A 288358-nucleotide genomic window follows, 5' to 3' on the forward strand; every position below is an offset into this window, starting at 1 on the left:
GCAGGGAAGCCAACTTTTACTTCAAGTAAAAGTTTTGTAAATGTACACACATGAAAATGTGTATTTCTTTTTTTTAATTTAATTTTATTTTATTTGTGAACATACTGTACAGAGGAGTTACAATTACATGGGCAGGATAATGCATAAATTTCTTACCAAGCATTGCAGCCTCCTCCTTTGTTTACATCCCTTCCCAGCCTACTCCCTCCCCCCCATCCCAATCCTTCTCCTCCCCCCCCCCAACCGACGTTGTAAAGCTCGTTTTGGACATGACAACTTGTACTTCTCATTGTTGCAACAGGTCCACCTGTATCCTTAAACAACTGGTTTTTCCCCATCTCCTCCACAAGTTATACTGACATCAAATATAGTGAAAGCGGGGGTTATACTGTGGGGGAGGGACATACAAAGCAACAAAGATATAATCTTATAAATGCGTTAGAAACACATGCATGAAAGAAAAAAACATTAAAATACACATCTAAGGGTTCATTTTCCTGACATCACATTATCTGACATTTTCCGCTTGACTCATACATATACTAGATGTTACAAATAAGGGAAAGCATGGGACCTATGTTTCTTTGGGCCTGGCTTACTTCACTTAATATAATTTTTTCCAAGTTTTTCCATTTCCTAACAAATGGGGCAATGTCATTGTTTCTGATGGAGGCATAGAATTCCATTGTGTATATATACCACATTTTCTTGATCCATTCATCTACTGAGGGGTATCTGGGTTGGTTCCATATCTTAGCTATGGTAAATAATGCTGCAATAAACATAGTTGTGTTGGTAGCTTTAGTGTGGTCTTGTTTGTAAACATTTGGGTAAATGCCCAAAAGTGGGATTGCTGGGTCATAGGAGAGTTCTATGTGAAGTCTTTTGAGGAACCTCCATACTGCTTTCCAAAGTGGTTGAACAAGTTTACATTCCCACCAACAATGAAGTAAAGTTCCTTTCTGTCCACATCCCCTCCAGCATCTGTTGTTGTTAGAGTTCTTGATTTTTGCCGTTCTAACTGGAGTGAGGTGATATCTCAATGTTGTTTTGATTTGCATTTCTTTTATGGCTAGGGATGTTGAACATTTCTTCATGTGTCTATTGGCCATCCTTCTTTCTTCTTCAGAGAAGTTTCTCTTTAAGTCTTTCGCCCACTTATTTATTGGGCAGTTGTTTCTTTGAGGGTTTGTTGTTGGGGGGTTTAATTTTTTGAGTTCCAAGTATATTTTAGATATGAGACCCTTGTCCGTTGTATGGCTAATAAAGATCTTCTCCCAATCCGTGGGTTTTCTATTGATCTTGCTAGCTATGTCATTTGCCCTGCAGAAGCTCTGCAACCTTATGCAATCCCATTTGTCCAACCTTTCTTTGATTTGTTGTGTTTCCGGGTCTCTATTCAGAAAATTTCGGCCTGAGCCAAGGAGACCTAGGGTTTCTCCTATTCCATCCTGTAATGTTTTCAGAGTGTCTGCTTTGAGTTCAACGTCTTTGAACCATTTGGAGTTGATTCTGGTTCAGGGTGATATATAAGGATCTAGCTTTAGTTTTCTACATGTAGTTAACCAATTTTGCCAGCACCATTTACTGAAGAGGTTGTCTTTCTTCCATTCTATTGTTTTAGCTCCCTTATCAAAGATTAGATGGCTATAGGTCTGTAGGTTCATTTCTGGGTTTTCAATTCTCTTCCATTGGTCCTGAGGTCTGTTCTTATGCCAATACCAAGCTGTTTTGATTACTATGGCTTTATAGTAGAGTTTGAAGTTTGGTATTGATATTCCTCCAGCAGTGTTCTTTCCGTTGAGGAGCGTTTTTGCTATTCGGGGTCTTTTATTGTTCCATATGAATTTTTGGATTGCCTCTTCTATTTCCTTGAAGAATGAGGTTGGAATTTTGATAGGTATTGCCTTGAATTTGTAGATACCCTTGGGAAGAATTGCCATTTTCACAATGTTAATCTTTCCAATCCAGGAACATGGGAGGTTTTGCCATTTTTTAAGTTCTGTGTTGATTTCCATTTTTAAGATTTTAAAGTTTTCATCATAGAGGTCCTTCACTTCTTTAGTTAAGTTAATTCCTAGGTATTTTATTTTTTGTGGGGCTATTACAAATGGAGTTGCTTTCCTAATTTCAGCCACACTTTTCTCATTGTTGGCATACAGAAAAGCCATTGATTTTGGGGGGTTAATTTTATAACCTGCTACTTTGCCAAAGTTTTGAATCAGCTTGAGTAATTTGGGAGTGGAGTCTATGGGATTCTTTAAATACAAGATCATGTCATCTGCAAAGAGGGAGAGTTTTATTTCTTCTTTCCCTATTTGGATCCCCTTTATGTCTGCATCTTGTCTTATTGCTGTAGCTAGGCATTCTAATACTAGATTGAAGAGAAGTGGAGAGAGTGGGCATCCTTGTCTTGTTCCTGAGTTAAGAGGAAATGGCTTTAGTTTTTCACCATTGAGTATAATGCTGGGTGTAGGTTTGTCATATACAGCCTTTATTGTATTGAGGAATGTTCCATGGATTCCTAATTTTTCCAAAACCTTCATTATAAAGGGGTGTTGGATCTTGTCGAATGCTTTTTCTGCATCTATTGAGATAACCATGTGGTTCTTATTCTTGCTCCTGTTGATGTGATGAATAATATTAATTGATTTGCGTACATTGAACCAGCTTTGCATCCCTGAAATGAATCCTGTTTGATCATGGTGTATGATTTTTTGGATGAATTGTTGAAGTCGATTGGCCAAAATTTTGTTGAGAAGTTTTGCATCAATGTTCATCAAAGAAATGGGTCTATAGTTCTCTTTCTTTGATGAGTCCCTGCCTGGTTTTGGGATGAGGGTTATGATGGCTTCATAGAATGTGTTGGGTAGTGAGCTTTCTCTTTCAATTTCATTGAAGAGTTGGAGGAGTATTGGTGTGAGCTCTGCTTTGAAGGCCTTGTAAAATTCCGCTGTAAAACCATCTGGTCCTGGACTTTTCTTAGTTGGGAGGTCTCTTATTGCTGTTTCTATTTCAATGCTTGATATGGGTCTGTTAAGCTGGTTTAACTCATCTTGGTTTAGTTTTGGCATGTCAATATTTGCTAGGAAAAGGTCCATTTCTGTCAAGTTCTCAAACTTATTAGCATAAAGTTTTGAGAAGTATTCCCTTATAATGTTCTGAATCTTGGTTGTTTCCATGGTGATGTTTCCATTCTCATCTCTGAGTTTATTAATTTGGGTGTGTTCTCTTCTTTTTCTGATAAGATTTGCTAAGGGTCTGTCAATTTTGTTAAGTTTTTCGAAGAACCAACTCTTTGTTTTGTTGATTCTTTCTATAGTTTTTTTGGATTCTAATTCATTTAATTCTGATTTAATTTTGATTATTTCTTTCCATCTACTGGATTGGGGTTTATCTTGCTGCTCTTTTTCAAGGAGGTTTAGATGTGTGATTAAATTGCTAGTTTCCGATCTCTCCAATTTGTTGATGTAGGAGCTCAGAGCTATAAACTTGCCTCTGAGTACTGCCTTTGCTGTGTCCCAGAGGAGCTGGTAATTTGTGTGTTCATTTTTGTTGAATAGCATGAACATTTGAATTTCCTTTCTAATCTCTTCCATGACCCACTCTTGATTCAGCAGTGTGTTGTTCAGCCTCCATGTGATACCGGACTTTCTTTGGTGGCTTTTGGTGTTGAGTTCTAATTTTATTCCCTTGTGGTCAGAGAGAATGCAAGGTATAACTTCAATGTTTCTGAATTTAGACAAGTTTGCTTTGTGGCCTAAAATGTGGTCTATTTTAGAAAACATTCCATGTACTGCTGAGAAAAACGTGTATTCTGATGCTGCTGGGTGAAATGTTCGGTAGATGTCTGTTAAGTCTAGTTGATCTATGCAGCTGTTTAGATCTGCGGTTTCTCTGTTGAGTTTTTGCCGAGTTGATCTATCTAGTGGGGAGAGTGGTGTGTTAAAATCCCCAACAATTAATGTCTTTGGATCTATATGGGATTTGAGGGAAAGTAGTGTTTCTTTGATAAATTTGGGTGCTCCATTGTTTGGCGAATAGATATTTAGAATTGTAATATCCTCCTGAAGGAGAGATCCTTTAATTTGTATGTAGTGACCTTCTTTATCACTTCTCACGAATTTTAATTTGAAGTCTATTTTATCTGATATTAGGATTGCAACTCCCGCCTGTTTATGGGGGCCGTTTGCTTGGTAGATTTTGTTCCAGCCTTTAACATTGAAAATGTGTTTGTTTTTACGGGCAAGATGTGACTCCTGCAGGCAGCAGATAGGAAAATTTGTATTTCTAATGGTTTCTTAGAGGAACTTTTTGACAGAATTGACTGCATGCTGTAAGATACATAGCATAATATGCCCCTTTCTTCTATAAAATTGAAACGTGGCATCAGATGACATCTTTACGTCAGTGTCCCCTGAGAGACACGCCCCTGTGAGTGTGCATCACGGTGATTCTTCTTTTTCTTGGATATGTGGAAATGCAGAGCTTGGGAATGTCTTGGTCCGGTAAATGTTAAAGCACAGTCACTTGCTTTTGACAATTCACAGCACTTGGTAACACTCTGATAGCTTGAGAGAGCACTCTATAAACTCCAGTTATTGATTATTAATCCATAAAATAAAGTTTTCAACTTATATTGGGAGACTTGATTCAGGTCACACAGAGGCTGCTACTGACCCTCAGATAGCAGCCTCCTCTGTTTATAGCAAAGACAGTGGTTATTTGAGTTATTTGCATAATACAATCACCTACAGAATAAAAACAAGCATACAGATCCAAGACAAACACCAGAAATTCTGAGGTAAGGCGGAAGAACTGAGGAAGAGCAATGTGAGGAACTAGGAAAGAATATTTTCCATCCCAGAAGGCTGAAGAATAGTACGTGTTGAGACAATACAAAAAAAGAAAGCAAGAGAGGAGGAAAGGAAGGAAGGAAGGAAGGGAGGGAGGAAGGAAAGAAAAAGAAAGAAAGAAAGAAAGAAAGAAAGAAAGAAAGAAAGAAAGAAAGAAAGAAAGAAAGAAAGAAAGGAAGAAAGAAAGGAAGAAAGAAAGGAAGGAAGGAAGGAAGGAAGGAAGAAAGGAGAAAGAAAGAAAGAAAGGAGAAAGAAAGAAAAAAAGAAAGAACGAAAGAAAAAAGAAAGAAATTGACACAAAATGTCTAGCACATCACAATGTGGAGTACATTCCATTAGTGGAGACAGTCATGTGAGAGCATGAATAGTAGAGATATGAACTCATGACCTTGAAGACAGTAAGGGAGTCACGGACAGAATAGAGAGAGCATCATTTTTCTGGAAGCACAGAAGGCTGATATTAGTTGACATCAAGTTAAAGGAGGAGGGGCCTGAAAGTGAAGGGGAAGAGCTTCAGAGGAAAAGGAAATTCATTACTCCTGCCCAACTCCAGAGGCATGTGGCTTTTAGAATCACAAAGGCAACAGAGAATAGTAAAAGGGAGCTCAGAAAGGGGGTTAACTAAAATACCACATACAGAACAGAAGCAGTCCCCTGTTGCTGACAACACAGCTTACACTTAGCAGCCAGGCTTATACCACTTCAACACAAACACAAGTGAGGAAAGAGAGACCTTTACTTACATTATCAAATGAGCAGTCTAAGGGGAATCATGAACAAGGAAGTTGCATGGGAACAAATGCCCTTTTCATAATATCATATATATATATATACATATATATATATATATAGTCACTATAAAATACTTATTATTCTCATTTCTTAGGATATGTCTTAGGGATATATTGTAGCACAATGGTACAGTAACCCAACACAAGGGAAAGTATAAGCTCTAATAATAGAAGTACCAACCCAGTGGAGAATTGTGCAGGAAGAAGTCCTAAAGAGAAAGTAAAACACGTTGGAACAGGATAATGGGAAGGTTCAGGGAAAGTATGAGTGAATATAATTTTAATGTTATTCTTAGGATACTACAGGAGATGGAAACAATAGGAAATGTAAGACAAATAAGAATTCTTAACAAACAAATAATCCAAGCAAGAAATTAAATTTAATGACAATATACTAATTGGCTTGCTGTAAATATTATGTATATTGTTCTTTGACTGTAAATTGTGGTTTAACAGACAGTATAAATCAATAGTATATAATATGAGAACGCAGAGTTGGAAAATCCTACTGGCTGTGTGAACTCAAAAATTCACTTGCTTTCTATATCACTCAATATCCTTACTATAACATGAGTAATAATACTTATATATTATAGTTTTGTTGTGAGGTTTAAATGAGCCACTTAACACAAAGTACTTGTAACCATGGGCTGCTATAGAATACTTTATAGTACTTACACAGTAAGTCCTTAAAATGTGTCAGCTAAAACAAGAATAAGAACAAAGGATCCATTGACACAGTAAAAGTGAAATGTAGCCAAATTTGACATAATAAATATAAATACAGATGCCTGAAATTGGGAAAGGATTATAAATTAGAATCAAGAGAGACTATAATTGACAGAAACAAAAGCTTTTAAATAAAGGCAAGTAAGAGAAAAAAATGAGCAACAAATATAAAATGATAGAAGCTAATAATTATGAGTATCATTAATCAATTAATAAAACTAATATATATTTATAGAAAGCTAAGAGAAAAATGACATCCACAATGATGGTGGCCGCCCATTCTCCAATGCCAGTGCCATCTGTATCTTGCTGAGTTCCAGCCAAAGAAAAGGGCTGAGAAAGATCTCTATTTAAAGCACACTCTGTAAATCTATCAGTAGCAAAGCTACTGGCTGCAAAAGCTACTCTGAAGAGTATGCCCTCAACAGAAGAATGTGAAAAAAGCCACTCATTACAGGCCTGGTACTGTGACACTCCTAAAATTAGACATGATCAGAATTCCACTGAACTGATTTGTAAACTGTCCTTCCAGCTTCTAATGTAAGAGATAGTGACAACTTCAAAACAGATCTTTGCCTCCACATCAAGCATTTGTGTTTTCAGGAGGCAATTGTGGCCTGTCTGGTTGGCCATTTCACTATGGCATACTATTCATGCCAGTTATTACTCAAATATCCTCAGTGAGCATGCCAGGGTACTTGGAAAATGGGTTTAACAATCACTATAATGGGAAACTTCATTCTCAAAGAAATGTGTTTTCCTTTTTGTTGTCAGTAGCTCTGAATGTTGTTGTTGTTATTTTTCTCCCAGTGGGTCAAAAGGTACTGAAGTACCTGATTAAGAGTGGAAAAAGAAATCAGAAATCAGGTATTGACAGTTTTTTTCACATTCATATATTGATGAATTTTAGCATAAGTGTTGGAATGTAAAGCATTAATACAAATCAAAATGTTTATAACATTTATAAATAATTTGATTTTTTTTATTCTGGGCAAGGCCAGCACCAGAATCTTTAAACATGAAATAAATTTCTTTTCATTATTATCTAAATGGTATTTGTAGCATTTTCTCATTTAACAGGTTTTATCCATTCAATATTCTTTTGGGACTACATTGTCCTACGTGCAAGTATATGCAGTCAATATTCTTTGTATTCTTTAAATGTTCCACTAAAGAATATTTAATTTTATATATAAAAAAGAAATAATGGTTCTTCTTTCTTAGGATCCAGGAAAGTAAACCTGGGTTCATCAGAGGAGTAGGAGAGTATTGCTTTGTATTTAAACCCTTTGTAACATTTTATATTGCAATGGTACATACTTGTTACTTCATGAAAAATAAATATATTTGACAAGAGATAAAAGGAATGTTAAAATATGTAGGACTCTTGCTAGGAATGTCATGAAACTTAAAGAGTTAGTAAATACATGAAAATTAGAAGAACAGATGACAATTTCTTTTCTTTTCTTTTTTTTGCTGGTCGTGGGGCTTGAACTCTGGGCTTGGACACTGTCCCTCAGCTCTTCAGCTCAAGGCGAGTGCTCTACCTCTTCAGCCACAGTGCCACTTCCGGTATTCTAGTGGTTTATTGGAGATAAGAGTCTCACAGAATTTCCTGCCTGGCTTGGCTTTGAACCGTGATCCTCAGATCTCAGCTTCCTGAGTAGCTAGGATTACAGGTGTGAGCCACGGCACCCAGCTCAAATGACAATTTCTGAACAAAATCTGAATTGACAAGAGATAGTTATTGCTTGTTTTTGTTGATGAAATCAACCTAAAATAAATAAATAAATAAATAAATAAATAAATATATATATATATATATATATATATATAACATTGCATCTGAAAAAGCAAAGTGCAGTGTCAGCAATTTATTATTATATTTTTTAACTTCTATTCCTCCCTCTGCTTAGTTTGAGGGAGGTGCTAAACTCCTCCCTTCAAGTTCTTTGCAGCTACTTTTACTGCCCTATCTGTTCTGCTCCTTCTAGTCTCTTTCTTTCCTGGCTGGTCTCTAAGTATATTGCAGAATCATTTGGTTTCCTTTCCTGTGCTCCCAAAGATAATCGCATATGTTGTCAGTCACAGAAACTTATATTTGCCTTGAATCTCTGCTGAAAAGCCATGAGAAATGGATCATATGAACTGTTTATTTTTTCAGTTAAGATCGTGTGGAACACTTACTTGCTTATTTACTTACTTAAAATAGTGACACTTTATCAATGTTTTTTAATGAATGGCCTCATAGAACATGAATTTGGTGGCGTTGGGGGGAGAGAGACTGTGTGCTTTCTTTTCTTTTCTTTTCCCTTCTTTTCTTTTCTCTTTGGTCAGATTCTAAAGACCTTAAAAGTCATAATCTAGCCAGATGCTGGTGTCTCATGACTGCAATCCTACCTACTCAGGAGTTTGTGAGATCTGAGGATCATAGTTCAAAACCTCAACACCAACCCAGGCAGAAAAGTCAATAAGACTCTTCAATTAACAACCAGAAAACCACAAGTGGCAGTGTGGCTCAAAGTGGTAGAATGTTGGCCTTGAGCTAAAAAGAGCTCAGGGACAGTGCCCAGGCCCTGAGTTCAAGCCTCACAACCAACAAAACAAAACAAAACAAAAAGTTGTAATCCTGTTCAGTTGTTTATTTAAGCTGGAAGTGCCAATGCTGAAAGCACATTATCTGCAAAAGCTAACTAGAGTTTTTCAATCAGTCAAGGAAACCCCAGGCTGGCAGTTTTACAAGGATGTCTATGAACCATCTCACTGAATTCCAAGGGATTGACTGATAAATGCTGCCCAATAAAAATTAATTCCTCTTTCTCTTACAAATAACATAGGAAGGTAGATGGAAAGTTTTGAGCTTTAATAAAGACAGGAGTGGTTGTACATACCTGTAATCCCAGCTACTCAGAAAGCAGAGTATCATGATTTCAGGATGAATGAGGCAAAATTAGCATGATTCTAGTTCCAAAGCACAAGAAAAACAGAAGGGCTTTGGCAGAGCTTATGCTCAAGAGTCTTGGTTCAATCTTCTGTCTCCAGGACTGGAAAACAAATTCTAGCTTCACTGAAAAGAGAAACTATAAATATAAAGCACTGTTTGGAATAATTTTGTCAGTAACCCATGGCTCCATTCTCATTACTTTACAGTTACATTAGGCATCTTTTCTTTTCTACCACATATTACTTAGAGGATCTTCATGCTAGAGGCAACATGAACCTTCACAAACAACTTCAAAGAAAAATGCTATCAGCAAGGCTAGTAGTTCTTGGGCTGGATCCTATGGAGTCAAAAGCAAAATACTCAGGTTAGAGAAATCAGTTTTAGTCTTCCACTATCACCTTTAGAATGGAAGAAGCAAAAGAGGACAAAGTGGTTGAAGGCTAGCAAGGGAGTAGGTGAGACCAAGATACTCATGGGATGTTGAGGGAAGGGATTAGATTTTTCTAGGACTTAAAAGGACTTTAAAAGACTTTTTCTTTGGGAGAAATTGCAGACTCTTAGAAAGTTTGAGCAGAAGTATGTGAGGTTTTAGAAGTTTCACTCTGTCTCCACTACTGAGTGTAAGCCAGGGCACCGATTACAACAGCCAGTCTATAGATGACCATTTCTTGGACCAGGAAAAATAGTGATGAAGAAAATAAGAAATGGTTGGTATCTGAATCTTTTCTGAAGACAGGACCAAAGAGGAAGTACACATCTTTTTAAATGTTGGCTATTATAAAAAAAAAAAAAGAAAGGATAGTTCAGTGTGACTTCAAGATCACAGCTGAGCTAGAAGAATGAAGTTGCCATTTACTGAGATTAAAATTCTCTGAGTTAGTGAGAAAAGAGCAGAAATTCAGTAGGATCCATATTGATTTTGAGAAGTTTGTTACACACACAGATGGAAAGTGGATATGCATAGCTAAATAAAAAGCCAACTTTTGAATTTTAAAGATTAATCCCCCAAATAGAATTTGTAATAGATAAAATATAACAAAGTGAAGGTATAGACTCATAGTAGTCTTAGATCATGCATATTTATCTGTGACAGATTGGTGTTTTGTTGCTTTCCTTGAAAGCTAATTAAGAACATGGCTAAAAGGATCCTCAAAATAAAGCATAACAGTAAAGCTCAAAGGTAAAATCTTTCACCCTTGTTCCCAAAATTGACACTAATGCGCCCAGAGAGCCCAAAGGCCCTTCCTATCTGATCATCCATTGTCATACTAGAGCAAGCCATGTCAAAATTTATCAGGCCTTTGCACAAAGCAAATTTTACACTTGACTTGCCCTTAGGCATTCACATATTTCTTTCTCCCTGAAGCCACCTGTAAAGATAGACTAGATAAGTCTTACGAGTTGGGTTTTACTCAGGTGCTCTGGCAAGCACAAACAATAAATCCTTGGGAAATTTCCAAATTTTAGTCATTCTTTGTGCAAGTGGAATGAACTATCAAAAAAAATAGTCAGCCATTCATTTGCTCATTTTCCCTTTACTGAAAACTTTTGCTCACCTTTTGTAATTTGTAAGAGGCTATATTAGGTATCTGTTCTAGGGCAAATCCACAGTGAAGATGTCTGTGTATACCTTGTAGGACTTGAATCTTGAGAATTTTCCATTGCAGTCCTTGTTACCTGATTTGTTCCTTCCCACTCTCCTCATGCAAATCACTTGAGCCCTTAATTCAATTTCTCCATCACTCTGAAAAAACTAGGTTGCCCAAATATCCCCATTGAAAGAACAATCACTCTATTCTCATTTCCCAAAGCCCATACACTAGTTGGTCCCCCCACTACTAAAGTTTCATAGTATTTTCTGCTCTCTTTCTCTAAATTGAGACTTTTTCCTTTCACACAAGGCTGGAAATTTCGATATAAAGATATATGCTAACTGGCTGATGATGTCACAGCTATCCTGTGCCCTGGGGAATGCCATTATTTCTACTCCCTGGCTTCTGATCTTAGCAAAGTTAAATTGCTGCTGACAAGAGAAGACACATGGAAAAACTGGATTTGAAATTCTTCATTCGCAAGCAAAGGAAAAGCGTAATCTATGTAAGCAGTGTCTTTACTCTGGTTGTGAGGAATACAGTGACCAATCAGTTTTTCCAATGTATAGAAAGCTTGGGTTGATTCCATATCTTGGCTATGGTAAATAATTTTGCAATGAACATAGTTGTGCTGGTAGCTTTAGTGTTGCCTTTTTGGTGATCATTTGGGTAAATAAATGCCCAAGAGTGGGATTGCTATGTAGTCTTTTGAAAAACTATACTGCTTTCCAGAGTGGTAGAACCAGTTTACATCCTTGTCAGCATCTGTTATTATTTGTTTTCTTAATAATGGTCATTCTAACTGGGGTGAGGTGGAATCTCAATGTGGTTTTGATTTACATTTCTTTTATGGAGAGATATTGAATTGCTCTTCATGTGCCTACTGGTATTCTTACTTCTTCTGAAAAGTCTCTCTTTAAGTTTTTAGCCCATTTATTAATTAGGTTGTTTTTTGGAAGATTTGTTTTTGGGGGTTAATGTTTTGAGCTCTCGGTATGTTTTTGATATGAGGCCCTTGTCTGTTATATAGCTAGTGAAAATCTTCTATGGGCTTTCTATTTATTTTGCTAGCTATGTCCTTTGCTGTGCAGAAGCTCTGAACTTTAATGGAATCCCATTTATCCAGCCTTTCTTTGATTTGTTGTGTTTCTGGATCTTTATTTAGGAAGTTTTGAGCTGTGCCAAGGATCCTTAGTGTATCCCCTATTCCTTCCATAATATTTTCAGTGTATCTGCTCTTATCTTATGATCTTTGATCCATTTGGAGTTGATTTTAGTGCAGGGTGATATATAAGGAACTAACTTTGGTTTTTTACATGTGTACAGCCAATTCTGCCAGCCCCTATGCCCCTTTGTGGATGAATGGATCAAGAAAGTGTGGTATATTCTATGCTTCCTTCAGAAAGAATGACATAATGGAAAGACTTGGAAAAAATCACATTAAGTGAAGTAAGCCAGACCCAAAGAAACATAAGCTTCATGGTTTCCCTCATTTGTAATAATTAGTATATGCCTAGGATAGTCCTAGAAGAGTTTCACAATAGCTCAGCAGCTATGTGCATATGACCAAATAAAATGATGTTAATCAAAATGATCTCCATGATATGGAAATAAGAGTTTTTTGTATGTGGTTGTTTTGTTTTGTTTTTTAGTGTACTGTTATTTCTTTTGTCTTTCATTTTTTCTCCTCTGGTTTACTTCCTATGGTCACTGTTTCAGTACTTTTTGTCTTGTATATAAGTTTATCTGACTTGGGGAAGAGAAGAGAATCACAGAAATAGTGGGACAAAAAGTGAACCAATGCCACAGTAATACTCATTAGACACTATGTTGGAAATAAATTTTACAACTTGGGGGGGGAGTGGAGTCAAGGGTGGGGAAGAAAAGTAGAAGAAAACAAGAGAGAGGTGACACTGCTTGAAAATAAATTTACCCATTACCTTACTTATGTAACTGTAACCCCTCTGTACATCACCTTTACAATAAACTTTTTAAAAAGAAAATTTGAAGACAAATGCTTTTGAAGTGTACACAAGGAATAGCATCAGCAAAGCCTCTAACATTCAGCTCAAGAGTTTAGGGTTTGTTTGGCGAAGTGTACATTTTCATTGTAATCACTGAAAATGCTTAAGTTGAGCTATAACATAAATGAAAATGAATCTCAATCTAGAGTACTGTGTCATAGTTCACAATGTTCTGGAATATAGATGATTTAATCAGGTAGTTATTTTTCCTCAGAAAATTTCCTTTGGCATCAATATTTAATGTGCATCAAAGAGGAATTAGGGAGAGTAAAAAATGTATATTTGAGTTATTGGGATGCTTCTTAAGTATCAATGACATAGTGAGTCTATAATTATCGCATGTAGGGAACAAGAGGCAAGAAGGAGACTGGAGGCAGGTAGTGTAATTCCTTTTAAGGATATATTTGAATTTGAAAGACTAATCATAAATCATAAAACCAAGCAAGTTTTCCTTGTGGCTAGATATACTGGATGCTATTTGACTCATGATGGTATTGATTTGGAAGAGATACACTAGGAAAGTTGAGTAGAATGACCGAGCAAGGTCATTTAAAGGCCAAGGACAGAACTTTGATAGGAAAAGGAAGAGAAGTCAGAGACTAGGAATTTAGTGAGGACTGAAACTTGCCCTGACTGTTTAACTCTGTAATCCTGGCATCATCTAATATTGTGCCTGCTACTCAGAAGTTCTCCCAGATATGTGTAGTTTATGTAGTTTAAAGTACTGCCTACCAGTGGGTATGATGTCCCCTGCCTATCAAAATGGTCTGATTATACCAACTCATGAAAATAAAGTGGCAATCACATTTTGTTCAATTGTTCAGCAGTGCATTTTTCTTTTAAAGTTATCCACCAAGGAAAAATAAAGGGGGTGGGGAAAACAAAGAAAAATAATCTTGCTAATGTGGTCAGTTCTCAAAGCCAAAGAGGCTGGAGATTTTGTTATTGTTTATGTTTTTAAAAGTAATCATTTGTCATATTTATCCTCAAAAATTCCATCCATTCTATTAATTTATAACCAGAGGAAATTCTTGGGAGGTTTTTGAAGTTTTCCTCTATCAACCATTGGGATGGGCCACGGATAGCACAATGTTTATATAACCTTTAGTTATGTAAGCATTTAGTTAAGGTCTGAATGATCAAAAGTGGTGTAAATGGCAGTTTTATGAGACTGTACTGGAGGGTAGGCTTCAGGATGATGCTTTGATGTTGTGATTATTTTCAGCACTGACTGCACAAAAGATTTGTTTTGTGCTTCACCATATCACACAAAATGGAAGGAATCTAGTTGTGCTTAAAACCACTTCAAATTTCTTTGTAATGTGAAGATCAGCCAGTTGACAAACAAATCAAAAAATGAAGAGAAATTGAAATATATGAGACATTTCATACTACAATACCTCCCTTAAATGATTATTAAGTTCATGCAAATAAACCTCTTTCTCCACATATTTAAAATACAAATCTGGCAAGTGGATGTAGAGCAGTGACTCACTTATGTCAGGATGCAAATACAAATGAAAGTAATACTCTTGTGTCCATACTGCTAAAGGAAGTATTCATCGGCTCCCCTTGCTGTGGATACTCCCCTCCCCCCCCCCCCCCCCCCCCCCCCCCCCCCCCCCCCCCCCCCCCCCCCCGCCACTTTGTCTGGAACTTCTTTCTCACCCCCTCTTCTTTCCCAGTCTAGACTGGGCTGCCTGTAAAAGTCATCAAATTCTTGTAAGGCAACAATATTGATTAGTCCTTTGATTAGTGTGGGCATAAGCACCACCTCCAGGCTGGAACCACTAAGAGCACTTTCCTGAGTGATTTGAATCCCCAGGTAAGAAGAGACAATACTTATCTGGCAGACAGGAACTAAAGATGAGGAATGAGAACCCATTTGCTCCCATCCCACCCTCCCAGCTTTTACAGTGGAAATCGGCCTGCAGTGAACCAAGCCAAATCCTTGAGGATAGCAAAAGTGGTAAGGGATGATAAGGGAGAGAGAGAGAGAGAGAGGGAGAAGGAGAGAGAGAGAGAGAGAGAGAGAGAGAGAGAGAGAGAGAGAGAGAGAGAGAGAGAGAGAGAGAGAGAGAGAGAGAGAGAGAGAGAGAGACTGTGCCTGACAAAGAAAGACATAGAGAAAGACAAACAGAGGGACAGAGACAGAGAGTCAAAGACAAGGACGGAGTTTGATTTTGTACACATCCCATTCTTCAATTTCTAGTTTCTATGGACCAATAAATTCTTATGCCCGTATTGATTGCTGGAACTAGTTGAAGCAAATTTCTCTTATTTGCAGCCAAAAAAAAAAAAAACCCACACAAAATCAGACCTTCTCAGCCTTCCAAAAACAAAGCAGAATAATACAAAAATTAGAATCAAATTGATGTAAGTGGGTGTATTCAACAAGTAAAGCCCCACGGAGTATTAGAAAAATCAGTTGACTAGCTCCCAGGAGTCCCTGAAACTGAAGAATATAGAAGTCCCATAATTAGATTGATCTGAAAGCCATCTAAGGGGTTCACATAAGTCCATGCTCCCCTTCCCCAGAGGGCAGAGCAACACATCTATTTAGAGGAATAGAGCAGAGTGATTTCATTCTAATTTCTTCCTTCAAAATAGGTTTATGTTTGCTTTACAGAGAGAATAAATGAACTAAGTGCTTTCAGCCATTCATTTTTCCTGAGTTTCTTTCCAAGTTAAAGAGAGTAGGATCCTTTCTAGAAGGGATGAAAGGCAAACAGGTGAGCTACCTTTTGTGGAAAAGCTGTAGATACCAAAACTCCTGCTCTACTCTTTTCTTATATAATTCGATTTAAACTTTATACAGATTCAAACTGGTGAGCAATTCTCTTTATTATGAATCTATGCAGCTTTCCTTGATATACACTTTAACTGCTTTACAAAGGCAAACAAAAACACACCAAAAAATAAAATTCAAAATAAATTCAAGTAAAGAAAGATGGAAGGAGAGAAGCAAACTATGGTTACACACCACTAAACCCATAATTTTACACTCTGAAACATTCAAATAAGCAAAATCATGTAGTATAAACACTGCTGATAAAGGGCAACCACAGAGTTTAGTAACCTTGGACGGGGGGGAAGCAGACTAAATTCTTTTTTCCCCACAGAGAAAACATCTCTCTTGTCCTAGAAAAAGTACCATTAAAAAAAATCTAAGCAATGTCTTTCTATCTTCTCATTTAAAGTATCATAAATTGAGATGTGAATTTAGGAAGATAATGAAGTTTGTGAATCAAAAGCATCCATAAGATCCAGCAATAACAAATTGTGAAAGCTTTAAGTAGTATCTACTTACTATTATACAGAAATGTGTCTGTTTTCACTTCTAAACATCCCTGTGGTCTTCCCCCAAATACTTTCTGATTATAGATTTTTACTCATAAGCATGTAATTATTATTAGAATATATGGTTGAATTTTAAAAAATAGATTAAGATACCTTCTTGTTGAAAAATCCTACAGCCAACATGGCTGACTTTAATACTTGAAACTGCCAAACAGCCATGCTGGAGACAGACCAGGAAAATCCTGATATATTCTCCAGAAGTTCATGATTGCCAGTCACCTTCCTAACCACTTTGTCATACTTGTCAAGAATGCAGTGCATTTCTTTCTTTGCAGCCACTGTCTTTTGGCCACTTGACCACTTCCCAAACTCATCTTTCTTCCTTTAGATTGCTTCCTTATTATTGTTTCTTTTCTCCTTTCTTTGTACCCTTCAGTTTCTTTTTTCATATCCAAATGTTAATTTGTTCGACCTATCTCATATTCATCTTTTCCAAGAGAGAAGATCTTTTGGATATTCTATTGGTATTAACCTTGCTTGGGAGGGGGGGAGGAGGGGGGGCCGCCGAGGTGCCCTGGGGGCAGGAGAGCTTATCTGCCCTGCTACCTCATTGGCTACTGATCACCCTGTAGATACTCATTCCTGAGTCAGAATTTTGCTCTCAATTAGTGGCTCTTCTCCATGATTTTAAAGGAATTACTTGCAACCGTGTGTCCAGTTTCCTACTATCCATTTATTCTTTAATTTATCCAACTAGTCTTTCTCAGATCACCATTGGCCTCTGGATCATGCCATATTGCTACATACAATGAACACTTTGCCCCAACATATGAGCACTGTTCTATAAATTGGAAATAGACAAGAGAGGCTCCTGATTATTGCTTTAGTGGTTGTGCTTGATCATCTGATTATTAGATAAGTCTTATTGGGGTTTATGCCTCTGATTTTACTGATTAAGTAAACACACTGATACCAATACAAGGAAGTCTTACATGAGAAGAATGTAAATGATTCTTGACTACTGAGGTATAATGAATTTTCTTCAAGTACAAAAGATAATCTCAAACATTACAATTTATTGTGTCATAGTAAATGAACCAATTTTCCATTACTAGTATATTGTTTTCAGTATGCCTTTGGGTATTTAAAACTCTGGTATTCAAATTCTCCATGAGCCAGGCTTAATTGTACACTGTCTCCTTCTTTAAGCTGAAAATTTCTTTGATTAGCATAAATTTTATATTTTTATGAAAGTCATGATTTTAGCTTTTTGAAAATTACTCTTTTAGAATAACAGAGCATTATATAGCCCCTCCCCTATTTTGATATGACCTCAAATTACTTTCTACAGCATCTTATTTTTCTAGTCTTCCTTTGGGCCATTCTTCCTTGATTTTATTTGCCACATCCTTCTATTTTATTCATTATTTATATATTGGAATTCTTTGGCATTTGATTGTGACCTATCCTCTTATTAATAATACTCTCCAGATGATCTCACCCACCTCTCTGACTTCCTCTAAGGGCTGAAACTCATTGATGTGTATCATAATTAATTCTTTTCTTATTTTACATATTAAGATATCTATACAAAATATCTATTTGAGTGAGTCATAACAATTCAGAATGCATTAAAGCTCAAAGTGAACATATACTGTAGTCCACAAGACTGTTTTAGTGAGCATAGAAATACAGAAATAATACTAAAATGATCATAATATAACTCTAATTTTTGTAAAAGTGTAAGGAAGTATTTGAGCTAAAACAGATTTTATAATAAGTTGATAGTGACCCCTTGATCGGTCATTGCCTTCTTCCTCCTGATCATGATAAATTAATGTAAAAATTCTTACATCTCAATCATCCAACTTCTATAATCTCAGTTGGCCATCTACCAGCCTGCCTGCCTTCTTTCACTTTCTTCCTTCCCTCTTTGCTTCCTTCCTTCTCTATTTCTCTCTATTATCTTTCTGTCTTTCTTTTTCTTTTTCTCTTTCTCTTTTTCTTTCTTTCTTGCATGCTTGTTTGCTTGCTTGCTTGCTTGCTTGTTTGCTTTCTTCCTTTCTCATTTCTTGTGCCAGTACTCGGGCTTGAGCCCAGGGCCTCCCAGTCTCTCTTAGCTTTCTTGCTAATGGCTAGCACTCTTTCACTTAAACCACAACTTCAGTCTAGTTTTTTGCCATGTAATTAGAGATAGAGTCTCATATCCTGCCAGAGTGGCTTTGAACCAGGATCCTCCAGGTCTCAACCTTCTGAGTAGCTAGGATGACAGGCATGAGCCTTTGGTTCCCAGTCTATATTTTTTTCTTTACACCAGGAAAAATATGGATTATAAAATTCCAATTCTGCTTCATATCAATCATACATGTCAGGATATCCCTAATTTCCACAAATTCATTCTCATAACTATTATGGCCTAAGTAACCTTTAAATTAGTCAATCATGTAAGAAAATATTATTTGAAATCTTAATCACTCTTCTACTCTTGGGAGTAGAAGTATAGGACTATGACTCAATTGAGTCATAGTCCTATAACCATAAAATACTAAAAAGGTTATGGGGGAAAAAATTCATCCCAACGAAAGACATGTTGAGAAGCCAGTGGACTGACATAATGAAAGGGAGATTCTAAATGCAGTTGGTTGCTTATATTGAATCCTAACCCAGCTCCCATAAACTCAGAAGATGGACTTGTAATAAACAAATAAATAAAACCAAACAATAATGGCTCCAGCACATTAAGAACATAAGATATGGGCTCATAGGGCTTGGGAATGGCTTTGAAATGACAGTAGTGTAGACAAGAGTAGCAGGAATGTTATTGAAAATAGCATGTGTTGTAGTTGTTTATGCCTTAACATTGGGTCTGAGGATCTAGTAACCTCCTTTCCAGAGAAAGGAGTAGCCTCAGCCTGAACGAAGGGGACAGCAGCACTAGCAGCATCAGCTGCAGCCAGGGTACTTATCACAAGAATTCAAGACAAAGGAAGGATAGAATAAAGACAGACCATGCAGTCAAGAGGCTTAGACCCTACTACACAGGGGAAGCTCTCTGGGAGTTCTCAGCTCTCTAAGTGATGATTTTAAGGAAACCAGCAGTCCCTTCAATGTTCAAGACAGTGGACCTTGACAAATCCTGCCTGGCTGATAGGACTTAGGAAATAAGGTCACCCATGAACCATTTGAGCAACTATGTTTTCCTGACTAATGTTACACAGTGGTATTTGAGGGGCGAAGGCCAAGAAAATTCTGCTGCCAACACAGACTTTGTTGAGCTGTATATTCTTGGGTACTTGTCATACCAATGACCAATGCCCACTCCACTGTTTGTAGAAGAATAAGTGCTGATGTCAATAGCAAACATGTATAAAAACCTAAATCTTTCCCATATCAAGTTGTTACATTCCACTCTGTAGGCTGACATGTACCCAGTGTCTTTATGAGAAAGCAGCTGCAGGGGGCTTCCTTGAGCATCAATCCTCATGTCTTCTGCATTGTAACCCTGCCCTGGCCACAGTAAATGGAACTAGGTTTCATCAAAAGCAGCCTATTTGGAGGATACTACAAAGCCTTTCAGTAAGGATGGTGATGGGCTGAACTAATCAGATTTTCTTTCTTGATGCATGAAAAGCCAGATATCCAGTGATTTGGCAGAACGATTTGGGGAATAAGATGAGGAAAACAAAGACACAGAAGGTACCAGGGAAAAGTCATGCTCCCCGAGTGACAAGAAGCTCAGAGAAATGAGAATGATAGAGGAAGGAGCTAGTCAGAAGTAAAAGTAGAGAAAACAAGTTACCGCCACTGGTATGTCAAGTAGAATAGAAAGCATTGTAGTGTAGATACCACATTATATTCTGTCCTCGTAAACTGAGGCTTGAATGAGCAGTCATCAATTTAATTGAACATAAATAAAAAGATGATTGTAAAGACAAAGAGAAATCAAAATTCTGAGAGATGGACCATCTAATATACCACTAATATACAATTATATGTCATTTAATAGAAAAAGCACTAGATTATATTTTGTTTGGTTTTTGTTTTTGTTTACTTTGACAAGGTGTTCATGCATAAGATATTTCCTGGTATTGTGTACCAATATGAAACTCTTGTTACTTTCTGTCATTTTTTATTTCAAGGGAATCTTTATATTTAATGCCATCACAAGTCTCTTTGCTCCTTTTACCCTGACAGAACTGTTTTCTCATTTTATCATGAAGCTTTAAAATGAATCTTGAAAATACATCTCAGAGCCTGAGGAATGTGAGTGTCTCTATTCATAGAGACCTAAAACAACAGAAGGTAAAACACACAGCAGGGAAACAGGTGCTAAGTTTGTGTTGTAGCCAGAAACTGTGTAGACTTTTAAATAGGTTTTCTGAAATAACTGACAAAATAGCTTGCAGGAAAATCAAAATCAATCTTAGATAAATCTCTTCCAAATTTATTATTTAAAGTTTCTTCCTCTTTTCCAAATGTATTTGGCTCTTATGTATCTTAACATCAACATATGCCATATGATCACTATTAAGAGCAGCAGCATTTAGAATCCAGTAACATCTCACCTTCATGAAGTGCTGATGGATCAGACAATGTGTTCACACCTTTAAGATGCTCTCCTTGGAAAAGCAGAGTATCAAATTAGAACAATTTCCCACCCCCATCCTCACAGATTCTAATTCATAATGAGGACAGATGTTAGACATTAAAGGTCAACATAGCTTCTGGGGATCTTCATTGAGGAAAATGTCTCTAGGGTTTAACCAAGTTGCATTTAACGATCATGCCTTCAGATGCTGTCATTTCTCTTAGCTCCTAAAATATATAATTTCTGTAATATCAGAGATAAATCTAGTTCTTGACCAAATGACTCCAAAGTGAATCTGGGGTAATAAGCAAGATTGATCAACAAAATCCTAAGGGGGTAAGAGAAGAGTAATTAATGGAGCCCCTTTTTACTGAAATGTATTCTAAAGCTAAACTAATTTAAATTATCCGGTCTTATTGTGAACCTCTAATCTGAGATCATTTTATATGGTTACACAAAAATTACAGCAAAAGTATAAACATATCTTTATAACTAAGATATTTATCATTGAAGCAGGTTGTAACAGTTATTTTAGAAGTATAAGCTCTAATTAAATCATCAATATGTAAGTGATTGCTCGACTAACATTTCATAAAATTAATTTTAATGTATAGTTTGAACTTACTGATTTTATTAATATAAGCTCACATTACTGAGTAGGGCTTTAACTTGCAAATATAGAAAATATAATGATGGAGATTTTTTTTATTTTTATCAATACTGTGTCATTGGCATTATAAAATTAATACATACTACATATATATTTAATCTTATCAATTCAATAAAATATTTGAGAATTTAATTTCCAAGAATATATCTATCATATCCTCACCAACTATGATGGTACATTAATTAGCATGTATTATTGAGATTAATATGTAAGTTTGGAGTTTGACTGCCTCCCCTTCTCAAATCTAGTTCCTAATGATATCTCCTTTCTATCTATTCAAAAATAAGTTTAAAATAAGGGAAATTAAACTACTATAACATAGAGGATTGTATCCTTTAGATCTTGAAATAAGTGCCATTAATTAGTAAATAGCCAGAACACATTAATTAAATGTAAATTAATATGAACATAGAAAAATTAAAAGTAAAATAAAAGTATTGATGACTAAATCATTTAATATACAAATGAAATCTCATAATATGCATAGATTTTGTTTTCTTACTTTGCTTATATTACAAAGCATTCCTTGGAAGGACAGATAATACATTTTTATGCATCAATGTAAGTCTATTCAGATACTTTCTTGCTTGAATCATGAGGCAAAGTCACATTCTGGTTGATAGGAGTGATTTATCTCTGCTCAGAAAATAGAGCAATGCTCTCACTAATACTAAGAAATCCTTGAGCAGGAGATGAATCATGGGGAAACCTAAGGTTTCATAGTGATTGTGGGGACTATGACAGAGGAAGAAATGCCCTTGGAGATAATGGTATGATACAGACAGAGAAATTGAGATGCTTAGATTCCATATTTTGCATATGGCCACTTTGCTACATCAAAAAAAAGTCTATTGGGTGGTATCTTCTAGAATTATGTTCAAATTTCACCTCATTAGTGATGGTGACAGCAGTCAAGAGTAAGCATAGTCATTGTGAAGCTTCTGATCTCTCCCTGGATCATGCTGACACAATTGGGTGAGGACTTGTTAGCTACGTAATTTATGTACAGTAGATACTTGATATCTATCCATGGATGCACAGTCCATAGCACTGAGAAAAAAAAAGTATGAATTCTCAGGATGCTCAGTGTACTAGATAGAGTACTGAGGATGCTTGGTTTATTTTTTCTCATAATATTGTCCAACTTTCACTAAATGTATGCTGCCTTCCAACAAATCTAAGTTTACCTTCTCACTTTAGTTAAGCAGATTGCATGCTGTGTTTTACGTAGAAGGACTCCTATAACTTCTACCTTGCTTTGTAGGTATCATTTGCTTTTTGCAAGTATAGATAGTTAGATAGATAGATAGAAAGATAGATAGATAGATAGATAGATAGATAGATAGATAGATAGATAGATAGATAGATAGATAGATAGAGATATATCTAAATAAAGAGAGAAAAAGAGAGCAAAAATAACATCAGAAAAACATTCAAGGGATCTCACAATAATTTAAACACAACTGAGTATAACACTGACAGCTCCTCCCATATCAGCTGAACTGTGTAATGTGTGCATGGAGTTAATTTTTTTTTGTTTTGAAATTTACTTTGAAGGCTAGAAGTGTGGCTAAAGTAGTAGAATCCCTGCCAACACAAGCCCAAGACCTTAAATTCAAATTTCAGTAACACCAAGAAAAAAAATCTGTTTTTATTTATTTGTCCTTAAATAGTTCTACAAAGAAGTTTCAATTCAATGGCTCAATATGATTTTTAACATTTACTATTTTTGACTGCACTTTGTCAAAGACATATGTAATAACTCCATAAATAAGACAGGATTAGTGTGTGTGTGTGTGTGCATGCACGTGTATGTGTGTGCACGAGCATGTGTATGTGTGTGTGTGCATGTGTGTGTGTGTGTATATGCACATGCACGTGTGTGTGTGTTTCTTAGGGCAGCTGGAAATCTGGAAACATCTTTATTCTAGAGCAGTAATATCAGTGTTGTCTATCCAAGTTGCTGCTACAAAAGTATCTTATCAAATAGAAAATGAAACAGAAAGGATATGTTTTTTAAAATACATGTCAAAAAGTGAAAGCTGGTCTAGTCAAAGGAAGACTAAGAAAGAGGTGGACCCATTGCAACAATGAGATGTACAAGACGTTATGTCGAAAAACGAACTTTACAATGTTGGCAGGTGGAGGGGGTTGGAGATGGGAGGTCAGGGATGCTAAGGGGAAACAAAGGAGGAGGCAACAATGTTTGATAAGAAATGTACTCATTACCTTGCTCATGTAATTGTAACCCCTCTGAACAGTACTTTCACAATAAAAAACTTATTAAAATTTAATAAATAAATAAATAAATAAGAAATATGGAACTTCCCCACATTATTATAGAGACTGGTGTTTGCTGGGTCAACATGGGGGAAAAAATAAGTCATTGGAACTAAATTTAGGTCCCTGGCAGAAAGAACAAGGGATTTATTATGTGTAATATTTTCAAATAAATGAGGGAGAAAGTGGGAGGAGTATAAATAAAATGAGGAGATGGAGTAAGGGCAGTCAGGAAAGTTACCCAAAATCTATTGCCTTGAATGTATTTCTGATGATTCCTTATTTTTTAAATGATTTTATAACCCTCAGTGTTTTTATTTTAGCTTTTTTGCTTTCTATCTTCTGTTATTTTGTTACTTTTGTTACACATAATTTAAGGGAAAATGTAGAGAGGAGAAAAGCCAGAATGTAAAATGAATTAGATTGAGAAGTGTGAGAGCTTCTTGGTGACTCAAAGGTGAGAGAGATAAGGTTCCAAGTGAGAATGAAATCAGTAGCAAACATTTATCCCACATGTGCTCATTCTCTGCTCACTCAGACTTCATCATCCAGGGCAGACAAAGGGTGGTAGCTGTCTGCCAGCCCTGAGTCTCCCTGGAAAGAAGGTGAAATGGGAAGTAGCAAATATTAGTGTTTAGGCTGCAGATTCATCAGATAGGAGAAGCTCTGTGCTTTGTCTAGATGTTACTTTGTGTCAAGTCTTGCCTTTTCTATGCATTCTCACTTTTCTCTTTTGACTGTTACTTTTCAAGATTTAACAAGCTGGATTTGTGTGTGTGTGTGTTTCTCTGTGAACAACCAAAGAATGGAAAGGCTGAGACAGTATCCATGGATACCCTCGGCTGAAAACCACACATTGCAAAGTTACTATGGATCTGCTTCCTCCAGCCATCATGTTAGAAAACAGTTAGTAAAAAACTACCATGGTGCTAACTTATCATGATTTATTCAACTTAACCATATGTGTTGTGGATATCATCAAATTGCCCTGAAGTATCATCTCAGAAACAAAGGATCGACTTATTTCCCACAATAATACATATATAGGGTATGTTAGTCAAATCAATGTTAGTATAGAAACAGAAAATCAGCTTACAGAAAGAAAAGGCTAATTATAGCTGCCAGTTTTGAATGGTCATGAATGGGGGCAGTGGTCATCTGACCCCACTGCTTTGGGGTCTATGGAGAGACAGTGTGCCATGACAGACAGAAGTGTGGTCAAACAAGAAACTCACCTCATGGCAGCCAGGAAATGATGAAAGGGAAAAAAGAGAGAGAGATGGGACCCTCCCAATTCCTTTTGAGGTTACATCCCAGTGAATAAAAGACCTCCCACTAAAATCATCTATCACCTCTCCCAATAGCAACCATCTGAAGACAAAGTCCTGGGCACAGTTAAGCTGTTTGGATTCTAGACCCAAACTATAATCCAGTGGTTCAACAGGAACGTTTTGAATGGCCACTATTACTGCTACTGCTAGGCTGCTACTAGGCTACTACTGGGCTAGCAGCTTAGTGCTAACCTAGGTACCTTCAAAAAAACTTTCTATTAGGAGAGCAATTGTCAGTCTTATCAGGAAATCATTCTTCCAGTCAAAGACAAATTTGAAAAACCTCAGTCTTTTCACATCAAATGAATATATTGGGCTAGAAAGAAAAGTTAGTTAGCCGGAGATGCAAGGAATTTTGGTAAGGAAATTATAATTGAGCAAGCCTTCAGAACTTTTTTATAAAAATCTATTGAATGAGAGTGCAAGGCCCTGAGTTCAAGCCCTAATACCAGCATACACCAAGAAAACTCTATTGGTAAACTCATTATTAACAGTCTATTTTTAAGTGCAAGATAAAGACTGAAAGCCATTTGAATGAACCCATTGGGTGTCTAAAGTAATAGATGGGCTTCTGAGTGCAGACTACTTGAGATACACCAGGGTTTCCAGAACTTGGAAAAAGCAAGATCACCTAGGCCAGCACCTACCCTGCACTTTCTCTTTAAGGGTCTTCAATATCTCATTTGTTCCAGGACCCAGAGGCTGATTGCTGGGCTCATTGTGTATCTTTACAGCATATTGAATCATGTGCATATGTTCTTACTCATCCTGCTGATTCAAAGGTGTCCTGAAAAAGTGTTTTTTATCTATGTAATCTTTGTAAGCATTATAAAATCATAGAGCAATGACTATTATATTTAAGTACAGATTTTATGAATATATTTTACCACATATATTTGTAGTTATAATAGTCTGAAAAAATATATACTTTTAAAATCTGGGGCTCAGGTGAGGATACTGATGATGCATACTGACAGGTGGGAAATTGACGGAGGGTATCAATAAACTCAACACTGAAAATAAATATTTTAATATGATTGTTGGAAAACAAAAATGGATACAAAAAATTCACAAAGAACAAGATAATTGTGATTTTAAATAGAAACAGAGTGGTGTTTGTTTTACAACTCTGCACTACGATACAGTAGTGACTATCCTTGCCAATTAGTGGCATTCCCTTCCAGCCAGTCTATTAGGGTTGATAATAGCATGCAAACAGATTGAGTGTTGCAGAGATTTGGAGAGCCATGCTCTTTTTTTTTTTTAATCAAAGACTTCTGTTAACTTTTTCCACTAGATTCAAAACAAGAGAGGATATTTTCGTAAGTGTACCTAGGAGAATTCATTCTTGCCTTTGCTTCAAATTCCAACATGGATCAACAGGATTATTCTTAGAGGCATTTCCCAAAGCTTGGAGAAATGAGGTAAAAAAAAATCGTGGATGCTGGTCAGTGTCGGACCCAAGGTTTGTCCTAGCTCAGATTTTCTTACTTAAGTATTCCAGATTGCACACACCATAGCTGATGTGTTAGAGCATCGTTTCTTTGTGTTATTTTTGGAACACTGGCACTCTAGTGGATAAGACCAAGTCAAAAAAATGTCTCAGATACTCAGTTATTCCATGGGCATGTTGGGTTATGGATGTGTTAATTTGGCATCTTGAAACAATCAAGACAATGTCTAAGTCACTAGCACATCATTCTATTCAGTCCCAACTTCTTTTGCTTTGATGTATGATACAAACGAAATTATGACATATATATGCATATATATGTGTGGCTATATAGAAATAGATATGCACGTATATATTATAACGTGGGAAAGGTTGGGAGTTATACAGTGTTTCCAAGTTCAAGCTAATTTCCTTTTGAAAGTTCTAGTTTTAATTCTCTAACGCTTCTGTACTGTCCTATCCCAGTAAATTTCAGAATTATAATGCTTCAATTTCTCAATTGAAAGTTAGTGACCATTACATAATTCAGTTTCCCCTATTCCTCTTTCTGTTATCTTTTCTATTAATCATATACAATCCATCTCTTTTACTAGGAATGACACTTCTTTGTGTTGTTGGCCTTGTATTGCTTCTTTTTGGATCTTCTTTTTTTCTCTTCAACTCCAGGAAATCTTTCAGGCTTCTGGACACATCCAGTGCTCAGGAAATATTCATGAAAATAAGAATTAGAATATGAAAATATCTTATCGTGTTGAAATATGGATACTAGGTCAAACGGATGCCATCTGGACAATGTGGTGGTGGGTGATAGGAAATGGGGTCTAACTGGTACCATCTTGGCTTTGTAGTGGAAGAAGGTGAAGTCCTAACCTCCAGGTAATGGGCATGCCTGAATTCCTAAAGACAGGGACGGGGACTTGGACAATAGGTTACTGGGCTTGCCAGACCTACATGAATTCACAAGACTCTCTGAACTCTTGAGCTCCCTGTGACCCTGCCCCCTGATCATAACCCTATTTGTACCCCAGCCACCTCTGCCGCCACTTTGCACCATGCCTGTGCCTCCTGACTCTCCTCAGATCATCACAGCATCCCTTTTCAGCTCCCCATTAGAACTGATCTGATTGGTTGACATTGTTTTTCTCTTCTCTCTTTGCTACCCATATGACTCAGTTTTCTAGCAATATTAAGTGTATTTGAGGCTGTAAGTTTTAAGGGGACAAGTGTCCGCCTGCAGTAGCTCAGTGTCTAAGGAGACTCTCATTGGGCCTCTCAAGTGTGGCTTCTTTGTATCTTGGGGTTGAATTCCTGTGTAACATTATCCTCCTAAGGGAAGATATAGGAAACCTAAATATTTACAGATGGTTGAATTCTTAAACTCTAATGATTCTCTCAATGATTCCTTGTTATCATCTTTGTATTATTACTACCAAAAAGTAATCATTTTGAGCATATGACAACACACAAAACAAAAGAGCCATTAAAGTCCGAAATGGAAAGTTAGCCTCATGGCTAAAACTATCATTCAAATGCCAATTAGTATGATTCACTATGTGAGATTCCACTTTAGCATAAAGTTTATTAATAATAATATAACATTGCCTGAAATTACTTCATAAAATTGCAATATGCTTTCCAATTTGATTTCCATAAGGTCATGATAGCTGATAAAAAGTAAACCATCTTTAGGACTCATTCACTTACAGGAGAGAAACAAGTTATATTAGTAAATCTTCTTAGAGGGGCATTTTTGTTTCTTTTTTTTTTTAAGTCAAGATTTTCTCTCCTTGAATTCCTCAATGGGAATTTACTTGCTTAGTAACCCTGCACTGACTGTTGCTCTCCTGCTGTACTAGGGAAGAAACTGCATGGGAATGAGAAAGCTGTCATGACTATTACACACAGAGGATTACCTGGTACAGAGGGCCCCAGGACAGCATGCCAGAACTGGAGAGTTCCTGATGTGGGGTTTGCTTGAATTTGTTGTTCAGCCTGTTAAATATTTTCACACACATAGTCATTTGTAGGCAGTTTGGAAATCAAAAGCTATTCCAGAAGTGAAGCTAAACTATTGGATTAAAAATATTCTAATTTAAACAATGAGATGTACAAGTCGTTATGTGGAAAACGAACTTTACAACTTTGGTGGGGGGGGTGGGGAGGGAGGGCAGGAAGGGAGGGCAGGGAGGATGGGGAGGGGGCGGGGGGAGGATGGGAAGGGATGGGAAGGGGAAACAAAGGAAGAGGCTACAATGCTTGATAAGAAATGTACTCATTATCTTGCCCATGTAATTGTAACCCTTCTGTACAGTATTTTCACAATAAAAAAAAAAAGGAAAAAGAAAAGAATTCTAATTTACTTTAAACATCTCACAATGTACATGGCAAGCAACTGAGTGATTTACCTTCATCTGTTTGGTCCCCAAATTGTGTGTTCTTTCCTTTGGGTAGAGTTCATCTGTTTCCCTGCTCAGTGTGCTAGGAAACATTTTAAATTCAGTATGAAAGAGTGGAAACACTGTTCTCATTTTCTGACGTTTTTCCTCCTTTCTGCTAATTTTTGTCCAGACAATAAGTTAAAAAAGACACACATCAAACAATAATAACTTAGAAAAAAAGAAGAGGAAAATGATGGGGGCAAACATCACTGCATATTTACTGTGGGTGATGTCCTACATTTTATATACACTATCTTCTTTGGTGGTCACAGCAATCCATTGTGTGCATGTATGGCATGTGTGTGTGTGTGTGTGTGTGTGTGTGTGTGTGTGTGTGTGTGTGCGTGCATGCGTGTTGGGAGGGGGTCCTATTATTATCTCAGTCTTACAGATTAGTACTTGCAGCTTAGACATGTAAAGAAACCTCCAAGGTCACACAGCTAGCAATTTTCAGGGCTAGGACTGAAGCCAGGACATCTTAATCACTGTCTACCAGATATTGCTGAAATTACTTTAAATTACTTAATTCAGTGAAAGGCAAGTTACATTAGCCCTATACCAGTTAGAGCTAATGCATGTCATATAAGCCTCAAGTATTAAAATCAAAATAACTCAATTGATCTCTTAGAAAGATGCTTAGAATAAAAGATCCTCTGCCTTCTCTCCAAAAAGGAAAAAAATGTGGAAAAGGTTAAGGATACCTCCCTTGCAATAACACAGTCTCACTTTATGACAGATTTCTGAGCCATCAGAATTCCTCCTAGATAATTAATAAGGCACAGCTTGTACTGACAACCCATGTTTATTGGTCCCTCTGAGGGAGAAAAGTAAAAAGAAGGGGAAAGGTTGGAAAGATGGTGTGAAAGAGGACTTTGGGGAAAGAGACCAATCAGGCTTTCCTCATCCTGGTGGAAATGAGCTCCGGGCTCCTCTTTTGTTCTTGCTCTAAGTTACTTGGCATCCTTTTCTTCTGTCTCCTTGTTTCTATTAACCTCCCTTGGGGCAGAATGATAGCCACAACAGCCAATTAGGGAGACACTGAAGGAGGAGGAAAGAGCTCCACAGCCCCTTCATTGTCCAGCAGGAAACAATCCCTTCAGTTGGAAGGTGATTTTAATTGCTCCTGCTCCTCTCCTTCCTTCCTCCCCATCAATGCCCTCTCCAAGTTCCTTTGGCTAAAGCTTGTGAGTTACCAGGGACCCACAAAGCACTAATAAGCTCTCACCCAGGTGGTTTATATTTAGATCCAGACCAAAAAAAGAAAAAGAAGAAAGAAAAAGAAAAATAGCCTTGGGTATTCTTCTGGGATTGGCTAGTTCTCTTTTCCAAGTTCTGCATCTATAGCAGTTTCTCAAGGTGTGTACACTGGACCACCTGCATCAAGATCTTCTAGGGACTAGCTAGAAAGTAGGGTCCTGGACAGCACCCCCAAATCCTTGAATCAAAAGCTGAGTGTGAGGTTAAGAAATTGGGATTTAGAACAAGCTCTTTTGGATGTGTGGTAGTTTGAAAACCACTCCCTCATAACTTGTATACTGCTTTTATATGCATAACATGTGCAAATACAAAATTCTCCCCAGGCTTATTTTCCTGACTTTTATTGAACTGGTGTTTTCCTTTCCAATCAGTTTAAAACTTCAACATCAATGATCTGACAAGAAGACTGATAAACCAGTCAATCTCTCTGCCACAGACAATAAACAGGGTGAAAGTGACCAATATCTGTTATCCTAACTACTGAGGATGTTGAGATCTAGAGGATTACAGTTCATACAGAAATGTTCAAAAGATGGAATTTCCAAAATAGCCATCAAAAAATTCAGGCTGGAGGTGTGGCTCATATGTTAGAGAACTGGCCAAGCAAGTATGAGACCATGAGTTTAAAACCCTGGTACCAGCCCATCCTCTCCTCCTCTGACCCAAATCTTGAAGAATGGAAGTTAGATATTTTCCAGTGGAGGAGCATCATATGGAGGGAGTTAGTCTTTTTTACATAATGCATAAGGCCTGGTGCAGGATTTAGTATAAACTCATTGCTGTCACTTTGCTTCAATCTCTTCATGTATAAAATAGAAGTAGCATAATATTTGACTCAGAGAGTTGTTTTTAGGGTTATGTGAGTTAATACAAATGCCCTGCTTAGGATGGTATCTGGCTTTGTAATAGCAGTTCCTTAACTGCGGTATCTAGAGAGGCATGTTAAAGTTCCAATTCAAAAACTCCCCAAGTGTCACTGAATTTAGTTATAAAATTTACATACGGCTAAGCACTGGTGGCTCATGCCTGTAATCCTGGCTACTCAGGAGGCTAAGATCAGAGGTTATGATTCAAAGCAACTCTAGGCAGAAAAAGTCTGTGAGACTCTTTATCTCCGATAAACCAGCAAGAAGCCAGAAGTGTAGCTGTTTCTCAAGTGGTAGCTTTGAGCACAAAAGCACAGGGAATGTAACTGTAACCCTTCTGTACAGTACCTTTACAATAAACATATATAAGTATATATATTTTTTTAAGAAAAGCACAGGAACAATGCCCAGGCTCTGGGTTCAAGCTCTGGGACACACACACACACACACACACACACACACACACACACACACACACACACACACACACACCACCTTATCTAGAATGATTCTTCATTTTTTTATCCTTTGTTGACTTCAATAGAGACATACGGACAAATAACACAGAACTGGGTATGAAGAAATATCACAGCATAGCTTTAATTGGGGTTTGTTAATTTTAGTATTGTCATTTTCAGAGTGGTAATTCTTGGTTGTAGAGTACTGTCCTGTAAATTATACATTTTTTCCTCCTCTACTAGTCACTTCCCTATTTGAGACAACTAAGAATGTCTCCAAATATTGTCAAATACACCTGGTTGAGGGTACAAAATCACTCCTGCTGGAGAAGTATCTTACATGTATCAATGTGATGTTTCAAAAGTGTCCACAAACACTACTTTGTCTCATTTTCTTATATATTCCTGAGGACTGGGAGTGGATGGGGGATAGGAACAAATATTCTATTACTGATCACAGTTTACAAATTAGATAATGCTGAGATAATTGGCTTACACAAGATTACCTAACTAGTGCTCAAGACCATTATGCTCCAAGGTTAGTTTACAATTCACATTTATGCCCAGTAAGTACTAAAATGTTAATATAGATAAAGTAAAGTTTTGTGATGTCGGATGATCTTTTATAATCTGCCTTAGAAAATGTCATAAATTTCAAGTTTTGCTCGACACAGCTAACCTTTTTTTAGAAATTGCTCAACAATAATGAAAGGGTGTGTGGTATGCTCCTGCTTTTCAGAAACATACACATTTCTTTGGACATTCACTGAGCATCACCTGTATAGTGGCTATTGTACCACACTGGAGAGAATAAGTCAGTAAAGATGGTGACTATCCCTGTGAGAAGACGCTACCTGGGTGAGGATTCTCTCTCTCTCTCTCTCTCTCTCTCTCTCTCTCTCTCTCTCTCTCTCTCTCTCTCTCTCTCTCTCTCTCTCTCTCTCTCTCATACACACACACACACACACACACACACACACACACACACTGATAATGGAGGTGAGAATGTGAGGTGTGGGCAAAGGGGTGAAAGTGTGTAATTAAATGATAAACCGTTTTTAAGTAAATTAACTCTCTTGGGCAGAAGAGAGTTAAGACACAGGAAATAAAGTTTAAGTTTAGTTCCATAGTCCATGTGGAAGGTAAAAATAGTAAGCACTTTCTATATACCAAGCATTGCTCTGGGTGTTTTACACTTGTAAATTTATGTAATCCTCCCAACAACCTTGTCAGATGGATTCTATATCATTCTTGATCTAGAAAAGAGAAAACTGAGGCACAGAGAGATTTAACCATGTGTGTAAGGTCCTATCACTAACAAAGTACCAGAGCAATATGGATGGTAGTTTGGCTCCACATGCTTCAGATTTGCATCTTCAGGAAAAATTTAGATAAAGTACACTGGTGTGAAATAACTCCAGGATCAGTGAAACACAAGAGCTAGAGCTGGTGGACTATTCTATGTGTGTGTGTGAGAGAGAGGAGAATATAAGGCTCATAGGCCATGAGGAGGAAAGATGATTGTAAAAGGGCACCTCAAGCTTCTCTGAGGGGGGCTGATCTTTATTCTGTGGCAGTCAAGGAGGCACCAGCGTACAGTCCTAATAAAAGCAGTCTGGTCTACACCAGAAAAGAGGAAAGCCCAGCAAAAGGGAATACTCTAGCTTTGTATGAATTTAAACCACCAATATCAACTGCCAGTTTTTCTTCTTTTTTCTTCTTCTCCTCATCCCTCATTCCCCAAGGATACTATGAAAAAAATACTAAATTTTAAATAACAGAAAAGGTACAGCTGCTCTGGCCTACATGCAAAATCCTTTAATACTATCTTCTGAATAATACACATGTGTGTTTACTCAAGTCCCAGATTTAATTGGATTTAAATAAGAATCTGTGCACAATCATGCAGAAGGCCTGACATAAATAGAAGAGCATGGAGAGGTCAGAGAAGATACATCCTGTTGCTCCTATTGGAAGCAGATTGGGGATTTCCCAAGCTGCCTCCCCCCAAAATTGCTCCCCATGTCTCAAACACAAATATGCATGTGCAGTCTATATTCACTCCATGTCTACCAATCCACTGGAAAGGTCAACCACATGCCAGAGTTCAGATTTATGTAGCTTGTTATCTATACCAAGGGTGATAAGAGAGTACTTTGTTTTAATCTGCACTCTCATAAAAAGCCTGTTTCAATGTCAATAGAATTATAAAGCTGCACTATGGTAGGGACATTTGTCATCATTTTGTAGGTTTAGGTTGGAATACACATTTGCAGAGCTTGATTACATTTGTTTGCCTGCTGATAAAGGAAGCTCATAGGTATAAAGTGACCCAGGTAGAATTCATATGCTCATAGTGAACTCGATCTATTTTAATTAGGAAAGTAAATTTTGCTTTCTGAAAAAAATCATGAAAATACTGGGTGTGGAAGCACACGCTATACTTTTAGCTACTTGGGAGGTAGAGAAGGGAAGATTGTGATTAAACCAGACTGAACAAAAAGTTGGTTAAACAATCTCAAAAATAAACCAGACATGGTAGTTAGAGCTACATGGTAGTATATGCCCATATTTTCAGGTACTTAGCAGACAGGAAGATTGTGCTTGTTCTAGGCAAAAAGCGCAAAACCCTAGCTAAAAACAAAATAAAAACCAAAGATGAGGGGCAAGGCTCAAGTTATAGAGTACTTACAAATGCTTTTGCATTCAGTCCCATATATGCATGTATATGTGTATGTTTATATATAATATATTTCATATGCACATTTATATATTTTACATATAAATTTATATTATACTTTTATACATATTATATACACATTTGTAAAATTCATCTAGACAATCATCAAAGCAATGAAACTAAAATTCTTGTGGAAAATTGAATTATCTCTCTGTAACAAATTCACAACCTATATAGTTGCTTAAGTGAGAGATAAATGAAAAATTATTTTAAGATACAAATGTCTCAATGATAAGCAATTTAGAACTCTAATCTGCCTTAGTATATAACATATATATATGTATATACACACAAATATATAGTGACTAAGTCTGTTCATGGTGAAATACACCCATGGAAGAGTCATGGGGGCAAATATTGGCTGTTCTTGCCAGGATCTGTCCACCAGAGAATAGTTTTTCAAGCACTGACTTCTAGAGAAGAATCTGGTTATCACACATTGGAATCATGCAACCAATTTCTGTTTTCTCTGATCTTTTCAACAACTTCCTGATTATATTTAGATCTTCCATCATTTTTGTCCACAGGTAACCTTGGTCACTCTTGGAAATTAACAATTGTGTTATGTCAGAGACAAGGGCCTAATCATCATGAATGAACCTCTACTGACTGTCATGGTCTGACAAGATGCAAGGGTCTTGGTAGGATAGGCAAGAAGAGAACTCATGGGAGTCGCAGTTCTTTGAGCCACCAGTAGTTTTCCATGGGAACACCTTGGCTGTGGCACAGGCTTTCTTGAGATGTCCTAGACAAATTTTCTACCCTCTTGGCTTTGGTTCTTTTCCCATGATCTTCGCATCTAATAGTAAGCAAATCCTAGGAACTCTCTTCACTTCTGTTGCCATTACTCATGCCGTTTCTTTTCTTTCCAGACTAGCAGTTCCCAAAAGCCAGTGTGGGAACTGGCTGCATCAGAATGGCCAGTCTGGGAAAATGAAACATTGCATATCCAGGGATCTTTTCCAGATTTACTGTATCAGAATGCCCCAGGGTGGTGTCCAGGAATCTATCTATTAAGTTCCCTGGGTGATTCTGATGTACAATCACTTTTTGGAATCATGAACTAAATGAGTGGATCTTAAAAATCAGCTATACCATAGAAACACTTAAAAATATATCAATCCATGATTTACCTTAAGCTAGAAAAATTCTATTTTTTTTCTTTGAGGGTAAAGTGTGAGTGCCTGTGTTAGGTCATTAGACATTTGTAAAAGTCTTTTCAAGCAGTTGTTCCCAGCTTTTTGAAGTTTTTCGACTATAGTTCATGGAGCTAGATAATGTACCAGGGGCAGGTTTGTTACCTTCACATTTTGTTGTCCTTTTCACTAGCATCAGTATTGTGAAATGAGGATTTGGTATTACTTATTTTTTTGCCCATGAGAAAACAGAGGCTCGGAGAAATTCAAGGCTTGCTTCAGTTCACACAGATGGTTTACAGAGAGACAATAGTCTAGCTATCATGTTACCCTGTGAAATGATTTCTTTACTGCTCCATTATAACACTTTAAGAGAAATCTTTTAATAAAAAAGTAACAATAATTTTTTGTTTTCATCATGTCATCCAAGAGAGCATTTTGTTTTCCTTGTGTCTTTGCATCGAGAAAAGGTAATCAATGGTGTAAGGAGTGAATAACTAGTGAGCTGTTTAGAAATGTGGCAGAGTCCTGGAATTTCCCTTAGTGCCAAGGTTGTGCAGTTTTGCAGCATCTGCCCTGCCAGTTTTCAGCAGAGAAACCAGGAGAGCCAGGGTAACAGGAAGAACATTTGGGAACAATTTACTGATTGCTACAGAGGTAACTGCTACTATAGACACTACTGTGTGCCTGCATAGTATTGGCCCTGGGTGAGTTGAACCTAAAATAGAGTGCTGTCCTGCCCAAAAGGTTCACCTTCAAGGTAGGGAGAGGCAAAACTTCCCTCTTGGAAGACGTTTTCCTTTACAATTAGACATCCTAACCCTAATAGACAACTGATTTTCTTTCTCAAATTCTACAGGCTTTTTGATTGTTTTAGAAACTCTGCTGGCTCATGGTTCTTAGAACAACTAAGATCCAGTATAAAATTTTCACTTACAGCACATATCATTGGACTAATCAAGTGCATTGTAGTTATACCTGTAATAGTTGCTACTCAAGATGCTGAGATCTGAACAATTTGAAGCCACTCAGACAAGAAAGTCCATGAGGTTTTTTTTTTGTTGTTGTTTTTTTTTAATCTCTAATTAACCACCAAAAAGCCAAAAGTGGAGCTGTGGCTCAAACAGGAGAGCAATATCAGGACACCATCCAGGTTCTGAGTTCAAGCCCCAGGACCAGACAAACAGATAGACAGACAGACAGACACACACACACACACACACACACACACACACACACACACACACACACACACTCCAAAACACTTACATGAACTACATAGTTATGAAGATGAAAAACAAGAGCAGTTTAACAAATCTAAAGCTACCAGTTCTTAAAGAGATACCTTTAGAAGTGTGGTTCTGTTTTCAGGCTTCCATTTAATGCCAATTAGAGCATACATTTCAATTCAAATTCAAATGAATTTTAGGAAATGGCTTCTTAAATGGGTTATTAAATAATAACCTTTGGATGTTTGCAAATGCCCAAATTCCCAGCTTTGGAGTTCAATGAGTATTTAATGATAATATATTCCTTTCTCTCATCAGCATTATCGCTAGAGATAGCTGGGGGCCTACTTACTTACTGGGCTCCAGGGATCCAGGGTGGACCTTGTCATAGAGGGACACCAATTAGAGAGTGGGTTTCACAAAGAAACAGACTGCCTAGGGTGAAAAGCTGTGCCTCAGAAGGGATACCTTTGAATTGTAAAGGTCTTTGTTGCTATCATTAGAAGTCAGCAAAGGATTCAGCATCTCCCTGCCCATTTTATTATTCCCCACACTTCAGCAAAAATATATTTTTTTTCTCATATTATGAAGGTGATGATAAAGACAGCAAACTTATACATAAAAGCAAGTGCCCACTTCTACTCTTGATAATGGTACTTCCATTTCTTACAAAAATTGCCTTGGGTCACTTAAGGCCCCTAGATTTAAACATCTGGCCATTTTGCATTTGGCTTTTAATGGGTTTTTCCAAGAAGGCTGAAGCACCTGTGATTCCTAAAAGGAAAAAGCAGCAATCTCAAGGTTGCTAAATAATGTAGGGTTGCCTGTTTGACTTATAGATACATATAAAAAGTAAAAAACAATTGTATAGATATATATAAAAAATGAAAAGTCAGTCACCATCTGAATCACAATTTTATTCTATTCATTTTTCATTCATTGGCAGTACCTCACTGAACACTGTCAGCACTCCTCAAGAGACAAACACTGTTCAGGATACTCTATCAAGAATGAGACAATAGTTCTACCAATGAGCTGTTCCAGTCTAGAGAGGGAGGAGAGGAGGGGATGGGTAATGTTGATCAAGCATAATGTTGATTCCTGGAACTCGGTAGGTTGCCGTTGAGCATCTGACAGGCCAAAGAGCGTTTTCTTATTGTCTTAGTTTTTCACTGTTCTCCATACAATAATCTGTATGTTCCTTGCTCATTTCCATATTGAACTGTCTTTCTGGTTTCATAGTAAATTCAGTGACTAGATATTGACTGGTAGAAAGAAAAGAATTTTCCTTTTCCTTAGAAGAGATCATGTTTAGTTTGCAGAAGTCTGCGTGTTAGTCATAAAAGTGTTAATAAAGAGGTATATCTAGTTTTATGGCAGCTCAGATTCCATAACCAGATTGTAGTTTAAAATCTAAGACCTGCTATTCCCAGAGGACACCAGCAAGTATAAGAATTTGTTCTCAATCCTTTCATAAGGGATTTCATGGGACATATGTACATGTGTATATAAATATAAGTGCACAGAGTTATTGTGAGGATTAAATGAATCAGTATACTTAATAGTGGCACTTAGTGCTAGAATTATGCCTTTGCTATGGAATTGTATATTACTTCATGTTTGGATTTAAAAATTAGTGAATAGCCAGGTGCTGTTAGCTCCTGCCCGCAATCCTAGCTACGTAGGAGGCTGAGATATGATGATCTTTGTTTAAAGCCAGCCCAGTCAGGAAAGTCCATGACACTCTTACTTCCAATTAGCTATTAAAAAGTCAGAAATGGAGCTGTGTCTCAAAGTGACAGAGTGCTAGCCTTTAGCACCAAAGCTCAGGGGACAGTTTCCAGACCCTGAATTCAAGCTCCAGAACTGGCAAAATAAATAAAATGAAAATGAAAATGAAAAAATTCAGTAAGTAAAGTTTAAATATAATTAAATTGTTCTTAAAAATCCTTAGGAAGTTACCTTTTAGAAACCCATGGTGCATCTCTATGTCCAATAGCTTAACTTTTCTTATACTATTGTAATACGTTATGGTTTCTCTGAGTGAATATCAAGCAGCACAAGAGCTTTTCAGGCAGGGGACATGTCATTACTCTCGGGGCTAGATTTTTATTTTATTTTTATTTTTATTTTCTGTCAGTCATGGAGCTTGAACTCTGGGCCTGGGTGCTGTCCCTCAGCTCTTCAGCTCAAGGCTAGCACTCTACTACTTGTGTCACAGTGCCACTTGCAGCTTTTTCTGTTTAGGTAGTGCTGAGGAATTGAACCCAGGGCCTCATGCATGCCAGGCCAACACTCTACTACTGAGCCACCTTTCCAGCCCCAGAGCTAGGTTTTTTAAATCTTAGCCTCATTCCAAGAGGTACTCAGCAAGGCAATTCTCATTTAGAAAAGGTTAAGCTCCTTTTGTAACTTATGATCATTTAGTGAAATAGTAGACAAGAATTGGGATCCCCAATTAATAATTTCATTAGGTTTATAAAAATTAAAATTGAAAAGAATACTTTTTATTAACATCTTGAGGAACACTTTTGACAATTATCATTTGGGAAAGTGGGATCAAGTTGCCAGGTAAAATGACATAAGACAAAATAGTGCTTCTCTTCAGAGATTGGTAGTCTGTTATTTCCCAAAGTATTCTCAAATGATGCCAATACTAAAATATTTTTATACTTCCTTGACTGATACCAGAATTGGATTATACATATACTTTAGAGCTACCATTTTATCCTAAACCACTACCGTATAGAACAGCCTCCTTATGGACCTCTTAATCTCTATCTTCATTCTCCTTCAAGAGGAACCACGGTAACTAGGTTGGCTTTACAAAGTCCCTTGGATTCAACACCTTATAGTGAGTCCCCATTTTGTTTACAATAAAAGCCAAATTTTTAAAAACTGTTTAGATTGACTATGTAGTCTAACATATTTATCTTGACAAGTCTCCATTAGTTCATGAAAAAACTGTACATTTTGCTGTCGTTGGGTAGAATATTCATACTCAGAACAACTCCAGGTTGGTTGACTGTATTTTTCAAGTCTTTCATATCTTTCCTGAGTTTCTGTCTTTTTTTTTTTTAATAGTTAATGAATGGAAGATGTCGAGGGCTTAATTATAATTGTAGTTTTTCCTGTTTTCCCTTTCAGTTCTTGAATATATTTTGAATCTTTTCTATTTAATCCATACACTCTTAGGATGGTTATGTTTTCCTAATGGATTGGTTATTTTATCATTATACAATATTCTCTTTTCCTCAAGTAAATTTATTTTCTCTCACAGTCTGGGAGGCTAAGTCCAAGATCAAAGTGCTACAGATTTAATGATCAGTGAGGGCCCATTTCCTCATAAATGATGCTTTCTGGCTGTGTTTCCACATGTCAGAAGTGTCATGCAGCTATTTGGGTCCTCTTTTATAAAGGACACAATTCTGCTCTTGATAGCTCTGGCATCATGACTTAATTCAGCTTTCAAAGACTCACCTTTTAGCACTGTCTCACAGGCAAGTAAATTTCAACATAGGTATTTTGAAAGTACACAGTATTCAGACCATAGCAAAAGTTTATTTCATACTGATTCTCCTCCATTTGGATACATCCAATACACCTTTCATAAACTGAAAACATCATAAAGTGAAAAGTGTATATAATACACCTAGCCTACTGAGCATCATAGCTTAGTCTAACCTTCTTTCAATGCTCTCAGAGAATATTAACATCATTATGCAAGTGGGCAAATCAATCATCACAAAGCCTATTTTGTGATTATCTTATTGACTGAATCTATGTATCCAGAAAATGCTGTCATCACAGTATATTATAGAACACCTGTTGTTTACCTCATGGTTATGTTGATGACTGATGAGATTAGTGTGCCACATATTACTAGCTCCAGAAGAGATCTAAATTCAAACATCTGTTTCTACCAAATGTAAATTGTTTCCACAGCCTCCACAAGAGGTCAAAAATATAAGTTAAATGATCAAAAATTGGGAATCACCTGTATTAATAGCTACTCTTGGCTTTGCTTTAAAAAAAAAATAAGGTCATTGTTTGTATGACATCTTTTGACTTTTTATGTTACTGAATTTCAAATGAGTTTCTTGGAAACAGCATATAGTTAAGTCATTTTTGTGAACATGTTCTACCATTCCTTGTGTTTTCAATGACAAATTTAGATCATTTGCATTCAAGATAATTATTAATATTTTATTTTTCTATTCTATTTTTGTTTTCCACTTGCTTCCTATTATATTATGATTTAATTATATAACTTCTATTTGGTTTGTTTTAAAAACTTTTATTTCTTTGCTAAGATTTTCCATTAATTTAGTTCAAAACAAATTGCTTCTTTTGTAATCGTTTGTTGAGTTATTTTTATTAGTTGCTTTAAAATTCTTGTCAGATAGTTCCAATCTTTGATTCATCTTTTGTACTGCTAATTGTCTATTCTTATGCAAACTGACTGTTCTCATGCAAATTGTAATTCTTATGATCTTAGTATGATGAGGGATTTCTTAACATATTCTGAACTTTTTGTTATTGTGATAGGAGGCTCTGGGAACTATTTAAATTTTTATTTTAATATCTTATCACTCTGTTTAGGGTTAGCATGCCCATCCATCCCAGGCTATTTCTATGGGATGTGGTTTCAGTTAATTTGGCTTGGTTTACTTTGTGCCACAAGGACCCCCACAGTATGGAAAGTGAAAAGGCAGAAGGAGACTATTAGAAAGTTCTGCCTGGTGCTTTTAGGAAGTGTGAGATTACTCCAGTGGGACTGCTGATGATTGGTGGATGGGCACTCAGAGGTGGTTTGATTAATAAGCCCACTTCAGGTTGGCTACTTTAGAAGCAAGAGGCTAGTTCCAATTACTTGTCTTGCAAAAATAATGTGTGTTCACTGAAGTGAGTTGTCTTGATTCATTCAAAATGTCTTTGTTGCCATAGCTATACTAGGGAATACCTAATATTTTCTCAGCATGTGGAATGCTTTTTTCCTCACCCTTAACTTTTGATTACTCCTAATCCTATTATATTCCTACCCCAATTATCACCTACTAGTGAAATATATGTCTACTTATTATGCTTAGTGTTTATTTTATTTTATTTTGCTAGGATGTACGTTTCACAATATTGGTTGTTCTGTTTCCTGATGAATCTCACATTTTTTTTTTTTTTTTGGAACAGTGACTGGCACTTAGCAAATTCAGTGTAAATATGTGTGGACTGACTGAATGTTTGAATAGAGCCCACCCAAGCAAGAGTAGAATTAAGGTTTTTTTATGTATCTTTTCTTTCCTTGATCATCTATCTTGCCTACAAATGGGTCTTTAACTCTGATGCCTGTTACTATAATATGAATATATTCTATTCAACAGTTTTTATTCTCATGAAGGCATACATTTTGTCTGAACATTTCATTTCAGAATGAATTTAGGATTTTGAGGACCTGTTCAAGGAATACAAAAGATGCAAAAAATGCTTGAGGAAAGGGTCTATACTCATAACCTGGTTCTTTATCTTCATTCATTCTGACTGTTGAGGCAAAATATGAGATGTAACTTCCCTTACTTGCCCATTGTTGAAAGCAGTTTCAGATAGTAGCACACAGAAGGAAAAACACTGATAGTTTCCAATTACAAGCTATGATGTCAGTAAACAAGATCTAACTAACACAAAAAGAAAAACAAAAAAGAATTCTGTCAGCATAATACAAATGAAAGTGGTTTACCCAAACCACCAAGGTTAATGCCCACAAAACCCAGTATCGATTGTACATGTCATCAGTTTGACAGATTAACTTTGGCTGCTATAGAACCTGGCACTTGATTCTAAAGCCAGAGTTTCTTTAGTTTTGACATGCAACCCAAATCTTTCCACTTCCTTCCTTCTTTTTCCCCTTGAGTATGAAAAAAAAAAAAGGAAAGAAAGAAAAAGAATCTAAAAAGTCATGGCAAATAACAACCTAAAGAAAAGGAGAAGTTGAAGACGTTAATGGAGCATCCGCACCTTCAATTGAGTTTCCATACATTTGCCTCTAACAACCATTCAACATCCAGTCATGTGGTACCTTGTTTAATCCCTTGTTTAATATGTCTCCCCCCCCCCCGCGCCCCTACACACACACCTCAAGCTTCACAAGAGCAAGAGCCCCATCCAACTCTCTCCTACTCTCACCCCAGAACTGGCAATCTGTCTCCCACATGAAAGGGCTGGATAAATAATTGATGTGTGGATTTGTTTTATGAATGAATACATGAACTAAAGAAAACTTGGCTCTCTTTAGAATCCTTCACTTGGCAAAGGATCGCTCTATTCTTCTTGCTTTATTTTGTTTATTTCTACACCAAGAATTCCTTCTGTTCCTAATGCCCAAGGCTGAAAGGCTTAAATCCCTTTATGGGAAATTCCCTAATAGCAGCTGCCTTAATCAAAACCAATTAGACCATAAAGACTTCTAATCTGTATTCTGTCCTACCTCCTACTCTTGTTTTTTTTTTTTTGTAATATGTTAATAATAAAGGCAGAACAAAAGAACTGAAAAATATTACAATATGCTCTCTTTACCCAATGCAAGCATGAATTTGGCCATGTAAATGTAAAACATTTTTCTATTTTGACAGTGAAAATCAGTGACTTTGAGTTTTGTGGGTTTTAGTTTTTATTTCATACATTTCCCACTGTCCTGTTTTGAATGATTTTGGATGGGTCAGAGAAAGAAACCTTTCTTTTCTCTGAGATCAGTAAGTACTCTCTGAAGTCTAATAGCTATAAAACTTTCCTTTCCTTTTCCTTGCCTTTTCCCTTTCCCTTTCCCTTTGTGCTAGTCCAAGGCTTGAACTCAGGACCTGGGAGCCATCCCTAAGCATTTTAGCACAAGTCTATCATTTTACCACTTTAAAGCACAACTGCATTTCTGGATTTTTGGCAGTTAATTGGACATAAGGGTCAACAAGGGAAGGGGTAACAATGCTCAACAAGAAATGTACTCATTGCCTTACTCATGTAACTGTAACCTCTCTGTACAGCATCTTTACAATAAAATTAAAAAAAAAAATTTTTAAAGAGTCTCATGGACTTTCTTGCCTGGGCTGGTTTTGAACTGTGATCCTTAGATCTCAATCTCCTGAGTAAGTAGGCCTACATGGGTGAGCCACTGGGGCCCAGCAATTTGTTTCTTAAGGAAATGAGGAAATGGTAAGAGATGACTTTCTATTCTCAGAATTCATGTTTAATACTGGAAGACCTGCTTATAGTTATTGCAGCATTTATGCTGTTATTTGGTCAAAAGTATCTTTTATGTTGTATTTGTGCTTTAACATTATATTTTAGAGACTTCAGTTCAAAAGTCTATCTCTCACTAATTTTCAGTGAGAAGCTGTGAATCCCATGGCAGTCTCACTATTTCTGGTTCTGGACAAGTTTCTTCTTCAGCATCTCCTGACTGACCTTTGTTGTCATCCCTCTCCTCAGTGTCCTTCCAAAGGCTAGTTTTATGCTTCCTGCCATGCACATTTCCTGAGCTCAACCAAGCATATGTTCTACCTCTTGAGAGGAAGCTGATAAGAATTAGTCATCCACAAATGTGATTATGGGTGATAATAAACTTTTCTCAGCTAATATTGCAATTTAGCAGGAGCTGTTGGAAATATCACTTTTGCACATATGCTTTCACTCAGTATTTACAACAATCCTGTGAAAGAGAAGGCATGGCTAGAAATACCTGATTCTGTGAATGACAAAATTGCAGTTCTAAGGGCTAAATTGTTTGCTAATGGTGACATAACAAATATCAAAGTCCAAACTTAAACTAGTCTAAGCCAGATTACTCCTGCATCTTTCCATCAGTAAGTTGTTAGCATTGGGGTGGTCAGATGGCACAAATTTTAGGCAAAGTGGTTAGCTACAAGAAAGAGTAGGATAAAAACAAATACTTCAATGATTTTTCTCCCTCTCCACTCACCACTGATACTGATGTTTGAACTTGAGGTTTTGTGTTTTTGGTAGACATTTTTGATCATGGTGGTGCTCTACCATTTGAGCCACAACTCTAGCTTAGACTTTTTGGGATTTAATGGATGGTATCCTTCATGGCCTTCTGTCTGGACTGGCTTTGAACCAAAATACTCAGATTTCAGCTTTGTTAGTAGCTATGTTTATAGACATCATTACTGGCACCCAGGCTTAAGTACTTTCTTTATTAAGTCTTTCCTTGATTCTGGAAATCCTCTCTGTTGCTTCTCTGACTCTAGGAATTTTTCTTCTTTGATTCTTTCTCTGGCAAGGTCTTATGGTTTCCTAAACAAATTATTTTTTTCCCCTCTGTGTGACCCTTAGAGCTTCCTCAGGCTCTCCCCCTGAGTACCTCCTACAAGAATCATTGTGGCTACTTCCTTGGTTGTAACCATGATCTTAACTGTGATAATCTAACAAATTTTGCCCTTAGAGAAAGAAAGCAAAAGCAGGAAGGCCACTCTCATTTTCACCCTGCCTTGTTTTTGGCCAAACAGGTCACAAGACCTTCATTGGGTGTGTTTAGAGATAATAGTTATCTCTAAAGAAATAGGGTCTCACAGAAGAACTGGAGTGAGGAAGCTTTGCTGAATTTCCCCTAACTCTTTTCAATTGTATTTATCCAGTACATCTACTTCTCTATCAAACCTATCACAAAATCCCACAGACTTATCCATTTCTTCAGGTCTTCATTTCCTTCGGATTTCTAGGTCGTGTTACATTTAGATTAAATAAATTTATATACTTTGCTCTGGTTAATCTGTCTTTTGTTCCAGAAGCCTCAGACATGAATTGGGAATGGATGAAGAAAATAAATTCCTCCTCCCCTACATAAACATGTTACCATAGCCATCATATGGACTGACAGTGATCCTCAGGTCACCCATGATTATTAAACAATTTTCATTTTAAGCGGATTATTTCCTCAGTAAAAGAGACCATCCTTTATTCATTCTCTTGCTAATACATCTACCAAGGCATGTGCTTAGTGTGGGCATCCATATTACAGGATGGATAGGCAGGTAAGGATTGTCCAGCCCAGGACTAGCCTGTTGCATTGATCAGTTCTGGGCACTACCCAGCATCCTTGCGAAGCACCTCCTCAAGACTACAGCACAACAATAATAATCAAACCATAGGATAAGAAATATATAAGCTTATATTTCCAGTTTTATTCTTTGTAGATTCATAAAAAGCTCAGATGTAATCACTTACAAGATTTTTTTTTTCTGGGTCTGGTCATGTGGCCTGAACTCTGGGCCTGTGCGCTGTCCCTCAGCTCTTCAGCTCAAGGCTAGCGCTCTACCACTTGAGCCATAGTGCCACTTCCGGCTTTTTTCTTTTTGCTTATGTGGTGCTGGGGAATCGAACCCAGGGCCTCAGGCACGCAAGGCAAGCTCTCTACCACTGAGCATAGTGGTAAACACAGAATTCCTTTCAATATGGTCAGAGACCATATTGTACCCTGTACCCGTGGCTTTTTCATTCTCTCTTACCTTGCAGCACAGAGTTTCTTTGCCACCCACACAGCAGTACGTCATTTTGTAAGCTGGACAGCCACCCCTACTATTGGCACTTACTCATTTCCCAAAGTGCCTAGACATGAGGCTTTGCATTTGACAAACTCTAAAAGAAAAAGGAAAAATGTTTTATTGGAGCACTGTACAGAAAGTGACTTGATTGTGTAATTAAACACTCATGTACATAAGAAGTCCCTCTGCCTTCTCAATAGCAATACCTGTACAGAATCAGATGTCTTACCCTTTTATGAGGATTCTGCTTTCTCCCTAAATTCTCCTTCCCTTCTTCCTTTATTCAAAGTGTTTTTAATTGAGTGCCCTGACTAATGAATTTCCATTTCTTTCTTGCAATTTACTTCTCTCTGGGTTCTGTAGTCTCCTCTCAATCTGTGGGAGATGAAATTAAACAGATACAAATTATTACTGAAAAATATGCTATTCAATCTAATCTCTTTTCGTGGAGGGGGGTGGATCTGAGACTGAGACTCAAAGTCTCTATCTGATGCTTTCTCTCTTTGGTGCTCTACCATCTGAGCCATGCCTCCAATCCCCTGCAATTTAATCTCAATAAGGTATTATAGAAGAAAAAAAATGAGTGTCTTGTAAACTCATGTAAAAATGGAGGATGAGATGTAGTGGCTATCACTTGTCCTTTACTCTTTTCTTGACCTTTTGCTTTCCTTTTTGTGTTGGTCATAGGGCTTAAACTCGGGGCCTGGGTACTGGTCCTGAGCTCTTTTGCTCAAGTCTAAAGCTCTACTACTTTGAACTACTGTTCCATTTCCAGTTTTCTAGTGGTTAATGGGAGGTAAGATCCTCATGGATTTTGCTGTCTGGGCTGGCTTCAAACTGCAATCCTCAGATCTTAGCCTCCTGAGTAGCTAGGATTACAGGAGTGAGCCACCTGTGCCCAGCTTCTACTCCTTTCTCTCTTCCCCCAACCTCACTACATAACACAAACTTTCACAGAAGCCTAAAAGAAGCAAGTTATATACCTGGGAAAATATGTGTATCTCTATTATATCACTTTTCTATTGATTATTTTGAGATGATGAATTCTTAAAATCTTACTGTGAGATAAGTAAATGCTTATGCAAACAGAGCTGATATAGATGCTATTCTAGCTAAGCAATATTATGCTTATTTTCTATTTTCAAGTTTTAATTATTATTTATAATTATTAATTAGTGATTAATTGATTTTCAGCAATTTAAACCACCTCCACTACACAAATAGAATAAACTAAGAAACAAAGTTTACTTAGAAATGACAGCCCTTGTATTGCTTTTATTTTTATATATTAAGAATATTGGAATTTACTTCACATACTGTAAAAATTTACCTTATTTATTTATTTGTTTATTTATTTATTTATTTTGAGACAGGGTGGTCTCAAGTAGGGATTACAGTCATACATTACTATGCCTGGTTTTCATTTAAACTCTTAAAATGCAAAAATTTATTTCTTTTGGTGTATTCACATGGTTATAAAACCATTACTGATATCTAATTCTTGGTTATTTTCGCCCCTGGAAGAGAATTCAAATACACTAACACACATTCTTCTCCATGCCAGTCTCTGCCATCCTCTAGTGTCCTTCTTTTCTTCATGAATCATCTCTTCCATCCATTTCACTTAGTTAGAATTACATAATATATACCTTTGATATCTTGATAGTCCCATGAAATATAATGTTTTCAGTGTCACCAATGTCTTCATATATATCAGTATTTCTTTCTTTGTTTTCTTTTTAGAATTTTTCTTTGTGTTATTCTATTTAAGTAGTTATACGAAGGACTTTTCAATTAACAAGATATTTAACAATATATCTTGATCAATTCCACCCCTTTCAACATTTTCACCCATCCCTGCTTACCTATCCTTTCTATCACTGTTCTTAATTTTATAAGCTATAACATAGGAATCTTGACTGCATTCTACCCCTCTTCTCCTCTTCATTTACTGACTCTTCCCCTTGACCCCAACCTACCCTTTTAAGTACCAGCTTCCTGATGTTTATTTTGTTGAATTTTGATTTTGCCTTTTTAAGAAATTACCCTATTTAAGATCTCTCATATTTTAGTTAATACATTTGTGTACAATAGCATACAACCCAACATATTTACTTATAAGTTTATAAGCTAAAATCCAGTTCCCACATATAAGGGAAAATATGCAACCTTTGTCTTTCTGAGCCTGACTTATTTCACTTAACATAATTTTTTCCAGGTCTTTCCAGCCTATTGAGCTTACAAGAAACTTCATTTCTTATTATAAAAGAATAATATTTCATTTGTAAATATACTGTGTTTTGTTTACCTATTCTCAGTTGACCAATACTTGAGGTATCATACTTTGAGTTATCATGAGTAATTATACTGTCAACATTCATGTGCAATTTTTTTGTGAGAACATATGTTTTGAATTCTTCTGGATGTATAGTGAAAAGTTGACTTGCAGGTGATTCCACGTCTAATCTTTTGAGAAACTGCTGAGCTGCTTTCTAAGCAGTTGCAACATTGACATTTTTACTGGAATCATATAAAAATATGTCAGATGGTAAAAACTATATTTGCAATGCCATGCAAAAATCTATTGTACTATGAAGTTTTCCAACAAGGAAGACTTTATTCAAGACTGTTGTAATAGGAGAGTTAGAACACAGCTCAATATAATGAGGAGGAGAGTTGAAAATTTAAAGTCCATTGGCATAGTGAAGGATATAAGGAACTGATTGCAAACAAAGGCTGAGTAATCCTGGTAACTTTATACTCTTTGCACAGTTCTTGATGAGGTAAGTTCAGCAGGCTAAGAATAGTAGAACAAGGATGATGCTTAGTGAAGGAGAGGGGTGAAACTAGAGTTTGATCAGGGAGGGAAGTCTTGTTGACAGCAACAAATGAGGGTCCAATTTCTCTATATCATTCTCTCTATTTGATCATAGCCATCCTGATAGGTGCAGTCATATCTCATTGCATTTTGGTTCTCATTTTCCTAATGACTAACGAGATTAAATAACGTTTTGTATGTTCAAGACTTATTGGTATATCTTCTTTGTTGAAATTTCTATTCAAATTTTCTGTTTATTTTTTAGCTGCATGGCTTCTTTTGTTCTTTCTTTAAGTTGTAAGAATTTATTACATGTTTGGAAGACTAGTCCCTTATCAGATATATGGCTTGTGAATATTATCTCCCATTTTGTGAACTGATGTTTTACTTTCTTGGTATGATATCTTAAAGCACAGATGTTTTTATATTTTGATAAAGTACCATTTCTAGTGAGCCATTTATCTTCAATGTCTTTACTATGTTGTAAAAGTCAATTCTGATGATGAATTCAAGGAATCAAGATGAAATGTTCTCCAGTATCATTATACATGTGAATAACCAAGGAGCCTTTGAAAAATACACAGATGTCTCCATCCTAATCCAAGACATTCTTATTCATCAAGACATGGGTCTTGATCCAGTAACCTGAATAATCAGTTCAGGATATTCTCTGATCTGAGGTCCTGAGACAGCATTGCAAGCCACATGACTTCAAAACACACACTTCAGAGACCTTCTAGATTCTATCTCTATGGTAAACCCATGGTGAAGTGACTGTAAAGATTCATACCTCCAGTAAAATCCTTTTGTTGAATGATGAAGCCTATGGTCATTATTGTTATTGTTGCTGTTGTTGTAGTTAAATAGTTGTGCAAAAGAGTTACTATTCCATCAGTCAGGTTCTGAGTACAAAGCTTTTAGGTCAATGTTACCCCTTCTTTTGCTCTCCCTCAGGGAAGAGCTGGGAGAGTGGCTCAGGTGGTAGTGCTGTTGCTCTAGCAAGCTTGAAGCCTGAGTTCAACCCCTAATACCAGCAAAAAAAAAATCAACAACAACAAAAATCAGTCTTTGAAAAACACATCAGTCTTTGAAATTGTAAGCAGCCTCCATCTGATAGCCAGAAAGAAGTGAGGGTTCTCAGTCGTATAAGGAAATGAATTTTCCCAACAACCAGAATAAGCCTGGAGACACATTCTTTACCTCACCAAGCCTCCAATTCCATCCAGAATATAGATCACAGTGTTAAGAGATTTGGAGCAGCAAAGCTCCTTAGCCATGCCCTGACTTCTGACCCACAGGGAAGTGTGTATGGTTTGCAATGCTATTCTTATTCATTTGTCTCAACAATAGAAAATAACTATACCTTCTGAAACAATATGTTTCAAGCTGTCTTAATCTCTTTTCATTAATGTAATTGTTCTTAATGTCATATAACATACAAAAAGAATTAAGACAGGGCATGGTTGCACACGTCTAAAATCCTAGCTACTTTGCAAATGGAGATCAAGATGATAATGGTTGAAGTCAGCCAGAAAAAAAAAGTTAGTGAGAGCAAATGTAAACAATTAGTGGGGTATAACAGCACATACTTGTAACTAAAGCTACACAGGAAGCAAAGATAGGAGTATCACGGTCTGAGGCTAGCTCTGGACAAAAACATGAGACCCTATCTAAAAATAATAAAGGGTTTAGGTGTGACTCAACTAGTAGAGTGCCTTTCTAGAAGTGTTAAGCCCATAATTCAAACCCTAGTACTGCCAAAAAACTAAATTGTAAATTAAATACTTGGACAAAATAAACCCAAGCAATGGCATAAAATAGCTGCTTTGTTTGCTAGTATATATAAGACTCTATTTCAAGTTTTTCTATTTGCCTTGAAGTCCAGATTAACTTGAAATAGATGAGATTGTGGCTGTTAACACCTTTCTATGCAAGTCATTTAGTAGCCTTCTGCACCCTAAATGTTATGGAGGTCCCTTTTCTAAAGTAGAAATTATAACTAGTGGTTTGATGAAATTAGTAACTAATATTAATAGGAAAGATATACAAATATATGAAAATATTAAAATTACCTGAAACTTTGCTTTTAAGAAACTTTGCTTGATCGTTGATATAATTAACCAGCGTGGCATCTAGCTGTTTCCAAGAGTTATCTGGGGCCTTTGATCAAGCACACATGTTCCCTGGACTTCAGAGTAGGGACTGGGGATTTAGTACATGAAATAAGTTCCGAGGCAAGTCTTCTTTAGGCACATTTAGGAGACTGGATATTGGAAACACATCTGAAATACTTGTTCACTGATTAATTAACGTAGGTTCAAGTGTTTAATTATTCACATGCAGACTGAGCCTCTGCATTTGGTCTGTAGGGAGGAGTCAGTCGAAGAAATCTGTACCAATGCACATCTTCAGTTAAGAGTGGAAGAGACTACATGTGCAGAATACATTATACACTTGGCTTCTGATAATCTTTTCCTGCAGTGAAAGTAGCATATATGGGCAATGGAAGCATTAGCATTCCAAATAAATGTTTAGGGGACTTATTATTTCTAACAATATTAATGAACGTGCCCCACCTATCCTGAGAGTGGAGTAAGCAAAGGAGACTTGAGGCCCCTCAAGTTGTCAGAGACAATCTAAAAAGTGAATTGAGATGGAGCACTCGAGGGCTGCTCGGTGTTTAGTAAGCACTCGTGATGACATACACGATCAGCTTGAGTCCCCTCTGAATTAACTGAGAAGCCAAAATGGAAGCTTTGATAATACTTTCAAAACAACAACAACCTCGATCCCGAGACTTTTCAGTTAGCAAAAATTCTTGCCAATTTGATGAGTTGGTTACAAATGAATCAGAAATATGTGGGCTTTACGTATTCATGTTTTTAATAGGAGAAGGGAAGTTATGCCAGAGTTTAAATATTTAGAAATTGTCTGTGGGTTTTTTTTTCCAGAAAACAAAACATTTCCACCATGTCAGCATGCTAACTTCAACGTCGTTATATAATGCCTATTTCGCCTTAAATCCAAATTAACAGAAAGGATCATCTTTCAAATCACCAACATTTTTACTAAATTGTGGGTACCCACTTGGCTGAGCTCTGTTATCTTTAGTCAGTCACATATGCTTTAAAGCTTATTCTTTAAGAATATTCTTACAAAGTAAGAATAGCGTAAAGGTAAAGGGTTCAAATATCCATTTCAACATTTTTTCCATTGGTTGTTAAGTTCTTGATAAGTGCAATTACTATGTAGAATTCTCTGTATATTTTCCAATCTCTGAAAACAAAATTGACTATTTAATGTAATAATTTCATATCAGAACTTTCAAAGGGAACATTAAATAACAAAAAAATCGTGTTTTATTTAGTATATATAAGACATTTTTCTGTCTTAATTTTCTATTTTATGTTATTTTTAATGTCCTTTCCAGAAGTTGATTAAGCACTAGTATATTATTCTGAATTATAAATTCTTTTATCTACATAACATATGTACTTTAACCAAAAGTTAAATGTATGCCAAGAAAATCTAGTAACTGAATATTTCATCACATAATACAAACACTTTAGGAAATTGATTTCATTTATATTAAGAAAATAAAGTCAGTAACAATTTTATACCGAGATAAGGTTTTAAATAAAGTATGTAATGCAAAAAGTATGTGATCAGTAAAATATTAATATTCTCTCAGAGGACTATAGGATTCAAGATGCATTTTATTGTGACAATTACTGTACGCCAGTTCTTCAGCATATTAAAGTTTACAAATGGCTGGACTAGATCTGAAGATGCAACAAAGCAGAACTACTATGCGAAATTCAGCTAGGCCCTCTGCTTTTAAGACATCTATAAAACTTCTCCAAACCAGAGAGAGACTAGGTAGGACTCAGTGTTTTTTTTGTTCCAGCCACCATTCTTTCCTTCACTTGACTTAGTATTTTGGCTTTTATAAACTTAATGTCTGTTAACAGACATATTTAAGGCCAAGCTCTGAGGCAAAAATGAAGTTGTATTTCAGAGAAATACAGAACCCAAGGTAAGGACCATTTCATATGGCATTGTTGATTTAATTCACTGAGGGAGGAAGTCAGTTTCAGGTAAGGTAACCTGAACTGATTGTTTTTATATTACCATTTGTATTAAGAAAGAATTCCTTTCCCCCACTCCTCCCCAAAGAGATTTTACTGCCACAATCTTTATTGTTTTTATTAAACACAATTCAAAATAATTTATCTAAGAAATTGAAGTCATGTTAGAAACATAAATACAAGGAAAGGCAGTTAGTAGACCATGAAGAAAAGCCTATCGCAAAGTTTAAAGGGTACAAAAATTAAGTGAAGACCTGGTTCAAGCACATGTTCTTACTCAGTAGATCTGAGCAGAGCCAGAGCTTCTGCATGTCTACCGGGGAGACACACTGCTTCTACCCAGCTTACCTCATGAACAACAAGGCTATAGAGCCAGGAAAAGCTAACAACATCCAGTGATTCTTTCATCTCACTACACTGCATTGAGATCAAATTATTATAGCAGTTCCAAACCAATCCCCCACAAACTATAGAATCCCCACAACCATAACAATCTATTGACCAAAACTTTTATTCCTTGATCTATCATTTGAAAGGCAGCTATTACATTCAATGTTTTCTGACAAGTAATATTTTTCTGCTCATATGATCAAATCCACTACTTAACAGAAACCACACAGACGGCTCTCTTTAGAAATAGAAACTCCTATGATATAGACAGATAAGAGTTGGCATTTTCATGTCAGTGGTTCAATTTTAATAGACAATGATAGTAAAAACAACTTGTGAAGCAGGAAAGAGTTGTATGTGAATACCTTTATTTTTATTTATTTATTTTTTCTGTCGGTTGTGGGGTTTGAACTCTGGGCTTGGCCCTGTCCCTATGCTCTTCAGCTCAAGGCTAGAGCTCTACTGCTTGAGTCACAGCACCACTTCCTACCTGTATTTTTATGTCCAAAAGGAGGTAATTTTTTCATGTAGCAACAGCAAAATAAGACAACACACCAGGGTTTTGGCTAATTCACAGAGAGATAGTATACTAAAGGACCCATGCAACAATTAAATAACCCTCAAAGTTGTTATTGGAATTCACTGGATATATACTTGAATGCATTAACCAGTCCAAACAAGATAATTCATCCCTCTCAAATTTTTAATACTTCTCATTTTAGATTTGCTTCAAATGCAGTAAGTCATAGCCTCTACATAATACAACAGAAAATTGCCAACAGGATTTTGCTGACTACGCTTTTCTGGTAGAGGAATTCTAGAGCTCTTTTAATAAAGCCTTTAAAATTGGTGATAACATGATAGGTTTAAAATGAACAAAAAAAATGTTCCAAGAAATGGAAATAACAAAAATAAAGCCAAAGAACCAATATAGAACAGATATTAAATGTGTAGTGCCCTATAAATTCCAGCGAAGAAAATCTCTCTGACAGCTTACAATGTTAGATTGATTAGAAGAGTTTTGGAACTTTACCAAGGTTCATAAAAGGCATGGGAAATAATTTCAAAGGGAAGGGAAAAAAATTTTTAAAAACACATATTTTATCCTCTGTTTTGAAGAATATTATAATACAATAACAGACCAATGGGTTCCTGAGAGTTGACATGAAAGGAAAATAACACATCCCGGCTCAGCTGATGTTTTATTGTCAATGTCAAGTGATTTCAATTACTCAAGAAATACTGATACAAACTAATCCCTTCAATTTGATTTTACTTTTTCATGCAAAGGAAGTATAAATTATTTTGTAATATCTGATTAAAAAACCTGAACTTTCTTCATTCTGACCTTTACATACCATAGAAGCAAAATAATATGGCTTCTTCTAAGATGTGTACAGCCCTAAATTCAAGGAACACAAATCAATTTAAAGAAATGTGTTTTTCACATGGCACAAGGAAAGTCCTAAGCCTGTTTAACCAGAGATGCCTCCTGCAGAAGTAGTGCTTAAACTTCAGGGCACTGAGAATTGCCAAAGGAGTTGTCAAAATATACACCTTAGCGGGGTTGGAGGTGTGGCTCAGCTGGTGGAGCTCAAGCCAATGAAAGTGTTAGGTACCCAGTTCCAGTCCTTGCCTTGGACCAAAAAAGAAAAATCCTTAGGGATGAAGCATATTAACCTGAATACAAACAAGAGCTTCAGTAGTTTAGTTATTCAGACCACAGTTTGAAAACTAAGTTCTAGAACTTGATCCTCAGAGCATTTTCTTCATCTTTTTGCTTGCTGCCTATAGTCTATAATTCCTGATGGTATGCTAAAACTCTGTGATCAATGAAAAACTATTTCTGTAGGCTTATTGTCTTTGTCTTTATTTCCCCTTTTATGATTTCAGTAGCAAAGGAACAATTTACTTTTCAGATCTTGGGATATGATAATTATTAGTGAAAGAAAAATGGTTTCCTTTCCTTAATAATATTAATTGGTTTTATTCTATTGGATTGCTACTTCTTAACTGCTTGGTGTTAGACAAAGTTACAAGGCATTAAGAAAGCTCAAGAGCCACTGAGTGGCTTTCATTGAGCGTTTTCAATTTGCTTTTGTTGTTGTTGTTTTTGGTGTGTGTGTGTGTGTGTGTGTGTGTGTGCGTGTGTGTGTGTGTGTGTTTGTAGGGGAGATTGAAGTCTCAAGGCCTAGGCACTGTCTGTTAGCTTTACTGCTTAAGGCTAGTACTCAACTTCCATTTCCAGATTTTTGGTAGTTAAATGGAACCTAACAGACTTTCTTGCCCTGGATAGCTTTCAACTGTAATACTCAGATCCCAGCCTCATGAATAGCTAAGGTTACAGACATGAGCCATTGACACCTTTGCTGTTCTAACATAAAAAAGAGTACAACTACTTCTTGGCTACCTACAATCAACCTGATGTAAGCCTAGGGCCTCATGTAACAATAGGGTGAATGATGGCTACTTCAGAGTGAGGGCTAGGTAACTGGCCCTTCCTGATATATCTCCAGGCTTCTTCCTCTCATGGCTTCTCTAGCTAGGTGACAGGTGGTCATGCCATGAGGCCTACAGTTCTATGAGGACCACAACACTTGGTCATGAATGTAAGAATGGACTCTGCCAGAAGACTCTTGACTGATAGTGACCAGCCTTGAGAAGGCCCATGTGATAAGGAAAATTGGCATCTCCATAGTGCAAACCACTACTGGAAGTGATGTTAATGCAAAAAGAACCAGACACCAATGGTTGGCATCACAGATGGCCAGGAGTAATGCACTGAAGAGGATGGCTGCCATGCTCTTGTTGGTAAGCTGATGGAAACCCTAATGTGTGATGAAGAGTGTAAGGAATAGTGGAGACTGTGTGCAGAGATCATGAGAGGTCACTCCATAACCAAGACGTGTGGAGACTGTTTGCAGAGATCATGAGAGGTCACTCCATAACCAAGATGTGTGGAGACTGTTTGCAGAGATCATGAGAGGTCACTCCATAACCAAGATGTGTGGAGACTGTTTGCAGAGATCATGAGAGGTCACTCCATAACCAAGATGTGTGGAGACTGTTTGCAGAGATCATGAGAGGTCACTCCATAACCAAGATGTGTGTTTGTGATTGAGATGTGTATTATTTGTACTTGCAGTAATTCCACACTATTCTCTAGTGTTATGGTATATGATTTATACTGGTTGTCTGAAACCACAATTGTGAATATATGTGTTGTGTACATGCTTGTTTGTATGCATATGTGCGTGTATATAGTTAGAACTATACTAGACAATTATAACAATATACTGTAATAAAAGTTATGTGAATGTGATTTCCTTTATTCCCTTCTTTATTCCTTCCTTCCTTCTTTTCTTTCTCTCTTCCTTTCCCTCCTTCTTTCCTTTAGTGCTGGTAATAGGGCTTGAACTCGGGCCTTCAACTCTTGCTCAGCCTTTTCTGCTAAGTACTGGTGCTCTTCCAGTTGAGCCATGTTTCCACCTCCCCAATATACACATATACACATATCATAGATTACCTGCTAACCAAAATGGCTACAAGTTGAATAATGGGGAGTTTCTTAGCATATAAATCCAGAGGGTGGACCAAGGCATAATAATTTATGTCTCAGCATGACAAAAGAAATTTTATCACACACTTAAAGTGCCATTCAATTTCCAATATGTAAATTATTTACTATGAAATTTTCCATTTAGTATTTTTAGAACATGGTTTGACTGTATTTCACCAGAGAAAGTAATACCATACATTGTGGTTGTGGGGTGAAATATCATATATTAATTGTTTTACAGTCTAGAGCCTATAGTCAAACTTGGTGAACATATAGATTCCCCAAAATCTTAAAAATTATGTTTTTTTCTCCATTAACAGTAGACAGCATCTTAGCAAACATTATTCTAAATTCCTTACATCTGTACAGGCAAGAAATACATGTGATGGTTAGGATGTTGTTTCCTAAGAATTTATGTGTTGGGGAGGCTGGGAAGGTGGCTCAGTGGTAGAGTGCTTGCCTTGCATGTCTGAGGCCCTGGGTTTGATTCCCCAGCACCACATAAGCAAAAAGAAAAAAGCCAGAAGTGGCGCTGTGACTTAAGTGGTAGAGCGCTAGCCTTGAGCTGCAGAGCTGAGGGACAGCGCCCAGGCCCACAGTTCAGGCCCCATGACCAGACCCCCCCCCAAAAAATATAAATAAATAAATAAATAAATAAGAAAAGACAAGAAAAGAATTTATGTGTTGGAAATGTGTTCCATAGTGTAGCAAGAAGTGATAAGGCCTTGTAAAGGTGAATAGAGAGGGAAAATGATTAAGCATCCCATTCTATGCCAGGCACTGTGATGATAGCATGACATTCATGTTGGACATTGAGGTTTATGTTCCAGCCTTCATTTTATTCCCTTCCTTTGTGCAACAACAAAGCAACAGACTTTAACATAATGGAATCACAGTTTGATTATCTACTTCCTTTGCCTAAGGGAATTCTGAATGGTTTATACCAACAGACCATTTCATTCACTTAAAGAGTCCTTAGATTATGGTTGGGTTATGAGTACTAAATCTGACATTCAAATGAAAGGGAATGATTCTTCCTCTCTTTGGGGGGGAGAATTTAATTTGGAGCCAAAGCTTTGGGCAGCAGAACAACAAATAAATCTAGATCCTGATAACACTGAATTACTAAATCAATCCAAAAACACTGTTGCAAATATTTGTTCCATTTATTCTTTATATCTACCTTGCACCCTCTTTACCCTGCCCTATGCTCTGAAGGGCTGACCTATGTAGACAATGTCAATGATCTCTCTTGCTCTTGTTCTCTGCCTTCTAGTTAGCTTTAAATAATGGGAGGAGATGGAAGAAGAGAGAAGACAGCTGGCATATTGATTCTGAGTCACTATCCTCGGCTTCAGAACATCCTTATAAAGGAAATAATAGATCTTTTATTTTGTAAAAGCATCTTGAGTTATAGTAAAAAGTGTTGTACTGATGCATATATGACAACCATATGAATTTAGAAGAGGTTAAATAATATTATCTATACTTTGCAGTATGGAAGCATAGGCTAAATGAAATGGAATATTTTGGACAAGGATGTAAGTTTTGACTGAAACCAGCTTTTTTTTTTTAAGTTCAGAAACTACTGGTTTAATTTTTTTTAATGGATAGTGTCCACTTACTCTTCCTTGATAATTTTAATTGTGACCACTTGGGTCAAGGTGTTGACTGATTTCTCCTCTATCTCTGGGCGGAGGTGGGAGGGGGGGGGAGCCTAAGGTTTAAAACAAGTATGTGTCAGACTGTAAAGCCCTGTGATTGGATATTTCCTATAGACTGAGTTATCTGCCTTTATCAGTGGCTTTAGTGGAGCCATTTGCCATGACTAATTAAAGAGTTCTTTCCTCTGAGACCAACATCTGGGGCAATGAGATTATAATTAAAGGATTTCTATAGCTTCTAAATTGTTTTCCAATTTTAGCAATTAACTTCTAACAGATCAATTAAATAACTCTTAAGGGGAAAAAAATTCAATTAGTCCTCAAACCTCTACATTCTGACTCACCTTTGCTTTCATTCCAACTCACCTTAGCTTTAAGAAGATCTCATCTTTTTCTTCTGTGGAAGAAGTGTTTTCTCTCTGTAAGACCTAGGGTGTTTTGATCCCAAGTAGCTGGCAAATTGCTTTGTTTGTAGCAGCAGCTGTGGGAGGAAGGAGCCCCTGGGTGGTATGGCAAACACAGGGGGCTTACACAATGGTTGTCTCACATTAGGGGTATCCCATGGATATGAACACCTTGGTTAGTTCATTTTAACAGGCTAGAGGTCATATCACCAATATCTTTGGCTTAATCTTTCTCTGGGGATTTTCCCTGTCCCACAAAGTAATTGGAAAGACAGCAGACTTTGGTCAAGCTTTGCAGGTAGGGATCGTGGCTCCTGCGAAATCTGGATGTAATCGATTTAAGTAAACAACTGATCCTCAAAGCAGTTCAATTGTCAAAATTTATCCCTGGCCTCAACGGCTTTTGGGTGGAGTTAAGCCAAGTCTACCTGTAATTACATTCCGTTGATTTGTCTGAAGACATTCTCTTTTGTTGCTTCAGATCTACACAGAGCTCCATGGAGACAATGGTGAGCATTGTTGGTGTGCGCAGTGCAGGGTGGCAAATTTGTGGTCTTTGCATTTCATTTCAGGATACAAATCACACACTAGATCTGGCAACTATTATGAGGTTGAAATAAGCACATATAGTCAAAGAACAAAGCAATCAAATTATGTGTTTAACATAGTAATGATTACCAAACTCTACAGGCACCATTTTGAACTCTCCCTATCATGAGTCCCTAGGGCTTCCTTCAACTATAGGGAACACTGAGACATGCACAGAGACAGGAAGCTGGGGTGGAACATAGCCTCAGCCATTAGTTTCCTTTTATGTGTGAGCAATTGTTTTAACGTTTAAATGCAATACTCAGTGTATCATTTGTCACCACAAATTACCCCTTGGATAGTTTACTCTAAGTGCCAACTTTTCTGGGTACCTTCTGGGTTTTACAAGTGCTTCCATCAAACAGTGATTATTATTCTTCAAGAAATTATCCAGAGTAGCTTGTAACATGACAGACATGTGGTTTGAGTTTTGTTGTAAAATGTAAAACACAGAACAAAGGGTCTTGAGAGTGTTTCTTTTCATTATCTGAGCCATGCAACTCTGTGGAAACATTAGATAGTTCATTATTCAAATTAGAATATTTCCTTGCCTTTCATTTTCAGTTTTATTTCTGTATATCCATGACATTTCAGCAAGCAAGCTGCCTCTTCTCGAAGTACCATCTGCTTTGCTTTTCAACTGTGAAACCATCTGAGAGAATGAATACCTTCCCCTTGTAGAAATACATGTGGGGTGAAGCTGGTGCTGTTAAGAATATATACAGATATACTATATATTATGTGTGTGTGACTGCATGCATGTGTATGTGTGTACTTTTTCATGTTTGTCTTTTTCCCTTTTTATCATGCAGCATAGATGTATAATCAAGGAATTTTGTCTCAATAAATATCCATTAAGGCGTATTTTCGAATCGAACTTTCTTCCATGTCTCAAATCCTTCCTCAGTGCAAAGCACCAACATTCCTTGATCGTGGAATTTTGGTCTGTTTATTCAGATACATTCCTGGCATCTGTAACAGTGTCTGTTACATGAGTGTTAAAATAGTAGCTGTTGAATGAAGTGGTGTGACTATCAGAGTTACTCCTGAGTAAGACTTGCATGTAACAGTCAGAAAATCCCACATAGAAATGATTGTGATCTTCTTTTACCCTCAGTTCTCATATGCTATTTGAGATAATAGTTCTTGGTGGGGATGTCTACTATGGTTTGTTTGTATTATATTTACTTACTAGAGAAAACAAAGATGCCTTTGAGGTTATTCATCTGAATTATAAGACCGTCTTACCCACTATAGGGTTATTTCAATTATCACCCTCTGAGTGACCTTGACCTTAAGAATTTTGTACATGAATATGATTGCAGAAGAAACTGGATTCTATTGCTGGTTGTGATCATTCGGAAATCTTTGAAAAATCCCTTGCTGTGTATAAGTAAAAACAGCACAGCCAACTGGCCATGAAACAACTATAGATGTCCTACAACTTGGAGTGGATTTGACCTTAAGATGGAGATAGAGAGCGAGGTCAACTGTTTTTTGGGTTGCCATAGTAGAAAGGATCTAGGTTCACAAAAAGGACCTCTACAGCCTATGCATTGCAAAACAGAGAGCAGCAGGCTCTGATTTATTTTTCTTGACTGTGATACAGAGAATATAACAGAAGAGACTGACAAGCCATGACAGCACTAAAGTCTGATAGCTGACATGAGAGCTGGAAAGCTATGACACTATATTTTAGGAACAGCTTTAATCAGAACTTTTGAATGGGTTACCCATCCAGAATTAGGCTCCTAAATTTCTAAGCCAGATCTAGCTCTTCAGAATAAAGTGTTTTGCATACTCACTGTGCACAGAAAATTGGAAGGTATGACTAAGAGAAGTCTTAAAACTCACCTAGTCTTCTAGGCTTTGAGTGGACCTAGAAAGATAACATCTCCACATCCATCCCACCCAGAACCATAGTATAAGGATTAGGACGTATTCTCCCAGTTCAGAAAGTAGAAAGGCTAAGACAGGAACCAGTATTTTGAGTCTTTATCTATTATTGCCTGAGTTGTAAGTAGGAAAACTTTCTTTGTTTTTTGTTGTTGTTTTTTTCCTACTCCTCACTACTTTATCCTGTTATATTAAAATAAATGCTTGCTAAAATTTGTCCCTTGTGAAATATTCCCATTTGTGAGACTCCCTGGGATGTTTTTCATGGGTGGATTTGTAGCTTGGGATGGAAACGGGGAAGCTGAAGGAACCCCCTCATCCATCATCTTGGAACAATATGTTAAATATCTCATGTCTTTATGTTTAACAGACGTTCTAACCCCTACAAGATTAAGACACACAGGGTAGAGATGGAGAATAGAGTGGAATACTCCCATGACCAGCCTTGGGTAACTGGAGAGGAAGGAGCAGAGGAAAAACATGAACTAATTTAATGTAGAGCTTTTATTCTGTGTGAGACATCATGTTAGACATGATTGATGACTCAAAAAAGCTTAGGATAGAGTTCTTAGGAAACTCTTAAGTGGAAAGAGTAGAAATTTTAGGGAAGGGAAAACTTTCTACCTTCTGAAGTTTCCATGATCATCTATGAAACAATAGTAGACAGATTAACAGGATAAAAATTATTTCAAGTATAAGATTATACATAGGAGTCCCACCAAGTATGCAAATCAAGGACAGCCAAATTAGTGAAATGCATATGGCACCCTGTGGCTTCTGGGGAGAGATGTTAACTGTTTAGAGTAGAGTAATTGGTTAGAAAAGAGTGACTTGAGGGCTGGGAAGGTGGCTCAGTGGTAGAGTGCTTGCCTAGCATGCATGAAGCCCTGGGTTCAATTCCTCAGTACCACATAAACAAAAAATAAATGAAAGAAATAAAATGTAAGGAGAAAAAATTATTAAAAACAAAAAGAGTGACTTGAGCAGATAGTTTGCTAGGAGATGAAACTTCCCTCCAAAGTCATCAACCTCACAAGAATAAGAGATAGACCCCTAAGAAGCCTGATTGGGAAGGGATGTATTCCTACTATTCTCAGCTGGTATAGAACAAAATGTATGCAGGAAAATATTCCTAAAGGAGGTGGGAAAAAACACCAGTTAATATTTGATGAGTATACAGCATGTGCCAAGCACCTTGCCTCCCCCTGCCCCCCACTAAGTGCTTTACATGCATTAAGTCATTTGGTCCTTACATAAGCTATGAAGTTCACTGCTTCTATTTCACAGACCAAGAAACTGAAGCATCAAGGTTAAATAAATGGCCCTGGTATGCAGTTAATAAAGAGGAGAGCTGTGATTATCCTTCAGGGTATCTGAATGTATCTAGACTCAAAATAATTCACCTATTGTTCTGCCATGAGAAGATTTAAGAGAATTAGAAGTTATTGTACAGGCTGCAAATTTTATTCAAATGTATAAATGCAGAGTTCTCAAACACATAAAGGAAGATTCTATGTACTTCCTGGCAATAATAAAGAGATAATTTGTACAGATACTCCTTTATTGATGAATAGCTTGAATTCTAAAAGATCATTTTCCTATTATTCTTCCACACAGTTTTATTATGTAAATGAGAATGTGTGCTTTGGTACGAAGACTGTTATAATACTCCTGGTGAAAACTTGCAGACTATACGTTGAAATAGTGAAATTTTCACTTATGTGATTTCAAAATCAGTAAGGATCAGAAAAGAACTTAATTTGAAGGAAAATCCTTGATTAAAAGAAAATAAAATACATTATTTACAAATGTGACATGGAGACACCTATCTCTCAATGGAAATATTTTTAGGTGAGAAGCCACTAGCCAATCAGGATGTAGTTTTCCATAACCAATTATCCGTACAGACATTGTTTAAGAGGCAAAGCTTCATTATATCAATAAGGAAGACGTGTTATTTGGAGGGGGCGCGGTGGGGGGGGGGGGAGAACCTAAAGCTCTTTAAATGAGAGCATGAGATTCTAAATGAATCCAGAAGTTCAGGGAGCATTTGAAAGAACATTTTCCTTAGCTGAGGTTTTTTGTTGGTGGTGGTGGCCATGGGGCTTGAACTCTGGGCCTGGATGCTGTCCCTCAGCTTTTCAGCTCAAGGCAAGCAGTGTACCACTTAAGCCATAGCACCACTTCTGGTTTTCTGGTGGTTTATTGGAGGTAAGAGTCTCATGGACTTTCCTGCCCAGGCTGGTTTGAACCGTGATCTTCAGATCTCAGCCTCCTGAGTAGCTAGGATCTCACCTGAGTTTTCTAAGAAGAATTGACTTCTTGATCTTGAAACACCCCTTAATAGCATTGGGGTGTCTTGTGAACAAGTCTCTCCACAGGGAAAAGCCCCAGGTTGGGTAGTTTCTTTTGAGCACAGCTTGTTTCACTGACTACTTCCCTAAACTAATGCACAGACTGCAAATGGCTGATTAAATGCTTCATCAGGCAGAGAGGCCCCTGGGAAGTGTATGCAACATTTTATTGCCTTTCAAGGCAGTTGTTTCTCATTGTATAGATATGCCCGAGCAGATAAATAATCTAGAGTTCTTAGAGTTCCAATGCCAAAGGCTAATTTGCCTGGCTTGGGAAACGCCTGGGCTTTTTTTTGAAGCCTAAGCAGCTTGAATTATATTGATAGGTTTGCATGTTTCTGGCTGACCATCCCCCATCCCCACCCCCCAACCCCACCCCATCTTCAAGGAGTATGGGAAAGTTGCTGGATGAAGTGTTCTCACAGAATTCACCATTGACTATAAAGTAAAATTGCTACAATGAATAATCATCTCTCTCCCCCTGAAGTCTTAATTGGGTTGGCAACATGTCTAATTACCAGAATGGCCAAGGAATCCAAGATGTTGAATGAAGAGTAAGTTTCTTTGGCTATTTGTAGACAGTCTCAAAAAAAGAAAAAGAAAAAAAAGAAAAAGTTGTTTTCTAAAAGTTCTGACCACCACTGAACTCAACTGAGGAGAGGTACAGTTTGCTTTGCTTGGACTTACACAGCTTTCAAAACTCAGTGCTTTCATACTTTGGAAATAGGAGCTTTTAGAAAATAAATGCTTGCTGGGTAAGGGGATTTTAATCTCTCCAATGCTGTTATTGAAGTTCAAAGCATTGAAATCTATCAATGAGTTACAATCCACTGTAATGCAACACTTATCCAATTTGCAAGAATGTTAGGATTTTTTTAAATTTTTTTAACTCCCCCTTAAGGGAAGAAAATAGCTTCACAAAAAGATCCTATGGAGGGGTCAATTATAAAGATCTCCCACAGACATCAAAACTGCATCAACTTAAGTATAATTACCACTTAGTAAGAAAATAGAGTCTTAATTTTTACCTCTTCACCAAAAGACTATACACTCTTGAAGTTCACAAAAGTTCATTGGCATCATCAAACCCCTACTTTATGGAAACTACCATAGCTAAATTATACATATTTAAATGGCTTGCTGGATACTATGCAAAGGATTCTTTATAAATGCCAATTGCCATCCATCAGAGAATCAGTGAAACCTCATGTCAATATCAAATCCTTGCAAATAATAATAATAACAATAAGGTTCTTTTCAGCTGACTATTAGCAGATATAGATTATTTCCCCCTTTGGTTCTCCATGACCAAAGTGAATCTGAAGATCTGATGCGAAAGGAAGTCATGGTAACAACCTTAGCTCTTCTAAAAATTGATGAGCTTGATTTTTTTTCTACAAGTATGATTTCTCTTAAGTGTATATTACAGAGTTGAAACCTTCAGCAGAGCAGCTACGGTGAGCAGACCAAGCCAATGTTCTGAAAGAAAGCTAAAACCACCAAGAAGATTGTGCTGAGGCCTGAATGCATTGAGCCTAACTGCAGATCCAAGAGGATGCTGACCAATAAGAGATGCAAGCGTTTTGAACTGAAAGGAGATAAGAAGAGAAAGCGCCAAGTGATCCATTACTAAACTTTTGATTTTTTTTTTTGGTCTTAATTTTGAAGGGAAGATCTTGAAGCTATAGAATTATCTGATGGAAAACTAATAAATGACAGAAAATATATGCCCTCCCCCAAGTAAAGAGCTATATAAGGGACTGAACCCAGGGGCTTATACATGCAAATCAAGTCCACTTGAGCTACACATCCAGCTAAAATTTTGAGTTTATTTCTAGGAGATGAGTTCTTCCCTGAAGAATTCCTCTTAATGTTTGTTTGTTTGTTTGTTTGTTTAATGCCCAAGCATGGTATGTGAAAGGCTTGCCAAAGAGGTTTTTGTCTTTGCTAAGTCAACAATGATAGTAACAGTCATGATTATTATTTACTTCATTTTATGGGATATTATAGCTGATGAAGCATTTCCATATACACAATCTCATTTTGTAATATACCACAACCTGGCATAGTGCAGAATTAGCTGTTGCATTTGTCAAAGCATCCGATGGGTTCTTACAAGCTATAGGCCAGATGTTATGGATATTCTAGGAAGTGTGTCTTGGCAGGCAGCAGGAAGGTCCAAAGTTTTATATAAACTAAAATAGTAAAACGATTAAAATATATACCTTGCTACATAAGACTCTAGGTAAGATCAGGGATAAAAAGTATGCAAATGTGCTTTTTGTTCGCAGTGACTTAGTCCAGGATAGTAGGGATCTACCAGACATGGCTTCCTAAGGATGAATATGAGATGAGTGTTGTTGGCTTGTTCCAGAAGGAGCATAGAAGCTCCTCCTCTTAGGAGCTTTCTACTCTTGAACTCCAGGACCAAAGCTGCCTGCTAAATAAAAATTACCTTCCTTCTGGTCCATAACCATCAATTCCATTTGTGGTTCCTTCATTGAATCATTGATTAATTCACACATTATTTTTCACACATAGCTATTAAGCCCTGTACACTGCTTATGTCAGAAATATATAGTGAGCAAGACAGAGAAGGTCCCTGGTCTCATAGAGGGACACAAAACCCAGAAAAACAAAGAAAATAAGTACCTATGATGATGTATGTTAGAACAGAAATAAACAGAAAAAAACATAAAACTTTATTTTTATAAGATCAAGCTTGAGATTAACTTTTAAGATTTGTCTTATAGAATATATTACATATCGACATATTTTGCCTTTACTTCTTCAGCAGTATCATTGAGAGCATGGTCAATTTTCACCAAAACTAAATGATTAAGACAAAAACAATAAAACATGAAAATAAATGTATTTTAGAAGACATTAGTCAAGATACTTAGGGATGTCAGTGTTAAAAATTTACTTTGTGAATGGCTGGGAATGTGGCTGTGTGGTAGAGTACTTGTCTAGTATGCATGAAGCCCTGGGTTCGATTCTCAGTACCTTATAAACAGAAAAATCCAGAAGTGACACTGTGGCTCAAGTGGTATCCTTGAGCAAAAGAAGCTCAGGAACAGTGCCCAGGCTCTAGTTCAGCCCACAGGACTCGCAAAAAAATTACTCAGTGAAATAACCTTTCTCTTTAAATAGTGTCTTTATTTTTTAAATTTTAATTTAATTTTTATCTGTATGTCACTACTGGAGCATGAACTCAGAGGCTGGAGGTTGTTGCTTTGCATTTTTGCTCAAGGTTGGTGCTCTACCACTTGAATCACACTTCAACTTCTGGCTTTTTCATGGTTAATTGGAGATAAGAGTCTCACAGACTTTCTGCTTTGCCTAGCTTGAATCTTGAACCTCAGAACTCAGTCTCCTGAGTAGCTTTGATTACAAGTATGAGCCACCAGTGCCAAGTAGCTCTTTTAAAATTTTTGAGAAAAAAAATTCTATAGATTATTTTACAAGGTTTTGTTAATACTTCTAAAATACTACGTATTGAATAAAGCTGTGCTAATATTAAATATATTTTAATTTTTATCCTCTTGTGTTTTATTTATCTTAAAAATCTTAGCAGAAAGCTTGATAAGTACCAAACAATTACAGAACTCACATGATCATATATAAAATCATTTACACTGATGCATCTTCAAGGCTAAAGCTAGAATGGATGACCCTTCTTTGCATCAACCAACCAGCCTGCCAACATTCTTCCAAGAAAAGGACAACTATATTTATCTAACTTTATCTACTTTGTGTACTTTATTTATCTACTTTATCAAACTGATTTGGGTTTTGGAGTGTAGAAAGAAAGATGTTCAAAATTTTTGTAGTGCAAGTGGATGCATTCAGGAAGAAATGGATCCTCAAAGAAAACTCAGCATGGTATTGTCAGAAGAAAGAAGAATAGATGCTGGGCAAGCAAAAAAAAAAGATCAGGAAATACTAAGCTTATATGTTGTAAATCTCTTATCCTGTGCTCACAGCAGACATTAGTAATTGAAAACATGATTCCCTTCTCACATGAGCTTGGAAGTGACTATAGAATCTTCTTCATATATTACAGACTGCAACTTGATCAGAGATAGCAACTTGATCATTCGCCAAGGTAGAAGTATTGTTCATATATTTATATTTTAACAAATTTTCACCAGTAGGTAGGGGCTGACACATGTAATCCTATCTAATCAGGACACTGAAGCTAGAGAATCACAGTTCCAGTTGGAGAAAAAAAGCCCAAGAAACTTGGTCTCCAAAATAAGTAGCAAAAAGAGGACTAGAGGCATGGATCATCCTTCAGAATACCAGCCAAGCAACCAAGCCAAGCAAGTATGAGGTCCTGAGTTCAAACCCCCAAAATAAGTAAATGGAAAAGAGAAAGAAAACCACAAATATTAAAGTCTTCTTTGTCCTTATTTAAAGCAGTAATACAATAATGGCAGCAACAATTTTGGGGAAATGGAGATGATAATATATTGTTACTTCTAGGTTACCTTGTGTGCCAGAAGCCTAGTACAGAAAATCTCTGTGATCACATCTTAGGGCTGTGTAAGGGAGTGTGTGAAGAGCACAAACTTTTGTTGCTGTGTTCAGAGAACACTGAAAATAGCTTCGTTATCCCCTCTAGGAAGAATTTCCTAGCATTTGAAAGGAATATCTGCTAGAAGATTCATTGGATGATAACATTCTTTATAAGCCTGGCAAATATCCAATTTATTATTCTACTGCATGGAGAAAAAGATTCACTATCTTGCTTTATTTGGGAGCATTCAGTCTGTATGTAGTCTTGGAGTATTAATGTATGTGGTCATTACTTACAAAATCATTAAATAATGGTTTACTTTGAATATATTTCCTATAAAGGGTGAAATATTTAGTTTATCTCTTTTCCTGTACAAAATGGAAATAAGAAAGGTGGAGCTAATAGTTATCTTATATCAGAAGTTTAAGCAAAATATTTTAAGCTCTTCTATAAAGAGCTTAAGAAAACATAAAAATTAAAAGCAATTTTTTTCTCTTTACTTCTGACCTTTAAGTCAAAAATGAGTAACTTTGTATTAGATGATAATAGTATTAACTCTAGGTCGAATTCCATGCTAATGATATTAAAGTCATCTTAGATATACTAAAATTATGGTTGTAGCTTTCATTCAAGAAGTTTTAAGAATATCTGGGCTAGGCAGAAAAGCATTAAAAAATCACCTCTCAAGGGCTGAAATTTTAACTTTAAGCCTTTAACTCACAAAGGCAAGAAATGAAATAAATCAAGTATCCACCAATTGAGATTGCTGTATCTACAAGCTATACTACACAACTGACAGAAAAATAAAAACCTTCTATGAAAAGCACAAACTGTAGAACTCATGGCCACTAAGCCAGCACTGCCAAAGATAAAGAAATCCAACCCTAAAGCTTGATGCTGGTGGCTCATTCCTGTAATCCTAGCTACTCAGGGGGCTGAAATCTGAGGATTGTGGTTCAAAGACAGCCTTGGCAGGAAAGTCCATGAATCTTTTTTCTCCAATTAACCACCAGAAAATTGAAAGAGCACTAGCCTTGAGCAAAAAAGAGCTCAGGGACAAAGTCCAAGCCCAAGTTCAAACCCCATGACCAACAAGAAGAACAACAAAAGAAATCCTACACTAGAGGAAGATAAACACAACCATGAAACTATAAAGAAATACATATCAGTAGAAGAGTAGACAAGCAAATGGGGGGTTAAAAAAAAATCAAGAGGCAGGTCCTGGTGACTTATGCCTTTAATTCTAGCTCTTCAGGTGTCTGAGATCTAAATATCATGGTTTGAAGCCAGCCCAGGCTGGAAAATCCACAAGACTCTTATCTCAATAAACTACCAAAATGCTGACTAAGTGAAGAAAAAAAAAACAGTAAAAGTTAGCTGTGAAAGTTCCTTAGGGACTTCTGAATCCCTCTCACTTAAACCAAGGCACTGTCTAGAGTTGTCTTCCTCAGTAACAGAGTGGCTGAAGCTAGAGTCCACGAGGTTTGGCTCCCAGCTTGGTGGTCTTTCCACTTCCCAATTTGTTGACCTTCTTTTACTGGATTTCAGTTTTGTGAGTTAGAAAATCAATGTAATAAAACCATGGACTCGGTGCTAAAACAAACAGCAACAACAACAACAACAACAACAACAACTACCAAAAACAGGAGGCATGGAGCTGTAGCTCAAGTGATAGAGCACTAGCCTTGAGCAAAAACAGCTCACTCAGAGCTCCCAGGCCTTGACCTCAGGCCTGGAGACTTGTACAAAAAAGAAAAAAGAAAGAAAAGAGAAGAAAAAGTATTATGCATTGCAAAATCAACAAACTTACAGAAATCAGTACATGATTTTCACTAATAACAATATTAACAGGATTAATTCTCCCATTAAAAGATATCGACTGGGGATTGGAGGAGTGACTCAGCCAGTGAGTGAAAGCAAGCGTGAGATAGGAAAGAGCATGGATAAACGCTTCTGTACAGTGAAGCTATCGTGTCTAAGCTAAAAAATAGCCTACAGAATGGTAAAAGATCTGTGCCAGCTATATGTGTGACAAAGGCCTAATAAACAGATCAAAAAAGAAGAATACCATCACAATGTACTCCCTTTCAAAATCCTAAAATAATTCATCACGTGAATGGAAAAATATTCCAAAATTCATACACGAAAGCCTAAACCAAGAAGACCATGTGGACACTAAGTCAGGTACAGCAAAGTTTATTATCAGCAAGCTGACAGGCTGACCTTTCTGGGCAGACAGCACTTATCCTTGAGCAGCAAGTTTATATGGCTAGGGGCTGAGCGAAGAGACAGAGGGGACTCTGCAGTCCAATTTGTGAGAGACAAGGAGTTTGTGAAGTGCTTGAGAGCAGGGAATTTTGTTGTGGCAGGGCTAAGGTTATTGTTTGCAGCTGCCTGTGTCACCGGATAAGATAAGAGTCAGCTAATTTTGGGGAAGGGCCTGTGTCACCAGATTTTGGGGAAAGGCCATGCTTTACAGCAAGGCCTAAGATAGCAGAGTGGCTCCTAAAGTGGAGAAGGTTATGCTAACATTCCTCCCTTTTTCATTTATTTTTGGCAGGGATACCATGTTAAGGTGCAGAGTAACAAATAACATGGTACTGGCAAATAAACAAACTAGTATATCAATGAAATAAAAGATCCATAAATAAGCACAAGCATGTACTGCCAGCTGATGGCTAATAAAGGTGCCAAGAAACATACTTTGAAACAAAACCTCTTTAACAAGTGGAGCTGGCAAAACTGGATATCCAGTTGAAAAACTGGATTTATATCCCCATCTCTTACCCTATACAGAAATCCATTCAAAATGGCTCAAAGACTTTAATGTAAGAAATAAAGCCTAAAAAGTACTAAAACAAACAAAAACAAAAACAGGGAAACAATTCAAGATACAGGTAAGTATTATTTGATTAGGCTTCCAGTAGTTCAGAGCAAGAATTGACAAATGGAATTGGTAAATTGAAAAGTTTCTGCACAACAAGACAAACAACTGACAGAGTGAATGGACAGGCTATAGAACAGGAGAAAAATTTTCCATGTATGATTTTGACAAGGGATTAATATCAAGAATTTATAAACAACATAAGAAAATAAACACTAATAGGTAAATAATGTATTCAAGAAATGGAAAAATGAACTGGACTAAGATTTTTCAAGAGAAGATGTACAATTGGATAATAAATATATGAAAATATGTTCAAGAACCTTAGCCATCAAAGAAATGCAAAACTACATAGAGATTTTACCTTGTCACAATTAGAGAGGCTGTCATCAAGAAGACATGGCTGGAGGGGTGGAGAAGAATCTCTTAATTACTGCTAGTACAAATGTAAATTACCTCAGCACTATGGAATCAATATGGAAGCTCCTCAAAAAGTTAAAAACAGAACTTTTATACAGTATGGAAGATACTGTTTTTTTCATAATAGCCAAAAAGTCAAAGCCAGAGTTAGGGGATCATAGCTCAAGTGGTAGATGCCAGCCTAACAAGCAGAGGCCCTGAGTTCAAGCCACAGTAACACACACACACACACACACACACACACACACACACACACACACACACACACACACAGAGTCATTTCAGGAATGCAAGACTAGTTCTACCTTTGAAAGTTAATACGACAGAAAAGTTATTTTTTAAAGAAAAAGTCAAGCCAAGTGTCAATGGCTCATACCTGTAATTCTAGCTACTCGGGAGACTGAGATCTGAGGATCACAGTTCAAAGCCAGCCTGGGCAGGAAAGTTCATGAGACTTTAATCTCCAATAAACCAATAGAAAACCGGAAGTGGCACTGTGGATCAAGCAGTAAGAGTGCTTGCCTTGAGCTGAAGAGCGCAGGGACAGAGCCCAAGCCCAGAGTTCAAGCCCCATGACTGACAAAATAGAAAAGAAAGAGTTAGCTTACTGTAGAAATAACTGCATATCTGTGTTTATTTTCTGTTGCACTATTCACAATAGCCAAGTTATAGAATCAATGTAAGTGCCTATAAATGGATGAAATGATAAAGAAAATGTAGTATATGTACAAAATAGAGTTTTACTCAGCCATTAACAAGAATGAAATTATGCAATTTGCTAGAAAATGAATGGAACTGGAGAATATCTTGTTAAGTGAAACAAGCCAGTCCCACAAACACAAATATCACATGCCTTTTCTCATTTGTGGAAGATAAGGAGAACAAATCAAGACCAAACAAAACACTCACAAAATCTTGAAAGTAAAAAGGGTCTACTAGAGAAGTAGAAGAGAAAGACTAAAGCTGGAGAGAAGGTAGAGAGACAGAGAGTAATGGAGACCATGAATACAATCAAAGTATATCATATCATCATGAAGTGAAACCTCTTACTGGGTAAACTTCATATATACTGATACAAAATCAAATCCAATTTGACAGATGCTTATTAGTGACTCTAACAAAGGCTTAGTAGATAACTTGAGTGCAGTCATGTAAGTATAGGCAATTGTCATTGAGAAAGAACAGTTATTTAGTTGGATGATGGTCTTCTATACAGGAAAAAAATACCTGCTTCTTTCCTTCTGTCTAGTGGGGTGTTAAGTAAAAGATCACCAGTACGTTGAGGAGACACCTACATCACTTTCAAACAAAGGGTTAGTGGGGCCACCCGAGAAACTGCCATAGAAAGCCACAAATTTCTACTCCCTTCTGTTTCTACTTTAATTCTATTTCTACAACTTTGTCAGAACTCCATATTTCCTAATGCATCTATTCAATTTCTTTTCACAAATCTTATGCAATTAATTAAAGATTTTTATTTGTATTTAACCATAAAAATACATGTTAAAAGTTTCTTAATAGAGTATTATTTCTGGTAACTTAATAAAAACAAATATAGTTGGGTAATAAACACAAATAGGAAAAAAGAGAAGGCTGCTGGAATTCATCACACACAGCACATGGTTAAACTAGTGTAAAAGCAGTTATTTATTGTATATGACCATATTTATATTTTCTATATTTGTGCTGTCCAGAAGAATTCTGTTGCAAAAAAGGGGTAAAGGCTGCCAATAACCATTAATATAATCAGATAAGTTTCTTGTAGAAAGACAGAGAAAGGACCCACAAACATCTCATGCTACATTTTCTAGGAACTGTGGAACATTGTGGATATCTGGGTTTTAGCCAATTTCTGACAGCATATAATTTGATATATACCAAAGGAACTGGGAAAGTTAAGATGAACTTTTCCTTAGAGACATGGCTACATGTAGCTAGACTGATGGTTACAGTGTTGAAAAACTTTACTGTTTTTCTTAGTTCATTCAGTACAAAAAGATCTTGCATTCCCAGATTTCCACCTTAATAGTAAGTATATGGTCTCCCAGAAGTCTAGAAGTGTAACCTCTTCTTATAACATGACCTGGCTCTTACATTTGTCAGAGAAGGAGGAGACAATAGTTGAGACCAGTTTGGAACAAGGTTCAAAACCTCTTCAGACTGACAATTGGTTGCTGCTGTTGTTTTCCTGTAAAAAGTGATGGACTCTGCCTTTGTGTCCACTGCTATCTCCTCTCTGCTAGCTTCAGTCTCTGTTCTGTATGCACGCAACTCCATTTCAGCCAAAGCTGGAACACATTTTCATAATTAATACATTGATTATGTCTATGTCTATTCACACAATACGAAGCAAAGAATTATTTCAATTATTCAGACTTCCTATAGCAAATCATTTTGTCAGGATAACTAATTAATGACTTCAGTGATATGTATAAATGTAAGAGTCCACATGAAATTGACATTATCAGAACTTATTGTCAAGATGGATTTGTTAACTGTTCTGTAAATTTTAAGCCTTAGACACCCAAATAGTGGGGGCTAAGCTGGAGTAGATAGGTGTTTAGTGATTGGATAAACTTAGGAAATGTATACATTTGCAGATGGGTAAGAAACATCGGACAAATCTTGAAGTAAATCTATGTTGGTTTGCTTGATATTCTTAAAGATATTTGACAGGAGAAACTGTTTCCAACTATATAACAACTACAACCCTCCTAAAAATTAGCCTTCGGTTAAACATACTTCCAGAAATACCAACCTGGACATGTTGACATTTTCCAGATGCTGGAAGACTGTCTGTGTCTGATATTTCCAATCTATCAGCAACTTACCAGGACCTGAATCTAGAGCCTATGCTGTTCTACACTTTCCTATACCTAGTACACCATACTCAACTTGTTCTCTTTTTCTATATCTAATCATTTGGCAACATCCTTTTTTTAAAATGGCTAAAATTTGAGGTATTAGTTCATAAAGTAAACCTTACTCATTTTAGTGTATGGTTCTAAATTTTAAAATTCAATTCAAATTAACAATTTAATTTTTTTCTTAAAAATGTTTTTTTAATTTTATTTTATTGTAAAGATGCTGTACAGAGGGGTCACAGTTACATGAGTAAGGTAAAAGAGTACATGTCTAGTTGAACATTGTTACCCCCTCCTTTGTTTTTCTCCTACTATCCCTTCCCTCCCCCACCTCCCGAACTCCTCCCCACTCCCCAGAATTGTAAAGTTCATTTCCAACATATTGTCTTGTGAGTATTACTGTTGCAATGGATCATCCTGTGTCCTTGTTTCAGCATTTTGCTATTCCCCTTCTCCTCCCCAAATTAGATAAGTGTATAATCAAGATGCAGGGTATGAAAATCAAACACAATGACAACAGGAGATATCACACAGAGGGGAGAACATACAAAAGAAACAAAAAAAAAATCACACAGTACATTAAAAACAACAACAACAAGGACTAACCTCTTGTGTTCATATCTTGGGATTCATTTCATTTAGCATCATCTTATATGGTCATATGTACATGTACATAGCTGTTGAGCTTTTTTGCTCATCTGATAAGATTATCCTAGATGAATTCAATTTCTTTAATTAAAAATTAAATATTCTTAAAAATGGATTCTAGAAGGAAATGAATTATTTTCAATTCAGTAACAATGTATTTGAGCTTAAGCTTTGCTTAAATTGCAATTCTTAGGTGATCTTGAGCAATTGTTCCTGACTATACAGACTTTAAGACTACCAATAGATAGAATTAGACTGGGAGGGGAAAAAAATGACAAACTGAACAGCCAAAGGTGAAGGTACACAGTGAGAACACTCAAAGAAAGGAATTGCCAACCAGGACTGACCACCAGTCAGGAGCAAAGTAGGGGTGTGTATGGAGAACTAACCTTGAAATGTAATCCTGGATAAGATTTTTTATTTTTTAAGAAAAAAGTAAAACACTTTGGACTTAAAAACAGCATTTCTCATTAGAAATGAAGGTCTTTGTCAGGTGGGGTAGTACATACTTATCCCCATGACTTGGGAAGCAGAGTTTGGAAGGATTTCAGTCAAGGCCAGTCTTGACAAAAAGTTATATTACTTTACCTCAACTAATAAATGGGATGTAGTAATATTTGCTTGTTAGCTAGTTGTACAGGAGGTAGAAAAAGGAGAATTATATTCCAAGGCCAGGCCTGAAAACATAATTAAATCTAGAAAGGGGCTTGTGTCAGGGCTCAAGTGGGAGAATACTTCAAGCACAACTTTCTTGGTTCAAATCAGAGTACCCCAATAAAAGATTAAAATTAAAATTAAAAAATTTAAAGAAAAAGAGTCACAGCAGAGACACAGGGGGCTGCTTTCAGATCACCAGGTACTGGTTTGCAGAACAGCGGATCACCAGGAACAGAGAAACCTACCAGCCGGGAGTCTCCACGAGGATCCTATCCCCCCCCACTCTCCACCCGAGCAGAGAAGCTCCATCCCGCCAAAGCTGCTTGGCACCAGCAGCGCGACAAAGGGACCTGTCGGCAGACCACCCGCCCGCCCGAGCGATCGCAGCGACCTGGCTGGGCCGCTTGGGCCCCAGAGGTACCGCGAAGAAGCTGCCTGAGCGTGGACACTTTTGACCCGACAGCTTCGACAGAGGCAGAGACAGAAAAGAATCACACAGAGCCACCACCGCCCAACCCAGCCCGGATTGCAACAACAACTGAAGACCTACACCACACAGAAACAACCAGCTCCAGGGTGAGTACCCCACAGGGGAAGTGTATCCCTCAAGGGAGACCAGAGCTGGAGGGAATCCCCAGACCCTGACCTAGACTCCCTACCCCAACACCCGGACCACAGGACCCACTAAAACTGGGAACTGTTTGAGAGCTCCACCAGCCCGTGGAGCACACTCAGCTGGCCAGGCTAGAGCAAGAGCACCCCTGGAAGGGAGCTTAAATGCCCAAGCCAGGAACAGCGCCCCTGGGTCAAGACTACCAACAGTAGAAGAAATTTGAACTGTGTCCCCCAGGCTGTATAACCTAGGTGGTATACACATCAGCACAGGCCTAACGAGTGCGCTCCAGGCTGCATAACCTAGGTGGTACACACATCAGCACAGGCCTAACAAGCGCGCTCCAGGCTGGGGCCGGAACCAGGCCCGGGGATCCGGCGCCTGAACAACACAACCAACTCCTCCCAATTGAAGTAAAAAGCTGAGCATACGCCTCAACAGAGGGGAGAAACCCAGGAAACAACACTCCCCGGGAAGCACGCCTGTGACAACAAAAGACCTGGAGGCCCAGGACAAGAGAAGCCCAAACCCCACCAAAACTCCACCCATATACCCTAGACTGGGAATTGGGCAACACAGGCTGCCAGACCTGATAGTAAGCAGGAGCTCAGACTGTTAAGGCGGCTCCGCAATAGAGTGATAGTCTTGGATGTATGAGGCCCTGGATCTGATTCCTCAGCATCACAAAAGCAAAAAGGGTCAGAAGTGGTGCTATGGCTCAAATGGTAGGGTGCCAGCCTTGAGCTGAAAAGCTGAGGGACAGCACCCAAACCTAGAGTTCAAGCCCACAACCAGCCCAAAACAAACAAACAAAAACACATCAGGAGCCCATAGCAGACCAGTATTTGGGAGAGTGCATCCAGAGCATCTGTTCTTCACAAGAGCACCCGTAGGAGCAAACACAAGCAGTCTAGGCTGCTCAACCCTTCCAAAGGTGGGAACTGCCAGCAATCTACAGCAGAGAGCTGAGAATCCTAAGTAAGTCAGAATAGCAGCTGGAAATAGGCTCCCAACAGAACCCAGATCAGGCACAGACTCTCTCTACCAATACAGAATCAGCAACCAAGCAAAGACAGACACACCAAAACAAAATTGAAGAGCAGTCTCCTGAACCTCCATGCGAAAATCACAGAGAAAAATCACAAGGTTTACCACCACCCAGGACAGCAAGCTCACCTCAAAAGCCAGCAGCCACGCAGGGGAGAGCCCCAGTGGGAGCAAAGCAGGAATGGAAGACAAAAGCTACATCCAAGGGTTGCTGGAGGCAATGACTCAAGAAATAAAGCGAGAAATTGATCAGAAATTGAAAGAGCACAAGGATGAACTATCCAAAGAGATACAGGGTACCAAACAAGAGATGCATGCAAAAATAGAAGCTGCACAAACCTCAGTAAGAAGTGAGATAAATGCCAAATTAGAGGTAATGCATACCTCATTGAGAGGTGAGATCAATACTCTGAGAACTAACATTGAATCCATAAAGGGATCCATTTCCTCCATGCAAACCACAATAGAAGCCACTGTCAACAGAGTGAATGAAATGGAAGGTAGAGTGTCAGATACAGAAGACAGAATACACCAACTGGACCAAAAAGTGACAGATATGGAAAAATCACTCAAATTAAACCAAAGGGATATTCAAGAGCAAGCAGATAATGCTAAAAAATTTAACCTTCGCATAATTGGAGTGGACGAAGGTGAGGAATTCCAGAGCAAGGGAATGCAACACCTATTTAACAATATAATCAATGAAAATTTTCCCCACCTCAAAAACAACCATCTTAACTACATCACAAAAGCTTATCGAACACCCAACAAGCAAGACCCCAGGAGAAACACTTCTAGACACATTATAGTAAAAATGATAGATCTGAATAATAAGGAAACAATCCTGCATGCAGCAAAAATGAAGAAGGAGCTATACTACAATGGGAAAAAAATAAGAATTACTGCAGATCTCTCCACACAAACAATGAATGCAAGAAAAGCCTGGGAAAGCACCATACGAGCCCTGAGAGCCAATAACTGCCAACCCAGACTGATCTACCCGGCAAAGCTAGCATTCACATTTGATGGAGAACTGAAAACTTTTAATAGCAAAGAAAAACTAAATGAATACATAAACATTAAGCCAGCATTACAAAGAATTCTAAGAGGGGGGACACAACCTGAAGAAAGCAGCCAGGAACTGGGGCCTGCCCCAAACAGGCGTTACTCAAAGTCTAACTGAGCAAGCACAGGAGGAAAGGAAAAAAGAAAAACTTAGGAAAACGGAATGGCAGGGACAACAATGCATCTCTCTATACTTTCTCTTAATATAAATGGGCTGAATTCGCCAATTAAAAGAAAACGAACTGAGGACTGGATAAGAAAACAAGACCCATCCATCTGTTGCCTTCAGGAGACCCACCTCTCAGCCAAACATACAAACAAACTCAGAGTGAAGGGGTGGAAAAGGATCTACCAAGCAAACGCCCCCAGTAAGAAAGCAGGTGTAGCTATCCTGATATCTAACAAAATAAACTTTTCATTAAAATCAGTACAGAAAGACAAGGACGGACACTACATATTAATAAAGGGAACAATCCAAGAGGAGGATATAACCATCATCAACTTATATGCCCCAAATATTGGTGCACCCAGGTATGTCAAATAAATGCTCTCAAACTTACAGAATAAAATAGATCCCAATACGATAATACTAGGAGACTTTAACATACCACTCTCACCAAAGGACAGGTCTACCAACCAGAGGATTGGCAAAGAAGCTACCGAATTAAGAGAGGCCATACTTCAAGCGGAATTAACTGACATCTACCGAGTATTTCACCCTAAAACAACACAGTACACATTCTTCTCAGCAGCTCACGGAACTTTCTCCAAAATAGACCATATCATAGTTCATGCAAGGAACTTAAGCAAATACAAAGGGATCGACATAATCCCCTGTATCCTATCTGACCACAGTGGAATCAAGCTAGCTCTCAATAACAAAGCATACCGCAGAAATTTCTCTAATACATGGAAATTGAACAGCACACTCCTTAACAATGCCTGGATAACAGAAGAGATCAGAGAAGAAATAAAGCATTTCCTACAACTCAATGAAAATGAAAACACCTCACAAAGAAACTTGTGGGACACAGCAAAAGCAGTCCTGAGGGGCAAATTTATTGCCCTCAGTGCCCACATCAAGAGAATGGAGACAGACCAAGTAAATAATCTCATGTTGCAATTAAAACAGCTAGAAAAACAAGAAAAAATGGGACCTAAAGCTACTAGACGAAGCCAGATAACCAAATTAAAAGCAGAGATTAACCAATTAGAAAATCAGAAAACCATAACCAAAATAAACCAAACAAAAAGCTGGTTCTTTGAAAAAATAAACAAAATTGATGGCCCATTGGCTAGATTAATTAAAAAAAGAAGAGAGGAAACCCATATTAATAGGATTAGGGATGCCACGGGAAACATCACAACACGTACCCAAGATATCCAAACAATTCTAACAGACTACTTTCAAAAGCTATACTCTCTAAAGGAAGAAAATCGGGCAGAAATGGATGCATTTTTAGAGAAATACAAGTTGCCCAAACTGAGCAAAGAAGAAGTTAACCAATTAAATAAGCCAATATCCTATAATGAGATACAGGAAGCTATCAAAAGTCTTCCAACAAAAAAAAGCCCAGGACCAGATGGATTCACAGCAGAATTCTATAAGACCTTTAAACAAGAACTAATACCCATACTCCTCAAGCTCTTCAGAGAAACAGAGAAGGAGGGAGCTATCCCAAACTCATTCTACGAAGCCAATATCACACTCATCCCCAAACCAGGCAAAGACCCAACCAAAAAGGAGAATTACAGGCCAATCTCCTTGATGAACACAGATGCAAAGATCCTTAACAAGATTCTAGCTAACAGAATCCAGAAACACATAAAAAAAATAATTCACTATGACCAGGTAGGCTTCATCCCAGAGACACAGGGATGGTTTAACATACGTAAGTCAATAAATGTAATCCAACATATCAACAGAGCCAAGGTCAAGAATCACATGATTATTGCCACAGATGCAGAAAAGGCCTTTGACAAAATTCAACATTCATTCATGCTAAAAGCTCTGGAGAAAATAGGAATAGAAGGAACATTTCTAAAAACAATAAAAGCCATTTATGACAGACCAATAGCCAATATTATACTTAATGGGGAAAAGCTACAACCAATTCTCCTAAAATCAGGAACAAGGCAAGGATGCCCACTGTCTCCACTCCTCTTCAATATAGTCCTAGAACCCTTAGCCAGGGCAATAAGGCAAGAAAAAGACATTAAAGGGATCCGCATAGGGAAAGAAGAAGTTAAGCTATCCCTTTTTGCAGACGACATGATACTATACCTCCACGATCCCAAAAACTCCATCCCCAAACTCTTAGAAATCATAAATCACTTCGGCAAAATAGCAGGATACAAAATAAACCCACAAAAATCAGTTGCCTTCCTATACACTGATAATGTACAGGAAGAGAGGGAAATAAAGGGAGCAACCCCATTCACAATAACCTCCCGAAAAATAAAATATTTAGGAATTAACCTAACCAAAGATGTAAAAGAACTATTTAATGAGAACTATAAAAAGTTAAAGAAAGAAATTGCAGAAGACACTAGGAAATGGAAAGACCTCCCATGCTCTTGGATAGGCCGACTTAATATAGTAAAGATGGTAATACTTCCAAAACTAATATACAAATTCAACGCAATTCCTATTAAAATCCCAATGACGTACATCACTGAAATACAGAAAACAGTCCAAAAATTCATATGGAACAACAAAAGACCTAGAATAGCCAAAACAATTCTAGGGGATAAAGACAATATGGGAGGGCTATCCATGCCGAACTTCAAACTCTACTACAGAGCTATAATAACAAAGACAGCATGGTACTGGCACAAAAACAGACCCGAAGACCAATGGAACAGAATAGAAGATCCAGAAATAAACCCACAGGCCTACAGCCAGCTGATATTCGACAAAGGAGCCAAAGACATACAATGGAAGAAACACAGCCTCTTCAACCGCTGGTGCTGGGAAAACTGGGCAGCCACATGCAGAAAACTAAAAGTGGACCCCAGCCTATCACCATGCACCAACATCAACTCAAAATGGATTAAAGACCTTAACATTAAACCTGAATCTCTGAAACTACTGCAGGACAGAGTAGGAGAGACACTTGAACTAATAGGCACAGGAAGGAACTTCCTGAACAGAGTCCCAGGGTCACAACAAATTGGAGAGAGACTCGACAAATGGGACTACCTTAAAATAAAAAGCTTCTGCACAGATAAAGCTATCGCAACCAAGCTAGAAAGACAACCAACTAATTGGGAAAAAATATTTACCAGCAATATATCAGACAAAGGGTTAACATCCGGTATATACAGGGAACTCAAGAAACTACTCCCTCCCAAACCTAACAAACCAATTACTAAATGGGCAAGGGAATTAAAGAGGGACTTCTCAAATGAAGAAATAAAAATGGCAAAGAAACACATGAGGAAATGTTCATCATCCCTGGTGGTGAAGGAAATGCAAATAAAGACAACCCTGAGATACCACCTTACCCCAGTCAGAATGTCCCACATCCACAAATCAGCCAACGACAAATGCTGGAGGGGATGTGGAGAACGAGGAACGCTATTACACTGCTGGTGGGAATGTACACTCATACAACCACTTTGGAAAGCAGTCTGGAGGGTCCTTAGAAAGCTAAAGATTGACCTCCCTTACGACCCAGTCATACCACTTCTAGGCATCTACCCTGAACAACAGGAACCAATATACAAGGACACATGCACCTCCATGTTTATTGCAGCACTGTTCGCAATAGCTAGGATATGGAAACAACCTAGATGCCCCACCACAGATGAATGGATCCAAAAATTGTGGTATCTATACACAATGGAATATTATGCAGTCATTAGAAATGACAAAATAATGGCATTTGCAGGGAAATGGATGGAGCTAGAAGGAATCATGTTGAGTGAGGTAAGCCAAGAACGAAGAGACAAACAGTACATGGTCTCCCTGATAAGTGGATGATAAATCCAAAATGTTAGGTGATATGACAAAACTAACAGGACTTAAGAAACAAAGAACTCCCACTCATCTGGTTGAAACACTACCAAATATCCCCATGCTGCTGATCACATATATGGTATATAACATGTGAGCACCGTTATATATTACAGACTGTGATAGACAATTTGCTCCAGGAAAGTTAGAATGAACTTGTAACTTTAAACGAGCATCATTATTCCACAATACTGTGAATTACCGGAAATTAAGTAATCACTTAATCACAATCAAAAAAAAAAAAAAGAACCTTGGGGAAGGGAGGGAGGGAGGGGATGGTAGGGGGAAAACAATGGAGGGGGTAACAATGCTCAAGAGGAAGTGTACTCATTACCTCACTCATGTAACTGTAACCCTCTGTATAGTATCTTTACAATAAAAAAATTAAAAAAAAATTTAAAGAAAAGAGATGGAGAGAGGAAAGGAGCAAAAAAGGAAGGAAGAAGGAAGGAAGGGGGAGGGAGGAAAACGAGGAAGGGGAATATTAAGGGAAGGAAGGAAGGAGGGAGTTCTAAAAGAAATAAAGTTACCTCAGTCTACTCCATGACTTTTCCTTTAGTTTTTCCTTTTTACATTTTTTCCATTCTTAGTCTTTCCAAGGTGCATTCTCAAACTAAATCAGAAGGCCTCTACCCCCGCCCTTTTCCTCTCAGTGATCCATATTATTCAGTAGTGAGTTAAAATTATCTATTTCAGCTAAATAATACTCACTGGAAGTCCTCTGAAACCATTCAGTTTTGAGGATGGAATTCCTAAATTCAGTTTCATATCACAAGTACATTTCTGATACTTGATTATAGTCTCTAAATATATTCTATCTTCAAAGTACTATGCCTGGTTTTCCCTACTGAGATAAAATGGGCTCTGTTTAAATCAACAAATCTCACTTGTTCCACCTTTGATTCTTTTTGCTTAGATTTTCTTCGCTCTTCTCCATGGGTTTAAATAGAACAATTGAGTAGAGTACATACCCATGCAGGACTTTCTTTCCCTTCACCCCCTGAGTGGGAATACATCCTGTTTGCCCTGACTATGCCCCTAGCCTGTTTGCTTCACAAAACAACTGTTTTTAATCATGCTGGGCAGAGAGAAGGACAAGATACTCCTCCAGAGAGGCTAGCAGGCCTACTGTGCATGGATGTACTCTTTGCTCTAGTTTTCACATGAAAAGGACTTGGTAAGAAAGAAAACACAAAACCCTAGAGAAGAACAACAATCCACATATGGGGGCAAAATGAAAGTGGGCTGTACACACCAATGCACCACAGGGATTGCACTGGGAATTGAGGAGGCTCTGGGCCCCTTGCAGTCCGTCAGATGACTGACAAAGTTCAATCCTCTTGCAAACTAGCTGCTCCCCATGTGTGGCTGAGTACAGGCTCCTATCCTACTCCAGCTGGGAGCCACATGGAAACCACAGGCTAAGTGATAGCCAAGCATTCCATTGCTATTTCTCTGCCTGCAGAAAAGTAGAATTTTCCTGGCAAGTTTGTTACAGCTCTTCCAACCAGTAGGAGGATCCGACTGCCCACAGGGACAATCTGCTGCCTGCCAGACACCATCAGGTGGCTTATCTGGTAGGGTGGAAAAGGAGGTAACCCCTTCTTGCCTATCATAAATGGTCATCGCCGATACCCTTACAAACAATAGCTAGATTAACAAGATTAACAACAAGAGCATAAGCAATTAATTTGGTCACTTCAAATTTAAAACAGAAAGACCCAGGATATCTAATCCACTTTTGTATTTAGAATTATTGAAGAAGTATATTCAGTATGGATTACATTAATGTTGAAATATGACTGGACCAAAAGGATGTGAGCTATTAGTAATCGAACGAGTAGGACAACACAGCAAGCCTGTGCATTCAAATCCTTCTTGGCCTGTGTGCAGCATTTTTTCCTCTGGGAATAGGGCAGGACTTTTCTGGAATCACACAAGGTGGATCAGAGCATTTCTCATGGCTGTTCCAGAGAAAGTTAGAATAATATGTTCAGGTTTTATTATCTGGCTTTGGAGAAAAGGAACTGTGCTTTTTATGACTGGCCCTGAAAAGAGGAATTTTAGTTTCTCCAGCTGCCTCAAAGAAGAATGAGGCATGGGAGACAGGACAGCAGTTCTCAGTCAAAGAGAAGCATTGCTGTCCAGGCTGCTTTTGAGGCCTTCAGCTTGGAGTATTGTTTACTCACCCCAAGAAACTCATTGTATACTCATGACACCTTCATTAGAAAAAGCTAAACTAAAAGGATCAATTTGATGATTTTGAAATGGGGGTTAAAAGATACTAATTTTCTTAAGGTCCATTTATGACGTGGTAAAGATGGGACTTGAAGCCAAGAACTGGTTGGTTTCTTTATTGCAACCCAATAAGGACTCACTTTTGCTCAGCCATTATAAAAGTCATATGTCCCCAAAAAGAAGCTGATCTATTGGCCATTTAAATGTTATTAAACAACTTCTTCATGTTTTCAAGATGCTCAATGTTTCAATCTGACTTTAGCATAAGGTACCTCTCACTATGTTTGTTGAAAGCGTGGATGCTAGCTTATATGCATAATCTATATTATATGTATATATGATTCATTGTATGTAACAATAAAAACCTGTGTAGCTGGACAAATAAGTCAGTGAATCTATGTAAGAATGAATGTGAAAAGTTTATCTGGAACCTCTATTTGTCACTTCTCTCCCATGTCCAGGAAAAATGTTTGAATTAGCCTGTTTGAACTCCCCCATAAAATACCTAACTTAAATGAGCAGTTAGGAAGGAAGAGCACATGTTGCTTTAAACATACTATGTTAGAAAAGAGATTATCATTAAGCCCCGTGCTGGAAAGGAAACCACCAGCAGACCAATGCTCTTTACATTTTGGCCATTTGTACTTTTTATTGTTCTTAATCTTATTTTATGGAGAAGACAGAAAATTCTAATTTCTGCTTTGTTTTCCCTAATTTCTAAGTTCTCTGTTAACTGGTACCATTTTATAAAGTAGATAGTACAACATTGAATAATAAATAACACAAAACTACAAGAATTGGAGGTCTCTTAGTGCCTCACATATTCTTCAAGCAGCTGAAAGAATATCTATGGAAGATATTCAAAAGATAATAAAAGACAGAATCTCCCTCAGATGCATTTTTTTTGGGGGGGGGAATTAACATTTGCTATTCTTTACCACATTCTGTCAGATATAGTGAAAAATACACAAAAGTAACATTTGGCCTGAGCACAAAGCTTTATTTATGTGCCCTACATGTGGAAATAAGAAAGATGAATTTCCAAGATGTACTAATGAAAGCACTTTGACTCATTTTTTTTTTTTATTTCTCTAAGTATAATGTAGGAACACCCATCCCACAGGGAAAATGAATTCATAGCTCCAAGTACTCAAACAAACCCACTGATATGTAAAATTTGTATCACTGTTTATGGAAACATCTACAACCCATATGACACATTGGCCTTGAGGCATGCAGGGTCTTCATGTTAAAAAAAAATCTGAATTTATTAGTATATGCCAGTTTAGTCATGTAGCAAAAAAGAAGAGATTAGACCAAAAAAAAGATTGGTCTAATTAGACCAATCTACCTATTACCCACTGTTACTTATAAGTGTCAATGAGATAATTCATTTAAAAAGTGCTTTGGAAACTGTAAGACCTTTATAAATAACAGTTTATTTTACTCAGCATAGATGCATTTTGGAAATAATGTTATGTTTAAAGAAACAAATTATATATACTATGTGATTTTTTTTTGTATGTTCTTCTTCCCCCATGGTATAAACCCTTTTTTCACTGTATTTGATGTTGATGCCCTGTATCCTGTATACATTTTTCTAATTTGGGGAGGGGAAGGAAAATAACAAAATGCTGAAACAAGGATACAGGCTGACCCATTGTAACAATGAGATGTACAAGACATTATGTTGAAAATGAACTTTACAACTTTGTGTGGGGGGGGAACCTGGGAAAGTGGGAAGGGAAGGGATAGTAGGGGAAAAACAAAGGAAGGGGTAACAATGCTCCATAGGAAATGTATTCATTACCTTACTTATGTAACTGTAACCCCTCTGTATAGTATCTTTACAATAAAAGTATATATTAAAAAACAAATTATACTGTTTTATGTGTTGGCCTAACATTTTTTGATAATCTCAAAAACAAGAAAAATCCTCAGTTTCTTAGGCTATTTCTTAGGATGTTAGGAAGGGAAGAAATGATATACAAATATTCTGTGTGCTTGAAATTTCCCTGTGAGTAGTGTGGGGAGAAAAGAAATGAAATAAAAACAGACTCACATTCTAGTTTTTGAGTAAATGGCAGGTAGTGGGAATCCACTATGTTATGCTTTAAAAGTTCAATTACCTTTAGTTTCTGGTTATCAGAAATATATGTAAGAGAAGGTGGAAAGTCTTTGTTTCAGTTAGTGTTATTTAAATAATATGATAATTAAAATTCCAATTGGGGTCTGAATTTTTAATTATACTTTTAAGTCCACTTTTTTTCTTTGCAATTTGCTTCCTTGTCACCTTCCTTCCTACCTTCCTTCCTTTGCCCTTTGCTTTTTTATCCTACTTGTTTTTGCCTTCAGACTTATATTGAACGTTAAAAGCCAGAAGTATGCAATGTAGATATATGAATTAGCACAATGGTACTGAGGACCTGAGGGCCTGCTTCTTGCAGTACAAGCCTTAATATCATAAAAATGTCATTGTTTTCATATTTTAATTATTGTGGATGTCCAATGAGTTAATGTTTGTAAGGTGCTACATGGTGTCATTAGACTCTGTATCATCAAGGAAGGTATTAGATAAAGGTGTGATTACAGTCTGGGCAACTTACTACTAGTGTTTTTCAGAAGCAAAGTTGGCTATTGAATGTGCCATTATATTGTATAACCAATAGGATTTGAACAAACCAACAGATATTCAGATGTAAACGTACTTTGAAAAAATAGAGAAGACTTGGACTCAATTAGATGAGATGATATTGCTAGAACCATTGTTCAAGCATACCATCCCGTTTATTCACTCTTGCTGGAGAAACAACTTGAAGATCCATAAGTAGGAATGGTGGCCCCATGAGGTAAAACTGTCAGATTGCTCTTTAATCACCTCGCTGAACAGTTGACAGAGTATTAGACCAATGAAAGGTCATATACAGAGATAAATAGGAGCTGAACATGTGGAGTGATTTTTTTTTTGTTCCAATAACTATTACAAACTGTGGCTCCTAGAACTTGATTGTAGACTGTAAACTCAAGAAAAACTTAGGAGAAAATCTGAGATTTCAATCCGACTAATTGTAACCACAGGATGAGAATTTTCCTTGCAGGAACTAATTATTTGCATATTTTTTCCTTAGTCATCAGGGATAACTATGCATTTTCAGTGTCCATTCTGCTGCTAAAAAGACTTTGTTTTTAAAAAAAAAAAGAAAATTCTGTGATTATTTACTGGTTCATTAGTTCTCAGAATTTCATGAATGATTAAGACTTTGGGCTTATTTCAAGATATTAAAGTTTAAGTTGAAGAGATAGTTTGTGTATTGTTTCAGTTTCTTAAAAGACATCCAAGTTTGTAATGGAGTTGTTTGAAGATGAGAAACCAGCTAGTAAAGAATTATGACAATTACAATAACCAGAAGTCATAAGAACAAACATGCAAACATATGTTTTGGGGTAGAAACCAGATGACAAGGTTATTATGAGTGTCAAATGGGAAGAAGGAGGCAGAAAGTTAAGAACAGAATGAGAAAAGAAGAAGGATAAAATGAGAGGCAGAAAGATATGAAAGAATTCATGTCTCCATTGCCATCTCCCCCCAGAGGACGGAGAAAGGAAGGCTGATGAGAGGACATCCAAGGGTAGCAGGAGAGCTTGACACAGCACAGCCTCATTCTTGTATATGCTCTGCCTCCTCATGTTACAAAGGCCATTTTCTGCCAGGTTGAAATTTAAAAAAGAAAGGAATTTAGACTCTGATGCTCCATCCTGACGCTGAAGTTGATATGTGAATTGGCCTTTGGTTTGTATGATTCTGTAGAGACTACAGTCTCAGGCTAATATTCCCAGGACATCACACAGAGACTATCACACCCAGCGTATCCTATGTAGTCATCCTACATACTCACCTTGGATCTTAGAGAAAGAAATTTCACATATCAAGTGGAAACCATGATTTGCAAAAGGGAGGGAAGGAACAACAGTTCAATTTCACTGTGTTGGCTGAACACAGAAGGTAATCTGATAGAGGGGTTTTTTTTGTCTCCTTCTTACAGCAGGCAAAGCTAAACCTTTGCTAAGAAGCAAGTTGTGTGTTCTAGTGGTCCCAACTATTAGTTCCTTTTACAGATAATAGTGTTCATACTGGCTCCAATTATTTATTTGTTTTTAGGCAATTTTGAATATAACATAATACCTTTTCTATCTTAGAATGAACTATTGTATACAGGCTGTCAACTATATCAAACAATATAGCCAAACACAAAGCAGGTATATCCAGACTTAACAAATTTAAACATTTTCATATATTTGCTGCAGTGTGATGTATTTTGTTTGTTTGTTTGTTTCCTCCGCAGGAGGAGATTTTTCTGAGATTCTACACTAGGTTTTCCTTTCTGTTGTGGCATGACAGTGACCCCAATGTTCATATGTTAAGAAACGTAATCCCCAATGCAGTCATGTTGAGACCAAGGAGAAATGATTAGGTCCTGATTGCTGCTTTCAGGAGTTGCTGGCCATCACTGAGGAAGTAGGTTTATTATTATGTATGGGATTCTGAGAGGAAGAGCTCTCTTTCCTCTCCCTTTCTTCTCCCTCTCTCCCCCTGACCAAGCCCTTCTCTCATGCTCTCTTGACTTCTTACTGCCTTCTGTCTTTGGATAGAAGAAGGCCTTCGCCAGATGTTAACCTTTTGACGTTTGACTTTCTAGCCTCCAGAACCGTGAGAAGTCACTTTTTTTTGTTTATTCATTTCCTCAGTCTCTGATATTTTAATATATAGCACAAATGGACTAACATGCCTGCCTTCTCTACGCATTTATTATGTAATCATATCCTTTCACACATACCCTATTTAGAATGAGTTTTCTTGTTTTTAAGCTTCATATGGGCTTATGTATAAATATTGCTCCTATTATTCTGCAACTAGTTTTCCTTCCATTCAAAATTAAAGGCTTTCAAATTTGATCATGATAATGCACTTAGTTCTCTCTCTCTTTTTTTTTTTTTAAAGAAAATTTTGTGGAGTATCTTTGTATAGATCAACTTAGGACAAGGAAAGACTCTAGAATCTGATGATCCACCCTGATGCTAGAGGTGATTTGTGAATTGGTCTTTGGTTTATATAATTGTGTGGAGACTAGAGTCTCAGGCTGATATCCTCAGGATGTCACACATATAGTATCATATCCAGCGTATTGTTTCCAAACGACAAATCTTTTCTATTAATGGGCATTTCCAATTGAGGGAGTTGGGAGTAAGAGCAATTTCATATATAGTTGACATTTCATTGAGGCTTATAGTTAGGTGTGGAATTGCTATATTCTGTAGCATCTTATCTTCAGGTTCTTTAGTTATTGCCAAGTTGTTCCCTAGCGCTTGATGACCTTGAAAATTTTGATATTTTCAGATATCGATTTTCCAAGTTTTCTTCTTTAAAATAAAATTTTTGACACAAAATTTTAGATAGTGAAATGTAATGAAACTTACTAACATCGATGATTATCAGGTCAGGCCTGGTAACTCACACCTATAATCCTACCTACTTGGGAGGCTGAAATCAGGAAGTTTATCGTTTAATGCCAACCTAAGCAAACAAGCAAGATCCTTTCTCAACCTATATAACTGGTATCATGTACCCATCATCCAGCTAGATGGAAAGCCCAAAATAGGTGAAATGCAGCCAAAGTATATATTTGAGCAAAAAGCAAGAGTCTTTCCCTCCTTATCACAATTAGATATCTGAAGCAAGTCATTCATTAATGGTACATTATTATATGTGGAACTTAGTGCCTCTAAAATGAGGAGTCTTTAAAAAACGCTAATAATTTTGCATCATAAAAATTTAACAAGAATTTCTTAGTATTATTATACCTATCCAGCCAGTGTTCAAGTATTATCAATTGTATTCTATGCCTTTAAAGTTTGTTTATGTATATCAGGATCCAAGTAAGACTCTAATATAGCAATAGACCCACATGTTTTGTCCCTTCTGTTCTAAGTGTCTCCCTTTTCTGTTTATTTACCTTTACAAGTTGTGTTTTGAAGAACCAGGGTGATTCTTTTAGAATCTCCTGTAGTTTGGATCTCGTTGAATATTCCTAATAGTCCTGCTATGAGAAAATACTTGACAGTGGGTAACTTACAAATAATAAATAATTTGTTTCTTAATACTATTAACCCTTTAGAAAATTGAATAGCTGGCCAAGATTTCTCCCATTGTGTGGGTTGTGTTATCATTCTGGTAATTGCTCTTTTGATGTGTATACACTTTTTTGTTTGGTCCAATATTTTTTGTCAATTCTTGCTTCTATTTCCTGAGCAATTGGAATCTTGTTCAGAAATAGCATTTGCTATTTTTGTAACATTTTGTAGCATTATTATTCATAATAGCCAAGCTATGGAGTCAGTCTAGGTGCCCAACAACTGATGAATGGATTTTTAAAAAGGTGAAACATATGAAGAATGAAATATTGCTCATCAATAGAGAAGAATGAAATTATGTTGTTTGCAGGAAAATGGATGTTTATAGAGATTATTTTGTTAAGTAAGATATACATCAAGCTCAGAAATGCCAGTATCACATGTTTTGCTCATCTGGGAGCAAAAACCAGAAATAAAAGACCTGAAATAAAAATGTAAGCATTCAATAAAATAATAATAATGTCATGAAGACTATAGAAATTGAACTCTCTGGAGAGAAGAACCAGAAAGAGGTGGCAGTGAGAAAGACGGTGAGAAAGGCAGGTGACAGATGTTACACTTGTAAACGTAGTATAATGAAACCAACTAAAAAATGTTAAAATGGAAGGTTAAGAAAGAGTAATAGAGAGGATAAATTTAATCAAAGTACAGTATATGTATGTATGGAAATATCTCAAAGCAACTCTTCTGTATAATTAGAGTATGTTAACAGAAAATAAAAAAGAAATTTCAATCTTTCAGCTGTGGACTCTGAGAAGTCCAAGTAAAGTACCAGCAGATTTTGTGTGTAGTGAGGGATATTCTATGCTTCAAATCACGCTCCCGGCCAAATGGCTGACACTCTTGACAATGGTTCTGACTCACTGACAGTGACTCACACCTGTATTCCTAGCTACTCAGGAGGCTGAGATCTGAGGATTGAGGGTGAAGCCAGCCCCAGTAGAAAATCCTATCTGTGAGACTTCATTTTCAGAAGAAAAAAACCACCCAAAACCTAGTGAGATCTTGGAGAGTCCTGAGTTGAAGCCTTAAATACTAACATTAAAAAAAAAAAAAAATCCCTCAGTGTTGTTCCTTGGCGGCAGATGAGGGCAGGGAACGAAGGAGGGCATCAGGGAGAGGAGAAAAAGAAAGCCTTTAGGGTTCCCTCTTGGCCTGTTATAAGAGTATTAATCCCGTTCTTGAAGGTAGAATGTTGATGACCATCACTTCTCCAAAGGCGCCACTTCTTAACACCATCCATTGCCTGGGAATTTGGGAGAGGACACTAACCAACATCTAGGAATATCTTTGAGCGTTACTTAACAACTTCTAATCAGATATAGCAATGTTACTGTATTTCCTGTTTTCTGTGTGTGTGATTGTGGGTGCGTGCGTGCGTGCGTCATGCGTGCGCCTCCTTGGGCTTGAATTCAAGATCTGGTCATTGTTCCGCATGAGCACAACTGCACTTCTGGCTTTTCGGTGGTTAACTGAAGTTAAGACTCTCATAGCCTTCCTGTTTAAACAGACTGGCTTTGAAGTGCAACCCTCAGATCTCAGCTTCCTCAATCCGAATCACCCAAGGTGAGCATTATTCAAACTACTCAATGTAAGTGCTTTCCATCTTGTTTGACTTAAAGGAAAAAAAAAAAAAGTCTTGCAAGAGAAACCAGTGAATGCGCAGGGGCAGGGGTGGGAATGAGGGGTGTATTTTCCATATCTTAAAACCAGCACAACAAGACTTAATTCACTTCACTAATTGGAAACAAGGCCCTGCCCTAAGGAAGCAGCCAGTCGCTAGCTCAAGAGCCTTTCATATGTAAACAAACTAATCCTGAGCCCTTTCACTAAGGAGTTCTTATCTGGCTGTTTTACTCTAAAAGGAAACACTCCTAAATCCTAATTGCCCCAGCATTTTTCAAACTACTGAATTTAAACTGCTCTGCATTGTGATTGACTTAGAAAAGACCTTACAAGTAGAATAAGTGAACGGGGACTGGCAATTTTGGCCCTTTATTTCTTTTGTCTCCAGACCAAATCAGGTGATTCTTCATGAAGTCCCAGAGTCACATAAAAACATACATAATAAAATCCTTCTTTAAAGTCAATAGTCCCTCTATAAATTAAAATCCCCCAGCTATTATTTCATACTTCTGTTACAAAGCCTTCAAAGTTGTTTGTTGCTTTTGATGGTGTTAATGATTGATGCCTAGTGTTAATTCATTGGGGACTGAAAAATAAGGTATGTTAAATAGGTAGGTTTCATTAGGTAGCTGATGAAGAGAACACCACAGTGGTATTAAGGTAGGAAAAGCAGTTTATTTACCCAACTGCCTGTGGCTGTGCATGGTAGGGGCTTGACAAAAAGGGGCAGATCTCAGTGGAAGCAGATGTGGCCTCTTCCAGGTGTACCAGTTGCCTAGGTCATGCAGGTACTGGGCAGAGACTTTGCTGTGAGGAGGGTGGAGTCTGCTGGCCATCCTGGAGCAGACCTTACAGAGGTGACTGCTTCCAGGTGTGCCAGTTACCTAGGTAACACAGATACTGGGCAGAAACTTAGTCAAGAGGTATGGAGGAATCTGCACAGGGCCTGCATGGCCTGGAGCAGACCTTACAGTCATGCCTACTCCACCCCCCAGATTCCTTGTTCCTAATTCACTAGCAAGACTGACACCCTCCAATCCATCTGGGATTATCTTTCCATTTGATACATTCTGCCAATACTAAGTATGGAAAGAAGCTCTAAAGCACCAGTTTTGTATTAGAAAAGAGATCTTATATGGAACTAGTTTTTCCCATGGCTATGTAGGGGAGGAAGCTAGCTCATCAAGGGCACATTCTGTATTAGTGGAAGCTGCTGGGTTTTGTTTTTTTTTTTAGAAGTTTTCATTAATTTGCAAGTTTTGCATTGCAATGTACAGCTAGCCAAGCTACTCATGAGATGTCAGGAACATCTACATCCAGAGAAATAATTGACTTTGCACTATGGATAATTAGAGTTAAATTAAATTTAATTATTTAAAATACCTAACTAGATATTAAATATACCATTATCTTTTTACGTGCTTGATGAGGAATTTGAAAGACCAGCCAAGTCAATACAGAGAATAAGTATGCAGAACCCTGAATGTGTAGTAATTCCATCAATAATGTTGATAGATTCATACAAATCATTTCTTCATCAGCAACTGAAAGCTTTTGCACAGTTAGTATAAAGGATAATAGAAAGTGTACTTTTTAGTTATCTATGGAGTCCCCTCATATATGGAAAGTGATGCACGTTATCTTCCTTGATCTTTCTTTTTTTGTTGGTCATGGGGCTTTAACTCACATTATGGGCACCATCCCTGAGCTCTTTTGCTCAAGGCTAGCACTCTACCACTTTGAGCAACAGCGCCACTTCTGGTTTCCTGGAGGGTTAATTGAAGAGTCTCATCGACTTTCCTGCCCCCACTGGCATTGAACCATGATCCTCAGCTCTCAGCCTCCAGAGTTCCTATGATTATAGGCACAAACCACCAACACCTGGCTCTAGATCTTTTAACAGGACTATCAGATGCTAAATTCTTATTTTTTAGATAAGGAACCTGAAGCCTACTACATTAAGGACCTTGGATTTGACCCGAGGCCACTGACTTCTAAGCCTATACTTTTAATCTCTTCAAGAAGCAGCCTATCCAAATTGGTTATTCAAATTATATTACCCTCCTCTGAGAGTCTAATAAAGGTAATTTATCATTGCATATTAGAAAATGAAAAAGAGTTTACTAGAACTCTTTTTTCTTTGTTCTACATTTTTCCTGGATGTTCTGAGACTAGATTTCCTCAAAGCAACATTCGACTAGTGGCATTGCTTACACTTTGGCTTGTATTTCTTTATAGGACACACTCTGTAAAACATATTTTGAAGTGAGATTTCCCCTGACAAAGAAAGTAAGACTTTAGAAAGCAATGCTGTTAAACTGAATAAATCAGATGATAGATTTGGTGAGCATTAGTGTGCAGTTAATCTGACAATCTGTCATACGTTTAGATTCCAATTAAGCTCATGAAGAAAGATAGTTGCCCATAAAATGTGAACATGTTATAGATATTTAAAAATTCCAACCTTAAGCATGTTCCTTAATAAGAAAGAGCTGTTACATGATGACAAGCAGCATAATATCACATTTATAAGAAGTCATATCTTTGCCTGATTTTTTTCTAAAGAAATAAAATTAATCTTGACTGGGAAGGGTTGAAATTTTTTTCATATTTCCACTTAGACATTTGGTTTACTCTCCTAGGCAGTAGAGCACCAAACTTGGTACCTGCAGGACCTCTATCTTCTTTATATACTATCACTAGTTTTTGTCCCTCTTCATCTTGAAAACTATGCCTTGATTTTAGTGACATATACATCAAGGGAATAATTCTATGAAGTTCTGGCCTCCATTTAAAAGTAAATGCATTTAAATGCTTTAGTGATTTCTACTTTCTAGCTTACAATACCTTCCCCCACACTTCCAGTTTTTATTTATTTATTTATTTATTTATTTATTTATTTATTTATTTATTTATTTTTGTTGGTCGTGGGGCTTGAACTCTGGGCCTGGGTGCTGTCCCTCAGCTCTTCAGCTCAAGGTAAGCACTCTACCACTTTAGCCACAGCGCCACTTCCTCCAGATTTTTATTAATTCTAGCTGCCTTACTCATTTATAATTTATAATTTGAATTTATAACTCCATTTTATGGTTGATGTGTATGAAGAAATATACTTATTTATTTGTTTTGTATGTTTGTGTGTGTGTGTGTGTGTGTGTGTGTGTGTATCAAGCAGGTATTACCGGATGCCAAACAGGTAGTTAGCTGAATGCTCTTCTGTTATGATACCTAGAAACTTTCTTAGGCTGAGAACTCAGGCTCTACAGTTGACTAAAATCAGTCAACTAAAATCTACCACTTAGAGTATGATGTTGGACATATTACATTTCCTCTTGTTAGTTTCCTGTTTTCTGTGATATGTCAAATTTAGTGACTTAAGATACCAGTTTATTATTTTATAGCTCTAGCTAGAACTCATAAAATAAAACAGTCCTCTGGAGGATGTAGAGGCTAATTTGATTCTTGTGTGTTCTTGATTGTAAAGACCCTTATTCCAACTTCAATGCCAGCAAGACTGCTACATCTTTCTCAGGCTCTATCACTTCAATACTCCTTTCTTACATAGTCAAATGTCTCTCTCTAGTCCTCTAATAAGGATACTTCCAGTTACAATGGTCCCATAGAAATGACCCAATTTAATTCTTCCTCTCAAGATCCTTAGCTAATTACATCTGCAAAACATAAAAAAACCTGGGAATTGAATATCAATATTCTTTTGGAGGTTATCACTCAGCTTAATATATCCTCCACCAGCAAAATAACAATAGTAATAACCTACCTTTTGGATTATTGTCATAATTAAATGAGATACACAATGTAACAAGTTGGGCACATGGCACGTACAGAATAAAGTTAATTTATATGTTAAATTATGGTAAAATATATATAACAAAAATTTGCGACCTAATCTCTTAAAAGTGTACAGCTCAGCATTGCTGAGTACATTCACATTGTGTGCTTACAATCTCCAGAACTCTTTTCCTCTTGCACAAGTGAAGTCCTAGAAACAACTTTCCTTTCCTTCACTCCTTAGCACCATTCTTCACTGTCTTTATGAAGTTGACTATTCTAAGGAGTTCCTATAAAGAGGAATCACACATTATTTATGATTGATTTATTTACCATGGTATATCATTCTTTTTAGGTTCATTCATACTGTAGTATATATCAAAATTTTCTTTCTTTCTTTTTTTGGTCTCTGCTGGTGCTAGGTCTTGAACTTAGTGCCTAGGTGTTGTCTACAAGGCTAGCTCTCTAGTATTTGAGCCACAGCTCCTCTTCTAGCTTTTTTTTTTTAAATAAAGATACTGTACAAAGGGGTTACAGTTACATGAATAAGGTAATGATTATATTTCCTATCAAGCATTGTTATCCCCTCCTTTGTTTTTCCCCTACTATCCCTTCCCTCCCACCTCCCCAACTCCTCGCCCCCATCCCCGAAGTTGTAAAGTTCATTTTCAACATAGTGTCTTGTACTTCTAGCTTTTTACTGGTTAATTGAAGATAAGAATCTCACAGACTTTCTTGCCTGGGCTGTCTTTTAACTATGATTTTCAGATCTCAGTTTCTTGAGTAGCTAAGATTACAGGAGTTAGCCAACCACATCTGGCTCATTCTTTAGGCTAAGTGATTTTCAATTGTATATACATACCACACTTTGTTGATCCATTCACTCATTTATGGACACTGGCTACTTCTACCTTTTGGCTACTATAGTAGTGCTGCAATAAAAATGAACATGCAAACAGCTCTTGTGGACCCTGCTTTCAGTGATAAATAGATAAAACTTGTAGGATATCTACACAATGAATTCATCCATAAAGAAGAGACTATTATATCATTAGCAGGAAAATGAATGAAAAATGGATGCAACTGGAGATCATTAAGTTAAAGGAAACAAGCAAGATTCAAAAGGACAGAGGCTGACCTCGCTATTCTGAAAAGTGACCTTGGCTGGAAGACATTCTTCTAGTTAAACATCGTTCATATTAATGTGCAGGAGGTTCAGAATCTACTTTCTTTGCCTTGAATTATGCTGAGAATGTAAATCCTTTTGCTTTGTGCCAAATAACACATTGCTTCTGTTCACTTCATTGCTTATTCATTCGGTGACTAGATGAACATACTATACATATATAATTAGTTTTACCAAGAGGCAGAAAGTTAGTTGTCTGTGTCTGTATTTAGTGTGACATGTGATGAGCATATTGTAAATTCAAACTGAGCTCCCAATGTGCCATACTGGTATTAAACACAGCTCTAGTGCATGGTCTTCTCTGTGACTTTCATAAACCAACAAAAGAAAACTCATCTATGAGAGCAGATTGTTATCTGTGGTACAAGAAAGTGTGAATGGCTGAAATACAAATACTCCAGCATTTAAATGCTAGTGAAAAGCCTTTTGTTTATTGGGATTCTATTTTTCCCTCTGATGTATGCATACATGATTACATGCAGACAGATCATTGGGCTCAAATACTTGATTTTTTACTTACTGGTTGCTTAACCTGTCATAAATTGGAGCATAAATAATATGTGCCTCTTAGGATAATTAAAACAAATTTGTAGGACAGATTCAATATAATAAAGGCAGACAAAACTCTTTAAAACAATGCTTGGCATGTGTAAGACCTATATCAGTGTTTGTTGTTATGGCTACTGTGAGCTTTTAAAAATGACAGTATAACTTACCACTTCACCTAAAAAGGTTGTCATTGTTAAACAAAGGACTTACACACTAGGCACCAAGTTTGTCCTTTCTTATTCTATATTTAGGGTGAAATATACACTACTATATTTTTACCAATGTAAAAGTTAAGAGTTTTCTATGATCTTTACAATAAAAAGAGAAAGAAAAAAAGAGTTCAGAGTTTCCTAACTGCACATTTCGTTTAATCCAAGGGGGATTCACCCACAACCCCACAAATAAAGGCAGATATTTTTACAAATAAGTATAAGTATTTTTCCTTTACTGAAATGATGGGCAAGCTATAACTGAATAATAGCCACTGAATGGAGTCTAGAGCACTAAAGGGTGGGCATGGTATGATTCTAGTTAAGAGATGAAGAACCGGCCTGCACAGTGACACACACTGTGTTCTGCTCCTATCCCCAGTGCCTCACAGTGCTATAAGGTCTTTTACCACAACGCTGGCAGGATTATCCATGACTCCTGGCATTTAGTATTACAATGGGTTCGTACAGCATATATATTATAGAAAGAAAGAAAGAAAGAAAGAAAGAAAGAAAGAAAGAAAGAAAGAAAGAAAGAAAGAAAGAAAGAAAGAAAGAAAGAGAGAAAGAAAGAGAGAAAGAAAGAGAGAGAGAGAAAGAGAGAGAGAGAGACAGAGAGAAAGAAAGAAGAAAGAGAGAGAGAAAAAGAGAAAAAAGAGAAAGAAAAAGAAAGAGAAAGAGAAAGAGAGAGAAAAAGAGAGAAAGAGAGCGAGAAAAAAGAGAGAGAGAAAGAAAGAAAGAAAGAAAGAAAGAAGGAAAGAAAGAAAGAAAGAAAGAAAGAAGGAAAGAAAGAAAGAAAGAAAGAAAGAAAGAAAGAAAGAAAGAAAGAAAGAAGGAAAGAAAAAAGAAAGAATCATAAGTGACTAAAATTGTCCACATGGCACACACACAACAATGCCAGATAATGAACAAAAGGTTCAGTTTGCAAGTATTACTTCTTTATTCTTTCGTCTCTGCCTAAATTGGGCTTTTCAAAAGTAAAACGTGTGTAGTGGTTTCAAAACTTAATTTGTGAAAACATGCGGTAAGTGACATGGAGTAGTTGGACAGTAATGTTTGTTTGTGTCCTTTCAATCCAGAATTCTAAGTGATCATGACCATGGCTCCAAGCTGGCTGCCCTTGGGGGGTTCCCCCTTCCAAGCCCATTGTTTAAAGATGTGAGAATGGGGTTCTAGAGAGGTTAAGTTACTAGGCTAATATTACATCATTTCTTCAAGGCAGAAGCTAGATGAGAGCACTGGTATCCAGTTCTTGCCACACTTTTATTTTTCCTTTCTAATTTTCAGAGACTTGTGAAAGTGATCGGCATTGCTGGGTCCTCATCACTTTTTAATCTGACATCAGGCTACAATCAATAAACACATTTCCTTAACTATGATGACAGTGTTCTTTAAACTCCAGTTTCCTATCTTGTGTACAGTTTTCTTTGCCAGCAAGCCTGTCATAAGATAAGATTTCTCTCATGGGTTCCGGAAAGAAAAGATTTTAAGAGCCAACTGACAGAGGGCCAGAGCCCTGAGGTCCTTAACTAATATTCATCCATATATACATACTTACATACTGTATGCTTTTATTAAGATGAGGTTCAGGCATTGCCCAAGTATCAGTTTTTCCTACTGATCTCATTTACAAGAAAATACCAATTGCAAAACAACAACAACCCCCCAAATAAAGGTAAAAACTCACTTCTCCATGCAACGCTGGGACCATAGATAAGCAGAATTGGAGAGTTTTTTGTTTTTGTTTGTTTTTGCCAGTGATGGGTCTTGAACTCAGGGTCTGGGCACTGTCCCTGAACTTTTTTTGCTCAAGACTAGCTAGCGCTCTATCACTTGAGCTACAGCACCACTTCTGGCTTTTTCTGTGTATATGGTACTGAGGAATTGAATCCAGGTCTTTATGCATGCTAGGCAAACACTCTACCACTGAGCCACACTCCAGCCCAGTTGAACATTCTTATTGTTTAAGTACTGTTCTTGATAAGCCTTTATTATAAGCACCCTGTTGAAAGTTTTTTTTTTTCTTCTTCAAATATGCTGAGATATTGGGAACTGGGTAGACTTAACTCTCTCGTTGATAGAGGCTACCTACTTTTTGGGGTCCCTGGGAGGTCCAATGGAAATTGGACATGGCACGATTCTACAGGAGATGGTAAAAGCCCTGAAAACAAGCAAACAGTTCCTGACAGAATTTCTCTAACAGAGTGCAATGTGTAGTCAAAAAGATGAAGGTAGCTATGTGGGTAACTAAGGATGTAGTTTGAGGTTCCTTGGGGCACAGGTTGTCTGGGCTGCAGGGGTGCTAAGCTAACTAAGTCAGTCCTAGGAAAGTGAGAGAAGAAGGCAATTTTTTTTTCAGTTTTTGAATTGCTGTTAAGCAGGGCAGAGGCCTCAAGATAGAGGTACCTTGACTAAGCAGACCCAATAAAGAACACTGCAATACACTTGATTAAGCAGACAAAGAAAAATAGTCTTGGCAGCAGAAGTAAGTCCTACTTAAGGAAATTTATACTACTTGATCACATCTGATGTTGTACCACTCAAGTCATGTCTTCCTTAAAGATAATATACACATATATGTGTGTGTGTGTGTGTGTGTGTGTGTGTGTGTGTGTGTGTGTGTATGTATATATATATATACACACATAGAGATAGGAAAAGAGAGAGACACAGTCTCTTGTTGACATGTAATTCCTAAACTTTTAAGGAGGGAATTATTTTTTTAACCAAAGTGAATACTGCAACTTGGAGTTTCTTAAATTTCATTTACTTTTCTTTCCTCCAACTATTTCTTAGCATCTCTCCTCATATTAAAGAATTTGGCTTGCAAAGTGACATCATTTGAGTGTTGCTCCCACTCAGGTCCCCTTGATTTCCTCTCACCAGCTCTATGAGCCTGTGCTGCTGTGCATCCCTCCCACCATCTACCATGTACAGCTTTCCTTGGCTGCTGGACCCCGGGAGCTGTCTTGCTTGAATGGTAGGACCTATTTCTTTTACTTGAACTGTTTCAAGAGCTCTTCTTTTAATTTTTAATTTTTATTGTTATTATAAAAGTGATGTACAGAGATGTTATGGTTTCATCAGTCTGGTAATTGAGTACATTTCTTTTTGGACAATGTTACCCCTTCCCTTGCTCTCTCCCAGCTTTTTCCTCTTGATGTCATCCACAAGTTGGGTAGCTCATTTTCAACAGTGTCTAGTGAGTACTGCTGCTGCATTTGTTCAAGAGTTCCTACTATATTGTAGGTACAAGCTTTGTGTTAGATATATGTATTATGAACGTATTATGATGTGGCCATTTTTTTTTTTTTTTGGGTCCGGTCGTGGGGCCTAAACTCTGGACCTGAGCGCTGTCCCTCAGCTCTTCAGCTCAAGGCTAGCGCTCTACCACTTGAGCCACAGTGCCACTTCCGGCTTTTTTCTTTTTGCTTATGTGGTGCTGAGGAATGGAACCCAGGGCCTCAGGCATGCAATGCAAGCACTCTACCACCTTCCCAGCCCGGCCATTTTATTTTTTAATAATGTTTATTAGAAGAACTATTTATTTTAATGAAATTTAATTGATCAAATTTTACTCTTAGAATTTATTTATATTAAGTATAAATATTTTTATATTAAGTATAAATATACATATTGTGGCTTCTAAGAAATCAATGTTGGGCTGGGAAGGTGGCTAAGTGGTAGAGTGCTTGCCTTGCATGCATGAGACCCTGGGTTCGATTCCTCAGCACCACATAAGCAAAAAAAAAAAAAAAAAACAACCAGAAGTGGCGCTGTGGCTCAAATGGTAGAGCGCTAGCCTTGAGCTGAAGAGCTGAGGGACAGCGCCCAGGCCCAGACTTCAGGCCCCATGACCGGACCGAAAAAAAAAGAAAAAGTATTGATTGACTTTGGACAACTGCTTTAAGAAATGAATGTTTATGCCAATGGCACAAATTTCAACCCCCTCTGTGGAAACAAGTGAATATGGAGTGAACTTGTTGAAGCCATGAGTCAAAAACTTTTCCGCTGTTAAGTAGTTTTCATCTCGAAGTATTTTGTCACAGAGACAGGAAGCTAATTCTCATAGCCATACTACACCATACTGTCTTGATTAGAAGTAAGTCTTGAAATCAGATATTACTAAATTCTCCAACTTTGTTGTACTTTTTAAAAATTTCTTTTGTTTTTCTATGTTCTTTATGTTTCGATTATGTTTCTTTTATGTTTCTTGTAAAAATACTGTATTTATATGGTGCTGAAGAATCAAACCCAGGGCCTCATGCATGCAAGGCAAGAGCTCTACCACTGAGCCTTACCTTCCCAGCCCCAATTTTTACATTTTCTTGTACAATCCATTTCAAGTTAATTTTAATGTATATTTAGGTAAGATTCCAGGTCCATCTTTCTCCCTATATTAATATCCAATTTTTCAAGCAACATCTATTGAAAAGAGTATTGTTTTTCCACTGAATTACTTTAGTTCTATTGTTAAAAAGTAACAGATTTAGCCAGACACTGGTGGTGGCTCATGCCTGTAATCAAGAGTCTAAAATCTGAGGATCATGGTTCAAAGCCAGACCTGTCAGGAAAGTCTGTGAGACTCTATTTCCAATTAACCACCAGAAAACCAGAGTGGTGCTGTGGTTCAAAGTAGTGTCACACTAGCTTTGAGCTTTTAAAGCCCAGGGACAGTGCCCAGGCCCTGAATTCAAGCTCTACAACTAACAAAGAACAACAACAGGGCTGGGAAGGTGGCTCAGTGGTAGAGTGCTTGCCTTGCATGCCTGAGGCCCTGGGTTCGATTCCTCAGCACCACATAAGAAAAAAGAAAAAAGCCGGAAGTGGCGCTGTGGCTCAAGTGGTAGAGTGCTAGCCTTGAGCTGAAGAGCTGAGGGACAGTGCCCAACCCAGAGTTCAGGCTCCACGACTGGACCTCCCCCCCTCCCCCCAAAAAAAGAACAACAACAAAAGTAACAAGTTTGTTGTGGATTTTCTGTATCACTCTGCTGAGTCATTGATATACTTTGAATGTGGAATTTTCCCCCAGAGTTCCTATGTTGAGAATTGAGTTCCCAAATGTTTTTGCTATTGGTAGAAACGTTAGGAGCTCAAGTGGTAGAGCGCTAGCCTTGAGCTGAAGAGCTGAGGGACAGTGCCCAACCCAGAGTTCAGGCTCCAAGACTGGACCTCCCCCCCTCCCCCCAAAAAAAGAACAACAACAAAAGTAACAAGTTTGTTGTGGATTTTCTGTATCACTCTGCTGAGTCATTGATATACTTTGAATGTGGAATTTTCCCCCAGAGTTCCTATGTTGAGAATTGAGTTCCCAAATGTTTTTGCTATTGGTAGAAACGTTAGGAGGTGGAGCTAAATAAATTGACAGAATAGGTCACTGGAAAGGCCATAAACAGTATAATTGGGACCCCGCCCCTTCCTTTTTCTCTCTGCTTTCTGGCTGCCATAAAGTGAAGAGTCTTCTCTGCCTGTACAGTATTTCTGCCATGATGCTGTGGGGCACACAGGCCCAGAAACAATGGGGACAAGTGAATGTTACTGAACTTGCTGAAGCCATGAGCCAAAACAAACGGTTCCTCCTTTAAGTTGTTTTTCTCAGGATTTTGTCACAGAGACAGAAAGCTAGGTAGCACAGCTATAATGCACCATACTGTCTTGATTACAATAAGGTAAGTCTTGAAATCAGATATTGCTAAGTTCTCCATCTTTGTCCTACTTTTTCAAAATCTCTTTTGTTATTCCATGTTCCATCTGCTTCTATTAATATAGTATATAGTGGTCAGAACAACTAATAAATTCATCTGGCCTCCTTTAGCTTTACATTTTATTAATACTTTTCTTTAAAAAAATACTTTTCTTAAGTATGTGGGTTTTTTCAGCCACAGAATTTTTCCTACTTGGAAAATATTTAGTTGGTTGTATTTTCCAGTCAATTTTTCTAGCTGCTTTGTTTCATATTTTAGAAAATCCTTCCTTTTATAAATATAAGCTATACATTATCTTCTGACTATTAACATCCTTACAAATGTCATGTTTCTTACCATTAGGGTCCAACAGTACATGTTCCAACACTAATACTGATTTCAGGAAAACACAAACTTTGTTTATATGTCCATGTGATTTGAAGACTACTAATTATTTTATATAAAGAAGAATATTATAATTTCTGAGGGATACTATGTTTCAAATTTCAGAACTGTTGAATACTTCTCTTTGTGTTGAAAATGGGTGTTAACAATCTTCAAAATCTATATCACTCTGGAGGTTTTTATTGGCCAAGATTTACTATAACATAGGCATCATTGCAATAGGTTCCAAAAGATAAAACACCATGCTTGGAGATTTAAAGCATGTCACAGAGGAATGAAACAGAAGTTTAAGGTTCTAACTCCACAGAGGCACAGCAGGAATTCTAACTTTATATTTTGTAAAGGAAATCGCATAGGTGAGGTTTAAACTATATTGGGCTTTATTCATGGTAACAGTTATTTTTGGTCTTATCTAACTCTTCATATGTCAGAATTCATACATCTTCATACGTCAGAATTACCAGTGAAACAGTTTTCAACCATATAGTATATATCCATTGTATTCAACGAAGAGAATACATTCATACAAAAGAAACGTAATTATATTTGCTTAAGATGAGAGTATCCATCATTATAAATATGATAATGCTATGACAAGAGTGTAAAAGTCCAGTCATCCCACTGACTACCAAAATGCTTCTTTTCTGAGCTTAATTCAGCCAAATTGTTCTGGACACCATGTATTCAGAAACATTTCTGCCAGAGCCTTTATAGCAAGAAGCAGACATCCATCTAACCAAAGTCAGTATTGTGTGTGTGTGTGTGTGTGTGTGTGTGTGTGTGTGTGTGTGTGTGTGTGTGTGTGTGTGTGTGTGTGTGTGTGTGTGTGTGTGTTTACTGGAGATTGAACTCAGGGCTTGAGCACTGCCCTTGAGTTTCTTTGTTTAGAGCTACCACTCTACCACTTAGGCCACAGCTCCACTTGGGTAGTTAATTAGAGATAGGAGTCTCATGGATTTTCCTGTCAGGGCTGGCTTTAAACTACAATTCTCAGATATCAGCTCCCTGAATAGCTAGGATTACAAGCATGAGCCACCTTCACTCAGTTCCTACTCACTATCTTGATTACAATGGCATAGCAAGGTTCACAATGATACAAGAACTGGATCTACTTTTCAACCGTGTATGTCAGGAATGGAGGTGACTGTATGACTCTGGGGGCTTCAGAGTTATGGGATCTGTCACTTCGCATATATGTTATGTAATCATCTTCTTATCTGTCTACCTCTTCTTCAGCTTGAATACAATTGAGCCCTTGTTATATTTTTGCAGGTCTCAACAGTTAAGTTTCTAACTTCTACCAGCTAATAGCCAAGTTGCCTCCATCTTTATATTATCAGGGAAGATTAGTCTCACTTATATATGGTTCCTAGCCAAGCCTCACATGGTATGCTTTAAAAGTATAAGAGACATTATTTTTGGATCAGTTGTCACCTTGGGTCTAATGAGTTGTGCAAAAGAGGGTCCAGGAAGTCATTTATGGAGGAATGCTTACTTAGGATAGTGAAGTTGAATGTTTGTTGAATGAGTGAGTGAATAATGAATCTATTTAGCATCTGCAAAACCGAACAATAAGTAGAGAAACTTGAAATTTGGTCATACCTTAGGATTAAAGACATAAAGAAACAGAAGAGAAGGCATTGAATTTATTCAGTATAGAAGCAAGGTATATTACAAAATGTTATACCATTTTCTCAGCATATAATTGAGTGGTTTCAGAGTTCAACTGCTTGTAGAGAAGACTAAATCAACAAAACAGTACTGTAATTTCTGTGTTCATGTTTTTGCCAGTTATTTTGTAAGTTTGGGTATGTTGTCTATCATACTATGTAGCAGCAAAAAAAAAGTGTGAATGAATTAAATTGTGTTATGAGGTCACAATGTTGTTGGTGTGTTAGTGGATTTTTAAAAATTTATTGGTCAATATACTTAATTTCTTAATTAAAATTACAGATTGTAATAGTGTAATAGGATTATTTGTAGCACACTGCTATTTCTGAGAATGCTTTTTTCTTGAGTTACTCTAATTTCCTTCTGGACAAGAGACATTTTTAATTGGTTCTATCTTTTGAACAAAATGTTTTCTTTAGATTATTTTTCCTCATATCGATGTCACATAGCTGTCTGCATTTTCCTGTATATCTCCTTTATAATGTTTGGAATACCTTGTAGTAAACGTGTAGAGAAAATCCTTTTCCCTTCAAGTTCTTTTATCTCCCAGTGATGTGCTTGCAACGTCCTTCCATGTTTCTTTCTGAGGCATAACTCGGGAATCATCAGTATATGGAGGGCTGAATATCCATCCATCCACAGCTCTCTCAGAGTTCCAGAGGTTGTTGTCAAGACATAGTTCTGCTGAGGTCTGTGTTCGAGTAGACACAGTGTCATTCCTTACTAGAGCCTACCTTATATTTATCTCTGCTGCCTCCATTTGACCTTCAGCTTTTCAGGCTAAATCCATTAAGTAGTGTGGGTTTATAGCTATCTACCACACAGTGCCACAGTCATGAGCCTTAGCAGTATTTGTCACATGAACCCTCACAAATTTCCCTAACATAAGCCCTCTGAAAAAGATTCCTTTGTAGTCACCATTGTGTTTTATATGGGCATGTTTTACTATTCCTGTCTTGGGCTGCTATGCACTCCAGCAATGGTTTTACTCTCTCATCTTTTCTCGAACCATACTTGGAATCTGTCTTCTTCTATTCTTTTTTTTTTTGGGGGGGGGGGGTCCGGTCGTGGGGCCTGAACTCTGGGCCTGGGCGCTGTCCCTCAGCTCTTCAGCTCAAGGCTAGTGCTCTACCACTGGAGCCACAGCACCACTTCCAGCTTTTTTCTTTTTTCTTATGTGGTGCTGAGGAATTGAACCCAGGGCTTCATGCATGCAAGGCAAGCGCTCTACCACTGAGCCACCTTCCCAGCCCTGTCTTCTTCTATTCTTAACTTGAACAAAAAAATCACTGGGCTAAATGCCCATCTGGGCATAGACCTTCAGGTTAAGCAGCACTTGGAGGAAGCCTGTTAGCCTGCCTGCCTGCCTGCCTTCCTTCCTTCCTTCCTTCCTTCCTTCCTTCCTTCCTTCCTTCCTTCCTTCCTTCCTTCCTGCCTGCCTGCCTGCCTGCCTTCCTTCCTTCCTTTCTTTCTTTCTTTCTTTTTCTTTTTTCTTTTTTTGATTGTCAGTGTTTTTTTAATATCATTTTATTATCTTTAGTTGTACCACATGACAAATCAATTTATCAATATAAAACATCTTGATTAATGTCACCCCTTTTGTCATTCACCCTCATTCTTCCCAATCCTACCCCTCACCTTAATTGTTTAAAGTAGCAAATTTAAAGTCTTCTAACAACAGCATATAAGCCCCTCTGCTGTGTCTTTCTGACATTCAGAGAGTCTTCTCTTTAATTACAAGCAGATGTGAAGATTGAAATATCATGGTTGATAAGGTAAGTAATGTGGCAAATAATTCAGAGAATTGTATCTCATTTTCTAAGACAGAGAAAATCACCCTGAGAGGAAGCCCTTTTTATTTTGCTGTAAAAATGTTCACCACAGATGTATTTTCTACTTAGTGCATCTTGGTGACCTTGTTCTAATGATGTCTCTTTCTCATTATTTCTTAGTAATAAACCAGGAATAGGAAACCACTAAGGATCCAGTGGGAACTGGAAGTCAAATCCACAAAGCTGAACTTAAAAGTGTTTTAACAGGTTAAAAAATAGAAATTCACAGAAACCACAGGGATCACCGACGGAGAAGAAGCTTGTTTACAAGGTTATCTCAGTTTGCAAGTAAGTGAGTGACTTTTAACTGAGATATAACTTTGCCAGAAATAACCATGTATGCTCATGAAAGTAAGAGGGGCAAGGAGGCTGCTTAAGCTAAATACATAGTTATTTCTTTTTTATTTTCCCATTTGAGATCCAGCCTCAAACTCATTATCTGATGCTTTATGCTCATTGGCAGGTGTCCTACCACCAGAGCCATGCCTCCAACTCATAAATACATAATTAAAGAGGCTTCAGTTCCAACAGCTTTCCAAACCACACATGGTGTATTTATACATCTACATTGTGTATATGTATATATATATAATATGTAATATATACATAATAAGGACTTAGACTCATGTTTTATATTAAAATGAAGTTTCCTATTGTTTGTCAGAAGAAATCTCATTCTCAGCATATTTAAATTTTATTAAAGACAGAGAAATAATAAACCATCAAAATCTATCTCTTTTTACTATGCTGCAAATACAATTAGTTACCTAGTTACTTTTAAATAAAGTTCACAGGGACATAAAGCCAAACTTTACAAATAAAATGCCAGTGTTATACATGTAAGCCCAGCACTCTAGAGGTGAAGGCTAAACTGTGAATCCTGAGCTATACATTGAAAAGTTGTCTCCAAAAAACAATGGCCAGCAAAAAGAAAGGTAGTCAATAGGAAAAAGTGTATAATTTCTTGATGTAGACACACAGCTCCTTACCCAACCCAATGTGATCTGTTGGAGCATTAATGGGCATTGTCAGCAAAGCATGAGAAAGCTCACTAATGTCCCAAATACAGAAGCAGAGGACTGTTGTTTCCTTTCCCTAGTGAGAGGAGATTAGGAACAGTGATGAGGGAAAGCAGAAAAAACAAACAGCTGGGCCTAGCTCCAAGGCAATGGCTGGTCCCAGGACCCCAAGCTGAGTTAGGTACAGCAAGGATGACAAACACAGGAAAGCAATTCAGCTACTGCCTCCTCTTTGGTGAAGTAAATCCTGACACAGGACTTCTAACAAAGAATGATTAAATCTGGGAAACACTGAGCCTTCGTGTGGGGCTGCAAATGAGCAAGCCCAGCACTGTATGTGGGACGGGAGAAGGAGAATAAAAAAAGAACTTACCTGCTCTCCTCCCACCTTAAAAAAAAAAAGAAAAGACCTAATGTCAGGAATGGTAGAGTTTAGGCAGCCTCCTTCCATGTTACTTGAACTGCTTCTGATCTCCATAAAGCTTTTAAAGGATTACCACATAAATTTCATGAAGACCACAGGAAAAAGGTCGCTCAGAGAACTTAGCCCAGAGCTCCAATCTGAAAGCCAGCCCCAGAAGTGGAGCTACTTGACACCTGCAGAGAAGCAGTCACTTCAAAGGACAAAGAAGAGGGCCTCTCCCAGAGGATCAGATCTAATCTCCTCCTTGGGCAGAGAGCTCCAGCTTTTCCTGGGCAGCTTCCCAAATTTCCCAAGAGGATGAATCTCTCTAAGTCAAGTGGCTCGACTGTTAATTACTGCAAGAGCCTTCTAAATCTCAAATGAAAAGATTGAGTTGCATGCAGTTTTTCATCCTTGCTCAAGAGTGAATGCTTGGTACTTCATCTCCAAATAACAGCTTCTTCTCCCTCCATGGGGGAGGGATGGGTCCAGGTTTGTGTGAATTTACCATGAGTACAGTCTAGTCGGCACAGCAGGTGTTAAATAATTAGTAGATTTTATAGCTATGCTACTAGTGCCCATGAAAATAGAGTATCCTAGAAGCTCACCTAGAAGGTCTGATGCATGGGGAGGAAGGAAAAGCCCAGGTTCTCATTATCCCCCAAATAAAATGCTCTGGCTTCTCTTTCCTACAAATTACTGAAGAACGCAGCACTACACTATGTCCCTGACATTTCTTTTTCCAGCACAGCACTTAAAATACTCCTTCTCTGGATCATTTAGCCTGCTGATTAGCAGTGAAATTTCATAAAGCACAACTCAGAAAACCTGAAGTACCCAAATACAGCTCATGTCTACACATCAGAAATGGGGGCCAGCTACAAACACCTTTCTCTAAGAGCTCGCTTTCACTTTTAATTTTTCTTACTTTGTGTTAACATATTTCTCCTTCCTTCCTTCCTTCCTTCCTTCCTTCCTCCTTCCTCCCCCTCCTCCTCCTTTCTCCTTGAGTTTTTTTTTTGCCTGAGGCTCTACCACTTTGTCGTCGTCTTCGTCGTCGTCGTCTTCTTCGTCGTTGTCTTCTTCTTCTTCTTCTTCTTCTTCTTCTTCTTCTTCTTCTTCTTCTTCTTCTTCTTCTTCTTCTTCTTCTTCTTCTTCTTCTTCTTCTTCTTCTTCTTCCTCTTCTTCTTCCTCTTCTTCTTCCTCCTCCTCCTCCTCCTCCTCCTCCTCCTCCTCCTCCTCCTCCTCCTCCTCCTCCTCCTCCTCCTCCTCCTCCTCCTCCTCCTCCTCTCCTTCCTCCTCCTCTCCCTCCTCCCCCCCCTCTTCCTCCTCGTCTTTTGTTGGTGTTGTTGGTCCTGGGGCCTGAACTCTGGGCCTGGGTGCTGTCCCTCAGCTCTTCAGCTCAAGGCTAGCACTCTACCACTTGAGCCACAGCGCCACTTTCACTCCCGGCATTTTCTACTTATGCAGTGCTGAGGAAATGAACCCAGGGTCTCATGTATGCAAGGCAGGCACTCTACCACTGAGCCACCTGCCTCCTTGTTGTCTTTGTCTTCTTGATTTTTGTCTTCCAAATAAGACTCCTTTCCTGATTGCTTTTCCTCAGGAACTGTCAGAACTCTCTCTAGAAGTCCCTCTCTCCTGCTGGCAGTGGGTAGAAGATTATTGCCTCTTTTCAGAAGGACTCTTGTGTTTTATAAATGCTAAAAAATTATGACAGCCTGGTAGTGATGCACCTTCTTTTTAAGTTTTATAATGAGGAGTTGAGCAAGAAAAACAAAAGTGCTGGTTAATTCTACATGATAAAAAAATAAAACAGCTTCTCAAATATTAAAAATAGGTTTTTAATATTTAATGAAACATTTAATGTAAGCAAAGATTTGTTTACATTGCTTCTTCTCAAAAACATTCATCTAAATTCAGCATAATGGGATTTACCAATGGAACAAAACAAAACAAACCTTCCATATTTGAAAATAACTACAGCAAGTGGAACAGAGAGGTGGACCATTTATCCCACATAGCCTGCTGACACTTGATGAGGCTTTCCAATGGACTCCAAATCAAAACAATAAATACCAAATGAAAAGAGCACTTATTGTCTCTTTCCTCTTTCCTTCCTTCACTCCCTTTCTCTCCCTTTCCTCCTTCCAGCCTTCCTTCCCTCCCTCCCTCCCTCCCTCCCTCCCTCCCTGCAAAGCTTGGGTGGTAGTCATGTGTCACCATGCTCAGCATTTCTTATTGGTCAAGATGGGATCTTGTGAACTTTTTCTCCAAGCTGGCTTCAAATCAAACCTGTCTGACCTCTACCTCCCAAGTAGCTGAGAGTCATGTGTCCCCAATGGCACTTCTTAGCTATGTCTTGGGTCAGGGATTATCTTTCTATGAAATGAGGCTCAGCTGTATACATTTTTGAAAAATAAATCCTGCAGGTGATTCCATGTGCAATCAGAACAGAGAATCGTTAAGAAAATGGCCCAAGTAAAATGGCACAATTAACTAAGCAAGTGCTAATGAACCAGGAAAGCTAATTGTACCTTATTCATCCAAATGCCCATCTGCTGTGCATTCCTTTCTCAGGAACATATAAGCAGGAATATGAATGATTAAGTTTTCTGAATATATCTCTAAGTAAATGGATCTCTTGGCACACAAAACATTAATGCCAATGCTCAATCTCACTATCATGCAATAGAAACTCCTCTAGTGCCCTGTGATGTTTACAGGGGAAGAAGTAGATTATAATTTAAATCAAATTGCTCAGAAAATTTTCCTGCTGACCCCATTTACCAGAAGAGAATTCTTAGAGAATAGGAACATGTCTTTCCACTTGCTCTAACCCACAGAGGCCAGGCAGAGATTATACTGTGGAGGCATCTTTCTGGACACTTTTCAGGAACTGCCTTCTTCATCCATCACAGGGCCTTGGGCACAGACACACTGTCCTGAGAAGCCACAGAGGTAAGAAAGCAGAGGGTACTCAGGCCTTTCAGAGATTGGGAGGCAGAGGCGGGGATTGGTAAAGAGAGGCCCTTCAAGAATGGGCACAAGTACTTTTATTCCTACATAAAAGTGACTTTTTTTGTTCTGTCTTCCCATTAAAAATATGTGCAAAGCTGCAAAACTACCCTAATGCTCATGTTCCATCTGTTACGGTTAAGTCAGATTTTTCATGGGCCAGACCTATGGCATCAGATCCCTCCCTCCCTCCCTCCCTCTCTTCCTTCCTTCTTTCCTTCCTTCCTTCCTTCCTTCCTTCCTTCCTTCCTTCCTCCCTCCCTCCCTCCTTCCTTCCTTCCTTCCTTCCTTCCTTCGTTTTTTCCCTTCATTTCCTTCCTTTCCTTCTTTCTTTTCTTTTTAAGTCTGAGACAGGGACTTGAACTCCGTACCTGATGCTTTTAGTCATTGGCTAATGCTCTACCAACTGACCCACATCTCCAATCTCCAGATACTTCTTTAAGTCAGATCATCTGAAGAACTATAGATAAAATAAATTGTGATCAAATAAATCAGCTAATTTTTTTTAACATAACCTCTTAAGCACTGAAAAAGCCCTTTCTCTGGAGCTAATCTCCTCTATATACCTTAATGCCAAATATTCTGCAATTAGAGATGTGTTCCTTTAACTTCATCAAAATATTTTATTCACTATTTTAAAGCACACAGTGCCGAAAGTTTTGTATAGGACCAATTTTAGTCACTCAACTGATCCTTTGTGAGTATTTTAACAGGGGGAGGAAAGATCGCAAAGACAAAGGGGGCTGCAAAGAGCAACACTATGGCAAGACTAAAGTACTCTCTCCCTCGGTTGTGTCTAAAGTTGACTCCTAAGGATGACCTCTGCAGACAGATGGAATTTGGGGGATTGTGGGCTGAGATCTGTGCTTCTTAAAATGAGAAGCGTCAAGATTTAATGGTTACATGGGAGTAGTTAGGAGGTTCCAGCCAACTATTCTAATCTTTCAGTCTTGGAGAATCAGAGTGTAGATCAAAGCTAGGTTCTATGAGGGAACAGAGAAGGAACTTTTGGGAATGACAGAGACAGGACTAAGAATCAGACATCCCTACCCAATCTCACTACCACAAGATTTGTTTCCCAATGTTGAATTTAGATTTACTTTGTTCTGTGGGAGCTCATCTTCTCCTTGGGGACATTTTACTAGAAATTATATCTCCTTCTCTCCTGAATATAGAGATTGTAGCTTATAAAAGGATTATTTCCAAAAGCTCAGCTATAAAGTGATCATTTGAGATTCAGAATAGCTCTCTCCTAGAAATAATGGTAGGTAGGTTCTCATATCAATTCATGAACAATTTTATAAATATTTCTAAAGGCTTGTGATTATATATAAAACCATCATGGAATTAGAAGTTAATCAAGTCAGGAAACATCATTGGTAAATTCAATACATTCTCACCCAATGATGAGTCACATGTTCCTCTCTTCCTAGCTCTACTATAGCACCATGAAGAAAATAATTTCAGGGTAAGTTTTCCACATATCAGTACATAACTCAATAAGTCATTCAATGCAAATTTATTCACTTACAAATAGGGGATATGTATAAAGTCCACAGATTATTTCCATCAAGAAAAAGAATGGGTTTCTGCACTTAAATTCAGTTGAGAACACCCAATGAATGAGATATCATGTCCAATAGCAACATACAAATTTATTACCTCAAAATCTGGAATGTAAACATTTCAAAATCTGATACAGTATGTCATTTTTGAGGATGGTTGGTATTTTACTAACAAACACTAATGACAGAGGGACTTCAGTCAAATGGTAGAGTCATGTGATCTATGTAACAGTGGCAGGAAATGTTTACCTCAAGTTGAGTTTGAAAGAATATATCTTCTGCAACTGAAGGCTCATCTTTATGCCCTTTAAAGTGATGAAGTATGTCAGGTTCCACAAAGTAGTCAGGGGAGGAAGACTGAGTCATATAGGACAAATAAGCAGTCCTAGAAGAGTAAGACAAATCAACCAGGAATGCAGCCATCCATGGAGAAAGGAACCTCCTTTTCAAGCCACTAGCAGGATTTTGTGAGATAAAAGGAAAAAGAAACAACAGCTGAAACAACAACAAAAAAGAAACAAAACTCAGAGGTGGGAGGTCATCAGAGCAAATCCTCAACACTCCCAGATCTGCCTCCTGGGCTGCAGATTTTCTTCTGATTCAGAAGGAGCAAGAAGGCAGAAATATTTCAACTCCAATTTCTTACACAAACATTTTTCTTTTATCGAGCCACCTGCTGCAAGCTGGTGACACAGCTGTCTGAAATGTGATTTCTGCACTTCAGTTTCTCTAGGATCCTCCATTGTCTTTTGAGGTTATGTTCATCGACTTACCCACCCACCCATCCATCCAACTATCCAATGAAGTTGTGATGAACATCTAATTACAATTCCAGGCAATATTGAAAGCTCTGGAGGTAAAGTAGTGAGTAAATGAAGCAATTTCCCTTATTGTACAGAGGAAACAGATAATAATAAAGTAAGGGAAAGACTAGGTCTAAGTAAGTCACCTTGTTTTCACAGCCATCCTGGCACCTAACCAGGTGATGGGGGCTGTCCAGCCAGCTTCCAAGGCCTAGAGGTGAGACAAGCCATCCTTTGAATTCCAGGTACACCATGTTGTTTATACCAGAGAGGACAGCACCATAGCCGGTTATGCCAGGCCTCATGTGCTGTGTCTTGTCTCCTGGCTCTGCTCCAGTCAAAATGGCGTTCCACTTCAGCTCTCCATTAGGGTTGATCTGGGTTGTTGGTATTGTTTTTCTGCTCTTTCTTTCCTCTTCTACTGTCATGGCTTAGTTTTGTAGCAGTCATAAGTGTATTCTCTGGGCTGTAGGCCTTTGTGACAATAGTCCTCTTGCAGATGCCAGCTTTCTAAGAAAGACTTCCAATTCAACCTCTCAAAAGGTGGCTTCTCTTTTTCTCTCTGATTGGATTCACCTTACAACAATAAGCAAATACTCAAGTAATACAATGTCAACAATAAGGACAATATAATGACATGCAGTAAAGGGGATACACACAGCTATTATCGACAAAATAGTCTGACCTGGGAGGGGATTTCAGAGGAGAGTTCTGAGTGAAGAGAAAGAGCCAGCTATTAGAAACTCTGGGGAAAAAATGTTTCAGGCACAGAGATCTGAGGAAGGCCCAGGCCGGAAATAGGAGCAACCTTGTCATATTAGAAGAAAAGTCATTTGAGACTAAGGTGAAGGTGAGAAAAGTAGATAATTTTTGAAAGGTAAGCACAAGGAAGAGCATGCAAAGTCATGTGGTCCTTATTAAAAGTTATTTGAGGAGAAAATATTAAGAGGTTTGTGACTAGAAACTGACACAAAAATATACCATATAAACAATTTTGGAAAGACCATTTTCTAACACAGCTAAATAACTAAATAATATTTATGAAATCACATTCAGAAAATTACACATCACAGGGTGAAGGATGTTTGAGAGATGGAGTACAAATCTCATAAGCCATATGGCCGCCTTCTTTACTACTTAGAGAAGGTTTCCAAGTCACAGTCTAAGACAGTGGAACACAGGCAGAGTCCAAAAATCTCATGAGTTGAGGAGACAGTTATGAGGAAGTCAGAATAACTAGCGACCCAGAGAAGAGCATTAGGAAGGAGAAAGATGCTCAAGTAGAGAATCTAGAGGACCCTGACAATTCAGCTGAGTATCTATCAGGGCAGAAGTATGAGGAAAGTGCCTGTGCCTAGGAGAGAAAACTGCTGAAAAAAATGAGAGAACAGTAATAGAATTCACACAAGGCCAGAAATAACATTTGATTCCAATAGCTAGAGGGGAAACCTCATGTGTCAGAGTACTAAGAAGAGTCTTGTAACAATTGTGGGGAAAATATGAACCAAACATCAATGCTATTGTCATTCTGCTAACAAAGCTTAAAAACAAGATTAAATAAGAACAAACCGAGTACCAGAAAAAAGCTTACAAAGTTATGGGAATGTGAACTTATTGTACCTTGCACCCAATAAGATACAATTTACAATGTGTAGCATGTAAAGTTAATTATAGAGACAAGAAAATAATTAAAAGAAAAATAAATCATTTGGAATTGACCATGAACTGTAGTTGATACTGATGATAGTAGTTTAGAATATTTAAATAATCATTGTTATGTTTGTACTCTGTAAATAGAGGAATTTAATGTTGTTTGAATAGGTCAACATATGGCAAATAAATAAATAACCCAAATTAAATTTAGAGAGCTCAAAAATAGTAATTTACAAATTCCTATAGATGGGATTAACAACTAATTGAATATTTTAGTAGGGTAACCCAAAATAACATAAGCAGAGGAATAAAAACACCCTAACAATTATAAAGAACAGAGCATAGTGATTTGTGGAGTGATAAAAAAATGAACAAAACTACATGTAACTATAACTAGAGTATGTAAAGGATAGGGGAAAGCGAGGTGTGTGGCACGCACATACTTAAATAGAGGGGAAAACAATTCCAAATTGATAAAATTATAAATCTATGAAGCTCCATAAACCTCAAGTATAAGAAATTTGATGAAAACTACAAAGTATAACTGTTTGTTGAATGGGAACTTCTTTGTTCAACTACTTAAAGATAATAAATATATATTTTAGTATGTGTTGCTGAAGTGAGCACTAAAATATATATTTTAAAAAAGAAAACTTTTAGGCATATCACAATCAACTGACTGTGGAAAAAAATAGCCAGAGGAGAAACGATGAATTACATTAAGAAACACTGACATTATGATAACAGCAGATTTTATACCAGAAGCAATGCTTACTAAAAGGAAATGGACAGAAATCTTAAAATGCTGAAAGAAATGATCCAGATCCACTTAGAGTTATTCAATCAGTGAAAATATCTTTAAAAAGAAAAGCAAAATAAAAATTACTTCAAACATATAAGTGCTGAAATTATTTTCCACTATTATACCTTCGTGATATGATCTATTGAAGGATATTCTCAAAGAAAATTATATTAGATATGTGGGTCTTTAAAAAGGAAAAAAAACAACAGAAACATTGGCTACCTGGACATATGTAACTATAAAAACAAAAAACAATGTAAATATAAAAACAAAAAAATGTATAGAGGCCTTAAAAATAATTACCAATTCTGGATGCTGGAATTCTCCTGTGCTAACTATATGGGCGGACATTGCTTTTTTCCCATAATCCATGTTGAATATTTTGTACCAGCCTTTGTGCTTATCAGTTTCTTAGTATAAGCAGCATAATGAGGCACTGTGTTTATCACAGTGTCTTATAAAATGTATTTGTAAGTGGACTTATAATATGCATTTATTTCACTTGAACTGAAAATTTTACTAGAGAGAGCTATAGAGAACCTTAAGATAATGTAGATGACCATTTATTTCTAGACTTGATGCCTTATGTATAGGACAAAGCTTATTGTTCTCATGTCTAATGGTTAGCATTTATGCAGGAATAGGGGTTAGATGATGGCTTTTAAGCTTCAATGTCTGTGTGTGAACAAAAAAAAAAATATTTTAGCAATTGAATCCCAGACTTTCTCACTGAAAGCAATTTGGGTTTAGCCAGCATCTAGGGAAAAGAGATGCTGCAAGAGTAACTAAAGGGCCTAGACATGGCTTTGGTAGTATAATATGCTTTGATAGTATCAGATAACAATTTATTACTAACTATCATTCTTGTATTTATTATAAGGTTCCAACCATACTTTTTTCCTTTCTTCTACCTGTCATCTTCTCTGCTCCTAAAGTGACAAGTATTTATGAAATAATAATACTTAAAGACATATGTTATGTGATAGTAATCAAGCCTGATATTTTCACATGGCTGACTTAGATCTTCAACATAAAAAAGATAAAGAACAAATAACTTTAACTAAAATGCTGGGCAGCGCTGGTTGACTTTTAAATATAAATGAATTGTATTCAACACAGTTGAATAACTATGTTACAGAAAAGAAGCCTAAGGACATGTTATTTTACAAATGATTTTCAAAATAAAAAAGAAATCACATAAAATAATTACCACATATGTAAGCAGATATAACAGGAGCACATTGTGACATATATAAATAAAATATTGGTTTTCAGTAGCACAAGGATATGAGAAAAAAATGAAGAAATACTTTTAAAAGTTCTTACATAAAATGGAAAGTACAATAATATCATTGTAAGTAGATGGTTATACATAAAAATCTTATACTATAAATACTAAAGCCACTACAAAAAGAGATACAAAGGAAAAGCTAGTGATAAAGATAAAATAGAATCATAAAGTTACTCAATACAAATAAATACAGAACAATAACTAACAAAGAACAAATGGGCCCAAGCAATAAGGATTTATTTTGTTCATAAATATATATTAGTGTTAAGTCATTCTATTTTGATGAGTATCTATGAAGAACTTGTCACTGTTACATGTTATACTCACATATTCTCACTAAAGTTGCTTCATAAAACTATAAAAGCTATAAAATTATTAATGAATGATTTATAAAACTATTAGGTAATAAATAACATGGAATGAGAGAGAATTGGCTGGTTATGATTCTGAGCACACATTAAACTCTGCTTTTCAAAGTTGTATTCCTAGAGGCTGAGTTCTTTTCTTTACAATGAAACCCCTTAATTATAAAAAAAAAAAGTGTAATTCCTTTACAATTAAATCCCTTCAAAGTAGTTTCTTTCCAATTAAACAATTGAATTGGATTTACTGTGTAGTATAATCAAATGATGAGTGTGCAGAAATCCTTGTTTGAACTAGAAAAAAAAAACTTTTAAAAATTAAAATTGGTTCTGCTTTTGTATGTCAGCACACTCTCTCATCTTTGGGCATCCGGAAAAGATTTGCCATTTTCTCAAAGGGATAGAATCCAAATAAATAGAACACAAATATTGGAGAACTTTAGCTTGTTAAAACTTAATTGTTAAAAAGAAAATAATCAGATTGTTTCTCTACAGTAAAAAAGCAAATGTCTTCGCATGTGAAGAAAGCTAATGTGTGGAAAAAGTGGACATGATGATTTCTATTTAATGGAAGTAAGCCTAAGCTTTGAACTGAGAGAAAAAGTAAGATTATTACTTTGGTCTAGAAGGCAAAGAAAGCATCCTTTAACAGATAGGAGGCAGCTAAGAAGGATATTAATAGCTGTATGGCATTTTAATAAGAATTAAGCATCAAATCTTTTTATTTCCTCTTATAAGCAAGAAAGTCAAGGACAAAGTCTGAATCTGTAGGTTTCTCACTCATTTTTGATATTCTTAAATTTTAAGACTCATCCATCTGTATTCTCAGGAAGATAGTATTTAGAGTAAAAAGTGTCACATTTACATCACTTGGTCATCAATACATCCTAGGTAATAAAATTATCTATTGTTTTATAGCACATTATTACATTTTAAGTCTTTGGATGGTATTATTTTGGATCTTATTTCTATAAGCTCTGTTTTTGCAGTGATTTAGCGATTACACAAATGAATATGAAGGTTTGAGAAAACAATTTCGTGAAGAAGTGATGTGTGTGTGTGTTGAGAAAGGCCCCGTATACTCAGGGACCATGGCAATGGAGAAGACAATCAAAGTAAGGCTTGACTTTGTGTTTTTCAAACACTCTTCCTTGGCAGCCATTACAGTAAATTTTCTCCTTTTTGGATCTCTCCTAATTTTTAAAGTTTTTTTTGTGTGTGTGTTAGTATTGGGGTTTGAAAGCAGGGCCTTATGCTGTCTAGGTAAATGCTCTTGAGCCATGACATATTTTTAAATCAATGGTACATCAGATACACATAGGTATAGTGTTGGAAAGAGGAAGCAAACTTAAGTATAGAAAAAAAATTCTTTTGGGTAGAAAATTAAACTTATTCTCTATGGACTTTAATTGCAACTACAATGTCAATGTTAAGGCCACCTATTTGGTTCTGTTTGTTATGTATCTCAGAAAAATCCCTAGAAACCATAGGCTAACCCAAGCTTAAATTGAAACGGAATGTGATTTAGTTCAATCCTGCTCCTTTTATGCTCTTTTAGTCTTTACAGGTTAGTTGAAATGGCTTTAGACATATGAAGAAAAGTTTTACTTAAAATTCATCAAAGGAACTTTATAGAAAAACAACTTTAGGCCGGGCGCTGGTGGCTCACGCCTGTAATCCTAGCTACTCAGGAGGCTGAGATCTGAGGATCACGGTTCAAAGCCAGCCCGGGCAGGAAAGACTGTGAGACTCCTATCTCCAATAAACCATCAGAAAACCGGAAGTGGCGCTATAGCTCAAGTGGTAGAACGCTCGCCTTGAGCTGAAGAGCTGAGGGACAGTGCCCAGGCCCAGAGTTCAAGCCCCATGACCGACAAAAAAGAAAAAAAGAAAAACAGCTTTAGGGATTATGGCTGGTAATAAATTTCTATTAAAATATCTTTGGGTATTAACAAATGATACATTAAGAGGTGGTACCTCCAGAAAACCAGCTCTGAGATTACTAAAAAAATTTTTTGTAATCAATGGTTTTTTGTTCTTCTACTGAAATATTAAAGCCACAAATAATAGCAGTAGTATATATATATTGTTTTATGAAAAGGTGAATTATTTATTTAGCTTATTATGCTGTATGTCTTAAAGCATTTCCTGAGAGCTTCAGATTTTAAGATAGGTCCTAGAATATTATATGATCACTTTCAATTTCTACTTAATGTTTTCTGCAAAGCATAAAAAGGATACAAAACAAAACGATTTTCTTCTGTGCACACAGTCACAGACTCAGGCAGTTGCTTTTCTAACTGCTCTTCCTAGACACACTTGAGATGAATAATTTTTGTCTACAGAACGGATATCTCCCTACTTAAAGTAACTCCATTTGTTACAAACAAAAATCTATTCAGTATGTCATTTCACCCTAAAAATGTAAAAAATAAAAACAACTATCAAGGGGGAAACAGTGGTAAAGTGAACATGTCTGCTATGGATAGTTCATTTCTCTCTTGTTTGTCCTCAGGATGTGTCTGGATTGTCAATGCAAGGGCAGACACATTTATCCACATGGGTTTCTCTGTGATTATCTCACTTTCCCTGTGGTGATGTTACAGGCCATGTCTTGTCCAGGGACAACCACTTTGCTCTCAAACAGAGGAAACTTAAAAAATAATAAGAAATGTTATTTTGGCTCATATTAATGAAACACACACAGCAGTGAAGTCCACTCCTCTACCCTATGGACAATCTTTTAATTTCTTATATGCCAGTGCAAAACTCTCCCTTCTGTTTAGTGTTGGCATGTAGCACATGGGAACAGCTAACTTTCTCCATCCTCCTTCATCTCTTATCTTTGAGGAACACAGTTTTCTTACCAAAGATTACATAAAAAATAGCTTGTTCTTAGATGCAGAAAGTCAATGTGTTTCAACCAAAAAATTTCACCTCCCAGTGTGATGACCATGATTTAGAGCATGCAGCCTTGGGAACTGGTTCTCAGATAGGCTGGATAAGGGCAGGGTCTGCCATATGTATGATCACAGAGCTTTCTTGTGGTGATGCACAGGCTACTGAGGGTGGATAATAAAGCTTGATTTTAGGGAGCATATAGATAACAATGTTCCTACACTTTGAGATCAAGGTCAGGATGTTGAAATGGACTCAGGAAATAAGCTATACCCTCTACCGCTATTTTGTATGATGGCTTTCTTTCAACTGGGGCATTTCTGGAGTGAAGTGAGGTATCACTCATAATTACATTGGGATAACAGCAATCAACAGGCCTGTCTTAGGCAAAACAGGATGTATGCTCACTCTACTTAGTTAAAAGTATGTCAGCTCTTATGGCAATCCATCTATCCATCTGCAGATCATTTTCTACTGTTTACAAAAGCCTTACATCTGTTTCCATTCTTTTGTTCTTCAATAAACCAAGTCTATTTTTGAGGTTCTTTCCACACAGTGTAATCGAGTTGACTTCATGCTGTTCAAATTTTAACATTTACTTATGAAACTATCAAGACTGGAGAGGAGAGATCTATTCTCTCTAGGACTGTGCATGTGTTCTCTCTTCTAATCTCCTTTGCTTTATTCTCTCTTGCAAGTTTAAAAAGAAGTCAAAAAAGGGAAAAATTCTTCTTTTAACCATTAGCAATTTTAGACAGATTAAGAGTAAATATTGGATGATGTAGATGGTGAAAAAGAATACAGCTTTACTTGTATTACACAGTAAAAAACAAAAGGCTCTTCCAAACCTCAGCCATTCATCCAAGCTGGCTGAGTTGATGTGGCCCACTTTATGCCAGTAAGGTCAATAGGCAAGTACTATGCTGTGAAATGCATGCCAGATCCAAGCATATGGGAATCCATCTGTGAACTTGAATGCAGATTCCCTTACAGATTTATTTTCATATCTGAGAAAGACTTTAGAAGTCATTAAGTCCAATCCTTGTATTTTACAGTTCCTACTTGAGGAACGTAATGAGATTTACCTACTGTAGTATGGCCTACACCCAAGTATCTGGACAGTTTTTCTGGGCCTCTAAAGCCTTTCCATTTTGTTGTGCAACTCCAAGGGCATGATTTTCCTGGACTGTGATGCCATGACTCAGAATGTATCACATATGAGAAGTAGGCATTACGTTTGTAGTCCATTTAATATCAGAATCCTGATAACTCTCTGTTTGTTTCTTAATTTATAATCCTGCTCAGGTCCTTTCCTCTGATGCCAGTGCTACCTGGGAAAACAGTTTTCTTTGTGATTTCTTCTCTTGCAAGTTGATAGGTTGATCAAAATGATTTTTTTCCCCAAGGTTCCTTCAGATTGAGTTCTCTGTTAGTTGACAGCTCTGATTTTGCCTAAGCAAAAGAGTTTAAATATCCAAACCAGTAGGAAAGAGACAATTCAAAATGCCATGTGTTTAAATTGTTATTATTATTATCATTACTTTTTATTCTCTACTCCTCCATGTTGTTAATTCTCCTTTTTTTCTATCCTCATTTCTATTTCTCCTCTTTCCTTTTCCTATTTATTTCTAGGTTGTCTCAATACAATATTTATTATCTTTCCAATAAAAAGGTACATAAAGTAAAAATAATGTTAATTTCAAACTAACAATAAAATAAAAAATTCCTTTAATTCCAACTTTCCTTTCCATAGTCAACTACTTATTAGACCACCCATAAACAAAGAAACATAGGCCACATGGTTTCCCTCATTTGTAATAATTAGAATTGTAATAATAAGCCCAATGGATAGTAAAAGAAAAATAATTACACCTGCACATGATTAATTAAACAGCGGTCTAAATATTCACACAATGACAACAAAGGAGGTTATCCTGAGGAGAGGATCCCAAGGGCTCAATATTTATGTCCATATAAAATGATGCTTCTTGAAATGAGCTCCAAGAAATGGAAGCAAGCGGTTTTTTATTGTTCTATTTGTGGTTATTTTTTCTTTCCTTCTTTCTTTTTCTTTCTTTTATTATTACCTTCTGTCATTGTTTATGATTTCTGTACCCTTTGTCTTGTATATGTTTCTCTAATTTGGGGAGGGAAAGGAGAAGCATAGAAATTGTGGGACAAAGGATAAACCAATTCAGCAGTGAAACCCACTAGACACTGTGTTGGAAATGAACTATATAACTCGGTGGGGGTGGCAGTGGGAGGGAGGAAAGTCTAGAGGGGAAAAACTGGGAGAGAAGGATGTGGTGACACTGGTCAAAAGGAAACGTATTCATGACCTGATTCATATAACTATAACCACTCTGTATATCACCTTTACAATAAAACTAAGAAAAAAATAAGAATAGTCATAAATGGAGACATCATCTAATCAGATATTCAAATCTAGATGTTGATCTTCAGTCATCAAGATAGTATATAGCAACTTAGAAATCTTACTTACATACATGGAAATGAAAAGTTTCTATGACCACACATTTGCACTTTCTCCCAGTAAGTGAAGAATCAAAAGTGACCAAAAGCACCAAAGTCTGAAGGAAACTTGAGAACTTAAATGAATGTTTGCATAGACCAAATTCCTACTCAACCAGTAAGAATCCATCTGTTGAGCAAGACAAAGAATAATTCAGAGACTTGTGGACGTTATTTTATCCACTTCAGTTTCTGTTGAATCATCATGGAAAAAAAGGAAACTAAATACTATTTAATGCTTAAGTATAACTTTTAACCCAAAAGAATAAAATGTTCCATCTTATAGATCTATTATTTGTACCAAAGAGAGAGAAGGGTTGGGGAGAGAGAGGGGGAGAGAGAAAGAGAGAGAGAGGAGGGTAAAAGGAAAAGTTTTAGTGGTGGGGATGGGCAAATAATCAGTCTGTTTCCTTGTTATACCTCATTGATAGTATGCCACCATATTTTCCCACAAGACTCTGCAATCCTACAGGAGTCTTTAAGATAGTCCAGTCTTGAACAAATGTTGAACAGAACGACTCTTAACACAATGAGTGCTTCTTTAATATCTTATCCCCCAGAGTTAACCTCTCAGCATCTAGGGCTTCTATGAGGATACAAAGAAACTCTTGTTTAGTCTAAATGTAGATCAAAAGATTTTGGGTTTGGAAAAAGGCAGATTGTGCTAATTGTAGTTACTATGAGGAACAAGGCCCCTTTGTTGGTTTTGAATATATAGATTTGGGATTATATGTTAAAAGCATAATTTTCTTCCTTTTTATTATGCTAAGCAGAGCTAAGATATATGGTAATAAAAAATTCCTTTACTCTTTCACTGGAAAATGTGTCAGCACAAAAAGTACTGTTCTCAAAATATGCTGTAATCTTTGTATTTTCATCAACTCAACTCTCTAAAAGAACAGTCATCATCTTGTCAATCAGACCTAAACATTGGAAAACCTAGCAGAAACTATTGCCAACTGGAGTAGGAATGAATTCCTAAGGGTGTAGATTACTGATTAATCTAGGTAAAATGTAAAACTTTCTACTGAGGAACTATGGTTGTAGACAATAAAGATTAAAAATAGGTGAATGAAACTACATCAAAATGAAATTCTTCTGTGCCTCCAAGGTCAGCATCCATGGAGTGAAAAGCAACCAAGAGAATGGGAGAAAATATTTGTAAATCATGGATTTGATAAAAAATTAATGTAATTATTATATAAAGAATGGATATGACTCAGAAACAAGTAACTGGATTCAAATATGAACAAAGTTGTGTGTGTGTGTGTGTGTGTGTGTGTGTGTGTGCCTTATACTCTCTTTTAGCTTTTTCCTGCTCAAAGTTGCTGCTCTACCACTTGAGGCACATATTTATTTCTGACCTTTTGATCATTAAGAGAGTCCCATGGAATCTCCCCAAACCGCACACCCCCATATAGCTTTTGCTGTTCAAGGATGGTGCTCTACAACTTTAGCCACAGATCTAGTCCTGACTTTTTGCTGGTTAACTGCACATAGGAATCTCATGGAATTCCCCCTGCTTCTGGCTCAAACCAGGATCTTCAGATCTCAGCCTCCTGAATAGCTAAGATAACCAGTGGGTGGAACCAGTACCTAGCTGTGTAAAGAATTTGAAATAGGCATTTCCAAAGAAGATACACAAAGGCCAATACTCATACCAATAGGTGTTCAACATCACTAAAAATTAAGGAAATGTAAATCAAAACAACAATGAATTGTCACTTTTTTCCCATTAGAATGGCTAATAACAGAAAATAGCAAGCAAGCACTGTGAACCATTGATGGTAATGTAAAATGGTGCAGCTTATCTAGAAAATGGGATGTGATCCCTCAAAAACATTAAAATCCAGCCAGGTGCCTGTGGCTTGTGCCTATCTACTCAGAAGGAAAAGATCTGAGGATCTTGGCTTGAAGCCAGCCCAGGCAGAAAAGTCTGTGAGATTCTTATCTACTACCTTTAACTACCAAAAAGCTAGAAGAGGAGTTCAAGTGGTAGAGCACTAGCCTTGAGCATAAAAAGCTCAGGGACAGAGCCCAGGCCCTGAGTTCAAGACCCAGGCAGGACCAACACATAAAAACAAAATAATAATTATTTTTAAAATTAAACACATGGAATTACCATATGATTCATGTAGGTACATATCAGAAATATTTAAAGTAAGATACTTGCATACTCATGTTTATAGCAACATTATTCACAATAGCCAAAGGAAAAATGCAATCCAATTGTTCCTCAGTGGATAAGGCAAAAAACAAAATGTGAGGTATATATATACAATGGAATATTATTTAACCTTAGATAAAAAAGGAATTCTGATGCTATATTTGGTACAATTTTGATGAATTTTGAGAATGTTATGCTAAGTAAAATAATCAAGTCTTAAACAGACAACTACATGCTATTTTATTTATACAAGGTATCCAGAGCACTCTAGGGCATACAAACAAAAAAATAGGATGATGGTTGCTCAAGGATGAAGGGAAAAGAGAATGGAAAGCTGTTTTTTGGACAGGGTTTTATCTCAATTAGATGAATGGAACTCAAGCAGGGTTGTACAATGCTATGAATATTCTTAACACAATTGAACAGGGAACTTCAAAATGTTAAGATGGTAAATTTTATATTAAGTATATTTTGCCAAAATTCTAGAAAGCTCAAAGATAATAATAACAACAACTGTAGCTGCAAACTGTAATTCCTCAATTAATTATGAAGTCTTCCTTTGCTTCTATATGTGGTATGATAAAAGAAAAACTTATAGATATTACCTATTCTAGGAAATAAATAATCTTGCAAAAGATGTAGAATAAAATGTGAGTAAAGATGAAATTTAATAATAAAAATACTAAACAGATGTCTTTAGTCAGTAGGATGATAAAGAAAGCCAAGCTGACTGGTGAACTAGAATGCCACCTGTGCATTAGAAATGGTAATGAGCTGCTTTCTGGAACATGAATGATCAAGGAAACAGAGCATTCAATACAGCGGGTTCCTCATATTTTCTTTCAGATTTTAAAAAAATCATTCATAACTGTTCAACTATTTTATAAAATACTGGTGAAAATATCGTTTTATTTTCAGTATGCCTGCCAAAAGCCATTTTAAATGATACTAAAAATTTCTTATAGTCGGGAACCTTTTGGATAACAGTATTTATTTCTACCACAAATACCCAAGACCTAGAAAGGTATAAGAAGAGTTTCTCTAAGGGCAAGTAACTGATCTAGTCTCTGTTCCTATGGTTCCCAGTTACCCTTGAATCTGAACAACTCTTGGGCCATTTGTGCAGCCTTCATGTTGGCGATGGTCTCAGAAGACAGGAATCCTGGCAGGCACTACACCCTTAAGGACATAGAGTGAAGTTGCCCTCTAGCAGGCTGTCTCTGTGGACCTGGAACATGCTCCCAATTTCTCAAGGCTTCTTTAATATGTCAAGGATTGAGCAAATACTTTCCTCCTCTATAAGCATCCTGAATACCTATTTAAACATATGGCTGTCTACAGAAAATCAGATATAAGATAAATTTGTAAAGTAATATGCCCTCATGTGCTCAACCAAGAAGGTGGAATCTAGCATTTCCAATAATTGGGGAAATTTATGAAACAACTGCAATTGCTTATAACAAACTCTTCCAAGTCCACGGAGCCTGATTTGTTCCATCAGTCTTACAAAAGTGTTTTGTTTGTTTAAATCTGGAGTTAAAAGATGTGACTGTCCCCATGAGCTGGCATTTGACCCTTCTAATAGAGAGTTTGGCCTTTTTGACACAGCCCAGTATCTTTCTCAGGGCTGAATGAATCTACTGACAGCACAGATTCATAGACTTAACCCAGCAGGGAGTCTCTGGTTCCTATGATCGATATTGCAACGTGTTTATGGTTCTATTCCCATCTTTCACTCATTTTTGCCTCCCAGTTGAAAACATTCAAGTTTTAGGGTCCCCTTGAAAGTTCTAACCTTGCGCCATGTTTATGTGTTTGTTCATATTCTTGTTAAAAGTGTTATTCGCATCTCAACTGAAGTAAAAAAAAATACAGGGAGGTTTTATTTTATTGTGTTAGAATTTCCTGAGTCCCCAAAGGAATTAGAATGAGGGTTGGCAGTTTAAACAATTGCTGCCTGTATAAAAAGTTACAGCACAATGAAGGCATCTAAAGAGATTGGAGTCCACACACCAAAAAAGCTGCAAATCTCCACCAGGAAGGTCAGCATGTCTGTACCTTCCTGAAATAGCCAGTTCTTTCCTTTTGAAGAAAACGCCTCATGAGACAGTGATGTGCTAGTGCCCGAGCCATGTGTGCATGGCTGTGGTAAGTGATTCCGTTCTTTCCTTATGGAACAAGGAAAGCATTGTAACCCCTCACAGAAAACTCCAGCTGTCCCTTTACACGCCAGTCTTTTTGGCAAATGTTCAGATTTTTTCCCCTCTTTGAATAGTCATAATTCATACAGAAAGCCAGACACACAGATTTCTTTTTCCAACTGACTGTGTTTCTTTGCCTATCTTATCCCTAATTGCTCCCAGCAAACCGGCTCCTGTAGTTGGTCAATGAGAAGGGAACCGGTTTCATGAACCAGTAAATACAAGATTTAAAAATTCACTCTTTGAGACTTACACAACATTTATTGCCAATTTTGATTCAAGTTGAGAGGAAAATTGCGTAAATCAGTTATTAGGACCTGCAGGTGTGCTTGGAGAGCCAACGGGTTCCTTATTCAGGAACTATAGATAATCCCTCTTATAAAACTTCCCTGGTTAGAATTTTTCCCCCTCCTCTTGGGAAAATGCTGTAAGCAGGAAATCACATCTATGCATTAAAAAGTGAGGTGATAAGCCAATTTTTTTTTTTAACCAGACAGTACTTTCGGGAAATGAGTGTGAATTTCGAAATGTGTGTTGGCTCTCCAAAATTTTCTGGTTTCCTTGAGCTCAGTTGTAACCAACGCATACAATATATGATGAACTCACTTTGTGTGCGTGTCTTTATACATGCTTGCGGATAAGCATCCACAAAAGTAATGCCATTTGAATTAGCAGAAGTCTCTATTTCCTGTCCCACAATGTGCTTTGTGGAAAACATCTGAGCAGAGGTCTCATCTTTTGTTTTCTCCTTCTCTGTTGTTTGTGGAGCGTTGCTTTATACGCCCTTACAGAGACTGCACAGGTGAGAAGAGAATTCAGTGAGAACCATTATGAGTGTTTTTAAGCAGCCAAGTTTTTTGTTTTTTGTTTTCCTTCTGTATAAACTCAATCGAATCAGAGTTTGGGTAGTAAATTTGTCCTGGTTGACTCCTCTAAGGCCACCGACATAGCTCTTACCTTCAAGAAGATTCCATGAGTTTTAGAAATCTCTCAGACATAATGCCACATGAAATAGGAGGCATTCAAGGGCCTGGATGAACGGGTCAGCTAGAACAATCTGTGTGTGTTGTGGAAGGCAAAAGTTGAGCTGGTAGCAAAGGTTGTACTGAGAGCTCAGCCAAGAAAATGGAAGCAATGAGTTGATTTCCAGCATGCAAAGGGCAGAGACAGTTAAAGGATACTTCATGGAGAGAGAGAAAAAAATAAAACCCACAAGTATGAGCCAAGGAGAAATAATTCTGGTGATTTGTTCCTTTGAGAACCTGGATACCAGATCGGAAAAAAAATGTGCACCTTATTACATAGGCGAGAGGACTGGTTGAAAAATCAAAAAGCAGATTGCTGACACAGATATGACACATTCTGGATCAGATCTTTCTAGCATCAAGTTCCTTAGCTCTCTGCAGAGGTTTGATTTGCGTGCTGTCCTGTGTCTTCCAGATCTCTCTTTAGGATTTATTCCTTTAGGGACTAGGAATGCTGTCAATAGATAGACCTCTTGCCTTGCTCTGATTTAGGAAGTCTCTGATCATTTTGGATTTATTGCCACCCACAGGGTCTAAAGAGGTCATATCCTAACTGTTGTCTTCCCAATCCTACTTCTTTCCCTCCCTTTCTATAGAGAGGGCTTCCAATAATACTATCAATCAACCACCAATCTCAATCCCAGAATCTGCTACCCAGATGACACAATTTGCAACAATGTGATTTTTTATTGTTTATGTTTTTTACAAGTCATTGATAAAGCTTCTACATACATTTCTTGGGATTTTAAGATACTATATTGCTTAGTGTTGTGACAAATTGGCCATCCTTAGGAGAATTACCAGCTATTTATTAAACAAAAATGTTAGAGGCACAGCACTGGACAACATGGAGAATTCAGTACATCTTAGATCCTGAAATACAGAAATAACACTACAGACAGAATACAAACGCAGTAATAACTCATCCCAGGGGAGATTAGAAGGCAAGACTACTATAGGATGAGATGATTAGGGAGGACCTGGGAGCGGGGTGTGGGGGGAGGCTGGAAAGAGGAGCACAGGGAGAATTCTAAATCAAGGAACATGGCTATTTGTATTTTGTGGACACTTGAATCAATAGATCTGACAGCACTTGAGTGATTATCTCAGAGGAAAAACAAAAAGCTCAACTGGGAAAGATTGAGCAGTATCATGTAGGAACCTGGGAGATTTTCAGTAGCCAATATCCTTTAGAAATGCCATTTTTGCCCCAAAGCCTTCCAGAAGGGATCAATATCTCAGCTAATGACTAGTTGGTACTGAACAGGTATTTTATGAGATTCAATTAATAAGTAGATATATGGGCTTGAACTCAGGGCCTTTAAACTTGCTAGGCAGGCACTAGGTGCTTAGCTATTTTTTTTTTAATTGTTAATTACTTTTGAGACAGGATCTCACTTTCTGGGCAGGTCAATCTTTCTGTGACCAGCTTATTTGTGAGTCTAAGTTGCTGGAATGACAGATACATCCCATCGTGCCCGTCATTGGTAGAAATGGAAGTTCTGTGTATTCATGGCTTTAAATATTTTTTAATTTATATTTTTAATAACATCGTACTGCTCTGAATCTATCTTGAGGCTTTGTTTACCTTATGACCCACTCTTCAAATGCAGTTTATTAGCTACAATATCTACTGCATACTTCCCAGCTAAAACTCTCCACTAGAAAATACATTTGATACATTTGGTCCAGATCATCTTTTAAGATTGTCTACCCACTTCCATGATTGAATTTTCTCTCTCTCTTCCTGTCTACCCACTTCCATGATTGAATTTTCTCTCTCTCTTCCTTTCTCTATTAGTCTTTTCACTCTCTTTCTCTCTTTTTCTTCTTTCTCATACTAGTCTATATTAATTTCATGGAGGGATTTCATTGTAGTATTTCTATATGGCACATAATATAGTTTGATCAAATTCACCCTCTCCCCTGCTTTTTGATTGCTGTTTAATGGGCTTCACTAGTCTATTTTCATGCATATGCATTAAGTACTTTAATCATATTTGCTCTCCTTCACCCTCTCCTTTACACTTTTTCCTCCCCCCATTGGTTCCCACATCCAATCTCCTCTGCAATCAGTAGATTGCAGTTAATCAACAAGCTACAATTGTTAACGAGTATTCAAACAAGAGAGACTATGGTCAACTGGACAAAAAGACCTGTGCTGTGCAGGGCAGACACCCAGTCCATATGGAAACATACAGTACTAGATGTTGTAAGAGTTGTAAGTGAAACAGCATAATGTTACCATCCCCTTGCCCAGACCGCAGCTATCAACTCCTTGAAAGAAAAAACCTTGTAGTCTACAATACCTACCCTAGTGCTTTGACAATCAAATACTTGTTTAAACCCAAAGGCAGAAAGATTAAGAGGAACATTTTTTAACCTTTTTTCTTTAATAAAGTTTTGATCTTGTCAGAGATGAATAATGGCTTGAACAGGATTAGACAAATTCTGCACTTGAGTTGTTAATATTGAACAAAAGCCCGATTGATAGGCAGTCAAACTTTCTTTAAAAACAGGGTGACAACTCTTTATAACCTTAAAATCCCGCATAATTTACATTCCTGCATAAAATATCATTTTTTGTCACCACTGAGCCATTTTTACTTTACCTAATAATATAAACTTTCACATCAAGTATGATTTATAAACTGTCTGAACAATTCAGTAGCAGCAGTGCCATAGAATCTGGAGAGATGAGACAATTAATGCACACAAAAATCACTTTCTAGTTGCTGTTGTTGTTTTTAAGATGGTTCAAATATAAAATGGATGGTGAGTTAATAATCTGTATATGCAATACGTTAATCACAAACTTGTTTGAAAATTATGTTTTTAAAAATCAAAATTACTGTATTTTCTTGCAGTTTTGATGTGTAGTCCAATCAATGTTTCTCAGCTGGTATCACTTGTGTTTCTGAGGTAATGTATGGGATTGTTTGGAGACTTTTTGCCATACAAAGCATAAAGGTGAACAGATATCAGCAGGATCTAATGCTCAGAGGCCAGATGGAGCTTAATATCATGCCGTGATCAGGTTAAGCTTCATAGCAAACAATGATCCACTCACAAATGTCACTAGTGCTCAAGTTGAGAAACTCTGAGTAAACCATAACAGGAATCTGATGGTATAACACAAACTGGCACTTACCAAGAAACACCAACTTTTTGGGGGTAGTTTCAGGCCTAAATAATTGGGCTTTGTTTTTGTTTTAGACTGGGTTCTACTGTGTTATTCAGAGTCTAGTCTCAAATCATGAAGCTTAAGAGATCCTTCTACCCCAGCTTCCAGAGTAGCTGGGAGCATGCCACCATATCTGGGCATTTTTATAATAGATGGTATTTCTTCAAGTTTCTGTATGCACACTCTTGATAAGTAGAATAGTTTTTCATTTCTTTTTAGTTTTGACATATATGCAATGATATGGGAACAGTTAATCAGAATCCATTCTCTTCTTCTTTCATAGAGGTAGAGTGAGATCTTGCTGAGCACATAACCAAATACAAGATTCTATGTTTCTCCCTTGCATTTGAATTTCTCCAATGTGCTCATCAGTTCCAATATATTGATATATAGAGATACAAAGAGACAATAATGTGAACATTCCCAAATCCAAAATCTTGAAAAGCTGTACAAACAATTGCTTGATTTTGGGGGCTTATAATCAACTAATAAGTCAGCATACAGAGTTCTGAGACAGTTGAACCCCTTTAGCCACCTGGAAGCAGAGATCTCTAATGCCTGAGAAGATTCTGTCTAAGGATGGATAGTGATAGAAAAAAAGGAAGTTAATAAATGCTGTTTGGAGGGCAGAGTAGAAAGATATCATTTTAAACAGAGTTATCTAAAACATATCTAAATTGGTTTTTAAGAATGTATTTTAAGGTGATTTGCAGTGCCAAGGAAATAAGAATGCTTTTTTGAAAAGCTTGCCTGGGAAATAAAATAATAAAATTAACTTTAGGAATATTCTATATCATAGAGTCGTCATCATATCCTCTGAAATTTTTTGAAGAAAACAAAATCTTTTAAAGTAATAGCAACTTGATCTCAAATTACCTGATTTGTGCCCTTATTAAAAAGATATTATGCAGTCATTGGGATTTGGATTGATCCCTCAAAGGCCCTTTTTTTTTGTTTTTTGTTTTAATTTTTAAATTATCATTTATTTAAAAAACTATATTTTTAAAAAAATAGTCAAGGGAAATGGTTTATTGGATATTTAGAGTCATGTTCAGACTCTATGGTGAAAGCCAAAGGCCTATGTTTTAATGCCCATGTGCCACTGGGAAACAGTGGAACCTATAAGAGGTAGGGCCTCATGGGTGATCTTTGTCATTGGAAGTGTGCCCATGAAGGGGATACGAGGATTCTAGCTCCTTCCTCCTCTTCTTTCTCTTTTGTCTGTAAGCCATAAGGGGTGTGGTTTTTCTCAAGTGCTCTCATCATGATGTGCTGAGTCACTTAAATCAATGTGTCTGCCCAAATATGGAGTGCACCCTTCAAACTGTAAGCTCAAACTACCCCTTTCTTTTAATAAATTAATTGATGTCAAGGATGTTATTGTAATGGAAAGCTGATCTCTATCTATCTATCTATCTATCTATCTATCTATCTATCATCTATCTGTGTGTTTGTATGTATTCCTTAGTCTAATGTTTAGCATTTAAAACTTAAAGTGATAAAATTTGAATAACTATAAATTTTTGAATAACTATAAAATTTGAATAACTATAAATAACTAGTAATTTTTCATTTTATTCTATTTAATAGGAAACATTAATATAGTTTTGATGTCTACTTCTCTTATTATTAGAAAGCATATTTTCATATTTTATCAACCATTTGTCAGTCTCTACCTTATTTGAAGATATGCAGAAAACTCAGAAATTTCTATACTAATTTTTCCCAGGGGATTGCTTCTCTTTCAGGACACATCAGAAAGGATAATTGCCTAAATCATAGTGGAAACTATCTGTTCAATAAGTAACAAAAAGACTTCAGTAGCTAGAAAGGGATAGAGTTCTAAAAATACTTTCTGTCAAACTTAAAGTTTTTTTCTAACCCAGTTTATATATATATATATATATATATATATATATATATATACACACACACACACACACACACACACACACACACACACACACACACACACACACACACACACACACACATATATCCAGATACTGTGTGTCTTATTATTTTCTTATCTATTAGATAGGTACAGACATAAGAAAAAGTTCAATGGAAATCTGTAAAGAATTTTCTGGGTGAAAAGAATTTGAACATTGTAGATGATAAACTAAGGTTTAGATAGAAATTATGGATAAATATTCCCCAGTAATAAATTTTAGTAAAGTATTGTACTTCCAACTTATTCTCCATTTAAAAAGTCTTCACAGTGGTTCTCAAACTTTCTCCTTCCCCTTCTCTGCCACTTTAACAGAAAGCTTAGAGTATGTATTGCTCATCTTCTCTTGTCCTTGTTTCCCTCACCGAACCCAGCCTTGAATAAAACTCATTTATTTATTTATTTATTTATTTAGTGTGTGTGTGTGTGTGTGTGTGTGTGTGTGTGTGTGTGTGTGTGTGTGTGTGTGTACTGGTCCTAGGGCTTGAACTCAGGACTTTGGTGCTGGCCCTGGGCTTTTATGCTCTACTACTAGAGCTACAGCTTCAATTCTGTTTTTTGTTTGTTTTTTTATTTTTGATGGCTAATTGGAGATAAGTCTCATGGACTTTGCTCCCTCAGCTGGCTTTCAACCTTGATCTTCATTTCTAAGCCTCCTGAGTAGCTAGGATTAGAGGCCTGAATCACTGGTTCCTAGCTCAAATTCTTAAATATGAAAATAGTGAACTATGTACTCTTGATTATTCCTCCTCTACCTTCCCATACCTATATGGTATTAATAATTAAAAAGGAGAGAAAGAAGAGCTAGAGGAGTTCAACATGAAAGCTATTTATATGATTTGCAGACACTGGGATCTTTTTTTTCTAACAAAAATATGAATAAAACCCTAAGGTAGAAATAACAAAAAACTGGAAAAAGACCTGGGATATTTTTACTATGTAACTCAAAACATTGTAATCCTACTGGGGAAGCAACAGGTGTTAGGTGCTTAGTGTTGTGTAGTGTTGAAAAGTGACTGAAAACACAGTCTTTGGAATGGTCTAGAGTATGAATGCTAATCAGCAATACAAGGGAAGTGATGGGTTTGGTTTTAGAGAGTGCTAGTCTGTCACCCACATCAGTGGCTCCCAATGAATTGCTCACCTGGTATTTCTACCCTTTGGGGGATAATATATTCAAGCCAGATATCCAGTAGGCAAAGGATCTTAAAGCATCATAGAAAGTATATAGAGTAAACATTTTCCTATTTTCCCTTAACAAGACCTATGGAAATTTACTTAAGTAAGTTGTGTTCCTGGCAAAGAATGTGGGAGTATTAACTGTTGAACTTTGTTCAAGTTGACATTGATATCAGAGGACCTGATGCATCAAGGTCACAAATTGTTTTCACTGAGTCTCTTCTATGCTGGGTAGGGCAATGAACACCTGTTTGATACAGACTAGACCTAGCAAAAGGGTCACTGTGTCAGTTATGGATCTAGTCTTAAGAAGACTTTGAGGCTTCTTCATGCTCAGAAAGCCTAAGCCATGCAAATGTTACATGCACATTAATAGTGTTAGGAAGTTCTAGTTCTAGTGTTCTAATTTAGTTATCATAAATGAGAAAACAAATCAAATGGATGGGCAAATAGGCCATTCTTTGTGGGAAAAATAGACACAGGAATAAATAATGTCATTATTAAAAATTGTCATTAATTATTAACAGCAATACTTCTATAGTCTTACGCAATGCCAGTGGTGAGTTAATTTGTTTTCTAAGAAGCTTAAGGGATATGCATCAAAATTGTGATCATTTCCTCCAGATGCTGAAATTTTGAATGATTTTATTAAATATATTCTTTAAGTATTTAAAAATACCTAAAATGATGTCTAAACCCTATTTTCTAGTAAAATTAATATTTTGAAAATTCTATGTGTTATACTTTGAAGTTTTTGTTAGCATTTGATTTTATACACTCCTTCATTCACTTATCTGCCAGTTTTTAGGCTTTTTCTCATTATGACTTCATTTAGATTCCTATTCACTTTCTCCATTAGGTTTTTAAGTTCTTTGTTAATCAGAACAATAAAATTAATAGAAATGCAACACCAACTGAAGTAGACCTTGCTAGTTAAACCTTTTTGTTATTTATAGTTATATTATGTAAGTACTACTACCCTTATTTGAATAGACAAGAAAATGGAAATCTTGAGAAGCTCCTGTGGCTTGCCCAAAGTTGCACAGATTTAGGTACATAGTGTGGTGCCATAGTTTGACTCCTTCATTCTGAAACCTTACTTCTCCTTCACTGAGTCTGTGTTTTAGTGTTCCTCTCATCACAGCCTAGGCTTTGTAGTGAGCATTGTAATGATCATTGTAGTGATCATTGCTTTTTGCAGCTTTTTATGGGAAGAGATACTGCTTTTTTTCCCCACAAAACCAAAACAAATACCTCCTTTCTGTTTAGATGATATTAAACAAGAAGCTGAGAGACCTGCTTTTGAGGATAGTTGCACCAGCTTTTCAATATAGTGAGAATTAAAAGATCAACCAAGCAAGATGATAGCAGTATGGCATTCTATTCTTCAAACCTTCCACAGGGTCCAAACCTAATTGAATACTTTCATTAGTTTACTTGATGTGTGGGTTTATAGAATCCAGCATTCAGATGTCAACATGAGCATAATTCTAGTGATAGCTAAAAAATTACTTTTAGATTTGGGGATTGGGGTCATTGGATAAAATGATCATTTAGAAAAGTGTCTTATATACACGGTTCATAAACGAAGTCACATTTCATGGTGAGATTGGCTCACTTTATATGCTGTTGGAACATCTTTCTAAGTTGCTTCATTGGGCTTGTAAATCAGAGTTTCATCTGCCATATTTTTACCTGTTTCTGGGGCAGCCACAGTAAATCATACATACAGCTTGGTAAATTTCCACAATAAACTTACCAGCATCCAAGGCTTTCTGGCCATCCTAGTTATTCTATTTGTCTCAATTTTCTGGTAATCTTCAATGTGTTTATATCTTTCGGCATATTCTACAATGTCACCGGGAATTTTATAAAGCAGTACTACTCAAAGTGCAATTCCCTGTGCCAGCAGCATCAGAATCTCCTAGGAGTGTATTAGAAATGCCAGTCTCAAGCCTTACTGTGGCCTCATTTTTTGTACCCTCTGGAAGCAGGGATTAAAAATCTGTTTGCAAAAGCTCTCTGGTGATAGGACTGTTATTAACCTACTTTAATCCTTCCTTTTTCTTGGGACACAATCAGAACCCTTTCACTCAGTCTCTAATCCTTCAGAACAAGACCCATTCCCACCTCCCCAGTTCTGTGCCCTCTACCAGATTTCAGTTCTGCTCAGCTTTTTAAGGGACTCTCAGTGCTTGTGTTCTCTTCCCTTTCACCTTCCCTATAAGTCTTTCTGTCTGTGACCTCTCTTTTCTACTTTGTCACTGTCTCTGCCTGACTTACTCTTATTCACCATATATTCCATTGTCATTTCCCAATCACATTTTATGAGTGTGTGTTTGTGCTACTGTGCTAATTGATTGTTTTACCCAATAGGCTGACTGTTTTAAAAATTAATGAATATTTACTATTTTATCCACACTGTCAATAGGCATTCGTTAATATTTGTTGAATAGGTAAGTCAGTTTAGAACTAGAGACAGTTTTGTTGTTTTCCTAATCTAAAGACAATGCTACCCAGTGATGGTTAGAGACAAATCAAATGGTATCTCAGTTCCACAATTTAGAGAGATCATTCACTAGCTGGACTTTTTTGACTCATCTGGATACCTAGCCATTGGGAAAATTCACTTTAATCTCAAAGTCCTGATTTTCATGGAGTCTTTAGGAAGATTCCTAACTGGTACTTTTAATACTGACATTGAAAAGGAGGAACAAGCCAGGCACTGGTGGCTCATGCCTGTAATAGTAACTACCAGGATGCTCAGATTTGAGGATCTTAGTTCAAAGCCAGCTTAGGCAAGAAAGTCCATTAGATTCTTATGTTTCCTAAGATACCAAAGAGCTGTAAGTAAAGCATTGACTCAAGTGGTAGAGTGCTAACCGTGAACAAAAATGTTCTGAGATAGCACCAGGTCCTGAGTTCAAGTACAAGGACTCAAAAAAAAGGGGGGGGGGAGGAACAAGGGCTGGGATGTTTCTTAGTGGTGGAGTTCTTGCCTAGAATTCATGAGGCCCTGGGATGGATTCCTCAGTACCACATAAACAAAAACTAAATAATTGGATGAACACTGTAAAGTAAGGAAAAAGAAAGAAATTCCAAGCATGAGGCTTGGGAGAGAAGTGTTTAAAGACCACTTAAAAGGCTACAAAACCCAAACTTGTTATTGCCAAAGGCTAATTGTAGGGGCATATAGGAAGGAACATGAAACCCAGGAGAGTTATTTTTTGACTGATCAATGAAAAGAGAGGAAATTATGCTATGCCTTGAAATACCAAGACTACTAGCTTATCACATGACCCATAGTTCTACACTGAGTCAGATGAAAAGTAATTGCAAATGAATGTTTATAGGTGTTATTGCTTAACCTCTGCCTTCATGTTTCTGCTCCAATAAAAGGAGTTGGAACACTTTTTCTCTTTTATAGTGCATTTTTTTCTCAGGCACACAGTGAAGAGAAGGCTGTAATGTCACATGTTGGAATGATTAGTTGATCAGTTAGTTCTTCAGTGCAAGTGCTTTTTATATTCATCTTCAAATACTTTGGATCACCAGGGATGCTATGGTTATTTGAGATGTCAGGAAGGAATGAAATAATGTGGAACATACAGGAACAAGGCCCCTTCCCCGCCTTTCCTTGGTTTAAAGTTTTTGATTTACCATTCCTTATTTATGCAATAGCAACTCAATTTAGACAATAAGGAGGCAGCTTAAGTTTATAAAAGAGCCTTTTTTTTACATCCAACACAAATTAATATTCTAGCCTAACTATTAGCTTTGAGTTCTCAGGCTAGTTATTTGACTCTTCTTACTCTAGTCCTAAGTAATAAGCATAAGAATAGTATTTGTGATAACATGAAAGTAACAGACCATGTATAAAATGCAAAACTCATAGTTCACTATGTAAAGTGAGCCATCATCTGATGGTTTGAGGCCAGTCCAAACAAAAAAGTTTATGAGATCACGGTTCAACCAATAGCAGGGTTCAGTGGCCTTATCTGTTATCTTAGCATACCATAGACTGAGATCAGTAAGACTGCGGTTCCAGACCAGCTCAGGCAGAAAAATCTACAAGATTTAATCTCAACCTAAAAAAAATCAGAAAACAAAAAAAAGAAACACAAAACACACAAGACTGGTTGTGTTGGCATTTATCAGTCTTCAAGATATAGCAAGATGTGTCAAAAAGAAAGATCACAGTCTATGATTGGGAGGTGATGGAACATGGAGGCTGTGGATGAGCTAACTGGAATGGAAATGTTCACAGGATTGATTAGGCATGCATGTTTAGCTTTCTTCACTTAGTTCTAAGTTTGAAGCAGGGACAAATCTGAAATGTCAGTTGTTAAGTTCCAGTTCTTTTGGGCTGACAATTCCAAGGGTCATTACTTAACCTACCTATTGATCCTAGAAATGGGAATGTGGCTTCTAAACTCTTACATGAAGAAAACTGGCTATTTACCTTACTCATGTAACTGTAACCTCCTGTACAGAATCTTTACAATAAAATTTTTAAAAAAATTAAAAAAGAAAAATCACAGTCTAAATATAGTCAGTGAAAAGGGTTAAATCCTATCTTAAAAATAACCAATGCAAAAAAGGGCTCATCAATAGTCCAAGTGTGAGACCCTGAGTTTTAAACCCAGTATTAATAATAAAAAAGAGAAAGAGAGAGGAAGGAAGGAAGGAAAGAAGGAAAGAAGGAAGGAAGGAAGGAAGGAAGGAAGGAAGGAAGGAAGGAAGGAAGGAAGGAAGGAAGGAAGGAAGGAAGGAAAGGAAAGGTTTCTAGGATTATAAAAACCCAAGAAATGGACATGGAGATATACAATATAAGAGTACATTGACTTATTTTAGACTCTTGGTTCTATATAAGATCTATGTATACCTTACCATTTCTATTATAATGGTGTATATTTTGGGAAATATTTGTCAGAAATATTTGTCCAAAATGATTCTTGTGGAGACCATAGTATGGTTCTAATTTATTGTGGTAGGTAATTTCCCAAGATTTACCAAAAGCAGCTTATGTTTGTTGTGCTGATGTAATTTTCACTAGGACACTGAATGAAAAGTATATGCCTTGATCTGAGGATCAATGTTTGAAGCCAGCCTGGGGAAGAAAAGTCCCTGTGAGACTTCATCTCCAATTAACCACTCAAAAATGGGAAGTTCTTAGACAGCGAGAGAGCAAAAAGAACTCAGAGACAACACCCAGGCTCTGAGTTCAAGCCCCACCACTGACAGCAACAGAAAAAAGAATATGTCTTATCCATGGTTGGTCACAAAAACATACATCATGGTGAATATTTAGGGACTATACTTTCTAAATAAAAATTAAGGGCCTATTGTCCAGAAATAGAAGAAAATTCTCTAAGTCTTTAGGGCTATGCAGAGTTCACTAAATGCTCAAACTCTGGGAAAGTATATTTAACAATCTAATAAGTAATTGGGGTTAACCTCATGTAGCATATGAACTACATGTGATGTGTTACACATATGTGCTCATGTGCAGACATGGTCTAATGTATCTAGAAAGACAAGTAAGTAGACTGTCAGCCAGAAGGGACCTAAACAGTAAACACTAATTGTTTCATGGAATGAAGCCAGTGTTTGACTCAGCAAATACTCCTACAAAGAATAGTGATTTCTCTTGCACACTGGGAAGTGTGACAAGTTAATTTAGAACTCCTTTGTCCCATGTGTGGTGTCTAGAATTGTCAGTAGACTACATCTATATGATAAATAATGTGGCAGACGGAAGGCTAGGCCTTGCCCAATTTCCTAAGGTGTTGAGGATAAGCTCAGCTCAGGCTAGGTGTTTGTGAGAAGACAGGAAGTGAAAGGCTATCCTTGCTCTGGGACTAGAGGATGTCCCTCAACCCCCAAGCAGGGTAAATCACATTTCAGAAATGGAAGGATATTTAATGTAATATGTACTATGCCTAAAACTGCACCTACAAAGCATAATTTTACAAATACATCAAAATATGAAACTTAAAAATAACATACATCTCTAAGATCTTTAAAATTGTTAAACATTATTTTTGGTCTGGAAACAAGTCAAAGAACAGAATTTTGACTCAATAATCTAAGATTCTAAAGAACAACTATTTGTTTTTTGTGTTTTAAACCATATTTTATTAGAAGATTTTACATGCTGTGTAGAAAGTATAGATAAAATAAAACCTGCTTGGAAATCAAATTTTTTCTTTTCTTGTACTTTGAAGTTCTTCTGGACCTCTTTACATTTATTTTTACATTTACTCCAGCTATTCTGGTCTTCTCATTCTAGAGAATATAAACTTTATTTAGGAACTTTATTCATAAAAGATTCTTACTGAGACTACTTTGGTATGATCATATACCAGAAAAGTAAAAGACATTAAGTGGTATTAATTGAGTATTCTGCAATAAGATAAAACCATGTGGAGATAAAGAACAGAGATCTGATTCTATTCAAATCGTGTTTTGATTGTGTTCCATTAGGTTCTGGAGGTTGGTCACTGGAATGGAATTACAAAGGGTTATTATATTCATACATTAAAAGTTATTGGAAAGTTAATAAATTGTCTTGGTGCCTCATTTCCTCTGTATATCCAATACAAGAAGGGGACATTTTCATCCATTTTCATTTAAGTTGTGAGATAAATGGAAAGGAGAACCCTAAAATTAAGGTTGCTAAATAATTGTTATTTATTGTTCATACAAAGCTTAACCTGTGTTATAACAATGTTAATAATCAAATGATTACAAAACCCAAGTTTAAAATAACTCAATTTTCTCAGTGTCATTTTATAGAAGAGCAATTATGACCCTTACAAGTTTTTTTTTAATTTCATTTTGAGTCACACACATACTCAAATCTGTACACTGTGGAATTTAACAGATGACCCCTATTCTTCAGACAGAAACTTACAAGGAAGTAAATGGAAGAGTCTTATTAATTTCTAAATGATTTCAACTATCAGGTTCTCTGAAAAGTCAATCCAAAAATCTTAAAAGTCTATGCCTTTTCTAGATTCTTCTATGCTATATCTAATTCACCCACAAATTTTCATACAATTGCATACCCTAAGCTTTCTGTTTATATGAACTTTCAGATCTTTTAAAATGTATATGAGATAGTTTTATACAAAATAAATGCTGGATAAATATTTCAGAACAATCATCTATAAACTTATCTTGAAAATTGCCTGTGGATTATTGATCTGTGGTGGCAAAAGTATCTCATTTCCCTGTTTTTGTTCTCAGAATCCATTGCTATCTGCTTCATTGCATTGTTTTATCACTTTTTATTTATTCACATAGGCGAGACTAATTCTAGCTGCAGAAGAGATATTAAGGCTGTTCAATGCTTTTAAAAATACTTGATTTGATATTATTTATTATGAGTAAACTTTTCACTCTGTACATTTTCTCCTTATTTTTCTCTTTAAAGAAAGGCACAATAAACTAAGAACATTGAATTTTGGCTATCTCACCTTCCTACAAAGTGTATAATACCTATCATTGCTGAATGTTTGAATGTTATAATTTTTCATTAGAAGGCCAAGTTTTTATTGTTGGTGTGTATTTACTGTTTTCCTGCCTTCCATTCTCACACTTTGCTTCAAGACTGTCTTCAAGCAATGGAGTTATAGAGGGACCTGTTAACAGAGTTAACCTTAACGTACCCTTTATCTACTATCTGTCAACCTACTCACTGAGGCTGGTGTGGGACCTTCAGGCTCCATGTAGTTCTTCTCTTTTTGCTTTCTTTTATCTTTACTATTCGGCATCAAGACAACTCACACAGGAATATGGTCAGTTCCCAAATGATCCCTTGAGACTTTGATGTTTGTCTCTTGTCACTAATATTTAACAACAAGTAAGTGGGAAATAAAATTTCAACATGCAAGTCTCTTTAAATAGAAATCCAAGGAATTATTTTCTGCTATTGCTAAAGATAAAGTGAAGAAAATTCTACATAGAACAACCAGAATGTTGAGAGTGAGAGAATATTGGATTAAAAATCAACTTCTGGGTAATAAATCCAGGGACTTAGGTATGTTTTCCAGATTGTCACCTTTTTCAGGAGCAAGTGTAAAATTTAATAGACAAAAGCTGATATGTGGAATTCTGTAAGCAAGTTTGGTATTGCTATTTAGCAGTAATCTTGCTGGGGCAATTTCTGAATTCTTTGATTTTGCATTTCTTGGCCATTGCTTTTTTCTCACTGTAAACTAATTTAATAATATATCTTGATTTCTGTGCCTTCTTTAAGTGATTAAGAACATGATATGACATGAAAGTCTATTATCTTCCCCCTTTTGTGGCATGTTCCCAAGGAGCCAAGAGTAATTTAATTATTGTTTTCATCTGTCAGGATATGATTTATAAAACCAAAATAAACTCATTCCCAAATCATCAACTTCATTTTGTTGAAACAAGAATTTGACTAGAAAGATGAATCCTTCAGTAATAATTCAAGGTCACTCTTTCAGATAAACTTGCTAGCCACATTAAAGATCAGCCTACGTTTACATTGAAAAAAATTATTGTTTTTTTAAAATGATACTTTTTTTTGAAAAATTAGTTGTCTATCAAAATGTTAATGCTCTCAGAACTTCCCTCTACCTACCAAGCCCAATTTAGTTTCATGTGTCTAAATGCTTGATAGGCATCTTTATTATTGTGTTGATGTTTTTCCTTACAAATTAATTTTTCTGAAGGAAAGAAATAATCTCTTCATAGCCTCTGAAGAAGAAATAATAAGCTGAAATCTATAATGGTTTGTCAAGAAAATATGCACAGAGAAATAAGCTACTAATAACTAAAGATTAAATAGTAATGGCAAAAGGCAGAATTCAAAAGTACTTTAAAAGCAGGAGCTGCCCAACAATGGAGAGTAAAGAGTATCTCATAGCTAAACATTTTCTAGGCAAAGATGAATGACCCTCAGGCATAGCTGAGTACCAATGCATTCTCTTTCTGATTGGAAGGCCTTATTAGATGATGTCTACCTAGTTTTTTAAAAGTACTTTCTGACAAAGTTTTTAAATCTCTTGCTATTTGAACCTTCTAGAGAAGTCATGGTACTGTTAAAATTTCATGTCCCGAGTTTTTTGTAATGTTGCAGACATAGTCTGGTTAGGATGGAATGCAAAGTAGTTAATACACTAATGACCTTTTGTTAACTTATCCCAATATTATATTGTGTTTTTAAATAACCAAACTATATTTCCAATTTGTAGTGAGCTTACAAATCCTTTGAGTCTCTTAGATTCTTCTCTTCTGAATTCAAAGCAACTAACCCTTTTTATAGTGTTCTTGCTTAATTGGTGTGTGTGTGTGTGTGTGTGTGTGTGTGTGTGTGTGTGTGTGTGTGTGTGTGTGCTGGCACTGAGGTTGAACTCAGGGCTTCTTACTGTTGCTTGCTACTCTAACACTTGAGTCACACTTTTATTTCCAGCTTTTTGCTGGTTAATTAGAGATAAGAATTTTATCAACTTTCTTCAAACATTGGTCTTCTGACAGCCTAAAATGACTGGCATGGGCCAATAGCACCCAGTGCTTAATTGATTTTTTTTTTTTTTTTGCCAGTGCTGGTGCTTGAATTCTGGGCCTGGATGTTGTCCCTGAGCTTCCTTTTGTTCAAGGCTAGTACTCTACCACTTGAGCCACAGTGTACTCACAGCTTTTTTTGGGTAGTTTACTCCTCTCCATAAAGCAATATTTTTAAACTAACCTATATATTTTAACGTAAGATGTTTGTTGCTAAAATCTTTATCTATTTAAAAAGATTACAAATAGTAATAAATGATTGGTATGAGCCTTTCCTTCCAAGTAGTTTTGAAGTAATCTTAGACTGAGAAATATAAGAACGCAAATTGAGACCTCCTACCTATTCTGGGTTAACCAATAACCTTTAGTGTTTTTTTTAAAGCTTTATTATTTTTATAATCTGTGACTGTTAAGAGTGGGTTGGAATACATTAGAAATGGCATTACTGAGTGACTGTAAGGCTGCAAACTAGAGGTTACCATCACCTCCTTTCCTGGGCAATAGAAGTGCATTTTGGTCCCTTAGAGAGCCTTTCACATCTGGCTGGTGCTGAATGAACCTACTGTCAAACCATGGCTGCTAGGGTACCTGGTTTCTTATGAATTAATTACACATTCAGAACAGAGGACTTAGGGCCGTCTGGGGACCCATGGCAGAGTTCATGCAGTCTCTTTTAAACAAAGGAGGCTCTGTCTTTACTTACACTCCTGCTCTTAACAAAGAAGTGAGTTTGATCACAGTCACATTAAGGATCTCTTATTTAACAGAGCTGGTGGTGACTGGACCAGTATTTTTCTAAATGGCATCTTGAAAATTAGCCAAGTGGAGGTTAGCTTTGTCCTTCTATTAGTTTTTAAATATGGTTCTTATCACTGACTGGTATGAGAGGGAAAAAAAATGCTAAGATTGAATTTCCAGAGCAGTGTGTGTGTGTGTGTGTGTGTGTGTGTGTGTGTGTGTGTGTGTGTAAGCACATGTATGTGTGGTATTAATGGTTAGAAATGAGAGGATGAGAAAGTGTTCTCAAGCACTAGAGACAAGTTGCGCACTTTCAGAGGGTTAAGGACTTCATTTGCATGGTGTTATTACATTAATGGTAGAAATTTTCATTAGAAATGTTTGGGGGATGTTTGCACTATCTGTAGGGACAACTCTAGCTGATAGCAGAAGCTATCAGAAGTTCCCTCTCCACCTGAGTCACAAAAATATAGGATTCTTCAGATTGATATTAATGTGATTCATATAAAAATGTAAAATTGCACCCAAGCCCCTAAAGTACCTATTATGTTAATGTATTACATAACTCAAAAGTAGAGAAAGACAAGATATTCAACAGAATAAAATACTTGGGCAATTTTCAGTTATCAAAATTGTTAAATTTGTATTTATATCCTTTATTATTCAAGAAATCTTTTTAATTTTATATGGTATATATAAACAGTAAAAGTTACATTATGCACTTATAACAATGGTGATAAATGTATTACCTTATTTCTCATAAACAATAGTCCAGAGCATGATACTACTAAGATAACATAGATAGAAAAAAGGATGTCAGCTATGTGTTAACATAAAAAATACACCCATCTATCCATGCAAAAACATTATATAACACTGTCATGAAAACGGCTTTAAAATCCAGAATTTAAGAAAAATGACTCAGATTATATTTAAGAACCACTCTACTCACTGAGTGCTAATGTCTCAAACCTATAATCCTAGCTGTTCAGGAGGATGAGATCTGAAAATAACAGTTCAAAGCTATCCTGGGAAGGAAAGCATGTTAAAACTCTTATTTCCAACCGTTCGCCAAAAAGCTAGAACGGGAGCTGTGGCTCAAGTGATAGAGCACTACTGTTGAGTTGAAAACTCAGGGACAGTGCCTAGGCCCTGAGTTCAAGTCCTAGGACTAGCATGGGTATAAGAATCATGCTTCTCAAGTAACTTGGGTGAAGGCCCTTTCAAAAATCAATGTAAAGTAACAAAGCCACAAATCATAGTCATCATTACTGGATTTGGGAGCTTACTTTAGAACTTAATTTGATTTGAGACAGCATGAACAGTGTCTGCTGAACTAGTGTTATATTAGGACAGGTATTAAAGGGGATGGCCCAAAAAACACATGAAATGAGTAGAAAGAAATAACACATTGACTACAAATAGCTGTCTGAATAATAGCTGCCATTAAGTTCTGGAGATACTTGAGAATGCAAGACTTAGTAGTTATTCCACTTCCAGACTTTCAGAAGTAGATGAGTGCTTTGCCTTTTCTTTTCATTTGTCATAACCTTTGTTAGAGTCCCAGATCCATTTTTGACTTTTTGATGGTTAGTTGGAGATAGGAGTCTCATGAATTTTCTTGACCTGTCTTCGAACCATAATCTTCCTACCTCAGCCTGTTTGTATATCTAGAATTACACCAACACTCAATGAATACTGCATTTTAATTTTTCATTGGTTCCTAAACAGCTAAACAGGTTCACTTCTGCAGCCAAGACTATACCTAAATAGCTTAGTGTTCATTTCTCTCAGGTTCATGTAATTTTTGATACCTAAATGACTGACTTTTCCCTTTGCCAAAAGAGTGCAAGAACATTATGAATCATACCCCTAAATACAGTGGAACTGGCATTTTCATTTTGACTGCAAAACAAATTTTTAACCCCTCTGAATGGGATTTTCACAATAAAAAATGCAAAACAAATTTCATTATATAGAATGGAGTAGGGGAATGGGTTAAGTATTGTGGTAGTAGTGGTGTCTTTTAGAATAGAATATATTCTTTCTTTCTCCTTACAAAGAGAAAGTTGTGTGTATATTGAAGTTGGTATATAGAATGAAAAACAAAAAAAATCTAGATTTTTTTAGATGAGGTTGATTATAAGCTATTTATTTAGAAATATGGACATAAATCAAGAATGAACACAGTGGACAGCCAGTGGTAAAGCAGATGTTTCTGGCTGCTTCATCACTCGGCATGAGGGTAGAAGTGCATGTTGGATTCTAGGTAGAATTATACTCCTCTTTTGGCTCCACCAGGAGGAAAACTGTTCTGGCATCTGTTAGAATTCAGTGATGAAAACTTCCCTTCAAACATTTATAGGTGTACTTGTTACCATGAAAAGCAATTTACAAATTTTACCGTGGATTACTATAATAATAACAATGTTGGGATGAAGCACTCTTTCTTATACTAGTTGGGATCTGAACCTGTTGGGAAATAAAACAGAATTCGACAGAGGACAAAGTACCATGTTTATTGATAAACTGTGTGATGCTACTTTAGATTTGCAGCAAAAGGGTCCTATGACTATGCCTGGCATTAAATAGCCCCATCTGGGAGTTGCTGATGGAGCTGGGCTCCTGTGGGGGGGGAAGGTGTGGGGTTGTAGAACCTGGCACAGACTCACCAGTGTGATGAGATAGTTCAGATTGTCCCAGGCCCCTGTGCTCACAGTTCTTCTCGCCTACACAGGAGTTGGGGTTGGCAGAGGTTAGCTGACCTGGAGGAAAGGAGGTCCTTCAACAGTAGTAATAATCCTGTTTCTGTAGTAAATTGTCATTTCTGTTTATTGTCACAATTTGAGGTTGTTTTGCAGAAAGACACTTCTGAGAGGAAACAGAAATGATACTTTTGGTATTTAGTGACTATGAGACAGATTTACTTCTTTTTGCTGTTTTCTTTCTTCAATACCAGGAATTGGGCCCAGAGCCTTTTTAATGCTAAGCAAGCACCCTACCACTGAAATATGTCTTCAACCCTTTTGTTTTACTCTTATGTTTTGAGACAGGGTCTCCTGCTACCCTTGCCCAGACTGGCCTCAGCCTTCAGACACCTCTGTCTCTGCCTCGTGCATTCACCTACCTACTGGCTTTCAGACTTAACTTTTCCTCAAGGCCTAGATGTATCTCGTTTTTATCCTACCAATAAGAAATACCAGTTGTTTCTTTCTTGCCATAGGCTCTGGATATATTCTTTTTGTTGCTATAATTACCTTAAAGACAGTGTACATGGTTTAAAATATTATCTTCAGAGTTGATACTGCATTGTGGTGATAATATTTAAAATTTACCTGTGATATAGATAAGTGATTCTTCTGTCTAAAGGATGAAGAAGGCAGGTTCATATCACTCTTCTTCTATTCAGAAACTGTTTTCCTTTGTTTCATTTTCCCCTCAGGAGCATGAAGAATTTAGATTATAGAAGATATTTTTTTTTCCAGAACTAGAATTCCAATGCTTAGCTGTCAATAGGCCAGGTCAAACAATGACTAGCCAGAGTAGAGCTCAGAACTGCCAGAACTAAGGCCACAGCAGGGGAGAAACAATGGGGGCTAATGAGGGAAAGCAGAGTCAAAGACTGGAAACTGTCTCCTTGACTTTCAAGTTTTATGACTTCTCAAGTTATTTTATGTGAAGATGAATTATTTTCTGCCATATGCAACCCAGGATGTCTTGGGCAATGCAATGTCCTCCCTCTATCTTGTTAGGGCTTAGAACATAATATCTTATAGAAAGATGTCTTGGTATGTTGAGCATTTTGCACTGAAGAAAACTGGAAGGATTCAAAAGCAAGGTCTCTCTGACCTTTCTGCCTTCACAGCCATCTCAGTCTCCAGCACTGGCCCCACCCCTCCCCCAGAAGGAGTAATTGAAATCAGAATCCCTCTCCCCTTAGGCAAGTTATAGAAATTACAATTTTCTCCTAAAAGCCAAACATAAAACCTAGAAAGCTTTGTCATTGTCTTCCTTCTCCCTTTTGTCCTGAAAATCTTCATTCCAGAAGGTCCTGCCCTATACCCAGGAAAAGGAAATGCTACACACTCAGGCCCTTGGGTTACAATAGCTAAGGAAAGATATTATCTCTTTCAAGTTGGGAAAATAAATGTGCTCCTGATTAAAGAGAGATACATTTCATTCAAGAATAAAGAATGAAGAAAGACGGTAAAGATGGTGATTGTTACTTTGCTACCTTCCTGATTTCCAATCCTAGTTTTGGATTAGCAACTTTTCAAATAAAAAAAAAGCTACCTCCATAAAAAATAATAGGCTAGTCCAGCATGAGACAACAACTACTTGGAGAAAACTTCTCTTAAGAAAACATAGGATATCGTAACACAGTTTTGTTAATATCAGTGTAGCAGTACATAAATATGCATTGGAATTATCTAAGAAGTTTTCCTAGTATAGTTTTTTGAGCCTTATCCCCGAGATGCTGATAAGAATTTTTGAATGATGTTTGCAGAGTTGAATATTTTTAAACTTTACAATCAAATTCAGAGATTCCATTCCTCCTCCTCCTCCACTTCTTTCTTCTTCTCCTGTGATAGTAATAGTGCTTGAACTAAGGGCCTTATGGCCTACAGTCTATCTCTTGAGCCATGCCTCCAGTCAGATACTTTGTAGGTTAATTGGCAATGGAGTCTTGTTGATTTTCTACCCCACTAGCTTTGAGTCACAACTCTCCAGGTCACAGTCTCATGAGTAGCTAGGATTACAGGTGTGAGCCACTGGTGCCCTGCTAACATTTTTCTTTAGTATCACATGCCATCAATTTCCTTTTTCTATGTGTTTGATCTTTAGATACTTGCCAAGCCATTCTAAATTTTCATTCAGGCTCTGCTGGATTTAGTTGCTACTCTTGTCTTAAAAATGTTAGTGGTAACTACATTACACAACAGAAGGTATAGTGCCAGAGTAGGACTAGGTAAGAGTAGTTTCCACCTAAGCTAGTATAGTATATCTATAAAACTATCAGTCTCAGAATTCAAGAGAACTCAAAAATGCAAGTTTGTGTGGATGATTTGGATGAGAGTAAAAGAAGCCAAAGCCATTAAATTCAATACAAAAGAAAAGTCCTTAGAGATTTGACCATTCTTGGTATGGGCTCAAAAACTACTTGTACTAACATCCAAATGGCTAGTTTAGAATTTTAGCTTCCTGCATTTCAAAATCACTTGTGTATGTTTTGTGTTAAAGATTCAAGAACAAGGATACTTCTGGCTAATTGTAATATTAACTATGAAAAACAGAAGTATCCTTTGACTGAAGGCAGTCAAGTGAAACGATGTTACTGTCAACAAGGCATGGCTTGACCAGAAGAGTGATTTTCTTCTATCCAAAATAGTAATAATATGCAATAGAGTATGATCATGCCATGATAATACAATACAAACAACATAAAGTTACAGCTCAAAAACATAATTTAAGAACTATGAACAAAATGTAAAAAAAGAACTATGAACAAAGGCCAGAAATTGCATTGAAGGTCATTCATATTTTTAAAATAGAAGTAAAAGATGAGACTTTTAACTTTCATATGACACAGAAATTATATTAAGATTTTTATTAGCAATTTAGGATAATAGAAACCCGAGTGTATGGTTAGAGTATATAGTCAGGTAAATTAGAAGTTGAAAATAAGATCCTAAATCAACTCTCTCTATATCTTATAGAAGAGGGAAGCCTCATTCCCTTTATACATACTTCTGTATATACATATGTTCAGTATATAAGGAGAATTGAGTGATTTAACTCAGCATATATATACATACATATAAATATATATGGATGTATACATGCACAAACATACTTGTATATGTATGTAGTTCAGACAGATTCAACATATTTATTATTTAGAGATAGTTGTCTTTGTCTCATTTCATCAGGTAACCTATTATCAATCAGTCAACATAGTCAAATAGACTTTTGAAATCCTAGCCAAATGCATATAAGAAAACTCTAATAGGATTAAGTTAGATATACAATGCACTACATGTATGCATACATTTTCTTGTGTGTGTATGTACATGATTACAATCAAATTTGCCTTAAATTTGTCAAGGCAGTATCTACTTTAGCAAGTAACTATTATGAAATCATTCAGTCTTACAGATGGTTCTAGAGATTCAAATCTACTTGTCAGCAACAATAGCAAGCCACAAGAGTTAGCATGTGGCTCTCTTCTTGGCAAAGAGAGAGTCTGTGGTGGTTATTTCTGAAGGATAGGATGTTAGTTATATAGCCCCATTCTTCCTGGCCCAGCTGGAGCTAGAACTTGGAGCTCCACAGGATTTCAGTCTTAGTTCTAGTTAGAAGTCTTAATTTAGAAGCAGTGAGGTAGTTTTTTGGTTCCTTTTTATTTTCTCCCAAGAAAAGTGACTTTAAATTTATACAAGACATTCTTTATCAAATGGTCAATCCATGGCAGAATCTCATAATACATAATATTTTATTGTTATATCAGAAAGAAGGTGTGTAAAGAAAATGTCAGATTTTAGGAAATCTTTTCCTTCAGGATGAGATGACTATCAGATACCTAAAGTCAGGAATTGCATTCCACCAGTAATAGAAACCCTCAAAGCAAGGATGACAATGAATCTGACACTGGAGAGCCTTAGAACTCAGGTGCCCTCTTTTTGCTCTGCCATCCTCTCAGTTCTTTTCTCATTCTTACAGGAGAGCTCCATTCTCACAACTGTATCCAACACCCCTGTTCTTCATTGGAAGCCTGGCCAGGCTGTGAAGGTTTTTCTTTCCTTGACTGTTTCTTGCTCCCTACTACCATCCTCCCTCTGAACACATATAAAACCATGATCAGTGAAGAGAAATCCTGATGTTCTTATGAATTATTAGATTGTTAATTATGCACACATTATTGACACATAGAATTACACAGTCCCTTTGGACTTTGAGATTCTAGACTTTGAGGACTAAGATTGTTCAAGGAATTATTCTAATCCTTTAAGCAGAATGATATCTTCTAACCTTTTAAGTTAAGAAGATTAAACAAAATTTGATCGAAGAAATGTCTAATTCTATACTATGTTACCAGTAGTGCTTTGTAGATATATCTTTCTTTTTGTCCAAAGATATATCTTTGGAATATAAGTAAAGGAACTGATTTTGGAAATATAGTTTATTCAAGATTTTATTTTATTTTTGATTTTTTTATTGTGAAAATACTGTACAGAGGGGTTACAATTACATGGACAAGATAATGAGTACATTACTTATCAAGCATTGTAGCCTCCTCCTTTGTTTCCCCTTCCTATCCTCCCCTCGCCCCCCACAATCCTCCCTGCTCCTCCCCTCCTCCCCCCCCACCAAAGGTGTAAAGTTCGTTTTCGACATAACGACTTGTACATCTCATTATTGCAATGGGTCCACCTGTCTCCCTATTTAAACAATTTGTTTTTCCCCTTCCCCTCCACAAATTATACCAACATCAAATACAGTGAAAGCAGGGGTTATACTGTGGGGGAGGGACATACAAAGCAACAAAGAAATAATCTTATAAATGCGTTAGAAACAATTGCATGGAAGAAAAAAAAACATTTGAATACATATCTTAGGGTTCATTTCCCTAACATCACCTTATCTGACCTTTTCTGCTTGACTCAGACATATACTAGATATTGCAAATAAAGGAAACCATGGGACCTATGTTTCTTTGGGTCTGGCTTACTTCACTTAATATAATTTTTTCCAAGCCTTTCCATTTCCTAACAAATGGGGCAATGTCATTCTTTCTGATGGAGGCATAGAATTTCATTGTGTATATACACCACATTTTCTTGATCCATTCATTATTCAACCTCAGATAGACTGGGATCAAAATTAATCTATTGTTTATTCATCTGAGTATCTCCGATTCTAAAATGTTAGTTAGTATCTAGATTTCATCCACTGCATATTGTCTTACCAAATGTATGTAAGAAATATTTTCAGTCAAATTTAAAGAAATCCTTCATCAAAACACCTAACACTTTAGATTTAGATCATAAGTCACATTAAAACTTCAATTAAGCTAAGTGTGGTGGCTTGTCTATAATCCCAGCTACTTAAGATTTAGAAATCAGGAGAATGCTGGTTTGGGCAAAACATTTGTGAAACCTCCATCTGAATTAGTTTTCCAGCTGTGCTAGTGTGGCCAGCTGATGTTAGCTTCATAGGAGGCTGTAAGTAGGAGGACCCTGGTCTGAGATGAAAGCAATTCAAATCCTACCTGAAAAGTAATTAAAGCCAAAGGGCAGGGTACATGGCTCAAGTGGTAGAAGCATCAATGAGGCTCAGAGTTCAAACTACAGTACTAACAAAAATCTAACCAAAACATGACAAAACAAACAAATAAAAACAGAAAGGAGAGAATGATAAAAGGTGTAACATTGATCAAGATGCATTGTACTCACAAACTGACATGTTGAATTGAAGCCTTGTGTACAACTATTTGAGGATAATATTTTTGGGGGGAGGTCGATCATGGGGCTTGAATTCTGGGCTTGGGCACTGTCCCTGCACTCTTTAGCTCAAGCCACAGTGCCACTTCTGGTTTTCTAGTGGTTTATTGGAGATAAGAGTCTCATGGACTTTCCTGCCCAGGCTGGCTTTGAACCACAATCCTCAGATCCCAGCCTCCTGAGTAGTTAGGATTATAGGCGTGAGCCACCGGGGCCGGTGAGGATAATATTTTTTTAAAGCAGGAAAATATATAGCATTGAAATAATTTATTTTCTTCCAATGATTTTATACAAAATGTGAATTCTCTTTTTGATTATAGGAAAAATTAAATTGATAATTATACTTAGGGAATTCTGTAATGAAATAGCAATTAATCAATAAAAAACAAGTGATAAGGAAAACCCAGTGGAATTCAAGAAAGGAAAAAATAAGAAGGGTGGGAGAAGAAGGAAGGAAGGAAGGAAAGATGGAAGGAAGGAAGAAAGGAAGGAAGGAAGGGAAGGAGGGAGGGAGAGAGGGAGGGATGAAGGAGGGAGAGAGCAAGGGAAGAAAGGAAGGAAGGGAAGGGAAGGAATGAAGGAAGGAAGGAAGGGAGGGAGGGAGGAAGGACAGAAGACAGAAATGTAGGTTATAGGGAGTATGAGTGAAGATAATTGAGTAATCAAAATCTGCAATCTCTTGTTTTATTTACTTCAAAGGAAAGCGTAAATAACACTTAATAAATTAAACTCAATTTGTTCTATGATAATAATGAACTCAAGGGGTTTCCTTGTGATACCGTGTGATGGAGGTTGGTTTAAGTGGAAGGATTTGGGGTGAAGGTAAATGTGACTGTGTACTAGGTCTGAGTATTTTTACCTTGAGATAAAAAGGGACTTGTGAGCTAAAAAAGAAAAGAAAAGAAGAGAAAAGAAAAGAAAAGCGAAAAAGGAAAGAAAAGAAAATATAGCAAGATACCAGAGCTAACATGAGGAACTGTGGATTTGGCAGATGGCAGATTTTCACATGCCCTTAGGATGAGAATTAAACTTTGTGAAAGAGCTTTCATGACACAAAGTTTCTCTCTCTAGAGAGGAAGAGAGCTTCTAAGATTCAGACTCCCCATAACAGGGTCCTGTGCAAGCAGGAACCAGAGCTTATTGGCATGCAGGCTGCATAGGATTTGCCAGGCCCTCCTTCAGACTTACAAACAGAACTTTGAACCATCCCATTTGGCCCTCTTTCTACTGAAACTCCCCATTCCACACTTACCAATTCTATTAACAAAGAATTGCCACGCCCCGTTGCTACCTCTAACTGGCAACAGATATTGAATAAAAACAGAGATGAGAGGGAGCTCCTCAAGAATCAAGAGTAGTTATATTAATTAGTTGTGAATCACAGCTATAGCAGGAGATGCCTGGATGTTTTAGAAAGCAGAGGCAGAGGACCTAATTCACTCTGGGTGGCTGGAAGAGATGACTGAACAGAGAATTTTCATAAGAAGCTAAGGTTTAATTACTCCCAGAGATCCATAACAGTTTTGTCATTTTTTCCCCAGGAACAGACGTTAGGAGAAAGAGAAGTCATATTGATTAGAGGCAGAATAATATTTGCAAGACACTTTTAGAAAATCCAAGTGGTTCCAGAGATGTGGGAAGAAACAATTGAACCAGACTGTAAAGTACTTTGGTTCTAAGGAATCTAGTCTGCATGTTGACACCATTGGTTGATCTCACATCCCTAAGTAATGTGATGAGTATGTTGTTTTAGAATAAAAAACAAGCCCCCTTAAGAGAGACAGGAAGGAGACAGGACTTCAAGGGTTAACTCTATTCTATCAAGTACTGTCTAGGGCCAGCAGTGGGGACTGAAATAGTAATTTCTATTGTTAGACTTAGGCATAGCTTCTAGAGTCAAGTTCAGATATCTTTTTCTTGAGAAAGTTAATTAACTATCTCAGCTTCCATTTCCTTCCTGCAAATTAGGAATTAATATAGTATCATTACATAGACTTACCATTAAGTGAGAAAGTACACAGAAGGCACATAGACCAATAAGTATTTTTATTAGGAAGAGCTGATGTCCACACAGTGGGAATTGGAATTTCCCTAGTGTCTACATGCCTACAGTATCTAACAATTCCTATTTGAGGTGTTCATAGTATTTAACCATACTAAGAGACTCTGGTATTATCCACAGGCTGGACTATTTCTTTCATACTTATTTATACAAAAAGCCTAACCCTCAGTTGCGTTGTGGTGTGTGTGTGTGTGTGTGTGTGTGTGTGTGTGTGTGTGTGTGTGTGTGTGTGTGTGTGTGTGTGTGCGTGTGTGTGTGTGACTACATGTACAGTATACTCACATAAACAAGCAGTGTGTAAAACTGAAGTCACCTCCCTTCTCACAAACACACTACTAAATCTGATTTACAAAGAAGCATCTATCATCAGAGATCAGCTACCCAGCTGTTAGCTCAGTGCTTTTCTTATGCATAGCAAATGCTTGGTAAATGTCAGTTGAAGGAGTCAATCAGTAAATTGTCATTAACATCTTCTATGTGGGGGTTCTAATAGATGGAACTCATCAACAAGCTTGTTAATCTATTTAAAGAGAAAGAACACACACATACAAAACTTCCCTACCCAGTAGGGAAAAGAAAGCTAGTTCATTAAGGTTTGAGAAAACTGACTGCTATTACAAGACTCAAAAACAGATTTATGTTTGTCTTTCTCTAAGGGAAGCCTACTCATCATCTGTATTAGAATTACCCAGGATGCTTATTCTAAAAAGCTCATGACTACCACCCCAGCTCTCAGTTTTGCCCTAGGGGATTCTGATGCTCACTCAAGTTGCAGAATCACTAGTAATTTGCTGGCATTTAGAGGCAGATTCCTTTCAGTTAAACCCTAATTATCTGACCTTGCCTTCCACCCTTCCCCCAGTTCCTATTTAGGAGTCCGGTGTAAGTGGGGATAAAAAACTCTTCTGCATGAACCTTTCTCTCTCCAGTCTTTGGGACTCATGACTCACAGGATCATTTTTCCAAACTTGGTTGATCCTAAGAATCAGTTGCTAAAAATTAGTTTAAAATTTCAATTAGCTAAAAATTTCAATGCCCAATCGATAGTCAGATGGAAGTGAATGAGAATCTTCAATGGAGAACTTTGCAATCTGCAGGCTAAATCTTATGATACCAAGGTAAATCTTATGATCAGTCAAGATTTAGAAATACTTTCAGACATTGTGAGTTCACTGGCTGCATGCTAACCTACATGAAGAAAGCTATTTTGGTACAATAATTTAAATCCAACCTTGGTCATTACTTTTCTGTTTTGATCATGGAAAAATTAATTTGGTTGATGTATGATTTTATTTCTTCTTGCAATCTAAGACGTAAAGTAAGATAGTAGTTTAACTGCTTTTGTTAAAATCATACTTTTATAAATATTTCTAAAATTGTACATTGATCAACTTAGCTAAAAATATGAGGAAGAAAAAAAAACATTTAGCATTACTTACAAAAGAGAACATTTACCAGGAATTTAAAACTGAAATAGATTTCTACTTATTTTCAAGAAGGGCTTAAATAGTTTATAATGTGGAGGGGGGAGAGTGGAATATGTGATTACAGTCTATTTTTCTTGACTTAAATGTTGTTCAATAATGTTCAATTGTTGTTCAATTACTAGTGAGAGTATACATATTGAATATTTTTTAAATGTTATTAAATAATAGGTTTACTAGTTTTATTTTGTACTGCTGTTTTTATTCATGTTAGTTCTCCTCTTGATTTTTATTAACTTTTCAATTATTTGAGTGGCAAAGAACTAATTTCCAAGAAAAACCTCCCATGCTCCTGGATTGGGAGGATTAATATCATGGAAATGACAATACGCAAAGCTATCTACAAATTCAATGCAATACCCATCAATATCCCATCAATATTCTTTAATGAAATAGAAGAAGAAATCCAGAAATTCATATGGAATAATAGGTGACCACAAATAGCAAAATAATCCTTAGCAGGAAAAACAGTGCTGGAGGAATATCAATACCAAACTTCAAACTCTATTATAAAGTTGTATTTATATATATTTTAAAAAACACAAAACACCTTGGTACTGATATATAAAAAGGCCAGAAGACCAATGAATTAGAATTGAAGACCCAGAAATGATCTCACAGACATATGACCACCTAATATTTGATAAGGGAACCAAAATCATCAGATGGAAGAAAGCCTCTTTAACAAATGGTGCTGGCAGAATTGGCTATACACATGTCAAAAACTGAAGCTATATCCTTATATATCACCCTGCACTAGAATCAACTCCAAATGGATCAAAGACTTTAAGGTAAGAGCAGATACCCTGAAAAAATTACAGGAAGGAATAGGGGATACATTAAGGATCTTTGGCACAGGTCAAACTTCCTAAATAAAGATCCAGAAACACAACAAATCAGAGAAAGGCTGGATAAATGGGATAGCATTAAACTGCAGAGCTTCTGCAGGGCAAAGGACATAGCTAGCAAGATCAATAGAAAGCCCACAGATTGGGAAAAGATCTTCACTAGCCATACAACAGACAAGGGTTTCATATCAAAAATATACCTAGAGCTCAAACAATTAAACATCCAAAAACATATCCTCAAAGAAACATAAGTAGGCTAAAGAATTAAAAAGAGACTTCTCTGGAGAGGAAATAAGAATAGCCAATGGACATATAAAGAAATGTTTAACATCTCTGGCCATGAAAGAAATGCAAATCAAAATTACATTGAGATTCCACCTCACCCCAGTTAGAATGGCCATTATCAAGAAAACAAATAACAGATGCTGGCAGGGATGTGGCCAAAAGGGAATTCTACTACACTGTTGATGGAAGTGTAAACTGGTTCAACCACTCTGGAAAGCAGTATGGAGGTTTTTCAAAGGATCAAACACAGAACTCCCCTCTTATCCAGCAATCCTACTCCTGGGCATTTATCCAAACAATCACAAACAAGCCAATACTAAAGCTACAAGCACCACTATGTTCATTAAAGCACAGCTAAGATATGGAACCAATTCAGATGCCCCTCAGTAGATGAATGGATCAAGAAAATGTGGTATATATACATAATGGAATTCTATCCTTCCATCAGAAAGAATGACATTGCCCCATTTGTAAGAAAGACTTGGAAAAAATCATATTAAGTGAAGTAAGCCAGACCACCTCCAAATGGGCTCCATGGTTTCTATCATTTGTAATAATTATTAGTATAATTATTACATATACATAGTTCAATAGCTATGTACATATGACCATAGAAAATGATGATAATTGAAATGAACTCCAAGATATAGAAACAAGAGGGTTTTTTTTGTTTCTTTGTTTTCTGTTTTTTTTTTTTTTTTTTAGTGTATGGTGTGAAGTTACTTCTTTTTTCTTTCTTTCTTTGTTTTAGCTTTTGTCTTTGCTTTACCGCTATTGTCATTGGTTTTGATTCTGGACCCTATGTCTTGTATATACATTTATCTGATTTGGGGAAGGGAAGGGAATAATAAAATGGTGAGACAAAGGACAAAGGGTGAACCAATGCAATACTCACAAGACACTCTGTTGGGAAACATTACAACTTGTGGGGAGGGGAGTCCGGGAGGGTGGGGGGGAGGGAAAGTGGGAGAAAACAAGGGAGGGGTAACAATGTTTGACAAGAAATGTACTCGATATCTTATTTATTTAACCGTAATCCCTCTAACATAACCCTTACAATAAAATAACATTTTTTTTTAAAAAGAAATACTTTCCATGAATATTCCCCATGCGTGTGAAAATGAGATATAGTCTCTACTGTTGGATCCAGAGTTTCATTTAGAAATAAAATCTACACTATTAATTATGTTTATTAAGACTCCTACAATATATTTTTTAAATCAGTTTTGTCTGTCTTGCACTGAGACTAGTATGCTAAAGTTGTTTACTTCCAGTGAATTTTTGCCTATTCCTACCTATTTCCTCTTACATTTCCTGCTTCATAGAATGTGTTGATGTATTTTGGAAACTCAAGTACTAATAATGATGATGTCTTTATTGTAAATTGTAAACTATTGTAATATAATGCTTTTGGTCGAAATGCTTCCTGTCTAATATAAATGTTGTTTGCTTTCTTTTTGTTTGGATTGGCCTTGTAACAAGTTGTATATTCTTTTTTTTTTTTAATGTGAAAATACCTTACAGAGGGGTGACAATTACATGAACAAGGTAATGAGTACATTTCTTATCAAGCATTGTTGTGTCTCCTCCTTTGTTTCCCCTTCCCATCCCTTCCCATTACCCACTCTGGCCCGTCCCCTCCCCACCTCTTGTTACATTCCCCTCCCCCCTCCAAAGTTGTAAAGTTCATTTTTCCACATAATGTCTTGTACATCTCATTGTTGCAATGGGTCCTCCTGTAACCCTATTTAAACAATTTGTTTTTTCCCTTCCTCCCCACAAATTATACCAACATCAAATACAGTGACAACAAGAGTTACACCATGGGGGAGAGACATAAAAAGCAACAAAAAAAATCAACTTATAAATCTCTTAGAAACACTAGCAAGAAAGAAAAAACATTTGAGTACTTATCATGGGGTTCATTTTGCCTAACATTAATTACTGTTTCTGCTTGTCTTAGACATATACTAGTTATTGCAAATAAGGGAAACCATGGGACCTATGTTCTTTGGGCCTGGCTTACTACACTTAATATAATTTTTTCCAAGTCTTTCCATTTCCTAACAAATGGGGCAATGTCATTCTTTCTGATGGAGGCATAGAATTCCATTGTGCATATATACCACATTTTCTTGATCCATTCATCTACTGAGGGGCATCTGGATTAGTTCCATATCTTAGCTATTGTAAATAATGCTGCAATAAACATAGTTGTGCTGGTAGCTTTAGTTTGGTCTTGTTTGTGATCATTTGGGTAAATGCCCAAAAGTGGGATTGCTGGGTCATAGGGGAGATATATGTGGAGTCTTTTGAGGAACCTCCATACTGCTTTCCAAAGTGGTTGAACATTTTACACTCCCACCAACAATGCAGTAGGCCTCCTTTTTGTACACATCTCCTCCAGTATCTGTTGTTATTAGAGTTCTTGATTCTAGCCATTCTAACTGGGGTGAGGTGGTATCTCAATGTTGTTGTTGTTTTTTTTTTTACATTTCTTTTTAAAAATTTTTTATTGTGAAAATAACGTACAGAGAGGTTACAATTACGTGGGCCAGCTAATGAATACATTACTTATCAAGCATTGTTGCCTCCTTCTTTGTTTCCCCTTCTGATCCCTTCCCATCCCCCCGCCAAAGTTGTAAAGTTCATTTTTAGACATAACAATTTGTACATCTCATTGTTGCAATGGGTCCATCTGTATCCCTATTTAAACAGTTTGTTTTTGCCCTTCCCCTCCATATATTTCTTTTTTTAAGAAAGTCACTATAACTCATGTGATTTCCATTTGTCATAGTCTAATATTATGTGAGTGACTAGGTTTGAATACATTTTTTGAGTGAAATTTTAATACTTAACAATATGTATGTATATATGAATATTTTTGAGTTATTTATAATTCTGCAATTTTTATTTACAATGACAGTCAAAACTCATTTACAAAAAAAGAAAAAAAACACTCAAAATTAGGACATTATTATCAGCCAAATATTTGCCAATAATTCCAGTTAACTGATCACATTCTGAATGAAAGTAAAAATGTTCAGATTATTTCATTGGCTAGAGGATGCAGTATAATACATTCAATTGTTGAAATGAAAATGATGTATTCTAAATTCCTATTTAAAAAAGTGATTTGCATTTCAAACACTTTTAATTGCTAATTAAAAGTGACTAATTTATTATTAATCTCTTAACTTGTTAAAATAGTACTCTGCAACATGTATGACATTGAGAAATTCCCAAAGGAAAATAAGCAATAATAATCATTTGATGAAATAATTTAGGAAATTGTCCTATTACCATAATTCAATTTCCATATGTACTACCTATATATCACCCTGCACCAGAATCAACTCCAGTGGATCAGACCTTATAGTCAAAGCAGACACCCTGAAAACATTACAGGATGGAAGAGGAGCAAATCAATTAATGTAATTCATCACATCAACAGGAGCAAGGATAAGAACCACATGGTTATCTCAATAGATGCAGAAAAAGCATTTGACAAGATCCAACACCCCTTTATGATGAAGGTCTTGGAAAAATTAGGAATCCATGGAACATTCCTCAATACAATAAAGGCTGTATATGACAAACCTACAGCCAGCATTATACTTAATGGTGAAAAACTAAAGCCAATTCCTCTTAACTCGGGAACAAGACAAGGATGTCCACTCTCTCCACTTCTCTTCAATCTAGTATTAGAATGCCTAGCTACAGCAATAAGACAAGATGCAATCAATGTTGTTTTGATTTGCATTTCTTTTATGGCTAGAGAGGTTGAGCATTTCTTCATGTGTCTATTGGCCATCCATCTTTCCTCTTCAGAGAAGTTTCTCTTTAGGTCTTTAGCCCACTAATTTATTGGGCAGTTGTTTCTTTGAGGATTTGTTTTTGGGGTTTAATTTTTTGAGTTCCAGGTGTATTTTAGATATGAGACCCTTGTCCACTGTATGACTAGTGAAGATCTTCTCCCAATCCGTGGGCTTTCTATTGATCTTGCTAGCTATGTCCTTTGCCATGCAGCGGCTCTGCAATTTCATGCAATGCCAACCTTTGTCCAACCTTTCTTTGATTTGTTGTGTTTCTGGGTCTCTATTAAGAAAATTTTGGCCTGTGCCAAGGAGCCCTAGGGTTTCTCCTCTTCCATCCTGTAATGTTTTCAGGGTGTCTGCTTTGACTCTAAGGTCTGATCCGCTGGACTTGATTCTGGTTCAGGGTGATATATAAGGATCTAACTTTAGTTTTCTACACGTGATTAACCAACTTTGCCAGCACCATTTACTGAAGAGGCTGTCTTTCTTCCATTATATATATATTTTTAGCTCTTATTGAAGATTAGATGGCTATAGGTCTGTGGGTTCATTTCTGCATTTTCAGTTCTACTCCATTGGTCCTGAGGTCTGTTCTTGTGCCAGTACCAAGCTGTTTTGATTACTATGGCTTTGTAGTAAAGTTTGAAATTTGGTATTGATATTCCTCCAGCAGCATTCTTTCTGTTAAGGATCATTTTTGCTCTTCAGGGTCTTTTATTGTTCCATACGAATGTTTAGATTGCCCCTTTTATTTCCTTAAAGAATGAGGTAGGAATATTGCATTGAATTTGTAGATAGCCTTGGGAAGTATTGCCATTTTCACGATGTTGATCCTTCCAATCCAGGAGTATGGGAGGTTTTGTCACTTTCTAAGTTCTGTTTTGATTTCCTTTTTCAGGTTTTTTTTAAAGTTTTCATCATAGAGGTCCTTCACTTCTTTGGTTAAGTTAATTCCTAGGTATTTTGTCTTTTGTGGGGCTATTACAAATGGAGGTCCTTCACTTCTTTGGTTAAGTTAATTCCTAGGTATTTTGTCTTTTGTGGGGCTATTACGAATGGAGTTGCTTTCCTGATTTCAGCCACGCTTTTCTCATTGTTGGCATACAGAAAAGCCATTGATTTTTGAGGGTTAATTTTATACCCCACCACTTTGCCAAAGTTTTGAATCAGCTTGAATAATTTGGGAGTGGAGTCAATGGTATTCTTTAAATACAAGATCATATCATCTACAAAGAGGGAGAGTTTTACTTCATCTTTCCCTATTTAGATCCCTTTTATGTTTGCATCTTGTCTTCTTGCTGTAGCTAGGCATTCTAATACTAAATTGAAGAGAAGTGGAAAGAGTGGACATCCTTGCCTTGTTCCTGAGTTAAAAGGAAATGGCTTTAGTTTTTCACCATTAAGTATAATGCTGGCTGTAGGTTTGTCATATACAGCCTTTATTGTATTGAGGAATGTTCCATGGACTCTTAATTTTTCCAGAACCTGCACCATAAAGGGGTGTTGGATCTTGTCAAATGCTTTTTCTGCATCTATTGAGATAACCATGTGGTTCTTATCCTTGCTCTTGTTGATGTGATGAATTATATTAATTGATTTGTATATATTGAACCAGCTTTGCATCCCTGAAATGAATCCTGTTTGATCGTGATGTATGATTTTTTGGATGAATTGAAGTTGATTGACCAAAATTTTGTTAAGAAGTTTTGCATTAATCTTCATAAAAGAAATGGGTCTATAGTTCTCTTTCTTTGGTGAGTCCCTGCCTGGTTTTGGGATGAGGGTTATGATGGCTTCATAGAATGAGTTTGGTAGTTATTCTCTTTCAGTTTCATGGAAGAGTTGGAGGAGTATTGGTGTGAGCTCTGCTTTGAAGGCCCTGTAGAATTTCACTGTAAATCCATCTGGTCCTGGGCTTTTCTTAGATAGGAGTTCTCTTATTGCTGTTTCTATTTTAATGCTTGACATGGGCCTGTTAAGTTGATTTAACTCATCTTGGTTTAGTTTCAGCATGTCGGTATGCTAGGAAAAGGCCGATTTCTGCCAAGTTCTCAAACTTATTAGCATGAAGGTTTGAGAAGTATTCCCTTATAAAGTTCTGACAAGTTGTGTATTCTTTTTACTCATCAAAATTTGGGAGTTTGTTGTACCCTTATTTGTTGTGAATATGTTTGTTGTTTTTTTGAAACTAGTATATTACAATCACTTACATCACAAATACAATTATGCAATATTCTTTTTCTATATGTATGTATGTATTATCCTTTATGGTGACTTGTCTTTTTATGGTATGCCTACATTTAATACAACACCTTGTATCATATCTTCAATCTCTGTTTCTTTCATAATTGATTGTGTTCTTTTTGAAAAAAAAAAAGGATTTAGGCCAGGCCTCAGGGGGTCACATCTGTAATCCTAGCTATTTGGGAGACTGCAGTTGCTAGAATTGTGATTTGAAGCCAAATAGATAGGAAAAGAGTTCACAAGAACCCTTTTCAAGAGAGCATATGGTGATTGGTCTTTGTTATCCTAGCTACCAGGAAACCTAACATAGGTTACCAAAGAGATAAAGAATATATTGAGAAGAAGTTTTATGTTGCCTTTTCTCTATAGTTGGTGTACAAAATATTATGCTAACATCAAGCTTCATGAGAGTGGCAAGGTGCAGTGTCCTACTCACAGAGAGATAGAAATATATTTACTAGAGGACAAGTTTTTGAGGAGAAGCTAGATGAACGGTAAAGCGTGTCACTCAATCTGTAAGATCAAAGAATATTATGAAGACTGAAAGAAGTTTCCTAAAGGGAAAAGTTTGAACAGTTTGGCGAAATCATCTAGAATCTAGTGGAAGGAAGGAAAAATTTTATAACATAATAGCAAGCATATACATAATTCCCCTGTTGTTACCCCAAGATGATTTCAGCTACTAACCTGGCAACAATATAATGTGGAAATATTTTCTTGTAGTAGAAGTGTATGGGGGCTGAAAACTAATGGGAGCCTGAGCTCAAGTCTAGTGGATCCTCTACTACCTTCAACTATCTAGTAGGGCTTCCCAGATGACCAGGTATGTAATTAAAGTTGGCATACATAGTTGACAGAGCTCTACTATGTTTCACTGGCTTGTGGATTCAGAATTATAACTGTGAGTAGAGACTAAAAATTAAGTTCCAAATCTCCCTAACTTCAGTAATATGTTAGTGTGGGCTCTCTAGAGATATACAACCAAAAGGCTACGAATGTGATGGAGGTGAAAGAAGAGGTGACAAGAAACTGGCCCACATGATTAGAGATGCTGACTCATAATTTTGGTCCAAGTTCAAAGGCCTGAAAATGAGAGACAGCTAATGGTATGAATGTCATATCAAGCCTAAATGAGATGATTGGTGTGTGTGTGTGTGTGTGTGTGTGAGAGAGAGAGAGAGAGAGAGAGAGAGAGAGAGAGAGAGAGAGAGAGAAGGAGAGAGAGAGAGGGAGAGAGAGATACAGAGAGACACACAGAGAGATGTATGTGAGAGACAGAGAGGAGAGATTTCATAATCTACTTTTTTGTTAACCTTAGACATTTAGTGGATTAGATAAGGCCCACCCACACTGGGGAAGGAATTTGCTTTACCCAATCACCAATTCAATGTATTCTTATTCTCAAACACCCTCAGAAACATATCCAGACTAATGTTTAACCAAATATCTGAAAATCTCAGGCCCAGTCAATTTGACATAAACTAAGCTATTGTGGCTAGTAAATAAGCACCAATATTGCCTCTTCTGACATATTGCCTCTTGTGCCATGCCCAGGAGCACAGTGTTTGTGGTGCCATAACATCCTCATTTAATTACAGTCTATACCCTACAAAACCTAGAAAGTTCTTGGACAATGACAGCAAATGGATTCTGTAGTGTGTTTGCTTAGAGCAGAAATAAGACATATGGCCACTGATCTGGAAGACAGCAGGTATTCATGATGGAAGACAGCATCTATTCATTTTATGAGAGATGAACAGATTGTAACTTACCCATTCTCTGTCTGAAGGAACTCCATGGATACTCTGGGCATTCTAAAAAAACCTGAACAGAATTGATAACATCTTGCAAGTGAAACAAGGAACATGATTGTGAATAGTTTATAACTGACTTCATTGACTGTCATTTTAATACAAGTACATCCCGGAGACAAACTCTCTGAGGATGCAGAGGCTTGACACATCAGTAAAGCTTTTAGGATCTGGTGGTTTAAAGAATATCTATGTATCTTCTTTAGAGTAAAGGACAAATTATTACACCCTTTGTATCCAATCATGAAGAAAACCACTACAGCTGCCAGTTTATTTATGATCTAGAGGTAGCATTTCTCACATATGGAAATACAGCTTTGTCTCATAATCTAAGTGACTTGGAAAACTGCTAAGTTTGTGTGGGACCCACAGCAGGAGAAAGTTCTACAGAAGATCTAGGATGAAATGCTAGCTTTCTTGCAAAGAAAAAGGTTCCTTAGGGCCCTGGAGCAGGATTGCATCATTAGCACCAGAGAATTCCCAATCTTTCAAAAGAAATTGTGGTGGGATCCTAGGCCTCAGTAGATAAGAGCTCTTTCTGACTCTGTGGTCATAACCATACACTGAGCCTCCCTTAATCTGAGTTCTATCAGTCTCACAATTCCTGAGGTCAAATAATTTCTGCAGTAAATAGTACATGAAGCACTGTGTTCAATCAGGACTGAACGTACAACAAACAGTAAGATGCAAATTATATGTGTTAAACTCCTGTGTTACTCAATAACATTGATCTTATGATTCTCTTTCCATTCATACCTATGACCACCTGTGGTGGTGATGTAGGGACTGTGAAAGAGTTCCTTTATTTACAGATGTCTGAGAAGAAAAATACAAATTGATTCAGATGAGTTAACTTGGTATGAGAATGTAAGCTAAACTTAAACTATAAAGCATACATCCTTACCCTGGAGTGACCCCCAAAGATAACACCACTATCCTTTTCTCTCTATGTACAAACCCTGTCTTTTCCCTGTCTTGTGGCACTAGATACCATCTAGCTGTGAAGAACTTCCAAATTTGTGTGCAAACGGAATAGTTTCTCTGAACTTGATTTAGCTCTACCATTGTCTATTAAATACCTCTCTCATACTTTAAAAAGGAAAAACAAATGAATAGTTGTTTTGAACTCACTGTGGCCCAAAACAAAGTCTTGTCTTTTTTTCCGCTTAAAAACATGTTCTACCCCAAGTGTTCCAAGTTTACCAAATAACAACTCTATTTTTCCAGTTACTAAATCCAAAAAGCCTTAGAGTCATCCTCTTTTATTTGACTTTTTCTAATATTCTTCATGTGTCTTCAAATCTTTGTGTCTCCATTCCATGTACATCAACCTTCTCCCTGCCATTAATGCTACCTTCCAACACCATGTCACCAGCTCTCTTGCTGAGTGTCCTTTTCTGCTTTCCCACATCTAGTTAATTCTCAGTGAATCTGTCAGAGTGATCCTTTGGAAATAGCAATTAGCATCCTCTCCACTACTGAAAACACCTGAGTCATCTCCATTTCACTCAGGGGAAGAGCCACAGTTCTTACAATAACCTCATGTTATTGTAAGACTAATGGCTGTCCATTAGTCTGTTTTCCTTCACCTAATACTTTTCTTTGTACTCTATTTAATGGCCACCCAGGGTGCTAAGCTGCTCCTTTTATTTAACAAACATCATTATATTTGGGGGTCATTGTACTCTTTTTTTTTTTTTTAGCTTGGAGTGATATTCCTTAGATATCTAGTTGGTCAAGCACCTTGCATCCATAGATTGTTTTTCTGTGTTACTTCCTTTGTGAAGGCCAATTGCAATGATCATTGATGACAGTCCTGCCAATGCTCCAGCTGTTTTCACATCACCTGCTAACTGATTTTATAACTAATTTTATTTTATCAATAACTTGCTGTCTACTCTTCAAGAATGTAAGCTTCACAAAGGTAGGAATCTTGATCTGTTTCATTTGCTTATACATTTCGAGCTGTCAGAAGGGGCTTGACACATTTTAGGACTCAATAAATATTGATTATATGAATGATTGAAAATTTTTGTCATAATGCATCAAGTGACTAAACCAATGACAATAGTAGATGATATTTTGTTGCATTTCATGCATCTCTGAAGAATCTTTTGGAATGATGTTCTCACTGTAATTCTAGGCACAATAGAGAAAGAGAGGACATGGTCAGGGAAGCAGGTGCAGTGAGCACTCAGCTCTGACACTCCTTGTCTGAAGAATGGCGGACCACACTCTATGATCAGTGACTCTATTGATCAAGTTTCTGAAATTTCCCTCCTCTGCAAAGCACAAATGATTACAATAGAACTTATCACCTGTAGTTTTATGAAGGGCACACAATGAGATGTTTATAATTGTTTTATTTTGATTGTAGTTGCAATTTTGAAAAGTAAACATGTTTCCATTTATCAAAGAAAAAGAATCTATAGAGGATAAGTGACTTGAAAGAAGTATTTCTCTTGCAAGCTATTGAACAGTAATTTGCCCCCAAGCTTGTGTTTTTTCCCCCATTTTTATCTTCATCATGTTACCCTATTCTGCAACCAGTTTTAGTTCACCCACTGTTTCAATTTACACTTTTTTGACAATGTTCCTCCACTGAATAATAATGCAGATCTTCATTGCTCACAAAAGTTCAGATCAAGGTTCTTCTCTTCTTTCTCATCATAATCTTCTTTCTTTCACCATTTTAATGGTGATGAAATTGTAGTGGAAAGCTAAATAAATAAATAAACTTATTAAGTTTTAGTGATCCAGGATCTGAATCTCTGGAAGTTAGTAGCCAACAAATTGAAATGCATAAAGTAAACTGATAGATTATTTTGTAGAGGAAATATTTTAGAGACTAGCAGTCACAAAGGTACGTCCTGATATGGTAAAAGGAGAGAACAAAATATATGGATTGAGTGAGGAAATTTTTTTTAATTTTTTTATGGTGAAAATACCATACAGAGGGACTGCAATTACATGGGCAAGGTAATGAGTATACTTCTTATCAAGCATTGTTGCTTCCTCCTTTGTTTCCCCTTCCCATCCCTTCCCATCCACCAACCTGGCCAAAGATGTAAAGTTCGTTTTTCGACATAAAGACTTGTACATCTCATTGTTGCAATGAGTCCACCTGTATCCCTATTTAAACGGTTTGTTTTTGCCCATCCCCTCCACAAATTATACCAACATCAAATACAATGAAAGCAGGGGTTATACCTTGGGGGAGGGACATACAAAGCAACAAAGAAATCATCTTATAAATATGTTAGAAACAATCGCAAGAAAGAAAAAAACATTTGAATACTTATCTTGGGGTTCATTTCACCTAACATCAACTTACCTGACCTTTTCTGCTTATCTCAGACATATACTAGTTATTTCAAATAAGGGAAACCATGGGATCTATGTTTCTTTGGGCCTGGCTTACTTCACTTAATATAATTTTTTCCAAGTCTTTCCATTTCCTAACAAATACCCAGATGCCCCTCAGTAGATGAATGGATTAAGAAAATATGGTATATATACACAATGGAATTCTATGCCTCTATCAGAAAGAAAGACATTGCCCCATTTGTTAGGAAATTGAAAGACTAGGAAAATTTTCTTAAGTTGCCTGAATTCTCTCAGTGGAGATAGTTTTTTATTATGTTCATAATCATCACTGAAAATAGATCTGGGACACTTAGTAACTTCTCCAGAAGAGAAGAAATAACAATATTTACATTATACAAAGGAGACCATAGTGGGCTCCTTTAAAATAAAGCATGGCTTCTTTTTATCAGTATCTGGATGAGAAGGGAGGAGGAAGGCCATTTTACGAATTGAATTTCTTTCTCAGTCCAGTTTAGTGGCTATTTTTAGATTTACCCTTCTTGTTCTTCCAGAAAATGAGCAACATCCATCGATTTATCAGACTAATCAATTCTCATTGCTTCTGGTAGAGAAAACAGTGTCCTTCTTCACTATGGCAAAGACAAGGTTATGAGATCACACTGATGATCAGTCAGAGTGACACTTCCAATGTCCTGCCCAGACGATAGACTGTATGCCCAAGCTATACACACTTTAAAGAAGAGACACTTCACAAAATGTAGCTACTAACCAGAAGCTACTGTTCCTCCCATGGGAAGGAAGTCTGGCTTTCTATTTGTGGCATAACCATCAAATACAGCAAAGCACATTTATCCAATTTTTCTTTTAAAAATAATATTCAAAAATAGTTTTCCTTTACTTAAAAAAATTCACATTTTTTTTGTGAGAGCTCTCTTGATTGCTTTCTAACTATGGAGGCCTTACTTTATTACCAGGAAGACACATTCTGAATGAACATCCTTACTCTGTCCCTTAAAACAATGCTTCAGCGTAAATGAAAAGAGAACTATTTGGACCTTTATAAGACACATGCCTTTAAAAAAAATGTACAGACTTAAAAGTTGAGAAACATGATATCAGATACTATTCAAAACATCTTTGACTTTTGGACAACACTAATTTTTCTAGATCTATTTCTTTTTAAGTTTTCATCTGAAACATCAAATTTTCAGAGGAGGGAAAAAAAGGAAAAAATGGGTTATAAGAGCAATCTTCTGGATAGCTGCCTTTATCTTTCTTTGCTTCCACTTCATGGAAGGGAAGAAATTTAGACTCATTAAAGATTGAGCAGGCTTTTTTTTTTTTGGTTGTTGTTTTTTGTTTTTTTCCCTATGTGTGTGTATGCCAGTACTGGGACTTGACTCAGGGCCTTAGAAAGCTGGTGCTCAGCAATACTCACAAGACACCATGTTGGAAATGAACTGTATAACTTGGGGCGGGGAGGGAGGCTGAGGGGAGGGAAAGTGGGAGAAAAATGAGTGAGAGTGTAACAAGTTTGACAAGAAATGTACTCATTACCTTACATATGTAACTGTAAATCCTCTATACAGCACCTTGACAATAAATTAAAATAAATAAATATAACTAAGAAAATGACTACTCTTATGCTAAGCAATAAACTACCACCAAATTTTGAAACAAAAAAATGAAAGAAGGAAAAAAAGAAAGAAAGAAAGAAAGAAAGAAAGAAAGAAAGAAAGAAAGAAAGAAAGAAAGAAAGAAAAAAAGAAAAAAGAAAGAAAGCTGGTGCTCTCTCACTTGAGCCAAACCTTCACTTTCTGCTTTTCAGGGGTTAATTGGAGATAAGATTCTCATGGACTTTTGGAACAGTGATCATCAAATCTCTGCTTCCGGAGCTCCTTGCGCCTGGATGAACAAGTTATTTTAATAGTAGTGAAAATGATGTCTAAATGCTAAATGTAGAACTCTTTGCTCAATAAGATTTTTTATTTGCCTCTGAGCTAATCTGAGGGAGCAGTATTGCAATTCTGTTTACATGATACATCTAATTTTGAAAGAAAACAATCTGGTTTAGTCAAGGTTTCTTGTGGTAACAAGTTAGATTTGGCAAGAGTGGATTTTGCATGGAGGACATGGAAAATGTCTGTTGTTGACAGTAAGAAACAAACAAAATGTCTTTCATGAGCTGTTCCCAATGATCTTTGCACTGGCAAATCACAACATTTTCTAGAAGGGCAAATGCTGCTGCTCTTTGGATTCCCCTGGAGATCTTGTTAAAGCCCCAATACCCTGGTACCACTCCTAAAGGCTGGTGTGCTGGCAATATTCTGTGTGCCATAAAGCATGAAAAACTCTGCTGTAGAACATGTGGTTACAACCCTTTCCCCTCATCAGGCTAACTATTGCTACCACAGGCGTCTCAATTACTTCCCATTGAGAAAGGAGACTGCTAGCATTCTGAAATAAATTCCAGAACTTGTAGGAATTAATACAGTAGAGGTAATGCAACTCTACCGAATAGCCTGAATTCTATGTTTATTTACCAAACATGCATAGACACATAGACACATGCCCCGACACACACACACCTTAAGCACATATTTGATAAGGAATTCTAATGCAAATTTAAATACTAGAAAAGGAAAAAAAAGAAGATTAAGGGACTGAAGGCAGAAATACCTTGACACTGGATGTCTCTCATATCTCCATCAACTTATTTGAAAGTGAACGTACTCATATTTTCTTTTGCCCCACAAAGGAAAATGAGTATAGAGTGAGTACCAAAAGCAACTAGTGCAAATAGGCAATGGGCACTACAGCCCTGGGAACTCCTTACTACTAAGGTCTTTGGAATATACGGAGCTATCCTGTTTCATGACTCTTCTTCACCTTTATTCTGTGATTGTGAACTTGAACCTGAGCTCAAATTGTTGTAGGTTGTCAATGGAAAAATATCAATGAGATCACAGAAACAGATACCACACTATTTTACTTCAACTTCAACTTAATATTTTAAAAAAGTGGAAAATCAAGGGGTAAAACAAATCAATGTATGGTGATTGACAAGATTTTTGTACTAATTAGTGTAAGAAGGAATGAATCTTCTTCCCGTACCTTTCTTTACTTGAAGCTAGAACAGCCAGAACCCTTGCAAGACAGCCATGTGTTAGTTAAGCCAAATTAGTTTGGAGTGTACATAGAAGTAATACCATTCTTTCTACCACTAGTCTCCTAAAAACTGAATATGCTAATGCAAAAGATCTTTGCAGGCGAATCTAGATCTCCAAAAGCTACCTATCACGTTCCAAAGCATTCTGACCATTCCCTATCTCTGACATGGATGTCTTCTATGTACAAGTTGTGCAAGGGTTAAAGACAAAAATTGTAAAATTATTTTGCATGCTTTAGAAATATTGAAATATAAGAACCTTTGGGAAAATGTAGCAATGTCCTTTAATTTAATTGAAGAAGAGTAAAAATATCAGATTCTGAGCGGTTTGTATCCAATGCTGATTCCACAATTTAAAAAATATGGGACTTAAAATTATTTCATTTTCCTGAAGTCTCAATTCCTCATTTTCAAAACCAGAGACAGTACTGCAATACCAAACAGATTGATGAAAGTTCAGGTAACACCAAGAAACCCCTAACCAGACCAGTACCTGGCAAAGTACAGGTGACAGATAAAATGTTTGTTAAATCTGCCATGCCTTTTTTTTAAAGATAAAAGAGCTACTATATTTCTATTTAGTATGGATTTTACATCACAGTAATGCGCCACAGCAAATATATTACCAATTGTCTCACCTGAAAAATGGTGTAATATAAATGCAAATTTAGTTATTCACCACAATCACACATGCTCATCAGTATATGCTACTCCACATCTTTCTTTCTAAAAGCTATTATGTCTATTTTGTTCTGTATAGCAGCTGCCCTTAAATTTTAATGAGTAAAATAATTCAGGAACTTTTCCCCCCATTTCTTTCTTTCTTTTTTTGACAGAAAAAACTCAGTTGACGATGACTTGAAAGTTCACAAGGAGATAAAAACGTACAATGATCAAATTCACTTCTTTAAAACTAAAAGATTTGCTATTTTTAACTCACTACTTTTAAAAAATAATTTTATGTGTCTTTTATTACATACATGATGCTTGTGAGCTTTCCATATTTCACTGATAATAAACCATTATAGAAGTTCATACAAAAGGGAACACAGAAACCAGAGAAAGACCTTCTTGCTATCTGGCTCTTCTTTTATTTGTTTAGTGACTGTTTTTGTAATCTTGAAATATGTAGCTACATATTTTGCCAAATCTTTATATGTTTTGTCACTTCCAATAAAAAATTAGATCTCACATCTGTTTCTATTTTGAGACTACATCACATTTTTTAAATAAAGAAATGACAGAGTCAGAATACTGTACAAAGAATCTAAGCCTGTGAGTTGCAAGTTGAAGGAGAATGGAGTTGAAAGGAGTCACAGTAAGTCCTTCATCTGGTAGAACTTTAGTCAATTTCCCTGTGGCTGCTTCTCACAGGGAAACTCAGTCATAAGAACTCTGAGCTTTTCCTTTTTCAGCATTCAGAAAGAAACTTATTGGCTCTTCTAAAATAGGAAAATCTTATCTAAGAAGCTGCTGCTATCTCATGCTTCAAATGCAGTATAGTCACAATACTAATTCAATTAAAATTAGTGATCATTTACTGAAGGCTTCGTCTATTAGTTCTGCTTGGGAAAAAGGAGAATTTTTATTCTAACTCACTTAGAAAGATTGGAAGGATGAGTCAAAACATGGATTTAGTGTAACACACAGTTTCTAAGAAACAACTCCAAACATAAATAATAAAACCAAAGTTGGGAAACAACAAACTCACAAAATATGCTAATAAAAACAAAAGTTGTCATATGACACTCAAAGAGGTGAAGTCTACGGAAAATGCCGATCATATGTAGGACAATAAGTACATATGTATAGCATATAAGTGTGTTGGACAATAAGTACATATGAAGGAACATAAGTATGTAGGACAGTAAGTACATATATATCATATGTGTATGTATGTGTATATGTGTATATATATATTAGTGGTGTTCAAAAGAATAGAAAAGAATGTTCAAACAGCAGAAACTATTTTTAGTCATTTTTTGAGGATTTTGTGAAGCATCTACATCTTTACAAAGAAAACCTCCCTGATATCAGCTTACTGAAGGATTCAGGATTGAAATGTAGGTCAACTTTCCTCAGATCCTGAACATGGTCACTTTTTCTCCTATTCTGCCCACCCCACTGAGACTGCAGTGTTGATATTACTGGGTAAATCTTCTTCTCTTTGGATCCAAAGCATATTTTTTAAAAATTCCCAGTTTTTGCCTTTTAATTGGGTAACGTGTATGTACAAAGTTTGATGATTCAGCCTGATTTGCTCTTTCTCTCAAATAGCATGAGACTACAAACTACTGCTTGTTTTAATTGTGGGCCTACTTATGTTTACTAGCATCCTAAGCAATGAGTAAAAAAAACAGAGTATCACTTTTTAAATTCCAAATGACAAGAATAGAGACTCTCAACAACTGGATTTGGTTGTGTGCCCATCTTCTCCAAGTGTGAAGTTATGACTACAATGAGGGAGCAGTCAGAGAAAGGAAGAAAAACCTTGGGCATTCTAGGTACCAGCAACTACTTGGCATGTATAGGCTCTGCTGAAATCTGTAAAACAGCCCTATAATTTGATAACTGTCTTTCAAATGAATGCAAAATGATTTGTATAAATGATTTGTATAAATCATTAGATTTGTATAAAATAATAATGAAATGTATGGAGAAACAATGGGCTATTTTAAGCTAATAGATGATAAGTTCTTTATTGTAATCATGTGACTTATATCAGTTTCCCAATAACCAAGATAACAGGGAAGCCTGATAGATTTATGGAGTTCTCTTATCCCAAAAAGATAGAATTGATATTTTAAAAAGGCAACTTTTTAAGGCATGAACTCTAGAAAAAAGTAGGTCCTCATTATCTTACTCATGTAACTGTAACCCCTCTGTACAGCATCTTTACAATAAAATTAAATTAAAAAAAGAATTAGGTCTTTACTAAAGAGGCACCATATAAATTAGTAGAAAATGACTTTTATTGTAGTTTTGTAAATCATTCACCAAATGACTGCTTCTATCTCATCTTTCTGTGCAAACTGAAAGAATAACATTAAATTTTATCTCAGTAAATTGTAGATAAGGACTGAAACAATTCTCAGAATAATTATCTCTGGCCTGAGCTTATCTGGATATGTAGGTTGCTGAGGGGGTGGTGGGTGGGGGGATGGTGTCAGAGGGGGTATTTGTGGATACGAAGTCATTTTCTATTCAAATAGAAAATATATTTTTCAATTTTTAGAAAGTCATACTTTCATGATAAAAGGAATAATAAATATTAAAATTCATATTAATGACCACTATAAATTCTTAGACATATATTTCAGATTTTTTTAACTTATTTTGGGGGGTGGCCAACTTGTCTTTTTATCCAATCAACAATTTCTAGCTTTCCATTTCAGAACTTTCTTACATTTAAATTTATTTATTTGCCCCAGGTACTTTTTGTCCAAACCAGGATGTAAATAAAGAAGGCATTGAGTCTGGTTACTGAGTCCTATTGTCTTTATTATGGCCTAAACTTCTTTTCTATTTTTTTCTCCCCCCCTAAACTTCTTTTCTTATTGTTATTATAAAGGTATATACAGAGGGGTTACAGTTACATAAGGCAGGTAATGAGTGTATGTCTTTTTTGCACAATGTGGCCCCTTCTCTTGCTGACCCACACTTGTTGAAGGGACAGAGGTAATAGTCCTGCAGAATGTACCACCACCTTCCAAATTTGTCTGGCTATTATCCATACAATGCAGTGGAGGTAGGGTAGATAACCATGGGACCCAGATTTCAACTTTTATGTGTCAGATCTCAGCTAAGGGGACAGTATTCTGATGTCAACCACTGGGGAGAATGACCCTTGGCAGGGGGAGATGTAGAGGAGGCTGAATTTACAAAAAAGGTTAATCTAAGCCCTGGTTGGCAGGGCAGGGGTCCCTGTCAGAAGTTTGTGATTAGGAATTACAAGCAGAGAATAGAGGGTGGAGAGCAGGCAGTAGGCCAAGACTGAAGGAGGAGGTAGGTGGAGAGTTATTTATTGGAGCACATCTGTCTCAGAAAACATGAATCAGTGGCTATGATGACCAGGGTCTGGCTTTCTGCAGTATTCTTCAATGGGAACAGTTAGCCAAGTTCACATTTATAGCACTCTTGGGTGGGGTAGGAACTCCCCTGTCTGTCTGTGTTAATGTGTGCACTTTAGGGTGGCCTTTTCAAAAGGACATAATTTATTCAAGAGTGGAAGCTTACTCATCTCTCAATCTTCTGTATTTGGCAGCCATTGGTACAGTTAAGTAGACTTTGGGAGGTGTCCGATATCCCTACGTATAATCATGAGCAGCTACTCAGTACCATCTTAGACCCAAACAAGGCGGAGCTCTTCTTTCAGGGACTATGCGCTGGCATCCTCCAATCGTGGCCCTTTTGGACAAGGGAACATGACCACCCAGATTGCTCCTCACTTTTCTATACTAGGGGATAGACACACAGACACTGAAAGTTACTGTTTAAACGTCCACAAATACACCTGGAGAACGTGAGCTAACCTCTGCACATGTCTATTCTTCTGGGATTTGCTCTGAGCCACCAAGGTAGGCATTCATAGGCTTGCAGGCTCCAACAAGCACTGCAGTTTGAAGGGACTGTAGGTGGGGCTTGGTCCAGAGGGTCAAGGTGCTGCTAAGGGAATGCATAGAACCCTTGGAGCTTTTAAGTGGAGCTGGGCTTGAAAGAGAAGAAGGACAGTCTACAGATTTAGGCCTGCTCCCCAACCCTGCCACATTTCAACTGGGAACTTGGAGAACCTTAAGATTCAAACCTAGCCTTCCAGCTTAATATCCAGGTGCATTGGTCAAAGTAGGCTAGGTCATTCTATTCAATGATATTTTCTCTTGATTTATGATGTTTAACTGTTCATGCTCTGTATTTGTAATCTTGTGCTCATAATTACTATGGGGGAAGACTTTAACTACTTCCTACTGCCAAGGGAATCACTCCTTAGGGAAAGGGTTTGCTTTTACTATATATTTTTTCCATACTTAGTTTGAACTAATGTGTGGGAGCCCACTGCTCCTGAGTTGTCAAGCACTGGCCTAAGAACACTTTATGGCTTTCGTGTTCCTCCCTAACCCCATCATTGTATGGCAACTTTAGCCTGAGAAACAATGTAGACCTCCCCAGTTCCTACTGCTTCTCCTCAGTTTGGGACATACCATTGTTTCTACCCACCTCATCAGTGAAGGATTAGAAGAAATATATGTATTTTTAAAAAGGCCATCAATTTGACTGTGTGAAAGTGTCTTGTTATGGACAAGCACCAGAAGTAGAAACATTTTTTTTCCTTTTATTATTCCCAAACATTGTAAGATGCTTGCTTTCCACTTAAGGCAAAAGCAAAAGTTGACTAAAAGATGATGTTAGGAGATAAATACAATAATACAAGTCAAATTAGTATTTATAAAATTGTATACCAGAGAAATACCTTTGCAAAGAAGAAGGGGGAAGAATATTTCTTACTTGTCAGCTATGCTCTTATTGAAAAATAAATTGTATACTTATTTTTTCATAAAGCAGAAGTTTTAAAACATCTGAATTACATATCTCTGTCATAGCACAGACACTTCTCATAATAATTTTTTAAATTTTATTTTATTTTATTTGTGAACATACTGTACAGAGGGGTTACAATTACATGGGCAGGATAATGTGTACATTTCTTACCAAGCATTGCACCCTCCTCCTTTGGTTTACCCTAATTTTGTAAGGGAAAAATACTATGTGCAAGCAAAATTCATTCCTTCGTTTGAGATATATTTTATATATGATATGTGAGGTCAGAACAAAAGGACTCAGGAAGGCATAGAAAGTTTCCTTTGAAGTATTGTGAGAATAAGAAAAGTCATAATACCTAGATCCAGTGCTATATCTCCTTTTTCCCCCTCTGTTTTCTTAGGACAAACTGCTGCATGGTACTTAGAATAATATTTCATAGGGAGGCTCATAAGTGAAAACATCCAAACCTCGGGAACCTGATCCCTGTTACCAATGCTACATTTCCAAGAGGGCACTTAAAGACATCATTGTTTGTTCCCAGTGACTAGTTAATTGCATTTTGATTTGGTAATTGCAAACAGATTCTACTCTCTCAGCCATCTTTAATATGGGGGAACCAAGGTTATACTCAAATTCTCACAGAGGTTCATATTAGATTCATATATGACTTTCTACTGGTTGTCAATGTTAGATAGATCTGAATTTTTTTCATTAACTTAAAACAATCATTAATGATTCCATGTTGATTTGGTCTATTGGGACATGGACTTCTCAAAAATAGTGGCAGAAAAGACAATCAAAAGTGCTCATATAGCTTTGTTTTACACATGATTATTTATATTCTCATACATTGCAGACTTAGACAAAGGAAAGGCACCCATAAGAAATAGAAGTTTTTTTTTTTAATTTTCCTGAGTTGGAAATTGAAGGAAACTATGGGTTGTTTTGGGAAACTCTGAACTATACTTCCACTAAGAGGGTAATTGGTCATATATTTGCACCACCTTTAAAGGATAGATACAAATTATTAGTTGAATTAGTAGGGATCACAGCAAAGTAAAACCAGGGATAGAAACAAAAGGGGATCTCTGTGTAGCAACAGCAATGAACTATTAATAACATGCAACAAATCAGATTAATCTCACAGATACTTATTAGTAAAATAAGTCAGATATAAAGTCTTCCATATATATTATTTACTGTATGAAGTTTGAGAATAGACCAAATTATTCCTTGATGTTCAAGACAAAAGAGCAACTGCAGTTGAGGATGGGGGTTAGACATGCCTGTAAAGAATATATGTATTCAAATGTTTTCTTTCATGCGATTGTTTCTAACACATTTATAAGATGATTTCTTTGTTGTTTTGTATGTCCATTCCCCACGGTATAACCCTTGCTTTCACTGTATTTGATGTTGGTGTAATTTGTGGAGGGGAAGGGAAAAAAACAAATCGTTTAACTAGGGATAGAGGTGGACCCATTGCAACAATGAGACGTACAAGTTGTTATGTCAAAAAATGACATTGGATTGGGTGGGAGGGTTGGGAGGGAGGATGGGAAGGGATGGGAAGGGGAAACAAAGGAGGAGGCTACAATGCTTGATAAGAAATGTACGCATTATCCTGCCCATGTAATTGTAACTCCTCTGTACAGAATGTTCACAAATAAAATAAAATTAAATTAAAAAAAAAAGAAATGTACTCATTATCTTGCCCATGTAATTGTAACCCCTCTGTACAGTATTTTCACAATAAAAAAAAAGAATATAAAGGGAGATTCTAGGATTCTAAATTTGATCTAGGTAATGACTACACAGGTCTGTACATAAGAAGCACCAATCCGTATAATTATAAAAATACATTCTCTGTATTTCATATATGTTTAATCTCAAACAAAGAAGAGAATTTAACTTCTATTTTTTTCTCCTGCATCTAATTATTGCTTGCATTGCATTTTTATGTAGTTTCTTTCTTTGTCCTCCTTCTTTAATGATTTTTCTCTCCATATCTCAAAACAGATCATTTGACATTGAAGAATTATATGAGTTTTCCAGAAACAAACTGTATTCAAGTTATCAAATTTCTTCTACTTACAATCCCATTTGATCATATCAGTGCTATAAAATACATATCAATTCCCTCTTCTTAGAGGGTAGAATAGACAAAAGCAAACAAACAAAAGACAAAAACCAAATAAACTAACTAATAAAGCTAAGAAAGATAGCCATACCACAATAAGGATAAAGATTTTAGTTAAAGCCAAGTTTATTATTCCAATTTAAGAGCTCTATGAATAATTAATAAAACAATTTATATTCTTATTTTTTAAGTTGTAATTGAACATCTTTTTCTATTATAAATGTATGCAGCAAACATCAGTGAGCAGTTACAGTACCTGTAACTTTGTCACCATAGAAATACACCATACCTCATAGTATCTTAGAGCTGAAAAAGATCATCTAAAACCATCATTTATATACATAACCAGCTTAAAATTATTGCTAGATCACATGCAATTGAAGCCTTCTTTTCACAGATGAACACAGAAACTGGCTGACTGGTTTTATGAACATGGTAAAGTCGAAAGTTCTCAGCCCACAAAGGTAGAATATTTTTTAGTACTTTATACTTTTAACTGTTGGTGGTCAATCCTTGGAAAGAGGCCAATTAAAGACCTCTTACCTACTGTTCTCATTCTTTCCTTCATACTATGGTTAAAATGTAACATTTGACTTTTTTATGCATGTGTGCCAGTTCGAAGACTTGAACTCAGGGCCTGGGTCCTGTTCCTGAGCTGTTTTGCTCAAGGCTAGTGTTCTATCACTTGAGCCATAGCTCTACTTCTGGCTTTTTTTTTTTTTTTTTGGTTGGTCGTGGGGCCTGAACTCTGGGCCTGGGCACTGTCCCTGAGCTCTTCAGCTCAAGGCTAGCATTCTACCACTTGAACCACACCAATTCCGGCTTTTTTCCCTCTGCTTATGTGGTGCTGAGGAATCAAACCCAGGGCCTCATGCATGCTAGGCATGTACTCTACCACTGGGCCACATTCCCAGCCCTACTTCTGGCTTTTTGATGGTTAATTGGAGATAAGAAGCTCATGGACTTTCCTGCCTGGTCTGCCATTGAACTGTGATCCTCAAAGTGTAACTTTCTGAATAGCTAGGATTACAGGCATGAGCCACCTGCACCCAGCAAGACTTTCTAATAGCATGCATTTCATTTTATACATTAAAAACAGTATTCTGGGATGATATCTCTAGGTTTCACCTATCTGCTAAAGGAAATGCAGATAATTTAGAAAAAAGTAAGAACTTTTGCCTAACACCTCTGCCCACCATGATTATTGTACTATTAGTAAGAATAGAAGGAACACATTTAGGAATCTGCTGCTTGAAAAAGAAGTAAAATCTCATGATCTTTAAAATTTTTTTTTCTTCAACTGTTTTCTGTAAACAAGATGAAATATTTTAACCTTACTTCCCCTCCCCCACCCCCAGGTCTTACAGTATAAAGACCAGTTCAGGCAAGCTTATGCCATATTGTTACTTCCTTCTAAGGTAATTAGAGGTACAACCATTAAGTTTTTATGTGCAAAAGTTAACTAAACTAAAGTTAACTAAACTAACTAGTTAAATATGAGCAGCGCTCTCTGCCTTCAATAAGTGTAGCACTTAGGAAATCTCAATAGTATATTGGTTGTGATATCCTAGAAATGCCAATGCAGTAGTTTATCAGCATCGGAATAGCAACAGTGTTCACAGAGTTTTGGCTCCTGTACTTACAGGTTTACCATAAACAGGTCACTCAGTGCTCAAACAATACATGCAGAACCATGTGACTCTATGTCATCCAGTGCCAAGTCTTAATTATTAATGCAACAAGTAAGAATAATGATATAATAATACTGTGCCTTTTACTATAAGAAATGCAGAACCTTATTTTTAAATGAAGCAAATACTATTCCCCACTTATGTATATGGTAGAAATAAAAACAAATATGGTTAAGCTGTTCATATTAAAATGTCTAAAAATAAAGGTAACATAGTGGGCAGCAGGTGCCAAAATGCCTAACACCACATTTGTTTCTTTCAATAAGCTGAATGAAAACACAATTATAAGTATAGGACACTTGCAAATGATTAAAATGTATTTAAACTTAAATACTTGCTTAAAAGTAAAAGTAAAACCACAGGGTACTGCCAAATTCAGCCCTTAATTAGCCTCTTATTTTTTCATGCAAATGAACAGTTGCAGTTTAAAAGTTGAGTTTGAAGTCTTACTAAATCCTAGCTCAATTGCTTCCTATATTTGTGCTCTTGAATAAATAAATTTTTTAACCTCCAAGTCTGCTTTCTCATTGGTAATCAAGAATAATATTATTACCCCTCTCTTAGAACACTGATCAAAATAGCACTCAGTGCTCGCTGTCATAAACCACTCAATCATTTACGAAACAGGTGTAAATATTATGATTGAATTGTTGTTCCACATAGACATAATTTTCATAAAGTAATTGATTTATTTTTGTCCTTGATAGTTCATCCTTCAAAATAAAGGGGCAGATAATTAACACTGATTTCTTAAAGCATTGAATAAAATATGTTAAATTTCTGATTTATTCAAAGGAATACATATTTATAAAAATTTTGGAAACTCTAGTTATTCAATACAGTATTTCCTATTACTTAAAACAAATCTAAGAGTGAAAGATAAATAAAATAAATGATTTACTCTGTCTATACATAAGCAATTATTTGGTTATTTTACTCACTGCAAGTAGAATTGCCTTATTCATCAAATAGGTCTTCGGTAGCCATGCAATGATCCACTTACAAATCTTCAAGTCTTATAGCCACACATAGCTACTGCTTATGGATCAAGGCTCTGGAGTTAAATGCCTCTACATCTAGACAAGGTTCACTCATGCAGCTGAGGCTTAGCTAGCTAGTGATGGATTTAGGATGGTCATTATTAGATCAGCTGGGATGATTTTACTCTACTCCACATATATCTTCTCATTTAGATTAGCTAATCTCTCTTGTCACAGTGATGTCAGAGGACAAAAGTACAAGCACAGATGTACTAACACCTTTGCAAACTGGTCCTATCTTCTACATTCTATGGCAAGCCACTTCACCAAGTTCAGAATAAAAAGATGGTAAAATAAACTCCACTGTCTGAGAGTGAGAGCTGAAAAGTGACATAGTAAGTAATGTAGACTCAGGGGAGAGTGAGGTGCTGATATTATGGGCATTGTCAGCCTGCCACATCCATGTTCATCTTCATCATCACCATAGAGTCTACTGACTCACATAGTTCACGACATGGTCCAGTAACTTTCATGTATCAACACATCATCACATACGGATGCATTGCTATTTGAATACCACCTTCTTCCTTTCCTGTAGTCAACAATTTCTCTCACAAGTTACAGTTTACCCCTTTTTCTTTTCTTTTGCCAGAAAAATGCCACTTTATTAACAAGCAAATAAAAGCAATATACATACATTTCTCTCTAGATTCTAGTTTGCCTCTTTTGATTGCTATTTGAATGCCACCTTGCACCAACTTCTTCCTTTCCTGTAGTCAACAATTTCTCTCACAAGTTATAGTTTACCATTTTTTCTTTTCTTTTGCCAGAAAAATGCCACTTTATTAACAAGCAAATAAAAGCAATATACATACATTTCTCTCTAGATTCTAGTTTGCCTCTTTTGACTGCATCTGGAACAAGTCAAATTTAAGTTCACTTAAAACCAAATTTATGGTGGGTGTCAGAATGTAAATACATATTTTGTAGGATTTTATTATTTCATGTAAAAGAATCATGATTGGTGGCTTACATTAGCCTCTCTTGGATACACTGTCCTCTATATTTATATTCTTCTATAAACACCTCAAATCTACCTAACGTGGTCCATGGCTGACTTCTGTAGCAACATCCAGTGTCTTCTGCTGTGTGGATCTCACTGTCAGCATTTCCACAGACAATATCAACAATGTATACTTGTGTCCTCAGAGGGCGTATTTCTAGGCAGCAGTTTAACTATTTCACTCTACATGGGTTTTCAAAACTAAGTCATTGATTTCTCTGTTCTCTAAACCTTAGATCTTGATTGTTTATGCTTGCCATTTGTGAGATTTCAATTATTTTTTTATAAAGATGCCTACATTAAAATCCCTAAGGAAGTACTTGATAACTTTCTTGAAGCTTCATTCTGATTATGAATTAATTATGAATATGGTCTTGAGATAGGTTTCTCCCACAAATAATATATTTTTCCTCTTCTCTTTTTGGGACATTAGAGATCATTTAGAAATTTTATTCCCAGTGTCTAGTACATTAATCTGTCAAATCTTACTAAAACTATGTTCATCTGCCTCTAAGAAACATTGTACAGAAGGATACTGGTATAAACTCGAATTTTTCTTTAGGCATCAGATATATGTGTTCACATTAGAGACCTTCACTTATAAATGGGAGTGCCATCCAGCTGGATAGACTTTAATATGATAAAGATAATGACAAGAAACAAGTTTGACAAGAAATGCACTTATTATCATACTTATGTAACTGTAATTGACATCATCTTGACAATAAAACATAAAATAAAATAAATAAAAAGTATAGTATTTGACAATCTAGCTCTTTTTGCTGTTTCGATTTCTATCCTACTGTTTGCTGCAATAAATTCCTGGTATTTTGTGAATTAATACCAAGAGAAAAAATTGTCTAGCTTTGTGCTTACTCTCTTCCTTGATAAACCATTTATTTTCTGTTTTGTGTGTGTGTGTGTGTGTGTGTGTGTGTGTGTGTGTGTGTGTGTGTGTGTGTGTGTGTGTGTGTGTGAAAATACTGTACAGAGGGGTTAGAATTACATGGGCAAGATAATGAGTACATTTCTTATCAAGCATTGTTGCTCCCTCCCTTGTTTTCCCTTCCCATCCCTTCTCATTCCCCTCCCCCACCCCCTTACCCAATCGTCCCCCCCACACCAAAGTTGTAAAGTTAATTTTTCGACATAACGACTTGTACATCTCAATGTTGCAATAGGTCCACCTGTATCCCTATTTAAATGATTTGTTTTTTCCCCTTCCCCTCCACAAATTATACCAACATCAAATACAGTGAAAGCAGGGGTTATACCATGGGGGAGAGACATACAAAGCAACAAAGAAATCATCTTATAAATATGTTAGAAACAATCTCATGAAAGAAAAAAACTTGAATAATTATCTTGGGGTTAATTTCCCTAACATCAATTTATCTGACCTTTTCTGGTTGACTCATACATATACTAGTTATTGCAAATTAGGGAAACCATGGAGCCTATGTTTCTTTGGGCCTGGCTTACTTCATTCAGTATAATTTTTTCCAAGTCTTTCCATTCCCTAACAAATGGGGCAATGTCATACTTTCTGATGGAGGCACAGAATTCCATTGTGTATATATACACCACATTTTCTTGATCCATTCATCTGCTGAGGGGCATCTGTGTTGGTTCCATATCTTAGCTATGGTAAATAATGCTGCAATAAATATAGTTGTGCTGTAGCTTTAGTGTCGTCTTGTTTGTGATCATTTGGGTGAATGCCCAAAAGTAGGATTTCTGGGTCATAGGGAAGCTCTTTGTGGAGTCTTTTGAGGAATCTCCATACTGCTTTCCAAAGTGGTTGAACAAGTTTACACTCCCACCAACAGTGCAGTAAGGTTCACTTCTGTCCACATCCCCTCCAACATCTGTTGTTATTAGAGTTCTTGATTATAGCCATTCTAACTGAGGTGAGGTAGTATCTCAATGTTGTTTTGATTTGCATTTCTTTTATGGCTAAGGAGGTTGAGCATTTCTTCATGTGTCTATTGGCCATCCTTCTTTCCTCTTCAGAGAAGTTTCTCTTTAAGCCTTTAGCCCACTTATTTATTGGGCAGTTGTTTCTTTGAAGATTTGTTTTTGGGTGATTTAATTTTTTGAGTTCCAGGTATATTTTAGATATGGGACCCTTGTCCATTGTAAGGTTAGTGAAGATCTTCTCCCAATCCGTGGGCTTTCTATTGATCTTGCTAGCTATGTCCTTTGCCATGCAGAAGCTTTGCAATTTCATGCAATCCCAACCTTTGTCCAACCTTTCTTTGATTTGTTGTGCTTCTGGGTCTCTATTAAGAAAATGTTGGCCTGTGCCAAGGAGACCTAGGGTTTCTCCTATTCCATCCTGTAATGTTTTCAGGGTGTCTGCTTTGACTCCAAGGTCTTTGATCCATTGGGAGTTGATTCTGTTGCAGGATGATGTAGAAGGATCTAGCTTTAGTTTTCTACAAATAGTTAACCAATTTTGCCAGCACCAATTACTGAAGAGGCTGTCTTTTTTCCATTCTATTTTTTTTTAGCTCCCTTATCAAAGATTAGATGGCTAGAGGTCTGTGGGTTCATTTCTGGGTTTTAAATTCTATTCCATTGGTCCTGTGGTCTGTTCTTGTGCCAATACCAAGACTGTTTTTTTTTTTCATGTTAATAACCAATTCCTCCACTCATCCTCCATGATTCTTAGAATTGTCTTTGATTTTATTACTTTCTTTCTTTCCTTCTTCTTTTTTCTATTACAAGATGGCACATAAAGCAGCCATATGAGCTTACATAAATTTATATTTCTCCCATTCGGTTACACAGAAACTTAATCTTATATTTCATTGTAGGCTAGAAAGACAAAACCCAAAGCAAAAATATTTTGACTATTAATTAATATGTGCACCATTAATTTCATCTCTCTCCTATGTAGTTAACTCATTTTTTTTATTTTTAAGAAGTTGTACAAATGGGTTTCAATTCCACAATGTCACCCCTTCCATTGTTCTCTTCCATCATATTTAGTTTTGTTGTAAATGGTCTGACCACTGTCAGAAATTTTGTGAAAAAAAGTGAGATTGGAACATAATTTGGAAAATTATTTGGAACAACAGTGTCTTCTTCTGCCTTTCTGTGAAAGACTGTGCAGAATCTCAAGGCAATCCGAAAAGAGGCACAAGTGAAAGCAGAGTGGCTGGCAGAGTTCTTCCCAGCTCTTGAGTTTTTACTATGAAGGACCAAGTAGTTTAGATGAGAACACTGATTCTCATAATAAATAGCATTATCAAAATTGGGATTATAGGGTAAATAAATATGGTTTTCTGATCAAACTCTATTCTTAGTGGTTCTAGATTTATCTTCAGGCTTACTCTTCTTCTGAAGCAATAAATACTTTTTTTAAACTTGTTCTTAAAAATAAAAGGTAGTACATGGTCACTGTAGTTACATAGAATATTGAAAACATGTTGTGAAGAAAATTGTGATTATCATAAGTCTATGAATAAAATTGTGATTACCATAACTCTAACACTCAAATGACATCACAATCTGCTTTGCTGCCTTTATTTCCTGCTGGCCCCCCTCTTCTCCTCCTCTTCTTCCTTCATTTTCTTCTCCTTCTCCTTATTCTTCTTGTATTAGAGATTGAACCCAGGCCCCTTACTCTATTACTTGAACTATGATCTTAGCCCTGCTTGTGCTTCTTTAAGTAACCCAGGATATGACAAACTCAGTATAAACAAATTTGAACTTGCTCTCTGCTGACCTCCTTTTCACTATCAGGGAATATATTACACAAGTATAATTTTGTCTTTTACTGGCTCTTATAATATAATGGAATAGTAATAAGCAAATTCATAAGAAAACCTATTTGAAGGCTCAGGGTTCAGATCAGAAAGTAAGGGCACACTAAACATGTATGAGTCTGTGGGTTCAAACTTCAGCACTTTAAGGGAGAGGAGAATGAGAGAAAATCTTGTGTCCTCTGTTCTTCCCATTTGAGGAAGGCTTTTTGTAGCAATTCATCTTTCTCATTCTTGGTTTAATCAGTCCTCAAGCTCAACAGATGTTATCTGCTTAACAGCGCCCATTTATGATACCTCTCTCCATTCTCTTTAATTTGCCCCATATCTCATTAGTGTTTGCCTAAGCTATATGATCATCTTCTAAATACACTTTATGCCTCCAAAGTATATTTCTTCAAACTCAAATCTGACCTTATTATAACTCTCCTTGTGTGTGTATTCCCTTCTGTATGGTTAGTTGGAAATATACAAAACCTCTAAAACTTCTTAGAAGTTTGGTTATAAGACACAGATAACCAATAGTTCCATCTACCTGGGAGGTTGGGGCAGGACAATCACTAGAGTTTGAGATCATATTAGGCCACACAATAAGACACTATCTCAAAAAAATACAACTCAGACAAAAGCAACATCTTATTTTCTTTCTAAACAAAGTACAAGACAAGTACATGAAAATGTAGAAGGATTTTTTTGGAGCGTCTTCTTTCTGATATTTTGGTCTACAATACTTATTGTCTTTATGTGTCATTATCTAAATAAAATGTGATGGCAAAGATTAAAGTTAGTGAGGTAAAAGATGCTCCATACATTAAATACACCTAATATATATACATATACATATATGAAGAAAAGAAAACAAGTAATCAAAAATGAGACATGAGACCCAGAATGTAATATAGGTAGAGAAATGAAGCTAGGTAAAATAACCTCTGCTAGGGAAGAAAAGATGAGATAATCATGGCTTTTATAAAATAAAAGGCTTAAGAGTATGCGAATGTTCAGAAATAGTCTCCTCACTTAAAATTTATCATTTTTCTATATACAGCATAGTCAATAAAGCATGTCTACATATTCTTATATAAGTGATAACAAATCTGAAAGAAAAGGAATATAGAACTAAGTGGTGGTAGACACCATTTACTATCTGTAAGACTGAGCGAGTTACTTAATCCCTGTAAATGCCAATGTCTTGGAAACAGTTGTTTACAATGGTACCAGTAATAATTTAAATTACAGGAATGGCATAAGCTTTGGAAATGCTACATATACTTGGCTTGTTTTTCGCCTGTAAATGTTACTATAAATGCAGCTTTGTTAGAGTCTTTGAAAACTCTAGAATCAAGGCAAAGCAATCCCATACCCAAACCAAGGCAGCCACAGTATGTTATTATGACCAAAGATAGAAATGTTATCAGAAATACTTTGGATTGATTATTAGAACCCTCATTGAGAGGGTCTTATTTAGAGAAGAAGTATCATCTTCAGCATTTATCCTGTTAAATGCTGTCACTTCTCTGCTTTGCATTGTTTGTGTAAGTAGGCTGTTGGGAGATGCCTGAAGAAAAACATTGGGATGTGTTTCTTGGGAGAATAGTCCAACATTGTGTCTGAAAGAACTCTGCTGAAGTGTTGAAAGCATGGACGTCAGTGATTCATGCTTGGTGCAGTAGCTTAGGTGACTCAGAAGTGTTTTGCAGCCTGTGCCTTGGCAGATATATAACTTCCAACTTCATTCAAAGCCCCAAAGAGGAAAAAAATATATCCAAACAACACAACAACAAAAAAGGACTTTAAAAAAAGGAGCCGGGAAAAAAAGAAGATACAAGTATTTTCCAGTAAGTACTTACTGAATGAACAGACCAGTATTTATGAAGAGGCCTCTAAACAATGGGTCTTCCAGAAAGTGTGTGTCAGAACTCCAGGTAATGGGTTTGAAAAACAAGTTGTACTTGGCTTTTCTACCTTTAATAAATGTCATGGAGCAACCACCCTGCAATACAGGGGAAAGATGAAGATATTCAGAGCCATCAATTTTGCTTCAAATTGGATGAAGGAAGAGAAGGTTGGCATGATAGCTTCTGTTAGTATATTAACTTCCCAGGAAGTTCTTAGCCCTTCCTTGCTTACCACATGAACTTATGCCTGCTCACTGCTCAATCCTAGTTATGGCCTGGGTATAGTGCTTGGCCATGGAGCCCTTATCTGGCCAAGACAAACAGTGTTGTTCCATAGTTGAATATTATCCAGTAGCCTTGATGACTGACTTCCAGATCAGAATCTGGGAGCACAGAATTTTCTATTAACAAAACTGTTACCAAGTATTTGAAACCCCACTTTTCTAAATTTCAACTGCTTGTTAAGTTATTTAAAATATGATTACATGATTAGCTGCAAAACTTTAATCCTAAGGAAGAGATTTTTCTCTTTATTATTTTATTGGATACATTTATTGGCCAATAAAAATATTGGGATCTTTTGTCAATAATATTTAGCATTTTGGGGGACCAGGATTATTTTGGTATTCTCCATGATCTTATCATATAAAATTATATAAATGATATAAATGATATAAAATGATAAGAATGTTCATCACACTATTTGATACCTAAAGCTGCCTCTGAAAATAAAGAATAATATATTTATATATATTCAACATCAGATTCATCCATCATCAAATTAAGTACATTTGTTCAATTTTGAAATAATCAAATTCTCATCATGCTTCCTAAAATTGTACTATTAACTAATAGGAAATTATGAGAGATTAAAATATGCTTTAAAGACAAATGACAGGAAGTGGGGAGAATGCAGTCATAAAAATCCAATGCATATCTTACAAAATTAGAAAAATGAGGGAAGGGGTGGAATTGCAAGGGATGGGTGACAATGTTGAGAAAGGTAACTTGATCAAGATATGTTGCACTTATAAACTGCTTTGTTGAATGACAACTCCTTTGTACAATTAAAGATAATAGTATATTTTAAAAACATGTTTTAATAAAATCCAACATTGGTTAAAACCTATATGCGAATAAAAGGAAGTAATTCAATTTATTTTTGTGAATGCCGTATGAATTCTAAGATCCTATATTCTTTGAGCTGCTCAAAAGCAATTCACTTTTAATTTCCTTAAAAACCTTAATTGAAATATAGTTTACAACATAAGGTTCACATTTTCAAAGTATGCAATCCAGTAGCTTTTAGTATACTTACAGAGTTATGCAACTGTCACCATAATCTAACCTGAGAACATTGTGTGATTCTAAAAAGAAATCAAAATCTTGTGTCTAATAATGGGTATTCTTTATTCTCTCCCACAAAGTTCCATTTTACCTTCCTCAGTCACAATAACGACAGATCTATTCCCTCCTCTCTAATTTACTTATGCCATTCATGTCCTAAAAAACTTAACATTGAACAATACATGTGCTTTTGTGGCTGGCTTATTCTTCCTAAATAAAACATTTTGATATTTTTCCATGTTTGTAGCAGGTATCAGCACTTCATTTTTCTTACTGAATATCTCAGTGTATACACACAACACATTATTAATCGGATGGTCAACATTTAGGTTGCTCTCGGTGCTTGTTTCATGTGAATATGTTTTTATTTCTCTTGGTTAGGTATTTTTATGTTCTAAACACAATTCCCTTAGAGTAACAATTTGTAACTATTTTGTTATCTGTTTGTTTTTGATGATGTCCTTTCATACCTTTCATTGTTTTTCTTTTTCCAGAACTGACGACCAAACTCAGGGCCTTGCCAGGTAGGTGTTCTTCCACTGAGCCAAATCCCAAGCCCAGTGATGTCTTTTGTAACACAAATGTTTTTACTTTTGATTAAGTTCTTTATATTAATTATTTGAATGGATTAAATTATTAAATCATAAGATTGTTAACTAATAAAGAAAACTTCTGTATATTTGACATGAACAAGGAAATGATCTGATGTGTATGTAGTTTTCTATGTTTACTCCAATCAAATTAATTAACAAATCTATCATTACCTGCACTTACAATTGTGTGTTTGCACATGGGTATGTGCGTGGTGGGGGGGGGGGGAAGGGATGAAAGGTGAGAACAATTAAAATACCTGTTATACAATTTTAAAAATATGTAATATGGTGTTATTAACTATAGTTATCATATTTTCATTTGTTCCCCTGGACAATGTTGGTATAAAGTAACTTGGTATTATTATCATTATGCAAAGTGAGCAAGTTCCTCTTCAATGACATGACTTGCCCCCAGAAGGGTTCCAAATCTTACAGGATCTACCACCTCCCATAGGACCCACGGGCTTGGAACCAAGTCATTAACACATGGTCTTTGGGGAATGCGCAAGATCTGGACTATAGCACATAGCATTTTTTTGTTTCAAAACCAGCCTCTATGATCACAATTTCTTATAAGCTTTAGAATTGTCCATTAATAAAATTTCAATAACCAGGCACTGGTGACTTATTCCTGTAATCCTACCTACTTAGAAAGATGAGATCTGAGGATCGTGCTTCAAAACCATCCTGGGTAGAAAAGTCTGTGAGATAACTCTTATCTCAAATTAATTAACAAAAACCAAGAAGTGACCTGTGTCTTAAGTGGTAAAGTACTAGCTTTGAGGAAAAAACAAAAACAAAAACAAAAAAATAGGGGCACCATCTAGATCCTGAGTTCAAGTTCCAGGACCAGTATGTGTGCATACACAGTGCGCATGCGCAACTCTCCTCCCCCCACCCCATTCTAACTATATCCAGAAATTGTTTTTCTTTTGTAGAGGCATTGCATGGAGTTTTTAAATGTGATTTTTAATGTCTTAGTCGTAGGCAGTAAAAATTTAAAAGTAGCTGGATAAATTTGAACTGTGAGCCATAATTTCCTGGATTCTGTCTAATGAACACCCAAATTAGACTTGATGATATACCTGTTTTGAAATTTAACTTGCGTAAAGATGTTGTGTAGTAAAAAAAATTCCAGACTTGATTATAGATCTTGAGGTATAAAATGTGTACCTGAATATTAAATTCAATTTCTTGTGAAAAAGAAAGCTGTCACTGTACTTATCATTATCCACTGTCCATTTTTTTTCTCTCTCTCCCTCTCCCTCTTCTTCTCCCCTCCTTCCCCCCTTTCTGGAATTGGTTCCTTTAAAACTAAAATTTTCATGCAACTTTCTTCAAATATTAAACTGCTTTGTGGAACCAGATCCTTCATCTTTTATGGTCTTCTAGATTCCAGAATTTTGAGACTGTTATTCTCTTCAGAAAGCTGTTTTATATCTTGCAATTGTGTTCATTGTGGCCATTAATTAGGTAGACTCCTTTCCAGACGATAGGGCCTCTTTAAAACTCATTCTATGTGCATTTGGCCTATGTGTATGTTTTCCTTATAGAATGCAAAGTTGAATTTTTTTTAATTTTCTCCAAAGTTGCACCATTGTCTTTGGGCAGAAAGTTTATTTTTCCTTTGCTTTTGTGATTTAAAAAATAACTTGAAGCAAGTCTCTTTTCTACTATGAAACTTTTTACAATAGACTTCCTGACAGAGGTCTAATTATCTTGTGCCATTTGCTTGTTTCATCTTACAGAAGAAACTGCATGTGAAATGCAGGCTGGCATTTCTTCAAGTATAGTGAAAGTCACTAGCGCCTTTACTGTCACTGTACTTATCATTATCCACTGTCCATTTTTTTCTCTCTCTCCCTCTCCCTCTTCTTCTCCCCTCCTTCCCCCCTTTCTGGAATTGGTTCCTTTAAAACTAAAATTTTCATGCAACTTTAAAACCTTTTTTCATTTAAAAAAATATAACCTCCTAGTTACTGAAAAAAAAAACCCTTGACTCTAACCGTCATCACTAATGCATCACTGTAAATTGCTTGTCTGTGTTCCCCTAAGAAAGCCAGATTTCTAATAAAGTCTTTGAAAGAGAAATACTATATTTTCAGCAAACACAAGGAACAAATTAAAAATTGGCTCCCATTCCTAAAGCTGTAAGTGGGGTGCACCCTATTGCTTTCAAAAGATTTCATGTAAGATATTTAGACTAGAAAACTGATCTCACAGGTGTGCACAGAGTCTACTTATGTTTTGACAGAGGAGGTGGGGGGGGAGGTATGGGTAAGGGTGGTCCCATAACTCTTGTCAGGTTTCAATGCCTAATGGGTTATAGAATGCTGCAGTAAACACACAGACTCAGTGCTACAAGGTTGTAAGCAGAAGATTCTAGCCCTAAAATGATCACTTTTCCTCACCCCTGGTTTTCTTTCTTTCCTTCCTTCCTTCCTTCCTTCCTTCCTTCCTTCCTTCTTTCCTTCCTCCCTCCCTCCCTCCCCACTCCCTCCCTTCCTTCTTCCTTTCCTCCTTCCTTTCCTCCCTCCCTTCCTCCCTCCCTTCCTTCCTTCCTTCCTTCCTTCCTTCCTTCCTTCCTTCCTTCCTTCCTTCCTTCCTTCTTTCCTTCTTTCCTTCCTTCCTTCCTTCCTTCTTTACTTTCTTCCCTCCTTCCTTTCTTCCTCTCCCTCTATCTCTCTCTTTCTTTCTTTGTCTTTCTTGTCCTTACCATTTTTTGAATTTGCTCTGTGGGTCAAAAATTCTAATTAATAAGTCAGTTTAGCAACGTTTATTAACATCTTAGTTGTAGTTTTGATAATTCTAATAATGCTACTGCTAATAATAATTATCTAAATTAAACTGCATGTAACACTCTATGAAACACTTTCTCTTTCAGGGAAGATCAACACCTTTTCCTTTGTGACCACACTGTAACTCTGCATGTGTTTGTCCTGCCACACAGCGCTGCACTGTGTGACCCTGCAATTCCCTCCTCCTGCTCCCAGGTGCTAGCTCCTCATTGTACCAGCTGTACTTGGAGGCAACATGGAAAAATCTCAGCAAATATTTAGAATTTAGAATTGCTGCATAGACAAATGATTTACTCGGCACTTCATTACTACTGTGTCTTCTGTTAGGTCGACAGGATATTCCTTGTTTTAAAAATGAGAAACTACATTTTATCCTAAAAAGAGTATTTCACCACTCAGACCACAGTGACACTCTTTCCCTTGACTTCCATTGCATCATTATAATAACACTCAAATATATATTAGGTCAGTTTAGAGAATAATCCCCTCTCCCCAGGGCCCTGCTGTGTGCATTCATATTAAGCCTTTAGCAATTTTTAAAAAAATAAGGAAAGAAGAAGAGCTCTGGTCAATCTGGTTAATCAGCACTTTATTAGAAATGCACAGGACGATAATTAGATGTTGGCAACAGGATGTGTCAAACAGTTCCCCAGCATTTCATAACAGCCCAACTAAAAACTGTTCTAATGACTCCACACCTATCAGATAATTTGCACGAATCACTATAATTCTGAACTATATAATTATTGCTTTTCCTGTATTTTAGTACCTTTATTATTATTAAAGAAAGAAAAGAAAATACAAGATCAATATAGGAAAATATTTTCACATTTTGGTTAGTAATTTTTAGAAGAATTGTTTTGTAATAAGCATATATATGAGAAATATATAATGTTATATATCTCATATATATAGTGTCTATACTATATAAAAACTTGGAAAGAGCGAAAGAAAGGGTAACATTCTCCAAAAAGACATACGTTCTTTACCCTTACATAAGTTGGGTAAACAAGTAACTGTAATCCTTCTGTACATCACCTTTACAATAACTGTAATTACTTTTTTAACTATGTATTTTTTTCTTGCATAGTCTCTGTCATTCTGATTTTTAATTTCTACTTTGCTAAAACTTTTCTGTGCTACATGGGGATTTTAAATTTTGAGTATTTCCCATGTTGGCAATATTCTTAGGACCAGAATGCCTTAGCATTAGAAGAGTTTTTTAGTTTAATATCTGTTCTTGGTCCTTGAGAATTGAAATGACTGAAATATAATTAACATTTGTATTGATAGAATAAATTTATATTCTTTAGTTTCCTGTTATGTTTATGCTTTATTATTTTTCATGTATATAATTCATTTTATTTTTGTTTCTGATAATCATTCATCTTTGAATGGAACTAACTTTTTGCTAAAAAATGTTAGGAGGGGAATACTGCAGGCAGAAAACAAATTCATCTGTACTTCTTGAAAGAGTTTCTGTGAAGGCCAATATTTGCAGAGAACAAAATATCACCATAGTAAAATCTCTTATACACCAGATTGTTTCCCTCTTTGTCTTATAATTTACTTAGGCTAGAAGCCTAAATTATAAGTACCTCCCTAAGCCATTCTTGGCAAGGATTGAACTTGGTGTCTCTAAGGGAAGATCTTACTTCGATAATCTGAAGCTTTTGTCTCTTTAAATAATCATTAGGCAAACTTTGGAAGGCTATCCCACTGACTTTTACATTTTTTTAATTTTTATTGTGATTAAGTGATGATATAAATTCCACAAAGTTCATAGTATTATGAGATAGTGATTCTTAAAGTCACACTAACCTTCATGAGGCAAATTGCATTACCGTGGTCTATAAAGTTTATGCATTCTATGAGCTTTGACAATACAGTTATTTCTTCCACATTGGGTGATATGCACATTTCTTTCCTTTTGCTTAGTGTCAGCTATTTCCTCTATCCTCTCATTCTCTCCCTCCTATCACTGCCCTTGAGTTGCTTACTTCGTTTTCATCAATGTCCAGCGCAGCTGATGGGCCCCTCTGTTGTATGTTTTCACCTATTTCTCTCTGATTCGGTGTCCTAGTTTCCCTCAGATGTGCACACACACACACACACACACACACACACACACACACACACACACACACATAACATATATTATATGGTCAGCAGCATGGGGTCATTTAGTAATGATACACGACAAGATGAGTAGAGGTCCTTTGTTTCTCAAGTTCGGTTTACTTTGTCGTATCTCCTTACATTTTGTATTAAACATCCACATATGAACCCATATGTGGATGTTAAATAACATGTGCCATTTGTCTCTTTGCTCTTGGCTTACATCACTCAAAATGATTTTTCTAGCTCCATCTATTTCCCTGCAAATGCCATTATTTTGTCCTTTCTAATAGCTGTATAATATTCCATTGTATTTAGGTACCACAATTTTTGGGTGTATTCATCTGTAGTGGGGCATCTGGGTTGTTTCTATATCTTGGCTATTTTGAACAGTGCTGCAGTAAACATAGAGGGGCATGTGTCCTTGTATCCTGGTTCCTGTTGCTCAGGGTAGATGCCTAAGAGTGGTATGGCTGGGTCATAGGGGAAGGTCTATATTTAGCTTTCTGAGGTACCTCCAAATTGCTTTCCAAAGTTGTGTTAGTGTACATTCCCACCAGCAGTGCAATAGTAAGTATCCCCACTGACTTTTAAGCAAGTCTATAGTCTACTTGATATCTGAAGAGGCTTATACCAGTGCTTCATTTCCTCTTATTTTTTTTATTACACATGGTTCTTTTTGGGGAGGTTTGTTTTATAACCTTTGGTTTGAGGTTGTGGTTATTTCCTTTTCAAGTTGACAATAGAAGTATTTTCCCTGTTATTTATTTATTTTCCTAGAATTACTTGCAGTTGAGTTTGTAAAGGGTGTAAGTTATAATACATTGTGTCTGATCTGTTCATGTACATTTCTTTCTCGTTACTGTCATTTTCTTATTTATGGAAAACATTTCCTCTTTTCTAACAATTTCAACATCAGGGTCAGCACTTTTCCTTCTAGTAATATCTCTTGTATGCCAAATTGTTTATTTTTTTATAAATAATTACTTCCCCAACCAATCCATACTCTATGAGTGATATGAACTTTGCATTGGAAACCAGAAAAACTTCTTGTTTTTCTCTTAGCAATTTGCATATCTTCACTTGATATTACAGTATTTAAGCTCTAGGACTGGTTTTTCAAAATCTGTGATTAGGTTTTAGTGGGCAGCTTGATTGTCTTGATGTCTAATTTGAATTCTTTTATGTTGTTCATTTACAGTCAGTAGGATTTCTAAGCACTAACAGATTTGAATGATGTAGAATTTCATAAATGCTTTTTGTGACCAAAAGAGTCTATATAGAAAAGGTGGCAAGACTGGTTAGGTATGCATGCTGTATTTGTAGAAACTAGCACAATCACCCTGCTCAGAGAATTTATACTTCTGCTGATCTTATTTTTATTATGACCATATTTTTAGCTAAATGAGACAAATCAATCACAGATTAAATTTACTGTTCCATAAGTGTTGTGCTCTAATATTCAATCTATTTATATTCCTATGTTCCCAAATAGGAAAATAAAACTTTAGTAACAAAACACTTGTAATACACTGCTTTTCACAAGGCAATACAAGTGTGTGTAATTATTGTTTTCTACCACTTATATCTTTGTCCTTTATATGTTAGACTAGAATGTAAGCAAGCCAAGCAACAAAATAAGTAAAAAGATGAATATTTTATGCCTTGTCTTTCCTAAAATTGTGACAGATTTTTTTACTTTTACTTCCTTTTTGCCTATTTCTGATAATAATACTAACTTTAAGTCAAAGTATAGGAAGATTTTTATTGTTAAACTTTATCTCTTCCCCTCTTTTGAAACAAAGAGAGACAAATATTGCCAAATATACATCTTTTCCAGGTACAGGATCATGACAGTTGAAATTCTCTGGAATTAAAGGGAATTACTTATCTGAATTCTCTTTCCTTTCCAATAATATGTGGACCTTATGCCATTTGTATAGACTTGAATATGCAATATGTTCTGTTTTAATGACTGTTTTAAAGGATACAAATTTATTTCAAAGATTTCAAAGCTATTAACATATTAAGAAATAATTTGAGCCTAACACAAATTTGGGGTTTTTTTGTCTGGAAAAAAAAACCAACTATGTGTACATACCTTTTGACCTTTCCTTCTTGTCCCAGACATATACTAGTTATTGCAAATAAGGGAAACCATGGGACCTATGTTTTTTGGGCCTGGCTTACTTCACTTAATATAACTTTTTCCAAGTCTTTCCATTTCCAAACAAATGGGGCAGTGTCATTCTTTCTGATGGAGGCATAGAATTCCAATAGATAGATAGATAGATAGATAGATAGATAGATAACATTTTCTTGATCCATTCACCTAAAAACTATATGTAATCACAGAAAAATGCGTATAGCCTAACAATAAGATGAATATGAGTACACACACAGATATACACATAGACACACACACACACACACACACACACATATACACACACATTTCAGTTCTCCAACATCTACGAGTAACCCAACTTTACTGTGTGTATTCAAAACCACAATGTTGTTCAAGCTGATGTTCAAGCTTTCTACCACTTCACCTTGATTCCTAAGCTGGCACCATATAGTTGTACCCTTTTACAATCCCCAAACCATGGATGAGCAATCCATTAGCATTTAGTGATGTTTTATTTCTTTCCACTTCTCTATTGTTTCCTTTTGTTTTCCCTTTCTTTCTTCCTTCCCTTTTTCCTCTCTCTTTCCTTCCTTTATCCTTTCTTTCCACATTCATTCATTCATTCATTTTCATTCTTTTTACTTCTGGGCCTTGTGCATGCTGGAGAAGCACTCCATCACTGAGCTACAACCTTACTTCTCTTTTTTATATTTAATCATTTTGACATGTTTGTAATACAGTACATATCTGAATGCTCCATGGACTTAAAACCACCTACACTCAGCCAGGTGCCAGTGGCTCACACCAGTAATCCTAGCTACTCAGAAGTAATGCAATATCATATTGCCAATGGGTGATGCTAAGCATTTTTTCATATGCATATCTACCATTTCTATATTCTGAAATTGCCTCTTTTGGAGACTCTAAAAATTGTCTCTTTGTATTTTTTACTCATTTTCTGATTAAATTGCATTGTATGACTTTTAATTTTATAAGCGTTATTTACATATTCTAAATGCTTTCTCTGTTGGACACATGATTAGAATGACTTAATTCTCAGTCTGTTACTGGTTGTTTTATGTTCTCAAGTGTTTTTCACAGATATACCATTTTAGCCTTTTTCTTCATTCTGATGACGTCTAATGTACTTGTATCTCTTTCATTGATCCTGGTGAGTGTCCATGGCAGGATTTTGCATAGCATTTGTGGGGTTTAGGTGTGAATGTACTACTTAATGGTGGAATTGGCTGTACTTGGAGAAAAGATAGCTAAGTGCTATTAGGGCAACAAACTCATTCTTTTCAAATAATTTTGTGATTGGCTCCATAAAATTATGAAAGATGTAGGACATTTTGAGTTCCACCTAAAATTAAGTTTGAAAAGTGACTTTTCTTATTTTATACTGCATTTGGTTCATTGAAGATTGCCAATTAGCTACTGACAATATCTGCGTAACCCAAGGGATACAATTCTCACCAGTTTAAATGTGGAGAACTATTCTATTCACATGAGCACACTATATTTAGCCACTAGTCCCAATCATTCATAGGAAAATATCTGTCAATGAGTTTAAGTAGTCTTTCTTTTTTAAAGAACCCTTTTAAAAAAATCTCACTGATTCTCAATTACACAAGTCCTCTGTATAACAAAGATCCAAATGTTTTCCAGTCAGCCCCTCAGGAAAGATACCATTTTGGCTCTGAGAACCATTATGAAATTTTGACCTTTTTACCTTTTCCTGACCAGGGCTTTCCCAGATGCAAATTTAATGGTTTAAACACCGAATATTATCAGCCCCATAAAGCATGAAACCTGTCTGGTCAAAGCAGCCATCATAATTTAACTGGAGAGGTTGCCACTGTGCAGTGAGCTCCAGCCGTGGGCCGGCCAGAGAAACCATCAAATCCGTCCTCCTCTCTCTTCATCTTGCAGGGGGACTGAGAATTGACCTCAAGTTATGTCTCTTCCATATAGAGGAAAAGGAGAGAGGAAAATAAATTATTGCCTAAAACAAAGACTATATTATTTGGTACATATGTTATGGTTTACCCCCATTTCATCCTCTGAACAAGAGATTGTCTGCCTTCAATGTTTCCAGGCTTTTAAAAATCCCTTTTTATAGTCTGTGCAGTCAACTTAATGAAGACCATTTGAGGAGCATAAGAGCAATGATGTCATTTGGGCTCTCTTACCTCCTCCTCTCCCTCTCCAACTGCAGGATATGATCTGCTCTAAGTGTGACAAACATTATGTACACAGTATCTGAATTATTAGAGTGAAGGCTTTGATTTGCTTCAGGACACCAAGTTCTTAAACATTTTATCAAATAATTCCTGCCCCTTCTTCCAAGACTGTCCTCTTGCATCTATGCAGAATTTATTGAACACCAATGGGTGCATTGTGCTAAATGATTCTATTTTTACATGTTCACTTACAACAGCTTGCAATGCTAGCTTACATAGTTCTGAAAAATAAGTATTGGATATGCTTCATTATATTACACCCGGTGGACTGCTGAGGCTGGGCCATGCTGGCTTGTGAGAGATGACTATTAAATGGTCAGAAGTTTTGTGAGTATTTATTTTAGTCATTACTAAAAAACTGAAATTACATAAATTACATTCAAAGTAATGATAACAAGCGCTTGAGTTTCATCACTTCCAAATCTTTTTTTTTTTCACTAGTATCTGTGCCCTTGAAATTATTTTCAACTATTCTGTCTGTTTAGTGGTAATATTATAAAATTGTACTCTACTAGTCAAGTCCATTTCCATGGATATCAAATTAGCACGTCTGGTTGGGTGCCAATGGTTCACATCTGTAACGTTAGTGATGCAGAAAGTAGAGAAAAAGAAGACCATGATTTGAAACCAGCTTGAGCAAAAAGTTGGTGAGATCCATCTCAACCAATAGCCACATGCTATAGTGTGTGACTGACCTAGCTTTGTGGGAAACTGAGATTAGGATGATCACAGTTCCAGACCAGCCAGCCTCTCCTCAAACAAAAATAATTTCCCAGTCACCATCAAGACCATGCCAGGGAGGCATGGTGGCAGACACCTGTTGTAGAAAGCATAAATGGACACTGTCATCCATGCCAACTCCCACCCCAAAATTATCAAGACTCTATCTCACAAAATAGCCAGAACAAAGAGAGCTGGAGGTATGGTTCAGTGATAACAAACACAAAGCCTTGAGTTCAAATATCAGTATTCCTAAATTAAATTAAATTAAAATTTATCACCAGAGCACTAGGTGATAATATTTACATGATGGCTGCTATCAATAAATGCCACAATTGAGAATATTTATCCTCCTGAGAGCTGGTTTACCAGAACATAGTAGTAACACATTTCCATACCCATATATCGTAATGATACCAGTGATACAATCGACTGTAAGCTTTGTGAATAACTATGAATAAGCATGACAAAAAGACTCTTTAAATCCTTAATTCTAGTAGGAATTAGAAATATTTCAATTTATATCCATTCATTCATCACTGTGACTGGAAACATGCTCAACCTGGAGCTTGAGGTATGTATAGTGCACACAATGCTCATCTAGCAGAACAAAATGATGGGTGGGGTCTTCAAGTCACATACTCATGAGGAAGTGAGGCATCCCTTGAGAAATAGCATGTCCCAGGGAGAGCTGAAGGTGATTCCCATGTGTGTGCACAAAAGAGAGTGGTGTGAGAGAACAAGGGTTTCAGGATACAACTGGCTGTGCACGGTCTTCTAGTTCTCTTCCTTTCTGCTCAAGTTTGCATTGTACAATGAAACCTCTAAGAAAGAGAGGGCAACAGCAGAGTCACACAGGCAAAATTCACTAAAATCACTAAAACCACATATGAGGAAAATGAGCTTTGTCATTCATGTAATGATGAAGTATGTCTTAAGGTAGAAAATTTTTCTTCAATTTAACAAGATATTGAACTGGGACTTAGGGAACCTGAAACAAGATGCAAAGTAGAAGAGGTGACAGGAATCAGACCTACTTGATGAGCCCATATCTGGGATTAGATTAGAAGTCCCAGGACACACAGCATCATGGTAGATCAGTTGGCTTGGGAGCATCCAATATCACTATATTACATGGAGGAGACAAAAATGAGAAATCAAGTAGCACACTATGAAATAGTAAGAAAAAGTACTCCCAAGTCCATAATGGAGAAAACGGAAGACACATCTCTGGACAGGAGAATAATAAGAACAACTGGAAATAAGCTCTAGGGATTTCTTGAACTAATTGGGGTAATTTTAAGATGACTTAATCTCCACCCTTTAGATGGGAACTCAGCTGAGAAGTGCTGCCATGCAATAGTTCTTAAGAGCTCATTATTGCCAGGCTGGGTGGTGGACAGGGACAAAACTGATTTTGCATCATTGTGTCTTCTCTATATTCTGTGGCTGGAAGGCATAAAATAAGAATTAATACTAGGAATTTTATCATGTGATAATCAATAAAAACTATGTATGGAAGTAGTATCTAGTATGTTTTTACCTAAGTTCTCAACGAAAAGAATGTAGTATCTTCTCTCTTAACATTTCCATTATAAAATAGCTGTCTTCATTAGTGAGCAAAACAAACTGCAACTAAATAACCATTCTCTGGTTTTAAGGAATTGTTAGGAACAGGTTTGAGTTTTAGTAGCTCTGCTAGTCTCTAAATAGTAGCCAAGTTTTAAAAATGTCCTTCAGGTCACTATCTTCAGGAGAAGGAGTCTACCACTAGGAGTATAAGTGTTCCGATCCAAAGCAAACTTACATACATGAAGAAATATGCTTCCATTTATTCAAGTGGACAAGATTTCACATAATCTGCATAGTTCATAGTAATCTTTGAAGAATACTGGGCCTTGAGGAGGGTAGTGCTGATGACTCTTACAGTTTAATGTGCCACACATGCCTCTTTTATCATTTGCTCCCCTGGCACACTGAAGAGAAGAAGACTGCTACAGAAAGCTCCTTAATGATTATTCACAATATTTCTACAAAGACATTCTGTGCCTTTCAGAGTATGCAGTTACTTTTGATGTGTTCATATAGTATGTATGTATATGAATGAGAGTGAATAAGAGAATGGACACTGCTTAACTCTGAATTCTCTAAGAATGCTCTACACTCTTTATGATTTAGAATAAGTAATGCATACACTTAGCATAAGCCATGCATTTTCACGATCTTATGTCCAATAAGCCTATTAGAAAAGAAGCACACAGTTCATAGGTATGCTTAATTGTTTATTACCTTATTATTTACCACAAAGGAAAATTTAATCTCAAGGAATTTTTCAGGTTAGTTACCACGTAACTCCTGCATCAAGCTGTTATAAAGCTCTGGGGAAACTTATTATTAATGAAGACATTTGTAACACATGACTAGAAAGCAATACAAATAAATAATCTGCTACTTTTCAAACAGAGAAAAGCAACTTAAAAGCAGAAAACGTAACTAGCCGTTTACTCTAATTCTGTGACATGGATGTCCTATTTGGCTCATGGGTTGAGGAATAGTTAAGTCTCACTGAAAGCAATCCTATTATTTGTGTACAGATTCTTCACTGGTAATTCAATGGGAGGAAGAGAAGGTTGTAGTGTACAAGCAAAGAGAATTGTTACCCCAGGAGAAAGTTCTTATTTTGGTTAAATATTGGCTGTATGTCTAACTCAATTGTACTAATATGTTGCTTTTCATATACTTCTTCGGCCTAATACTGAGCTTCCCAGGGCCTTACTGCTGAAGTGACACTCACATTCACCAATCCTGTGCTGAGAAGAAATTAAATTGTGTGGCCCTTGGGGGATTAGAGAGGAAAAAGAGAAACTGTTTACTGGGCTGTAGAGTCCTTATTACAGATAAATATTATTCATATTGAGCAACAGGGAGAGTAAATACAGGAGGACAGAAGCCCGCATTCTAGATGTGTAACTCTTACCTCAGCAAGCCACCTAGCCATCCAGTTGAGTGAGATAAAAAGTGATTAAGGTCACATGTTTTCTCTCATATGTGAAAGTAAGATCTAAATAATAAATCTATGCTATGCACAAACATATTCAGAATCATATGCATGTATGCACAAACACATTAAAGTATTGTATGTGCAGGTTGTGTAAATCCTTTAAACAATGAACTTTATGTTTAACAAGTTGAATACCAGGAAGCTGGAGCATGTATTGTTGGTGGGAGGAGACAAATGGAAATAGGAAGAGTGGGCAAATGCGTAAAATTCAATGTACATATGTGAAAATGGAGCCAGGTAAAGTGAGGGAATGGATGGGGTTGGAGAGATCAGGTCGAATGATGAACAATGAATTGGTCAAGATGCACATTAAATTGAAAGCCCTTTGTACAACTATTTAAAGATAATAAAAATCATAAGGTGCTGGTGGCTCATGTCTATAATCCTTCCTAGTTACTCTGGAGGTAAGATCTGAGGATTGTGGTTCAAAGCTAGGCCAGGCACAAAAGACTGAAATACTTACCTTTAACTAATCACCGAAATCTGGAAAGGGAGCTGTGGCTTAAGTAGTAGGGCACAAAAGCTCAGGAACAAAGGCCAGGCCCTGAGTTTAAGCCTTAAGACTAGTGTGCATGCTAGCGTGCATGCATGCGCGCACACACACACACACAAACACAAACACATACACACAAAACATTAAAAAAATCATGAACCCTTCTAATTCTTACAACTTCATGTTTTTGAATTCTTATAAAGAACAATTATCTTTTTAGATAAATTTCTAAAAGAGTCTTTAAGTTTCTCACTGATGGAAAAACAATTTGAAATTATTCTGAGAGAAACTAACATTAGGATGGTTACCCCAAATCCCATATTCGTTCTTAAATTTCTAAAGTAAAATAGCATTTAAGCAATGAATCCAGTGGGAGGGAGGAATTTTTTTTGCATGTGTGTGTGTTTGTGTGTGTGTGTGTGTGTGTTTGTGTGCGTGTGTGTGTTTTGTTGTTGTTTTTTGTTTGGTTTGGTTTGGTTTGGCTTTGGTTCAAGGAAGGCTAATTTGGTTTTGATTCAAAGGAAGGCATACTATTCACAACTCTCTGGGGACATTTTGATTTGAAAAGACTCCAGAATGTACAATTCAGAATATTGATTGATAATCAATAATCAAAATGAAGTGAACAGTGATGATTTTGTGATACACTTTCACTTTATTCCCAAGTGGCCTGGGCTGAGATCCTCTGAACTGTGCTTTCCTGGGTCAGTGGGAGTGACAGGCACACACCACTGTGCCCAGCTGTTGCGTTTCTCCCTTATCTGGGATAAGAGGGGTCCCTGTACCCAGCATTAGTTAAAATGTTTTGGGTTTTGTTTTGTTTTTTGGTCTGGGTATGTCTCAAATTACAATCATACTCCCCTAATCTCTGTCTTCCAAGTAGAATGAATTATAAGCTTTAGCCACCACACCAACCTGCCTTCATCTTTATTTAAGCTAGGAGCATCATGAAAAAGTTAACCACATACTAGTAATGGGTGGATGGAATAAAAAGAATATATCTGATATGGTATAAGAAAAAGGAACTGAAGTGAAAATAATACAATATAAACTTATTTTGTCAAGTACTCATCTGATGGATTATTAATATCAAATGTATAAAGATCTAAAAGAAAGTAACATATAAAGAACAAGTAATCTAGCCAATAAATAAACAAATTATGTAAACACACATTTCTCAAAGCAAGAAGTACAAATAGTCTATACATATATGAAGAAGTACTTGACAGCTTAGCTGTTGGGGAAATGCAGATCAAAACTGCATGGAGATTCCATCTTACCCTAGTCAAAATTACTATTATCAAAAACAAAAGAATAAAAACATAACAACTCCTAGCAAGGATGTGGAGAAAAAAAGACCCTTGCTTACTGTTGCTGAGAATATAAATTAGTGTAACCTCTATGGAAAATAGTGTAGACATGCCTGACAAAAAACTGAGAGTAAATCCATCATGTGATCAATCCACCTATATGTTGTATATATACCAAATCAAATAAAGCCTGAATGCTCAACAGATACGCTTGCACATCCATGCTTATTGTATTACTACTCACAATAAACAAGATGTGAAATCAACCCACATGTCTATTATTGAATAAATACATTAAAAATTATATATATGTAGCTTTATATAGACACAAAGAATGAAATCATGTCTTTTGGAGAAAATAGATAGAACTAGGGGTTATCAGGCTGTGAAAAATTAGACGAGAAAGACAGGTGTCCCATGGTGGGCGTGTGTGTGTGTGTGTGTGTGTGTGTGTGTGTGTGTGTGTGTGTGTGTGTGTGTGTGTGTGTGTGTGTGTGTGTGTTTCTTTTGTTTTTGGTCATAGGACTGAACTCAGCACCTTGTCATTATTCCTGAGCTCTTTTGCTCAAGGCTAGTGCTCTACCACTTTGAGTCACCTGAGTTATCAGGTGGTTAATTGGAGATAAAAGTCTCATAGACTTTCTTGCCTGGGCTAGCTTTGAACTGTGATCCTTAGATCTCAACTTCCTGAATAGCTAGGATTACAGGCACGATCCATCATGTTTTATCTCATATATGTAACCAACCAAGTAAGGGGAAAGAGACCTAACCATTTGGGGAGAGGGGGAAATGCAAGAGAAAGCAGTAGCATTTTTAGAATGTCATCTATTAATTTGGTTGAATAATTATAAAAAAGTAAAGAATAAAAATATAAACTAGGAAGGCTGTTCAAAGTGTCCCTTGTCAAATTGTATTTCAATGTCTAGACTCAAGTCTTCTTGAGAAAAATAAAACTGAGAAAAAGGTTTAGAAGAAGTATAATAAAAATCCTTTGGTGGCTCATGCTTGTAAGCCCAGTCACTCAGGAGTGTCTGAGGATTAATGTTTGAAGTCAGTAGGAGCAGACAAATTTGTGAGACTCTCGTCTCCAATTAACTAGTCAAAAGTCAGAAATGGAGGTATGGCTTAATGGTAAAGCTCTAGACTTGAGCAAAAAAAGCTAAGCTAGAATGCAAAGCCCTTAGTTCCAGCCCCAGTACTTTCTCTCTTTCTCTCTCTCTCTTCTCTCTCTCTCTCTCTCTCTCTCTCTCTCTCTCTCTCTCTCTCTCTCTCTCTCTCTCTCTCTCTCTGTCTCTCTGTCTCTGTCTCTCTCTCTCTCTTTCTCTCTTTCTCTCTGTCTCTGTCTCTCTGTCTCTCTGTCTCTCTGTCTCTCTCTCTCTCTCTCTCTCTCTCTCTCTCTCTCTCTCTCTCTCTCTCTCACACACACACACACACACACACACACACACAGAATCCTATCAGACATTAAACTATCATAGGAACAAAGTAAGTTTAGTACTAATATATATGTGTATCTGTTTACAAAGAGATGGTAGAAGCAAAAAATTTTGAGAATATTTAAATGCAATGTCCAAATCAAATGTGAACACTTGGCTAGTTACTTTTCTTTTTTGGAGATTCTACATTTATTTATGTAAAGTTTAAATGTAAGGTTTAATCATTCTTTAACAGTTGTGACTTGTTAAAGATTTTACCTTTAGAGTCTGTGCTCCATAAAACCCTCCAAACCACTTTCTACCAGAGACATAATATTACACAGAACTGCCTTGTGTTGATTTTTTTCCAACCATCATATGCTTTGGGCCAAGAACCACACACTAGGAAAGGCATAACTCCCCAATGCATCACCCGGCTATTATTTTCTAATGTCCTTCACAAGATGAAGGAGAAAAATGTCTTCATTGTGACCAAATGCATATGTGAGCCTTCTAAACCGACAAACATCAAGCAAATTCTAGCAAGACCAAGAGGAAAGTCAAAGAATTTGAAACAAGCTGACCTACTGTAATTTGCCTTTCATTTCCCTTTCCCATTCCCCATGGTAATAGCAATAACAATTGCCTCTCTGGCTTGAAACTTGAAATCTGACCTGTTTTGTCAGTAATGGAGAGAACTGTGCGAATGTGAAGCCACCTGTTGGAGACAGAGCTCTCCTTAAAATGTGAAAGTCTGATGAGCTAAAATGGTGACGGGAATCTTAAGTCAAAACCAACTAATGAATCTGCAGGAGTAAGAAGGCAAGGAAATGCATTGTGTTAGGTGCCCAGAATTTTCTCTGTGTGAACTAGCACTTTACTTATGTGTGTGTGGGGGGGGAAATATTCCCAGGACCAAAATAGTCATGGTACCTGTTCAGTGTTCAGACCACTCTAGGCTCTAGGCATTTTTCACTCTGGCTACATTTTACGACCTAATAAAATGAAGTTACATATTTACTTTGCCACCTCTCAGTTTATCCACACATGTTTTGAGAATAACTTGTTAAATAAAAGAATGGTGAAATATATGGAGAGTAGAAGTTTGTCTCCTGTGCTTGAGTGGATCGTTCTACACTAGTTACTGGGTTTCAGTAGTTTTGTTTCCCTCTCTCCTTCCCTTCTTTCTTCCCCTTTCCTTTCTTCTTACCTTCCTTCCATTCTTTTGTTGTGAGAGGGATTGGAAGATTCGGACAGATTCTAGGCTGGCCTTGAACTTGCTGTGAAGCCCAAGCTGGTTTTAAATTCACAGTCCTTTTACCTCAGCCTCCATGTGTGCCACTATGACTAGAATCTGTCTGAATTTCTTAATAATCAAGCTTCATCTCACCACAGCATCTGTGCAAGCATTAGCACTGAGTTTCATTTTTCCCACAGGGGACTAGAGTTCTCTCAATAGATTGCTCCTTGGAGTCCTGATTGGGAACTAGACTGCTAAATTGCCACTCTGGACTCTGCAGATGGCACTGTCAATGGGGCTGAGCAGAGCGTCCTGGATACAGACTCAGAAATTTGCATACCAACACCTAGAACTTCATATCTGTTATCAAGCAAAACATAAAAGGAATAAAGACTTATAAGCCCCTCACAATTCCTTCCTTGCAAGTACTATCTTATCTGTGCAAACAACCCTTTGTCTATACACACATACACATATATACACAAGTCTTGTTATATAGCCCAGACCAGCTTGGAATTTATGATCCTCTTATTTCAGCCTCCCAAATGTTGGGTTATGGGTGTTTACCACCTCATCCAACTCTGTTTGGTGTTACTTGTTAAAGTTGGGTATGACTATGAGAAAGAGTAGAAATGAGATGAATACCATGTTGATAAGGAAACTAGCTTCCATATGTACAGCAAGTAGGAAACTCTGACTATCCATACAGGCTTAGGTAATATTGTGAGTGACTGAAGCTTCACCTACTTGTCAAGTGCCTTGGCTTTTCCCTGGGCATTTATATAGCTCCTTAGGAGCCCAGGGCACCATACCTGCTCCATGGCAGCATTCTGCAGGTTCAAAATTCATATTTACAGATTAGATCACTTGAGAAAGCAAGTGAAAGGAACTAACCACCAGACTTTTCCTTTGTGAGATTTCTCAGCAAATCTCATTTCTGATTTGTCTCAAATTTAGTGATCTTTATTATCTAGACAAGAAGATGAATTGAAGCAGGAATTACTTTATCAGAAACAATAAATAACTTAAAATCTGAGCCTTCTGTAGAGACTTTCCTAACCCTATTCATGCCCCAATGCCTCCCTACTTCCTTCCAAGCCAAACACTCACTGTTGTAGTTTGCTTCCTTACATTTGACTCTGATGTCCTTTTTACCTAACCGTCATCAAAACTACCTAGTAATTAGCTAATGTTAGTTCTTTTTGATAACCTTTATAGTTTATTCTGTACATCATTACCAGAGCCATCCTCTCCTATGTGCCTCTGCTATTTACTTGCTTGCTTCCTTCCTCTCAGTCCTGAGATCCATAAGGGCAAGATTTGTGTCTGAGCCCAGTGGACATTGCATGACCTTGAACACAGGTCATGTGTAGGTGAGCAGGGATTCAAACCCACATCTGCTTTTAAAGACCACTGTTTCCATAAAGCTCTAGAATGAGCTTCAAACCCACCTCAAGCCCAAACCTGGCTTTGACTCAAGACCCTTGGCACATTTTTCTGCAGACCTGTTTGTCAGCTATGCATGACTTGTTTGTTCCTGATGTATAACAATCCAGGCTGCCACAACTCACTGTCATTGTGGGAGCCTAGTGCTACATGGATGACAGCAGGATTCTCTTGAGTCTGGACTGTGTTACCCAGAAGAAGCAAAATTTAAGATTAAATGCTATCTTTAATTCTATATGCACCTGCTTTCCAGACTAACTACCTAAAAGCAGTGGACTCAAGGTTGCATGTGTTATACAAGATTTGGTGTTTCGCAAAACTTTCAGGCACATGTAGTGAGGGGAGAAGATAACTTCTAAACCACAAGCATGCATTTCACTAATATAGACAAGCCTTTAAGAAAAATCCATATCATATCCTCTTATTACTTAAGTAGATTTTTTTGCTGACATTGCACAATCTAGTCAATTTGATATCTTTCTGAAGACTGCAAATCTATAGCCAGAATGCTGAGAACAGCAGTATTCCCAAGTGCACTTTCATCTAATATGAACGTTTAAAGCATTATCCCTTTTCTAATCCAGCTTTCTTTGGAAATATCACATTATTGGAGAATTAATAACTTTGGTTTAAATAACCTGAGACAAAATTTGAAAATTTAAATAAAATCTACTGGGCTGGGAAGGTGGCTCAGTGGTAGAGCGCTTGCCTTGCATGCCTGAGGCCCTGGGTTCGATTCCTCAGCACCACATAAGCAAAAAGAAAAAAGCTGGAAGTGGCGCTGTGGTTCAAGTGGTAGAGCACTAGCCTTGAGCTGAAGAGCTGAGGGACAGCACCCAGGCTCAGAGTTCAGGCCCCACAAAACAAAAAACAAAACAAAACAAAACAAAAACATGAGAGAAATGTGTAGGCAATAATTCACTGAACATAAAAAAAATGTTCCAAATAGAAATGCAAAACAAAACTATAATGTTAAATAAAATCTACTGACATTTAGTTATATATTGATAATAGCTAACATTTAATGAGCATGTCTTTATTAAATGATCACAGCAGGCTTGTAAATTAGGCAGCATTATCTATTTTACCTGTCCTGGCTCTTCAACTCAGGGATTAGGCACTGTCCCTGAGCTTCTTTAACTCAAGACTATCATTCTACCACTTGAGCCACAGCATCACTTCTGGCTTTTTCTGAGTAATTTATTGGAGATAAGAGTCTCATGGACTTTCCTGCTCAGGGTTGTCTTTGAATCATAATCCTCAGATCTCAGCTTTCTGAGTAGCTAGGATTGCAGACATGGGCCACTCACAACTGGCTAGCATGATCATTTTTAACTCATAGGTAAATAAAGCAAGAGGTTAAGCTGAATGTTGAAGGTGACACAAGTAGAAAGTACCTACACCAGAAGTTTACACCTTTACACAATTCTAGCAAAAAATTACAACCCTTGGCATTTAGAACTTCATGCTGTGCCTATGGGACTCCATAAAGGCACAGTGTGACATCTATAGTATCTCAGCACAAATCTGTTAGGATCACCTCCCCAGGTGATGCTCACAGAGTCACACCATGAAGCTCTATAAGGAACTAGCTCTCCAGGGTTTCCTTGTCAGCTGATTTTCTAGCTGTATAAACTATGAAGTCAAACAGAAGAATAAAATAGTATAGGTAGGAACAAAAGCTTTATTTCTCTTCCATGAAGAGCACAGTTACAATCTGCAGGGGAGGTAATAGGTTGTAGGGAATCCACAGGGACCAGGCTGGGAGGTATTCTCAACTGCCCTAGTCCTCTGTAGAACACAGGTATACTGAGTGGTTAATCAAAAGCAGAATATGGAGAGACAGTTAACTAATCATATGCCAGTCTCCCCCCGCTTCAGGATGGGATGGAACAGAACAGAGTGACCTGAAGTTTATTAACTTAATCCCAGAGGTGGGGGGGCTCCTTCAATCACATGTTCTCATCCAATACCCTGAACTGACTAGTCCCATGTTTGGAGTTTGGCAGATCTTAGAACTCACTGTGCCAAGCTCTCTGCTCTTTAATTGCTAAACCCATGTTTATTTGAAAGCAGAGTTAATCCATGTATTTCTGATTACCCATCAGAATTCATCAAAATGAGGCCCGGAAAAAAAAGGCCTGTTTGATGTTCAAAAATTAATCTGAAGCCATCATTCTTGTGAACAGGAAGCTGGACTTGGCCAAAAGTAAACTGTTCCAAATTTTGAAAGACTTCAGCTCGGTTTGATACTTTATAAGATATTTGAACCTTTTTTTCTGTAGACTTGGCCCAAACTTTATTCTTCTTCCTGAATTATTTTTATCTGTAGTCCATGCTTTTCATTGTTTTGAAGTGCTAGTAAACTGTCATCTGGGATGAGACACTGCTAAAAATTATTCTGTGTAACTAGTAGCAATAAAGTCATGTTATTTCCTTCAAACACCAATCCATGGATTCCACATTCATGACAGATATTTTTCTTTTTGTCCTTTTAAAATTCTCTTGCTGAGTGTCATCTTTCTTACTCAGCAAGGGTAAAACCTATCAACTAGTCAACCAACAAATAGGAATAAAATAGAGTGTGGAGCTGGTGGCATATGTTAGAAATAACCTATCCCAAATGTTTACATATAAAATGTATAGAATGGATCAGTGCATTCAAAGAAAGGCTTGGAAAGACCAATTTTTGTGTATACCTCTCTGCAAGGCTTACATCTATCTCCAAGTATCATATAAGTATATTTTTGTTTTTTCCTCATTTAAAAGTTTACATCAAAAGCACTTCAGTATAGTACTCCAATTGTTCTTTAGTGAATATGGCGTGTGTAATGGGTTAAATCTAATTTAAGGAACATGTGAGCAGACAGAAGATAGCACAGGTGTATTTGTTTCCTTCCTTTGCAGAATAAATGTTTCTTTTAACTCAGTCATCTGTTTCATGGCATGGGAGAGAACTTCATTTTCTCTCACATCTGGATATCTTTATCCTGATGAAAACTGCAATTAGTATTGCAACCCAAACTCCCATTTGCACAAAGACTTGGTTCTCCTATTTGCTTCCTGGTGGCGCCAATTGCTTAATAGTCCCTGGCAAAGAGGGAAGCATGAGCTTCAAAGGGCATATCGATGCTGAGTGGACATCCCCATGGGGGGAGAGGGGTGTCCTCTATGGCCTGGTGCCCAGTCTCATGGTCAAGTATGCAGCTCTGATGCAGAGAAAAGGCATAGGTTAAGCAGACTTTTGCTTCTTGGGACCTTATCTCTCATCAGGGAAGTGCAGCTCCTGTGTCACGGTTAAAAGTATGCAGGTGTGTGGAGGAAAAGTCCAATTGGTGAGATGGACTACAAGTGCCCAGGGCCTGGGCATCTGGGTATCCACAGTGGAGAGTGCCGCCACATCAGTGGGCTTCTCCAGGTTGTGTCTTTGTGGACAGACGTGGCCCTTTGCTCACTGTATCTGCATCTTTTTTTCCAACGTAAAATTTTTGTTATTTTTTAGTAGTTGTTGTACATAGGGGTTTTAATACAATTTCAATTTATGTTACAATGCTTCTTGATCTGTGTCCCCTTCCATTCGTCTCCTGTTAGCTATCCCAACCCTAATATTCTCTCTGTTTTCCTGCATGTATATAAAGCATTATGACTATATTTTCCCCCCTAAAACATTTATTTTGGTTATGAAAGTAGCATATGCCTTATAGAAAAACATGTACACACACACACACACACACACACACACACACACACACACACACATACACACACACACACACACACAACGAAGACCAAAAGAAGTAGCTTGGAAAGAAATATTATTAAATTTTTGGAACTTCTTTTCCTTCCATTTCTTCTCTAAGTATTTATTTAACAAGATTGGAATTGTGACCTCTGATCTTGCATTTGATCATAATATGAGCATTCCCCCAAGACCATTAAGTGGCTTTTCAAACACATTTTAGGATAGACACATAGTCATCCTCTTTAACGGGCCAATGTTGAAATGCTTGGTACTGGGTAAGATCTTTGACCTTTTCTAATAAGTACAAACAGTTCTTAGATTTTGTTCTATGTCCATTTTTCATTAAGGTTTTTCCTGGATCAGGGTGATAGTGGTTGAATTCATACAGAAGTTTCCTGGAGAACTACAAAAAGCAAAGCTGCAGTCTTTTGAGATTACCTCTCAAATGTGAGAGGTTTTCAGAACCTCTATTTTCTTTTTAGGATGTCAGTGGATGATAGGACATCCTAAAGAAATGGAGAAATGAGACAAGAACAAGCAAAGGATGTACAAGAAGTAAATGTATATTACTATAATAAAATAATTACAAATTTTGGTTAAGGTGGTAACGAAATATTTATACTGAAAAGACTAACCAAAGTGTTCCTGTAGTGGAACTATGGAGATGAAAAGAGGAAAGATATAATAGCTTATAAGAGATGAAAAGAAGATAAGGAAACAAAGGTCACATTGGTCAATTTAACCCAATATATGACTACATGGCTGATAAAATTATATTTATAATTATATATAATATTTCTAATCTCAGAGAAGAGTTAAAACAATACTAAGGGACTAGATTACCTTGGAGCTTATAATGTGAGACAGCCCCCTAACAGGTTTTTACATGTTAACAGTTCTTGATTTCTTGGCCAGGGCAGCTACACTATATGCCCAATTCATCTGTGAAAAGGTTCATGAACCTTTCTTTCTTTTTTTTTTTAGTCTGTGAGACTTTTTTTTGGGGGGGGGGTCCGTTTGTGGGGCTTGAACTCTGGGCCTGGGTACTGTCCCTCAGCTTTTCAGCTCAAGGCTAGCACTCTACCACTTGAGCCACAGCACTATTTCTGGCCTTTTCTGCTTATGTGGTGCTGAGGAATCGAACCCAGGGCCTCATGTATGCAAGGCAAGCGCTCTACCACTGAGCCACCTTCCCAGACTGTTCATGAACCTTTCTATATGATTAACTCCTATGTAAGAAAAAAGGCATCTAGTTAATAGCTACAATATTTAAAGGAGCAAAATTTGTTTGTGTTTGGACTGGGGATAACTATTTGGCCAGGAAACATTCAGAACATCTTTTGGTTTAAAGCGGGGAAAATGGAAAGAGAAGTCACATGCAGAAATTGAAGTTGGAAGGCCAAACATTTCTAGTTATTTTTCAAATAGGTGAAAAGATGAAAGATTGTACAAATCTCTTAAGGGCCGATAAATTAGACTTTTTGCAAAGGCTTTTAGGAATAAGAAATGGGCAAAAGCAAGACAATGAAGTAAGGACTACTGTGTGTGTGTGTGTGTGTGTTAAGAATAATCACTGTCACAATTGCTCCATACAATTCATCAATTGCAGAAGATGGAAACAGAAAATCCAGGTTTTAATTCTCCAAAATTACTACATAGTATTCTATAAACAATTTGCTTTTAAAAATGAAAAGGCAGGATGGTAGGAGAAAAACAAAGGAGGGGGTAAAAATGTTCAACAAGAAATGTACTAATTTCCTTACTCATGTAACTGTAACTCCTCTGTACAGCATCTTTACAATAATATAAAGTTTTAAAAAATGAAAAGGCAATGATGCAGTAATTAAACTCTTGTCATGATAGTGAGATGGCTGGGATCACATCTCTCTTTCACTTACTGACTTACGTGTATTGTCTTTAAGCAGTTGCCTAAGCTTATGTGCCTCAGTTTAAAGCATTATAAATTGGAGATGAGAATCCCACTTCATGAAGATTCGGTGAAATAATCCATGTAACTCATTCAACAAAATGCCATTTTCCCCCTTATTATCAGGAACTTTTCTGTGACTTAGATGTAAAATAAAGGCATTCTGATAAACAGCTACTAAAACCATTTCTTATTCAAAAGTGAGGGGATTCTTTTCTCCTGGCTTTGACTTTGGTTTCTAAACTTCCCTGGACTGCCAAGGAGCCAAGTGCAATCAGCTAAAATTGCATCCAAGCCCATGGAATTGAAGAAATATGAGGTGAGAATCACTTCCATTATTGAGTACCTGATGGCATATCCGCCAAAAAATAAATAAATAAAAATCAAGAGATAGTGAAAGTTGACTTTTCTTGCTCTGTTGACACCTTCACCAAACCAGCTAAAATGATCTTTCCAAATCTCTGAGATACTGGAATATCTAAAGTTCTCTTCCCTTAAGCTAAGTAAGTCTTTAAAAATGTGTCATTCTAGAGAAAAAAAAGCACATATAATACATTCTAAATATATTTTAGTTTAATGAAAATGCTGGCTTGTGGGGGCTTTTTGTTTTTTTGTTTTGTTTTGTTTTTGTTTCTTTTGTGCAAGTCCTGGGGTTTGAACTCAATATCTGGACAATGTCCCTGAGCTTTTTTGCTCAAGGCTAGTGCTCTAGCCCTTGAGCCACAGCTCTACTTCTGGCTTTTGGATGGTTACTTGGAGATGAGAATCTCACAGACTTTCTTGCCAGGGCTGGCTTTAAACTTCTATCCTCAGATCTCAGCCTCCTGAGTAGGGAAGATTACAGGCATGAGCCAATGACACCCCCTAAAATGCTTCTTTTAATACTGACTTTGCTTATCATTTGCTGATGTCTGGCCTTAGCACCAATGTTCTAAGAATGTCCCATTTAATTGGCATATCCATCCTATGCTATAATCAGTGCTGTGATACTGTATCAAGGACTAGAATGCAGATGTTTTTCTATTCTCTACTCTTGAAAAATGCTATTCAGTATTTTCAGTTATTGACAGTTAGATGAATCTTGTATCTTATGTTCAAATAGTCTTCCATCCTTCTTTTAGTGTAGGAAAGAAAGTGTTTATGTTTTTACACTTAGTTACTATGATATTACCAGTCTCTGATGAAGAACCTATCTCCAGCTCATCACACTCAAGAAACCTCTTTTTTATATACTCTTAAGTTTATGCTTCCTTTATAGCCCAAACTGGATCTGTGAAGACCATTACTCAACCTGGGTTTGTGCCCAACAAACCATATGCAATGTAGAACCATTTTTAAAAAGCTTATCATAGAAATCTGAATTTTTGAAGCTCAGAAAGCAAAGAATATATTAAATACAGAATATTGTTTATATTCTTTTGTCACCCAGAGGAAGAAATCATATAATGAGCACTAGCTAATAATAAATTGAGGTATTACATTAAATGTAATTTTGATATCATCATGTATATTTTAAGTCTTTTCTGGATAATATCACAAAAATTTTTTACAATGCCACAAAGATTGTTAAAATGGTAGCTTTTAAAATAAGGACTTTTTTGGGGGGGGGTCCGGTCGTGGGGCCTGAACTCTGGGCCTGGGCTCTGTCCCTCAGCTCTTCAGCTCAAGGCTAGCACTCTACCACTTGAGCCACAGCACCACTTCCGGCTTTTTTCTTTTTGCTTATGTGGTGCTGAGGAATCGAACCCAGGGCCTCGAGCATGCAAGGCAAGCGCTCTACCACTGAGCCACCTTCCCAGCACCTTTGTAAATAATTTTTAAGTGAACCTTGACTATCACCAAAACGTAAATATTGCAGTTTTGTAAATGGAATATTTCACTATAAATAAGCTATAAAACAATCTATCTATATATATGATATATATGTTATAAAAATTATTGTTTTAATGAAAACATTTGTAGAAGATAGCCCAGGGAAGCACAAGCAATACTTTAGGTGTGTGATAAAAACCTTGAAGGTTAGAATGCAGAAGGTATGTAAACTTCCACAAAAGTTAAAAACATTTCTGTTGAAACCTACCAGTGTGAATGGGCTCTCCTGACCACTGACAAGCACCAAAGAACAACAATGAGAGCCTTGAATTAAAATCACCATAAGAAAGGTGAGTAAACGCTGCCTGTGGATCCAGTAGAGGAAATGGAAGTTGCTCATTTATGAAGTTCAAAGCCATGAACACAATCCAACACTTGAGTAGAAACCAGTTTGTATGCTGGGAATGATCAGGTAACAAAGTAAGAAGTTGAACCACTGCCCTGGGCCAGCACAATCTTGAATGTACCAAGGCAAGAGTTTATACCAGCCTCAGTGTCAACCACTGTAACAGAAAGCTCGGCTCCAGGTCAGCACTTAAAGCAGATCAAGGAACAGTGGCTCCCACAATGCATTCAGTGATCAGAATAGTGAAAGAACAACTCCATGACTATCCAGGCTAGGCACGCAATCTGCTTAAGCAAATCTGTGTAAAGCAACTCACTGGAGAGACTGCTGTGGAATTCCCTAGATTCAGGGATCACTGACCTAGCTGGCATTGTGCTCCATGCCAAGCAGAAGTGACCCTAAATAAAATGTGAGTTAGGGATTCTCCAACCAACTACAATTGCTCCCCTTCCTCTCTTTATTTGTGTATTCCTCTTCCCTGGACCTCCCCACAATATATCTCAAGGACCAGCATCCTGGCAACCATTTTGTTAGACTGTGAGTTACTTATTCTAAGGAGTTACATTATTTGAACTCTCTCCTGAATATATTATACATTGGTTAGTGTGTTTTGTGTGTGTGTGTGTGTGTGTGTGTGTGTGTGTATACTTGTGTGTATATGACCCTGTATTTTTTTTTACTTGTGTACTTATAAATTAGATCTAACTTCCACATATGAGAGAAGATACACATCTTTTGTCTTTCTCGACCTGAGTTATTTTACTTAACATAATTTTTTCCAGGTCCATCCAATGGAAACAAACATTCTAAATAAAGAAAACCTTTGCAGTGCATTTTCATCCTGCATAGTAAGAACTACATTGTGACCTAATATTTAAGATACATTTAAAGTAAAAAATATTGTGTGAACTTGGCTTATTTTTGGCACTCCATTGGAAGTCATATTGATTGGTACAGTTTTGCTGAAACAAGCTGTTTTTAACTTCCTGTTCTTGAGTCAACATAAACAGTTCCAAATTCTAAGCCCAAAATATGAGTAGGTGTTCTCATTTAGTTAAACTTCATCATAAAATCCTACAGAATACAAAACTCATCAACTAGCAAGATTATATGAACATTATTTGATACTATAGGACAGACCTTTTTAGAGCACAAAGAAATTTGACCATAATCCAGCTCAGTAATTTATATGAAGTATAATTTTCTGTAATATTGCATCAAAAATAACGTGAAAGGGAAATGTAGTTGAATCCATCACTGTAATGACTCATTACTATGTACTCTAGTACCACTAAGGTCCTTCTAAATTATATTCCATTTTGCATTTGACTTTTTATAAGAATAAATATGGCTGCATATCAAAATTGTATTGAATTCTGTATTTTGCTTGAATCTTTGGGTTTTCTAACTTCAAAACTCCAGTGCTGTGTTTTCTCAAATTACAATGTTGGATGCTCCTAGCTACTCAGGAGGCTGAAGTCTGAAGTTTATGGTTTGAAGCCAGTCTGGGTACAAAAATTTGAAAGATCTTCATCTCCAGTTAACTAGCAAAAATGTCATCAGGAGAGGTGTGCTTCAGTTGGTAGAGCACTAGACTTAAGTGGACAAAGCTAGGCAAGAATGTAAGGCCCTGTGAGTTCAAATCCCAGTACTGGCATAATATAAAATAAAATAGTGATTATCTTCCTCTCTAATTCATAAATCCTTTTCTCCTAAAGTTAGCCTTATTTTCTGTTCACAAAATACCTTTACATACTTTTTAAGAGATTGTTCTTGTATTATTGCCAAGCATACATATGTTTTTTATTATTAATAAGTTTTTATTATGAAAATACAGTACAGAGGGGTTACAATTACATGAGCAAGGTAATGAGTACATTTCTGATCAAGCATTGTTGCCTCCTCCGTTGTTTTTCCCTTATCATCCCTGCCCTCCCATCTCTACAACTACACTCCCCGCCCCCCATACATATGTTTTATACCAAATCCCAGGCAGTGCTGGTTGCTGGGCCAGCAGTGAAAATTGTATAGTATAGCAGTGAGAGCATGATGAGTTTGTGGAGTGGATTTAAAGATGGAAAAGAGGGGGAAAAGGGTTTATTTAGTTCCAATCCATCAAGTTCATAATAAGCAATTAAATATCTGTAATTAAATCTCCATTTACTCAGCAGACCAGAACAGCACATTCAAATCCAGTCTTCAGGGTAAGAAATAAGCTTATAAAAACTACATTCATTAATTCTTATAATAAAGAATATAACAAAAACAATAAAAAATAAATGTGGTGCTTAAGAGATTTGGTGGCATTTAAGGTCTAGACAGGCTTAACTGACTCCAAAATTAATACGCACCTGCAGAAATAAAATAAACAACACTAAAAATTAATATGCATTTATTTCAGGACTGGATAAGTGTAGCAATTAATGTGGGCAAGAAAGGGGGTTAAGAATGAAACACCTGTGGGTATTAAAAAGGTAATATGCCCCCTTTATATTATTTCTATTACTAGAAACAATATTTAAGACATATGGAGGAGGGAGATTTATAATATAATAAAAATGTGACTGCTGGACCCTAGTAGCATTCTTGACTCTCAGTCATACCCTATTCTATATAAAACAAAATGGATTATACAGCTTTCCATCAGAAATAATAAACACAAAATAAAATGTTCCTCATTTGAGTGAAAGTGAGCTGATAAATGAATATCAGAGTTACTACATTCAGGTTTATTGGGCACTTTATGCTTTCTAAAATCTGATTTCGACATATGAGGCCTCCAAAGGAGTAAAAATACAACTCTTGCTTTTCAGAAGCTTCCACTGGAAGACTGAAGAAATAAGTAAGACTTACAACATGAGTAAGGAATAATTGTGAAGATGTACACACACCTTCATCAACCGGAGATTTCCCCCCATTTTTCCCCAGGACTGTAACATTTTTTTTTATCTGGAGAGAGAGGAGAGCCATTATTGTCAACTGCCTTCCTCAGATGACAAAACTGGGGAGATGTAGGCTTTTGGTTTGGGAAAATTATATTTTCAAAACAATATTATTAAGGGATTAAATATTGAATGGCCTCAGGTGCTAATGTACACAACGACACACAATCTTAGTTATAACTGCCAACAAACATATACAACAGAAGTATAATTATATTTCGATTTTACAAGTGAGAAAAACGGGGCTGGGATGTAGCTCTGTGACAAAGTGCTTGTCTAGCAAGTGCAGCCTCCTGGGTTTGATCCCCAGAACCAAGAAAGAAAAGACAAAAAAATTCAGTTAAAAAGTAAGAGAAGGGACTAGAGGTATAGCTCAAAGTGAAGGGTGCTCACTTAACAAAAGGAAGAGAAAGATAGCTTATTAATAACTTGCTTAAGGACATTCAGCCAATGTGTGTTAGAGCCAGAATAAACGACATTTATCTCAGCCTGTCTGATGCATAATTCACCACAGTTACCACTGTTACTTAGCTCTTCTATCTTGGCAGACCACTGCTTCCGCTTCTGCATGAATAACACCTCTCTCTGTAATTCTTGTGTGGATTAAATGACATGATTTTTGTGAAATTCTTGCCCCAATGAAGGCTTCATTAATGGTAGCTTCTTCCTCTCACATCTTTCCTTTAGGTTGTTTGACCAACACTATGCAGCCAGACATGGCAGATCAAGTGCCAAGTGCCTATCAAGTACCTTTGCTCTCAACGTCTGTGTTCTTTGGTTACAGTGACATCTCCTTCCATAATATGCCCAAGCTGTTCTATATCCACAGTTGTCACTTCCTTCTCTTCACCAGAATTTATTGCAATTCTGTTACTTATATGATCTGAGTTTCTGTAGTGTAACAGCGAGGGGCAAGCAGCTATTGTTCCTTAACATCCTTTAGGGACTTTGTTGTGTTACTTTAGTTATTTTCCTGTAACTGTAAACCTATAACCTGTTCTACTTTATAGAACCAATGTATTCTGTACACAGCAGTGTTTTGAGTGTTAGTTATACCTACTCAGAATTGACAAATAGTGTTAAGTTCCATTAAAACCATAGGGCAGCAGCTAAGCAAGTGTTATTTGTAGAGGAGCAGAAGCCTTCAACTCATTTGACTTCCTCATCCAGGTTTCTCAGAGATTCCTTCCTATGCATTCACAAGTTTTCAGTATTTTCTGTGATCTGAACTGAAACAAATTGTTAAGGAAGTGCAATGTATGTGCTAAGCCTGTCTGAGAATATATAGTCAAGTTCTCTGTCAGTTGTCAACTAACTAACCACCCTTGCTGTCTAACAGACATTAAGATGCAGTGAGTTATATTTTGAAGTCTGTGAGTTGTGTCTTAATGTTTGAAGACCAGATAATGCAGGAACTTAGTAATTACCGGTAATAATTACTAGTAATTACAATAATCACTTGCAATAATGTTAATAACCATAATATTGCATACTGACAATGTTTCCAGCTCCAGCAAAACAGAAAGCCATCCTCCTTGGCTGAGGAACAATAGAATACAGAGGTATGAACTCACAGTGAATCTTTGAATTATTCATGAGATCTTACATGCCATTCGCATCTGTATGTAAAAATAAAGGCACGAAAGTGTAATAGCACATTAGTAATGCAAATTGCAAAAAGGCAGAATTTATTCTGGTTTAATAATGATTTTCATAAGTCAGTCTAAATAGCAGCCTTCCAACAATGAAGTACCTGTTTTTATTCTTCCTTGTTTACTCACTTTAGTTGGACAGGTCAATACTTCAGGAATTCTTATTTTATTTATGCATTTTTTTATCAATTTCTAATATATACAAGTAACACTGATAAAACTACTCCCATAATTTCTCTGAGATGTAGAACAATGCATACACAAAGAAGGAAAAACAATGCTTAAGACTGTACTGCAAAAAAATACATGGAAGAAATAAGGAAAAATTAAAGCAAGCATGCCTGGAATGTGAACATCACTTTGTGTTATCCTCATCACTTTTATTGTCTGAAATTCTTTCAAAATTAAAAGAAAAATTACCTTGCAACTCAGATTAACCCTACCACCAAGTGGGAACAGATTATGGAGGGAGAGAAGATGGGAAAAGAGATTCTCCCAGATCAGGATAATGTGGTATATATATACACAATGGAATTCTATGCCTCCATCAGAAAGAATGACATTGCCCCATTAGTTAGGAAATGGAAAGACTTGGAAAAACTTATATTAAGTGAAGCAAGCCAGGCCCAAAGAAACACAGGTCCCATGGTTTCCCTTATTTGCAATAAGTTGATGTTAGGCGAAATGAACCCCAAGATAAGGACTCAAGTGGTTTTTCTTTCTTGTTATTGTTTCTAACATATTTATAAGGTGATTTCTTTGTTGCTTTGTATGTCCCTTCCCCACGGTATAACCCCTGTTTTCACTGTATTTGATGTTGGTATAATTTGTGGAGGAGAAGGGCAAAAACAAACTGTTTAAATAGGGATACAGGTGGACCCATTTGTACAAGATGTTGTTGAAAAACAAACTTTACAACTTTGGCAGGAGGGGAGGGGGAGATGGAAAGGCAGAAAGGGGAAGGGAAAACAAAGGAGGAGGCAACAATACTTGATAAGAACTGTACTCATTACCTTGCTCATGTAATTGTAACCCCTCTGTACACTATTTTCACAATAAAAAAGTTATTAATAATAATAAAAAAGACTATAAAAAAAGAAAAGAGATTCTCCCATCATCCACATTTCTCATAGTATAATCATTCATGCAGTATCAAGTGCAAGTCTAATATGGCATAATTTGTGGTTTTCAAGTAAATCTACATCAAAATTTAAACATGCATTTTTATTATGGATTGTGTTATACATTTATTTGAATATGTAAAAATTTTAAGGTACCGGGTCTTAAAAGTCAGGTCCTCTGGTTCTTAATCAGCTTTTTGCTTATGGTTGGTGTTCTATCATTTGAACCATGCTTCTAGTCCAGATTTTTTTCTGGTAAATGGAAAATAGAACCTCACAGAGTTTTATGCTTAGGCAGGTTTTGAACCATGAACCTCCAGGTCTCAACTTCCCGGGATTATAGGAGAAGCCACTGGCACCTGACTTGTACATATAAATTGTTAAATAGTGTCTATATGCTCAGAGTGATTTAAGGTTTTCAAGGATGGTTTTGGCTGTACTTGAGTTTTACCTGACACACCGATTTTAGGTCCACTGAATTCTCACAAGGTTAAAAAAATTAGTTGAATTTACATTTTTGTCTTAGTGGTTCCTCTCTCACTCCATACAAGATTAAGAGAATAAAACATGATCTGTTTGGTTCAGCCTTCCCCTTTTTTCTTTCTTTTTATGTTTTTTGTACCCATCACTAAGAGGCTCAGGCTTTAAAAGATCTTGGTGTCCCTGGTTACCAAATAAAAGCATCAGACAAACAGTGTGCTATATGTCTCTGGAATGTTTTATTTGGGGAAAGTAATGAACAAAAGGAAATCTTACAAATCTGAGTCACTAGAGAGGAACTCTTTGAGAAGGGTCATTCTTGTAGCTCTATATTTACTAATTATACTGACGAATGTATTCCATTTTTTCTTGATCCTTTTAACTTCTACCATCACTGAGCTCAAATTACTTCTATTGTAATGTACTTAGTCTACTAGGGATACACTATGTACATCTGAAGGCTGAGAAATGTAGTCAAAGAAAAATTAATTTCACATGTTAGAGTATTTATCTTTGGAACATTTGATTGTTGTTTAGACTGAGAAATTTAATGTGAAATGTGAAAAGAGCCTAGGACAGAGAGCCCAGTACTAAGAGTTGGAAGAAGTACTACTAATTTCATGCTATTCAGTTTAAAAAATCTCTCTATTCTTGATTTTTATAAAAGAAATGAACATCACCCAGTGATTTAATAATTACTAGTGATCTCAGTGAGCCCTTATTATGATTGTGGTAACTAAATGAGATAAAATGTTAATAAGTGCTTAATAATCACTAAAGTATAAAATAGATATGAAGCAAAAGACTAGCTGTGATGGTCAATTTTATGTGTCAAATAGACCATGAAACTCTTATTATTCTGGTTATGTTTGGGGAGCATTCTCTATACAAAATTAACACCTGAATTTATCTAGGCTGAGTAAAACCAACATGATCAGCTTCATCCAGTCCGTTGAAGGCTTAAATAGAAAAATAATGGTTGAATAAGGAAAACAGTTTTGAGCTCTCGCTGCTTGCATCCATCAATCTTCTACCTTTAGATCCTGACTCAGACAGGAACTTAAACCATCAGCTCTCCTGGTCCTTAGGCCTTCAAATTCAGGCATGGAACTGTATTTGAGTTTGTATTTCCAACGTATTTAGATCTCCAACTGGTTGACTAGAGATTTTAAGGCTTTCCAGCCTCCATAGTTTCATGAACCAGTTATATGTAAGAAATCGACTTATGTAGATCGTGCTGGTTCTCTATCTCTGGAGAATTCAGAAATGTAATGAAATGCAATGAAAAATGGGCATTCCTTATCCATGCTAGTTAGATAATTTTAAAGAATGGCTTATGGGAATTGTAGCAACTAAACCACTTTATAAAAAGCATTGAGTTTGATAAGAAATGTACTCACTACCTTACTCATGTAACTATAACCCCTCTGTACAGTATTTTCACAATAAAAAACTTACTTAAAAAAGCATAGACTCCAAGTTATCCGTCTATACAACACCCTGAAACCACCTGGATTCAAAGGCCTGAGGATTCAGAAGTACTAGTACAGGACAATCACAGCTGAAATAATGCTGAGATTGTTTCTGAAACAATCCACTTCATGCAGCTTGTATTCTTGATCTCTAGAAAACTCACAGTCACACAGAAGTAAAGGAAAGGAAATCTCATAATTCAAAATAAGAAACCACAAGGTGTTCGATGAGGAATAAATTGGCATTATGGACTCAAGTTTCCTAACTTTAATAGTATCTCATCTATTTTTTTCGTCCTTGGAAGAATATTTGTGTGTTCTTGATCATTATGTTATGATACTTATTTTTAATAATATAACTCTATTAATATAGTTGTAATATCATATGTTATTCAGTATTTTCACAGGCTTTTTGTTGGTTTTCTTTCAATCTTATGTAAATGAAAGCTATATGACATTAAGTGTCCCGAGGACAACGTTAAATAAGGACAAACTGTGAGAGACACTATCCTCATCAGTGATAATTGAAGCAGTGTCACGATCTTATTCAGTTGTAGGATTCTATTTCCATAATGCTTCATGTCAAATATAATGGCCTAGAGCCTCTTTCCAGGGTGGGAAGCAAGGTCTAGGTTAGTCTGCCCCCTAGTGTAGCTTCCTGGTTTCTCCCTCACTTGGGAAATACGTTCTGGAAGCTGATTGTGCAATTCTGTAGGGATGGCAACCTGCCATCACCTCCAGCACCACATTTTCACAGCTCCCCTCCTATTTGGGAGCTACAGACTTTTCCAGCATTAGGTCACATTTCTAACCCAGTTTCAAAAAGAAGCACATGGGAGCCCCACCCTCCTGAACCTATGCCTGCTGGAAGACCGTGCTACATGGATATCTTCACCATGGTTTTTGCATTCAGGAGGGAAAAAAAAGATGAAAATAAATAAAAGGGTATGTTTCTGAGTTAAAAAATGAGGACAATAGGAATGATTCTCAAACAGATATTGGTCTAAGAGCTATTACTCATGTGGGCTAGCTTCTGAGGAGCCATCTGTCCACACAACAGAGTACCCTCCTCCCCGGCTAGTCCTTCTGGAAGTCAGCTTGCTGCAGTATGGATAGGATGTTGCACTCCAGGGACAATGGTAACAAAGAAGAAATACCTTTAAGAACCCTGTTTCACATCTCCACTCAAATTCTGCTTTCAAGATAGACGCTAACATACATTGGAGGATAGTTTTTTTTTTTTTAATCTGTAGTTCATCCTCCACTGCACAAACAGTCCATTGTATTTTACAAGAAATAATTGTTACAAGTCATATGTGTATAGGCCTGGAAGTGTTACAGTTCAATTCCAAATGAATCCAGTACATTTTTTTTCAGGACTTTGTGCATAGGTTTACCTGGAAACCTAAGTTTTTTACTTAATCACAATCCAGCCTATATTTCCAGATTCTTCCTACCCACTTAGCCCAGATTCCAAAGCCATTTGGCCAAGTACTGATAGTCCTTTGTTTCTAGGCACATCTCTACCAATTTGGTCTTAGCTTTCACAAATAAAACAAAGCATACTTGGAAGTGGTCCTGTGGCTCAAGCAGTTGAGTGCTAGCCTTGAACACAAAAAGGCTCAGAGACAGAGCCCAGGCCCTGAGTTCAAGCCCCAGCAAAAAAAAAAATTCAAACAAATGAAAAAAAACAAACACATTTTTAAACCAATCATATACTTATATGATTATATACTTATATACATGAATGCATGCATGAGTACAAGTCTGTGAAATACAGGAATGTGTCTCCCTTTCCATTTTCTGTTTCTATTGCCAAAGCCAGCAGTCTACTTGCGCTAAGTGTGATGACCCAAATGTCATACCAGCTCCTGAGAGACCTGACATGGATTACTTGACATATCTTGTGCATGAGGGCTTCTTCAAGCCATTTAGACCATTACTGTTACTGACCCTTGCTAATGCTACAACATGTAAGTAGGAATGTAAACACACTTTGCTCTATCTCTAATTGTTCTACCATATCAGTGATATAACTACAACATGTAGGCTTTTAGGATTTAATGGTACTTATAGTCTGAATAGAATGGAATTAAAAGGCGAGATGGATAGTCTAATAGATGGAGCAATGTGAGCAAAATGACCTAGATTATGATAGTGGTCCTGTTTTCAGCCTCACTGCTAACTTGAATGTATCACTTTGCTATACTGGAGCTTTCTTGTCCTCATCTGTGATAAGCGCAGGTTGGACCTAGATTAAATAAGATACAGTATATCTGAATTTTTGTCCTCACATTGCCTGTTCTAGCCATATCTGTGCTTTTACTGCCACATCTGTGTTTCTGTGTATTTTAGACATAAAATATAACAGATCTAAGTTTGCCAATCTAGGGACAGTGTTACCCAAATACCATGTTCTCACTGACTCCGGTTCCCAGGCGAATCCACACCCTTGTCATGTTTGCCATTTGCTATATTGATTTTCCAGTTTGTTTTCTTTGCCCAAATCTCTGAAAGACATTATGAACTTAATCATTGTCATAAAGAGAAAAGAAAAATAAAAGACGGCAGGCTTTCTGATTAGCATTTTTTTTCATAGAATTTCAAGAGCATATAGAACTCACTTGTTCCCTATCAACATTTCTCTAACTCCTTTCATTTGCTGACATGTCATTTTTTTGCAATTGTTTTTTTTTTTTTTTTTTTTGGAAATCTGAAACCTGTTAGAGATTTCAGATGCCAAGATCTGCATGACTGCTATAGTTCTGGCAGAGTCTGCTCTTTTAAGACAACAAAGGCAGTAAATAGAAATCTGATTTCCTATGTTTCTATTCTTTTCCAACAGGAAAAAAAATGTCTGTGGATTCAAGACATTTAAGAAGATTTCTAGACTTCTTGGTTTAGGCCAGTTTTGTCCTTAGATTTTACAAAGCATAACACTTGGACTTTTCATCTTGAGAATGACTTGCTTATTCCTATTATCAGCCTCTACAAAGAGCATGATTTTGTAGCTTTTTTAAGTGTCTGATTTTTAAAAAATAAAACTGATCATTTAAGTGCCAAAGGGTGGCAGCAGGAAAAATATGTTTCTGCCAACGTAAACAACCATTTGACTAATTTGAACCCTAACCTTGGCCAAATCCCTCAGTCTTCCTGTCATTGAAGTCAGCTTCTAAAGAGGCCCATGAAACTATAAGAGGAGTGCAGCTGTATTAGCATAGAGATGAAAAACAGAATGCATCTAAATTAAAGCCCAGAGAAATCGAGGCACTTGAGGCCTCCAAGGTTAGGTATGATTTTAGTGGGGGAGAAATGGGAGAGACAGACGTGGAACATAGATATTAGAAACAAATGTAAAGAGATGAGGAAAGGGTAGACATGTTGAAGAACAGCCAAAAGTTCAGATTTGTTATAGACTTCACGTGTGGTAACACCACATAGGAGAGATGGAATTGGGAAGGTGCTTTGTAGTTATATTGGAGAGGATAAAAAAGAGGGAGGGCTGAAGCTCTCAGCAGTGAACAATAGAAGGAATCAGGAAAGGTTTAAAGGAACCACTCCAAAATACACAGAGAAAGTAGGCAGATGTGTTCAAGGAGGAATACAAGGGGAGGAAAATATAATATGTACCCAATTAGGAAAATTACGGCAATGGACAAAGGCAGAGGTACCAAGACAATGGGATGAAAATAGAAGGATGGGAGCTGTCACTGGCAATTTTTATTTTTGGAAGGGACTTTCTCTAGATAAACAACCTGATTTAAACAAAACAAAAAATGTTTTTGAGAATTGATAGATTCATTAAATATCACAGTTTATTGAAGATTTAGAGTAATGGATGGAGAAAAAGTACATATAAATTTATTTGATTACACAGTGCATATGAAGGATTTTTTTTTAGTAGTGTTCAGGAACAAGTTATTGCCAAATGTAATGTTTCTGACCAATGTTTGATTTCCTACCACCACAAAGGGTGGCAATGTTCTTGACACATGCCATGGCTTTTAAGAATCTTTTGTTTTAGCCAGGTGCTAGTGGCTCATGATCATGAGACTCTTATCTCCAATAAACCACCAGAAAACCCGAAGTGATACTGTGGCTCAAATGGTACAACACTAGCCTTGAGAGGAAGAGCTGAGGGACAGTAGTACCCAGGCCCAGAGTTCAAATCACAGAACTAGAAAAAAAAAAAGAATCTTTTGTTTTGTTTTGTTGTTTTTTGTTTGGGGCTTGGGCTCAGGGCCTGTGTGCTATTTCTGAGCTTTTGTGTTAAAAGCTATCACTCTATCACTAGTGCCACAGCTCCATTTTCAGCTGTTTTGTTTGTTTGTTTGTTTGTTTTTTTATGGTTAATTGGAGATCAGAATCTCACAGATGTCCTGTCCAGGCTGGCTTCAAACCATGATCCTTAGATCTCAGCTTCTTAAGTAGCTAGGATTACAATGTGTAGGCCAAGGTGTTCAGCTCTTGAGAATCTTCTTATATTAAGACAACATTAAAAAAAAAACAACATAGTTCTTTGTGATTTAGTTCCTAGCACCATTTGTTTAATGCTGTTACATCATTGTTGAAGATACTGTACAATCCAATGTGTTTCCTGAAGATAAAAGATTCCAGTAATTCAGATTTTACAACTGTTCTTGGTTGATGCTACAGGTATCAACCTGAGTTTATAGTAAAATATGAACAAGAATTTATATTTCAGTCCCCTTTAACTTACTATTTGGAAATTGTAACCCCTCTGTACATCACCTTGACAATAAAATTTTAAAAATTAAAGAAAAATGTAGTTTTTTTCCCAACATTTTCACACTAAAAGTAGCAGGATGGACAAGGAAAGGACCCATAGGCAAAGCAAGAGATACAATTCCATTTATGCCAGAAACCTATATCCCTCATCTGTCCTGGCTTAGCAGTGACTCAGAAGAATATGCCATGAGTACAATGATCTGAAGCAAGTTATAAGTCAGAAGGTCCTGTGGGTACTGTAGAACTGTAGCCTTGAAATGCTTTAAATCTGTAAGATGTGGTCAGCCTAGACCTTGGGTGTAAGATACCACCTTTGCAGGTGAGTGGAATGACAACACTGGGTCCAGCAGTGGGGAGATCCATAGGAAAAGGAGATTGGACGCCATCCCATAATCATTACATACATGGGCAAAAGCCAATGCATGGATTATATACATGGCTGGTAATGAATCGGAACCCAGAACTTATCCTGTGTTTTCTATAGGTAAGAGAAAAGCCAAATCAGTTCATCAGTACCATTTTTGTAATCCAATCTTGTGTGGGGCCCATGGAAGAAATATCATGCTGATAGGAAGTAATGTCTCTTCCACGTTAACTTCCACGTTAGGTACAATGTGACAAAGATCCTCAGAGAATCACATTGATGCAAATAAGTGGTCAGTGTCAGGGTGGCCTGAGGGAGAATCTAGGACCAGAAACCACATGGGACCTCTACTGGTCTTTGGACAAACAGAAATAATGGACCCACCTAGCTCTAGGCACCAGAAGAAGACAGAAAATAGATAGCAAATAGACCCAATCCATAGATTGGATTCACAAAGTAGGCAGAGGATAGGAATTCCAGGTCTAATCACTGTTCTTGAAGAGACTTACGAAATGAGCAATAGGAATAGAGAAGTGAAGGTTCAGTGTGTGAAGCATAGTAGACACCCTCAAGGTTCTAAGCATGCAGACTCCACCAGCACTGTGCCATCAGTCAGGAGTTGCAATTTCCTTCGTCACAGTGTTTCAGGCTATTTTTCCGCTGAGACCTTTCAACAAAATGAAAGAGGACAAATGTTACTGCGGAAAATTACTTACCCTGTTTGCGTCTCAATTTTTACCTGCAAAATGGGAATAATAAAGCTCTCCATGTTTTATAACAGGCATTTGAGTTAATATTTGTAAGTCATTTGGAACAGTGCTTGGCACAGAAGAAGTGCTATTTAAGTAAATGTTAAATATATGATGTCTTATTTTTATCAGAATCCTCCTTTACACGGCAGCAATCCATACTTGAGAGCTAAAGAGCATCACAAATGGCCAGAATATTTGAGCCTCAATAGATGACTTATTTATCTTTCTAGAAACTTCTTCAACCTTCCCTTGTGAGGGGTGGGGCAGAGGGAAATGGAATTTTGCCCATTAAATATTAACTTTCCTGTAAAGTTGTATCTTTTCCACTTAAGCTTTAACCAAGAACTGTGCTCAAATGTGTAACGTGTTACAAATGTATACAACTATGCTCAATTGTGGGGAACTATGCTCAATGGTGAACTGTGCCAAAATGTAGAGTCATCTTTGGTGACCCACTGCTAGTCTACCCAAATCTACATATTGAATATGCTTTCGTGGGACATGAGGAGCCAAGATTTCTTTTTCTTCCTCTACTATAACATCAGTTCCATTTTACTCCACAAATGACACACATGTAGGTGCTAATCTGCCCTTATTAGACAGTAAGTTCCTTGTGGTCTGGTGTTTGGTCATTTTAATCATTCTGTGCTTTAACACTGAGCAGCAATACAGCACATACATCCACTAGCTCTTTGCTGAGCAAAACTGATTCAGGAAAAATGCACAAATAACCTGTGTGTACCAACGCTTTCAAGCAGATGAATAATGAGTTTCTTTGCAAGAACCAGAAACAGTCTGTGTGTGGGTATCTGGCAGGGCCCTTCATCTGTGACAGCGTTTGAATCACCTGTTTTGTCTGAAGGTTTAAACTTTTAACCTCAGCCCCACATCACAGCCCTTCATGTAAATGAAGCCATGTGTTCAAGCAATGCTAACAAATAGCAGTCCCCCTTCTTCTGATTCTAAGCTCTTGAAGTTTCATATAACTGCAGACTGTTAGAATTATTTAGAATTATTTGAAATATGTATCCAGACTCTTGCCTCTGCCTTCTTTGAAAATAAGTCATATCCAGCTGCAGTTCCTGCCACGTTGTAGTATAGTTGAAACACATTTAGCTTTGTTTTCTATTAACAAGAAATCTGAGCTCCGAGTATCATAGAGAGTGAAAGCAGAAGAGACCTCAGAGATCAGCCAGTAGCAGTTTCTGATTTTTCCTGATGAAGTTCTATAAACACAGACAAACGTAACTGGCCTACATGTCCATACAGCTCAGCAAATTACACTGAGGAATGTACAAATGACAGAAAAAAATGCAGTTTTTAAATTCAGACACTACCTGTGGAATTTTCATCTGGAATTGAAATTATTTTATTTGTTTGTTTGTTTATGATGTGGTTACTCTCATGCTATTCTTTACTGTTTTCCTCTAACATTTGGCCTATCTTTCTCCATTTTCATTCTCTTCCCCTTTCCTGACACGCCCTTCCCCCCACCGTGTCTTGAAAATACTGTTGTTTCTACAACTGTCTATAATTTTCCCTTCTCACTCTAGCTCCCTTTTCTGTTGAGTCCATCCACTCCCCTGGCTTCTTTATCAACCATTGATCATTGTTAATGTCTGCTAAATACCTATTTCTAATCATACAACTATTTTGTCAGACACTACTGTTCAGCAAAACATATCTACTTGACAATTGCCCAACATTTTAACTGTTTGTTTTTGCAAAACTTATTTTACCCCCTTTTCTCATATTGATCCACCTATTCATAGCAAACTGCTGGTACTTGCATAAACACAAGATATTATTATATGGCCATCCTTTCTATCTGCTATTTCTATTTTTGGCCTGGAGGCCTCTTTTGCCTGGATAATTCCCATTCAGCCTTCCAAGTACGGCTCAAAGATCATCTAAGATGTGACCTAATCTCCCAAATCTGGTACTACTCCCACATCTTACCTATTATTTGTGATACTTTGTTCAAGGTAGGATGTTTTCTCCATGATGAACTACATCTTTCCTTTTAAAATTAATAACTATGGGGAGGGGACACTTTGAGCCTATTACAAATGTCTTCTCTATTTGTAAAACTTTAACGTACTAGTTTTATTGCCCTTTGATGATTTTCCTATTTTTTACTGTTTCTATATTTTTATAATATAGAATTCTTATTTTTGCTCTTATTGATTTAGTTTTATTGATTTCTTCATGATAGCATTCATTAACTCTTATAGATTCAATAACTCTTACACTATTCAACAAGCTATAATTCATTGGCTTAAATGCTGAAACTTTCTTTTATTAACTCAGCAGGAGCACCTTCAAATTGGCCTCATTTGTGGTACCCTTCATTATTCTTTAAGTATTTTTCTTCTGGCACACACACACACACAAATATATATGTATATCTTAAATTCATCCTATACTTTTCTTATATAGAGGTAGATATAGCCATTTCTCCTAATTTTTTAAAAATCATCTTTAGTTAGGCATAATTTAGATATGATAAAATTCCCCAGTTTTAACCACATAGACTAATGCATATGCAGTGTTACACCATGGTTGTAGTCAACTCATTTCCATTGTCTCAGAGTTTACCCTGAATTTGCTGTCAATCTTCTCCATTCCTCTGCTCCTGGCTGTCATTTATAGAATTTTAAGTAAATGTTATATATTAGTCCATTTTCTACCATTATGCTCAAAGGTGGGTAACTTAAAAAGAAAAGAGGTTATTTAGCTCACTGCTTTAAGGGGACTAAAATTGTGAATAGCATGTCATGAATTCTAGCCAGATCTTCATTGGTTGTATCACCTCATGGTAGATGTTATTTTGCACAAGAGAAAGGAAGAGATCATATGCCAAAACAGGAAGCCAGCAAAAGAAGAACAAGCTTGCTTGAAAAAATAGCAAACCATTTATGAGGACTCAGAGTTTCACAATAACTACCTTAATCCCACAGAAAGCAACGCACCCTATGTACAACCTAATGAACTCTTACTAGTACCCACCTCTTGACATTGCCACACTGGAGAACAAGCTTCAAACATATAAACTCTTCATGGAAAAGCCATATTCAGACCATAACATGGTATACTACACAATCCATTTTAGTATGCTTGGTTTCTTTCGCCCAGCATAAGGCTTTAGGGATTTACCCACATGATGTTCATTTTATTCATATAGAGGGGGCAATATTACTAGGGTTTAAAACTCTAGGGTTTTGTGTGTTTGTTAGATGCACTCCCACATGAGTTACACTTGCAGCCCTTTTTTGGCTTTTTTTTTTCCAAGTAGGGTTTCCTTCTTTAACCAGGCCAGCCTCAGACCACAGTCCTCCTACCTAAATAAGTCTTCCCTCATAACTGGAATCACAGGCATACAACAAAATGCTGTTATTTCTATTTTAAGCATCATATTTTATAGTTCCCATTTCTCTTAATGAGTGAGGTTTTTTATTATTATTCAGTTATAAATTGTCTGTGACTGATTTTCAACCTAGGGATTTGTTAGAAATGTGGTACTTACTTTCTAAATATTTAAATTTTCTTCTAGTACTTTCTACTTAGTTATACTGGGAACATATTGTGAATGATTTCGTTTCTCTTCAATTTGTTGAGATTTAATGAATTGGCATAAGAAATACCTTGATGAATTTCCCATGTGTATTGGAAAAGAATGTGTGATTCTCTGTCTGGGGTGGAATATTCCACAAATGTCAATTAGGGCAAGTTGATTGGCAGTTTTGTTTATGACTGTTCTTATCTTACTGAGGTTTTTGTTGTTGTTGTTCTATTGAATTATTAGAAAAGGAATGTTGGAATGCACAATTATAAATAGAATTTGTTTGTTTCTCTTTTTTGGTATTATCAAATTTCAGTTGATGAAATTTGGTGTTCTTTCATTAGTTGTACATAAACATAAAATTCTTTATTTTTGATGAATTGCCTGTTTCTATGAAATATATTTATGTCAAACAAGAAAGATAATAATCTTTCTTTCTTAGTTAATGCTAATAGAGATATTTCAGTTTATTTTAGTCTTATTTTCATGACACATATTTTTTTTCATGACACATATTTTTTTCTATCCTGTTACTTTTAAACTACTGAATATGGGGTTCTTTTAGACAACATTTTCCTGGGTCTTATCTTGTAATACAGAATTATCATCTCTTCCCCTTAATAGAAGACAATGGAACATTTTCATTTAACATAAGTATTTGTGGTTAAATTTAGCTTACCTTTTATTTTTTGATGTTATCTTTCTCAGAATTCTTTTCTCACTTCTTCTCTGCTTTTTTTTGTAATCAATGTTTTTAATCGCACTTTTAATTTCATTCCTTTTGTGAGTGTGTTTTAATTACAACCCTTTTAGACTTAGTAGTTTCTTTAAGGTTTACAGTATATATCTTTAATAAACTATATTCTACCTTCTAATAATATTGTATCACTTGTGCACAAAACAGAATATGCCAGTATTATCCAACTATCTCTCAACATTTATGACCCTTTCCCCAAAACTAAAATTCACATATATTCAAGCTCTTATACAACAATACTGTAGACTTTTTCTATGACCTACTCACATCTTACCATATAAATTTGAATCATTTATACATCATTACATGTATACCTAATAGGATGAAAAGCTATGTAAATAATTTCTGTACTGAATTGTTTATAAAATAATGACAAGAAAATGATTTGTGCATGTTTAGTATAGGCCAAGTTTTTTGCAAATATTTTCTGTCCATAGTTGGTTCAACTTGCAAGTGCCTGATAGATATGATGAAAGAGCTGGCTATACTTTTATTTCCCACTTAATCTTTCTTTTTAAAGCAATTGTTGGCATATATTTTGCTTCTGTATATTATAAGCCCTGTAATGCAATATGATTATTTTTGCCTCAATCAATTAGTTTTTCATGATATTAAAACTGAGAGCAGGCTATTTGACATGTGCATAGTTAACATTTAACCATTTTTTCTGCTCTTGTTTCTTTGTCAAGATCAAAGTTTCTGTCTGGCATCATATTGATTTTACCAGGAAAAGTTCCTTTTCATATTTCCTATAGAGAAGGACTATTGACTGTGAAGTCTCTCCATTTAGATAGTCTGAAAAAATATTTTACTCAATTTCTGACAGATTTTTGTTAGGTAAAGAATTCTTAGATGAATACACACACACATATAGCAACCATCTATCTATATGTAAATTTTATTTTTTCTTATTATCTTTAAATAGTTGTACAAATGAGTTGTCATTTAACAAAGCAGTTTATGAATGTAATGTATTTTGATCAATATCATCCCTTCCAACATTTTCATCCATTCCTACCCTACATACCCCATCCCTCACTGTTCTTAATTTTGTAGGATACATGTTGGATTTGGATTCTAGACTACTTTCTCCTTCATCTCCTCTTTGTTTCTCTACCCCTTTTCCCTTGACCCCACCCTTTTCAATTATCCACTTCCTATTGTTTTATTTTGCTAATTTACCTTAAAGCCAAGGTATAGAATAAGCTCAGATGCCCCTCAATGAATGAATGGATCAAAAATCATGGTGTAAGCCGGGCGCCGGTGGCTCATGCCTGTAATCCTAGCTACTCAGGAGGCTGAGATCTGAGAATCGCGGTTCAAAGCCAGCCAGGACCGGAAAGACCATGAGACTCCTATCTCCAATAAACCACTAGAAAACCGGAAGTGGCGCTGTAGCTCCAGTGGTAGAGCGCTTGCCTTGAGCTGAAGAGCTGAGGGACAGCGCCCAGGCCCAGAGTTCAAGCCCCATGACCGACAAAAAAAAAAAAAAAATCATGGTGTATGAATGAAAATTTACTCATTTATTAGAAAGAATGATATTGTACTATTTTTTTTGGTCGGTTCTGGGTCTTGAACTCTGGACTTGGGCACTATCCTCCAGTTCTTCAGCTCAAGGGCAGCACTCTACCACTTGACACTTGAGCCACAGTGCCACTTCCAGTTTTCTAGTGGTTTTTTGGAGATACAAGTCTCACAGACTTTCCTGCCCGGCCTGGCTTTGAACTGTGATCCTCAGATCTCAGCCTCCTGAGTAGCTAGGATTACAGGAGTGAGCCACCGGCGCCTGGCTGATATTGTACTATTTTTAAAGACATGGAAAGACCTGGAAAAAAATGTTAAATGAAGTAAGTCAGGCAAAAGGAGATGAAGGATTCATGTTTCCCCTTATATGTAGAAGCTAGATTAGCTTATAAACCATTAAGTAAATGCATTGGGTTGTATGTACATTTATCTGAACTAGGGAAGGGAAAGGGAACAATAAAATGGTGAGACAAAGGACAAAATGGGAACCCATGCAACAGAAATACTCACATGACAATATGTACAACTGGAAGGGAGTGGGGGAGAGGGAAAGAGGGAGAAAAATGAGGGAGGGGGTAACAAGTTAGACAAGAAATGTACTGACTACCTTACTTATATAACTGTAACCCCTCTGTACATCACCTTGACAATAAAATTAAAATTAAAAAGTATGAACTGAAAATATTTTACTTTAGCACTTTACAAGTGTTCCATTTTCTTCTTGGCTGTAGGTTGTCTAAGAAGAAAAAGTGGAATTTTCACAAGAAGTCAGCATTGAGCTTATCAGATTTGGTGAAGAAGGCAAGGGTTTTATACCTAAAATAATAGTAAATACAGGGCTGACATGGGAAAATAACTTATGATTTTGAAGATAATATAGTGCCTGGGACATACAATAAATTGTTTCTCTCTACTATAACCCCAACTCTTAAAAATTGCTTTCCTGAGGGTAAGGTTTTTCCCCTGGTAACTACATACAATTTCCAATATGTATGACTAAACTTTATGTGTAACAAAGGAATGCAGGCCATTGGATACTACTAAGAGATGCAGGGAGATTGTCAAAAGAGGGATAAAAATTAGAAATGTAAATATTCCAACTTCATTCTTCAAGGAAATAGAAAAGGCAATCAAAAATTCATATGGAACAATAAAAGACCCAAGATAGCAAAAACCAAAAACCATCCTTAATAGAAAGAACAGTGCTGGAGGAATATCAATACCAAATTTCTAACTCTACTACAAAGCCATAGTAATTAAAACAGCTTTGTACTGGCACAAGAACAGACCTCAGGACCAATGGAGTAGAACTGAAAATGCAGAAATGAACCTATAGCCATCTAATCTTCAATAAGGGAGCTAAAAAATAGAATGGAAGAAAGACAGTCCCTTCAGTAAATGGTGCTGGCAAAATTGGTTAATCACTTGTAGAAAACTAAAGCTAGATCCTTATATATCACCCTGCACAAGAATCAACTCTAAATGGATCAAAGACCTCAGAGTCAAAGCAGACACTCTGAAAACATTACAGGATGGAATGGGAGAAACCCTAGGTCTCCTTGACACAGGCTGAAATTTTCTTAATAGAGACCTAGAAACACACAAATCAAATAAAGGTTGGACAAAGGTTGGGTTTCAATGAAATTGCAGAACTTCTGCATGGCAAAGGATATAGGTAGCAAGATCAATAGAAACCCCACGGATTGGGAGAAAATCTTCACTAGCCATACAACGGACAAGGGTCTCATATCTAAAAGATACCTGGAACTCAAAAAATTAAATATCCCAAAAACAAATCCTCAAAGAAACAACTGCCCAATAAATAAGTAGCTAAAGACTTAAAAAGAAACTTCTCTGAAGAGGAAAGAAGGATGGCCAATAGACACATGAAGAAATGCTCAACCTCACTAGCCATAAAAGAAATACAAATCAAAACAACATTGAGATACCACCTCACCCCAGTTAGAATGGCAAAAATCAAGAACTCTAATAACAACAGATGCTGGAGGGGATGTGGACAGAAGGGAACCTTATGCATTGTTGGTGGGAGTGTAAACTTGTTCAACCACTTTGGAAAGCAGTATGGAGGTTCCTCAAAAGACTCTACACAAGAGCTCCCCTATGACCCAGCTTTTGGGCATTTACCCAAATTATCACAAACATGACCATACTAAAGCTACCAGCACAAATATGTTTATTGCAGCATCATTTACCATAGCTAAGATCTGGAACCAACCCAGATGCCCCTCAGTAGATGAATGGATCAAGAAAATGTGGTATATTTACACAATGGAATTCTATGCCTCCATCAGAAAGAATGACATTGCCCCATTTGTTAGGAAATGGAAAGACTTGGAAAAAATTATATTAAGTGAAGTAAGCCAGGCCCAAAGAAATATAGGTCCTATGGTTTCCCTTATTTGTAATAACTAGTACATGTCTGAGACCAACAGAAAGTGTCAGACAAATTGATGTTAAGCGAAATGAATCCCAAGATAAGGATTCAATATTTTTTCTATCTTGCGATTGTTTCCAACATATTTATAAGATGATTTCTTTGTTGCTTTGTATGTCCCTCCCCCAGGGTATAAGCCCTGCTTTCACTGTAATTGATGTTGATATAATTTGTGGAGGGGAAGGGAAAAACAAACTGTTTAAATAGGGTTACAGGTGGACCCATTACCAACTTTACAACTTTGGCAGGGTGGAGGGTGGGGGGGATGGGGGTAGGGGTCGTAGGGGAGTGGGGTAGGGAGTAGGTAGGGAGTGGGGGTGGGGGTGGAGAGGGGAAGGGATGGGAAGGGGAAACAAAGGAGGAGGCAACAATGCTTGATAAGAAATGTGCTCACTATCTTGCTCATGTAATTGTAACCCCTCTGTACGGTATTTTCACAATAATAAAAATAATTAGAGGGGCTGGGAAGGTGGCTCAGTGGTAGAGCGCTTGCCTTGCATACCTGAGGCCCTGGGTTCGATTCCTCAGCACCACATAAGCAAAAAGAAAAAAGCTGGAAGTGGCGCTGTGGCTCAAGTGGTAGGGCACTAGCCTTAGCTGAAGAGCTGAGGGACAGTGCTCAGGCCCAGAGTTCAGGCCCCACAACTGGACCAAAAAAAAAAAATTAGAAATGTATTATAGAACATGAAAACTAATTAACTCATTATGAGCAATATCTATGTACAGTAAAATTTTTGAAAGTTTGATTGTTTGCAGTCATCAGTTCTTTGATTTCTTATACTTCTACCATGTACATTTTATTTTGCATTTAACACATGTATTAAAACAGAGTGCATTGTACTCATAAATTGATATGCTGAATTGAAAGTTATTTGTACAACTACTATAGAGATGTTAAATAAATAATAAGTAAATAAATATATATAAATAATATAATAAACTGGGTGTCAGTGGCTCATGCCTATAATCCTAGCAACTCAGCAGGATTGAGACTTAATATTGGGATTTAAGGCCAACCAAGGCAGAAAAGTCTATGAGACTCTATGGCTCAAGTAGTAGAGTGCCTACCATGAACAAAAGAGCTTAGCAATATCGTAAGAACTTGAGTTCAAGCCCTAGTACTAGCACACAGGCTCCCCCATCCCCTGAACATATATATATATATATATATTATATATATATATATATATATATAATTGTTCTGTCTTTACTAAGACTGAGGAATTTAATGGGTCTTTCTGAGACTTAAGATATTGCCATTTCTCAATGATTACAGTGCCAGTAACCAGTCTCACTCTACGAATTGAAATTTAGATGACTAAAAAGCAACGTGTCTTCAATCTCAAATGCATAAAATTTCAAGTTCCCTGCCCCTCTCCAAACAGTTTGAATCAGTAAGAGAGCAGAGAGCAAGAGCAAATGTCAACAAGAAATTTGATACAAGTGGTGTGAAGAGCACCCTTAGGGAACTTCTGTGGAGTTTGAATTGACTGCAGAATACCTGCAGAGATTTGAAGGATGCAGGTTGATCGCTCTACTTCTTTCCTCTATAAGTAAGCAAAAACTAGTAATTGGGGGAAATAGTTTAGTTTTTATCAGAGTTTAACAAAGGCAGACTTTCGGATGGTTGATTATATTTATGACTGGATGAAATAACACATATATTATCACTGGGATAAATATTTTGTCTCATTTTAACTCAATATGTGACTGAAAGATGTGAGTCACTGATTACAGTTACAAAGATAATAAATATGAGAGCTGAATTCCAATTCTAGAGACATGTTTTGCAAAGAGCAGGCTTGGTATGCAATCGGGGCTTACCCTTCCTTGTGTTCTTTCTGAGGTTTCTAACTCAAAACTTGATTTACTGCTTTAAAAGTAATTCACATACTGACTGATCCATTTTCAATCTTGAAACTGTATGTTATTAAAATAGAATATATAAAACAAAACAAAACAAAAGAAACCAAGGTTGTTATACTGGGAATCATTTAGGCAAGAGATTCTTTCTAGTACTGATCAGAATGTAATACTTAATTCTTCACTCAAGTGCTGCCTTCCTTCCTTCCACCCTCCCTCCCCTCCTCTCCCCCAACTCCCCTGGCTTGAACTCAGGGCCTGGGGATCTTTCCCTGAACAATTTTGCTCAAGGCTAGAGCTCTACTACTTGAGCCATAGCACTACTTCGAGCTTCATTGACTTTCTCTCCTGGACAGGCTTTGAACAGCTATCCTTGAAATTAGCCTCCTGAGTAGCTAAGATTACAAGCACAAACAATCTTCACGCAGATCTTTTTCTTCCTTTTTTTTTTTTTTCAGGGACCATACACTCAGTTTGCTAGCTGGGCTGGCACTCTACCATTAGCCCATATTTGCAGCCCTGCATTTTGCTGGTTAATTGGAGATAGAATCTGACAGAGTTCTTTGCCCAAGCTGGCCTTGAACTGTGGTCCTCTAGATCTCAGCCTTCTAACTAGATAGGTTTATAGACATGAGCTAACATGGCTCAGTAATATATTGTCATTTTCTTTCTTAATTAATTTACTTTATTGTTATTATAAAGGTGATGTACAGAGGAATTACAATTACATGAGTTATGTAATAACTACATTTCCTTCCATACAGTGTCTTCTGTTCCCTCATTCTCTCCTAGCTCTTCCCTCTAATCATTTTCTACGCAGCACATTTTTGTTTCCCTGTATAAACTTGAGTTTTCTAGTTTAGGGTCTTGTTAACCTCTTTGACTAGCCACAACTACGACAAACCACCTTGTGATACATGCCAATGGCGTACCAAAAACGTCTTTATGAACTTCACTATCTGTAGTTACTAAGAAATGTGACTGAGAACATCGCTCACTGTATTACTCAATATCCTTTACATGACAGTCCATAAAAATAAATTTCTTTCAAATTATAGTGCCAGGAAATCTTTTTTGTGCTTCAGAAATTAGCACATTATGGGCAACGTGACTTATATAATTTTTTTAGAAGTTTAGTATTGCTTTGGTGTGGAAGAAATCAAGAGGCAAATCTGTGGCTCAACTTTATGTATGACCTTTATGTATGAATTTTTTCTAATTTCTGTATTATCATTTTAATTTTAATTTTCCATTTAAATCTACATGATATTATAGACTACCTCAAATATTTTTCGAAACAAAAGTACATTATTTGTAAATTCCCAGTGCCTTTCTTGAATAATTTAACTTCTCAAGAATAACTCTTCAAATCTAGACAGAGTAGAATGATATTTCTCTGTAGTTTCTGTTGACTAGGAGACCTTCTCATTGGTTCCGCAGGCTCCTTCCTACAGGACACATTTGCATTCCTCCAGTATGGGGAGAGAAATGATGAAATGACAGTCCTGCCTGCTGCCATGTTTTACTGTCAAGAAATGAGAGTGAGGCGTCTCTACCTGTACCTAGTGCATGGGAAAATCTAGATTTTAGGTGGAAAGTAGCTGCCTCCTAGCACCCAGATCTATCTGGAAGTGTGGATGGGAATCACAAATCACCTAAATAACTCTTTTTCTTACTTGAAAGATACTCCAAAATATTTGTGACTCTGATACAGCTAGAACCTCACTTTTTATGTAAGGATCATTTGGATGGACCTACCATGGACCTTGCATCAAATTAGTTAACTAATGTCTATGAGTTGAATTTCTTACATAAAACACAATGAAGTTAGTATCGTCTTGTGTGACCTCAAACTGCCAGCTGAAATTACTTGGTCATGGTGAATAAGCCAACAGAAGGTGTTTGTTAATGACTGGCCTCCAGTTGCTTAATTCAGAACCATAGCCAGTCGGTTGAGCAGATGGCTGAGGAGGTTTGGGCTACATGGACCATGACCACAGTTGTCAGCATAGTGGCAGGGGCTCTACAAAAGCTATCTTGATTTCTTCTAATTCTGGGGGAAAAAAATAAAAGGCTAGAAAGCCTGAGGCTGATCAATGGTTAAAGCAAAACCCATCAAATTATGACAGGAAAAGGACCAAAGGCCCTTGAGTTTTAATCTTCAAGGTTGTAGAAACTTAACAGCAAATTAATGCACCAAAATGATAGATCTTTATATATCAGGTCAAATTCTGAATAATTATGCCACAGCCTTGCCTAACCATACCACTGAGATCTGCAGTGTTCCCTAATACTTCCCTAATACTTCATCTCTGTGCTCATCTTTGGCCCTGCTTCTTCTGCAAAGTTACCATAATTCGTTGGAAAATTCAGTGGAAAATAACCCAACCTTACTTTAGTTCTGACAATATGTCCTTAGAATAATATTTTTTTAACCCAAATACACAGAAAGTGGGAAAATGACTATGCCTTCCAGTTTCCCCAGACAGTCCTGGTTTATGCCTGGTAGACGAGTTATCAGTGTAAAGATAAAAAGCATTCCCTTTTATTCTCAACATACCCCAGTTTGAACATCAAAGTATTTTCAGTGAATCCATAATTCGAAACTAGTTCCTCTGACTCACAGTTTAATATTCTATCAATATTATCAAGCAATTCTGGTCACACGCAAGCAGCTATATCAGGAGGATTGAGTATGAGGTATAACCCTTTCTCCTGTCATCCATGTTTCTAGCCTTTTAGAGCGGTAATTTAGTGTGAGCAGAATAAAACCATGGTTTTTGCCTTTCTAAGAACTAAACCAAAGTAAGCAAATCTGGAAGGCTGTCCCTTCTTTAACCTCAGGGTAAACTGCAGCATTCATCGTAAGTTTGGAAGTCATGTCAGTTCAATTCCCAACTAAATTGAAAGTAAGTCCAGAGCCGTTCCCAGACTCATGAATCCACTGCTGTTTTCCAATCTAATCGCCTTTTTTTTTCTGCTGAGCTATGAACTGCCAATCTCAAATCAATTTCTGTCACCCATTGAGAGGGTCCAGTCTGATACTGCTTTCTTATTGCTCCTTTTAATATTGTACAAGCCTGGAGAATGGCTTAATTTTTCCCCAGTTAGTCCTCACAGATTATTTTGCATCCATTAATATCCAGATCATTTACTGCTATATTCAAGAAAGAACATAACTCACAATCTGAGAGAAAAATACAAGAACTCAAAGATAGTGTTGATCAGGAAATTGAACCCAGACAGGGGTCAGGCAAACAGAAGCAATAGACTCTACCTTTCAGTACATTTTCCATCGATTGCTCTTAGCATGTCACTGGCTACATGTTCCACTATCCAATCCTCTCTCCATTTCAGGGAATAGGGAGGGAAACCATTTTAAACAAATGGCAACAAAAAGCTACTTCACTTGGTCAGGATAGACTGTTGTCTGAAGGAAATGGCAGCTCTTGTGTTTTTTTTTTTTTTAATGAAAAGTTCCTTTGTTGCAATAGTTTTTCAAGGACAAAAATGCATCTTCACACTTTTGTCATTATATTTATGAACTGTAAATCCTCATTTTATGGAAACACTCCAGAATTTCAAGCCCTTAAATTAACCTGGTAAATTTCCAAACTCAAGACTTCAGTTCAAGGAGAACTTCTTCAAAACTCTGGACATTTTATAGGGAAATCCAAAAAAACACAAGCGATAAGTTTTCAATGTACCTTTTTTTTTTGTAACCTGAAAGGCTTGTCATAGGAGACAGCTCACGTGTAAAAAGAGGAAAGACTGCTGCTGAGAATGAATTCTCTGAGCTCCAGGTCAATATGACTTAAACAATAACAATGAGATGGTCTCTTGAGAAATTCAGTCTGGGGACTCCTAACAAACCACCATTGTTTCCAGAGAGGAATAATTTACTTTTGTATAAGGATAGTGTGATGCTGGATGTATAACTAAACTTTTAAAATGGAAGAAAATGACTCTTTAGAAAATCCATGTTCAACATCAAACCACTGTGTAAATATTGCAGGCTTTGGGGTTTCACCTTTACTCTTACAATATTTCCCATTATTTGTTGGATAAAGTACTGTCAGAGTGTCTGCTATCTCCAAGACTGTCTGCCAACTTCTACTAATGACGGCACCTCAGTACACTCAGCCTTACCAGTGTTTGGCCAGCTGGTAACCAATGTCAGCCAATCCAAATATTTCATTGTTGGATGAAATAGTTTCACAAGCAACCACAGGTCTCAGGAATGTGAATTTTAGTAAGGTTTATTCCACCAACTAGGACAAAACAAAACACAAAGCAGTCCACCCTGAGCAGCTCTGTGAAACTCACTGCAAACAACTTTTATCCATTCACTAAGTAAGGTCAAATGACATGAAGAGATATGCATTTGTGTACATTTGGGCACCAAAAGCCAGAAGAAATGAAGTTTTGTGGGGTTTTTTTTGTAGTTGAGAGGTCTGATTTCAAATAGAGCGTAACAGAAGTGGAAGCAAGTGGCTATTAAATTCCCTTAATAGGAAGGATACAAAAGCTATATACTGAAATATGTATCTATATATGTATTTTTCTTACCAATGTACAGCGTTGACTGTGCCATGCTATAGTGCACTATTTTTGAAAGTCTGTAACAAACTTATTCAATTACAGTATCAGCAGAATGTCCTCCATTCATTTGCACATGTGTATTTTCCATGTCCTGGAATGAGAGACTTTCCTTTCTCATGCCAGTGTGGAAACAGTTTCCACCACCTGAACTTCTCCATGCTGCTCTGGGGAATGTCTTTATCAGTCACCCATGACCCAGCACTGGAAAACAATATTCCAGAGCTCTCCCCACGTCTAGTCACTGAATTTTCAGTGTGTTCATTACTTTCACCAACAACTGAAAAGCTTATTTCTTAGTTATTTTGCAAAGAGGGGAAAGAATGACATGGGCAAACAGCACTCAGATTCAGCAAATTAAAAGTCAGAAAGTACAGAGACAACATCAAAAGTCAATACTGACATCAGCTAGAAGGGAAGTAGTCACAACAGAATTGCTCAACAAAATGGATTTGAGGAACAAGTGAAATATCCGCTACATAAAGAAATGCAGGAAAGATTCAGCCATGACAAGTATTTTTTCCTTTGCCTCTACTGACTTTTGAGGTGGCCAAGAATTCCTAGCAGGGTTAACCATTTCCCAGGACTGTGTAGCACAGAGTCTTGGATTTGTAATATTTTGTTAATGTGTCTTTATTCCACAAATCCTATTATTCTTTTATTTTAAAAATTGCTATATTGGATAGTAACACATTATAATAGGTCCTACAAGACATAGATATTCAATTATATATATTTTCAATTATATTACATAAAGTAATTGAATAAAACTAACTGTATTGGTTCATTTTCAGTTATTGTAGTAAAATACCTGAGGCTGGATACTTTATAAATAAAAGAGGCTTATTTAACTCACAGTTTTAAAAGTGGGAAAAACTTTGAACAATGTAGCATCAGGTTGGCAAGCCTGTATTAAAACTTTTCATTTAGCTATAAAGATAAAATTAAGTCATTCCATACAATTAGTTTCTTGTGGGTGGGGTAAAGGAGAGAGTAACTCCCGAAGACACATAGCTGGCAAAAGGAATTTCCTACTGGAACAATTTTTCAATTTTTTCTTGATAAAATGAAAAATGTTGAGTCTAAACAAGCAGATATACCTTTTAATGAACATAATTACTTGTAAACAAATCAAAATCTTATAATATATCATTAGCACTTAATTTTCTGAGACAAATACAACATAAAGTAAGTTGCTGGAGTAAGGTTTTAGATTTTTTAAAATTATTTTCTAATTGTCAAATTAATAAGTGAGAAGAAGAAAAGCTATAGCTATGAGCAAACATTCTCATTAATGACATCTGGTTTGTATTGCACATATATTAGGCTCCAGGGCTTGCATTAAGGTCTGTAGTTTTTTTTTAATCTTATTTCAAGATAGGTGTTATTGCCATTATCTCCATTTAGCTGGAAGGAATGGGAACTGGGACTAAAAAACATAGTGTTTTCCCTGAGTCACATGGTTACCAGAAGTGTTTGAAGGAGGACTTGAATCCAGGATGTCTGATTTCACATCCATGTCTCATTACTACATGGTGTCCCTTTATGCTTTCCGAGTATATGCTAAAATAGTGAGTCTAAATGTCCTTCCAATAGATATGATGCTTTTATAAGAACTGAGCAAAAAGATATATACTTTAAACTTTAGACCAAAGGATAACGGGAAAATTAGTGGGGTTTTTTTATGTTTGTTTTCATTTTAAAGCTATGTGAAGTGATCCTGGAACTTTCTACTCTGAAGGAACACAGCATGCCTCATCATAGATGACAGTTTGGCAGACAAGATAGTATAGAATACAAGACACACATGTTTACTTCTCAGAAATTTTAGTCTTAAACTAAACTCTTCCTTCCCTATTTTCCTTTCTTTTTTCTCTATTTTGAATCATTGAAACTTTTTTTCATATTAGAATATGAACTCAGCTTTCTTGCTTAGCTGGAGCTCTGCTACATGAGCCACACCTCCAGTTCAGCATTAGCAGTTATTTTGGAGATGGAGTCTTCCGTTCTCATATTTGCAGAAGTCCTAAAAGTTTGCAATTCTGATTAAATCTATAAGTAAAACATCAACTTAGAGCTATGGAGGAAGAATAGTAGATGTGAATTCTGGGTTTTTATTTGATGCTTTGTGGAGAAACAAAATTAAATCTTATGTCATTTGGGAGATGTTATTTCCCAGTGAACCACTACATAGTCCATATTGCTTTTCTTCACATAATATTTTTGATAATTCTGAAACATGGCATTGAAGTGTGAGTAGATTAAGAATAAAAAAGAGTCTAGTGTGTTCCAAGTTCAGGTAGTTCATAAACCCAGTAGACCTTGCTGTTAACGTGTTGGTTGGCAAACGTCTTCATAGTGAGTTGCAAGTAGAACTGTTTCCTATCTCTTTCTAGCCTTTAAGATTTGGAGATTGGCCCAGAGCTGTCAGCTTAGTTTAGCGAAACAAAGACCAGTTTCTTCCTCCATGTCTTCAGTTTCTGATGAGGAAATTAGCTTTAACTTAAACTATATATATTGTCATATACATACCTAGAATTGTAAAATGAAAAGAAAATTTTAGAGATGTATAAGACCTTAAATTCACCTTCAAATAATGAACTGGATCTATCTGATTTTGTATTTTGCTTTTTCCTCCTCTCTTATCATGTAAATTGCTTCTAGAAATTTATTTCAAATTTGACACCATAAATCCCCAAACAAGTACAATTAGAAAGAATAGAATAGTATCTATTCTTTTTAATGAATTTTTATTGTCTTTTAAATTAATTTTTATTATCTTTACATAGTTGTACAAAACTGTTTCAATTCACAATGTCACTCAATGAGTGCAAAGCATCTTGAACAATGTCTTTTCTCTTCCATTCTTCTCAGTCCCATTCATTACCTCAAGTTACCTGTGTCCAGTCTCACATATGTTCATTTTTATTACTAGTTTATTACTATTATTACTAGTTGACCACCTTTCCTCTCTCCATTTTCTCTTTTTATTTTCTAACTTTGTGAATCAGTATTGCTTGTATCACTTTGAGCTAAATGGATCCAAATGAAGTACCTAAGACAAACATAGAAAGAAGCATACAAACATTCCTTGTTTGCCCTCTAGCAGAAGACAGATGAAAGAGGGAAACATCAGGGGACAGAAGCCACAGAAGATACATTCCCAAGGTCTGAGGATGAAGGTTGGAGGGTCAGCAGTACTTTCAAGGGATGGACTTTAAAGGATCAATAGGAGCTTATTTAATAAACAGAAGGGAAAGGCATTCTAGAAAGACAGAGTGGAAACTTCAATATATGATTGGGGCTCTCACCATGTGGCCATTACAGAGAGAGAATTCTCATAGGGGAGACTAAGGGTAAGCCAAGTAGGTAGAAACGTACCCAAGAAGTTCACTTTACCACTTTGATCTTTGTTCTGATTACATAAGTTCCTCAGAATTTTAAATATCTCAATAGTTTCAGATAGCTAAAGGAAAGGTGAAAACAAATTTAAATTATAACCAACATCATTTTAAATGCAGAAGCATTGAAAGAATTTAGCTTAAGTTGATGAATTTCTATGTACTATTTTGAAATATGCTTTTGCACTGTATCACAGAAATATTTCCATCCATAAAACCATACATAAACATAGTACATTTAATTTGATAATGTAGAACATTCCATTACAAAAACTGCTGAGATGTTAGGTGCTAACATTAGCTTTGGAAAATAAAACCATTCCACAGTGTGGAAGATTAGGATTTCAGTGAATACAGATTGTTCACATATCTGGTTTTTTAAAATGGTTTCTGTTGGATTTCTGTTGTTAGAATTTTACCTGGAGACAATCTAGACTAGAATACCTGTTTCTCCATGTATATCGTATCAAGGAGAAAGAGCCAAATGAGTAACCCACATAGAAAAATCTCTGGCTGGATTTATCACATGACTTTAAGTGTTAATAAGTATAGATAAGATTTTATTATTTACAATGCAAGAGACAGTAGTTAGTAAAAGGTGAAAGATTTATAAGATATAAAGAGAAACCAGAGTATGTATGGAAGAGAGACAGTACTTAGATAACAAATATTTTTATAGAGGTGGAGAGGTTAGGCATACAATATAATGTCTTCGAGATGAATTGTTAGCAACAATTTTGAGGATTAAGCAAGTAGAGATGAAGTCAGAAACTCATTATTTTTACAGGTGTGTGTTTTCTACTGCTCCACTTTACAATGCTCTACACAATGCTTTGCAACAACCTACAAGGATTCGAATCCTACCAACAACCATATCAGTGGAATTGGAAGTAGGAATTACCCATGTAGAACTCTGTGATTTTTGCTGCCGTTACAGATCATGACTGCTGTCTGTGAGAGAAGCAGAAGATTCAGTGGAGCTATGCCAGATTCTGGGATTTTAGAAATGGAGATGATATGGCTGTTGTTTCAACCCATTAAATTTTTGGTGATTTCTTACACAGCAATAGGTAACTCTAATGCACCATCTAGTCTCTACCTAATATTTTTTTAGTATGTCTTTTAGCCCTTGTGGATATGAGTTGGAACATCTTTAATCATACGCATTGTGTGCTTCTCAGTTTGCACCTCCAACTTTCTGACATTCGAGAAGCAAGCTTCATTTGAGGACTTGCTCAACATTACACATTAGCAAACCTGGCAACACAAGAGTATTACCACCCTTGGGCATCTCTTGTTAGGATAACATCATTTCTCTTCTGACTCATAGATGAACAATTCTTGATATACTTTCTATACAAATCTTCACACGGCCCCAGAGAGATCAAGCACCACCCAAGTCCTTGCTTTAGGCTCTGTTTTGGATTGGGGTTAGGAACCCAGACTAAATTATTTTGTCTGTTTTGAGGATAATCAGGGAATTGTTAAGGTATCGATGGTTTTCTAGTTCTTACGTATTAAAGAAAGAAAATTATAACACATTCCAGTAAACATGCACTCTTCTTTTGGCTTAATATGACAGGATGTCTGTTTTCTCTTATAACATTTAAGTCACAAAATGGATTCAGCCCAACATTTTCTCTGACAGACATTACCATATTATGTACAGATAAACACAACTCAACTCAAATATACTTTATATGTTGGTGACCAACTGGAAAGTTGGTCATCAATCTATTCTACACACTGACTGAGAACCATTAGCACATGTATTTGTTTAAGTTAATTCCATGGTGTGGGTTTGATTCTCAGCTAATCCTTCTGTTATTTTTACAAATATATGGGTAAAATAACATCTCTCATTTCTGCTAGATCAGATATCTGGATAACTAAAGATATGCAGCAAAACACTTCACAGAATGAAGGCCAAATCCCAGATGCTAACTGCCTGATCTCTGCCCCAGCTGCACAAAACCCTTTTACAAATGTTTTTTTTTCCTCTCTCTCTCTGTCTCACTCTCTCTGTGTCTCTGTATAAGTGAGAGAACAATTACAACTGACCTTGCAAGAAATCCACAGATATATAAAGAGAAAAATATTATAGTTTCAGCTTTCCTAATTTAGTAAGAAAATATATTTTCACTTAATGACATTGGCAAAAGTTCTAATTCTGATTAAAAATTCCTAAATAAATGTATTTATTCTTGGATTACATAGCTGTCCTTTTCTTTCCTGATCTCATGTTGAGATATAATTTCTAATTCTCTCAAGTCTGGTTTTTAATCCTAAAAACCAAGTTGATTGGCTCTCAGCTGTACTTGTTTCCTATCCCAAGACTAATGAGGGATGAAAGCAGAAAGGAGAATTGAGGAGATTTTCCAAACTAGCCTGAAGTGGCTATTCAAATTGCCTCTGAGCCTCTCAGGGCAACTTGAGGCCTTCTAAAGAATTTAAGTATAAATAAGCAATTTTCACATAGCAACAACCTTGCTGTGGAAACTTAATGAGTCACACAACAGCCTGTCATCATTTATAAATTCATTCTTATCTTTCTTTGTCCTTTGTCTAAAACAGAGGCCAGCAAGTTCTTTCTTAAAGGGACAGATACTAAATAAGGCTGTGAACCACACAATCTTTGTTGCAATAACTCAATATTGCCCTTGAAACACAAAAATAGTCACAGACAATATAAAAACAAAGTAGTGTGGCTATGTTCCAATAAAACTTTATTTGTAAAAACAAGTCTAGCCTACTAGCTCTATCTTTCCAACCACTGTCTAGAAAAAGAAGCTTAAATAACTTTAGATTAAGGTTACATTTTTATGTTTCTGACATCCTTTTTCCCAATGGCTAAACCACTGTCATTTGGTATATTAAAATATATGGAAAATATAGAACGAGATCTTTGTGGCATAGATAGAAATAGAAGCATAGCTCTGAAAACCTTCCAGAACAGAAAAGCCAATTGAAAATAATAAAGCTCTGTATAGTTCAGCTATACAATGTGTCTCTTCTAATTTGCAAGTTCAAAAAAATGCTTCTCTGAATAATAGCTAACTATGTCAAACCTACAAATAAATAAATATTCAAATACTCGTTGGTCTGAGAAGCAAATGGCTGGATGAATCTATCTAAAATAACTGTCTCCTTAACCAAAGTAGAACGGTCTCAATCTTATAGTAATTGGTATGCTGTCACTACACCTAACATGAAACCACCATAGGTGTCTGACATGACATTAATAGACTAAGATTAAGATTCAATAACTATTCCCCCTAGCCTCACCTAAAACTGCACAAGGTATATGAAACTCTGAAATCATAAGTAAAAACTGCTAGATACTATTTTCTCAAAAGGATTGTATAAACTTTTTTTTACAAGAGTATCCATCACTACCAACAACTTCCCACACAAATCCATAACCACAAAGTAAGAAAAAGTCTCATCATTTTTGAATAAATAAGAAATATAAAACTCTATGCCAAGCCTATATTTCATTCCAGCTTATATGTTATGATTGGAAGGGTGGCAGAGAAATTTTAAAAGTAAAAGCATCCCCTTTATTGAAACCCAAAATGTCACCATTTGGCTCTTTTGTATGAATTATGACATTTACTTTTCAAGTCCTTTAAAAAAAGACTCTGCTTTTAAATGTACTTTGGTCATGAAAGTCATTTGTGATGGGATTGTACCAAAGAAAAGTGAGAGGAGATAAAGCAAAGAAGGGAGAAATATAGGATTGACACTTTAACACTAGGATAACAAAGGATTGGAAGGAGGCTGCCAGATGTAGCAAATGAAGATATACAAGACTCCATTAAAGTTAACTTTTAATTTTGTATGGGATATACTTGTTCTAAGAAATTATTCATCATTTATTTGAAATTAAAATTTAATTGAATATGTTATATTTTAACTGGCAGTCTTAGGCTGGAAAGAACACAACTCTGAACAAAACAATGAAAAGCTAAGTAAGGTTCAAATTTGTGACATTTTTTAGAAGCTATCAAAGCACTAAAGCTGCAAAAGGTGTTACTGGCTGAAAATTTCTACTGGGTAGTATTGGCATAAAAATGTATATATTGAGCACAATAAGCCTACACATCTTCAGTCAACTGATTTTTCAACAAAAGCATCAAAACCATACATTGGAGAAAAGACTGCATCTTTGATAAATGGTGCTGCATGAACTGGATATCCATACATAGAAGTCTTTGTAACTATAACCTCTCTGACATCACCTTTACAATTAAATTAAATTAAATTTTTTAAAAGGCAAACAGATTAGTGACCAAAATATAGGCTGGATTTCAGCACCCACTCACCTTTCAGCTGAATACTTTAAATTTTTATCCTCTGTGAGATATAACACAGGCAGTACAATGACTTTTTTTAAAAAACAGAAAAAAAGAAGTCTGAAATATAACTCCCATCAGTCACCCTTCACAAAAATTAACTCAAATGGATCAAAGACCTCAATGTAAGACTTAAAATCTAAACCCACTGGAAGAAAGCATAGGGGAATTTATTTAGGATTTTAGTTCAGACAGGTATTTTCTGGATAGGATCCCCAAACACAGAAAACAAATGCAAAATTTGACAAATGTGAGAAAGGGGAATTTTGTCAAACTGAAAACTTTCTGCCCAGAAACCTACTCAACAGAATAAAGAGACAACCTACAGGATGGAAGAAAATGCTTTTCTTGCTTCATTTGATGGAGGGTTAGTATATAAGATAATTTAATATATATATCTGGTAAATAAGAAACAAAATAAGAAACAAAGTAGTGAATTTTAAAATGGGCAAATGTTATGAATTAATACTTCCCCAAAGGACAAACGTAAGTGGACAACAAGTACATAGACATATTTAATATTAGTAGCCATCAAGGAAATAAAAATCAAAATTAGGCAATTCCATCTCATCTCATTTGAATGCCTATTATTTAAAAAAAAATGAAAAAAAAAAAGCCAGGTATGGTGATTCACACCTGTAATTCCAGCACTTGAAAGTTGAGGCAAGGAGGATCATGAGTTTGAACCCAGCCTGGGCTCCCTAATGATACTCTATCTAAATAAAAAGAAAACCACAATCAACAACAAAAAGAAAAAAGAAATAACTGTTAGAAGATAGAGATAAAGATAGAGATAAAGAGATAAATCTCTTGAAAAACTATAAACAGATCTATGATAAGATCCAGTGATCTCACTTCTGGGTATATATCTAAGGAAAAGCAACATATAAAATAAATATATGTATGTTAATTTTGCTACAATAATACATAAAATCAGCTGAGATGCCTATGAACAAACTTAAAAAACGTTAAATATATAAATGCAGTATTGTTCAGCCATAAGGAAGAGTAAAATGATGTCATTTACAGCAAAGTGACTGTAATTGGGAGAAAAGAAATAAAATAAATAAATGAAAGAAAGAAAGAAAGAAAAGAAAAGAAATAAATCAGACACAAAAGGACAAACACTGCTTGGTCTCATATATCTCAGAGATCTGAAATTATAAAAATGATTACTAGAGATTTAGGAAGGGTATATGGGAAGGTAGAAAAACAGAGGCTGAATCTGATTGATGCCCAATGATTTCATGTTTGGAAATACCTTGTTGAATACCAGCAATATGGTACTATATACTATATTTATGGTTTTAAAAACTTCTGCTACAAGAAAAAGAAGGTAAATTTATGCTTGCATAACTAAAAGCAACTAAATACCAATATGAATTAGTGACAGTCAAGGAAACTTAAGGCATCACCAAGAAACTTGAAGGAACTTTGGAACATTGAAGGTAACCACAGATACAGGAACTATCACATGAAAAATTTAAGTAACAATGACTAAAATGTTAAATGCTATAAAATAGAGGGCAACATGCAGATCAGATGATTTAAGTCCAATTAAAATGCAAAAAAAAAGAAAGAAAAAGAAATACATAGAAGGTGCTTTCCATCAGCTCTTCTGTACATTGAACTTGACTACAGAGCACCCGTTAACTTGAAGATGGGAAAATAGAAAAATATGAATTCTGTCCCTAATCAGATAGCAATGCAGAATGGCTGAGGCTAGGGGAGCTGGTTATAGGGATATAAGATACTTTACCATTGAAAATCTATGAAATTGAAATGATTATAAAGTAAAATGTTACTCTCCCCCCACCCCCCGAAAAAGATATGGGATCATTTTTCAATGATTGAAATTCCAGTAGAACAAGATCATGGTTATAACTGGAGAAGGCATAGAGAACAGAGAGAACTAAAAACACACCATTACCTCTTACCAGAGCACCAGTTATATTATCAGTGGCTCCCAGGAACTCAGAGATGTCCTAGAGATGCTGGTTTATAGCACAAGTACGTTCAGGGCAATTATCAACCTGCAAACTTTGGCATTTATAGCTGAATTCTGTACAATCAAGTCTGGTATAAGTAATCTTTGTTTTCTCTGTCTAAGGTCTTCTGCATCAGATATTTGGAATCAGAGGGCAAAGAAGGGGGGCATTTCTTGAAAATTAAATTGTGTGATTGATAATCTCATGATGATTCAGTTCTGGTTTACTTTCGTCTCCACTAATGAAACACATTTGGGTAAGAAGTCTCCTTGTTGGTGTGATTGATCCTGTCTTACTGACAGCTTCTATTTGCGATGACTAGCAATTTTCCCTTTCTTTTAAGACAATGCTAAGACTCTACCAGGAAGGAGTTTGTTCAGGACTTCGTGTATAGCTGGCCTCACTTACCAAACCATGGTAAGTTCACCGTTTAAACATGATTAATTTTCAGTCTTAAGAATCTTTCTAAGAAAAACTAAACTTTCAAAAGAATAGTGTTGGATTTAGACGTTAGTGTTTAAAATCCTTTTCAAGTGCTCTCACATAACATCACATCTCCACATAACATCAGGGAGAGTTCTCAGAAGACCTTAGCCTAAGCAGCCCTTGAATCCACTTCATGATTCTCTCATTTAAATTCAAAATAATGAAAAAACATAACCTAATTTCCCCACTCATCACACATGCAACCACTTGTAATGAAGCCAAATACCTTTTTTTTGGGGGGGGTGCTGAAAAACCATATATCAAAAGCCACATTTCAGTATGTGTATCAAGTACAAGTCTATGTGGAAGTTTTAGCAAGTATCCCAAAGAATTTTACCCACATGAGACAAATATGTAGCAAATCACTCTTTGCTTTGTTAAACTAGTTAGGATTTTTGAGGGGAGGAGGGAGAGAATGTTTGGCTTTATTTCCTCTCTTTTCTTACCTTGGTTTACACCAATTCCTAAAAGAAAATAATTATACCCCAAAACTTTCCTCACCCATTTTTCTCTTCCATGCTAGGATCAGAGCAACCACTAAGCTCTCAGAGATATTTCTTGTCCTCCTTAATCCAGTTTAATTGACTGAATAAATGGTATCCCACTGCTCCATCTGCAGCCATTCTCCAGCAGCTTTGTTATTCCAAACCAGCAAAGTCCCCATGTTTCACAAGTTCTCCTCAGACCCCAGGCTCCTTCTTCTATGTCTTACATGATGTGTGGCTCATGATCTTACATATCATGTCCTTTGCAACTCCAAGATACTCTCTCAATTCCCTTTCCTCTGTGTGTGTTAGGTAGCATTTACACTGGATTGAAGAAGTAGCCAATTTCAATGGTAGGCAAACTACTTAATCACAGTACTGCGCTAATCTTCACATTAACAACAATGAAAAACAAGTAAGTAAAAACTAGTGAGGTGCCGGTAGCTCACGCGAGTAATTCTAGCTACTCAGTAGGCTGAGATCTGAGGATCATGGTTTGAAGCCAGCCCAGACAGAAAAGTACCCATGAGACTCTTAACTCCAGTAAACTACTCAGAAAAAGTTGGAAGTGGTGCTGTGACTCAAGTGATAGGGCACTAGCCTTGAACACAAAGAGGCTAAGGGATAGCACCCAGGTCCCATGTTCAACCCTCAGGATTGCTAAAAGCAAAAAACAAACAAACAAGCAAACAAGCCAATGAGCTAGTTGAACCAGTAACTAAACAACAAAACAGAAGATAAACTAACCAGAACTTAAGAACCACACTGAGGATTATTAACAGTGATCTTCTTAGTTCTTCGGGAAAGATTTCATTTGCATATATGGATATTTTATCTATATACAAAGCTCTCCACAAAATGTAAAAAGTTTAAAAAAGAAAGAGATGAGAAAAGTTCTAACTACAACTTTAAATACAAAAAATTTTTGATTGGTATATTCTGAAATAGCCAGCTTGCCAGTTTTCTCTTTTTAGTTGGCACTTTAGACATGATGAACTTAGCTTTCAGCCTTTAAAAAGCACACAAGATTAGCAATATTTGGAAAGAAAGCATCCACTTACATCTGGGTATATCTAGTCTTTGCCAAAGAAAAATGAACTTTTAAGCCATCACTATGAGGGAACATGGATGAACCACAATTTAGTTTTACATTTGGGAAGTCAAGAGGACTATCTCCATCTACAAATAAGTATCATTGCTTCTACCTGGAAACCTATTTACATACCAGAATCTACCAGAGGAGTTCATAGTCCTGTGTGTGTGCAGCTCTTTAAATAAGCTCATTGGGGCTGGGGATTTAGTTCAATGGAAGAGCACGTGGCCAGTGCAAGGCCCTGAGTTCGGTCCTCAGCTCTGGAAAAAAAAAAAAAAAAGCTATAAATACACTCACATCCCAGAGAGTACATGTTCACTCAGCTTCTTTAACAGTCAGAAAAAAAATAATAATACCAAGGACTCTGCAGATCTTTGTGTATGAGGCAAAGGTTTTCCATCCACAGTGTAGCATTTGGCCCCAAAGTCAATTTTTACACTCCACAGTGCATGTCTATACAGCAAGAAAGGAAAGGGAATGGGAACTAAATGGTACCGCAGGATAAATGGAATTGCTTCTCTTGGCATTAGGTGCTAGGCCATCTAAGAATCTGCTCCCAGGGACGTGCCATCAGTTCTTTATTACTGCTGGAACATCCAAAGGCAGGGAGATATTCTTCACATCTTGACACTTATGGCCTCGCCCAGTAGCTGCCAACAGGCTGCAAGGGACCTGTTAGGGCACACCCTTTCCCACAAGAGAACCTTAAGAGCCAATAGAATGTAATACTTAATAACTTTGAGGTGAGACTGACTTCATTTTAAATGTAAGTTCTGTCACTGTCTGCCCAGCACAGAAGCTTCTCTGTGCCCCAGAGTCTGTATCTGAAAAATGGAAATTATAATACTAGCTTTGTAAGGTTACTGGGGAAAGAGAGGACTAAATCAGGGCAAACAATCCAGGAAACCCAAATCAGCTTTGAGGGAACACAAATGGAATAGTATTCTTCATTACAGTTTTTCCCTCTTATCTCTCTTAGCATTGTTTTCCTTGCTCCTTCAAGCCTCCTCCTTTGTTTCCTCTTCCCATACCATCCTCCCCGCCCCCCCACTTCACCCTCCTCCCCACCGCCACCAAAGTTGTAAAGTTCGTTTTCGACATACGACTTGTACGTCTCATTGTTGCATGGGTCCACCTGTATCCCTATTTAAATGATTTGTTTTTTCCCTTCCCCACTACAAATTATAACAACATCAAATACAGTGAAAGCAGGGGTTATACCGTGGGGGAGGGACATACAAGAAACATAGGTCCCATGGTTTCCCTTATTTGCAATAACTAGTATATGTCTGAGTCAAACAGAAAAGCCCATTTCTTTTTTTTAAATACGCTTTTTATTGTGGAAATACTGTACAGAGGGGTTACAGTTACATGAGCAAGGTAATGAGTACATTATTTATCTAGCATTGTTGCCTCCTCCTTCCCATTTCTCTTATGTCTCCCTTCCACAATTTCCCATTCCCAGCCTCTCCCTTAGGCTTGTTTGTCCATGCCATTAAAAAAAAACCCCTCTCTCTCATTAAAAAAAGAGACCCTCTCTCGTTTGCTCTCATTAAAGATTATCAGCCTTTCTACCATAGGATATCTTCCCTCAGTTTACAAAACTCAATATGTCTATTGAGTTAAAGGACCCTCTTTTTGTAGTATGAATTGAAGTTCATCTTCTACCCCGTAGCATTTCCTTAAAAAAACAATTTGCTTACAATGAAGTACAGTACTCCCCCACCCCTAAAGCCATCTGAATAATAGGATACTGAAGGCTTCTAACCTTTTATAATAAAAGTATTTAACTCAGAGATGTTTTTATAATGATGCACAATGTATCTACATGGTAGTTTGAGTCTGTTTTGTGCTGTTAGAATACCTGAGGCAGTAATTTATAGTGAACAAACTTTTATTTCTTACAATTTTGACCCTGGGAAGTCCAGGATTATACATTTATCTGATTTGGAGAAGGGAAAGGGAACAACAAAATAGTGAAACAAAGGACAAAGGGCAAAGCAATGCTACAGCAATACTCACAAGACAATATGTTGGAGCTGAACTTTACAACTTGAAGGAAAGGGAGTTGCGGGGAGGGAAAGTGGGAGAAAAATCAGGGAGGGGGTAACAATGTTCAACAAGAAATGTATTCATTACCTTACGTATGTAACTAACCCCTCTGTACATCACCTTGACAATAATTTTTTTTTAAAGATGTGGAATCTTATGAGGCCCATGGATAAAAGTGGAAGGGCAAGGAATGACAGAAACATGGGGAGGAAAAGGTGGGAATAGAGCTGAATTCCACCCCAAAGTAAACAGCATTAATCCATTCAGGAGGGTACAGCCTTCTCTTCCTAAACCCTTGTTAATGGTCCCATTTCTCAACACTGTGTCAATAGGAATAACTTTCCACCACAGAAACTTTGGAAGACATAGTCAAACCATAACAACACCCTAAATTAGAATCATTTCTTGGTAACAACATACAGCATAATTTTCTATAGCATTATTTTCTATCTCTTGTGCATCTCTAAATATACTTGTATCTGTACTTATATGTATATACCCATATATTTACTTGTATGCATAATTATACAGATAGATCCATATAGGTATATGGATACAAGATAGAGACAGAGATAAAGATAGGAGATACAATACTGTTTCTATGTTATTGGAAAGAAAGTTGCACACACCAGGATTTTTTAAACTCTCAATACGTTAGGGCACATTATTTAAAATAAGGGGGTATTCTTATATTTTACTGATATAGTCCTTACATTTAACCTACTCTAGAATTCCAATTTTCTGAAGTGACTGAATGATATCCCTTTTTTTAAAATCACATATTCTTACATAGGAGGATCTACTCTTGTATTTGGCATTAGTTTGCTTGTTTATTCTCTCTAGTCTTCCTTTTCCAGAATATTTTTTATTTTTTATAATCATGTATTCTTCCCACCTTAGATATCATACAATTAGGACTGTTAAATTCTAATGTCATTTTAATGTCTCATCGAACTAGACTATTTAACCAGTTATTCACAACTGTCTTTAAAAGGCCACTTTGGGGCTGAGAAGGTGGCTCAGTGGTAGAGTGCTTGCCTTGCATGCATGAGGCTCTGGATTTCATTCCTCAGCACCACATAAGCAGAAAAAGCTGGAAGTGGCGCTGTGGCTCAAGTGGTAGAGCGCTAGCCTTGAGCTGAAGAGCTGAGGGACAGCGCCCAGGCCCAGAGTTCAGGGCTCACAACGGACCAAAAAAAAAAAAAGCCACTTTGATTCTAGATTATATACTCACAAATGGTATTTATTTGAAGTATAAGAAACTTTTTGTACATTTTTATTGTAAAAATACTGTACAGAGGGGTTACAGTGACATGAGTAAGGTAATGAGTACATTTCCTATAGAGCATTGTTGTCTCCTCCTTTGTTTTTCCTCTACCATCCTTTCCCTCCCACCTCCACAACTACTCCCTCTCCCTTGAAGTAAAAGAAACTTTTAAAGTCAAAACTTTCTTAAAACGAATGCTTTGTATTCCAGAGATAAGGATAATGGGCATCCTGTAGGAATCTGTGGATGTCCTGACAATCATTTGAAAAGGTATCACCTAGTATATTCTTAAAAGTTTAAGATGTTGGAGAATACTTTTCCTATGTTCATGTTTCCTTGAAGGCCATGTTTCCTTTAAAGCTATATTCATTTTGTTCTACAGCTTAAAAAATTCAGAGGCATACTTATTAAAAATTGTCATGGTACATGACAGAAAAGATTTCAATTGCCAAAGAAATCACACAGTTTGACAACCGGTAACATGGGTTTTGTTTCCTGGGTGTTGTCAGGTTCTCTGGAAGGAAATCTTACTAGAAATGCTTAGCATTTTATTCTCTTTTCGAACACTGAGAAAACACTTTCATGTTCTCCTCTTCCTCTGGTGTACAACAAACATCAGAGCAGAAACAGCATGGATGTCTAACGGCTTAATTCTGGCGTGGACATATTTCTACACCCATAACCTTTCAACACACCCACCACATCTCATCACTACTAGAATATGACTTCTGAGTGAGCAACTCATTTTTAAAGAGTTCATTTGACAAAGACAAAGTAAAGGACTACTCAGGAGAGTGAGCAGCAGGACCTGGAAACGGGTTGTCCCATGAACAACTCTTAATAACAATGTATCTACTTGTTCTCCAGAGTTGCTTGAACAAGAGCCTATGGGAAATATAATGGCTTAGAAGGGTGCAGGCATACTTAAAAGAACACAGTAAAATACAGAACACTTTCGTAATCCTGCCCAGATTGCAAACACTGATTTAGAGTTTTTCACCAAAAGCAATATTTTGCCATGATCTAAGCTATTTGGCAGTCCTGCCCTTACCCTCCTCCCACCACACACACACACACACACACACACACACACACACACACACACACACAAAAGAGCAAGGGAGATGTCATCTCTGATGTGTGGTAACTGGTTGGATGTTTTTACTTCTTTCTTCTTGTGGACCGTGGGTAATAGCCAACATTTGTTCAGTTTCAGTTGCTCTTCTAAAGGCTTTACTTATATATTACCTTCAGTGCTCATACAAAAAATATAAATTTTATTCTTCTCCCCACTTTAAAGATAAGAGTTGCTTGTTCAAATTCACAATGACCAAGTCAATGCCTCTCAAACTTTCCATGAGAAAGTGCCAAGGACTATGTGTTTTTCTTCAGAATTCAAATGTTGAAGCTCTATTCCTCATTGCAATTATAATTGGAGATATAGGGTGTTCATATTGGGGCTACTGCTTTTCTTAGCAGATGTGAGAACCAGATCTCTGTCTTTCTTTGTCATAATATACCAAGAAACTGGACATCAATAACCCAGAAAGAAGGCCTTTACCAAGACCCCAAACATACTAGAACCTTGATCTTGGACTTACAGCTACCAGAACTGTGAGGAATTAATGTTTTTCACTTACGACACCTAATCTGAAGGATTTTGTTACTGTTGCCTGAAGTGACTAAGTCGGAAGAAGGTAGATAGCAATACTCTTAGAACTCACTCGTAGATATAGAAGCCTCCAAGAACTATTAGGGGCTCACACACACAAGGCTCCAAGTCAGAATCTTAATGAAAATTAACAAAAATGACCCCCCAGGAATAACCGTTATTGCTATTTTGAGGCTTTATGAATATCACCACAGAAAAGATGAAAGGAGACAGGAAATGAGCAAGTCTTTGATAAAAGAGTTGCTGAAGACTTGCAAGGCCTGTGAGCATTTGCTAAGGTTTATTTCAACATTGTGTTCTGAGGGTACTAAACCATTAAATTTAATCATATTTATGGAATATTTAATTCTCTTTGCTTTTCCATTTAATATTATCATTGCATTCTTAACTTTAAAGATGCCAAAATATTGGGCTGGGAAGGTGACTCAGTGGTAGAGTGCTTGCCTTGCATGCATGAGGCCCTTGGTCTGATTCCTTAGCACCACATAAGCAGGAAAAGCAGGAAGTGGCTCTGTGGCTCAAGTAGTAGAGTGCTTGCTTTGAGCTGAAGAGCTGAGGGACAGTACCCAGGCCCAGAATTCAAACCTCATGACTGACAAACAAAAGGCTACCAAAATAATCTTTAACTACACAAACAAAACAGATAATAATTTATAGGAAATAGAAACATATTATATAAGAACAATATACCATATTGTTCTTAATTTCTTAACTATTAGTGAGTCGCTTTTGCAATGTCATAAATTTTCTATTATTTTTGGGGGGTTTATACTTTGTAGATTGAAAATGTTTGTTATTATAACTATAGAAGTTACTTAGTAGTACGTACAGGCATAAACACTTTTCTAAGTATCAAAATGTCTCAAACATATAATCAACAAATGCCCAAGAATATTTGTTTTTAGTGTTCATGATTTTTTGAAGACTTGAGACATTTACTCCAATATCACAGATTTTATACAATAGCTTAGATTTTTTTCGTCTCATTAAAAATCCCAGACAATGATACCACCAGAGTAACATGACAACACAGAGTAACCTGTGCCTGGATGAAAATTTCTATTGTTTTACTACAAGTGCTCAAACTGCTGTTAAGCTATATATTGGAGGGAGAGAATAGTAGGAAGAGACTGAATGAGCAATCAGACCCACCTGATGCAATTGACTTGGGCAAAAGATTCTGAGAGTGAATGAACCCAGACAAGGTGAAAAGCAGACAGCAAAGAGTGTTTCAAACAGGGCAGTAGGAAATGTTCTCATGAACAAACAAGAAATAAAGAGTAAAGGAGATAAATCCTGACCATTCAGGGAGAATGTGAAGATGCTTTTCCTCTCCAAGCAAATTTCTACCCACCCATATCTCTGCCTAGAAGTGGCCCTAGAAAAAAATATCATATAAATTTGACAATGAGTAAGTGAATTAACAATGCTTATAGGATCTTCAAATAGTACCTGGAACATATTAAACATTCAACAAATGTTAACTGTAATTATCATTATTGTTGAATGTGAAAACAACAAAAAATGAACAAATGGATCACTTCAAAATGCAGCTTTCTTTCAATACTTGTATGTAAGGCCTGCATGTTACAAATCTTTACCAATTTATGTTTGGGAGCTTACAAGTTCTTTCCTTTATTTATACATTAGAAACAATAGCAAGAAAGAAAAAACCATTTGTGTCCCTATCTTGGGGTTCATTTCGCTTAACATCATTTTATCTGGTCATATGTACATAGCTTTTGACCTTTTTTGCTTCTCCCAGACATATACTAGTTATTGCAATAAGGGAAACCATGGGACCTATGTTTCTTTGGGCCTGGCTTACTTCACTTAATATAATTTTTTCCAAGTCTTTCCATTTCCTAACAAATGGGGCAATGTCATTCTTTAGGTCTCCTTGGCACAGGCTGAAATTTTCTTAATAGAGACCCAGAAATACAACAAATCAAAGAAAGGTTGGACAAATGGGATTGCATGAAACTGCAAAGCTTCTGCATGGCAAAGGACATAGCTAGCAAGATCAATAGAAAGCCCACAGATTGAGAGATATTCACTAGCCATACAACAGACAAGGGTCTCATATCTAAAATATACTTGGAACTCAAAAAATTAAATCCCCCCAGATTGAGGGAGTTCCGGGAAGATGGCGGAGGAGAAGCTGTAATCTGAACAAGCTCTTGCATAGAAAGCAGTTCTAGAGTTCCAGTGAACAGTCCTAAGCCAGAGAATCACACCAAGTGTGCCATCATAGGACAGAGAGTTAGACAAGAGAGGGAAGCCAAGGCAAAAAGAAACACCTGAGTGCTCGCCAGCAGCCGCCGCTGCGGTGGTGGCAGGGTCGCAAGCGGCGGAGACCGCAGCCGGGGGGCATACCTGAGCGCTCACACAGAGAGTCCGGGACGAAGGAGCCAGACGCAGCAGGCGAGCGGATTCTACTCAACACCAGCAAGAACCAACAAAGAGCGGACATCTTCATCCTGCAGCTTGCAGACCAGAGACGACCCAGGATCCAAGACTCGGCGTGAGTACAAGCCCAACGTCCTCACTCCTTCTCAGGGAGCAGAGGAGGGAAGGCCACCCCTCCCCCCCAGCACCGGTGACCTCCATCTTGGATATCGACAAAGCTCGGAGGAGCTGCTAGCTCCAACCCAGGCCTTGGAATAAAACGAGTCATTTAGCAGATCACAAGAACTTAACGGCAAAGTGACCTGCCAGACTCGGCACCATCCAGGGAAAAGTCACCCAGCTCAGGCGCCAGCCATTGGAGTGGCTTCCCTCACTGGGTAACCAGAGCCAGAGGCTGCCCCTCCCTCTAGCAGCCTCAACAATCAATTGAAAAACAGAATCCCTGAGAACGGCTCCAGGCTGGGCTCTGGGAGATTTTTTTTTTTGCACAAAACAGCCCCAGGAAAAAGCTACTGATTGTTGAAAGGCCTCAACTCTACCCAGAACCTAGCCTCACCACTGCATCCCCCTCTTTTGTGATTCTCAAAGCAGATCACCCTCCTAGAAAACTAACCTGGGAGGGGGATCTCAAAATCTTGGGTAAAGCAAAGCATTTTTCTGCCTCTTCCAACAAACCGACTTAAGAAACCAATCAAGCCACAGGACCTCAAGCTGACCAGAGACTCCAACAAAAGGCTGGTTACAGACAAAAGGGAGATACAGGATTCTTCCCACCCCTCCCCCCCCCAAAAAAAATCAAAAGACTTTTTTTTTCTTTTTTTTTCTTTTTTTTCTTCATCTTTTCTTTTTTTGTTTGTTTTTTTTTGTTACCTTATATATATATATATATATAATTTTTTTCTCTTTTAAAACTTTTATTAATCTTTAATTTTTGCCTCTTCTGAAAAAATAATTGATCTCCAGTAACTTTTTTTTCTTTCTCCTCTTATAATTTTTATTTTAGGAATATGTAAATGAGTGTTTTCCTTTCTTTTCTTATCTTCTTTCTCTTTTTCTTTCTTTCATAATTATCTTTTTGTTTTTTGTCTAGCTCTACTGAACTTCTGATCTTTTCTTCTCCCTTTCCCATCCTTAAAGTTTTTCACATCTCCTCTATGTCCCTCCCTTTCTCACAACATATTCATATTCCTCTCTAAATAGATGGTCTTTTAATCTCTACAATAACATTAATTTTTACGTTTCTATTTTTTTTCTGGTCTCTTTTCATTCCCCTATCCCTCTCTTCTTTTTTTCTCTCTCTCTACTTGCATCCTACCCAACCCATTTCCTGCATTGTGATTAGGACATAGTTAACTCTCCCTGTGCCTCCCCACACCAATCTATTCCTATTTTTCATCCACATCTCTCCCTAATCCTAATAATTTCTGGTTTTCCAAATTCTTTTCTGCGGTTCGAAGTCCTTTAAAATATAGTTCTTTGATGTTGAATAGATGTATCTGTTGAACTAGATTGTATCTGTAGACTATTGACTGTACAAATGCAAACTTTGGTTGATGGTTGCCTTAAGATAGTGTTCTAGCACAAAACTGGTACTATCTTCATCTCAAATGGGCAGAGTAAGCCGGCAAAACACAAGAAAAATGGCAAATTCGGATATCTTAATTCCCAATCTTGATAATCAGGGGTCAGATCAGATAATGAACAATCCAGAGGAGAGTTCCCAAATAGCTCTACAAACACTGGTGGCAAACATGATAAATGAGAAGTTTGACAACTTACAAAGGACTCTCTATGAGCATGATAGGGAGAGAGAGGAGGCATCCCAGAAGTTTATACAGGAATATCATAAACGTGAGGAAGCTACTCAAAAACTGATACAGGATTTGCGTGAACAACTTGGGAATACTCAAAGAGAAAAGGAGGAATGGCGTGAGCAGGCTGAGAACACTCAAAGAGAAATGCAGGAATCCCACGAACGTGAGGAAGCTAAACAAAGAGTAATACAGGAATTGAGAGACCAGGCAGAGAACACACAAAGATCACTAAAGGCATCCATAGAATCCATTAACAAAGAGCTGAAGGAAGTCAGGGAGACAACAAAGGGAATGCTGAATGGAACCCAACAGAAGGAATGGGAGTCCAAAGAAACCATATCCAATCAACTAAGTGATTTGAGGACAAACACTGAACACCAAATTAAGGAAGTAAAGAGATCTATACAAGACCTAAAACAGAGCTTCAACAAAGAACTTGAAGCCATCAAAGCTGACCAATTAGAAGGAAAAGAGATTAAAAACAAAGTAGAGAGTCTTGACAGCAGGTTAGACCATGCAGAAGATCGAATCTCAGGGATTGAAGACAGCCTAGATATTATAGAGAAAGAACATACAACCATCCAATACAAGTCCAAGAAATATGATAGATCTATCCAACACCTGGAAGACACCATCAGAAGGCCTAACTTAAGGATAATGGGTGTAGAGGAGCACCTAGAAACAGAAGTTAATGGTCTAGGAAATTTGTTTAACAGGATCCTAGCAGAGAACTTCCCAAACATGCAAAAAGATAAGCCTATTCAGATACAAGAAGCCTTTAGAACCCCAAATAGACCAGACCAGAATAGGACATCCCACCATCACATTATAATCCACACAGGATCAACTCAGAACAAGGAAAAGATCCTTAAAGCTGTCAAGGAGAAAAGGGTAATCACCTATAAAAGGAAACCAATTAGAATCACCTCAGATTTCTCAGCAGAGACAATCAAAGCAAGAAGAGCCTGGAATGATGTATGCCATGCCCTAAAAACAAACAACTATCAACCAAGAATACTGTACCCAGCTAAACTCTCCTTCATAACTGAAGGCCAAATAAAAACCTTCCACAGCAAAGAAAAATTGAAACAATACATCTCCACCAAACCAGCCCTACAAAAGATTCTTAAAGATGTCCTACACATAGGAAACCAACAAGACCACAATAAAGGCCAAGAAACTGCACCCAAACTGAGAATCCAAGAACCATAGGAAGAACCCAGTTTTCGCAGCCCCCAAGAAGGTAGATAACATGGCAGGAACTCCCAAATACCTCTCAGTCCTATCTCTTAACGTTAACGGACTGAACTCTCCAATTAAGCGACATAGACTGTCTAGTTGGATTAAAAAACAAGACCCTTCTATCTGCTGCCTGCAGGAGTCACATCTTGCCCGTAAAAACAAACACATTTTCAATGTTAAAGGCTGGAACAAAATCTACCAAGCAAACGGCCCTCATAAACAGGCGGGAGTTGCAATCCTAATATCAGATAAAATAGACTTCAAATTAAAATTCTTGAGAAGAGATAAAGAAGGTCGCTACATACTAATTAAAGGATCTCTCCTTCAGGAGGATATTACAATTCTAAACATCTATTCGCCAAACAATGGAGAACCCAAATTCATCAAAGAAACACTACTCTCCCTCAAATCCCATATAGATCCAAAGACATTAATTGTTGAGGATTTTAACACACCACTCTCCCCACTAGACAGATCAACTCGGCAAAAACTCAACAGAGAAACCGCAGATCTAAACAGCTGCATAGATCAACTAGACTTAACAGACATTTACCGAACATTTCACCCAGCAGCATCAGAATACACGTTCTTCTCAGCAGCACATGGAACGTTTTCTAAAATAGACCACATTCTAGGCCACAAAGCAAACTTGTCTAAATTCAGAAACATTGAAGTTATACCCTGCATTCTCTCTGACCACAAGGGAATAAAATTAGAACTCAACACCAAAAGCCACCAAAGAAAGTCCGGTATCACATGGAGGCTAAACAACACACTGCTGAATCAAGAGTGGGTCATGGAAGAGATTAGAAAGGAAATTCAAATGTTCATGCTATTCAACAAAAATGAACACACAAATTACCAGCTCCTCTGGGACACAGCAAAGGCAGTACTCAGAGGCAAGTTCATAGCTCTGAGCTCCTACATCAACAAATTGGAGAGATCGGAAACTAACAATTTAATGACACATCTAAACCTCCTTGAAAAAGAGCAGCAAGATAAACCCCAATCCAGTAGACAGAAAGAAATAATCAAAATTAAATCAGAATTAAATGAATTAGAATCCAAAAAAACTATAGAAAGAATCAACAAAACAAAGAGTTGGTTCTTTGAAAAACTTAACAAAATTGACAGACCCTTAGCAAACCTTAACAGAAAAAGGAGAGAACAAACCCAAATTAATAAACTCAGAGATGAGAATGGAAACATCACCATGGAAACAACCAAGATTCAGAACATTATAAGGGAATACTTCTCAAAACTTTATGCTAATAAGTTCGACAACTTGACAGAAATGGACCTCTTCCTAGCAAATATTGACATGCCAAAACTAAACCAAGATGAGTTAAACCAGCTTAACAGGCCCATATCAAGCATTGAAATAGAAACAGCAATAAGAGACCTCCCAGCTAAGAAAAGTCCAGACCAGATGGTTTTACAGCGGAATTTTACAAGGCCTTCAAAGCAGAGCTCACACCAATTCTCCTCCAACTCTTCAATGAAATTGAAAGAGAAAGCTCACTACCTAACACATTCTATGAAGCCATCATAACCCTCATCCCAAAACCAGGCAGGGACTCATCAAAGAAAGAGAACTATAGACCCATTTCTTTGATGAACATTGATGCAAAACTTCTCAACAAAATTTTGGCCAATCGACTTCAACAATTCATCCAAAAAATCATACACCACGATCAAACAGGATTCATTTCAGGGATGCAAAGCTGGTTCAATATACGCAAATCAATTAATATTATTCATCACATCAACAGGAGCAAGAATAAGAACCACATGGTTATCTCAATAGATGCAGAAAAAGCATTTGACAAGATCCAACACCCCTTTATGATGAAGGTTCTGGAAAAATTAGGAATCCATGGATCATTCCTCGATACAATAAAGGCTGTATATGACAAACCTACAGCCAGCATTATACTCAATGGTGAAAAACTAAAGCCATTTCCTCTTAACTCAGGAACAAGACAAGGATGCCCACTCTCTCCACTTCTCTTCAATCTAGTATTAGAATGCCTAGCTACAGCAATAAGACAAGATGCAAACATAAAGGGGATCCAAGTAGGGAAAGAAGAAATAAAACTCTCCCTCTTTGCAGATGACATGATCTTGTATTTAAAGAATCCCATAGACTCCACTCCCAAATTACTCAAGATGATTCAAAACTTTGGCAAAGTAGCAGGTTATAAAATTAACCCCCCAAAATCAATGGCTTTTCTGTATGCCAACAATGAGAAAAGTGTGGCTGAAATTAGGAAAGCAACTCCATTTGTAATAGCCCCACAAAAAATAAAATACCTAGGAATTAACTTAACCAAAGAAGTGAAGGACCTCTATGATGAAAACTTCAAAATCTTGAAAAAGGAAATCAACACAGAACTTAAAAAATGGCAAAACCTCCCATGCTCCTGGATTGGCAAGATTAACATCGTGAAAATGGCAATACTTCCCAAGGCTATCTACAAATTCAACGAGATACCTATTAAAATTCCACCCTCATTCTTCAAGGAAATAGAAGAGGCAATCCAAAAATTCATATGGAACAATAAAAGACCCCGAATAGCAAAAACACTTCTCAACGGAAAGAACACTGCTGGAGAAATATCAATACCAAATTTCAAACTCTACTATAAAGCCATAGTAATCAAAACAGCTTGGTATTGGCATAAGAACAGACCTCAGGACCAATGGAATAGAATTGAAAACCCAGAAATGAACCTACAGACCTATAGCCATCTAATCTTCTATAAGGAAGCTAAAACAATAGAATGGAAGAAAGACAGCCTCTTCAGTAAATGGTGCTGGCAAAATTGGTTAACTACATGTAGAAAACTAAAGCTAGATCCTTATATATCACCCTGCACCAGAATCAACTCCAAATGGATCAAAGACATTGAACTCAAAGCAGACACTCTGAAAACATTACAGGATGGAATAGGAGAAACCCTAGGTCTCCTTGGCTCAGGCCGAAATTTTCTGAATAGAGACCCGGAAACACAACAAATCAAAGAAAGGTTGGACAAATGGGATTGCATAAGGTTGCAGAGCTTCTGCAGGGCAAATGACATAGCTAGCAAGATCAATAGAAAGCCCACCGATTGGGAGAAGATCTTTACTAGCCATACAACCGACAAGGGTCTCATATCTAAAATATACTTGGAACTCAGAAAATTAAACCACCCAACAACAAATCCTCAAAGAAACAACTGCCCAATAAATAAGTGGGCGAAAGACTTAAAGAGAAGCTTCTCTGAAGAAGAAAGAAGGATGGCCAATAGACACATGAAGAAATGTTCAACATCCCTAGCCGTAAAAGAAATGCAAATCAAAACAACATTGAGATATCACCTCACTCCAGTTAGAACAGCAAAAATCAAGACCTCTAACAACAACAGATGCTGGAGGGGATGTGGACAGAAAGGAACCTTACTTCATTGTTGGTGGGAATGTAAACTTGTTCAACCACTTTGGAAAGCAGTATGGAGGTTCCTCAAAAGACTTCACATAGATCTCCCCTATGATCCAGCAATCGCACTTTTGGGCATTTACCCAAATGTATACAAACAAGACCACACTAAAGCTACCAGCACAACTATGTTTATAGCAGCATTATTTACCATAGCTAAGATATGGAACCAACCCAGAAGCCCCTCAGTAGATGAATGGATCAAGAAAATGTGGTATATTTACACAATGGAATTCTATGCCTCCATCAGAAAGAATGACATTGCCCCATTTGTTAGGAAATGGAAAGACTTGGAAAAAATTATATTAAGTGAAGTAAGCCAGGCCCAAAGAAACATAGGTCCCATGGTTTCCCTTATTTGCAATATCTAGTATAGGTATGAGTCAAGCGGAAAAGGTCAGATAATGTGATGTTAGGAAAACGAACCCTTAAATATGTATTTTAATGTTTTCGTTTCTTTCATGTATGTGCTTCTAACGCATTTATAAGATTATTTCTTTGTTGCTTTGTATGTCCCTCCCCCACAGTGTAACCCCTGCTTTCACTTTATTTGATGTCAGTATAACATGTGGAGGAGATGGGGACAAACAAGTCGTTTAAGGATTCAGGTGGACCTGTTGCAACAATGAGAACTACAAAATGTCATGTCAAAGCAAGCTTTACAATGTCGGTGTGTGGGGGGGTATGATTGGGTGGGGGGGAGGGGGGAGGCTGGGAAGGGAGGTGAAGGGTAAACAAAGGAGAAGGCTGCAATGCTTGGTAAGAAATGTATGCATTATCCTGCCAATGTAATTGTAACCCCTCTGTACAGTATGTTCTCAAATAAAATAAAATAAAATTAAAAAAAAAATTAAATCCCCCCAAAACAAATCCTCAACCCAACAACTGCCCGATAAATAAGTGGGCTAAAGACTTAAAGAGAAACTTCTCTGAAGAGGAAAGAAGGATGGCCAATAGATACATGAAATGCTCAACTTCTCTAGCCATAAAAGAAATGCAAATCAAAACAACATTGAGATTCCTCCTCACCACATTTAGAATGACTATAATCAAGAACTCTAATAACAACAGATGCTGGAGGGGATGTGGCCAAAAGAGAACCCTACTGCATTGTTGGTGGGAGTGTAAACTTGTTTAACCACTTTGGAAAGCAGTATGGAGGTTCCTCAAAAGACTCCAACTAAAGCTCCCCTATGACCCAGCAATCCCACTTTTGGGCATTTACCCAAATGATCACAAACAAAACCATACTAAAACTACCAACACAACTAGATACCCTTCAGTAGATGAATGGATCAAGAAAATGTGATATAGATAGATAGATAGATAGATAGATAGATAGATAGATAGATAGATAGATAGATAGATAGAGATAGAGATATATAATGGAATTCTAAGTTCTTTCTTTAATAATGAATTTTCCAACAAGTACTTGGAAACATAAAATTACACTGCACTATTTACACACTTTGTGCTATTGAACATGTAACCTTTCTCCAACTTATTCTCATTTACTATCCAGAAATAAAGAGAGAAACTTAATAATATAGTGAGAAATATTTCTTCATGTTACATAGTGTTTCTTGCAACCCTGCTGTGCCATGAGCATGGAAATTCTCTTCATAAGTGGTACCTATTAACTAGAAACCATATTTACATGCCTTGGTAAGAAATGGATTATTCTGAAGACCTGATTTAGTAAATACTGCGGTCTGTGGGATTTCAGTACAAAATTGAAACAGTAAACAAAGAAGCAAATCTGTACAGCTTTTATTTAAATTCCAAAGAGAAGTAAGAATTGAAAGTCTTCTGACTATAATTGATCAAGTTTCAGAAAATAGAAAAACATTTTGAGTGCTATTTAAGGAAAGTAAATCTATTTGGCATGGCTTATTGCTGTAAAAATAGATTTAAACAAAGAGGAAAACTGAGTTAGAGATTCCAGGCAAGTATCTAACCACACATTAAATTTCATATTAGTGATTCTTGTTATTAATCCAACAGTAATGGCGAGCTAAACTCAAATTCACTACTAATTTATATATTATTAAAAATAGAATTGCTACTTAAACACAAACATTTTCAAAGTCTTCTAACATTTTCCTCTTTTTTATAAGAAAGAATAGCTAAGATGAAATTAAGGAGAGATTTACTTTCAGCTAAGATTTCGCTTGATAACATTAAAAGTTATTGATTTTTAGACTCTCAGATACTGTGAAGAATTAAGCAAGCTGAAATCAAAATGTACAAGTTTAAATGAAAATCAGGTTAACTCCAGATATATAAATCCTCTTCTTCTTCAAAGCAATTAGGACAGAATTGTGAGAAACACTGGAAACATGTATGAGCAGAGATGTATATACCTGTGCCCACTGACATTTTCAAACTATATTAGTTACAACAATAACCTAGAATGTGATAGATGTTTGTTAACAGATACCTGTGAGATGCTTCAAAGAGATTTCTTCTCAGATGATTTTCTTAATTGTGTAGTCAATAAGAACTTTTTGCCAGGTAAATATGCATTTGCTATTTCAGTAAAAGTTGTTACATTTACTTCTATATATCAGTATAAAGACAGCAGGGAAAACCTATAATCTACTGAAGGAACACTATCAGGACATGATTGCTAAATAACCCCCTCAACATTTTCCATTTTCCAACACATCATTACGTTGAGTGGAATCTTAGGTAATTGTCAGATTCATGCTAAAACCCACCCTCCCAAGCCTTCTGGCAGAATTAACAGAAAAACACTACCTGTGGTCAGTCTGTTCCACCCTCCACCATAATCATGGGGCACTTGTCCCCAAACCACAATGGCAGCTCCTGGGCCACAGGCACACTGGAAGCAGATTCACCTATGATTCTGCAATGGTGTTGACTTGGGGAAAACTTTTCTTGGTTGTTATTAAGTCTATCATTGGAAGCACTAGATTTCCTGGAAGTGAACAGATAAAGCAGAAGGTGGACATAGAAGAAAAATAGATCCTCTATATGTTGTTTATCTGGAAACAGTAAAGTCAACCTTTATCCAATTTGAGTAGCTACCAGAAAAGGAGCTAACTCCTTTGCTCATATTACATAAGGAATTTTCTTTCCCTCAGCTGTATTCCCTAAGAACACCAGTCAGGAAAACATATTTGGCTATATCAGACCAAATATTTCTACCTAGATCCCACATGGCTTGGAGCTGAATAAAGTGTGTGTATGCCAAGAACAGAAAAAGAGAAGCATCTTCACTCAAGAGCCTCCAAGAGTAGTCTTTTAGCATATTGTGACAGCTAACTTCTCCTACAGTAGAGTACAAGCTTCAGAGTTACTATCAGGTCCTGTCAAGGCCATTAGGTGAAACCTAAACAGACTTTTTATTTTATTTATTTATTTACTTATTTATTTATTATCCTTATAGGGTTATACAATAGAATTTTTTAATTATTATTTTATTTTTTATTGTGAAAATATAGTACAGAGGGGTTACAATTACATGGGCTAGGTAATGAGTACATTTCTTATCAAGCATTGTTGCCTCCTTCTTTGTTTCCCCTTCCCGTCCCTTCCCATCTCCTTCCCTCCCCTTGTTCCCCCCTCCCCACCAAAGTTGTACAATTTGTTTTTTGACATAATGATTTGTACATCTCATTGTTGCAATGGGTCCACCTAAACAGACCATTTAATATCGACAAGGGCTGTTGGCTTCAATACATACTGAATGGGCACACATTCTTCCCTTGTATATTGAGAAAGAATTTGAATACAACATAATGAAACTCACCAACACTATTTGAACAAGGGAGAAAAGGACAGCAACAATGAAAGTAATGTAGATAGGATGAATTTGTTCAAAGTACACCATGTGCATGGATAGAAATGTCAAAATTAAATCCACTATGATAAGTGTAAGTTAACTCAAAAAGAAAAAGAAAGAAAAAAAAAGAAATTCAGAACATGTCTGTGACATTTTGATAATTTCATGACATTTCTTGTATATGTCTTATCATGAAAGCAAAGTTGTACTCATGTAATATAAAAGTACATTGTAATACAAAAATACATTGTTCTATTTTTTACTTAAAAATTACTTTTGAACAATTAGCAATTATTAGCAACTTGAATTCTTGGCTGAATGAGTGAAAAAAACTGGAACATAGCCCTTCTTTTATTAACTGGCCTTTCCTTGTGAACTGAACAAATTCAATGGAAATTTACCTAGGGATTTTTCAAGAGTTCAGAACATATTTATAAACCACTTGTAAAGTCTGAAAATAGCTTAAAACACAAAGAAAATCTCTTTAGAATAGAAATTTCAAAAATCATCCTGCAAAAATACAAGTGCTAAGCAATGACACCTGACCTTTTAAACAACTTGGTTTTACAGATCTCCAACTTAAACATTAATTGATGCCAGGACATAGTCCTCTAATAAAATATAATTTCTTATACCTTCAAAATTCTTTAAAACATGGTGGTGATATTTCTGCTTCCCATGGTAAATCTTAAAAAATTCACAGTCTGAGCATCTTGTATTTTCACAAAGGATGATACAAACTTCTTTTATTTCAATATAAGTAGAGCAATCTTTTTTTGTAAAGGTTTGAAACTTTATGAAACTGTCATTATTATACATTAGAAAACTATGACCTGCAATGGTGAGCAAGAAGGTTTAAATTGTCAATTTTTGCACCAAGGAAGTTGAAATAAGACCAATTTATAAAGCTAAACAGGGGAACAGATCTGATATCAAAATAAGAAAATATCTAATAATTAAAACTATTAAGTCTGTGTGTGTGCATGTGTGTGTGCACGCGCGTGCGTGTGCACGTGCTGAGGATCCATGTGGGTTAAGTAGAACTGGTGTATTGTTCATATATGCATTGAACTTTTATGGAGAACACAAATTGGTCTATTCTTGCCTGGACAAAATATTTGTAAGCAATTTGTGCTTAAAGAGTCCCTCAGAGAGAAAACAAGAATGTTTTCTCTTTCTACAGTGTCTATGACAATTCATCCCAAATGTTAGTAGGTTTTGTGTATATGTGTGTGTGTGTGTGTGTGCATGTGTGTGTGTGTGTGTGTGTGTGTGTGTGTGTGTGTGTGTGTGTGTGTGTTTCTATTTTTGTTTTGTTTAGATTTTTAAACTCAGGGCCTAGGTGCTGTTCCTGAGCTGTTCTGGTCAAGACTAGCATTCTGCCACTTTGAAGTACAGCTCCACTTCTGGTTTTTGAGTGGTTAATTTGAGATAAGAGTCTCAAGGGGACTTTTCATGATCCTCAGCTCACAGCTTCCTGAGTAACAGGGATTTATAGGTGTGAGCCTGATCAATTATTTTAAACCCCATTAGGATCAAAGTGAATCAATAGCATTCAACTGCGTACAAAGCTATGTATGTTCAATATGGGTATTGATATCTTAGTCTCTCTTTCTCTCTTTCTCTCTCTCTCTCTTACACACACACACACACACACACACACACACACACACACACACACACATTTGTTCCCTATACTTTTACATTGATTAATATGCCACATTACAAGAAATATATAAGTAATTAATTAACTCTTATGATTGTTTTTGTTTTACTGTTTCTATTAAATGTTTTTGTGCTAAAATTTTGATTTTAACCTAGTTTTAAATCCAAAATTATATTAGCCTTAAAGATTATTTTCCAAGCAGATGATTTATATTCTATTTCCTGTAACCTCTGAATATTTTATATTACACACTAAAGGTAGTTCAAATTGCAAATGGAATTAAGTTTTCAAATCAGCTGGCTTTACAAAGGGAGATTCTCCTGTATTATCTAATGGGTTAAGATAGGGGGAGAGAATGATGGAAGGGATAACATATGTATGCATTGTACACATAAATTGACATGTTGAAGCCAGGTGTCGGTGGCTCACGCCTGTAACCCTAGCTACTCAGGAGGCTGAGATCTGAGGATCGCAGTTCAAAGCCAGCCCAGGCAGTAAAGTCTGTGAGACTCTAATCTCCAATTAACTACCAATAAACCAGAAGTGGCACTGAGGTTCATGTGGTAGAGCACTTACCTTGAGCTGATGAGCTAAAGGACAGCACCCAGGCTGCTCCATGACTGACCTCCTCCCCCCCAAAATTGACATATTGGATTGAAACCCCTTTCCGCAACTATTTAATGAAAATTTAAAGATGTTTAAAAATAATTTTAAAGTAGAAACAGGAGGTAAAACAGTGGAAGTGCAAACTATATTGAGGTGATCACTGAATGAATGGGAAGCAAAAAATAATGAAGAGAATTGGTTGAAACAATAGAATAAAAAAGAGAAAAAGGGTAGTATTTTCTTTTTTCATTCTTTATTTTTTAAGTACTAGGGATATAACCCAGAGCTTCATACAGGCAAGCACTTTACTGCTGAACTACATCCTATGTTTCTGTTTTCTAGGCAGTAGGAAGAACATCAACCGTGCTTTGGAGATTAGTCTACAAATGCTCCCCTTCCATAAAATAGGTGAGGATGTGACAGTGACTACTTAGGAGATGAGTTAAATGATTGAATGTGGGTGACTTTGAATACCAGTAAAATTTAATTTTAGGCTGTGCCACTATGACTCACATATCTATAACGATGCTTATTACTTACTGATTTATTTGAAGGTAACACAATTGTTAATAATATGTCTGCCTATTTGGAGAATTATTGACTAGATTTTCTGGGCTTTGCTTTATGCACCTATTTGCTTTCTATACCTAGGAAGTGTAGAAAACTTGATCCCCTGGGCTGTCTTTTGTCAGGGGAGAAACAGGCTGAGAATTAAACTTAGAAACTCACGCTTACATGTGAAAAATTTGGTTTTGGTTTGCATCTGATTAAATAGAGATATCATAAAACCCAAAATGTTTCTCCCTTATTAAAAAGTCTACTGTTGGCTGAAAAGCTCTGGACCTTCTCGTTTTCTGAACAATAACATGATGGTTCTGCTTTCTTTCCCCATCAACATGATTTAATGTATAACAGGTACACTGAGAACTGAAGCATTCACTTGACTGTAACAGCCAAGAGTTTGCTGACTTGAACAGTAGAGAAAGACATTTAAAAGAGTTGGCATCTAGCCACCAATTATTCAGTTTGGAAGCACCCCCAAATTAATCTTTATTCCTCTTGTATGTAGTACTGCCAAATTATAGCTCATCTGCAGGATCTAAATAGTCAATGAAAGCCAAGGGTAAAATGACAACTTGGAGAAACAATGAACAAATAGAAGCAAGATACACATCTGCCTGGATTGCAGTTTTTCATTTTTCTTAGCTACCCTGCCCAGTTCATAGCTGGTTCATTATTCACGACTGCTGAGTAGTGAAGAGTCAGTGTACTGACAATGGCCATGGAGTCAAGGGAGTAAAGGAAGCATTCCCCGTTTCATTGCCCTTTCTCAAGGTTGTATCTGAAATTGGCAGAAGAATAGAGTGTAGGATCTCTGTCAGGATGTAATTACCAGAATGTAGTTACCAAGTTCATGATTATGGGAATTGAACTCAGAACATTAAGCATGCTAGGCAAGCACTCCACAACTTGAGTCATAACCACAGCTGTTTTCTGTTTGTTTGATTTTGAGACAGCATCTCACCATGTAGGCCAGGCTGACCTGGAATTTACTATAGAGACCAGACTGTTCTAGAACTCATGCTCCTTTAGCCTCAGTCTCCTATACTTACATTAGTACTCTTGGCTAGGATTTTGTTTTCTTTAATATATATAGTATATATATTATGTTATTGTTAGTGTAAAGGTGATATACAGAGGGGTTATAGTTACATGTCAGGTATGGAGTACATTTCTCTTTGAATACTGTCACCCCTGCCCTAGGTCCCTCTGTATTTCCCCGCCTGGAAAGAAGATAGTGGAATTTGGCTAGGATTTTGTTTTCTTTAATATATATAGTATATATATTATGTTATTGTTAGTGTAAAGGTGATATACAGAGGGGTTATAGTTACATGTCAGGTATGGAGTACATTTCTCTTTGAATACTGTCACCCCTGCCCTAGGTCCCTCTGTATTTCCCCTCCTGGAAAGAAGATAGTGGAATAAAGATTTTGTCTTCTTAGAGCCAGAATATGCCTACTAATGTTCTGCTACAAAGGTTAAATCCCTACTATTTCAAGATCTTTATAGTTTTATCTAAACTAGGATTTGTTACCCAGCAGAATTACATTGAACTCGCACTACCATTTAATATAGTAAAAGAATATATTTAGAAGCAAGGCCAAGAGGGCAGAAGAAACAGAGTAACTGGGACAGAGAGGGAAAACTAACCATGTGGTTTTTATGCAATAGGTGAGTTATGTATGCATTAGCCTCACTCTGAATTGACCTAAAAGTTATGAATCAGCACTAATATTATAAACTCCAGTGAAAGTTAATTTTAAGTCATTATCAAAAGTGACTTCTTAAAAGTTGGAATCCTGCAAAACTGATGAGCCTTTATAGTTGGCAAGTTGCCTATCAGACAAAATTTTCTAAATATTACTAAAATGACTACTTTTGATAGAATAGAAGCAAAACTATTCTTTCTCATAAATCACCTCTTTGCCCAACATTATCAACAATTTAATTCTCATCCCTGGGTAAATTTCATGAGAAAAAACATGGCATGTTGACCATCCATTGGTTCCAAAGCTTTGCTCTCTTACCCAGTCCATTCAGCAGAAAAGCTATCAGTAGGGATAAGGACATGAATGAGGTCAGCTTCTTCCATATTTTCTTCATGATATTTCTACAGTCTCTCTTGCGTTTGTCCCTTTCACTTGTTCATGACAAAGTTTGTGAAATAAAGATGACATACTTGATTCAGTTATTCATTTATCTTGAAGTGCATCTTTCAGGTGTACCACAAATATACCTTTACATTTCTTTAACTCCCCCCCCCCATCTGGACAGCTCTGGACACCATTGTTAGTAGTGCTGAGCTTTCAGTGTAGTCATTTATACTCTCTGCTCCAGTTCTACTTTCTTCCTGTTGCCCTTGGTGGTGGGCTGAGGTCATTTTAAGTTCATCATGACTGCCTTTGTTTCTGAAGGTATGGCACTCATATGCCAATGGTGTGGAGCTCACTCTTTCCGCTAGGAATTCTAAGCTCATCTTTAAGCTCTTTTAGAAACAATCAAGTATTATACCCCAACTATGACAAAACAAAAAATATCATGCATTTCAAGTTTGTTCTCAGAAGACCTTCCTCCATTTGGATTAACATTATGGGAAGCAGCAAGATGCTACTGGCTTATACCTGCAAGCCTAGCTACTTAAGGAGACTGAGATCTGAGGATCATGGCTCAAAGCCAGCCCAAGCAGGAGAGTCCATGAGATTCTTATCTCCAATTAACCAACAAAAAAGCCAGAAGTGGAGATGTGTTTCAAATGGTAGAGTACTAGTCTCCAGCAAAAAGCTAAGGAACAGCACCCAGGTTATGTGTGCAAGTCCCAGGACTAACCAAAACAGAAAAAAATAGGAGAAGCAGACTATTCACCGCTATCAACCCCACCTCAGGAGTGGAGAGGATAATTAATAGCACACAGAAAATCCATGTTTGTCTCTAACACATCATCTCTGGATGAGTTGTATGGCTTCAACTATATCTTATTTAATTTTCAAAATGGATTCTGGATCAAGGGTCAAAGAATTCGCATCATAATCTTAATATGCTCCATAGAAGTAGCCTGGCATTGGTTACTCTAAGCTTTAGGGGCTCTGAGACAGCAGGAAAAGTTGTATTTAGCAAACATTAACTCTGTTGTTTAACAGTGTGAGATAGACAAGCCAGATGGCGGAAGGTGTTGAAAGAGGCTATGGCTTAGAGATGACATTGACCTGCCTTACTTTCACCAAACTTACTGATTCATTGGAGTAGTCTACTTATTGAGTTATCCCTCTTAGTAGGTTAGCTACCTATATGTGTAAAAATAGCTCGTTCAAGAGTCCTGAACATTTCTCTTACCACTGCTTCTGAAGAAGAGGCCATGATGTAAAGTCTCTACGCATAGAAAAGGTATTTATGTGCAATTAGCAAAGCACCAAGGTCACATATAACAACAAGTATCTTGGCAAGTAAACCTAAGTGCCCAAATGTATTTGGATGTATATGCTACTTATTAAAAAAGAAAGAAAGAAAGAAAGGAAAGCCAGTTTTGGAATTTGGTGGAACTAATGTGAAAAAAAACCCAGAACCAAATGTATGTTTTTAATAATAAAAATGGTTTGGTGACTCTTCATGGGTCAGGAAATAGAATTTAATGATAGAAGTCTACAGTTGTAACATCACTAAGTGAGTTAACGTTATTGTTTCAATTATGCATTTGAATAGCTTTCTATTATTAAGACAAATGTATTCTCTGCACCATGTTTTTAAAAAATAAAACAGTTCTTCATTGAAGTGGCAAAGCTCCAAGTAGTATTTGGAGGGGAAATGTATTGAAAATTGTTTTAGTAGGTTATAATCATCATTTATATCTATTTAAGAAAAGGTGGCTTTGCTAATGAGATTTAAGAAGTGTTAAATTCATAAGGCAGCTATGGACTTTACCAGGCCTCACACACATGCTGTTCTGCTCATAAGCAGAAGTTTCTTAGCACTTAACAGATATATTTTTTAAGTTGAGGAAATAAGTTTTCATAAATTCACAGCAGTGTGTTTTTGTATATATATATATATATATATATATATATATATATATATATATATGTGTGTGTGTGTGTGTGTGTGTGTGTGTGTGTGTGTGTGTGTGTGTGTATATAGATAGGTATGGATATTTGGTTGGCTTTCATAGGATTATACATCCTCTGTGAAAGTTCTCCAACATGACTGTTGGCATATTTTCCCTCAGTTGAGTTATGATTTTAGGCTTTTCCTTGCTGTGTTATTGCCTTCTGTGATTGTTATTTTTCTTACCAGTTTTCTTCTGTCTGTATCAGAAAAGAATGTGTGCCTTCTATATTTTGTTAGTGAGGGTTATAGTATCTTCTATTATCTGTTTTTCACGTTAATCTCCCCCCAAAAAGCCTGGTCTCACCAAAGTGATTAAGTCAGTATGTTGAATATTATTATTCTATAAACCCTATCTTTCATTCCAAGAGATAGTCGTGGCCTGGAGGAGAAGCTCAGGGGTTCAGACTAAGAGATTAGTTCTACTCTGGAGGTTTTCTATTTGCACTAGGGTGTGATAGTGACTTGCTACTATTAAATTAAATTGAAGTAACCTCTCAAACTATGTCAATCCACTTTCCACTTCAAAAACTGAATTCACTGGCAGCTTCCTGTTTATAATTAATGATGTTCAAGCTTAGAGGTCATTCTGTGACTGAAAACATACATCTGGAAAGGTTATATAACAAGTAGCAGTAAAATCATACATTGGAACCTCTCTTTCTTGTCTTCCCTTCCAATAGGTAGATCAATGTTCTTGGTATCATTGAAGATAGAAGTCTACTTTGCTTTTCTTGTCTTTGTTTCTTGTGCTGGTACTGGGAGTGGAACTTGAGGTCTGAGTGCTGTTCCTGAGCTCATTTGGTCAAAGCTAGTACTCTACTACTTAAGGCAAAGCTCCACTTCTTTTTGTGGTTAATTTCGAACTTTTCCTGCTCTAGCTGACTTTGAAAGAGACCCTCCAGATCTCAACCTCTTGAGTAGGTAAGATTACAGGCATGAACCACCAGCACCCGGCAGAAGTCAACTTTGATATGGCTTCTGAGCAACAATTTTAGAGTTGCAAAGTCAATTCCTCATATTAATTGATATTTGCCACTAAAAATGAATTTAGATTCAACCGGGAATCTACATGTGTATGTATATATGAATATATATATATATATATGTATATATCATAAGCTCAGAGAACTCAGCTTGCTTATTGGACTAAACAGACAACACTTGATTTCTCATTATGTGACTATGTAAATGTACTCTTCTCTTTTATATATACTATTTCTCATTTAATTATTTTAACCAGACTCATGGTTTTAAACTGGTGATTCCTAAATGAACACCTGTAGCCCTAATTTCTCCTCCCAACTCTAGACCAAAATACTCAACAGTTTAATTGACATCATCATTTAGATGTCTAAAAGAAAAATCATACTTAATATGCCCCCAAAGAGAACTTTATATTTCAGCTCTCACAAAATGTTCTCTTATAATGAATGTTACTTCAGTTAAATACCATTTTTCCTTACACCCTCCCAAAGAGTTAATCCTTGGATAATCCTACGATTAAGTTACAGTCTACAAGCTAGTATCAAACAAGCTAGTTATCTTACGTTTTTAGTATTTCAAATGGCAATAGAATTAATATCTTTGTACATTTGTGGGTTTTTTTAATATGACTGATACATTTTGAACTCACTTCTATAGTAGAATTCTGGGTTGAGTGGTTTAAAAAAATTAAATGAAATTGTCCTGTAAAATAATAAGAAAAGCATGATGATCATCCAAGTACTTTAGATTTACTAACTCAAGATCCTTACATGAAAGCAAAATATTTGATACAGAAACTTTTAGCCCATTATGAATATATCAAAAGTAATGTTTACTGGCATTACATTTTCTTTGTCTGTTATTACATGTATTTTTATAATTTGTCAATACAAAACTCATGTAGTATTTTGTTATAAATACCCAAACAACTTGCAAACATTATTTTAGAGAGTTATGTCACATTCTGAATTTTAACATCCTTTTATAACACTTCTCACTATGCTCTACATCTATGAAAAATACAAGTTACTGGTTCTAAAATTCCCCTTCTGTGTCTTGCACATTTTAATCCATAGAAATCAATCCTTCCACCCACAATGCCAACACACAGACAAGAATAACTCCTAAAAATTCTTTCTACCTTGTTCCATATGCTTTTAGATTTTATTATTCTAAGAAAATCAATACAGTTAATAGACATTCTGTGATAGACATTATAAAACAGTTTGATCTAGGATTTTGCTGGTGAAAATATTTGATTTAACTATGAACAGGTAAAACAGTTACTAACTCGAGCTTTATACAAAAACACAGGCACTCTTGGGCACTATTTATTCAATAGAACACAAAAGTGGTTACAGTAAATCCATCAGCAGAACTATGTTTATTATAGCACTATTGAGCATAGTCAAGATATGCAATCAGCCCAAATGCCCCTCAGTAGACAAATGGATCAAGAAAATTGGTATCTATACAAAATGGAATTTTACTCATTCATTAAAAAGAACGATATTGTAGCATTTGTAAGTAAATTGAAAGCCTTGGAAAAAAATTATATTAAGTGAAGTAAGCCAGGCCCAGAGAAACAAAAGTTACATAGTTTGCCTCATTTATGGTAGATAGAATGTACCTATAAATCTGTAAGTAAACACATTGGGTGGTATGAAAGCAGTTACAAATGAATTAACTGTAGAATAATAGACTCTATGGAGAGCTCAAATAGTATCCTATTTGAAAAGCCCAACAAAATAAGCACCAGGAAAGGGATGTATGCAAGAAGAGGGTGGATCCAAGGGGAGAGGAGTAGAAGAAAGAAGGGGGAAGTAGGGAAGAATGCAGTCAAGAGTTCGTTGTATATACCACAAAATCAAGAAAAGTAATGGAAGAGGTGAGTTGAAGCTGAGTGAGAATGTTGAAAGGGGTCACATTGATCAAGATGCACTGCACTGATAAACTATTAAATGACAACTCCTTTGCACAACTACTTAAAGATAATAAAAAAAATTAAAGAAATTCTTATTTCCTTGCAAATAAAAGAACTGAATTTGTATAACTGAAAAAATTATTTTTAAAATAGCTTACAGAAATTCTTGTAACTACCCAGCATTAGCACTACTTTAAGCAGTATGTTACTTAGCCCAAAGTCCAATTTTATTCTTCATGTCATCAACACACAAAGAGGTTGAATCCTATTCTTTAAATGTTGTAGATTTCATAAGGATATATCACAGCCCCTATATGGAGAAGTTCATAAATCTGTGTTGAACAATAAATCTGGAAGGGCTGGAAAGGTGGCTCAGTGGTAGAGTGCTTGCCTTGCATGCATGAGGCCCTGGGTTCGATTCCTCAGCACCACATAACCAAAAAGAAAAAAAAAAGCCGGAAGTAGCGCTGTGGCTCAAGTGGTAGAGTGCTGGCCTTGAGCTGAAGAGCTGAGGGACAGTGCCCAGGCCCAGAGTTCAGGCCCCAGGACCGGACCCAAAAAAACAAAAAACGAAATAAATCTGGAAACTGAATATGAAAAGAATGATCAGTGAGTCTCAAGTCGAGTTCTGACAAATATTTATGATATGATATGGAAAAGTTAGTTCATTTCTGTGAACTTCAGAATTCTTACATGCAAAAGCAAGGGTTGGTAACAGTCTCAAATTTAGTGGAAAAGAAATTCTCTGGAATTTCCTTCCTCCAATGTTCAAACTAATTTAACAGTATACATGTGTTAATTCCTT

The sequence above is a fragment of the Dipodomys merriami genome, unplaced genomic scaffold, assembly GCF_024711535.1.
Source record: "Dipodomys merriami isolate MVZ:Mamm:240054 unplaced genomic scaffold, mDipMer1.0.p SCAF_20, whole genome shotgun sequence".
In the NCBI taxonomy this organism is placed as follows: Eukaryota; Metazoa; Chordata; class Mammalia; order Rodentia; family Heteromyidae; genus Dipodomys; species Dipodomys merriami.